The sequence below is a fragment of the Lepidochelys kempii genome, chromosome 9 (assembly GCF_965140265.1).
Source record: "Lepidochelys kempii isolate rLepKem1 chromosome 9, rLepKem1.hap2, whole genome shotgun sequence".
Lineage (NCBI taxonomy): Eukaryota > Metazoa > Chordata > Testudines > Cheloniidae > Lepidochelys > Lepidochelys kempii.
The window spans coordinates 102,357,486-102,638,956 of NC_133264.1; the positions used below are offsets into that span (position 1 = coordinate 102,357,486).

At 52.4% G+C, this 281,471-nt stretch overlaps 5 protein-coding genes across 28 annotated transcripts; 2 read left to right on the top strand and 3 right to left on the bottom strand.

Annotated features, from left to right (window-relative positions):
* The first annotated feature begins 7,417 nt into the window (after positions 1-7,417).
* Positions 7,418-38,511, top strand: FOXO4 (forkhead box O4). The gene is given in 4 exon segments (XM_073358640.1): positions 7,418-7,965; positions 7,967-8,056; positions 21,947-23,188; positions 32,236-38,511. Coding segments are annotated over 3 exon segments (1,683 nt in total). The 5' UTR covers positions 7,418-7,596; the 3' UTR covers positions 23,171-23,188; positions 32,236-38,511.
* An 8,641-nt stretch (positions 38,512-47,152) lies between these two features.
* Positions 47,153-64,864, bottom strand: LOC140916785 (sestrin-3-like). Of its 14 annotated transcripts, none has more exons than XM_073358634.1 (12): positions 64,762-64,851; positions 57,921-58,122; positions 56,571-56,625; positions 55,661-55,760; positions 53,672-53,875; positions 52,993-53,175; positions 52,497-52,730; positions 52,289-52,400; positions 51,470-51,588; positions 50,554-50,744; positions 49,687-49,831; positions 47,153-48,766 (listed from the first exon to the last, which is right to left on the bottom strand). In XM_073358634.1, exons 5-12 carry the CDS (start codon positions 53,864-53,866, stop codon positions 48,677-48,679), a joined length of 1,269 nt encoding a protein of 422 aa, XP_073214735.1. In that variant the 5' UTR covers positions 53,867-53,875; positions 55,661-55,760; positions 56,571-56,625; positions 57,921-58,122; positions 64,762-64,851; the 3' UTR covers positions 47,153-48,676. The 14 variants fall into 14 exon arrangements, with proteins under 14 accessions (XP_073214735.1, XP_073214736.1, XP_073214731.1 ...); XM_073358635.1 differs by lacking the exon at positions 64,762-64,851 and adding an exon at positions 62,349-62,364; XM_073358630.1 differs by lacking the exon at positions 64,762-64,851 and adding an exon at positions 59,736-62,332.
* Positions 64,865-79,302: 14,438 nt separating this feature from the next.
* On the bottom strand, positions 79,303-83,704 carry C9HXorf65 (chromosome 9 CXorf65 homolog). The gene is made up of 6 exons (XM_073358721.1): positions 83,680-83,704; positions 83,090-83,176; positions 81,832-81,966; positions 81,375-81,443; positions 79,919-80,157; positions 79,303-79,428 (listed from the first exon to the last, which is right to left on the bottom strand). The coding sequence occupies exons 1-6, from the start codon at positions 83,702-83,704 to the stop codon at positions 79,303-79,305; spliced, it is 681 nt and encodes a 226-aa protein (XP_073214822.1).
* A 950-nt stretch (positions 83,705-84,654) lies between these two features.
* Positions 84,655-133,894, bottom strand: IL2RG (interleukin 2 receptor subunit gamma). Of its 7 annotated transcripts, XM_073358641.1 has the most exons (10): positions 132,130-133,551; positions 131,474-131,996; positions 113,419-113,622; positions 94,229-94,334; positions 93,036-93,220; positions 90,921-91,063; positions 90,033-90,195; positions 86,796-86,901; positions 86,373-86,457; positions 84,655-85,311 (listed from the first exon to the last, which is right to left on the bottom strand). In XM_073358641.1, the coding sequence occupies exons 2-10, from the start codon at positions 131,541-131,543 to the stop codon at positions 85,096-85,098; spliced, it is 1,278 nt and encodes a 425-aa protein (XP_073214742.1). In that variant the 5' UTR covers positions 131,544-131,996; positions 132,130-133,551; the 3' UTR covers positions 84,655-85,095. The 7 variants fall into 7 exon arrangements, 3 of the variants coding, with proteins under 3 accessions (XP_073214742.1, XP_073214744.1, XP_073214743.1); XM_073358643.1 differs by lacking the exon at positions 113,419-113,622 and having other exon boundaries at positions 132,130-133,548; XM_073358642.1 differs by lacking the exons at positions 131,474-131,996; positions 132,130-133,551 and adding an exon at positions 94,873-95,108 and having other exon boundaries at positions 113,419-113,506.
* Positions 133,895-134,708: 814 nt separating this feature from the next.
* On the top strand, positions 134,709-212,025 carry MED12 (mediator complex subunit 12). 5 transcript variants are annotated; one of them, XR_012160650.1, is made up of 45 exons: positions 134,709-134,918; positions 137,370-137,474; positions 138,464-138,655; positions 139,974-140,133; positions 141,656-141,831; positions 142,017-142,127; positions 142,681-142,935; positions 144,142-144,288; positions 144,665-144,764; positions 145,118-145,254; positions 146,339-146,470; positions 146,967-147,093; positions 147,507-147,736; positions 148,186-148,266; positions 149,264-149,437; positions 149,774-149,918; positions 150,874-150,992; positions 151,167-151,310; positions 152,147-152,310; positions 152,588-152,719; positions 153,270-153,497; positions 157,885-158,029; positions 158,336-158,456; positions 166,798-166,899; positions 168,897-169,010; positions 170,624-170,787; positions 189,745-189,924; positions 190,160-190,231; positions 190,558-190,721; positions 190,830-190,991; positions 191,079-191,190; positions 191,413-191,502; positions 191,953-192,062; positions 192,813-192,948; positions 193,189-193,350; positions 193,976-194,353; positions 194,709-194,859; positions 195,132-195,337; positions 196,143-196,223; positions 196,515-196,732; positions 197,564-197,723; positions 206,031-206,195; positions 206,400-206,481; positions 209,674-209,924; positions 211,620-212,025. XR_012160650.1 is itself a non-coding variant. In XM_073358645.1 (44 exons), the coding sequence occupies exons 1-44, from the start codon at positions 134,820-134,822 to the stop codon at positions 211,661-211,663; spliced, it is 6,477 nt and encodes a 2,158-aa protein (XP_073214746.1). In that variant the 5' UTR covers positions 134,709-134,819; the 3' UTR covers positions 211,664-212,025. The 5 variants fall into 5 exon arrangements, 2 of the variants coding, with proteins under 2 accessions (XP_073214746.1, XP_073214747.1); XR_012160651.1 differs by having other exon boundaries at positions 206,034-206,195; XR_012160652.1 differs by having other exon boundaries at positions 196,146-196,223.
* Positions 212,026-281,471: the final 69,446 nt, after the last annotated feature.

Sequence of the window (281,471 nt, forward strand, 5' to 3'; positions counted from 1 at the left end):
GGTCCTAAAGATACAAGGAGTACTGTGCAGGACAATGCGGTCTACAACACATACAGACTGGTCAGTCTGGGGTCTGTGCTAACCAATTCCTTTTCTAATAGTCTACCAAAATCCCAGGGAGGTCTCTGCCTGTGCTGGGGAGCTAGTTTTTCGAATGTCTACTGCTGCTGATGCTGTTACTATTATTCATTGTTTCCATAGTGACATGTGTACGTAAGGGTAAAAGGCTCTTTTTCATAAGGTGATCTATGCCGTACAATAAATGTCCTCCTAAATAGCTTACAATCTAAAAGCAGAAAGCAGGTCAATATAGAACAGACAGATTGAAGCAATGGTTATGACGGCCAGAATGCTTCCCAGAATAGGTGGGTTTCAGCAGTTTTGAAGAAGTGTTAAGAGAATGGCATATAGGAAATTAAAGCTTGGTTCTAGGCACTTTTGTGATAATTGGGCTGGCAAATTTAACCTAATTGTAAGCTCAATTGTAAAAAGTACGTAAGAGTTCGTGTTACTGTAACTTGTAATAACAATTGTTGATGGAAAGTAGGTCATGGCATTTTTCAGTAATTAATGTTATAAACAGGTGCAAGAAACCAGATAGAGAGACTAAATTAGTCCAAACGAAAAAGGCCACTTTGATATAATTAAAGGACTATGTTGAAATTGTAAAAGAGATGTGAACCAGAAATTAATTAGAATTGGTGTGGCAGATATTAGGCCTAATTGTTGGACAAAATAATAAAGGTGTGGGCTATTCCACCCCAGTCCCTTTGTGGGTCCTTAAGGCAAGAGACTTTGCGGGGAGAATATGGAAAGACAAAGGGAGGCTATTGGAGTGAGATTCACCATCATGGCTGCCACTCCCACTGTTTCCTGGGACAGTGATCCTGAGAGACATCCTAACCAGACCAAGCTAAAGAGAGAGGGACCAGATAAAGTTACCTCCAGCTGAATTCCAATACCACTGGGGATGAAATGGGATCAGACTTTAACAGCAGCAGCAACAACAGCATCAGCACATCTCAATTAACTTCTTCTCCTTTCCCACAAAGGACAGCTATCACGATCTTTGGTGCCATCTACAAGAGTGCCAGAGACTTCTAAAAAGTCTCTCCAATTGAAGGGAAAGGGAACAAGAGATGCAGGGGTGCTGGAACAATTTGTACAGTGGGGGTGCTGAGAGCCATTGAACCAAGTTATAAACCCTGTAGATAATGTAATCCACTTCAAGCCAGGGGGTGCAGCAGCACCCCCAGCACCCCTAGTTCCAGCACCTATGAAGAGATGTTAAAATTAAAGCCTTATTTAATACTTTACATTTCAAACTCTTTATTGCTTTTCCTTGTCTGTATCTTTAATAGGTTAAAAGGATTTGTAATTATGTGTTGCCATGGTACTAAGCAGGCTGAGATCTCTGTTTACTACACCCTGACCCTTGTTTAGCACCACTTAAAGTTGGGCAGTGATTGGGTTATGTTAACACTTTGGCCCCTTTATTCCAACTCAGTTAATATAACAGCATGTGTCAGAGTGCCACAGGAATGAGACTGAAGTGCTTGTGGTAATGGTGGTATTCAAAGTCTTTCACCAATGCAAGAACTCGTGTCATTGGTTCAGATCTGGCCAGCTTGCTAATTACCGCCTGATGGGTGTTTCAACAGCTATGCACTTCACTGGTCCCTTCAGTCCTGCATCCCTTCAGTTTGGTGCCCATGTGTAATAGTGATCCTGGGTTCACCTAACTGGAACATGTCACGCAGAAGCGAGATGTAGGGGAATTTAGGAAGTGCAGGAGCCCTAGATCTACCCTTTGGCACAACTTAAAAAGAAAAACTAGAACCAGTGAAATGTTGGAGGCTTCTTAGGTCCCAGTGATATCTAAGTGGCAAAGCTCTGGCAGAGAATTATGTAAGTCATTAAGATGAACAGTATTAGACCTGATTTGGAATGAAGTGGTACAGGGAAAGAGAGGCATGTGTGTTTATGCTCACTTGCATAAACATGTGTGCGTGTAGGATGGAACAACTGTATGTATATATTGGAACAACATGGGATAATCTGTGGAACAGTTTCGAAAAGCTGAGACAATTAGTAGAGTTATTAGCCCGTGTCAGGTCCTGGTGACTGAATCACAAAGTGTGTAGTGGGGGTGGGGTAGAGAGGGCTATTGGCACATAGAGGTAACCCATCTGTTCCTAGCAATATTCTTTTGTGGGTTAGAAGTTGTCCAGGATGAAGCATTGGATTGCTGATTCTTGGGACAGTGTATTGGATGGTCTTGTCTGGATGTTCTTTCCCGTGTCAGTTTTAGGTTTATAGCTCTCCTTGCACCGTTCTGTCATGAGTGGCCCTGCTTCTTGCACACACACTTTTCATGGACCAAGACAAGTTATAAACCTAGTTCAGAGGCTAGCCAAGGGACTGCAATGCTAGATGCTGTGCAGCAGAGGGCAACATATGTGAGAATACTAAATAGTATGGCTCCTTTTTGACCTGAGCCACTACTCACAGTTCTGGGCCTTGGAAATGTTCCAGTTGGAAGCAGAAATTGAAGGAATTTGATATTTTCTTTGACGCAAGCTTGTTTACTTACAAGAAATGCACAGAGTCCTGCTTCTCCAAATGCAAGAGGAACCAAGAACAAAAGGAACAGTTTCTTAGCTTACAACTCCAGGCCTTTTTGCCAGTAGTTCCAAAAGCTTTCTAGGTTTCAGAGTAACAGCCGTGTTAGTCTGTATCTGCAAAAAGAAAAGGAGGACTTGTGGCACCTTAGAGACTAACCAATTTATCTGAGCATGAGCTTTCGTGAGCTACAGCTCACTTCATCGGATGCATACCGTGGAAACTGCAGCAGACTTTATATACACAGAGACCATGAAACAATACCTCCTCCCACCCCACTCTCCTGCTGGTAATAGCTTATCTAAAGTGACCACTCTCCTTACAAGGTGTATGATAATCAAGGTGGGCCATTTCCAGCACAAATCCAGGTTTTCTCACCCCCCCCCCCAAAAAAACCCACACACACACTTTCTAGCTTCTCCCACAGTCACGCTGGGCTCACACGCTACCGCTTGGCTTTCTTGTTTTTTGCCTCTGCCTCTCTTTCTGTTCTGCGTGTTCTCACTTTCTGTGTGCTTTGTCTCTCCCCCTCTCCCCACACAAATCAGCAAAACCCCTGAGCCCCCTCACTTCGAACTGTGGAGTGTGACCCCTGCACGTTGGCTGGCACAGCTGGGCCAAGGGGATGCTGCTAAGATTGTTGGCACAGTCAGGTGGGGCGCACCCAAGATGGCGATGTGGGGGAGCAGTGGGGTAGGGGTCATATGGGCCTGGCATGGTGGGTGGGGTTGCTGGCTGGTATGGCAGGCAGGTGAGGACCATGAGAGTGTGGTGGGGGAGGGCGCACATGGGCCTGGCGGGGGCATAGCGGGGGGGGGTCGCTGGCCAGCATAGCGGGGAGGGGGCACAGTGGGGGGGGGTCGCTGGCGCGGGGGGTGCGGAGGGGCACAGTGGGGGGGGTCACTGGCGCGGGGGGTGCAGAGGGGGCACGGCGGGGAGGGGCGCTGCCCGGGGGGTGCAGAGGGGAGGGGGCACGGCGGGGGGTTGCTGGCCCGGGGGGTGCAGAGGGGAGGGGGCACGGCGGGGGGGTCGCTGGCCCGGGGGGAGCGGAGCGGAGGGGGCACGGCGGGGGGGTCGCTGGCCCGGGGGGAGCGGACACGGCGGGGGGATCGCTGGCCCGGGGGGAGCGGAGCGGAGGGGAGGGGGCACGGCGGGGGGAGCAGAGGGGAGGGGGCACGGCGGGGGGGTCGCTGGCCCGGGGGGAGGGGAGGAGAGGGGGCACGGCGGGGGGGTCGCTGGCCCGGGGGAGGGGAGGAGAGGGGGCACGGCGGGGGGGTCGCTGGCCCGGGGGGAGGGGAGGGGAGGGGGGCACGGCGGGGGGGTCGCTGGCCCGGGGGGAGCGGAGGGGAGGGGAGGGGGCACGGCGGGGGGGTCGCTGGCCCCCGGGGGGAGCGGAGGGGAGGGGAGGGGGCACGGCGGGGGGGTCGCTGGCCCGGGGGGAGCGGAGGGGAGGGGGCACGGCGGGGGGGTCGCTGGCCCGGGGGGAGCGGAGGGGAGGGGGCACGGCGGGGGGGTCGCTGGCCCGGGGGGGAGCGGAGGGAAGGGGAGGGGGCACGGCGGGGGGGTCGCTGGCCCGGGGGAGCGGAGGGGAGGGGGCACGGCGGGGGGGGTCGCTGGCCCGGGGGGAGCGGAGCGGAGGGGAGGGGGCACGGCGGGGGGTCGCTGGCCCGGGGGGAGCGGAGCGGAGGGGAGGGGGCACGGCGGGGGGGTCGCTGGCCCGGGGGGAGCGGAGCGGAGGGGAGGGGGCACGGCGGGGGGGGTCGCTGGCCCGGGGGGAGCGGAGGGGAGGGGAGGGGGCACGGCGGGGGGGTTGCTGGCCCGGGGGGAGCGGAGGGGAGCGGAGGGGGCACGGCGGGGGGGGTCGCTGGCCCGGGGGGAGCGGAGGGGAGCGGAGGGGGCACGGCGGGGGGTCGCTGGCCCGGGGGGAGCGGAGGGGAGCGGAGGGGGCACGGCGGGGGGGGTCGCTGGCCCGGGGGGGAGCGGAGGGAGGGGGCATGGCGGGGGGGGTCGCTGGCCCGGGGGGATCGGAGCGGAGGGGAGGGGGCACGGCGGGGGGGTCGCTGGCCCGGAGGGGAGGGGAGGGGCACGGCGGGGGGGTCGCTGGCCCGGGGGGAGCGGAGGGGAGGGGGCACGGCGGGGGGGGTCGCTGGCCCGGGGGGAGCGGAGGGGAGGGGCACGGCGGGGGGGGTCGCTGGCCCAGGGGGGAGCAGAGGGGAGGGGAGGGTGCATGGCGGGGGGGGGTCGCTGGCCCGAGGGGAGCGGAGGGGAGGGGAGGGGGCACGGCGGGGGGGGTCGCTGGCCCGGGGGAGCGGAGGGGAGGGGGGCACGGCGGGGGGGTCGCTGGCCCGGGGGGAGCGGAGGGAGGGAGGGGGGCACGGCGGGGGGGGTCGCTGGCCCGGGAGGAGCGGAGGGGAGGGGAGGGGGCACGGCGGGGGGGGGTCGCTGGCCCGGGGGGAGCTGAGGGGAGGGGGCACGGCGGGGGGGTCGCTGGCCCGGGGGGAGCGGAGGGGAGGGGAGGGGGCACGGCGGGGGGGTCGCTGGCCCGGGGGGAGCGGAGGGGAGGGGGCACGGCGGGGGGGTCGCTGCCCGGGGGGAGCGGAGGGGAGGGGAGGGGGCACGGCGGGGGGGTCGCTGGCCCGGGGGAGCGGAGGGGAGGGGAGGGGGCACGGCGGGGGGGTCGCTGGCCCGGGGGGAGCGGAGGGGAGGGGGCACGGCGGGGGGGGTCGCTGGCCCGGGGGGAGCGGAGGGGAGGGGAGCGGGGCACGGCGGGGGGGGTCGCTGGCCCGGGGGGAGCGGAGGGGAGGGGAGGGGCACGGCGGGGGGGTCGCTGGCCCGGGGGGAGCGGAGGGAGGGGAGGGGGCACGGCGGGGGGGTCGCTGGCCCGGGGGGGAGCGGAGGGGAGGGGAGGGGGCACGGCGGGGGGGTCGCTGGCCCGGGGGGAGCGGAGCGGAGGGGGCACGGCGGGGGGGTCGCTGGCCCGGGGGGAGCGGAGGGAGGGGAGGGGGCACGGCGGGGGGGGTCGCTGGCCCGGGGGAGCGGAGGGGAGGGGAGGGGGCACGGCGGGGGGGTCGCTGGCCCGGGGGGAGCGGAGGGGAGGGGAGGGGGCACGGCGGGGGGGGTCGCTGGCCCGGGGGGAGCGGAGGGGAGGGGGCACGGCGGGGGGGGGTCGCTGGCCCGGGGGGAGCGGAGGGGAGGGGAGGGGGCACGGCGGGGGGGGTCGCTGGCCCGGGGGAGCGGAGGGGAGGGGAGGGGGCACGGCGGGGGGGGGTCGCTGGCCCGGGGGGAGCGGAGGGGAGGGGGCACGGCGGGGGGGGTCGCTGGCCCGGGGGGAGCGGAGGGGAGGGGGCACGGCGGGGGGGGTCGCTGGCCCGGGGGGAGCGGAGGGGAGGGGAGGGGGGCACGGCGGGGGGGGTCGCTGGCCCGGGGGGAGCGGAGCGGAGGGGGCACGGCGGGGGGGTCGCTGGCCCGGGGGAGCGGAGGGGAGGGGAGGGGGCACGGCGGGGGGGGTCGCTGGCCCGGGGGGAGCGGAGGGGAGGGGAGGGGGCACGGCGGGTGGGGTCGCTGGCCCGGGGGGAGCGGAGGGGAGGGGAGGGGGCACGGCGGGGGGGGTCGCTGGGCCCGGGGGGAGCGGAGGGGAGGGGAGGGGGCACGGCGGGGGGGGTCGCTGGCCCGGGGGGAGCGGAGGGGAGGGGAGGGGCACGGCGGGGGGGGTCGCTGGCCCGGGGGGAGCGGAGGGGAGGGGAGGGGAGGGGGCACGGCGGGGGGGGTCGCTGGCCCGGGGGGAGCGGAGGGAGGGGAGGGGAGGGGGCACGGCGGGGGGGGTCGCTGGCCCGGGGGGAGCGGAGGGGAGGGGAGGGGAGGGGGCACGGCGGGGGGGGTCGCTGGCCCGGGGGGAGCGGAGGGGAGGGGAGGGGGCACGGCGGGGGGGGTCGCTGGCCCGGGGGAGCGGAGCGGAGGGGCACGGCGGGGGGTCGCTGGCCCGGGGGGAGCGGAGGGGAGGGGAGGGGGCACGGCGGGGGGGGTCGCTGGCCCGGGGGGAGCGGAGGGGAGGGGAGGGGGCACGGCGGGTGGGGTCGCTGGCCCGGGGGGAGCGGAGGGGAGGGGAGGGGGCACGGCGGGGGGGGTCGCTGGCCCGGGGGGAGCGGAGGGGAGGGGAGGGGGCACGGCGGGGGGGGTCGCTGGCCCGGGGGAGCGGAGGGGAGGGGAGGGGGCACGGCGGGGGGGGTCGCTGGCCCGGGGGGAGCGGAGGGGAGGGGAGGGGGCACGGCGGGGGGGGTCGCTGGCCCGGGGGGAGCGGAGGGGAGGGGAGGGGAGGGGGCACGGCGGGGGGGGGTCGCTGGCCCGGGGGGAGCGGAGGGGAGGGGAGGGGAGGGGCACGGCGGGGGGGGTCGCTGGCCCGGGGGGAGCGGAGGGGAGGGGGCACGGCGGGGGGGGTCGCTGGCCCGGGGGGAGCGGAGGGGAGGGGAGGGGGCACGGCGGGGGGGTCGCTGGCCCGGGGGGAGCGGAGGGGAGCGGAGGGGGCACGGCGGGGGGGTCGCTGGCCCGGGGGGAGCGGAGGGGAGCGGAGGGGGCACGGCGGGAGGGCCCGCTCTGCTGTGTGAGGGGAGCCCATCACGAGGCTGTCGCGGGGCATTTCGGGAGCTGTAGTTCCCCAAGCGTCCGGTCTGCCACGCTGCCGTTCTGGCCCCTGCCACGCCTCGGCGCATGCGCGAGGTGTCGGGAAACGGAGTCCCTGGGCCGCGCGTGCCCGGCGGGCGCTCCGTTGCGAGGCGGCTGCGGGACTCCACCTTCCAGCATGCTTCGCGCGCGCAGGCGCAGCGGCCTCCGCAGGCTGTGGTAAACAGAGCCGTGAGGCCGCGGCGGCGGCTCGGGGTCGCGGCAAGGGGCCGAAGCGCGGGCGGGCGGGGCATGGCGGAGGCCGCGGGCGAGCCGCCCGGCGCGCGGGCCCCGGCGCGGCGCTGAGCCAGCGGGCCCATGGCGGCCTCTGAGCCGGGCCCCGAGGCGGGCGGCGGCCCGGGGGGCAGCGTGGAGATCGACCCGGACTTCGCGCCGCAGAGCCGGCCCCGCTCCTGCACCTGGCCCCTGCCCCGGCCCGAGCTCTCGGCGGCGCAGCAGGAGGCGGCGGGCGGCCCGGCGGCGGCGGCGGCGGCGGCGGCGGCGGAGGAGGGGCCCGGCGGGGCGGCGGCGGCGGCGGCGGCGGGGCCCGGGCGGGCCGAGGGGCCGCGGGGGCCCGGCGGGGCGGCGGCGGCGGCGCGGAAGGGCGGCTCCCGGCGGAACGCCTGGGGGAACCAGTCCTACGCCGAGCTGATCAGCCAGGCCATCGAGAGCGCCCCGGAGAAGCGGGCTGACGCTGGCGCAGATCTACGAGTGGATGGTTCGCTTCGTGCCCTACTTCAAGGACAAGGGCGACAGCAACAGCTCGGCCGGCTGGAAGGTAGCGGGGCCGGGGCCGGGGCCGCGGGGGACGCGCCTCCGTCAGCGGGGCGAGCGCCGCGGCCGGGGCCGGGGCCGAAAGCGGGAGCCCGGCGCGTCCCAGCGACCGGCGGGGGGGGGGGGGCGGCGCGCGCCCCTGTCGCTCGCCCCCCGGGCCCGCCCCTGTCGCTCGCCCCCCGGGCCCGCCGTCTCCCCTGGCTGCGGTCTCCGCTTTCCCCGCACCGGGGCTGATGCCTCGCCTGTGGGAGGCAAAGCAAAGTGAGACCCTGGTTGACAGCTGAGCTCCTCTTGCCCAGTGGCATTTTCTGCCCTAAGGGTGTAAAGTTCGTCTCTTAAGGAGGGCGTCCCAGCCTGTGCAACGGACTCCCCCAGGGGAGCTGAGGATCCTCCCAGCCCCCACACCTTCCACTTGGCGATTGCGTTCTCTGACCGAAACACGTCGCTCTGCATGTGTGTGTGTGTATACAAACGCTGACGAAAATCCGAAATAGTGCATGCACTTCTCCCTCTGCAGAGACGGGGAGAGAGCAAACATGTTGCAGATTTAGTTGCTTACTGAAGTGCTGGAAAGTGCTTGGATACTATGGGGAGAGCCTCTATAGAATGGAATATCTGTTACTGAATTCTTTCAGTTCACCTATATTAAAAAAAAATCCCCCAGACTTGAGGTAGTAAACCTACTGGATGGAGCACTGGACTGGGACTCAGGAGACTTAGCTTCTGTTCCTCACTTAGCCACTCCTCTGTGGAGCCCTGAGTGGATACCAAATTTATATCTGTGTATGGGATATCGGCGGATGTCCAAGGAGCTGCACGGTTCTATCGTAGAATAGAATATCAGGGTTGGAAGGGACCTCAGGAGGTCATCTACTCCAACCCCCTGCTCAAAGCAGGACCAACTAAATCATCCCAGCCAGGGCTTTGTCAAGCCTGACCTTAAAAACTTCTAAGGAAGGAGATTCCACCACCTCCCTAGGTAACGCATTCCAGTGTTTCACCACCCTCCTAGTGAAAAAGTTTTTCCTAATATCCAACCTAAATCTCCCCAACCTAAATCTCCCGCACTATCAGGAATAACAGCAGCAAAAGCAGCCGCATGTCCGGCCCCCGCTCGCAGAAGCCAGTGCCCTGCGTGGGCAGCTCCTTTGGCATGGCTGTACTGCCCCCAGTCAGGGAGGCTGCTTTTGCTGCTGCTGTTCCTGGTAGGGCCCTGCAGCTCCTCGGATACCCATTTTATATCCGCAGATATAAATTTGGTATCCATGCAGGGCTTTACTAGTCTGCTGGGTGACCTTGGATAAGTCACTTACCTCCCCATGTCTGTTTCCCCAGCTGTAAAATCGGAATAGTGATACTAACCTTTATAAAGTGCCTTGCTCTGCAAACAACAAGTGCTATATAAGAGCTTGGTATTATTCTTATTATTTATAAGTGTGCAAATCAGGCACCTAGCTGTGCCTCCTTGTGTTCCTTTTACCATCAGCCTTTTCATCCTCCTCTTTGTTTTATATTGACCTTTCGCTTCTTGTCAGTATTTAGATTGTAAACTCCTTAGGGGAGGGATTGTCTAATGTTTATATAGAGCTTAGCATAATGGACCCCCATTCTATTAAGGGCCACTGAGTGCTGCTGTAATACAAATAACCCAGTGCATCTGATGAAATGAGCTGTAGCTCACGAAAGCTTATGCTGAAATAAATTGGTTAACCTCTAAGGTGCCACAAGTCCTCCTTTTCTTTTTGCGGATACAAACTAGCACAGCTGCTACTCTGGAAACTAGTGGATGGAGGTGGTTGTGATGGGCTTTGTGGAGATGGAGCAGTTTGTATGTGTCTCCACTGAGCAGATGAGGATTGCCCTTTGTGCCAATCTCTGGTCCAGCTGGTTTCTGCATTTCCAGGAAAGGCTGCTCCGTGCTCTTTGTTTTCTGAAAAGTTTGCCAGGAAAGAAGCTGGCCTGTTAAGCGACTCTTGTGCTAAGCTACTGTATTAGATGAAGCATCATTTGAACTGTTTTTAAATACAAGGCTACAGTTCTTTGTCTCCCAGCTTCCCTGAAATTCAGTATAAATAACTCCTTCATAACTCGTATTCCTGGCTTTCAAAAATCTCCCTTTAGAAAGGGTGCTCTGTCCCATGGGCAGAGGGGGTGGGTATGTCTGCCCTACAGCAACTGAGGGAGCTCTGTGAGCTAGTGAAAAGTTAAAATAGACTGTGGAATACATTGTTTAAAAATACTAAACTGTTTCTCTGGAAATAGAAAAGGTAGATACTAAAGTAACATGAAGAGCATTGACCTTAGTTTCCATCCTCTGCTATCATCAGCCTGGTCTTCCGTGCTAGCGTGTTTAGACTAATGAATTGAATGAGGAACTGACATCTGAGGGATGCTCTGGGCAAGCTACCTCAACACTCTTGCTGTTCTGGTGCTGGGCCCCCTGACTGCACTGGGGTGTGAACTTGCTGCATGTATCACCTAGTCCATGACAACTAACTTTAAAATGGGATGTCTTTTTGCTTGTATTGTGTTTATGGTTTCTTTGGAATTGACATTTATTTGTAGTTGTGTTCATTATTTTAATTGTATTGCTTTAGCCTCCAGAGGCCTAGTTAGGATTAGGGCCCTCTTATGCCAGGTGCTGTACAAACATATAGTGACTGTGATTGCCAAAAAACCTTATGATCTGAAGACCAAACACAGACCTACAGAGGGGAATGACATATAACATGCAAGCAAGGTGAATGTGGGGGTGATGATCTTGTTTCTGCCCTAGGACAGCTGACATAGAGGGTGTGTGCAATATTTCTACATTACTGTTCAGGTAAAAAAAAACTTGCCCTGATATACACACCAGGAATAAGGGGAGCGGTGAGAATTTTGCCATCACACGAGCTAGTGCTGTCCTTAATAACTGTACATACATACAAGGGGGGTAGGCATTTTAGAAATACTGAGAGAGAAAGAAATAGGGGTCTTATTGTTGCGGAAGAGAAGTCAGTTCCCTACTCCTTGCTCTTTCCAGAGCGTACAGTGGATTTAAACACTTACAGATGTCTTTAGGAGCCTGAACATGGCACTAGTCAGCACATAGAGTTTGTCACTTTTCCAGCTGCATGGTGGCTGGCTGAGGATCTCTGGAGAGGGCAAGTAATCTGACTAAATTTCAGCTACTCTATTAGTTTTTTTCAATACTGGCTGAATCTGGTTAGTCAACAGTTGTCACGGGACAGTTTGCTAGGATGTGTTGCTTTGCAACAGCTGTAAATACCAATTTTCCAACAGGTCTGGTTGTCTCACCTGAAGGGAATTCTTCCAGGCCCCATGTTAGAGGTGGGCTATCCTCTGTGCTACAATGATTCATGTGTAATTATTTTGGCAAAAAGTTGGTGAGACTGATGTTGGATCAGTGTTCTCTGTGCTGTCCATTGGGGAATGTCCGTATCTAGTCTCTAGGCCAGTGGTTCTCAACTGGCAGCCCAATTAGCACACACCTGTGGGTGTGCCCAGGGTCCCAGCTGCCCCGGGGTCAGGCTCTTGGCCGGCCCTGCAGAGTTGGGGGTTTGGGAGTCCAGGGCTCCCTGCCAGCCCTAGGGCCCCATGAGCTTTGAGGTCTGGGGCAGCCGCCTGGCCCCACAAGCTTTGGGATCTGTGGCAGCTGCGCAGCAGGGCTTGGGGTGAGCCGAGAGTTAGGGTCCAGGGTAGCTGCCCAGCCCTGCAGGCTCCGAGATCCAGAGTGCTACACGGAGGGGGACCAGGGTGGGCAGTTGGCTTGCCCTGCGTGGCAGGGGTCCTGGGGTCCAGGGCAGCTGGCCAGCCCCACAAGGTCCGGGGGCCTGGGCAGCTGTGCGGTGAAGGGTCGGGGTCTGGGCTGCTGCTGCCCTGCCACCTGGCTCCTGTGGCCCAAGTTACACATTGTGGGCCGCATATGTGACCCACAATGTGTAATATGTTGAGAACCACTGCTCTAGGCCATGAAGCAAGATTTCAGAAGGAACAGAGTACTCCTTGAGTTCTCCACAAGTCAATTTTGAAGTTCTTTTCTTGACCTTTGACTAATTGCGAGAGGTGTTTTAGGACACAAATTAATTTGTTCTAGGTTTGTACAACGCCTAGCATAATGGGGTCCTGGTTGGTAATTTTATATTATAATTAATAGTAATAGAAGTCCTGTGTGAGGAATGTGCTACATCAGAATACAGATCCCAGAGCATTTATAGCTACTCTAAAGCTGTATTTAGAGTGGATTCTAAAAATGTTTCCACTTCAAATAAAAGGTACTGGGGAGGTTGGAGGGTCTAGTATGAAATACCATTTTCAGACCTTTGTTTTCATGATACCATGTTTGTACCTTAAAGGAAAACTAGTGTGTGAAATGCGCAATCAGAATGTTTTTGTGGTAAGGCAGACATGCAGATCCTTGTGTGATAAGTGAAGGGAATGGATTGTTCTGATGTGGAAATATGCAGAGGTCTTGCTGCTGCTCTGGAATTGCTACTGTTCTCTAATGCAGCCTTTTAGGTAGTTGCTACTCAGTTTGCAGCACTGCAGTCTGTGAATCAGTTTATTCAGGATGGCTTTGTTTTATGGCCTTCAGCAGGGGCAGAACAGGAATTTCCACGGGGGAGACTGTGCTTAACCATGATGAAACTTTATAATCTCTCATTGTTACTTCATAATCCCTTCATAGCTGTTCCACTCCAATGCACAATTGAGTGAAATTATAAGTCTTGCAGACTGAGTATAACTAATGTGAATTTCAGTGAATTTGAGACTTTTGTGGGAGGAGGCAGTGTTCGCTATGCTTTAAAAGGAGAAAGTTAATTTGCTGGCTGTGCAGTTTCCTTTTTCTCTGCAATCATCCAATTTTGAAGTTAAGAACTAACTGGGATTAAAAAAGTGGAAATATTCCAGCAGGGTTTCTCTCTCCCTGGACTTCTTTATAATCCCCTCCTTTGCACTTTGTAAGCTGCTCTCTGGATCAGGGGATAGATCTTTCCTGCTTTCAGATGGCTTCTTGGGGTTAATGCAGTTGGGTAAAGCTATGCTTTGTTCGATAGAAAAGGATAAGCAAGCACCCTTAAGGGAATCCATGCCATGTGTCTGAAACTGCTGTAGGGCTGTTTCATTCCCATATGTATGGGACCAGTCAGGAAGGTGCTGGGACAAGCAAAGTGCTAATTCTGAGTTGAAGACACTTAGTTTTTTCCCTCTAAAATTATTTTTAAATGCCTCTTGGTTGAGAGAGAGTGCATTCTGAAACTGTTCCTTCCTCACCAGAGGCAATTTTCCCCATCACAGAAATCAAGCCTATCCCTTTTATATGGCACATATGGAGTCTCTTTATCATCCTTCCTGATAGTATATAATCCTCTCCCCACACACACAAAAAAGTCAAATGACTCTTGAGTATCGCAGTTGTCATAGGATGGTTGAATTCAAATGGTAGCTACATTCAGCATTTCTTTAACACTCTCGTCCCAAATAGCCTTTGAATCAGACACTTTAGATGTTAACAGTATCTTAAATATTACACCCAAGAGCATTACAAAATAAAAATCACCAAGCACTCTGTGTTTGAAACGAGACCTATCTGGAAGGTAGAGTAGATGGCTTGTCTACTCCTTAGCGACTCTTGGTTCTGCTGTTTGTGAATAATTTGGACATATCTCACTGTAAAATGTGTATTCAATACACCTCAGAAGTGTATATTGTGTGAGTACCACCTGGGTGAGAAATCACTGATTATTGGGCCAACTAGGTGACCAAGGATGGAGACTTGCTGGTAATCCTGCATGCAGCACCAGTGACCCTGTTCATGCCTGTCTAGATTTTTATATTGGCACCCATCTTGTAGTATCTGATCATCTGTGAAGGTTGGAGGACAAATTCAGAATAGAGAATGTCTAATATAAAGGAAGTCCTGTGTACGTACTGCCTTGTGCCAATAGGGCAGGGTGGCTTGTGTCCCTGTGGCCATCTGAATTTCCATATAAATATGCAAAAGAAAGAAGCAAGCTTGTTTCATACTCTAGAGCAGTGTTTCTCAACTTTTTGGATACCAGGGACTGGATTGCTGCCTTCCTAAACTACATCAGGGAGGTCTCAGGAACTGGCACCAGTCCACAGACCAGTCATCGAGGAAACCCTGCTCTAGAGCACTCCTGGTGGGGTGGGGGTAGTCAATTAATCTAGGACATCATTATGCCTAACAGGTGGCTTCTTGTTCAGCAAACATAATGTAAATTTAAAATGAAGCTTTGCTTTAGCAGAGCAGCTAATCTTCTCCTTCTTTTGCCTGCTGAGGTTTATCTAGTTTTATCTACTCACTGTATGTCCCAGGTCAGCATCACTTGTTCTACAGACGAGATGTTTTTGTAAATACACCTCTACCCCGATATAACGCGGTCCTCAGGAACCAAAAAATCTTACCGTCTTATAGGTGAGATCGCGTTGTATTGGGGTAGGGAGAGGAACCGCTCCCCACCCCAGCTCATCTCTGCTCTGCCTCCGCCTCCACACCTGAGTGCATTGCCGCTGCTCCGCTTCTCCCTCCCTCCCTTCCAGACTTGCTGCGCCCATCAGGTGTTTGGTGCGGGAAGCCTGGAAGGAAGGAAAGCGGGGTGGGGGAAGCGGAGCGGCAGTGGTGTGCTCAGGGGAGGAGGCGGTTCCTCTGCGTGTCCCCCTTCCCCCGGGTAACTTGTTGTGGCCCTCCCCATGTCCCCCCGCCCCAGCTCACCTCCGCCTCCTCCCCTGAGCGTGCTGCCGCTGCTCCGCTTCTCCCCCCCTCCCTCCAAGGCTTGCCGCGAATCAGCTGTTTGGCATGGCAAGCCTGGGAGGGAGCGGGGAGAAGCAGAGCGGCTGTGCGTGCTCATGGGAGGGGGTGGAGGTGAGCTGGGGCGGCGGGGCTGCAGCAACTAGGGGGTGGGGAGTGCAGAGGAACCACTTGCGGTAACACAAATTCGGATATAACGCAGTAAAGCAGCCCCACTCCCCGGAGCGTTGCTTTACCGCGTTATATCCGAATTTGCGTTATATTGGACCGCATTATATTGGGGTAGAGGTGTATGTGGAGTTATGCAAATGAATTGACTGGTGCTTGGATAATTGTTCTGTCTTGAAAGATTACAGCCCTTCGCCTGCTCTGATCAGTTTTGATGCTCCTTCTGTTTTCCTCTCCTGTTGACATGAGGACGTATGCTGAAGGGTTCCAGTGAAGACTCCTAGGAAAGGATGCTTTTAGTGAGTTACGTGTACAGAACTAATTGTAGGTTCTCTTGCACTGCTGACGTGGTGAAGTTGCTCTCCAGCTGTCTAAAATTGTGGCTTTTCCCATCAGTAAGATCCTGGACTGTCAGGAACAGCAGTAAAGGGCTTGGGTTAGGGGAAGATGCAAAGAAACCAAACCTTAGTTTACAGTGCAGTAGCACTGAACAGTCTCCAAATCTGGGCATGTCAGGGTTGTGGCATTGCACTTGGCTGGTGTCTCAAAGTCTTGTTAAAACGGTGGTATGAACTTGTCTAGCTTTAAACCAATCCAAATCCTAGTGCTCAGAGGTGACCCTCTTCAGATGGAAGTACTGAGAAAGGAAAAAGAAGCACATGGGAGATTGCTGCAGACTTTTCCATATGTTCTCTCGTACTGTAAAATAAATGATTTGATAGAGCCTTATTCATCAGCTTCCAGATGAGCTCCGTCATCCCCTCATCTTTTTTATTTTTACAATCAGACCTTGGAGTAGCTGAGTTAACTAGTGTCCCCTTCTGGAGATACACAACTTATGCCAAGGGCTAGTAACAGCCCAAGTTAATAGGGCATGTTCTGGTTCATGCCACTTGGAGAAGAGTAGTTTTTCTCTTTCCAGGAGCATCTGTTGGTGGGTGGGTGGGGGCATGTATTTTGAGTTCTGACCTTTGGTAATTGATAGTTTCATGGCCCCATTGGGGGAAAAAATGGGGAAATTCTCCAGCCTCCACCCACTGAGGCATAGCTGACATTAAACCTAGATGTCATCAAGAAAAAGAAAATGGAAAACTTAAATTCTATATCTTAGTGCTGAGCGAAGCCTTAATTCTGTCTGACTTGTAGCATGCGTGTGTTTCAGGGTGGTTCGGACCAGTGTATAATTTTATCCTGGGGTCAGGGAATCGCTGACTCTGGAAAAGGAAAAAATGCTACTCACTCTTGTCTTGGGTATACTGCGAAAGTGAGATTACCAGGGAGTTGACTTGCCCAGCAGCAGTGAGGCGCGGTGTGCAGCTACCCAAATACTGCCCCATTAAACTTTGCTGCTATATGTGGAGTATTGCGTGTTCTAAGTGAAGGGTTTGAAACTTGATGTCCTGTTTTCCCTTATGCACTGGAAGTGTAATTGAAGTAAGAGTCACAGAAGTGCTCGCTGGTGGTGGGAACTGGCAAACATCCTCTTTCTCTGCCACTCAACTGACTTTGAAGCCCATTAGTCTTTAGCAGGTTAAAGAACATAAGAATGGCCATACTGATGACGGAGACTAAGTTTTTGGGTGACTGCAGGCGAACAATGCTTTGAGTGTGACTTCCTTTGAAACATGGCTATTTAAAAGGTTCTAGAAGGAAGTTCGCCATGGTTGAAGTTAGCTCTAGTTTAAGAATTGGCTTGGCTGGTTGATTTTTGACACGTATCCTGGACTAAACCACTGGAATCTTGCTCCTGTTTTTTTGTTTCCAAATGCATTCTTAAAGTGCTAGCAGTGTGCTAGGTGCTGTAAACAGATTGGGCTCTTTGCTCCAGCAAGCTTAAAACCTAGATGAGCAATTCGAAGGTAGGATTGGAGATAGGAACCAACAAAAGCCAAGTGACATACTCTGGCATCCCAGAGACAGTAAAAATCCTAGAGAGTGGAAACACTTTTGGCAAAACTTGTCACACCTCAGCACTTTTTAGGGGAGCGAATTAAGATTACTAGACCTTTTGGAAGATGTGACTTGGAGGAGACGGTGAAAGCCAGGACGAGGGAGGGTTTGTGGGAGCCAAGTAGTGAGCTGTAGCTCATGAAAGCTTATGCTCAAATAAATTGGTTAGTCTCTAAGGTGCCACAAGTCCTCCTTCTCTTTTTGCGAAGACAGACTAACACGGCTGCTACTCTGAAACCTGTAGAATAAGGTGCAGAGATGAATGGGAGAACAATACAGAATGGGTGGTTACTGGTGGTGGTGTGTGTGTGCACGCAGGGGCAGGGGGAAATGGAACCAGATGAGAACAGAAAGGTTGGGATGAGGGGTGCCAGGTTGTGTAGGGTCTCATTGCTCAAGCATGATCTTATTAATACTTGTTAATAGCCTTACTAATGGTCCTGTATAGAGAGCACCTTCCTAACGCAGCCAGGTATTCAGCCCTGCGTCTTGCTGTTCACAGTGAACTCTACAGGAAAAACAAGGTGTGCTTAACTGAACACACAGGCCCCACCCCAGATCTTCTAAGGGCTTGTCTACACTGGCGATTTACAGCGCTGCAACTTCCTTGCTCAGGGGTGTGAAAAAATAGCCCCCATGAGTGCGGCAAGCTTCAGCACTGTAAAGCACCAGTGTAGACTGGGAGCTACGCCCCTCGTGGAGGTGGGGGTTTTTTAGAGCACTGGGAGAGCTCTTTTCCCAGCGCTCTGCACACAAGCCACGTTAAAGCGCTGCCCGTGTAGACTGCCCCTAAGAGTCTTAGTCCTAGAAGGCACTGTACTTTTCTCAGGGGTGGGTGCTCTTCCAGACGGAACATTGCCTGCTATATGCATCACCAGTCTAATTGTCTTGGAAGATTTTTGGTGTCACTTTTCTCTGTCCCCAGGTGCTTTGCTTTTGGAAAGAAATTTGCTTCTCTGGAAGAATGCTGCAGAGACACTGCTACATAGCTGAGGGAGCTCCCCAAGAAGGCTGTTGCTGGGAAGTTGGTGCTGATTATAACAGCTGTTCCCTCCTATCCCGTCCAATCCCAAATGACTTTGGAGTTATCCATATAAATAGCCACATGGCTTGGCTTAAATCAGTTGGCCTTCCAGATCCTTCATTCCATAGCGCATTTTAAGATCCTCATCTCCCAATCCCCCATTCTGTAGACGAACAGAAAAGACATGGGACCCACTGCATGCATTTAATGGAATATCATTAATAGATGACTGCAGCCTTGTGGCTCAACCTGGTGTGTTCATTCTGGGGGGAGAGGGCATGAAAGGGACCCTGAAGCCATGCATGGGAAATGCTGTTAGATAACTGAAAACCCCCTGCAGCAGAAGCAGCTGCCCAACAAGTCCATTGCAGCTTTGCTTTGCAGACCCTCTTCAATGCTAACTTTGCGATCTTAAATCCTTTGACATTACATAGCTAAACAAATGTTTGAGAGATGGATGCTGACAGAGATGTATGGGGTTTGGGTTTTTTGTATACATCTGCATTTAGCTGTGGGAGTGCCCATAACATGCTAGGCTCTTTCCAGGCATAGAGATAGGTACCATTCCTGTCTTGGAGAGGGTATGGTCTAAGATTTCTAGCAGTAGTCTTGACGTTGGACACTAGAACCTTGTCTGCACTATGATTTCCATACTGTTTGCCTGTGGTACTAGTGCTGGTGGTAACACTAGAATGGACACAAGCATTTTTTTGCCATCTTGTAGCCTGACAGTGGTAAACATGCTTGTTTCTGGTCTACTCTGGTATTTCCATAGGTGATACAGCCAACCAGCTGTATCAATGTAAGACAAATGGTGAAAAAAGGTCTAGTGTAGATGCACCTTCAAGGTGATATTAGTGTTGGGAGTGTAATGCTGGCAGTGGTAACAAGTGCTTTCAGAGTAGTAAGGCAGTTGGGAAGGAAGAAAGAGAGCCCAGATAGTTAGGGAAGGAGAGAGTAAATCTAGCTAATACCAGTCAGCTTTTGTCATTTGGACAAGAACTGTTGCCTCCAATAAAAGTCAGGCCAAGGACCATTGGCAGGAACAATTGCTGGGTGAGGCCACCTTGCTTGACCCAGTATGATAAACCTATTGGGAAATGCCCCCTTAATTTTACAACTTGTTCCTTACTCTTCACGTTTAGTCACAGTGGGATAATATCCTACCGATGACAAAAATGGGGGCCACCTTCTTGAAACAAAATCTCCCCTTCATTCTCAGAATTCTGTAAGTGTCACCTAACTTTTGCACTTCTGAACTTTCTCCAGTTCATGTTTTGGGTAGGTGACCTCCCTGCTTTCATAAGGGCATTAACTACAGAGCCCCTTGCATTGTCTGTGAAATCAACAGGGTTGGAGGCAAGTCAGCTCTTTAATTCTGCTTTAGAAGATCTGGACACTTGAGTTCATTTTCAGTATTGGCCTAGCCCTTCTGCTAGGGTTACTGTACCCAGAATCGCAATGTGTATGGCTTCATCACAGCCTCCTGATGTGCATGAAGAGTGCTTGAGGTCTGAGGTGTACACATGACAAAACTGTTTATGGGCTGCTGACAACTGTGTTGACATGAGTATTGGCTTTGTTTCAGGGTGTCTTGTTTGTAACCTCCATGCCGCCAGAGAGCTGGAAAACTGTAAACTAAAGTTTCCACTTAAGCCAAAAATGGTGGCCTGTTCCTGTAGGTTTCAGTGTAACTGAAGGGTTTGCACTCATTTAGAGGATTTTTGTTGATGTAGCAATTAGCTGATTGTAGTTCCGGCCATAAACTAGGTCTCACAGCTCATCTGGCCTATTACCCAGAGACACAATCTTCCTTCTTTTTCTGTACATGTTGTTCTAGGCCATGTGGTTTAAAGTCCCGTAGAAGTACACTGAGCGAAAACCCTTCTGTTTATGCAATAGCAGTCATTCTTTCCATGGTGGGGTGTATATACTAGCTGCTGACTAGTTCCTGATGAGACTGGGGTAATGCAGGAGTTCACAGCTTAACTGTTGGAAGGGAAGATGAGGCTCTTGTCCTTGCTAGTGGTGGCTGCAGAAAATCCTATTTTAAATCAATAATGTTCATGTGTAGTCTTTTTTTGGAAGAACAAAGTTGTCAGCCTCTGCAGGAGACAGGATACCATGCTGAATTGGCTGTGTGGGATTTGGGGATCACTGATCAGTTTATTTAAAAGAAAACTTCAGACTAGGGAGCCATTAAGTTGTGCATGTTACTGAACCTATGTCACCACATGAGCAATGATGAAACATTATTTACTGGTGCAGGTAGTCTCTGAGGATCACAACTCCATGGTAACCTAGCATGCTGACTAGTTGTGAGGAATTTGTATGCCTTCAGGACTGACTAGTTCAGGGTTCAGGGAGGTGGTTTTGGCTAGGGGAATGTCTAGGATGGGGCTCGGGGCAGACCCAGTCCTGCAGCTTCTTCCCACTGCAGGAGTAGTCTCCATTGACTCTGTGTTGCTAGTCCCACTCCTGCTTCATTTCGGGGAGGTGGGCAAGAGATCTGATGAGCAAGGCAGAACTGACACAGAATCCAGCATAGCTAGGTGCTGACGAGGCCATGATGGGGTTATTGGAACTCTGCCTGCTCTGAGGGATTCTTCTTTGTCAGCAGTGGGTAGAGGTTGGGGGAGAGGCTGATAAGCAGTTGGGAGAAAGAAAAGGAGCTGTAGCTTGGCTGGGGTGGGAGAGGATGTAAGGAGGGCAACAGGAGCACCCAGTTAACTCCGTTCAGACTGTCTTGGCTATATGGGTTAAAGCTGGGGGCCTCTGCAATCTGCTCCATCTTATACTGGGTTGAGGCAGCCTGGGGATCCCTGTCATGGAAGCAATATAGCCTCTTAGAGCAGGAAAAATTTGGCTTCCTTAACTAGTTCAAGATAAACATTAAACAAATCCACCACTGCGAAACTTGGGGAAGAAAAGTTTGTGTTTATGTAGGACCCGCTCAAACAATGGGAACTTCTTCTGTTGGGTCTGAAGTGTCACTCGTTAGACACTCTTCGCCTGCAGCTATTGGTACCTATGATAATGGCAGACAGAATGTGTGTTTCGGTTTGTCATTTTCAGGAGCACTAGGAAGGCAGTGGAAAAGTATTTTCTTGCTAGATGGAAAGATCAAATTAGGCCTGGGTAGGTGTATATAGAATGAGAGGTGCAAATGCTGTGTTTCTGGTTGGGTATTATCATTGATCTCTTTCTCCGCCCCCACCCCCAATAGTGATCATACAGATTGCTGAAAAGTGGCTTCCTCTTTGTGGGGTGGGATGGGGAACCTCCAGAACCGTGGCTGTGACTCATGTCCCCCACTAGATGAAGGCATCAAAATAAGGTTTACTTCCTATTACCCTGTTCGTTCTCTCTTTCTAAGTGTTTGAGTGTGGTAGTGGTCTTACTGAGTTCAGGGTCTTTCTCCCTCACTGCTGTGCCAAGGTTTTCACATATGGTGTGCTCCCATTGTAAGAAGCCACTCCCCACCCATTATCCCTCTTCCTTAGGACTACACTTAAGTTTGTTTTGACCCATCATATATACATGCCATGGCTGTATCTGCAAGGGACATGCTAGGTCTTCCTGGATGGGAGAGTAAATTTGCAGCTGTGCTATGGAAGCTGCCTAGCCTGTGCTCATTGCATTCAGCTGTTCCATTGTTACAAAATCTTTAATACTCACTCAATAAACATTCTTCAGTGTTGGTTGCTTTTTTCAGGACGATGCTGTCTACTGAATCCTTATGCTGGCCTCATGCTCTCTAGCACAGTTAAGGTTGCTCCATCCTTTGAGTTTGGTATTAGTTCCCTCTGAAGAAACTCCTAACACTCAAGATTCCTTTAGAAACTCAAGTCTCTCTACAAAGTGGAATCTAGTAGGAATATATATGCTGCGCATGCCAAGCTTCCGATGAGGAATCGGATCTGTTTATGTAATCTGTACAAATGGGGCTAACGTGCTGTCTTTTCTGTTTTTTTCAGAACTCTATTAGACACAACTTATCCCTGCACAGCAAGTTCATTAAAGTGCATAATGAAGCTACAGGGAAGAGTTCTTGGTGGATGCTCAATCCTGAAGGTGGTAAAAGTGGGAAAGCACCAAGGAGGAGAGCTGCCTCCATGGACAACAGCAGCAAACTGGCAAAAGTCAGAGGTAAAGCATCCAAAAAGAAGGCCTCACTCCAAGCAGCTCCGGAAGCTACTGTCGACAGCCCTGGCTCCCAGTTCCCCAAATGGCCTGGGAGCCCATCATCAAGGAATAATGAGGACTCCGATGTGTGGACCAGTTTCCGGCCTCGAACCAGTTCCAATGCGAGTACCACTAGTGCCAGGCTGTCTCCTATCATGCCTGAGCAGGACGACCTCCCAGATGAAAAGCTTCTCCCTTCTCTAGTGTACTCCAGTGCATCCAGCAACGTCCCACCGACCGTGGCTGAGGAGCTTGAACTCATTGATGGGTTAAACCTGATGTCACCCAGTTCATCTATGCTGCCCACCCAGCAGTCTGCCTCAAGTGGCTCAGTCCAGAGAGATTCCAGCTTCTCTTTGAGGACCCAGAATTCAGCTGGTCAGACCTCTACTTTTGGCACCTCTCTGTTTAACCCTGTTGATATCTCACTGCAGAGTTCTGTTAACCGTTTCTCTGGCCCTCAGACCCTTGAAGCTCTCCTGACATCAAGCTCTCCACCTCCCAGCGATGTGATGATGACTCAGGTGGATCCGATACTCCCTCAAACTGGAAGCAGGCTAAACAGCCAGACTTTTCTGCTTCTAGGTGGACAAGTCACCCAGAATAAAACAAGCCCAGTCAACCCACGAGAAAAACCTTTGGAGCAGCAGTCAGAGTCAATAAGTGTCAGTGCTTTGCCATCTATGCTTTCTGCGGTGGCATCTCCTCAAAACACAGCCAGCATGCCCACTCTGAAGGCCCCAGTCCCAGCACCAACGGCCCAAGCAGTCCATCAGGGCACCCAGTCACTTCTCTCTTCTGTTAGCTCTGCCCCCTTTGGAGTGAACCAGGACAGGCTGCCCACTGACCTGGACGTTGACATGTACATGGAGAACCTTGAATGTGATGTGGATTACATAATCAACAGTGACCTCATGGATGGAGAAGGACTGGATTTCAACTTTGAACCCATTCTGTCTACTCCCAGCTACCCCAACACCTCCCAGGCCTCCAACCATACTTGGGTACCAAGTTAACTTCAGGAATACAAAAAGGTAGGCAAGTTTGTCAAATACTCTGTAGATTTCTAACAGACGCTGCCAGCTTGAGCTGGGATGTTCCCCTTGCAGACCTCAAATGCCCAGTTCTGTACTAGTGAGGTACATCTGTTTAAAAAGTGGCAGTATCTTGATTGCTGAAAGCTACTGTGGCTGCCCTGCCTAGAGGAGAAATGAGCTTCAGAGGTAGATGGTATTGAAGCTACTTGTAATTTTCAAGTCCTTTTGCTTTCTTGTCTCTTGAGCTGCTGGAGTCTGGTTAGTGGCATGGCTTGATCTGTGTGCTCTTCACAGTGAGTGCTGGAGGATGCTCTCTCTGGCATTTCTGTGCAGGTTTAATTAAACTTTTGGACTGGGAAAATGCTGTCTATAGAGTAGATCTGTGAGACCACTCTAGTGTCAGAACTTCCTGGAAACACTTAATGTGCAATGCCATATTCTCTCTCCTTATAGCTTTTAAAAAGAAACAGTAATGCCTCCCTATGCCATTGGGTGACAGTGTACCTGCATACAGCTCCTGAGCCCTTGCGCTTCCTATGTCGTTCCAGCTATTCTGGAGATAAGATGATACTGTTTATAATTCTTGCAGCTTAGACTTCCCTGCATAAGCTTTCCTGCATTTACAATTTTCTTTTGGAAACATGGCCCCTCTATACCTTGTAAGAAATGTGAGGTTGCACAAATCTGGTGTAATTACTGACTTGCTTTAGCCATGGAAGCTGCTGCCAACACTGATGGAGTTAGCAGAGGCTTTTCTCACTCATGCAGTGCGCACCTATGATTGAAAAGCAAGTCCTTCTTAGGAGCAGGATGGGCTTCCCTTCAATCCCAGAAATGAGTTAGGAAGCTTGTTTTGGCATCTGGCCTCTGAGCACACATCCCTCTTTCCTAACCTGCCAGAGTCTCTCAACTTGCTCCTTGAATAGCTTTGATGTTGTCAGAATTGCTCTTCGATCACATGCAGCAGTCCTGACTTGGTTTTGGGAGCCAAGTGTATTGTGGCTGTGTTCAGTAAGGGAAGGAGTGCGAGTAAGGTAGGTGTCGAATAATGCTGGATCTGGACTCTGGATAGCGGTGTCGGATTTTCCTCTGACCCTGTGTGACTGAGACCCACTCGGATTTTCCCTCTGCTTAGAATGCACCTCCCCAGACCCAGCTTGCCTGGCCATTGGATTTCCTTCTGGTATTGTCACTGGGCAGCACTGCACAACTGTTGGTTGTTTCCTGGGATCTGTAAGTGATATTCCGTGTTTAGGAGAAGGCGACAAATACTTTAGAAAATAAAATAAACTCTTCCTACTGGAGAGCTGTGGAGAATGGAGTTTAGTTAAATTGCTAGCTTCAGAGGGCATTAGAATGTGGTGTTAGAATCCCCTTTGTGAGAGGACCTGTTTGTGGGTGGGAATAAAAGCCTAGAAACATTTTTGTCTTGGTTTCAGGGAAAGAGAGGAGGGGGCTTTCTTTTCAATTACCATCAAGTCTCTAAATCACATGCCTCTAAAAAGGCTCCTTCAAATCATCTTGTCTGGTAAACTCTGCTAGGGCCTCCTGGTTTTTGTGGGGAAGACACCCACCTTCTGGCCAACTGTGGGTGGTATCAATCTGTCATTTGTTTGCATATGGCTTTTCACTTTTTGAAACATTTCTCATTATCTTCCAACGTGCTGTTGGAGGGAGATTATTAAAAGCAGGAGTTTAATGGGACTCTCAAATGTCAGTTACCCAATCTTAAGCAGTAAATGCTGAGTGGCTTCATGTTAGTTCCTTTAATTTGTTCTCTGAACCATTTGGAGAGAACTGCTTCCCACACCACTAATGAAGTGGCAGTTCAGAAAACTGGTGCCCAGGTTTCCAGTGAGACTGACAATTGCTTGTTCTGTGAAAGATGCAGCAGTCTAAGTGAGTTGATGTCCCTGTGTAGTGTGCTTCAAAAACACTAGTTTCAGGAATGAATTGTTTGGGGCTTTGTCTGGCTGGATACCTGCCGATGAATGTTTCACCCTTTCCTGAAGGATTAGTTCAACTAAAACCCGCCATCTTCATGCTTCAGAAGGGAAGCTAAGCAGCACAAACTAATACATTTATAAAAACAAGTTCTTCTAATGCAACATTTTAAGGCAGAAGTATTTTTAACTAGAAATTGTTTCTAATTTGCCATGTGGTACACTACATTAGTGTTGGCATTGGCTAACAGCTTGATTCTGGTGAGCTCCTCAATACCGAAGAAGACTGCACAACAGATAAGAGCCTCTCCTCCATACAGTAGCCATAATGCTGTGCTTGTGATGTCAGAGCATATTCTTCTGATCTCATAGGTAAAGTGCTACTTTGTGTATGTAGAACAGTGGTGTCAACCTCAGCCCACCTGATTTGTTCGTATCCAGATTCTGTAGAATGTTTGCTTTAATTTTACAAAGTTCCTAGCAAACATGGTTGTGAAACAACCATTCCAAGTGTGACCTGAATGTAACCAGTGCAACACTGTCTGCCTGAGTCTCCAGACAGCATGGCACAGTGGCTCCCTGCCCTTCCCTTAATCCCATTGACATATCAACTATACAGTCTGTTAAGACTAAATGTCAATATTTAGTATTTCATTACTAACACCTTCAGCAGGTGGAATGGAAGGCGGGGCCAGAGAATTGGTAATTGCTGCAGGGAAGGGAAGGCAATACAATGCAAAGGAAAGAACAGAGTAAACACAAGGGTAAAGGGAGAAAACTTGTGGGTGGGGTGGGGTGGGGCAGGAAGGTAGATACACTGGGAGCACAAATAGTGGCTCTCCTTAGTGGGAGCATGTCTTCCTACTGAGTTTCTACCCTGATATTTGTGCAGACCTTCCACTGACATCAGTTTGGTTGAGGATTGAAGAGAGAATATTGTCATAACTGCATGCAAGGGCCAGAGATAAAAATGGCATTCTTCTCTTGCCAAGGAATTACAACCTAATCTAGAGGGATGGAATAAACCTTAGTTTATAGCACTTTGATTTACTGCCTTGGCAGTTAAATCGTGGGATTGCTATGCATATTGTAGACTTGGATTTCAGCGAGACATAATTGCACAAGAAATAAAAAAATCTCAATTAAATAAAAATATCTGAGCATGGATTGGATATTGTCTGGCAAACAGTAGTGTTACCAAGTGGGAAACCTCTGAGGTCAGTGTTAGGATCATACTCTAGACCCTTCAGGAAGCTTATAAGTTGTACGTTCAACAATAATAAAGTCTGAGAAACTATTGGGCAGCAAACCATGCCAAACTGAACAGTGATCTGGAGAGACTTGGATAGTTGTTGTCTGGGCCTGTGACACGTAGACCCATGAACACACTGATGTAATGCTAGCTGCAGATACTTGGATAGAATTAACTCCCTCTCCTGAGGCATATGGTCGGGGTTGTGTGGCCCATCTGTGAACCCTGCAGACTGTCTGCATTGAAAAAATAAGGAGCATTCCGTTTGACAGCAGTATTACATTTATTGTACTGAGAAAAGATCCCTTCCCTAGTGGAGTTAACCAGCAAAACCTTCTCCCCTCTCCTAGGAATTAATCACTGGACCTAGTTCAAACACTGTAAGTGTTTGTGACTGTGCGTTTGTTCATTTGAGTCTCTCAGAAATTAAATGAAAAGTCAGTTGTGGGCTGGGAGGACAACCTCATTAAGTGGTGGTAGAAACACCCAGATTTGGTACAGTGTAGTTTCTGAGACGTTGCTTCTGTGTACTTCCCAAGGGCAAAGACTGAGAGGTAGTGATTCTTTTCTGTGGCAGTTGCTCTGATATAATGCATGACAATATCCATAGCAAAGCTTTGTTGTGACCATTGTGTGCATCACCAGCCCTGGTTCATTCTGACCTGGGAATATTTCCACTCTGTGAGAAATCGCAAATCCTATAATTGTGACTTGGGTTTCCAAAGCTCATGGTTGCTTTAGGAGGGGGCTGAATATTGGGGTGCATAAACTAGTGCTGCAGTCTTGACTTTTTCCCTCCTGGGACCTCTCTCGTTTGGCAATGCATGACCCATGATCTAGTGCAGTAGGCGAGCTGTAGGCCAGATCAAGACTGCCAGATGCTTTTGAACGGCCCCTGAAATCTTTTTAATTACTTATCATTTTTTTAATTATTTTCTCTGGAGGCTGGATCTTGACTGTACCTTGTGCAAGAAATTTGGACCTTGACTAAAAATAATTGACTATCCCTGATCTAGTGTATGTACTGTGCGCAGTGCAGAGTCTTGAAGGGGCTAAACCAGATGAGCGGTCTTCTGATTAGATGCCATGTCTTTTTGAAAGCAGCTGTGTATTATACTAAGGAATGTTTATCAGAGGGTAGAATCTAACTAAGGATTTGTGGCCAACAGCTGGCCATACTTTGGATGCATGCGGCGGGGGACTGATGTGTGTCCAGAGCATTGCTGCTTAGCTTTCCCATCTGGACCATGGAACAAGAGATGCAGGATAATTTTGGATGAATTGAAACAAATCTGGTAAGTGCTAGGCATAGGGATTTGGGAGACATTCTATGGGAAATGTGCGCCAGAGACACCACAGTTGATGTCCCCAGCAGTAAAGAAGCAGAAATCTGTAATGGGTTCTGAAGTTTGCTATCAGACATCAGCAGGAAGCTTCTCATCCCCACATCATTCTCAGTGAATTGCATTAAACAGTAGTCCTGGTGGAATTCTGCACCATTGCATGTGTGTAGAATTCATGTCTGGCGCAGAATTTTTTTTTTCTGAGCAGAAAATACATTCTGCCTTATAAGAGCTGTAGTTCCACCTTTAGCCCAGCAGAGGCTGCTGTGGCGCCAGAACAGACTGCAGTGGCTGACTGGCAGTAACAGCCAGCAGCTGGCTGCATTCATCACAGTATCCTGCCCATGGAGACAGATTAGGAGGCATGGGATATGTTGGGTGGGGGCAGAGTGGGGCACACGAGGCTGCTGGGGGGGTCACAAACTGGGGTTCAGAAGGGCTAATGGGAGGGACAGACTGGGGCGGGGGCTCAGGAGCTAATGGGGAGACAGCATTTAGCCAGGGGCTGAATGGGTTGGGGGGGGTAGGGGGCTGCAGGGCCACATGGGAAGAGGAAAGGGAGGCTGCAGGGACACATGGGAATGGGGGCAGATTTGCCAGAGTCAATGGGAGAGGCTAGTAGTCAGTCAGGGTCTGCATGGGGGAGGCTCCCCAACTCCCTAACAATCCCCCCCTCCCATAAAAACACCTGTTCCATACTTCTCCCATCCAATAACCCTCCAGGCTCACTCCCAGGCTCCTTCAGCTCCTCCGACCTCTGTTACCCCTGACTCCCCCAAGCCTTTGCACTGCTTCTGAGGGCTGCGGGAAATACATTTTTGTATTGTATTTTAAATGAATTACTCAGAGTTCTATATTAATTTGTCTAGTAAGGAATCTATTTGTCAAAAAGCAGTTCCTAATTTTTTTTGTCTGTATTATTACAGACCTACTTGCTGACAGGTATTTTGAAATAAATTTCCAAAATAACTGAAACTGACATGATTATATTGTGTTGTTTTGACAAATAAAATATGCAGAATTTTGCAGAATTTTAAAATATTGTTCACAGAATTCCCCCAGGAATAAAACAGCAATTTCACATTCAGGTGTAAGAGGAGGGAAGCAAAGGGCATGTGTACTGCCCCCTCCTGTGTCTCTTGGTTATTTGCGTTCAGTCCTTAGAAACTATTATTGCCTAACGGCCAACCAAGAATGGGGTCCTAAGGTGCATTGAGCAATGTACAAAAAGGAGCAGACAATCCCTGCCCTGAAGCTCGCAGTCTAAATAGACCGGACACCCACAGGGTGGGAGCTGGGATAGAACTCACAAGCAGAATGACCAATGTGATGGAAAGAAATGGCATGCTAGCTCCACAGGTTTTTGGGGGTGGGTTTACTCAGGAGGTGGAGCAACTAAATGGAAATAAAAAAGAAGTGAAGGTTTGTGCTGAGGATGGGGCAAGTGAGAAGAAGGTGAGAGGGGCAGGTTTGGAGGATATTGGAGCAAAAGCCAACTAGCACAGGGCAGAGAGAGTCCAGTCAAGAACTGTAGAAGATTCTCCAAATGTCCAGCAATCCAGAGGTATTTGCTTTTATCTGCTGCACCTGGTAAAACTTTTGAATCTCATCCATAGCCTGAGGCTAGTGATCAGCACAGGAGGATGGAGGATGAGAGCTCCCAAGAAGGGAGCAGCAGTGCAGCTGGGATAATGGACCATGAAAAGTATGGCTGAAGGGAGTAGAGATCCTAGGAAAGGGAGTTGAATGGGAGCAGGGAGGATGGGCAAGAAATAGCAGAAGGCTTTCTAGAAAAGCCCATGGAGAACACTAGTAAAGGTCAGAAAATACTGTGTATTTCTCTGTATTTAGGTATGAAGGTGAAAACACCGAAATCTATAATTCAGTGTATCAGTGAGAAGGCTGAAGATCTTAGTCTTAAAAACACAACTTCCGTTTTATTCAGTGAAGCCATTTATGGGCCCTTACCTGTAGTTTCTGAGTCAGTGGAAGCAGGCTAGGACCCTGAATTTGTAGCCTCCCTTCCCTGGCACAAGTTATGAATCCTTTAGGCTGGAAATGCCATGGTTCACTGGTTCCACAGCTATGATGTGGTCTTGGTTCGATGTCCCTCAGCCCACAGGTTTGTAGGGACAGCGTCTCTTTGGAAATGCCTGGCTACCAAATAACTCTTGCTCTAGCTTGCTAGGTGTTGACTGTCTGTGTTCAGATCCCTCCTGCAAACACGTTCCTTCCCAGAAGCCCATGAAGATCAACCTTTGTCACTGAAACTTGCCTGCACCACTAATGTGAACAACCACTCTAAGCTGGCACCATCTTGCCAGTGGACTTCTGGGGGCTCTGTCTGACTGGACTGTAAGCATCTCAGTCTAGGGGTCCAGCTTGTGGAGCATACTGGCACTCAGCAAATACCACTGTTGTCATGCCGTGTGGTGTGTACAGAGCCTAAATGAATCTGGACGTTGGGAAGCGTTCCCCTTCAGGAGGTAAAGGGAGTCAAATAGCAGTCTAACTTACCGCTTCCTAATAGTGCCCAAAAATAAAACACAAGCTCTCAAGGGGCGCAGCAAGGCCCCATCTCCAAAGAGAGGCCCCCAAGCTGACACAGGCACGTCACAGTGCTTAGCAAACCCTCCTATGAGCCCTAGGAGGTAGGTCAGGATTTTCAGCCCAGCTTTACAAATGGGGAAATCTGAACAGAGGTTAAGTGATGTGCTCAAAGTCTCATAGGGAGTTAATTTGAAGCCAGGAGTTTTCTCCGTTCTGAGCTCAGAAAACACTGCCTTCTCTGCATCCAAGCTGAATCACAGCCCAACAACAAAAATAATTTCCACCCCCCTTCAGCTCCCTTTGGCACATGTGGTGGGAATACTTGTCCTTCCCTGAGAATGTGAACCCTGTCCCTCTGGCTGTGTCGTCAGCTCCTTGGAGCAAGAGCCTGTTGTTCTGTTCGTTAAAGCACTGGGTGCATACCAGATGTTATACAAAGTGACTTATGAGAGTCCTCCACCATAGATTTAATAGGGTAATGCAAAAAGACTATGGAGCCACAGCGTGGAGTTTGTTATACACAGCCACTTGTATGCATGGTGCCTACAGACCTGGAAGATCAATCATCCTCTCTCAGTGCTTAGTCTAAGCATTTTAGAGGACCTGTGATCCTGAGCTGGACACGTGGGGCTGGCACTTGGTCCCACTTGAATAGCGCAAAGTCGTCTTGTTTGGCTCCTTGTTTCCAGATTTCTGATTACTGTTTCTCAGTGCATACTTGATTTCTGGTGATTTAGTTGTGCGCCATTCATGGGAAAGGAGCTGCCTATTTTCTATACATTTACTTTCTGTCCCTAGGCAAATGGGAAATCCAAAACCTTCTCCATCAATTCCTGGTGGAGTTTTTCATGCTAGTTGAATGATTCAAAATGGTGAAATTAAACTAACTGTACAGATTCCTTACTGCCCACAGAACCTCCTATGTCCCTTGACCACAGCCCACTCTTGGTTCTGTCTCACTCTCTCTTGCTCGCCAGGCTGGGTTTTGACACGTACTCCTCCCCCCCTCCCCCCCCCCGAACTTCAAAGAGGAGTCTGCTCAGTTGCTTTTGTGCTTTTCCCGGGGCTGCTCACTCTTGTACCTTTGTTCCCTATACAGAAATGAGTAACATCCCCTCCCACCCCCCACAGTTGTCTCCACCGTGCTGTTGTTAGATGCTGCAATGCTGGTGTTGCTTGGATGGCTTTACAAGTCAGTCCTCCATGTGCTCCACTGGCGTTTTGACACTGCCTTCTGAAGCAGGTCAAAAGCTCACAAGTGGAGGTTCCCATCCTAATCTTTCTCTCTTAGCCATTGATTAACTATTCCAAAGGGTTATTAGAAGGAGCTGTTCTTCCTCTTTTGGCTGCTTGTAGGCTGATGCTGTGGCTATGGTGAGGGACCAAGCCTGGGAAGGTTTTCCTGTAAGACTGGTCTTTTCACTGTAGTCCGAAATGTGCATTTGTAGTTTTTGATGTGTTCAAACAGAGCTTCTTAAAGTGGCCGTGCAGGTGAAAGGCTCTTCCTGGTGTGCAGGGCCCAAGAGACCCATGCTCAGCCACAGTCTGTTTCTCTTGCAGTTAACTCTGGTGGCTGCCCAAAAGGGAAGAGTGACTTTCCAGTCTGGCTGCTTCTCCTCCTAGTTCTAGTGTTATCAGGACCCTTCCTTAAGCAAAGCTCTTCAGGCTAAGCAGTCTTGCTTTAGCTCCTCTGGGGAGCACTCACTTTTGAGACCCTGTGTTGTTCCCTTTGCTTTCCCCTCTGCTCAATCCCGCTCTGAGTGTGGACAGGGTCTTGCTGTATACTTCACCCTGCATTGGTGTGAAATCTCTTCCCCTACAGAGGTTCCTCAGCGTGTGCATCCCCAACTGGAATAGGATGCTTCTGCTTAATGATAATTACCCCCAAATCGTTTCTGTCCACAGCTCCATTTGAGGCTGAGATCTAACCACCTGCTTTGTTTTTCTTCTTCCTAGTGTCCTTCAGGTTTCTGAATGTTGGGTCCTGACTTCGCTTCCCACCCCTGGCAGAGTCTGAAAAAACAGAGCGCACTGGACACAGCTTCTCTGCACGCCATGCCTGGGGCAGACAGAACTGCCCACCTGGGAGGAAGGGGGCAAATCTGCACCTGGTTGCAATAGGAAGAGTTTTGAAAAAAATCCTGTTGTGTGCTGCTTCTCTTCCTAAAAATCCTGACCTGCCATGGATCTTCTGCAGAAGCCCCGGGGCTGTGCACATTCGAAGAGGAGCTCTGGTGAAAATCCCCAAGCTTGGCCAAAGGCTGTTATGCCAGACAACAGCGTTATCCCACACAAACGGTGGATGTGTTGGAGGCTGCCTTATCTCTGCCATAGCAGCAGTTCGCCCAATGTCTCGGGCTGTCAGAAGGGGCCTATTCTGTCCCCACCTTGCCCTCTGGGATGGAGTAGCTGGGCCTCTTCCTTCAGCCACCAGCCTTGTGCTTGTACTCCACAGACTTTTAGAAGAATTGGAAGGAGCCTCTTGGCAGAAGCCTATTAGGAATAGGGTAGGGTGCCAGATGGATTGGTTTCAAAGTACCCTACCATTCTGCACCCATCTGAAGGGTTGGGCGGGTGGCAGCCAGGGAGGCTTCCCTTTGCTCACCTAGGCAGAAGAGGAGGACATACAGTTTAATTTCACTGTGCCAACTGGGCCCGTTGAATGCGTAGCATGTTCTAGAGAAGTCCTGTGCTGTTCTAAGCACTTTCCTGTTACAGCAGGCTGCTGGAAAGTAGACACAGGTGCTGATTGCTGTTGCTGGGACTCCAAAACATCTTTGGGAGTTTGTTTCTGGGCTGTCTTGATACAGCAGAGAAAGGGGAAGCCTGGGTGTGGCCTTAACAGAGCCCTGGTTGCTTTTCAGAAGGGCATTTTCTATAGATGAAATATTTTTTTACTAATCTAAGGGCTTTCTATATTGAAAGCCAATGTAACCACATGTCTCCCTTGGCTTACTGGGTATCTCTCCCTCTAAGAAGGTGGTACCAATGGCAGATTTGCCTTTCAAAGCCGCGCTGAGAATAAATACACTTGACATTCAATTATGTGTCTGATTGGGGGAAGAACTGGCAGGCCCCCCAGTTCGGAACTGTGTGAGGAGGGAGTTGTACACTTCTTGTAATCTATGTGTAAAACTAGCTACAAATTAGAAGCTTTTTCTAAACCTTTTAAAATATATATATTTTATATATATATTTAAATTGAGAAACAAGATTATTCACTTTTTTTTCTGCAGCTTTATCCTGTTGATACCACATGAACACTACAGTGAGGCTGGGAACAAGCTTGGGGTTATGGAGTGTGAATACAGTTTGGGAAGGGGTGGGGGAGACACTTCAGAGTGTTTGGGGAATAGCCACACTCTTCAAATCAAATGGGAGAGGTGTTTACAGAAATCAGACTGCTGCAGATCACTCTCTGGCCATGTGATTGAACACTCCCACTAAGTATCCCCTAACCTTGTGCTCTTGGCTAATCATTAACAGGGGATAAGCTGGGTATGGTAAGCCCTAGAGTAGCTGGGCTGTGGCTGATGCTTCAGAGGCTTAGGTTCCCTAACCTCTTAATGAGGGAAGCTGATTTGAGCCAGGCCTGCTGACACTCTGTGCAACCTTCGTCCCCCACTATTTTGAGGCCAGGAGTTCAGTCCGCTTTAGTAGCTGACAACCTGGTTGTCCTTGTTTCTATAGCTTTTCCTTTTGTTACTGAAGTTTTTCTGCTACTACTTGCTAATTCTAGTCCTGTAGGCAATGCTGGAGGAGTCTGATTGGGGTTCTGACCTGTGGACAGTTTTTGTCCTGGCCAGGACCTGAAGGGGCTATGAGCGTCAGCTGGCAGTTGTCTTTCAGCTTTTGGGTGTTTGCGATGGTAGGATTTGGGGGAGGGGATAATTCTTTGCAGTGTTCTATCCGATTTGTTAATGCAGAAAGTCTCCAGCATTCTTTCTGCAGATGGTAGATGAGACTTCTTGCAGAAGGTTTATGTGGTGAGGTGCTGAAAGTTTGCATTGCTTTGCTGCCTTCTCTGCATGTTGTTTCAGGGTTTCACTAGAACTACGGGAGACCTGAACAAGAATGGTATGTCTGGCCACCCAAAATGAGGCCTCTGGAGCAGTCTTGCCTTGAGCCTCATCTGCCACTAGATCCTTTTGGGGAACACTCATTGGAAACTGCGTTAAGGCTTTCTCTTTACTGAAGACTTGAGTTCAGGTGTGCGTTTTCACAGTAACATGCCCTGGGTTCACACCCACATACATCTTGCTGTACTGTCTGGTAATGCAACCATCACACTCCGAACAATAGGCAGACCTGGAGTTAGCTTATCCCATGCATTGCTAAACTGGGGTAATGGCAGTGAAAACATTTAGCCATGGTCAATCAGCGCAACTGATAGATGATAGTCCTCCAATCCCTTCCCACAAGCCCCGGGCATCCTGTCCTGTGCACTAATTGTGCACATTGCCTTCATAAAGAACAGTGGCTGATGGTCTGATTATTAGGGCAAGCTGGATCCTTTCCTTGGACACCTGACCCACCATACCAGCATGGTTAATGCCACCAGTGAATTTCCCGGGCCTAGACCACTTACTCCTGCAATCGCCAGCGTGGGTAGACACCCTGTGAATGTGAGAATAGAACAATGCAGTGAGTTGTGGCACTATGAATCTCAGGATAGTGCCCACGTTAGCTGTATTGCTTCTCACAGCCACATAGAGCACCAGTGGGGGTGTGACACAGCGTGCTGACATTGACAATGTGTTTGTGCGTTAGTTGGTTAGGCTAGCATGTGTTCAGTGACCCATGGTGGCTTACGCTGTGGTTAGTCAGCAGCGAAGACAAAGCCTAAAGGCGCAGGACTGTACTGTTAGTTACCAGTACCTCAGACCTACAAACCCAGTGCAAGCCAGAGCCATTAGTGAGCATATCTGTGCGTTGTAAGCAGTCTGCTTTAGAGCTTTCTTTCAAGTTGTCCAGTTCAAACAGCAGCATGTTAGTGCACTAACCCACTTGGGTGCCTGTTACAGCCTGTGGGCCATGGGGTCTGTGCACTGATATTGCACTCCTGGGAGCTAGGCAATTAGGTGGCTTTTCTCACAAATGTGTCTTGCCTTGACCCATTGTAGCTCTAGGAGCGAGCTGCAGTCAGGCCTAGCGAGAGTCACTGGAATTGCTGCTTCACTGGCTTTAAGAGATGGAGTTTGTTGTAGCTGCTACCTCTCCCTGCTGGACCCTTGCTGTACCGTCTCTCACTGGGATACTCTCACAGAGCACTTACTGCACTTAGGGTGGACTGAGACCTGTCCCTTAGGGAGTTAAATGCCCACTGAGAAGCAGACTCCAAGCCTCGCTGCTGCTGCCGCCTCTTCCTGGTGTCTGGAACCCGAACTTCAGCCAGACTCTCCATTGCTCCACCCGGAGACGGCCACAGCAGGAAGTGACCAGTAATGCTACAGCACGTCCCTATACAGCTGCATCGGGCATAGGCACAAATGGTTTATCTCTCGGTATCTTCCCTGGTAGCTAAGCATTTTGGCAGCCTCATCTGCAGGGGGCAGAACAGATGGTGGTGCTTGTGTCCTGCCGCTGTCTCTGGCCCGTTCAGGGTTTGCTTTCCATCTCCTCACTGCAGCAGCAAACGGCAGTGTTTGAGGTTCACACTCGGTTGCTCATAGGTGTTAAGAAAGCCAGTATGGGAGACTTCCAGTGGAGCCAAAAGCAGCAGGGCTCAGCCTACTGTGAAGGTGGCACTCCATTTAAAGGCAAATCAGCCCTTCTCCTGTACAAGGGCAGAGTGGTGGATCTAGTGAATGGGAATGGATGAGGGCAAGGGGAGGAAGAATCTGGCAGTTGAGCCTCTTATGCCCTTTTCCAAACTTCTGACTAGCTCTGTCCATAAATATTGTACTCCTGTAGCCTTGAGCATTGTCCCAAGTGCTTGTGGGTAACCTGTAGTGAAGCGTCCAGCCCTCATTCTGATGTAGGGCCTGGTGGAGAATTCCATGTATAGAATCACTTTACATAGTGTGGGTGGGGGACAGCTATGTTCTGAGGTGGCCCTGTCCTTCTGGGTGCATGCCTGAGAGAGTTAGCTGGTAGGGGATGCAGGGCTGTAAGCACAAGGCCTGATACAGTACAGTGCTGTGTGGTGTCTCTTCATCCTTATAGGCCAGTTGAGCTCAGGCCACACTTAATTATTCCATTCCTGGATTCAACCACAGTTGTTCATAGTGTCGAGCTGCTCAGTGCCACGAAGGATTCTGTGCACTATCGGCCTGTGGAGCCAGCAAGAGGCAAACCCATTGCCTTTGTGTACACCTGCGTTCAGCAGCCTCCTTGAGGCACTCTGGATCTGTGATACCTTCAAGTGGCCCTAGTCTTACTGTCGCTAACAACTCTGAATAGCCAAAGCTTATTGGAACCCTTCACTCTCCCCTTTGTCAGGTTGTCACTTCATGCTACACTGTCTTTAAATTAGCAAACAAACCATCCTGACGAGAAACTAAATCAGAGGGAGGGTTCTGGAGACCGTGTATCTTATAAATGATGTGCATACTAGAAGCATGCAGCACTAATCAGCTTTTCCAAAGGAAATGCCTAGAAAGATTTTATTTAGGCCATGAATTCTTATTTTTAAATTTAGTTGCTTATTTATTGTCCTGCTCCAGGTGGTATTGCCCTCAGAAGTCCCTGTGCATTGCAGCGTGGACCTGGGGGGGCCTCAAAAGGCAGAGGCACTCATACCAGTCTGATGCAGTAGCTCTGAAAGGACTGTCTTGAGCCTTGTTGCTTTATTTCTGATAAAAATAAAGTGAGAGTTTGGATCCATCGTTTATAGTTGTGGGACATGAGCATGAGTGGGATAGTTTGGGGTTCAGGTCTCTTCCCCCTACCCAAACTCCATCTGAGGTAGGAAAATGGATTGGTGTTGTGATTACATTGAAAAGCTTGATGATGATAAATTAAATCCTTGATCCACTGTGTAAGGCTGTGTCTATATGGATGGTACCATGTTGAGTACAGACACTGCGCATCCCGCTGGCATGGGTCTAAATAGCAGTGTGAATGGTGAGAGAGAGAGTTTAGGCATCTAGAGTACCCTGAATGCCCAGGGTGTATACCCTACATGTTTCTACACACTGAAGCAGTGCCTCCCATGTCTACATTGCTGTTTTTAGCAGTGTAGTGTCTGGCTACCTCCCCACTGCAGGGAAAGGTTCTTGTGGGGAAAGGCTCTGGGAGCTCCCTATTGCCAAAGCCTTTCATGTGCCATGTAGCTACATGGGTAGTGCCTGTACTCTGCATGCTGCTGTAATCATAGACGTAGCCTAAAAGATGGATTTCGTGGAGAGGTCTGTCCTTGTGATAATCCGTCAGTGCATGGAACCCACTGCCACCCCTCCTCTCCACCTGCAGTAACACGTTCTGTGGGAAAAGGGATCCCTCTCAAAGCACCCAGGCTACTTCACTCCCTGTGCCAGGGTACATCCTAAGGGGAAGAGGTTCTGCATGGGACAGTCTGATTTAGTCATTGTGCTGACAGAAATGGGTGGTGTCAGTGACTGACTGATACACACCTTGGTGCTGAGGTGAAAGGAGGGAGCCCAGGTGTATAAAAGGCCAAGAGGGTGAAGCAGCTCCTTGCAGAGCTGTGTTCATGGTGGTCTTGCGAAGGCTATTGACAGCATGTTTCATGGCATGTAGCTTGGGGATGTTTGCAATCAGCTGAGTGCTGTATGGTGAAGCACCAGCAGTGCCTAGAGGGGGATTTAGATGCTTGGAGGGTGCATCAGTTTGGAAGGAGGCTTTTTCATTATACTGCAAAGATAGGAAATGGTCCCATGATCTACTCTTTCCAGGACAGTATTGTAGTCATTCTCCACTCCCTCTGGACGATGGCCCCAGCCTCTTTGCTCTCATGGTGGGATGCCTGCACCAACATGCTAAGAGTGTCAGCCTGTTGCTCACAAGCAGGGTTTCTCTGTTGCTGGCACAGGCCCCCCGTTCCCACAGCGTAGGCAGCACCAGCTGGCATAGGTTCCCACACCTGCCCCAGCTGCACTCTCGTTCAGTCATTTCTCATGAAGTTTTGTACTTTTAAAATCTCTGCTTTTTGTTTGCTCTCCTGGTGATTTCCGAACTATTACAGGCTCTGTTTCCATCTGTGCTAGTGAGACTGTGTAGAATGTGCTAGACTAGGGGGAAAGTTTGACAAATAAAGATCTGTAATCCTTTGCTCTGTGTCTCGTGCAGTTTCTGGTGTCTGTTTTGCTGGTGAGACCCAGCTCATGTTCTGATTTCAGCTGGCTGCTGGGGCTGTGCACTCTGATCTGAATGTCCCTGCGCCAGCCTGAGGTGGAAGAGGCAGTGCATGGATGCTGCCCTGAGACTCCCAGGATGCTGTGTGAGGAGCTCCCCCGCACTGCTCCCACAGGCTGGGTGTAAGGGCAAATGGTGCTGCTGGCTCCTAGACAGTTTTGAAGGGATGCAATAATTGAAGGGCTCATCTTGTGTAGAAACCATCCCAAAGGTAGGAGCCACTCACCACCAGTCCCTTCCTAATCAGAGTACAGGAAATAGCCCACCTTATTCTTGCTTCCCACCCTACCTGTATTCAGGACTCGGATCAGGCAGCTTCCACCAGTGTCAGCAATTCCTGGGGATTCTAACTCTAAGTGTACAAACTAAAGGGTTCCTAGTCTCTCTGCCTTCTGGTCACCCATTCCCGCAGCAGCTGCTGAGGCTTGCTTAGGGTAGCCAAGCACTTCAGGAGCAAGCTCATCTCTGCAGCATATGCCACCAGCACAGTCATCAAAAAGAGGATGGCTGTTCCATTGTTCGGGCTCCAGCCAGGGAGCACCTGCTGATGTCAGTTCCTGTGGGCTTGGAGCTATCCCACGACCATACCTATGAGACACAGCCATGTGCAAGATCTTGCATCTAGGAACAAAGGACGTAGGCCACACAGCATGGGAACTGCATCCTGGATAGCAGTGACTCAAAGGGATTTACAGGTCATGGTGGAAACCAAGGGACTATGAGCTCCCAGGACCATGCATGTTTGCTCTTAGCCACTGATGTTAAGATGTATATGCAGGTCAAAAAAAAGTTAGGAGTGATGAGATGTTACTACCACTGTATACAGCACTACTGTGGCTTTTACTGGGATACGGTGTCAAGTTATGGGGTCACAACTTAAAAATATTGACAAATTGGAAGGTCAGGAAAGAGCACACAGAGTCACAGAGTCTGGAAATCACAGAGTCTGGAAAATCTGTCTGACTGTGAGACTAAAGATGTTCAATAGACTGAGCTTCATCAGATAGAAGTTTAAGCAGTGAGTTGATGGTAGTCCAGAAGTACCTATGTAGGGAGAAGATTTCTCATTTCAGAGGGTTCTTTAATTCAGCAGACAAAGGCAGAACAAGCTCTAGTGGAAGCCTGATCAGTTCATACTAGGAACAAGGTGCAATTTAGGTGTTGGAAATTATCTATTGGAGCAATGTGCTGATGGACATGGTGGCTTCTCCATTGCTTGAAGTCTTCACATGAAGATTTAGAAAGGCAAAGATCTGCTCCAGCTCAGTGAGAAGTTCTGGGTTTGCTGGAGGAAGTGCTGGTGGAAAGTCTCTGGCCTGAGTTATGCAGGAAGTCGGTCTGGATGGTCCCTTCTGGCCTTAAAATAGTACGCCCTCAGCTGGTACTGTGCATGGTACTAGTCACCCTATTGTGAAAAGGTTATTGCAGAATTAAGGGGTGTGGGGGAGGTCAGAGGAAAACTTAAATCCAAAGAGACTGGAAAGATTGGTTATCTTAGAAAGGAGAGGGTAAAAAGAAATGATAAAAGTATATGAAATAATAAATCTTTGAGAAGGTGGATGGACTTATTTGTCATGATACAGGAGGCAGGAGACATTAAATTAAATGGTGGGAAATTCAAAACCAATAAATGGAAATACTTTTTCATGTACCAATTAGTGGAACTTACTGCTACAGAATGTCACTGGACCAAAGAATTTAGACTGAGTATGACTGGACATTTATATGGATAACAAGAATACCAAGAGTTACAATAATTAATGCAAATAGAATTCTGAAAGGGGACCTTCTCTGTCCTGCAGCTGCCTACTGGTGGCAGGGGCTGGTTGCTCCATTCCAGCCAATGAGCATCATATGGGTGCATTTCTCCTACAATTTTGGCTCAAACCCAAGGATAACAGTGTCACTGACATTAATGGGGGTGGGTGTCTCCCAGTTGCAGCACACAGGCTGCTGAGTGGCCTTTAAATGAGCATTAGCTATTTCTGCTCTGAGGGGGGCATTCCCCCTGCATGACCAAACGCAGCGTCAGATGTGCTGTGCTAAAGGAAAAGCTCTATTTAAGACTTTAATTGGGAAGGCTAATCTACTGCCAGGTGGCTACATTAAACTGGGACAGAACACAGCAGGGCACATGGAGGGAATACAAGGCAGATGGTTGAAATGAGAATGGGTATTTTAGATGCTTTGTCACCCTAGCTTGCCCGGCTTTATACCTCTGAGCTAGAGTCTTGTCTGTTTATAACAACACTCAGACTGACATTGTTCATGAGGCTCCCACCCTCCAGTCCAGAGCTGAGCAGCTCGGTGGGAGGCAGCTCTCACCTGGGCCTAGTCTTATTTTAGGCACATATGTACTGCCAGACTAGATCAAAGCCAAGGTCCATCTAGCCCAGTGACCCCTCTGTGAACAGCACCAGATGATTCCGAGTAAGGTGTAAGAACCCCACTTAGCAGATGTGGGATAACACCCACCCTCAAGGGCTCATCCTAATCCCTAATTAGAGATTGTTTTAAATACTGCAGCATGAGGTTGAACAAATGTCCTGCCCTCCCCAGAGGTGAAAGTAAGCCAGTATGGCATACTGGTAAGAAAGCTGGTACACAGCCAACTGTATGGGCAAGGCCACTGATGGGGAGGGCACAAAAGGGGCAACTGCCTCACAGCCTGGCAAATTAAGGGGCTGGGCAGCACTGAAGGGCTGGCTAGGGGAGTCTGGCCCCAGCCCTGCCCCTTCTAGGGGCCCAGAGTTGCCCCCCTCACCCGTGTCACCCTGCGTACCGATACCGATAAGTCCGTTAAGTTACTTTCACCCCTGACCCTCCCTTGCTGCCTCCAGAGGAAAGTGGGGCTAGAAGTTGTTGGGGTAGAGAGCATGCAACCTGTGAGAAGTGCCAGGAGGGGGCACTCCACCTGCCTTATTCTGCTTCCTGGCCACAGCATCTGGTGAGAGGCTAAGTGCAGGTCAGTGTAAATGGAGAAGGGGAGGAAATTTGACCTAGAGCAGGGTACTGCTTGAACGGTGTCCCCATTTCCATTACATCTTTAGTACTCCTGCTATTGCAAGAGCTGTACCCAAACCTGTCCTGTAATGGGGCCATGGACTAGCTGTGGACACTAACTATTCCAGTACTGTTTGTTGCTCTCCGTGGACTAGTGCATACCATTCCTCCCACCAGAAAACTTGGGAACACTCCACTGTTACAAAGCAGCTCTCACCTGCCTCTGCCAACACAGCTGTGTGCACAAGGCAGTGAGAAGGAATCATACTAGGCTGGCAACTGCTCTGTGCATTGCCCCCATGGCTCATGGGCCCTGATGGCCTGAATCCCAAATGAGGGAGTGATGGTACTTTTTGCTTTATGCTTTAGAAGAGACAGTGAGTGGCAGCTGAGCTCACAGCTGTGGGCCATGGGATCTGCTGTCTCACTTTTGGCAGCAATAGTGCAATAATCAGCATGGACCTGCTTACTTATGGAATTTAGGCATGGGGGTGCAACATGAGACTTTCACCATATCATTATTAATCAATTGGGGTATAAATATTGTACTTACATTTCAGTGTATAGCACAGAGCTGTATAAACAAATAATTGACTCTCTGAAATCTTAGCTTGTACTGACTTCCCTAGTGCTTTTTATGTTGTAAAACTAGGCAAATAGCTAGCTGAGTGGATGTCCCCCCGTCTCCCGCCCCCGAAGACCTGTGTGTATCCCTAGGGATACTTGTACCACAGGTTGAGAACCACTGCTCTGGAGTGCCGCCCTGCCTCCTCCCTCTGCAGCAGAACCGAAGGTGTTTCTGAAAACAGACCCCGGAGAGAACATTCCTCTGCTACAGCTCAAGGGTTGAGGGGAGGAGCGTCTGGTTTAATCAGTCAGGTGCCAATCTCTTGGTCTCCCTCCCTGCCAGGGGCCCTGGGGGGAACCAGCCCAGGGGCACATGCCACAGCTGTGCAGCCTGTGTAAGAGGACAGTTGTGGGGCTAGGGTGCCACCTGCTGGTGAATGGGCAGCCGCACTCAAGCAGCTTTCTGATCACTTCAATCACTAAGCTCCTTAGTGATTCCAAAAGTTCCCTGACTGACTTCTCATGAATGCCTCCCGCCCTGGGCAAATGCTTACACATGCAAAAAACACTAGCTGCTGAACAGGGATTAACAGACTAAAAGTCTACAGCTCCCAGCTGAGTAAGAGGGGATGCCCATACTTGGGAAAGGCTAAGGCTAGCAGAGCTGTGAATGCCATGGCCAGGTCTTGGGGTCTGGTTCTGTGGTGCCTGACATGAGTGTAAAGCAAGCAGGAACTAGGCCCCACTAGAAGGGGAGGGTTCGTTACCTACTTTGCAATGAGGTTAGTGACTACACAAAACAGCAGCAGCCAGGAATTTGAAGTGACTATTGTAACTGCCACTGTCCTTTTAGTTAAGAGGAGCTACTGTTCTTCACTCCTGCTAGAGGAGGAGGCAGAAGTGGGACTCACATGCTTGCTGTTTAATCAGTGGTCAGCATGTAGCCTAGAAAGCTTCCTGGTGTAGCTCAGATTAAATCCACAGTTGCTGGTTCAAGGAAAGTACAAGCCCATTACCTTAAACTTTTCCCCCTTCAGATGAGAGAATCTGAATATGTTAGAGAGGTTGAGTCAGGTCCTTGGAAGTAGGGAAGGTTGCCCCAGCCTTTTGTAACGCCGTAGGGCAATAGAAACATGGTGGAACCTTGCCTTCCCTCTGACTAACAGGAGGGCCACTGTTAATGGAGCAAAAGTAGAGACATTGCTCATCATTCAATAAGGATAAGTGCAGGATCCTGCACTGAGGACGGAAGAACCCAATGCACAGCTACAGACTAGGGACTGAATGGCTAGGCAGCAGTTCTGCGGAAAAGGACCTAGGGGTGACAGTGGACGAGAAGCTGGATATGAGTCAGCAGTGTGCCCTTGTTGCCAAGAAGGCCAATGGCATTTTGGGATGTATAAGTAGGGGCATAGCGAGCAGATCGAGGGAGGTGATCGTCCCCCTCTATTCGACACTGGTGAGGCCTCATCTGGAGTACTGTGTCCAGTTTTGGGCCCCACACTACAAGAAGGATGTGGATAAATTGGAAAGAGTCCAGCAAAGGGCAACAAAAATGATTAGGGGTCAGGAACACATGACTTATGAGGAGAGGCTGAGGGAACTGGGATTGTTTAGTCTGCAGAAGAGAAGAATGAGGGGGGATTTGATAGCTGCTTTCAACTACCTGAGAGGTGGTTCCAGAGAGGATGGTTCTAGACTATTCTCAGTGGTAGAAGAGGACAGGACAAGGAGTAATGGTCTCAAGTTGCAGTGGGGGAGGTTTAGGTTGGATAGTAGGAAAAACTTTTTCACTAGGAGGGTGGTGAAACACTGGAATGCGTTACCTAGGGAGGTGGTGGAATCTCCTTCCTTAGAAGTTTTTAAGGTCAGGCTTGACAAAGCCCTGGCTGGGATGATTTAGTTGGGGATTGGTCCTGCTTTGAGCAGGGGGTTGGACTAGATGACCTCCTGAGGTCCCATCCAACCCTGATATTCTATGATCTCTTGCTGTGATGGTAATGAGTGACTATGCTAATATCTTCAAGCCTCTGAGCACCTCATGGTGAACTAAAAAGCAGGCTAAGCTGAGTGCTTGGGCATTTAAAATACTGCCAGAGCCACTTAGGGTATGTCTACACTGCCCCCGTTACAGTGCTGCTGCGGCCGTGCTATGACGGGGTCAGTACAAAAAGAACAGGAGGACTTGTGGCACCTGAGAGACTAACCCATTTATTTGAGCATAAGCTTTTGTGAGCTACAGCTCACTTCATCGGATATTTTCCACTGAAGGCAGCCGATGAAATGAGCTGTAGCTCACGAAAGCTCATGCTCAAATAAATGGGTTAGTCTCTCAGGTGCCACAAATACTCCTGTTCTTTTTGTGAATGCAGACTAACACGGCTGCTACTCTGAAACATGGGCAGTGTAGACACGCTTTGTCACCGGGGGAGAGCTCTCCCGGTGATTAAAAAAACCCACCCTGCACAGGCTGTGGTAGCTTTATTACCGGGAACGCGGCTCCTGGCGATGAAGCATGGTCTACACTGATGCTTTCCTGCACTAAAACTTGTCACTTAGAGGGCTGTTTTTTCACACCCCTGAATGACTAAAGTTTTAGCACCAAAAGTGGCAGCGTGGACACAGCTTTAGTAACCAACTGAGTCCCACAGAAGTTTGGTTTGTTAATTGCAGCCTCAGAGCTAGAAGAAGAGCTGTGTATTCTTTCCTCCTCCACTAGTAATGAGAAAAAAAATTCATGCCAAACTAAAATGGCAATTTTTCAGAGATTTACAGCAAATAAATGTCAATATTTAGAGGTGGGTCAACATGAAACATTTTGTTTCAACCTGAAACTTTCATGTTGATTTCATGTATTATCCGCAAAGGACTAGATTCACAAAATCATGATGTGGGGAGGAGAAGAGGACCTCTCTTAGAACCATGGTTTTTTTATGCTCCTAGGCTACAGAAGACCCAGGGTCACTTTTACCTTCTGGCTGATGTACACAAGGCATTTGAACTTGGGGCTCCTGCATCGTGGGAGTGCCTTAGTGCCCCTGGGGTATTTCTCAGTCTCGCCTGATTAAACAGTTTAATGCTACTGTGAGCTTGTGTCTCCCAGATCCTAGGCAAGTCTATCCTCCAGGCTACATCACTCACCGGCCTAATGACTGTTACAAGTTGCCAGCAGGGACCCCCACCTCAGAGTTAAAGGTGATGAGAGAGCTCCAGCATCGTTTTTCTGACAAATGCCCTGCATTGAAAAGTTTCAGGGCAAATAAAAAAGTTGACATTACTGAAACCGCAACATGAGATTGGCTATGCTGGGTTAGACCAATGGTCCATCGAGGGTTCTGTCTGACAGGAGCCAGTACCAGGCCTTCACGGGGAGCACAGACGAGGGCAATAGGAATGAGCCCCCTGTCTTCTCCTCCCAGCTCCTGGCAATCAGAGGTTTAGGGTCACATCTCTGACTGTATTAGTCAATAGCCATTGGTGGATTTATCTTCCATGAATTTATCTTTTTTTTTTTTAGCCCAGTTAATACTTTTGGCCATCACAACATCCCCTGGCTATGGGTTCCACAGGTTATGTGTGCATGGTGTCTAAATGTACTGCCTCATGTTTGCCTTAAGGCTGCCGCCTATTAAATTGGGTGACCCCTGGTTTTTGTATTGTGGGAGATGGTATATAAAACTTCTCTGTTCATTTTTTACACATCTGTATTATATACCCCTTAATCTCTTTTCTAAACTGAACTGACCTAGTCATTGTAGTCTCTCCTCACATGGAAGCCTTTCCATACCCTTGATCATCTTTGTTGCCCTTCTCTGTACCTTTTCAGAGATGGGGCAACCAGAACTGGACAGAGTATTCAAGGTGTGGGCACATCATGGATTTCTATCCCTTTCCTAATAGGCCCTAACACTGTTAGCCTTTTGGGCTGGGCTGCTACTGGGCGGAGAGCTGAAGTTTCCAGAAACATTGAGTTTTCCCACTTCAGTCAAAACTATTTGGCAAATTAGACCTATTTGCAAATAATTTAAGGTTGACCAAAACTGCTGTTTTTCAGCACCTACACTGCCAAAAAAAACCCCAAACCCCTCTCCCCGCCCCTTCTCCCAGTTCTGTTCAGAAGTGATAGAATCCAGTGGGATCTGCTTGGTTTACATCTTACAGCTTGTCTGGCCCAAAGGGTAGATAATCAGCATAGGAAAGAAGCAGCTGCTTCCACATTGTCATCAGTCCCTGCACAGCTTTGACTCTGTCTTTTCAGAAAGCCTCCTGCTGAAATGTTTGCCTGGCTTGTGCTATTCCAGGGATCCAGAACAACTCACTTGCCCACCCACCTTCTTTGAAGGCAGGCTGCCCTGGCAGAAGTGAAGCCTTAAACTCACTCCTGTCCTGTAACCTATGTGGTGGGAGGTGAGGTTAAGGTTACCCAGCACCCCCCCTACCCACACACCTATGGCAGCGTTGCTCTTTTTTTGCAGTGAAGTCCCGTAGGTTCAGTTAACCCTTTTCACGTCCGAGTCAAACGCCCTGGGCACTGTTGAGCAGAGTGCTGCAAGATGCCAGAGCTGTTCTGGACAGCAAGGGAAGAAGTGCTGCTGTGGGAGGGAGAGATGGCCAGAGCAGCAGGGCTAGCAGTCATTTCCGAGGAGGGACAGTGCATCGGCTCCTATTGCCATGGAACCAAAGGACACGAGAGGGGAGGGAGGAGTACCCTCTGTCCTGACTAGCTATGGAGCGCATACAGCACTGCTGCATCTCCAGGGGCTCAGGCAAAGCTAGGAGACTTCAGGAATGCAGTCCCTGCAGCACACAGATGACCAGACCTACTGTAGAAAGCCACTGCACAAGCTTCTCCCCCACTATGCCAGTGCAGCTTGGCCCTGCCTGCCACCAGAGCAGATGGACCACAGCACACTTGTACAAGGGTTAGCTCTCCAGCCAGGGCAAGTGAAGCTCCCCTTCCCCTGAAGAGAGATAAGCCAGGTGCAGATTGTGTCAAACATAATTATATTCATAGCAAAAATAGGCTTTTTCTGTAGCTTCCACACATAACGTTCTCTCCACACAAGTAACCAGGTTGACCTCACACTGGCCTCCCAGTCCCTGCCCCTCCAGACTCCAGTTACTAGGAAGGTCCCAGCTGTGTCCTCATGCCCCAAAAAAGCTCTTTGGAGAAGGGGCCTCTGTACACAGCCCTTACCTGAATCTCCCTCTGAAGCTGGGCCAGCCACCGAGCCAAGGACAGCCCAGCACAGCATGCTCTCCTCCAGCCAGAGCGGTAACAGGTAAGGCAGGTTGTTACTCCTCAGTCCCTCCCAGGGTCACAAAGTGTTGCAGCATATGGATCTTGCCCATGGCAAAGAGAATGAGGTGCAGGCCCGTGTGTGCATTGTAACTGTGGGTGGAGGCTGGTCAGTCTGGAGCTGCTGCAGTCCTAGGGCTGCCATCCCCATAACAGGAGGTGATTGAGGCTGTTCCAGTTGACCTGACCGATCAAGAGCAAACAGGCCCATGGCCCACATGGCAATACCGAGCAGCAAGTGACCCATCCCAAGGCTAGTGCAGCATGGGCTAGGACCCAGCTCATGTTTGGATACAATGACCCCCCTGGGCTTTCTGTAGAAAGTGGGGCTCGATAGGAGACCCAGAGGGTGGGATGCAGGTCCAAGAGCCCAGCTCTATAGAAGTGAAACATTCCAAGCAGCCACCTCCAGGAGCTGGGGGCAAGAGCCTGTCCCTGGGAGAATTCAGCCTGTTGATCACTGCACCTCCGCAGGAGTACCACAGCTTGACCTGTACTCAGCATGGTGCTGCCGGGAGGTTGGCAGCATGGCCAAGAGCATATGCAGGAGGCTGGTTTCCCTCCAGTACTGTGCTGGGGAGCGGGAGGATCTGCTCGTCTCTGAGAACCTGGGTCATAACCAGTGCTCCTCCCTCCTGCTCCTGTGACTAAAGGAGTTTCAGAACACACCCACAAGCCACCCTACCAACTGGGATACTCCACAGTAACTTCATCACCCCACAGCTGCTGCTTCTGACCAGCCAGCCATGCCCAGTGTGATGCTGCTGCAGTGCTGGAAAGGAAGCAAGCTTGCTGCTCTGCCCCAGGGCTGGAACGCATACAGGATCCTGCACTGGGCTGCCCCCATGGGCAGGCTCCTTGTGCTGCTTGGGTGAAGGGGCTTCCACTGTGGATGGTTAGAGCCCATCTCTTTGAAGAGAGACATGCCCTCAACCTGCCCATCCTTCCCTCCCTGCCCCAAGTCTTTGGGAGTCTGCCATGGACACATTCGCGTCTCCAGCTTCACACCGAGATCACAGCAACACGGAGTTGCCTCACAGCTTGGTAATTGCACATAACAAGGTCACTCATCGTGCCCCATAGAAACAGAATAGTCAAGTAAGTTAGAGAAACCCATCGCAGTCAGTTCTAGCCCGATGGTTCAAGTATGGAGTCCATGGAGAGGTAGGGATGCGTGCACCACCCCTGCCATAACCCAGCCACCCCTGCTCTCTAGGAGATCATATACTGGGTAATTGCTCGCAGTGCATACAGGAGCTCAGCTTGCATTCTGGCTTCCAGGATGAGAAGGTTCACGTGGACCTGAGGGAGCAAAAGACGGGCTTAGGCTTGGTGCAGTTTGCTCAGCGCACTGACCTGTGAGCACGACAGTCGGGGCAGGTCTAGAGGGGGCAGCCCCAGGACACTGAGCCCTTCACGCCCAGTGTTTAAATGCTAATGGAGTCCTTCTGGCCTGGGCAGGGAGTCAGTCAGCCTGTGTGGAGAGGATGGATTTGCAATGCTAGAGATCTGCTAATGCTGCAGGGCTATGAGCTGCCTGCACTGGAGAAGCTGTGAGAGGGAGGGATGTTCAAGTAGATCCAGACCAAGCCCTGTATGGACTTCATGGCCCAGTGGATTCAACTGTTCTGGGGGTTTTATTAGACCACAAGTTCCCTCCCACCCACAGCCTGCTGTCATCTCTGCAGGAGCAACTACAGAGGATGTGGTAGTCAGGGGCCCCGTCTGCCAGAGCCTCCAGAGAGGCTCACTCCAGTAGGAGAGCAGCTTCTCCTCACATGCGCCTTGCAAGCAAGACTGGTGCTGAGAACAATTCTGCCCTTCAAGGTAGACACGGACCATATGCAGAGGCTTTGCTCCTCCCGGGTGACTGCAGCTGTTCAACATTGCGCAGCTCAGCACAGGTCGCAGTACAGCAGAGCACAACTAGTGTCCCAAGATTGCTTGCAGCTCCATCAGTGACGAGGCCTCCAAGAGTCTCACTCCCTGATGCCCAGTTCCAGCCCCACAGGAGCACCCAAGTCCTGTGTTCCCTGGATCCTCCCTGACACCTCTTTGGTTTGAGGGAAGGACCTTGTGCGGCAGCTCTGATCCCTTCCCGCCATTGGGCTCAACCCAACAGCTGCACAAGCTTCCCTTGAAGCACTGCTGGCTCCAAAAACTGGCCAAATAGACTACATGGAGATATTAGATGTGCCATGCTCTCCTCTGATCCCCTGTACCTTTTCACTGTGCTTGAACTGCTTCCAGAACCGGCCAAACATTTCTGGGTTAGTCTTCTCTGGGTAACAAGTCACAGTTTTAATGTAAACTTTGAGCATCCGCTCCAGAAAGTGATTCACTTCTGCGTAATCATAGTCGTCGTACCTGTGGGAAGAGTTCCAGTGAGAACCAGCTTCCATGTGCCCACCTGCCACAACCTTCTCTGGGATCAGGACAGCAGCCAGAGGAGCTGGAGTGACCGCTTGTATCAGGCCCCTGCTGCTCACGGATCTGGAGGCACTAGGCTTACATACAGGAATAACAGTAGCTGACAGCTGGAGATGTAACACAACACCTTGGTTCAGGGGCAATGGAAGCTCCCTAAAAGGGGGTGGGGGGCGCGCCACTGGTACCAAAAACATGGCCCCGCCCCCATGTCACCCCTTCTCCCCAAGCCGCCCCTTTCCCCCACTCCCCACTTGCTCCTCTCCACACCCCGCTCACTCTTATGGCTGGTAAAAAGCGAGGGTATAGCAAAATAATTCTGCTGCTACCTAACGTAAACCATACCCGAGCCACTCCCACACAACATCCTGAGAAGGGGTTGGGGGGAGCACCATGGGCAACCCCGTCATCCCAAAGCTCCGCCAGGTATGAAGGCTCATGTCAACCTATCCCTGTTGAATTCCTCACTGACTCTCTTAACCGGCCTGGAAGAAGTCCCAGAAGGTTGGGGAACAGAGATAGCTGTAATGTCCCCATTTCTCAGGCCAAGCTCCCCTCCCAGATGGATCACACATATACTAAGAGTTAGATTTTCTCCAGTGACAACCCCATGTAGGCCTTGCACTGAGACCCTTCCCCCTGGCCCTGTAGGGCTGGGATACCTGATTCCAAACATGCAGTGGATATAGTTCCAGATGCCCCGTTTGAAGACAGAAGATTCACAGCCTTGCCGCTTGGCCATGGCATTGCTCTGGAGACCGTCAACTGTACGGAACTTCTCATCCAGGAGGTGGCCAACGTCAGAGTAGAGTCTGTTTACCAACGAGAATCCATGGTCTTCCCAGGAGTAATCCTGCCAAACAGAGCAAGATGCCTTCAGCGCCAGAGAGGGAACTCAGCGCAGGTGCCCCATGAAATGAGCCAGTGGAAAAGCCACCGAGGCTGAAAGCGGTGTTGTGTCAGTGTCTCTTATGTCTCAGAAAGGGCAAGCTCTTGCTGGAATCAGAACAGAAAGAGGTTTTCCTGCTTTGCTAGCAGCCTCTAGTGGAGTTGTCAGGTGCAAGAGGACATCTGATCCTGCTATTGGAACTTTGGTGACTTTGTATCAGGCCCCTGCTGCTCACGGATCTGGAGGCACTAGGCTTACATACAGGAGTGGCAGTAGCTGACAGCCGGAGATGTAACACAACACCTTGGTTCAGGGGCAATGGAAGCTCCTGAACAGAATCTGGCTCCTCCCCCAGAGCTGTGCTGGATCTGCAACAGCAGAATACTCATCTGTCCCCAAGGTCAGTAGTTCTGACTCATCTCTTTCCACAACCTGCTTCTTGTAAGATGGGGCATATTGACAGTCACTTTTCAGAGTGACGCCGCACCAGGACAGTGGCTGGTGTAGCCCTCTCTCACTCTGGTTTACATGCCCCCCTGTGGATGCTGCTGTTTTAGTCTAAGGCATGTGAGCCTAGCGCAGCTGCACGGCATGCTGTCACCCTACTGTTGACATGGACAGAGATCCTGGGCCCAGACTTTGCTCCTGTCTTCCAGGGTCACCCCATAAAAAAAGAACAAAACTCTCACCTGGACTCTAAATATCTGGGTCTGATCTTCATCTCGCCTGGCAAAGTCCTGGTATCCAAAATCAGGGTCCTGCACATAGCAGGAGAGATCTGTGGCTCTGACGATTTCCCCATCAAAATCTGAGGGAAAAAGAGCCCACCGCCACCCACAGGGGAGATTACAACAGATCTGCCACAAGTTTATGCTGCTTCTCTGCAGCATTCAGCAGCAAGGGGCATGGTCTCCCTCCAGAGAGATCTCCTGGGGCATGGAATCCCAACCCCCCACAGCATTACTGCCCCTCTGAGCTTGCAGAGCCAGCTAAGAGTCAATCGCAGCCAAGCGCTCTGGTACGTGTTTCATGAGCGTTACATCCCATCTAAACCATTCTCCCAGGGCAAAAAGGATTCTTACAATGTTCCCTGGGGCTTTCTTCACTTTTGAAACAGACGAATCAATGGCACTTCCTTTCCCTCCCTTGGGGAAAGAGGTCGCTTCAGCATCATTACTTTGCAGGTTCCCTACAGGCACATTTGTGATTTCCTCTGCTATTCCTACTCTTTATGGTCCTGGAAAACATCATCAGTCCTCTCCAATGATCTGGAAGGGTGTGAATTAACCAGTGTTAAGGACACAAACCCCCAGTTCCACACCAGATACTCTGCTTTGCAAGGAGCTTGGAGGTAACTCTTTGTAGTACATCCTTCTAGTCCTACAAAGAGAGGAGAGTCCTGGGTGGCAACTGCAGCCTCTACAGGGACAGGCCTAAATTGGGGGCTTGCCCTTCTCCTGGCGGAGACCTCTGGGGTGTCAGATCTCCAGCCTGCCCCTTTGGATTACCTTCCTCTCTGTCTTGTTGCGGTGGCCTCATTTCCTCTCGGCCCTCACTCTCCAGGTGGATCCTCTGGATACGTTCCCGGAGCGATTCCAGCTCCACACAGGAATCCAGAGACTGCGTGGGAAGACATTACACAACTCTTAATCAGCCAGCAGTCCTCATTCTGCTGGCCCCCTGGCCGCTGGGAAAGTTAAATCCTTGGTGGCTCACCCGTTTGCGGTTGATGCGCAGCAACTCCAGATTACAGCTGTTCCCGCTGGCGGACTCACAGAAACACTGGTTCCCTGGCAACGTTGACTTCAGTATGCTCCTGCCATCCAGCCACTCCAGCTCACAGCCACAACCAAAGACAAAGCTGGCAAGAGCATGGTAATGCGCCACGAGGACCACAGCGTGGACCAGCTCTGCCAGAGACCAGCTCTGCTCACTGATCTTCAGCAGCTTCTGTGGGGTAGGTCAGACAGAAACTGATAGCACAGCAAGAAAACAGACTGGGTTACTGGCTGCCCTGTCCATCAAGTGACTCACCAAGGTCTCCTCCCTCTTCATGCAAGGCCCCCTCTCGAAGGAATCTGCCAAGGGGGCCATGCATGATGGGAGGAGTGGGCAGCTCTCAGCCCTATGTTCCCTTCTCATTCCAGTCTCTGTAATCCTGCCCATCAGCCCACACCCAGACTCTTCACATCCGTGTCCCACGTGCAGTTACCTCTATGTGTTCCTTGCTGATGAGCCAAGGCCGATGAGCCAGGATCTTGTTGATCTCATTAAGATTGCGGAGTTTGGGAGGGATGAAGTCCAGGCCCCGCAGCCACTGGGGATCTCCCCCCACTCGCAGGAACTGCAGCATGTGCAGATTCACCAGATACCAGCACTGGTGCCGAGCAGCTGCCTGCAAGAGCAACTCAGACCCTGAGTGCACGAAGCATGGCCCTAGCAGCTTCTCCAGAGAACAGTGCAGTATCCACAGGGCCAGGGGCCCCACCCAGATAACCAGCACGAGCAACTTTCTGAAGACTCCAGCTGAGCATGAAGTCCAAGGCCACCCACCCAACGAGAAGCTTTGGCGTCTAGCTAGGGCCAAGCCACAAAGGATATTCCAAACTCCTGCAGAGGGACGCAGAGACAGAACCTAACTGAGGCCTTCAGCAGGGAGAGGTGACCCCAGACTCTGGCAGCACAGAATAATGGCGACCGAGGGCAGAGCTCACCCTTGCCTCCTCCATCACTGAGCTTCCTATGGAGACGTGGGAGGTACTAGACACTGGGCATCAGCCAAGCTAAGGGCTGAGGGCTCCACAGGCTACCGTTATGCCCTGGCAGGCTGTTGCCATAGGAAGGAGGCCTTTACTTCAGCTGCTTTCCAAGAAGCGAGGGTTGGCACGTACCATGATGGCGATGTAGTGTCTGCAGGCAAACGGCAGCGGGCCGTCCATGTGAAGCAGGTAGTGCTGCATCTTGAGGAAGCTGTCCAGATACTGCGGGTGGTACCCCATCTGCTGTGTCACTGCCTCCAGGCGCCCCCGGCTGGCCAGCGCTTTCACAAACAGGAACTGTGGACGCTCTTGGTCGCTACTGGTCATCTTCACTACCTGAGGGAGACAGAGGCCCAGTATCAGAGTGGGCCCACTCCAGCAGGAGCTGGCTTTCACTTGGGGGCTTGGAGTCTGCTGGAGAGCTGAGAGAGGCTGAAATAGCACCAGTCCCAACATCGCAGCAGTTGGCCCTTGTAAGCACGCCCCTGGCTAAGAGAGCTAAGCAGTAAATGTCACAAAGGGGAAGCTGAGGTTCCCTTGTTTCGGGGCAGATTCTTCCTATACGGTCCTTGACCCAAGCCTGCTAAAGGGAAGGCCAGGGGTTTGGACAACAGCCATTTCTCTGGTCAGAGACTGCCACGCTGGGTTTGGGATTCCAAGCAAGGCTGAAACAGGAGGCCGATACTGGCTACAAAGCGGGGAGCTCGTTTGTAACAGGCATGACTTTACCCTCTTGTTAAACTGGAAGCTGCCTGAGTCATGTCCAGTTAGTGTGTGGAGCAGTCTCCCCACGGAAAGGGCTGGAAGCACCACCGCTTGGGGCTTGAATAGTGGATGAAGCTCTGGAGAATAGGAGTAATCTTGCTTCTGCCCAATGGGGCTGGAACAAGAGGGATTCAATAGGGCTTTTCCATTTCAGTGCACAAGGCCTTTATCCCTACTCAGAAAGTGCTCTCAAAATCTTGGAAGCAGCGCTCCTGTGCCGATCTGGCTTTCTAGGGATGGCTAGTGCCTCTGGGCCTCTGGCTTGTGTCAGGAGAACGGGAGCACCTGTGGGGCCAACAGTCCCATTCAAGAGTAGTGACTCAGCTCCTTTTGCATCCTTTTGAGAAGAATGCTGGAGGCAGGGAATATCCAGCTCACTCAATACTGGCGGGAGGGCCCACACCTCCTTAGAGCAGCAAGTTAAGAGTACAAACAGTGGTGTCCTAGGTCCTAGGATTTCCCCTCCCTGCAGGGGAACGTGGCCACAGGCAGTTCGCAGAGCAGCCGGTGCCCAGCTGTGTCATTCCAGTGAGGAGCCCACCTGTATGGGAGAAGGTCAGGGACTACAGGGCAATGTACATGAACCCCATTATCCTCTTACAGCAAGTGCTTCTGGCCAAGGGTTTCTTTCTTATGTTCCTTGTTACCACGGCATCTGGTCACCATGGTCACTCACCCCAACAAGCGAGAGGCACACCTACTTTTACTGTGGGAGTCTGAAGACAGGCATAACCTCTCAGCTTTTTTGGTTAGCAATTAAGCACTCCTCCCCCAGTCACTCCCTTCTGCAAGCCCCCTTGGCTACATGCAGCAACAGGACCCATTAGGGAGTTTAAAGAAGAAGCCACTCCTCAACCAGAACCTGCCTGAGAGCTTGCTCTTTTGGGAAGACTGACTCGCACAGTTAATGCAGTGAAGAGATCAACACTGAGATGTTTCTCTCCCCAGCCCTCTCCCGCAAAACTGTGAGCTTACACTCACTCAGCCCATAGTGCTCGTCAGCTCCAGACAGCCCCTGCCCCACCAAGGCCGCTGCAGGCCTTGGAGTTATTCTCTCTGGCCAGGAGGTGAAGCCTCAGGAAGGCCAACACATGCTCTTGATCCTTATAAGGATGATGTGTGATCAGAACAGCAGAAAGCAACAGACGACATAAATGCTAGATAAAGAAAGCAGGCACTTGCCCCCTGCCCCCTTCCCGACTTCCAACCCCCAGCTCCCTCTGGTCTTCACAGGTAGTTCGGCATGAAGACCACCTGACTACTGGTTTGTTCCCTTCTGCTTACAGAGCCAGTCCCAGGCCAGCCAAGGGAGGGGAGGAGGAGCAATGCAGAGGGGCCCAAGCAGTGCATTCTAACCTGTTGGTCAGAGTCATGTTTCCAGCTCGTGCTGAGCGTCAGGGCTCCTGTAGGTGGGAGGATTGGGTCCTATACAGGAATCCAGGCAGCACACTCTCAGCTGCAGCAAACCAAGAGTACAAGCTTGTTACCTATCCTAGGTAGACACTAGCCTGGAGAAGACAGGCCTATCTGTTCAGTCTAGTACAGGGGCACTGCAGAAAAGTTAGTTCTCTCCCCATCCTGGTGCTAGATTAGCATCTTTCCTAAGAAGTTTATTCTACTCTCTTGCTGCCCCCACCATAACAGCTAGAACCTCCTGGGACAGCAGCTGCTCTCCAATTGCAAACTGGCACTGCTGGGCAGGAACAGACAGCAAGTGTTTTTCTCCCCACAGTCAGTGGTATTCTCAGCTGTAGGCCCCATGGAAAGGGGATCAATAAGTAAGTCAGCCCTGTTTGCGGTGAGTAGGCCACAGCTCTTAGAGTGATACTGCAGTGAGTGCCTGAAGTTAGCCAAGGGACCACTGAGCTAGAAGTGAACCCACCATGCCATTGTTTTCTAGCTAGCCTGTGTGTTTTTAGCCTTAGGGCTAATGAGATTAAAGACGGATTAAAAATTCCGTCATTCCAGCTTCCACCTTGCTTTCCCTTCCCGCCCTTAACTCCCACCCAGTTTTAGCAGCCACTGTTTCAGCCACCGGTGGGTCTATAAACCTATGCTTGTCCAAAAGCTTGGAATGTAGCTTCTAAGTGATCTAGAAGGTTATTCTTTAACTGTTAGAGTGACAGCAATATTGAGGGATGGAAAAGCCAGACTGCATCAGCAACCAGTCACCCAATTGAACGGTCTTTCCATTAGCTCATTTTCCTGTACGTTAGTATTGCAAGACTCAGTAGTGACAAAAGCTTAAGTGAAAATTCATTTGCACCTCTGCTGTAGCTCCTTCTCCCAGTGAAGCCCATGATCCTGCCACAGTACTGCCCCTTTGGGGAGACAAGACAAGATCAATCTCTTTGAGGGCATGGGGAGCGCTACCCACTTCCAAATACTTTTGGAACAACATCTGAGCGCAGTTTTGCTCCCTTGCCTGCAGCAGGGTTGGGGGGGGGGACAAACAACCCCAATAGATATAAATAAAAGAGATGCCTGGCTCCTCTTGTCAGCGTATAGCAGGGGAGAACAACAAGCCAGAAATCTGTGCTGAGTCTTTTGGGCGCATGCACTCACCAGACAAGGGGAATTCTGCCTCCTTAGGGGAGGAAGACCAGCTTTGCCAGGCAGTTATGGGATCAAATAATATATGTTGACTCTTTCAGAGTTCTGTGAAACTCTGCAGCTACCTGAGACAAGGTATGGCTGTATCCCCCTGGGAAGATATCCAAATAGGGGACCAGGAATTTCCTGTCACACACAAAGGCCTAGGAAAGTATTGGGCTGTTGCTCCTAGTTATCGCTGTGAGTTGCCACATCCTATTGTTCCAGCTGCTGCTGCAGGCTGCCGTGCCTTGCCACTACCTCACCAGCTCCCCAGAGCAGCTGGCCAGGGGGGATGGGGCACATCAGCCTAGATATGGAAGAATAAGCAAGCAGTAAGGTGGCTCTTTACCCACCATTTACTTCTTTCTAGCCGCTGGGGAACTATCCACAGTGACTCCCAAGAGCTCTTTGAGTGGCTCTCTCCTGCTCTGTAACCCTGCCTCAGTGAGTTTGGGATCCCCTGTAGCAGGGATTCCCACAAGCCACTGCAGCGGTGGCCAGGCTTGGGGCAGAGGAAAGAGATGCATCAAATTTTAATCATTGCTCTTGTAAAAATCCACAGTGCCCCTTCAGGGGTGCTGGAACAATGTGTGCAGTGCGGGTGCTGAGAGCCATTGACCCAAACTGTAAACCCTGTTCATGATGGAAACCACTTCACACCAGGGGGTGCGTTAGCCCCCTCCCCCCAGAACCCGTGCCCCTTAGATCTGGCCTCAGCTGGGGAACAATGGCAACAACACAGGCCCAGCAAATGATTTCACTCTTGGAGACAGTGCAGAGCATGTGCAGCTTTGGAGCCCGCTCTTGCCTGTGCACTGGAAGAAATCTAGTCACTGCGAGAGCTTCCATTCAGTTTGCCCTCGAGCCACAGAACAGGCTTCGCTTTCAACAGTGGGACTTTTGAGAGGCTATTCAAAGGCGGTAATGATCAGGAAAGCGAGTAAGCAGAAACGCCCCCATCTTGCTCAACATGCCTTCTCCCAGCACATCTCCAGGTCCTCCCCCACTCCAAAAAACCAACCTGTCAGCAAACATGTTTTTGCTCCTGTTAGAAATGCAGAAGTCAGTGGGGCCGCAGGAGGGCAAGCCAGATTCTATTCTGCGTTACCCATCAGTGCCCTTGGCTCAGTTCCAATACCGGTTAGCTGTGATCTTGCAAGAGGTAGGAGAAGCTGGCTGGATTGTCCGTGAAGCTGGTCTGGGTGGTGTTTTAGGAAGTAGTCCTGGGGTTTGTAAATAAAGCCAGTCTGACACAGGCAGAAAGTGGTTGCCATTAAAATCTTTTACCATTCTGCCTTTGCATTCCCTCCCTTTCTGGGCAAAGGATTTTGCAGCATACAATGGCAACCCCTGTAAGTACAAACGCAGCCCCAACCACAGGATGCAGCAGTCTCTCTCGCTGGGTCATTTTGTATAAGTAGGGGCATAGCGAGCAGATCGAGGGACGTGATCGTTCCCCTCTATTCGACATTGGTGAGGCCTCATCTGGAGTACTGTGTCCAGTTTTAGGCCCCACACTACAAGAAGGATGTGGATAAATTGGAGAGAGTCCAGCGAAGGGCAACAAAAATGATTAGGGGACTGGAACACATGAGTTATGAGGAGAGGCTGAGGGAGCTGGGATTGTTTAGCCTGCAGAAGAGAAGAATGAGGGGGGATTTGATAGCTGCTTTCAACTACCTGAAAGGGGGTTCCAAAGAGGATGGCTCTAGACTGTTCTCAATGGTAGCAGATGACAGAACGAGGAGTAATGGTCTCAAGTTGCAGTGGGGGAGGTTTAGATTGGATATTAGGAAAAACTTTTTCACTAAGAGGGTGGTGAAACACTGGAATGCGTTACCTAGGGAGGTGGTAGAATCTCCTTCCTTAGAGGTTTTTAAAGTCAGGCTTGACAAAGCCCTGGCTGGGATGATTTAACTGGGAATTGGTCCTGCTTTGAGCAGGGGGTTGGACTAGATGACCTTCTGGGGTCCCTTCCAACCCTGATATTCTATGATTCTATGATTTTGAGGCTTTGCAGATTGAAACACTCCCAAGCTGGGTCCAGCTGTCATACACATGGGTAATTATAGCACATGGACTGATGTGAGGGAGGGGCCCTTATCCCTCCTCTACTCCCTCCGCTTCTACTGGGTGCGGAAGGAAACTGCTTCCAGCCTGGGATCCTAAAACCCATACCAGCACACAGAGGCAAGTTAGATGCCTTGCTGTGCATCCTTCCCAGGGTACTCCAGTGCCCCAACCCTCTCCAACGGGGCCTTCCTCATCCCCTCTGCCTGGATACCTCATCTATTCTCCGGCTTCAGTTACGCTCTCTAATCTGGCCCAGCCCCTCTACACAGGTCTGTACTTGAAATGGTCGCTGCAAATGGCCTTCTCCCAGCACCAGCTCATACTCAGCACAGAAACAAGAGCTGCTCCTCCCCCGCCCACAACAGCATTTTCATCATGTCCCAGACTCCCACCCATGCTTTTAGTTGATTCTCCCCATCAGCTCCAAAATCCATCTCTTTTCTCTCTACCCCTGCTCCCAAACCCTGTCCCATCCAGCTCCTGCAGCTTTCCCCGAGTTTCACACTGGCACTCCAGCTGGAGTTCTCTCCCCAGACCCTTACCTTGGATTCTTTTCACCATCTGTGTCACATTTCAACTCTGCACTCCCACCTTCAGGGACCTACACAACTCCACCCCACCTTCATCTTTGCCCTTGCTCCCATCTTCCCAATTCAGGCACTAAGGTCAAACTCTGCCTTTTCTCATGCTGCGCCCTACGTGGGAAACATCCTCCCAATCCCATGGCCACCCTCCTCAGAGCTCATTTATTAGCCAGCCTTACCCATTACATTCTTGTAAAAAGCAAAATCCAAGGTGGAGCCACCAAGATGCACACATAATGGTGGCTGTGTGAACTCTCTGGGTTGGTTACCTCCAGCTGCGCTCTGGAGAAATGTAATGTTAGCTCCTCAGGCTAGGTTGCATGCAAGCACACCTGGGACATAGGATAAATAAAAGATAGGAACCCTGCCTAAGGGCACCTGCCCTGACATTCCCAGAAGAAATCTTTTGCCAAAGCTAGAACAGAGGACATTCCAAAATTGTACTCCCCTTTGATAGGCTGACAAGCGCCTGATCCAAGAGCCTGGGGTTCTCACTGAGTTATTCACATCAGTTCAGAGGCTGAATGCTAATTAACATTTTCCTCCCCGCTAGAGCACATAGCTTGGAATGTCAGCCGGTTTCCAGTTCTGTAGACTGTAAGCTCCTCAGGACAGGGGCTGAGTTTTGTCCGGTTCCCAGGTGCCACTTCATTTGAGTTCACCACATCTCTGCCCTCTGTTCCAAATGTTTAAACTTCCTGGGGCCAGAGTCCTGCCAAGGCAGGTGCTGTCCAGCATGGAAATGCACAAAGCAGCCAAGCTTTCCTGTTCCACACTAGGGGAGGTTGGCCAATCAACAGCTGAGTCAAGCAGCACTGACCAATCCTCTGTGAACAGGATGCATGCAAGGAAGAGTCAAGCCAGCGGAAAACAGAGGGAGAAAAGAGACTTTTCAGGCCATCTATCACACAGACTAGAAGAGGGGCTGATGAGCCATGTGATTCCCATAGGATAGCAACAATGCCAAGTGCACACAGCCTTGAATTCCTGAAACATCAATACAGGGGAGCATTAACATTAGATACATTTAAACAGTGACCTAGAAGCTCTTCAATCTTCCAGGAGTCAGTTTCCCTTGGCAGTGCCAGGGCCACCTCGAAGGTGCCGGGAGGATGGCAGTTCGGGGATGCAGCAGGGTTTGATGACAGCAGCAGCAGTCTGAAGTGTCTCCCCGGCCATGGGGAGGATGGCAGGTGTTCTGACGTAAGGCATACATTCCAAAGCTCTCCTGATTCAGTTCACTACTTAAAATCTTGAACAGCTTTTCCTGCAGTTCTTTGAGAAGCTCCTGTTCCCCTTTACTGCCCAGCAGCTCTCTGTACCAGAGATAGTGGGGCGCAACAGTGCAAAATTACTCAGCTCCACACCGCTAGGTGGGCCTTTCCCTCTCCTCCTCACAACTTCCCCTTTCTTAAGAGCATTTGTTAGCTCAAGTTGCAATGGGGGAGGTTTAGATTGGATATTAGGAAAAACTTTTTCACTAGGAGGGTGGTGAAACACTGGAATGCGTTGCCTAGGGAGGTGGTGGAATCTCCTTCCTTAGAAGTTTTTAAGGTCAGGCTTGACAAAGCCCTGGCTGGGATGATTTAATTGGGGATGGGTCCTGGTTTTGAGCAGGGGGTTGGACTAGATGACCTCCTGAGGTCCCTTCCAACCCTGATATTCTATGATTCTGACACAAAAGAAAGTCGGCTTTGGTGCATTTTTGAGCTGGGTGACAATGTTCTCGCCCCACTTCCCAGGCTCAGAGGCCATAATCCCAAGGACTGCACTTGCAGCTTGGCCCCTGTATTGCTGCCTTCAGTCCCCTCCCACTAGCTCCCTGGCTGAGCTCCCAAAAACAGATCTGAGTTCTGGCTCAGCCTGAAGCCAAGTGACGTCATTCTGTCAGCAGGAGAAGCAGCATGCAGAGCAGCACATGCTGCAGCAAACAGCTCTCACTCGCTTTCTATGGGTCTGTGCTTTCTGCCCCTCTGGGCTCGGCTCCTCACCCCCACTGGACTCAGAAGTGCCCAGCCTGCCTTGGAGGTTTGGAAGTCACCAGAACTATTCAGACACTCCCCACAAGTTCCCATTTGAAGAAGCCTGTGGAGCCTGGTTACTGTACATTAATGAAACCTAAATCAACTCATGTCCATCTTCCCAGGGTGTCATTTCCAAGAGCAGGCATAGGAAGCAAGGGCAGAAGGGACTTGTTCTCTTCTCCCCACATCAGGTCCACTGCTGGGAGTGGGGAGCCCCTGGCTGCTGAAAAGCCTGTAAGCTCTGTTCAGGTACTGTGGGCCTCTTGGGAGTGCACAATACTTCACAGCCCACTTCAGCATGGGACCCAGCACAGAGAGAAGGGTGTGATGAGGGTAAATAACTGTCTGCAGAGAGCATTCCTTAGGAGACACTGAACCGCCCAACACTGCATGTTGGGGCAGACCGTGTTCTGCGCCTGTCCTGTTGGTACTATGGTGAGGTCCTCTTCCCCCAAAACCCCCACCCCCCTTGGCTCCAGTGAGAGAGAATTCCCCTGCCCAGGACTCCAGGAACCCCACGCCATACAGGTGGCTCTGGAGACGCTGTCTTCTCCCCTCTTCTCTCCCTGGCTATTTGGTATCCCAAATTCCTAGAGCCATTAACCATGCGTAACAATTTCAATCTACCAGGAGTGGCTGAGGCTCTCCGTAGAGCCTTTCCAGTGTCAGGGAGGAACTCTAGAAGAGACCCCACCAGGTGCCGAGGCCCTGGGGAGAAGGCTGGCTGAGCAGTAAGCAGGCAAGCGGAGACACAGGACCCAGACTCACTGTTCCTGAGGCATCAGAGTCCAGCTCTAGACGACTGCATTGCTGGGCGGCAGCGCCCACTGGGTACCAAGGCAGACCTTCAGCAGAGCGCCGTGCAGCCCCCCCGATACAGAGCGCAGGGGGGCTGCTGTCAGGGCCAGGAGACAGCCCCTCTCCCTGGGCAATGGCAAGTCCAGCATGAGGCAGTGCAGGGTTGGGAGGGGGACGGGGCCGCTCTGAAGGCTGGCGGGGGCTCCAGGCCCTGGGAGAGCCCCAGAACGGCGGCACTGCGCTCGGGCCAGGCCCCGGGACTCCCCTGCGGCCGCGGAGCCAAGCGAGCACGTCCCGGGGCCTCTGCCCCTGCAAGAGCGCCCGGCCCCGGCCCGCCCCATTGTCTCTCCCCGGCCGCAGCACAGGCGCAGCGCCCCCGGCGGGCAGCAGCGGAAGTGCGGGAGGAAAGGAGAAAAACAACTTTGATTGGCAGTGATGGGGAGGACGAAGCATCCAGCATCCCAGGACAAAGAACTGCGCAGGGCTCGGGGGATGCTGCGGGCTCCTGCCCCGGCACCTGCCGGCCGGAGGCAGTGAAGCCGGCCGGGCTGCGGGCCAGGAGAGGACACGGTTCCCTCCGGCGGCCAGCGCTCCCCGGGGCTAGGAAAGGTGCGTGGGGAGGAACGGGGCCAGGAGCCCGGGCAGCGAGGCAAAGTGCCCGCGGCAGCTTCCAGGCTCCTTCCCCAACTTTCCCAGGGGACTCCCCTACCTCCGGGACAGGGGCGGATGAGCCCGGGAGAAGGGGGCGGGGGCCACTGGAGGCCGCGAAGGTCTACGCGGCTCTGAGTGCATTGGGGTGGGGGCCCCCCGAACTGGGACGGAAAGTGACCTGCGTCCTCACCTGGCCTGCAGCCGCTGGCCCTGGTTTCCGCGGGGGGGGGGGAGATACTGGAGCTCACCTGGCCCTGGTTTCCGCGGGGGGGGGGAGATACTGGAGCTCACCTGGCCCTGGTTTCCGCGGGGGGGGGGGGGGAGATGCTGGAGCTCACCTGGCCCTGGTTTCCGCGGGGGGGGGGGGAGATACTGGAGCTCACCTGGCCCTGGTTTCCGCGGGGGGGGGGGGGGAGATACTGGAGCTCACCTGGCCCTGGTTTCCGCGGGGGGGGGGGGGGAGATACTGGAGCTCACCTGGCCCTGGTTTCCGCGGGGGGGGGGGGGGAGAGATACTGGAGCTCACCTGGCCCTGGTTTCCGCGGGGGGGGGGGGGAGATACTGGAGCTCACCTGGCCCTGGTTTCCGCGGGGGGGGAATACTGGGGGGCACTGGAGGTCACCTGGCCCTGCAGCCGCTGGCCCTGGTTTCCGCGGGGGGGGGAGGAGATACTGGAGCTCACCTGGCCCTGCAGCCGCTGGCCCTGGTTTCCGCGGGGGGGGGAATACTGGGGGGCACTGGAGCTCACCTGGCCCTGCAGCCGCTGGCCCTGGTTTCCGCGGGGGGGGGGGGGGGATACTGGAGCTCACCTGGCCCTGCAGCCGCTGGCCCTGGTTTCCGCGGGGGGGGGGGGTACTGGAGCTCACCTGGCCCTGCAGCCGCTGGCCCTGGTTTCCGCGGGGGGGAGGATACTGGGGGGCACTGGAGCTCACATGGCCCTGCAGCCGCTGGCACTGGTTTCCGCGGGGGGGGGGATACTGGGGGGCACTGGAGCTCACCTGGCCCTGCAGCCGCTGGCACTGGTTTCCGCGGGGGGGGGGATACTGGGGGGCACTGGAGCTCACCTGGCCCTGCAGCCGCTGGCACTGGTTTCCGCGGGGGGGGGGGGGATACTGGGGGGCACTGGAGCTCACCTGGCCCTGCAGCCGCTGGCCCTGGTTTCCGCGGGGGGGGGGGGACACTGGAGCTCACCTGGCCCTGCAGCCGCTGGCCCTGGTTTCCGCGGGGGGGGGGGGGGACACTGGAGCTCACCTGGCCCTGCAGCCGCTGGCACTGGTTTCCGCGGGGGGGGGGGGGGGGGACACTGGAGCTCACCTGGCCCTGCAGCCGCTGGCCCTGGTTTCCGCGGGGGGGGGGGACACTGGAGCTCACCTGGCCCTGCAGCCGCTGGCACTGGTTTCCGCGGGGGGGGGGGATACTGGGGGGCACTGGAGCTCACCTGGCCCTGCAGCCGCTGGCCCTGGTTTCCGCGGGGGGGGGGACACTGGAGCTCACCTGGCCCTGCAGCCGCTGGCCCTGGTTTCCGCGGGGGGGGGGGGGGGACACTGGAGCTCACCTGGCCCTGCAGCCGCTGGCCCTGGTTTCCGCGGGGGGGGGGGGGACACTGGAGCTCACCTGGCCCTGCAGCCGCTGGCACTGGTTTCCGCGGGGGGGGGGGGGGGGACACTGGAGCTCACCTGGCCCTGCAGCCGCTGGCCCTGGTTTCCGCGGGGGGGGGGACACTGGAGCTCACCTGGCCCTGCAGCCGCTGGCACTGGTTTCCGCGGGGGTGCTCCGTGCTCGGGGGACACAGAATCATGGTTAGCAGCCTGCCGGTACCAACCTCCTCCGCCGTCTGCCCAGGGAAACTGCAAGCCGGGGCAGAGCTCGGGGCAGGAGCTCGAAGGGGGCGTGCCGGGCTCACATCAGCGACCAATCGCTGTAGAGATGGGCGAGAACACTGTAAATCTTCAGCCAATCCGAGCCTAGGGGCTGGTGTCCGGCCGGACCACGTGGAGGACGGTGGAAAGTTACCTGCCTGTCAAGGGATGTAGTCCCGCCCACTCCCCGGGAAAGGGGCGCGGCTTCGCACGTCGGGCGGGCGGGGAGCCTCGTCTCCTGGCCCCGCCCCGGCAGGGGAGCGGCGGCCGGAGCCGGCCGGCGGGTTGTGCTCTGGCGGCTGCTGTGCGCTGCCGGGCCGGGTCGGGTCTCCTGCCGGGAGCCAGCCCGCACTTTGCAGAGGAAGGCGGGCCCTGGAACTGGGCGGGTGGAGAAGCTGGAGCAGCCGTGAGCCTCCTGCTCCCACCCCTCAGCAGCCTGGGGGCTCTGGGGGGAGGGGGCTGCAGCCTGGTGCCCCCAGGGTGGACAGAAAGAAAGCCAGCTCTTGTTCCCCTAAGGCAGCCACGCAGGGCAGGAGCTGCGCATCAACTGGCCACTTGCCAGCCCAGCAACTTCCAGACTGGCTTTGGTGGTGCCCCAGGGAAGGGCTGAGTGTTGCTCCCAGCTCCTGGTGCCATGCAAGGAGCCTCTGACATGGCCTCTCCTGGCTTGGCTCCTTCCTCCCTTTTCTCTCTGGTTTCTCTCCCTTCAGGCAGTCAGTTTTATTCTCCTTGTTTTGTCTTTCTTGCAGACTCTGCTCACCCCCTTCTTGACCCTTCTGTTGGGCATTTCATTTCTCATTCCCTCCCCCTGCTCCCACCCCACGAAGGCTGAGCTGAGAGCTGCGGGAGCAAAGGAGAGAAGCTCGGGCTGGCAGGCTGCTGGCTGGGCTGGCAGGCTGTCCATGTGGGCTGTGGTTACAGCCCGCTGCATTAGTGGCCGTACTCGGGGGAAGGTGAGTGGCTTCCCTGGAATTACTTGCAGGTGTGGCAGTAGGTTTGCAATGTAGGAGGGAGGGTGTAGCTGGATTTGTCTAGCTGTCCAATGAGTATGGATCTTCTCCGCTCTGTGCCCCCATGAACTGTGGGCCCAACCCCCACAATGAGAAACACTGTACTAGCAGAGGCTGATCTAAAAGATGGTGCCTCCAAGTACTCTGGTAGAAAGACCTTCCCCCAGCAGCTGGTGGCAAGGAGCTAGGCTTCTCAGCTGGATCTTGCGCCATCCCTCCCCAGTGGAGACCCTAGCCTCCTCTTTCCGTTTCTGCCTCTGGCTAGTAGGTTCATTCCTTCATATAGCGGGTGTCTTCTCAAGTCCTTACACTAGTCACTAGTAATAAGATGTATTACTAAGCACACCTTGTCTGTGGCATCTAAGAAGAAACAACTAAGAAAAAAGGGCCTTGCTTTGAGCTTGGACCCAATGGGGGTGTGTGTGTGTGTGTGTGTGTTTGTGAATGTGTGTAGTCTGGCGAGTTCAGATGGTACAATCCTGGTGTCAGGTATGAGGTGTTCCTCTAGGTCTAGGACCTGTCAGAGGACTTTGGAGGGCATCAGTAAATAGACAAACCGTGTTTCTCCTCTGTAAATTGGTGACAATAATATTTCCTTCTCTCCCTTCCACAACAGACTGAGGACTCATTAGTTAATGTTGTCAAGGATTCTGAAAATTTAAGCCCTATACAGAAGAGATATTATTGATTTTTTATATCCAGAGATCTTCCCCAAGCAGTGAAATGCAGTTAGCTGTGTGGTGGAAGGAGACAGCTGTGTAGCAATCACAGCAATACCTCTCAACTTGGCCAAGGCCCTAGTGCAGGACACAATGTGTGAGGAAGGCCCAAAGGAAGGGACACTACATGGTCTCTGGGAAAGCTTCAAGGGGAATGTGCTAGAGGAGAGTGCTAAAGTACAGAAAAGGGGGCGTGGAACCCTTATATTTGAATGCTTATAACAGAAACGAAAGGGGAAACGCCTGTGGGAAGAAAGGCAGTAGATTTACTGTGGAACAGCCTTTGTTTAAATGTTATTCATAGTATTCAAACACTATGTACATTATTTTATACTAGTTGCCATGTGCTTGGTGTGCGTTAAGTATTTGTTTTACTCAGCGAGCCTATGGTGCACTCTCTTCGAAATGTGTCAGAGGAGTAGCCGTGTTAGTCTAGATCTGTAAAAGTGGCAAAGAGTCCTGTGGCACCTTATAGGCTAACAGACTTATTGGAGCATAAGCTTTCGTGGGTGAATACATCTGACAAAGTGGGTATTCACCCACAAAAGGTTATGCTCCAATAGGTCTGTTAGTCTATAAGGTGCCACAGGACTCTTTGTCTCTTTAACATGGCTACCCTGAAACATTTCAGTCTGTATCAGCAAAAAAAAAAAAAAAAAAAAAAAAAAAAAGCGAGGAGTTCTTGTGGCACCTTAGAGACCAACAAATGATTTGGGCATAAGCTTTCATGGGCTAGAACCCACTTCATCAGGTGTATGAAGTAAAAGATACAGGAGCAGGTATAAATACATGAAAGGATGTGGGTTGCTTTACCAAGAGTTAGGTCAGTCTACTGAGATGCATCAATTGACAGAATGAGGAGTAATGGTCTCAAGTTGCAGTGAGGGAGGTTTAGGTTGGATATTAGGAAAAACATTTTCTCTAGGAGGGTGGTGAAGCACTAGAATGTGTTACCTAGGGAGGTGGTGGAATCTCCTTCCTTAGAAGTTTTTAAGGTCTGGCTTGACAAAGCCCTGGCTGAGATGATTTAGTTGGGGATTGGTCCTGCTTTGAGCAGGGGGTTGGACTAGATGACCTCCTGAGGTCCCTTCCAACCCTGATATTCTATGAATTCATGTGTTTATACCTGCTCCTGTATCTTTTACTTTTTACACCTGATGAAGTGGGTTCTAGCCCATGAAAGCTTATGACCAAATAATTTGTTAGTCTCTAAGTTGCCACAAGAACTCCTCGCTTCTCTTTGAAATGAACACAGGATTGTTACCATCAATGTCCGTGTTTTGCCACCTGCCCCCTGTGCTGGAATTTGTCCCGTCACAGCAGCAGGAACTCATTCCCAGACAGCTGGTGTCATTCACAGAGCACACAGATCCCTGTGCAGGTGGAGAGCAGAGATGGCCAGCCCTCTGTGGAGATAGAGGCGGTTAGGGACTATTTAGAAAAGCTGGACGTGCACAAGTCCATGGGGCCGGACGAGTTGCATCTGAGAGTGCTGAAGGAATTGGCGGCTGTGATTGCAGAGCCACTGGCCATTATCTTTGAAAACTCGTGGCGAACGGGGGAAGTCCCGGATGACTGGAAAAAGGCTAATGTAGTGCCAATCTTTAAAAAAGGGAAGAAGGAAGATCCTGGGAACTACAGGCCAGTCAGCCTCACCTCAGTCCCTGGAAAAATCATGGAGCAGGTCCTCAAAGAATCAATCCTGAAGCACTTGCATGAGAGGAAAGTGATCAGGAACAGCCAGCATGGATTCACCAAGGGAAGGTCATGCCTGACTAATCTAATCGCCTTTTATGATGAGATTACTGGTTCTGTGGATGAAGGGAAAGCAGTGGATGTATTGTTTCTTGACTTTAGCAAAGCTTTTGACACGGTCTCCCATAGTATTCTTGTCAGCAAGTTAAAGAAGTATGGGCTGGATGAATGCACTATAAGGTGGGTAGAAAGCTGGCTAGATTGTCGGGCTCAACGGGTAGTGATCAATGGCTCCATGTCTAGTTGGCAGCCGGTATCAAGTGGAGTGCCCCAAGGGTCGGTCCTGGGGCCGGTTTTATTCAATATCTTCATAAATGATCTGGAGGATGGTGTGGATTGCACTCTCAGCAAATTTGCGGATGATACTAAACTGGGAGGAGTGGTAGATACGCTGGAGGGCAGGGATAGGATACAGAAGGACCTAGACCAACTGGAAGATTGGGCCAAAAGGAATCTGATGAGGTTCAATAAGGATAAGTGCAGGGTCCTGCACTTAGGACGGAAGAATCCAATGCACCGCTACAGACTAGGGACCGAATGGCTAGGCAGCAGTTCTGCGGAAAAGGACCTAGGGGTGACAGTGGACGAGAAGCTGGATATGAGTCAGCAGTGTGCCCTTGTTGCCAAGAAGGCCAATGGCATTTTGGGATGTATAAGTAGGGGCATAGCGAGCAGATCGAGGGACGTGATCGTTCCCCTCTATTCGACATTGGTGAGGCCTCATCTGGAGTACTGTGTCCAGTTTTGGGCCCCACACTTCAAGAAGAATGTGGATAAATTGGAGAGAGTCCAGCGAAGGGCAACAAAAATGATTAGGGGACTGGAACACATGAGTTATGAGGAGAGGCTGAGGGAGCTGGGATTGTTTAGCCTGCAGAAGAGAAGAATGAGGGGGGATTTGATAGCTGCTTTCAACTACCTGAAAGGGGGTTCCAAAGAGGATGGCTCTAGACTGTTCTCAATGGTAGCAGATGACAGAACGAGGAGTAATGGTCTCAAGTTGCAGCGGGGGAGGTTTAGGTTGGATATTAGGAAAAACTTTTTCACTAAGAGGGTGGTGAAACACTGGAATGCGTTACCTAGGGAGGTGGTAGAATCTCCTTCCTTAGAGGTTTTTAAGGTCAGGCTTGACAAAGCCCTGGCTGGGATGATTTAACTGGGAATTGGTCCTGCTTTGAGCAGGGGGTTGGACTAGATGACCTTCTGGGGTCCCTTCCAACCCTGATATTCTATGATTCTATGGGGACTCTGGCAGGAGGCAGTAGTTGCTTTTGGGCGGACGGCTCTGTCCGTGACATGCGGTTCAGCTGTGTTTTGCTCAGTGCCATGCCATCCAAGCTGGCTTGAATATCCCGGGAGCGTGACGGGGACAGACACATGTGAATCCTGCCCATGCCAGGGTTAAGAGCAGCCACTCTCAGGGCAGGACCGTCTATCACTACAGCTCTCTTTGTGCTTGTAGTGTGACTGGACCATGTAGCCCTGTTTCTCACATAGTTACTCTAGGACCAGGGATATCTCCAACCGCTCGTAGCAGTGGCCAGTGCTGTGCTGCCTGGCAGTGCTATTCAGGACCAGATCTGGGCATAGCGTTGTGGGGCCAGGGCAGTCCCAGCGTCATTGGGTTATGCTGAGAGTTGCTCCTGGACCCTCATTCTGTGAGTGCAGCATGACATTCCTGGACAACTGTTGTGCTCCTGCCCTCGGGGCCCTTTGCTACCAGCAGGCTACCAGGCTGGGTGGCCGTCGGCCTGCAGCCACAGCCCAAGTGCTTCCCGCTTGCTCTCCTCCCGCTGGCTGAGAGCTGGGGGTGAACTAGACCACCTGAGCCGCATCTTGGCTACTGATCAGCTGGTTCTTGTCCAGTTAATAACAGACGATCCTCTTCCTCCTTCCAGCCTATTAGAAGAAGAGACCGCGATCTCTGTTGACTGGAGCATCTGGGAGCTCACCAGTGGCCAGAGCTACTGTTCCAGTGCAGCGGGCCTGATTCTCCACAGTACGTCCCCTTGCTGGGCCACATACCTGAGTGCAAAGCGCGCGTGGAACGCTCTCAGTTCGATGCCAGCCTTACAGCCCCAGGTCCAGGTCTGGACTAGCTGTACTCTCCTGCTCCCTGTGCTCCTGCTTCATTCTGTACCTTGTCTCCTGGGAGCTGAGGCTGGCTCTAAGACATCTGTGAGCTCCTCAGTACCCCTGCTCCATTCCCGACAGGGCTGTCACTGAGGACGTGCATTGTCACCATTACGGAGTGTCAGGGAGCGTCCAGTCCTGAGACTCCACTGCAGCTCCTCCACGGCCAGTCAATCTGAAACCCGGGCTAACGCTGAGCGTGCAGCCCCGCTGCTAGTGGCTTTTGCAGAGATGGCTCCTGCTGGGGTGAGGAACAGCTGACTTCCTCCTGTCTTTAGTCTTGGCTCCCGGCAACTGTTGGGCTGACAACAGGAAGCTGAGTCAGCAGATCAGCTGCAGTTGGTGCTTGGTTTTTATTTTATTCTCCCAGCAGCCAAAAGAAGCTATGGTTTTCTTGACACTTGTCCTGGGGGTGCAGGGGTGTCTATGGTGGAAGGTCTGATGGGGACAGGAGGAGAAGTGAATCCTTTAAATCAGGGATGTCCATCAGTGCTTTCCCTTGTTCCACACTCATGTGAAAAGGTGAGATGTGCTGGGTGAGCAGCACTTTTGGGGACTAGCTCCTCTCACCAGCTAGGCCCCAGTTACCTCGCACAGTATCCGGAGGAGTTGGGCTAGGACAGAGCACCTACAGTGACTGAAGGAGCATCTTTAGACTCTGACTGTAAGGTCAGAAGGGACCATTGTGATCATCTAGTCCAGTGGCTCTCAACCTTCCCAGGCTGCTGTGCCCCTTCAGGAGTCAGATCTGTCTTGCGTACCCCCAAGTTTCACCTCACTCAAAAACTACCTGCGTACAAAATCAGACCTAAGAATACAAAAGTGTCACAGCACAGTATTACTGAGAGATTGCTACTTTCTTGCTTTTACCCTATAATTATAGAATACATCAACTGGGATATAAATCTTGTGCTTACATTTCAGTGTATAGCATAGAGCAGTACAAACAAGTCATTGTCTGTATGAAATGTTAGTTTGTATGACTTCCCTACTGCTTTTTATGTCACCTGTTGTACAAGTAGGCAAATATCTGGGTGAGCTGATGTCCCCCTGGCAGAGCTCTGCATACCTCCGGAGGTGTGTGTGCCCCTCGTTGAGAACCACTGCCCAAGTCTGACCTCCTGCATGTTCACACACTTACCTAAAGGAGCCGCTAGGGCCAACACCGACAGACAGCACCTCTCTTGCCTCCTGATATTGAGCTGCCTCAGAGGGAGCAGAGTCCTTGCCAGACTTGGCTGCTGCACTAGGCTTGGTCTCTGTACTCTCCTGGACACCTTGGGTATGTCTACAAGCAATGCCTGGAAAGGGTTGATGTAGGCTCAGAAGGGGGCCAATTAACCAAACAGGCCGACTGCGAGGCACGTGAGTGAACACTCCCCTGTCTGAGGGAGGGAGCCTGGCTGGTTTAGGAACAGCTGGGCTGGATTTATAAAGATGGGAAGCTGCTAGCAGACGGGGGTGCTGGGAAAGTCTGTAGTCACTCCCAGGGAAGTGTATCTGGGCTGGCAAATCAAGAGCAGAGAGGAAGCCAGGAAGGTAGGGAAGGGCTTAGGGAAACACAGTGAAGTGTAGAAGGGAACAGACCTTGGATGCTGGCCAGAGGGTCCCTGAGCAGAACCTGGAGTAGAGGGGGGCCTGGGCTCCCCTACCAGCCACTGAGAGAGTGACACCACGAGGCACTGACTGGTAAGGCTGCCTAGGACTGCTTTTGAGGGAAGACTTTGATACCCAGAAGGGGAAATGCGTGGAGTGACCCAGTTGGAGGGTCAGGTCACAAAGAAGAAGAAGCAGCTCATGGAACAAGAAAGGGGCTGCAGCCCCAGAGAGAGGCAGAAGACGGCGTGCAACTGTGGGAAGGGGTGTTGCCCCCACAAGCTTTTGCCTACAGTGACCAGGAGGAGGCACTGTTCTGGTGGTGGGTGGACCACCCTGTCACGTTGCATAGCATAGAAAACCCTCCAGCAGGTGCTGAATTGGGCTTGGCCTGCAGGGAGGGCTGCTTCATTGCTGTGTAGACTTCTGGGCTTGGGCTGGAACCTGATCTCTGGGACCCTCCCACCTTCCAGGATCCTAGAGCCCGGGCTCCAGCCCAAGCCCAGATGTCTACACAGCAATGAACCAGCCCTGCAGGCTGAGCCAGCTGGCATGGGCCAGTTACAGGTGTCCACCTGCAGTGCAGACATACCCCGTGTGCAGTGGTACAGTCCGGTATGCTGTACCAGTAGGCTATTTATAGCTGGGCAGTGTTCAGGCCATATGGGGCGGGTGGGGGTGTTCAGGCTGTATGGGGTGTGGTGAGGCCAGGGGGAGAGGGGTGTTCAGGCTCAGTGGCACAGTGCCTCTTGCTAGTCTTGGCCTCTATGTCTCTGATGTTCACAGCATGGGTAGATTCCCCATTAACTTTGCCAGGCCTTTGGAAGGTTATTCTCCATTCCTGGCCTGCTTCTGCCCAAGGCTGGGGGCGGGGGACAGTACCTCAGGGGGCAGAGTGAGCCGTCTTCCTAGAACTGAGCAGTGGGGGGGACTTGCCTGATTCTTGGAGCAAGGGAAGACGTTCAGGTGGCTAGTTGGTTGGGAAAGAGGCTTGCCTGGTTGGGGTATTATGGGACTGAAACTGAGCAATCTGGCTCTCGGAGCCTGTCATGGGGGAGAGGCCGTGGGTCACCTAGAGCTGACTTTGAGGCAGGGTGACTTAGAGCGCAGAGTGCTGAAGGCCCGTTGCCCAGGCCGCCGACATGTGGCTCTGTTCCCATTCTCGTAGGTCCCTGCCAGCAGCACATAATGGCTCTGAGCCTGGGTGGCGGGAAGGAAATTGCACTGTGGAAACAGAGCTTTCAGAGAGACTGAAGGTGTCTCAGCAGGTGGCTGAGTGGGGTGCTCCAAGTAGAACTGGATCCCAGCCAGGAAGAGCTTTGCTGGCTTGGGTTGATGTATCCAGGGTACCTGCCTCCTGCTGCTGTGCTCTTTTCTGCAGCAGGAAGGAGGATCCCAGAGTAGGAATAAATGGTATATTTTCAGAATGGAGAGGGGAAACCAGTGGTGTTCCCCAAGGGTCAGTCCTAGGACCAATCCTATTCAACTTATTCATAAATGATCTGGAGAAAGGGGTAAACAGTGAAGTGGCAAAGTTTGCAGATGATACTAAACTGCTCAAGATAGTTAAGACCAAAACAGACTGTGAAGAACTTCAAAAAGATCTCACAAAACTAAGTGATTGGGCAACAAAATGGCAAATGAAATTTAATGTGGATAAATGTAAAGTAATGCACATTGGTAAAAATAACCCCAATTATACATACAATATGATGGGGGCTAATTTAGCTACAATTAATCAGGAGAAAGATCTTGGCGTCATCGTGGATAGTTCTCTGAAGACGTCCACGCAGTGTGCAGCAGCAGTCAAAAAAGCAAACGGAATGTTGGGAATCATTAAAAAAGGGATAGAGAATAAGACGGAGAATATCTTATTGCTTTTATATAAATCCATGATATACCCACATCTTGAATACTGCATACAGATGTGGTCCCCTCATCTCAAAAAAGATAGACTGGCATTGGAAAAGGTTCAGAGAAGGGCAACTAAAATGATGAGGGGTTTGGAACGGGTCCCATATGAGGAGAGATTAAAGAGGCTAGGACTTTTCAGGTTGGAAAAGAGGAGGTTAAGGGGGGATATGATAGAGGTCTATAAAATCATGAGTGGTGTGGAGAAAGTGAAAAAGGAAAAGTTATTTACTTGTTCCCATAATATAAGAACTCGGGGCCACCAAATGAAATTAATGGGTAGCAGGTTTAAAACAAATAAAAGGAAGTTCTTCTTCATGCAGTGCACAGTCAGCCTGTGGAACTCCTTGCCTGAGGAGGTTGTGAAGGCTAGGGCTATAACAGGGTTTAAAAGAGAACTGGATAAATTCATGGAGGTTAAGTCCATTACTAGCTATTAGCCAGGATGGGTAAGGAATGATGTCCCTAGCCTCTGTTTGTCAGAGGGTGGAGATGGATGGCAAGAGAGAGATCACTAGATCATCACCTATTAGGTTCACTCCCTCTGGGGCACCTGGCATCAGCCACTGTCGGCAGACAGGATACTGGGCTGGATGGTCCTTTTGTCTGACCCAGTATGGCCGTTCTTATGAAACACCTGACTGGTCTCAGATAAATGCACCTTATGACTGTTGAATAGCAACAGCTAATCAAAGCCCTACATGGACATACTCCCCCTCTGTTCAGCCAACCCCACTGGCCCTTCTCAGGCCAGCCCCTCTTCTAAAGTCTTGTCCATGGGGAAGCTGCCCTAGCTTCCTGAGGGCCCGTCGCGGTGGGAGTAGCGCTCTTACACCCCCGGCCCGTCGCGGTGGGAGTAGCGCTCTGACCCCCTGGCCTGTCATCCCGCGGCCAGTCATGGTGGGAGTAGCGCTCTGACCCATCGCGGTGGGAGTAGCGCTCTGACCCCCCGGCCCGTCGCGGTGGGAGTAGCGCTCTGACCCCCCGGCCCGTCGCGGTGGGAGTAGCGCTCTGACCCATCGCGGTGGGAGTAGCGCTCTGACCCCCCGGCCTGTCATCCCGCGGCCAGTCATGGTGGGAGTAGCGCTCTAACCCCCCGGCCCGTCGCGGTGGGAGTAGCGCTCTGACCCATCGCGGTGGGAGTAGCGCTCTGACCCCCCGGCCCGTCGCGGTGGGAGTAGCGCTCTGACCCATCGCGGTGGGAGTAGCGCTCTGACCCCCCGGCCCGTCGCGGTGGGAGTAGCGCTCTGACCCCCCGGCCCGTCGCGGTGGGAGTAGCGCTCTGACCCCCCGGCCCGTCGCGGTGGGAGTAGTGCTCTGACCCCCCGGCCCGTCGCGGTGGGAGTAGCGCTCTGACCCATCGCGGTGGGAGTAGCGCTCTGACCCCCCGGCCCGTCGTGGTGGGAGTAGCGCTCTGACCCCCCGGCCCGTCGCGGTGGGAGTAGCGCTCTGACCCATCGCGGTGGGAGTAGCGCTCTGACCCCCCGTCCTGTCATCCCGCGGCCAGTCATGGTGGGAGTAGCGCTCTGACCCATCGCGGTGGGAGTAGCGCTCTGACCCCCTGGCCCGTCGCGGTGGGAGTAGCGCTCTGACCCCCCGGCCCGTCGCGGTGGGAGTAGCGCTCTGACCCATCGCGGTGGGAGTAGCGCTCTGACCCCCCGGCCCGTCGCGGTGGGAGTAGCGCTCTGACCCCCCGGCCTGTCATCCCGCGGCCAGTCATGGTGGGAGTAGCGCTCTAACCCCCCGGCCCGTCGCGGTGGGAGTAGCACTCTGACCCATCGCGGTGGGAGTAGCGCTCTGACCCCCCGGCCCGTCGCGGTGGGAGTAGCGCTCTGACCCCCCGGCCCGTCGCGGTGGGAGTAGCGCTCTGACCCCCTGGCCCGTCGCGGTGGGAGTAGCGCTCTGACCCCCCGGCCCGTCGCGGTGGGAGTAGCGCTCTGACCCCCCGGCCCGTCGCGGTGGGAGTAGCGCTCTGACCCATCGCGGTGGGAGTAGCGCTCTGACCCCCTGGCCCGTCGCGGTGGGAGTAGCGCTCTGACCCCCCGGCCCGTCGCGGTGGGAGTAGCGCTCTGACCCATCGCGGTGGGAGTAGCGCTCTGACCCCCCGGCCCGTCGCGGTGGGAGTAGCGCTCTAACCCCCCGGCCCGTCGCGGTGGGAGTAGCGCTCTGACCCATCGCGGTGGGAGTAGCGCTCTGACCCCCCGGCCCGTCGCAGTGGGAGTAGCGCTCTGACCCCCCGGCCCGTCGCGGTGGGAGTAGCGCTCTGACCCCCTGGCCCGTCGCGGTGGGAGTAGCGCTCTGACCCCCCGGCCCGTCGCGGTGGGAGTAGCGCTCTGACCCATCGCGGTGGGAGTAGCGCTCTGACCCCCCGGCCCGTCGCGGTGGGAGTAGCGCTCTAACCCTGTCTGATACCAGACAAAACCAGGTTTGGTTTGTCCCAGTACTGGACGGGGGACAAAACTCTCAAAGAGGACAGTCCAGTTTAATGCTGGACGAGTGGCCTGCCTAGCCAGTAGCATGCCTGGGGACTGTTCTCAGAGGCAAGCAGTGTCGGTGCTTGGGTGCCTGGTGCCCTCAGACATATCGCTAAGGGAAAGGTTTTTACTAGGGCTGGCAGGAAAGGGGAAAGGCTGCAGATCCCCTAGGCACAGGGGCTTAATGAGGGGCCCTGGGGCAGTCCAGTGCTCTTCAGGGCTAGTGCCTGGGGTGCCCTCCCCAGTCCAGCCTCTATTCAAGCAAATTTGCATTTGTCAGCTCCCAAGCCAGGCTCCATTAGTGTCTCTCATTAGGGCCCCTCTGCACTGGCTCCCTGCTCCCCCACGAGTCCCACACAAACCTGCTCCTGGAAATCTCAGCCTGTTTGACTTGCAGCTTCTCTCCACTCCCTGCTGCCAACAGTTCCCACTCCCAAACCGCCTGGCACCTCCTGGGTAAGGCCCTGTCCCCTTGCCGGGCTGTGGGGTGGGGTGGACGGGAGTTGTGGCCCCTGCTTTGCAGATCCAGTGCAGCACATGTGGTTGCACCAGCTGCCTAGAGCACTGCCCCTCCCTGTGTGACGGAGGAGGGTTGTGGGGACCTTTTTTGCAGCAGTATCCCATGGCAGGCTCATGCCTAACTTGCTGGTCCCCTAGTGCCCCTGGCTCTTGCCTGCTCCTGGTTCCTCCCTCCTGGGGCAGTGGCCACTGCTAATCTATCTGTGCCCCCTTCTTGTATTTCTCCCGTGGCCATTGAGGATGCTCCTCCATCTGTGATGCCTGGGCCAGGTACTCCAGCCTGGGGTGGGAGGTGGGGGCCCTGGGGGAAGTGTGAGAAGCCACAGGGTAGGAATGGGGGAAGGCAGGGAGCAGAGAGACAGTGACCTTTACAAGCAGGGTTCTGATGGCCCTGGGCTCTGGTTCCATCTCTGGGAAGTGAGAGCAGAACTCTGCTTGCCAGACCCCTCCATGCACTTACCTGCCTTCCCTGGTTCATGTTTCCTGGGCTGGGGGACCTGAAGGCTTTTTTGGAGGGAAGAGAGGAGGGGTAGGGGCACCCTCCGGGCTACGGCAGGTCTTGGGGGGAATCCCACTGCTTGATGCACCTCTGGCACTGACTCTGCCTCGTCTTTGCACCTTCCCTTTTCTCAGCGCCCCCTGATTGATATGGGCCCTGCGGCTCTGTCAGTGTTGAGGACTCCCTGCAGTACACTGAGAGGTAGTGCCTTCAGCAGATGTGCCTGCCTGTTGGGCGATGGGCGACGCCAGGCTTGCCTTCCAGCAGCCTGGGCGTGAGATGGCCTGGCATTCGGCGCTAGACAGAAAGGCAGTGGTTGGGGGCTGGACCTCCCTGCTGGGGAGCATTTGGCTGCCTGCCTGCCTAGTTTCGTGGTGGGAGAAGGGAGGGGAGCTCATCCAAGATTCCTGTTTCCTGCCTGCAAGTCCCAGCTTCCCCATGTTAGCCATTTTAGGAAAACCCTGCAGAGGTATTGCTAGAAACCCCTGGAGTGCCTGGGTCCAGGGCCAGGCTCCCGGCAGAAGGTAGGAGTCCCAGGTAGTCAGCCACTAGCATCAGTTACTCCATTCTGTGGACTGGCTGGCAAGGAACAGCCCCTCTCAATGCTTCATCAGGCAGACACGGTGCCAGACCGTCAGCCCCTCGTATGCAAAGATTTAATGGTGATGATTGGAGACAGTCCCTGCATTTTCAGCTGGCTGTGGGGTGATATCGCTGTGCCCTGCTATGTGACTGTTCCCTTCTGCCCCAGAGGTGGCTGTCCGTCAGTGAGGGTGAGGAAGCCCCTTTCCATATCTCTGTGGGGTCCCGTGTGCAGTGAAGGAGATGCACAGGGCCAGCTGTGACTGCTATCAAGTATTTCTAATAGCCAGAGGACACTAGATGGGGAGGGCTCTGAGTTACAACTGAGAATTCGTTCCCAGGTGTCTGGCTGCTGGGTCTCACCCATGTGCCCAAGGTCTAACTGATCACCATTTCCCCCCCGAGACTCGGGGGCGGGGGGGCCCACGGGAGGGTGGTGTTGCACTTTCCACTCCGGCGTGGGGCACGGGCCTCGTGCTGGTTTGAACTAGTGTAAGTGGTGGAGTCTCTGTAACTTTTAACTTGTTAAACAAGATCTGAGGATGTCAGTAACTCAGCCAGAGGTTAGGGGTCTATTACAGGAGTGGGTGGGGGAGGTCTGTGGCCTGCGATGTGCAGGAGGTCAGCCTAAATGATCGCGCTGGTCCCTTCTGGCCTGAAAGTCTGAGAGATGATATGGACCGGGCCTTCCGGCCCAGTGACTCCCTCCCCAGGCTGCGCTGCTTCTGGCTGCTTCCTTTGGAGGTGCTGAGCCGCTGCCTGGTGGCCCCTCTGGCCTGTGCAATGGCATAAGAACCACCAATCAGGAAGCTCCCTGGTGACATCAGCCTTAAAAATAAGGGATTGTCTCAAAATGTGAAATGGGCCAGACAGAAGATAGTGGCGAAATGCTGTTCCCTCTCCCTCGGCCGTGGGTGCGCAGCCGGCGGCTCCTCGGACCCAGAGCACAGCGTGGAGCTGCCTGGAGGCCTCCCTGCATGCGCTGGGAGGGTGCAGCTTTTTGCAAGTGACTAGCTCGGCCTCTGCTCAGGGATGCGGTCAGCCGAGCCGGATGGGCCGGCCTGGATTCCCCAGGCAGGACCGTGGCAGGCTGGATTCCCAGGGCCTGGGACAGGTCGGCTGGGCAGGACTGAGCAGGATTTCCCGGGCCTCTCTGAATCTCAGTGAAACCCGGAGCCTCTGCAAGGAAAGTGCCACCAATGCTTTTATTTCAGCCTCAGCGATGTTTCTCCTTCTTGCTGGCCTCTGGTTTGATTTTGGGGCATGCTCCTGCTTTTCGCGGGGCACCCTCCTCGTCGGCAGCTCCAGCTGCCCCTGGACCAGGCCTCCCCATGAGCTTTCCCTGGACAGAGAAGGCAGATGGGGTTATGGGGCGGGAATTTGGAAGCAGTGTTGTCTGCAATGCTGGGGCTGCTGCTAGCTCTCTGATTCCCCCTCCCACTCCCTCCGGGCTGCAGGCCCTGGCTGCTGTGCAAGGTGCAGGACATTCTGCAGCCTGGAGAATGGGAGAGATGCTAGATGGGAGCTGAACCCCTCCTGGAGCATGTGGGTGGAGGGTCTGCAGCAGAAGAGGACGCTGGTCCAACCTCCGTGTGACTGACCTCTCCAGAGCAGCTTCCAGGGTTTATGGGGTGATTGAACTGCCCCTGACTGAGCTGTGGACCCCCTGGGCAGACTTGAGGTGCTGCTATTGGGCTAGGGGCATTCTGGGTGGGAGCCTGGGAGGGGAGAAGGGACTCTAGTGTCCCTGGCTTTCATTCCCCACCCTGACTCTGGGAGTCTCTGAGCTTCTGGACACTTCCTCCTTTCTGGAGCTCCCTGAGCCACCTCACCCCCGCCCCCTCCTTGCACTTCCCCAGAGACAGGAGCAGAGAGGGCCGAGTCCCCTCTGCCGGAACCAGGGCGTGGACAGCCAGCAGAACACAGGAGGCCGGGGGCATGGCGCTCACTGAGATCTGGGAGGGCACAATGGAAATCAGCGACTCCATGGTCTGGATCTTCTTCCCATCCTGGGCCTTCAGCAGCTTGAGGCGGCTCTTTTCCAGAAACTCGCACTGAGTGCGCAAGGCATCTGCAGAGAGGGGATGGGCGGGGCTCAGAGGAATGGCATCTGCCTGGCTGCAGGGAGACCCAGCCTCTCTGACCAGGTTTGCTCCATGTCATCTCCAAGGTGAGCCCCGCTGGCACTGGCTAGGGGCCGAGCCGTGCTCCCTGCCCACCAGCGGCCCTATGAGCCTCCCCGCATCCCCCTAGCATGGCTCTGTGGGTGGGCTATGGAAATGTTCCCACCTCCCAGGCAGGCAGGTAGGCAGGGAGCGGGCATGGCCGTGAGGAAGCCCTGGGAGAGGGGCTGTGAGCCCTGGGCACGTAGCAGGGAGGGTGCAGGCCTGCTGGTGCTGGGTTTCCTTGATGACTCTTTTTACCTTGGCAGCAAATCCAGCTGGCTCGGACCCCCTGGCAGTGGGCTCAGCTAATGCAGCTTGTGGGATGAGTCTGCCAGAACCAGCCCATGGACCCTGCGCCAAGACCTTGGTGTAGAGCCAAGGGCCTGCCCCCTGGAGCTGGAGCAGGGCCTGGGCCAGGCCCAGGTCAGCTGTGCTCTGTGTGGCTTGTTCCTGGTTGACTGAACATGAATGAACCTGCCCCATCTGAGCCGGCCTATGGCGGGGAGCGTGGCTGGGGCAGCTCGGCCCAGCGCGTTACCCAGCCGCCTGGCGTTACAGCCCATGATAGCAATGCCAGTGGGACCCAGCATGGCTCAGGGAGCAGCCAAGCAATGGCATGAAGCTGTCGAGGAAAGTAGAGGCTTGAAATCCGGAGACGCTTCCTGGTGGAGACCTGCAGGGGCAACTGCCAAGGCAAAGGGGGAGCTCCAGCCAGGGGCCGTTTATACCGGGACTGGACAAAGCCCTGAGTGGGCGCCAGGGGCCAGGCACAGGGCCCCATCGCTGTGACATCAGTAACTTACCTCGGTAGCTGCCTGCTGTGGGGAGCCCTGCACGCTGCCCAGACCCTTTAGTGACTGCAGCTCCTTCCCTGAGATCTGGGCTTTGAGAGCCCTGTTCCAGCAGCGGCCACTACATAGTGCATCTGAGGAAGAGGCCCCATCCCCACCAATAATGCCCCAGTGCTGCACCTCCCTCTGTCCCTGCTCTGCACCTCCCAGGCTGCGTCCTGCCACGCCCCACAACTACCGGGGTGGTGTGCAGCCAAGTCCTTTCTGCATCTCCCTTGCCGTGGCCTCTTTGTGCCACCCTGAGCATGGGGCGGGGAGCAGCGGCCACCTACCCAGAAGCTCTGGCTCGGGATCCTTGAGGATGGGGGTGAAGGCGCGATAGGCGTTTTCCTGTTTGGTCCCTGCAAGAAGGAATCCTCAGCGTCACGTCATGGGTGGAGAAAGTGCCATGGGGCTGGTGTTGCCTGCTCCCCTCACTCCGCAGGGCAGCAGCAGAGCCAGGCACTGGGCTGGGCTGGCCGGGCAGGGAGTCCTGGGCCGATGGGGGTGGGGTGAGATCTGCTCAATGCTAGTACCTCGGGCCATGGGCATTGGATTGCTGCTCTGGGCCCTTGGGGGTCGGCCAGATGGCACAAGGAGCCCCCCCAGCAGAGCCTTTGCACAGAGCTTTGCACAGAGATGCTTTTAAAGAGATAATTGTCTCCCCCCGCTGCCCTGGCCAGCTGTGGGGCTAGGGCTTCAGTGGGGAAGGGCTGTGCTGCTGGGGCTGCAGGGTGCCCGGGAAGGCACCTGGGGCTCCGCGCTCCACCCGGCACACATAATAGGTTCCTCGGGGTGAGAGGAACTTGCTGGCACTGTCGCTGGGAAGCTTGACCAGGAAGAGCAGCTTGAGGGTGCCCAGTTCGTCGCACAGGTCGATGGCTTCTGGAAGACACCGCAAGCCCTGGGAATGAATTGCGTCCCCCGCTCTGCTCCCCCATCCTGCTCTATGGCACAGCCCACGACACTGACTCCGGGACCTACCTGCTGCCGAGCTCGCTGAGGCACTTGCCTTTCAGACACAGTCCTGTGAGGCCGGGCAGGGCCAAGCCCTCTGCTAGTCCTGCTCCTGCGCCCACCACGCTGTGGAGATGGGTTACTGGGCTGGGAATCCCAGCTGCCCTGCAGCCCACTGGGGCACTTCACCCGCCGGATTCCCCCTCCGCTGCATGCTGCAGAATGGTCCACGGCCTTCCACTCCCAGCTGTTGTCCAGCCATGCTGCTATCCCCTGCACCACCAGCCTGCCTGCCTCACCTGCAGCCCTGGCCTCACATCTCTGCTGCTCTCGCCCACCCCCTGCAGTCAGTCCTGTCTCCTTTGCCCCACCAGGCCTGCCCCCACTGAGCAAGCCTCTGCACAGTGCCCATGGCACTTGTAAGCCCCTCATCAAAACCGTCTCCTCGGTGGCTTTGTGCCTCGTGCCCCGGCTATAGCTCTGTGCCACCCAGGCTTGGAGTGCAGCACCCTCCTGCGTGGCCGGTCAGCTGTGTGGATGGTGTCACCTTGGGAGGGCATTGCGTGGGCTGCTGGCTGACCCCCTCCCCACCCATAGCCCTCTGGATCCATTAGACTCTCCTGTTGTCGACAGGGTATTACGTTTCCTCTTCCCCACAGTGTCTTGAGTGCCTCTGCTACATGGCTTCCCCATGCTCCACCGCATGTGTCCTGCCCAGCATAGCGCCCACGCCCTGGCATCTGACATGACCGTGCTCACCATCACCCATGTGGGCAGCCCCCAGCCACCTGGGTCTGCACAGAGCTCTCCCCAGCAGCTCCTGTGGGGCTCCCTCCTGGGCCACCTACTGCAGGTGGATGCTGCTCCTGTGCGCTGCCAATACCCAGCGCCAGTTCATGCCCTCTTGTCCTGTCCTCCCCAGCATGTGCCATGGGCCCAGAGCCATGCGCTCAGGCTCGCTAGATCGGGTCTGCGGACCTGTACTTGCTGCCAGCCCGCTCTCGGTTTCTGGTGGGATCCCAGCGCAAGCCTGGCAGGTTGGGGTGCTCACCTGTTCTCTGGAGCCCCACCTTACTCCTCAGGTAGTGCAGCAGGAGGAGGACAGAGCAGCCGGTATTAGCCAGAAACTGCTGGTTATCTGGAAGGGACAAGGCAGTGCCTGACCAAGGGCTGGGCACACAGCTGGGCCTGGGGCGGCCTCGGGGCTCTGCGCTGGGGGAAATGATGCTGCAGGTGGGAGCTATCTGCAGGCTGCCGCCCCCGCCTCGCTAGGCCTCCGCACGTGCTGGGGTGAGAGGATGGCTCCCAGTGCCCAGCAGTGCTGGACTCACCAGCCAAACCCCCTGTGGCCCCAGACTGAGCATGGGGAATGCCCTAGCGCCCACGGGGTGCCCGTGCTGGCCCACCCAGCAGCTCTGTATCTGCCCTCTGGGTGAGCTGGCACCTGGGAGCTGTCCCACAGTGCCCTGCTGTGCCCCTGCAGACCAGGCTTGCAAGGCTGGGGTGGATGCTTAGGGGCTATGGAAACTCAAGAGAGAACCCCAGGGGAGAACTTGGGCCCACCCCCCTGCAGAGCTAACTGGAGTCTTTCCCCCCACATACAGTACCTTCTCCCAGCCAGCGCCCAGCCCGGGGCCTCACCTGCGTGTTTGACACAGATGAACATTGCAGTGCCTAGGTGAAGCTGCATGATGCCAGAGGTGGGCTGCAGGGCACGACCCCCTCACATGACTTGCAGCAGGGCTATTGTGAAGTCAGACACAGAGAGAAAGGCCGGGCTGCCCGGGTCAGGGGGGGAGGCAGCTTGATGGCCTGGGCTGGGGATGCTGGCAGATGGGCCTCTGGCAAGAGGAGACGAGGGCTTTGAGCACAGCCATGGGCCATCACCTTGGCAGTGTGGTGTATTGAGGACGGGGTTAGAATCGCAAGCTAGCACTCTGAGAGCACGTGCAGGGTGTTCCTGGGCCTGTTGGCAGCCTGGGGCTCTGCAGGGAAGCCCGCACTCTGTGTGTCAGTTTGCAGCGAGCCAGGTGGATGGAGTTGAGCCTCTGCCTACAGAGCCGCCTGCTTTGTCTCTCTCTCTTTTCAGGAGGTGCTGTGGGAGTGTTCTGCGAGCTGCCCCATAGTCAGGTATCTTTGCACGCTTCCAAGAAGAGTGTGTGTATGGATTTATCTCATTTGGCTGTGTGGGCTGTGACCAGAACAGGACGCTCTTTGGTTCCTGGCAGCCCAGGGTAGGCAGTGGCGTGTGGGCCTTGGCTGCTCACCATGGCATACGTGGTGGGGTGACGTTCCCAATGGGCCACTGGCAAAGCAGTGAGCAGAGGAGCCAGGCTCTGTGTGCAGCCCAGGAGGAGAGGGCCACAGGTCAGATGCAGGGGAACAGGCCCAGCCAGAGGGACGCACAATGGATTCCAGCAGGCAAGGGAATGAGTGCGGAGCCCCCACTCAGGGCAAGTGACTCCTGGGACTCCCGTGTCCCAGCTCCGCAAGGAGCCTCACTGGGAGCGAGGGGCACTGGGTCAGAGCCAGGGGACGTGGGAGAGGCTGCGGAGCAGCTGCGTCAGGGGCAGGGAGGGATTTGCAGGCACAGAATGCCCAGAGGAACAAACACTCTTGGGTGAGACTGTTTTTATTTGTAAATCTGCTGCACAGTCACCAGCCAGAGAGCTCCTCCGCCAGGGCCCTGATCAGCCCAGGCAGAACGTGGGGAGCAGTAGGGGCAGCAAGGCCCAGCAGGACAAATGTTCAGGGCACAGCAGCCACACGGCCAGGTGCCTTATGCTGGTGAGCCGCATGGCGGCTGGCAGGGATGCAAAGTGCATGCCGGGGGGGCACTGAAAGAATGCTGAGGGGAGAGTCGTGTATGTGGAAAGAGGTGTATGCTTGCAGACGGGGGCTGGGGGGAGTGCTTGAGGCGCTGGGCAAGGGGTGCTGGGGTGGATGGGGAGGGGTGCTGGGGTGGATGGGGGAGGCATTGGGGCGGGGCAAGGAGGGTGGGGGTGCAGTGTGAAGAGAGGCGCTAGAAGCAGACAATCCCAACTCCTGCTGGTAATGTCACACTCCCACGTAGCTGTTCTTGAAGAGGCTCAGCCCAGGGCTGCTGCTGGAGGCTGGGGCTGAGGAGCGCCCTGGGGGGGCCCTCAGCTTGTCATGGCCCTCCCAGAGGGGCGTGCTGCCCGCCTTGGGGGGCAGCTCGCTGACGTAGCAGAAGCTCTCACTGTAGTTAGGTTTAAAGCTCTCCACGATGTCCTTGGAGACTCCGGCCCATTCCTCCAAGAGAGCGAAATGCAGGTTAAAGGAGGCTCCCTGTAGCAGTCACTCCCCTGCTGCCCACTCCTGGGCTGCCCCATGGCCCAGCCGAGGGGCCCCTCTCCCCTGGCTAGGGCAGAGCGGGCGGCTGCTGGCACTGAGGGTCACACGGTGCCTGTCCAGCGGGGGCGAGGCAGCACCTAACGCTCCTGCTGGAGGCACCTGCAGGGAGCCAGGACCAGGCTGGCGGGCTGATGGGTGCAGCACCTTAGCGCTCGCCTAGACTGCAAAAAACCCTGCGACGGTGAGTCTGAGGCCAGGTCGACTGGCCTGGGCGCGTGGGGCTCCAACTAGGGGCTAAGCCCAGCAGTGTAGCCGTTCCTGCCTGGCCTGGAGCCTGGGCTTCGAGCCCCCACTCACTGGGTTACGGAGCCCGAGCCGGAGCAGCTACATGGCTGGTCTTAGCTCCACAGCGGGAGCCCCGCGCGCTGTCAGGTGACCCGGCCTCTGAGACTTGCAGTCGTGGTTCTTCCTCTGCAGTGTAGGTGGACCCTGAGTCTCTGGGCCAAATTCAGGCCTGAGGTTGGGGCATCTCTGGCTGCGCATATGCCCAGGCTGACTCCCCTGGGCCAGCTGGATGGCCAGGACCCGGGCACAGGGACTGTCAGTGTGTCACGTTCTTATACGTGCTCTAGGTTAACACTGCGGGCAGCAGCGCGGGGCAGCCTCAGGTGTGCTCCCCCAGGGGAGCTGAACCATCGCTAGAGGGAAACAGCCAGTCTGTGTCTGTCCCAGCTCGCCAGGGAGCAGGTGCCCCGTCTGTAGGTGCCTGGCTGAGCCCTATCTGTCTGTCCATCCCAAGGAGCAGGTCCCCGGCCCAGCCCGGCATATCAGCCCCTCCCGGCCCAGCCCGGTCATTGGCCCCTCCGTCCCCGGCCCCGTCCGGCGGCCCCTCTGTCCCCAGCCCGGCCCAGTAGCCCATCCATCCCCGGCCCGGCCCCTCTGTCCCCGTCCTGGCCCGTCGGCCCCTCCGTCCCCAGCCCGGCCCGTCGGCCCCTCCGTCCCCAGCTGAGCACTCTTACCGGGAAGTTGCCCTGGTGGGTGTTGAAGAGCTCTTCGAAGTTCTTGCTGGGGTTGGGGATTCTGGGCATGAGAATGACCCAGACTCTGCAGAATGGGAAAGGACTTGTTTAGTGAGGAAGGGCAGCTCCTGGAGCCTGGCTGTAGACACATGGGCCCCAGGGCCCTCCTCAGCCAGGCACCGGTTGGTGTCCTCTGACTCAGCCCTCCTGCCCTGTTCCCCGGGTGGGTCCTCCTGGCCCAACCCTGCTCCCACCCTCTCTCCCGCCCACAGAGCTGACCCAGCGTTGGGACTCACCCAGGTCTGGGTCACCGCTCTGCTCTGAGCCCCAGCAGCCTGCACCATGCGCTAGCAGCAGGCTTGGCTTCTCTCCATACCTGTGCACAGGGGTTGGGGGCTATTGGGGAAGCAGCGGGACACTCACCTTTCCATTCGAATCAGCAAAATGACAAGGACTAGGAAGAGCATCAAAGAGGCAATGGGGAGAACCACGTGAATCCAGAACCATGGTGCCTGCTCCTCGGCCGTGCCTGCAGGGGAGGTGCACAGCGGGTGTTGCCGACACACCACCAGTGTGGTCCGACTGTAGGGGGGGCGGGCGCCAAGAGGCCATGGGGCTGTTCCTGTCTGGGAGCAGGCAGGAACCCCACACAGCTGGGAATGTGGGCAGAAATGAGCACTTGTCTCAACCTCAGGCTGTGTCCGAATCTTACTGATTCTTTCTGTGTAACTTCTCCGGGAGATAGCCGTCCTATCCACCCCCCGCCACACCTCCCAGCCAGGCCCCCATGGCCTCATGCCCTGATCCCTGCAACTTCCCTCCCTCTGTCGTCCTGCCTCGCTCAGATCCATTCAGAATGCAGCTGCAGAGCGTTTTCCTACCCTGTTGCTTTGGCCACGTCACCCCCTTCTCTACATCTCGCCTCGGGCTCCCCCTTCTCTAGCGCGGCAAATCACTGCCTGTCTCCTTTCAAGTCCCTCTCCGCCTGCCTGTTGTCTAGGGTTGCCAGGCGTCCGGTTTTCAACTGGAACACCTGGTCAAAAAGGGCTCCTGGTGGCTCTGATCAGCACGTGCCCTTAAAAGCCCAGATGGCGGCACAGCAGGGGCCCAGGGCTAAGGCAGGCTTCCTACCTGCCCTGGCTCCATGTGGCTCCTGGAAGCAGCCCCTAGGCACAGGGAGGCTCCCCACACTGCCCCTCCCGCAAGTGGCTGCTCCGCAGCTCCCAGTGGCTGGGAACCACAATCAGTGGGAGCTGCGGGGGCGACGCCTGTAGGTGTGAGGGCAGGGCGCGGAGCCTCCCTGGCCTTCCATGTACTTAGGGGCCGCAGGGACCTGGCAGCTGCTTCCTGGGAGCCACAGTAAGTGTCACCAGGACCCCGAACCCTCTCCTGCACCCCGTAACACCCCAACCCCTGCCCCAGCCCCCTTCACCCCAACCCCCTCATCCTTGGCCTCACCCCAGAGCCCGCACCCCCAGCTGGAGCCCTCACCCCCCCGCACCCCAACCTCCTGCCCCAACCCGGAGCCTCCTCCTGCACCCCAATTCCCTCATTTCTGGCCCACCCAGAGCCATCACGCCCCATCTCCTGCAGGGATGGCAGGTTTGTATAATTTTTGGTGGTGCCCAATGGCTCCAAGTCCCACCCCCACAACACACCTGCTAAGGCTCTGGGAGGGAGTTTGGATGTGGGTTGGGTGCAGGCTCCAGGAGGGAGTTTGGGTGCGGGCTCTGGGCTGGGGCAGGGGGTTGGGGTGCAGGAGGAGATGTGGGGGGCAGGCTCCAGGAGGGAGGCTGGGTGCTGGGTGCAGGCTCTGGGCTGGGGCAGGTGGTTGGGGTACAGGAGGGGGTGTGGGGGGCAGGCTCCGGGAGGGAGTTTGAGTATGGGAAGGGGCTCTGGGCTGGGGCAGGGGGTTGGGGTGCAGGAGGGGGTGTGTGGGGCAGGCTCCGGGAGGGAGTTTGGGAACAGGAAGGGGCTCTGGGCTGGGGCAGGGGGTTGGGGTGCAGGAAGGGGTGTGGGGGGCAGGCTCCGGGAGGGAGTTTGAGTATGGGAAGGGGCTCTGGGCTGGGGCAGGGGGTTGGGGTGCAGAAGGGGGTGTGTGGGGCAGGCTCCGGGAGGGAGTTTGGGAACAGGAAGGGGCTCTGGGCTGGGGCAGGGGGTTGGGGTGCAGGAGGGGGTGTGTAGGGCAGGCTCCGGGAGGGAGTTTGGGAACAGGAAGGGGCTCTGGGCTGGGGCAGGGGGTTGGGGTGCAGGAGGGGGTGTGTGGGGCAGGCTCCGGGAGGGAGTTTGAGTATGGGAAGGGGCTCTGGGCTGGGGCAGGGGGTTGGGGTGCAGGAGGGGGTGTGTGGGGCAGGCTCCGGGAGGGAGTTTGGGAACAGGAAGGGGCTCTGGGCTGGGGCAGGGGGTTGGGGTGCAGGAGGGGGTGTGTGGGGCAGGCTCCGGGAGGGAGTTTGAGTATGGGAAGGGGCTCTGGGCTGGGGCAGGGGGTTGGGGTGCAGGAGGGGGGTGGCACTTACCTCAGGTGGCTCCTGAGAGCGACCTGCACATCCCTCTGGCAGCGGCTTCTAGCCTGAGAGGCCGGGGTGGGGGGTGTGTCTCCGTGCACCGCTGCTCACAGGCACTGCCCCTGCAGCTCCCATTGGCTGCAGTTCCTGGCCAATGGGAGCTGTGGAGTCGGCGTTCAGGGCAGGGGCAGCGCACGGAGACACTCCCCCCTCCCCGGGGCCCCAGGGACATGCCAGCCTCTTCCGGGAGCGGTGTGGAGCGAGGGCGGGCAGGAAGCCTCCTTAGCCCCACTGCACTGCCGGTGGTGATGGTGGCCGGGGGCCCCTGGGCCCTTGTCATTCTCCCGGGGTTGGCAGGCGGGGGTGGGACAGAGGTGGGGCCTGGGGGAGGGAAGGGGCGGGGCCATGGGGAAGGGGTGTTAGGCTTTTTGTGCGCTTAGAAAGTTGGCAACCCTACTCTCCTCTCATTTGCTATCAAGCCACCGATGCTGGTGCCACCGGCTTGTGAGGCCAGCCTCCATTGTCCACTTGTCACATTTACAACCAAGCCCTTTGGCGCTTCCCCCTGGCAGCCCCTCTTGCTCGGCAGGGCCTCCCCAGAAACAGCTGCAAAGCTCCAGCCTTATCCCCTTACAGATCCCTTTCCCGGGATGCCTACAGATACCTCGGCAAGGTTGGCTGGCGGCCTGCCGTGCTGCCCAAGGCTGTCTCGGCGCTTGGCTCTGCTTGAAACGCTGCCGCTGCCCTGCTGTCTACGCAGACGGAGGGGTTCTCCTGTCGGCACTAGCAGGGCTGTCCCTAGGGGGGTGCGGGTCCGGGACAAATCAGCCTCCCACTCGCCTCCCCACTGGTCTCCTTGCTGTCCGCCCAGCGCGCATCCCGCCCCCGTCTGCCCGCCTCCTCACCCCCTTCCTGCCTGTCCGCCTGCTGCTCGCCTCCCCGTTCACCTCCTCACCCCGCTCGCCCTCCCACCTCACCTCTCCACCTGAATATTGGGACAGCTGTGGGCCCATGGAGTCGGTGCTTATGCACTATGCAACTACAAATAATAATAATAATTAATATCTTCTCTCTTGTTGGGTCAAGGATGCCCCTTAGCAACAACCCAGGGCCAGGGACCAGCTGGGAAACCCTGGCCGCGAGGGGCGTCACCTACCCTGGTCTGTTGCATTGTTGCCCCAGAACACTGGGACACTCCACTCGCTCCAGAGCTGGGTGGTGCCGCAGTACTGATTGATCTTGCTTTTCACGTAGAAGGTGTAATACTTCTCGTAGTCCACGCTAGGGAAGGAGAAGATCTTGCCACTGACCAAGTGCTCCTGGGGCAGAGACAGAAGGTCCCGTGCACGTGAGACAGCGTGGGCAGCTTGGCACACAAGGAGATGCTCTGAGTGCCTGCTGTGAAATGTGGCCTGGCTTCCTCAAGGCTGGGCTCGCCACACGTGAGTGGAGAATGGAGCTCAGCCCTGCTACAGTCTCCCTCCCCTTTCCATGTCCACAAACTACAGGCTCAACCCCTGTCCCCTGCTTGGCATGGGCTCATGCCCATTCCCCAGTGCGCCTGGTTTCAGCCAGCTATAGGCACAGCAAGGGCACAAGGAACCTCGTTCTGCCTATAAGTCCCAGCACCCGGAGCCTTGCAGGGACTGTGCTGCTCCCCAGGTCATGTGTGGCTTAGGGGGCTCTCAGCTGGCCCTCGGGCAGCGCTGTGCTTCCAGGTGGCTGAGGGGCTCCCAGAGAGAACGTGTTAGTGGTGGGTAGGAGGAGAATGGGCTGGGGCCTGCAGCCTGAGATGGGGCATTTGGCTCACGTGAAGGGTGCTTTAAAGCCAGAAGAATCCTGAGGTGCAGTGAAGCGGCAGCACCTTAGCCCCAGGCTGGCATGGCCCTTAGCACATGGGGGATTGGGAAGGGCAGGGGACCAGTGAATGTGAGCCCTGGGGTAAAGGACACAGCGGATGACAGGCTGTGGCCCTTGGGGCCCCCCTCTGAGCTGCCCCTGCCTTGGGTGGCCACAGGAGGGCCAGGCTGCTGGTTGCCATTACCGTCCAGCTGGTGTCCTGGTTGCTTTTGTATTTGACAGCATATTCCAAGCAGAGGGGCTTGAGGTACATGGAGTCCCAGGTCAGCTGCAGCTGGTTATTGCTTATGTTCTGGATGGTCAGGTTCACAGGTGGAGCGGGTTTCACTGCAACAGACAGACAGTACTCTGGCTCGGGGGCGTCCCAGCATGCTGGAGGTGGACCGGGGCTAGGTGCTCCTGCAGTGCCGGCCAGTCCCGCTCCATTCCTGCTGCCCCAGCCCCAGAGTCCCAGATCCCGGGAAGGGGGTGGAGGGGGCAGTTGGGATGCCCCATGCCCTGGACAGGGAGCCACTTCACTTGTATGGTTGTAGTCAACAGGTGCTCTTCACCCCCGCCAGGGCAGATGAGGCCTAGGTGCACTGAGGTGAATTCCTCTCAAGATGGGGCCTGCGCAGGGAGACACCGGCCTGGGAGCGAGGAGGCTGAGAACTGCCCCCGGGCCATGTCCCTGCCCCCCGGTTCCCCCGCCCAGAGCAGGTGGAGGGTCTCACAACTGACCGCACAGCTTTTACCATGGCCAGGCTGCCACCGCCAGAGCCGGGTTGGGGAGAGCCACGTGGGCAGCTGTGGGGAGCCTGGGTCCCTCCACCTGCCCTGAGCGGGGGGCATAGGAGGCGGACAGGGGCTGCTCTTGGCCCACCCCAGGGGTGGGGCCTCAGGGGGAGGGGCGGGGGGCCCCCACTTTTGGGAGAGCTCCGGTGCCCTTGGTTCACCCCACACCAGCCCTGCAGGGCTACACGAGCTCAGAAGGAGCTAATTAACATGGGAGGCTCCACCTTGGGGAAGGGAGACTGAGGCTTGGCTGCCGAGTACTGATTGACGGTGGATCCCATCTGGCAGAGTGAGCGGGGGCTGGTATAAAGCTCGGACATGAGAGCCAAAGGGGCTGTAGCCACTCTCTGGGCCTAGTGAGGAGAGGAGGAAACCTGGTGTGGGGAGCAGAAGCCTGGGAACCTGACCCTGAGGGACAGGGTTACCCCGAGGGCTGGTGGAGAAGGAAGCCTGTGGAGGGCAGAGTGGGACAAGGCCCAGGGATATGGCAGCACGGGTAGAGATGATGCAGACCGTGGCTACTGATTGTAGGGTCCCCTACTAACTACTTAGTGGCACAATCTTGAACTGGGAAGACTGCCTGGAATGGCACCCAGACAGCTGGCCCAGTGTGCCTTCGTTACCCTGGAAGGGCAAACTGTAGTGACCTGGCTGGAGGGCCAAGCCACGAAGAGGAAGCACTACGACTCCAGAGAGCAAGAGGGGCTGTGGTGTGAGTGACCAAAGGAAGGGGGCATCAGATCCGGCAGAGCTAATCTCTGGGTGCAGCCACAAGGGGGCACCCCAGCAGAGAGTAGAAGACCCATTACAAGCCCTCACTGGTTCTTTTCCAGGGAACATTTAGAAGTGCCAGGTGATGGGATTCAGAGGGGCTCGATCGGAAAACCGCTGTCTCTAACTAGTCTATTTCCCAAAGTTCCAGCTGATGCTGGCCCTTTCAGGGCACCAGGACATTTCAGTGAGTGGTGCTGACACTCAACAACAGCCCACTTTCCGTACCCTAATTCAACATCTTTGTAAAGTCCTCAGGCATCAGAACGGGGAGGGGGCTGGCCAGTTCCTGTGTCTCTCACCCCACCTGGGTCTCTGGCACCCTGGGTTGAGAGGGGGCGTGTGAAACCTCAGGGCACTGGCATCTTTGTGGGGAAGTTGGGCAAGGGAGTGGAACCCGAGTTTATAATGTGAACCCTTCTCCTTTGCTGAGAAACAGCTGCTGCTCCGTAATCATCAAATATGACTTGACCCAGGAGATGCCATTGGGACTGAGGGACAACAGTGCCTCCTAATGAAGCAAGAATTTTTGGAATAACGCAAACCTGTTATTTCTCTCCTCCCTGTCATCCCACTGGCCCCCAAGGAGTGTGTGGCCGATAGTGACAGCCTCCCTTCACCTATTCCTGATGTACCGTGGCTGCTGGGCTGGGACCATAGAGTGGGGGAGGAAGTGTCCTGTATGGAGCTTCTGCACCAGCATGGACCATGGGTGTCAGCTCGCTGGTGCAGTCGGAGCTGTGCTCTTCCATACCTAGGTCCTGCAGCTTCATGCCTTTGGTGGGGATGATGAGGCTCCTGCCCCCATGGCTGGCGTTGACGTGGATGTAGAAGGGGCGGAACTGGATAATCTCACTGTGGTTGAACCAGCAGCCCGTGTTGATGCCCTCCTCCTGGAGGTAGTGCTTGCATTCCTCAACTGGCATGTGATTTTCACTCCTAAGGCACAGAGCGGGTTACGGGGAGAGCTCAGAAATCAAGGACAGCAGAAAACTGCAAAGCTGGGGTCCTTGGATGCTGCCCTCAGCTCTGCTTTTTGAATGATCTCTGCTGTGCACTCCAGCCCCCAGCCCTTGTGCTGGGTGCAATGCACCTCTTCTCTCAGGATTTCCGTGTGCCTGGGGAGGGCTCTGAATGCACCTTCTGCTCTGGGCTTGGTTCTGGGGCTGAGGAGCAGGTTTGGCGCTGTTAGACAGGCACTGGTGCGATTCTGTGTCACCCAATGGGGAATTCACTGGCTCTATTTAGACTGGAGGCTAGGCTGAGGTGCAGACCCCAGCCTTTCCAGGTACTTGGGGCTCCAAGGGTGGTGTCACAGAAGACATGAAGTGCCCATAAGAGAAGCCTGTTCCCCATTGGGTGCCGTTAGCAGCATGGCCCTGCGTGTCAGGCAGGGAGGGCTCAGTCCTGGGATGGCATGAAACAAGCACTCTCCAGGGTTCCCGAAGCTGCCAGGCTGGCCTCTTAGGGGTTCTGCTGCGGCAGTGCCCTAGCTCCCTGAGCCTCAGAGTCTGGCTCTTAGGGACCCTCCCTGGTGGGATCAGGGACTCTGCGGGAAGTGCCAAGAGCAGGAGAGCTCTGCTCTTCACTCCCCCCAGCCCGCGGGCACCGCCCGCAGCGTGCCCTCTTGCCTACAGGCCCCGTCTCAGCCACTCCCTCTTGTGCTCCAGTGCCACAGGACTGCCTGGCAGAGCCACTCTCCCCACCTCCAGCCTCACTGGTGGCAGGAGTGGGAAACTTTCCCACTGCTTCCAGCTCTGCATTAAGGCTGGGCACAAAGACTGCCCCATAATGCATAACAAGGTACTTGAGCACTGCTGGGGAACCCATCGCACTTCCTGGAGGATGGTTACTGGCCTTGCACTTGGCTGCTTGGGTCATGCTAACGTGGAACACAACCCACAGGACGAGGTAAGAGTAGCCCAGCCCCAAAGAAGAGTCACCTACCTTGGGGGAATGTACCAGTAATAGAGCGAGTAATTGGCTGTCAGTGTCGCTTTGCTGCCCCACATACAGGTCAGGTACTGATCGTTGAAGACTATGCACTCCACGCCTACCAGGGGAAGCACATTTTGTGATTGAGTGACCTGCTCAATTCAGCTGCAGAATCAGGACTAACCCCAGGAGCCCTGACTCCCAATCCCTGCTCTGCCCACTAGCCCACACTTGAAAAGAAGTGCATCGCAAAGCCAGCGCTGTGTGAGGGGAGCATGCGAACGGCTGACCCACCAGGGAGGATTCCTGAGGCGCGGTGGGGGTTTCAGACTGCAGCATGTACATACATTCTCTGGTCTAGGCATGTGGGGAGCATGTGCTACAAAGGAGGCTCAAGTCCCTGCCTTTATAACCCACAGAAGAGGATTTATGTTAATTTTTCAGCTAAATTGGCTCACTGCTTTGGGGTTATGTGTGCATCCAGGATGCCCTCTCTCCCATACATTGTGCTTGGATAATGCCAATGACTGAAGATAGAAATGCCAAACTTGTCTGGATTTGTAGGTGTTGGTGCATTTGTAGGAATAAGTTAAATTGGAAGAACATTGTGTAAGGAGTTTTTCAATGATGAGCAGTTATCGTGAGCCAGTTCACACCTGTACTTAGCATTTTGCTATCTGGGATCAGTCTAAGATGCTGAAACGGTGCAGAAGATTGGGGACCCCTGCTCAGTTTGGGCTTTCTTGATTTCCCATCTGAGGCCCCCATATCAGAGCTGTAAAGCTTTCCGTTCTCTTCAGGTTCTTATCCTGCCCTTCTCCTCTGCCTTCCGGTGCATGAAGTCATTTAACTGACATCTGCTGCATGGGGCGTGTTCTTTATCCCTTTCACTCTTAGCAGGAAATTGCGTAGAGATTTGGAGAAAGAAAGAAAAAAAAGCATCAGTTGACACATGCATGGTGCTCTGGGTCTGTACTAACAAAGGCAGGCTGGGGAAGTGTGCCAGGCACTCGGAACAGAATTTGGTGAGGTCAGTGCTAGCTTTTAGTTCCTGGGGGAGTTCATGCCACAAACAGGGACTTTATTCTGGTGGTGAACAGTTCTCCTGCATCAGAAGAGCAGAGGTGCCAACCAGCCCATGGCCCAGAACTTTTGGCTCCTGGAACTTTAGATATCCTGCACCCAGGGCTTTGAGCACAGTGAAGATCTGGTCAAAGATCTTGAACTCAACTCTATGTTCTATGGGAAGCCAACACAGGGAGAGGAGGACAGGTGTGACATGCTCCTGATAGCCCATGTTGCTGAGACACACTGCAGCATTTGGCACTGGTTGGAGTTTTCTGGGGGCTGAGGACTTCGTGCCCAAGTGTCTGAGTGATGGGGCAGTTTGAGATGATCTGGTGTTTGAGAGATGGAGATGGCAGAGGGTGTGGCTGGATTTGAGATGACCAGAGTTGGGGTTCTGCTTTCAGACAATTGGACAGATTACAAAAACAGGTCAATAGCACTGAGATCCCCCAACTTCACCTACCTTGGAAAACTCTTGGGGCAGGTTTGAGCCAAAGCTCTGTGACACATTTTGAGTTTAGAGAGAAAAGGAAATGAGAAATGTTTTGGTTGCAAAAAAGAGATTCTCAGAAATGGCTTGTCTTGTGAATGGGGCACTGGCTGTGGGCCACGTCAGAGCACAGCCAGGTCTGAACTAGTTCCAACCTCCCCAGACCAGGAGAACAATGGTTTTACAAGAAGAAATAACCCAGCACACACAGTCCCTGGTGGGAAGGGCAAGCGGGTCTGAGAAACCTAAAAGCAGGACACCGCACAGCAGAAACACACCAGATTGTAAGCAGCAACCTCCCCTCCGCCTGGACTGCATATGGCTCATTTGCTTTGGAATGAAAGCCCTGGTCCACTGGCTGCTCTCCTTCTCGGCACCCTGTCCTGGCCCTGTGGCCTGGTCCTGCCTCTGCCTGCCCTCAGTAAGGTGGGGTTAGCCTGCTTGTCTGGGGAGTCACTGGCCCAGGGCATACATATGTGGAAGGGCCTGCTGCGTCTCTTGCTCTCCCAGAGCCCTTCACGCACAAGTTGGTGGGCTGTGTGGGCCAGCAGCAGTGCAGCAACTCCCCGGCCAAGGAGGGAGAAGGGCAGCAATGGGCCAGGTGTTACGGTGCTCACTGCAAAACACCAAGGGCAGAGGCAAGGAGTCTCCTCAGCCCAGCAGCCTGGCTTGCCCCAGGCAGGGCCAGACTAAGGCGGAGGCACTAAAAGCCCAAGTCACGGGCCCAGCTCCTGGTGTCATTTGACGAGACCAGAATCTCAGCTTTCATTTAAAAAACAAACTTTGTTGCTAGCCCCCCGGATGTAAAGAAAAGCTTGAACATGTAACTGGAGTGTAACTGACTCGTGCCTGAGTCTGCAAAGAGCCTGCACCGACAGCTCCAAGGGGGGTGAATTCCAAAACCTGCTGCCACTCCAAGGCTTGGGGTGGGGCTATTGGGCTCCTTGTGGCATGTGCCTAAGGCTCTGCCTTGCCTGCCATGGCTCCTGGGCCCATGAGGAGGTGGTATGGCTGGGCAGGGATCCGGGAGAGAGGCTGTGCTGGAGAATCCCCAGGGCATTATGCTGTTTCACTGTGACCTGGCCTTTTGCCGCTGCCGGTTAGTACCTGTGCAGCGAGAGCTCGTTACTCGATGGAATTGTCTGTGGGGTAACACCTCCCCGCCCCCAGGAACCCGCTGCACAGCCCTGCACAGCACACATCCCCGTGGCTTCCATCCACGTGACCAAGGCTCGGAATGTCGCTGTTTACTAACATGTCTTGTAGCCTGAAAGCCCCATGCTGGCCCCCTCCCCACTGCTATGGGGCCACATGGATGCTGGGTCACGTCAGCAGAGGGTGCTGTGCCCAGCCTGGGAAGAACCGGTTCTCCAGTGACGGGTAAATACAGCTGTTAAATCCCTCACCCTGCTGCTTCTTCCCCTCCCTGCTTTGCCTCCTGCTCCCATCTGCTGAAACTTTCCACTGGTTCCTCCTCCTTTACAAACCCAATGGCAGAGGCAGTGCCACCCCCCCGGGCCGAGCGCCCAGCAGCTTGAATGGCCCTTTCCTGCCAGGCTCTGGCTGAACCCAGCTGAACCCTGGGTCTGTGGATGACACTCGGCAGTAGGGGAGCTGGGGCCTGGAAAGCCCCTGCTGAGCCTGCAGGCAGGGCTGTGGTGAGCATCACTTTGTAAGCAGCCGCAGGACGCAGGCTCAGGAGGGCCATGCCCGGCTCTGGGTGGCTGTGGTCAGTCAGCAAAGAGAAACCAGGGCAGCAAAGTGGGCCATGCCCCTGAGCTGGGGCTTCTGGGCCTAACCTTGTCAGAGCGACCCAGCCACCCAGGGCAGGGCCTACAGGGAGTGCGACGGCTGCATTTCAGCCTCTGTGGACAGACTCCTGGGTGTGCCTCAGGGCTGGGCTCTGTGGGGCTACTGGTCAATGCTTCGGAGGCTTCTCCTGGGCTACAGGACACAGTACATCCCTTATGGCAGGGGGTCTCAACCAGGGTACACAGAGCTCTGCCGGGGGTACATCAACTCAGCTACACCATTGCCTAGTTTTAACATAGAAAAAGCCCTAACGAAGTCAGTACAAACTAACATTTCACACAATGACCTGTTTGTACTGCTCTATGCTACACACTGAAATGTAAGCACAAGATTTATATCCCAGTTGATGTATTTTATAATTGTAGGGTAAAAGCGAGAAAGCAGCAATCTTTCAGTAATACTGTGCTGTGACACTTGGTAATTTATGTCTGATTTTATAAGCTAGTAGTTTTTAAGTGAGGTGAAATTTGGGGTACACAAAACAGATCTGACTCCTGAGAGGGGCACAGCAGTCTGGGAAGGTTGAGAGCCACTGCTTTAAGAGCAGGAGGGGTAGCTGTCCTGCATGCCATGTCCCCTTAGGTCAGGCCCATAGCTGGGAGAAAGAAAAGGAGTACTTGTGGCACCTTAGAGACTAACCAATTTATTTGAGCATGAGCTTTCGTGAGCTACAGCTCACTTCATCCGATGCATGCCGTGGAAACTGTAGCAGACTTTATATATACACAGAGAATATGAAAAAATACCTCCTCCCACCCCACTGTCCAGCTGGTAATAGCTTATCTAAAGTGATCATCAAGTTGGGCCATTTCCAGCACAAATCCAGGTTTTCTCACCCTCCACCCCCCCCCCACAAATTCACTCTCCTGCTGGTGATAGCCCATCCAAAGTGACAACAGGAGAGTGAGTTTGTGTGTGTATGGGGGTGGGGGGGATGTGAGAAAACCTGAATTTGTGCTGGAAATGGCCCACCTTAATTATGCACATTGTAGGGAGAGTGGTCACTTTGGATGAGCTATTAGCAGCAGGATAGTGAGTTTGTGTGTGTGGTTTTTGGGAGGGGGGTGAGGGGGTGAGAGAACCTGGATTTGTGCAGGAAATGGCCCATCTTTATTATCATGCACATTGTGTAAAGAGTTGTCACTTTGGATGGGCTATCACCAGCAGGAGAGTGAATTTGTGTGGGGGGGTGGAGGGTGAGAAAACCTGGATTTGTGCTGGAAATGGCCCACCTGATGATCACTTTAGATAAGCTATTACCAGCAGGACAGTGGGGTGGGAGGAGGTATTGTTTCACATTCTCTGTGCATAAATAAAGTCTGCTGCAGTTTCCACGGTATGCATCTGAAGAAGTGAGCTGTAGCTCACGAAAGCTTATGCTCAAATAAATTGGTTAGTCTCTAAGGTGCCACAAGTCCTCCTTTTCTTTTTGCGAATACAGACCAACACGGCTGTTCCTCTGATAGCTGGGAGAGAGAGCCATGCCCTATATGGGTGAAGCAGTGGGCTGTGTGTAGCCATTCTTGCATTATTTTACACACCAATAGCTGCTAGGGGATGAGAGGAGCCATACAACTGATGCAGCACGCTGCTCACTACAAGTAGTTGCTCTGGAGTATCCCTGGTTAAAAGGGCTGTGCTAATTAGTGGATTGGGATGGGCTGAGGAGAGCCCCACAGGCTAATTAGCCAATTAACCAAGCCGTAGAAAAGGCACAGGAAGACTTGCACAGGGGGACAGAGAGAAGCAGGCTTTTCAGTCAGACTCAGGTGCGATCTTCCCCCAGGGAAAATACCATCCCCCATCCTTGGCTGAAAGAGCTAATGATCGTATGATATTGTACATACAGAGCAGCATGACTTTGTGCAGGTGGGGAGGAGAACATGGTGAAATAAACCATGAGATGCTTGGCCAGAAGAAGGTCTCTGAGCGGTGACAAGAGACAGGAGTGGGACACCCCATCCCCCTCCCACTTGGAGGTTTGGCTAGGATCCATAGCCAGTGGGGGAGTTTGGCAGCCTGGACCATGGAGGGGACCCGGCAGTGGCTGGTGAAACAGCAAGGGGAGCTGTAGAAGGCTCTGCCAAGGCTCCAGCAATCCCAGCCCCTGGACTGGCAGCCCTTGCCTGGCTGGACAAGCAGCAAAAGAGAATCATAGAATCATAGAATATCAGGGTTGGAAGGGACCTCAGGAGGTCATCTAGTCCAACCCCCTGCTCAAAGCAGGACCAATCCCCAATTAAATCATCCCAGCCAGGGCTTTGTCAAGCCTGACCTTAAAAACTTCTAAGGAAGGAGATTCTACCACCTCCCTAGGTAACGCATTCCAGTGTTTCACCACCCTCCTAGTGAAAAAGTTTTTCCTAATATCCAACCTAAACCTCCCCCACTGCAACTTCAGACCATTACTCCTTGTTCTGTCATCTGCTACCACTGAGAATAGTCTAGAACCATCCTCTCTGGAACCACCTCTCAGATAGTTGAAAGCAGCTATCAAATCCCCCCTCATTCTTCTCTTCTGCAGACTAAACAATCCCAGTTCCCTCAGCCTCTCCTCATAAGTCATGTGTTCCAGACCCCTAATCATTTTTGTTGCCCTTCACTGGACTCTCTCCAATTTATCCACATCCTTCTTGTAGTGTGGGGCCCAAAACTGGACTCAGTACTCCAGATGAGGCCTCACCAATGTTGAATAGAGGGGGACGATCACATCCCTCGATCTGCTCGCTATGCCCCTACTTCAGGTATGTTGGCAACAAGAAAAAAGCCAAGGAAAGTGTGGGTCCCTTAATGAATGAGGGAGGCAACCTAGTGACAGAGGATATGGAAAAAGCTAATGTACTCAATGCTTTTTTTGCCTCTGTCTTCACTAACAAGGTCAGCTCCCAGACTGCTGCGCTGGGCATCACAACATGGTGAGTAGATGGCCAGCCCTCTGTGGAGAAAGAGGTGGTTAGGGACTATTTAGAAAAGCTGGACGTGCACAAGTCCATGGGGCCGGACGAGTTGCATCCGAGAGTGCTAAAGGAATTGGCGGCTGTGATTGCAGAGCCATTGGCCATTATCTTTGAAAACTCGTGGCGAACGGGGGAAGTCCCAGATGACTGGAAAAAGGCTAATCTAGTGCCAATCTTTAAAAAAGGGATGGAGGAGGATCCTGGGAACTACAGGCCAGTCAGCCTCACCTCAGTCCCTGGAAAAATCATGGAGCAGGTCCTCAAAGAATCAATCCTGAAGCACTTACATGAGAGGAAAGTGATCAGGAACAGCCAGCATGGATTCACCAAGGGAAGGTCATTCCTGACTAATCTAATCGCCTTCTATGATGAGATAACTGGCTCTGTGGATGAAGGGAAAGCAGTGGATGTATTGTTTCTTGACTTTAGCAAAGCTTTTGACACGGTCTCCCACAGTATTCTTGTCAGCAAGTTAAAGAAGTATGGGCTGGATGAATGCACTATAAGGTGGGTAGAAAGTTGGCTAGATTGTCGGGCTCAACGGGTAGTGATCAATGGCTCCATGTCTAGTTGGCAGCCGGTGTCAAGTGGAGTGCCCCAGGGGTCGGTCCTGGGGCCGGTTTTGTTCAATATCTTCATAAATGATCTGGAGGATGGTGTGGATTGCACTCAGCAAATTTGCGGATGATACTAAACTAGGAGGAGTGGTAGATACGCTGGAGGGCAGGGATAGGATACAGAGGGACCTAGACAAATTAGAGGATTGGGCCAAAAGAAATCTGATGAGGTTCAATAAGGATAAATGCAGGGTCCTGCACTTAGGATGGAAGAACCCAATGCACAGCTACAGACTAGGGACCGAATGGCTAGGCAGCAGTTCTGCAGAAAAGGACCTAGGGGTGACAGTGGACGAGAAGCTGGATATGAGTCAGCAGTGTGCCCTTGTTGCCAAGAAGGCCAATGGCATTTTGGGATGTATAAGTAGGGGCATAGCGAGCAGATCGAGGGAGGTGATCGTTCCCCTCTATTCAACACTGGTGAGGCCTCATCTGGAGTACTGTGTCCAGGTTTGGGCCCCACACTACAAGAAGGATGTGGATAAATGGGAGAGAGTCCAGCGAAGGGCAACAAAAATGATTAGGGGTCTGGAACACATGACTTATGAGGAGAGGCTGAGGGAATTGGGATTGTTTAGTCTGCAGAAGAGAAGAATGAGGGGGGATTTGATAGCTGCTTTCAACTATCTGAGAGGTGGTTCCAGAGAGGATGGTTCTAGACTGTTCTCAGTGGTAGTAGAGGACAGAACAAGGAGTAATGGTCTCAAGTTGCAGTGGGGGAGGTTTAGGTTGGATATTAGGAAAAACTTTTTCACTAGGAGGGTGGTGAAACACTGGAATGCGTTACCTAGGGAGGTGGTGGAATCTCCTTCCTTAGAAGTTTTTAAGGTCAGGCTTGACAAAGCCCTGCCTGGGATGATTTAATTGGGGATTGGTCCTGCTTTGAGCAGGGGGTTGGACTAGATGACCTCCTGAGGTCCCTTCCAACCCTGATATTCTATGATCCTATGATTCTATGATGCCCATGGTGCAAAGACTTGTGGGCTGAAGCTGAGCTGGGGGTATGAGTGAGCCTCCCAAGGGGGCCTTAGATGATTACTCAGGGACAGAGGGAAACCTCTGAGGTTAGCTTTGTGGGAGCTAAAATTAAAATCGCTCTGGCTGTGGTGGTGCAGGCAGTGGCTCAGGCCAGCTAGCTGAGTCCAAGGCTGCCTGACTCCAGGTCCCAGACCATGCTGCCATGTGCACGTTGCTATTTTTCACATGCTAGATCAAGCAGAGCTAGTGTGTGTCCGGCTGCTTGGGCTCGCTCCCAGCTGCAGGGTGGACACACCCTTAGGAACCAGCCTGAGAAGAGCAGAGCTGCTGAATGGATCGATGGGCCCAGACTTCGCTCACTGGCCCAAGGCAGCAGCATGGCTTGGGCCTCTCCCAATCTGCATCTGTCGCTGTTGCCTAGCCCCACCAGGGTCACTGCATGCTGGGACTGGTCATCTCCCGGGGCTTGGTCTGTAGCAAAGGTGGAAATGGTTGCAATGATCGTATAAATGTGGTGTGGCTTTCAACTCTCGACCAAGCGCCAGCTCCTGCCTCTGGCACAGCTGGGCAAAGTTGAGTGCCCACCACATAGGCAGGGGCTGCAGTCCCAGGGTGGGGAGAGACAAGCAGCTGTCTAGGGGGACCCCCCAAAATGCCAAGGCTGGCTCAGGGACAGAACCCAGCTTCTTGCCTCTGCTGTCAGCGCAAGACAGATGCAGGCTGCTGCTGGTGGTACTGGCGTTAGAGTAGCAGCTGGCTGATCAGGATGGCTGTACAGCTAGTGTCTGACCTGCCCCTGCCCCCCTCGGGCTGACCCGCTGTCCTGGGCCTGCCCCCAAGGCCTTACAGCGTAACAGGCTGTGAGACGGGAGTGTCCCTCTCGGGGGGGGGAGGGGCCGAGGGTGACCCACCCCAGACCACGTGCTCAAATGTTAAGTGCTACTGGCCTTGAGCTAAGAGGGCAGCCAGGGTAACTGAATTTAGCTGACAGTTTCCCACTTGAGACACTGCCAGCTGGAAAGGGGACAGGGAAAATGGTTTCTATTACAATGGGACAGATTTATCTGCACGGGAAATGAACCCCCAATTCTGCAGAGCTCTCCAAACCGCCCTTCAGTAGCTCGTGCCAGCCCTGCCTGCCTTAGAGACTGTTAGCTATTTCTGAGCCTCAGATATGGGGTAGGTGCTGCCTTCACACTCCAAGGCATGGTCCCTGCCTGGGAGAGGCTGCAGTCTGGCATGAGCCTGAAGGACGAGGGGGCGATGACAGGCCACCAGGAAGGCAGTAAAGTGCGGCACTGGTCACCAGAGATGATCTTGGCTGGATGGGGAGGGAGATGAGGTCCGTGTCAGAGATCCCAGGAGGTGGTAGGAGGTGCTCAGGGTATGGCTGAGTGATGGGTCTGGCTCCGAGAAGGGTGCTGGCAGCAAGATGTGGTTGGCTCCATGCTCTGTTGTGCTCAGCAGCGAGAGGACTTGGGGAGGGAAGATGAGCTTGTGTTAGTTAGGTCATGCTGTCCCTGAGCTGACAGCAAATCCTCCAGGATGAGGCACAACCAAGAAAGGTGCAGAACCCACTGGAGCTGCTGGGCTCACTCAAGGAGTTCCAGAGTCTCCAGCAGAGAGGAGAGCTGGGACATGTTTTGCATTGCTCTGGGAAGTGCAGAGCTCACTTAGGCACTACATGAATAATTACCCCAAACCAAAGGGAACAGAACATTCGGGGGAAGTGCTCCGACGTCAAGAATGTCAAAATGAAGGTTCTCAGTGCACCTGAGTGGCTCCAAGAGTGAAGCACAGCACAGGAGATGGGCCTCCTAAAACGTACGCAGGTGGTGGCCTGCTTAAAGGACAGCCAGCAGAGAGCCTGCTGCAAGAGGAGCTGTTCTGCCCAAGCCTGAGGCTTCCCCAAGGGAAGGAAGAGTGGGTAGGCTGGAGAAAACAGAGGCAAGGGAGCTCATTACTGACTGCGGGTGGGGTCTGTCCGTGTCTGTGCAGCAATAAAGAGGCTCCTGGAAGCAGCAGGAACAGACTCCCACTGACTTGACAGGGCTTTGGATTGGGCCCTCTGCAGCCAGTGGGTTCTGGTTGTTTCCATTCCACCCAGAGATAGATACACGAAGGGTTAACAAGTTGCTAAGGCTCAGGCAGCCCTGCTCCAACTGGAAGGGGTCACGCTTGGAGGGAGAGCTCAGCAGCTTGAGCTTTGTGAGACTCCTGTCTGCCAGAGCCTCCCTGAGGGAAGATGGGCCTGTTGTGGGGCTGCTGGTTGATTCGTCTCAAATGACTTCGCAGACTGGCCCCTCACCAGCAGCTGCAGGTGGTGCCCTGCCTGAAGGGGCAGCAGCTAAATTACACACCTTTTATTTCCTTAAGCCTGACGGGGACCCAGTGTGGCTTGTCCCGAGCCCAGGCGTGAGCCAGCCCCGCCCCGTTGGGCTAAGCTGACAGCAGTTGTATCATAGGCCTGAAAGCATTGCTTCTGCTACTGCCCGATCAGAAATCGGTGCAAGGGAAAGGAGCCAGGCCTGGCGGGAACAGACAGTCACATAGATGACAGGCTAGTCTAGGGGATGTTGGGAAGAACAGAAAGGCAGGTAAAATTCTGAAGGCAACTGAGGCTGCAGGAGTAAAATTAGATAAAGAAAAGTGCTGACAACCCCAGCTATAGTTGTCAGGCCTCTTTTTTTCCCCCCTTCCCTTCCAGGTGCTCTACAAGGAAGAACCCACAATGGGAAGCAAACGGCGCATTGCCATTACCACTGCTAGCTCTTCCTCTGCCTGCACCAGGCGGGCCCTGCCAGCCCTGGTCTTGGCTTGCTGGGAACGCAGCCTGCATGTCCTTGCCGAGGAAAGCCAGTCTGGGAGAATCGCTCAGTGTGAGGGGTATCTGCTGTGGGAGTCCCCCAGGAAGCAGGTCAGAGAGCTGCAGGAGGAGGTGGCTTGTCAGTGAGCATCGGGGAGCAGGAGGACTTAATTGACAGAATGCGCATGGATACATCTGGGTGGAGGATTCTGGCTGACTGCAGACCAAGAACCAGCTGCTCTACGAGGAGGAGACTGGCAGCTGGCCACCTCAGGCAGTAGCTTGTGCTCTCCCCCATCCCACTCCACCCCAAGTCCTGTCCATTGAGGTGAAAAACCTGGTAGCTGTATTGACAACAGGAGGTGAGGGGCAGACCCCAGTGGCCAAGGAGAAGCCAGCTGCCCTCAAAGCTGGGAGGATCACGGCCACAGCACCTGAGAGGAGGATGCACAGGGTGCCAGAGGTCAGGGACTCCCTTCTGAGGGGGATGGAGGTGTCCATCTGCCTCCCCGTGAGGTCCTGGGAGGTGCAGATGCTGCCTGGATCCTGCATCCAAGATGTTACTGAAAGGCTGAACAGGCTCATCCATCCCCCTGACCACTACCCCGTGCTACTCATCCACATGGGCACTAAGGACACTGCTGGATCTCACCCTGAGCAGGTCAGCAGTGACTACAGGGCTCTGGGTGTGAGGGTGAAGGAGTCAGAGGCACAGTCTGGGTCCATCCTTCTAGTAGAGGGGAAGGGCCCAGGCCAGGACATGCATCCTGGAGACAAATGCAAGGCAGCGCAGACTGTGTCAAAGGAAGAGCTTCAGTTTCTTCCACCGTGGGATGCTGTTCTGGGAAGAGATGGGGCACAAAGACTAGTTATCAATGGTTTACTGTCAAACGGGAAGGGTGGATCTAGTGGGGTCCTGTCGGGGTCAGTCCTGGGTCTGGCACTAGTCATTATTTTCATTAATGACTTGGATAATGGAGTAGAGAGTGCGCTTATAACATTTGGTAGGAGGGATTGCAAGCACTTTGGAGGACAGGATTAGAATTCAAAACAACCATGACAAATTGGAGAATTGGTCTGAAATCAACCAGATGAAATTCTGTAAAGGCAAGTGCAAAGTACTTCACTTAAAAAGAAAAATCAAATGCACAACTACAAAATGGGGAACAACTGGCTAGGTCAGGGGTGGGCAAACTTTTTGGGCCAAGGGCCACATCTGGGTGGGGAAATTGTATGCAAGGCCAGGGCAGAGAGTTGGAGTGCGGGGTGTGGGAGAGGGTGTGGTGTGCAGGAACGGGCTCAGAGCAAGGGATTGGGGCAGAGGAGGGGTGCAGGGTGTAGTAGGGGGCTCAGGGAAGGGGGTTGGGGTGCAGGAGGGTTGCGCTCCGTGGGAGGGAGCTCGGGGGGGTTGGGGTGTGGGGTGCGACGGGGCTAAGGGCAGGGAGATGGGGTGCAGGAGGGGTGTGGGGTGTGGCAGGGGCTCAGGGCACGGGGTTGGGGTGTAGGAGGGATGCGGGGTGTGATGGGGGCTCAGGGCAGGGAGTTGGGGTGCAGGAGGGGTGTGGGGTGTGGCAGGGGCTCAGGGCACGGGGTTGGGGTGCAGGAGGGATGCGGGGTGTGATGGGGGCTCAGGGCAGGGAGTTGGGGTGCAGGAGGGGTGTGGGGTGCGACGGGGCTCAGGGCAGGGAGATGGGGTGCAGGAGGGTGTGGGGTGTGGCAGGGGCTCAGGGCAGGGAGTTGGGGTGCAGGAGGGGTGTGGGGTGTGACGGGGCTCAGGGCAGGGAGATGGGGTGCAGGAGGGGTGTGGGGTGTGGCAGGGGCTCAGGGCACGGGGTTGGGGTGCAGGAGGGATGCGGGGTGCGACGGGGCTCAGGGCAGGGAGTTGGGGTGCAGGAGGGGTGTGGGGTGCACAAGGGGGCTCAGGGCAGGGAGTTGGAGGGGGGGTGCAGGAGGGGTTCAGGCATGGCAGCGGCGTGCACCAGGGCCAGGGCAGGCTCCCTGCCTGCCTGCCTGCTCTGGCCCCGTGCTGCGCCGCTCCGGGAAGCAGCCAGAACTACGTCCCTGCGCGGCCCTGTGGGGGAGGGGGGCACAGGGCTCCGCGTGCTGCCCTTGCCACGCCTCCAAGTACCTCCCCTGAAGCTCCCATTGGCCGCGGTTCCCTGTTCCCAGCCAATGGGAGCTGCGGGGGGTCCTGCCTGGAGGCAAGGGCAATGCACGGAGCCCTCTGCTCCCCCACCCGGGGCCCCAGAGACGTGGTGCCGGCCGCTTCGGAGAGCGGTGCGGGGCCTGCGGCACCACAGGGGGCAATCCCGGGAGCGGGACCCAAAGCCCTGAGGGGCCAGATCCGGCCCCTGGGCTGTCGTTTGCCCACCCCTGCGCTAGGTGTTAGTACAGGTGAAAAGAATGTGTGTGTGGGGGGGGCTATAGTGGTGCACAAATTGCATAAGAGCCAACCATCTGCTGCAGTTGCAAAAAAGGCTGGTATCACTCTGGGGTGTATTAACAGGAGTGTTGTATGTAAGACAGAGGAGGTAACTGTCCCGCTCTGCTCAGCGCTGGGGAGGCATCAGTTGGAGTACTGTGCCCAAACAGGGGAGACAGAGTACAGAGGAGAGTAACAAAAATGATAAAAGGTTTAGCCCTTGTCTACATCTACTTTGATGTAACTTGTGTTGCTCAGGGGTGTGAATAATCCACACTCCTGAGCAACGTAAATTACACCGAGCGAAGTGTCAGCATAGAGAGCGCTGTTTCGGAGGCAGAGCTTCTCCTGCTGATACCGTTACTGCTTCTCGTGGAGGCAGGAGTTAAGCCGACGAGAGAGCTCTCTCACGTCAGTGTAGAGCATCTCCACCCCAAGCCCTACAGCAGCACTGGTGCCGCGGTAAGTGCCGTAGCGTAGATGTAGCCTTAGAAAACCTGACTGTGAGGAAAGGTTAAAAAACCGGGCATGTTTAGCCTTAGAAAAAAGGCAACTGAGGAGGGACTGATCAGTCTACAACTACGATAAGGGGCTGTTTAAAACAGGACTGTGATTAACTGTCCTGCCTTCAGTGGACATGGAGAACAAGAAGTAATTGGCTTACTCTGAGCAAGGCAGATCTAGGTTAGATATTGTGGAAGATATTTCTACCTACAAGGGTAGTTAAGCTCTGAAATAGGCTTCCAAGGTCTCCCGTAGAATCCCCATCCATGGAGATTTTAAAGAACCGGTTGGACAAAGACCTCCCAGGGATGGTCTAGAATCATGGGATCATAGAATATCAGGGTTGGAAGGGACCTCAGGAGGTCATCTAGTCCAACCCCCTGCTCAAAGCAGGACCAATCCCCAACTAAATCATCCCAGCCAGGGCTTTGTCAAGCCTGACCTTAAAAACTTCTAAGGAAGGAGATTCCACCACCTCCCTAGGTAACGCATTCCAGTGTTTCACCACCCTCCTAGTGAAAAAGTTTTTCCTAATATCCAACCTAAACCTCCCCCACTGCAACTTGAGACCGTTATTCCTCATTCTGTCATCTGCTACCACTGAGAACAGTCTAGATCCATCCTCTTCAGGTAGTTGAAAGCAGCTATCAAATCCCCCCTCATTCCTCTCTTCCGCAGACTAAACAATCCCAGTTCTCTCAGCCTCCCCTCATAAGTCATGTGTTCCAGACCCCTAATAATTTTTGTTGCTCTCCGATGGACGTTTTCCAATTTTTCCACATCCTTCTTGTAGTGTGGGGCCCAAAAACTGGACACAGTACTCCAGATGAGGCCTCACCAATGTAGAATAGAGGGGAACGATCACATCCCTCGATCTGCTGGCAATGCCCCTACTTATACAGCCCAAAATGCCATTGGCCTTCTTGGCAACAAGGGCACACTATTGACTCATATCCAGCTTCTCGTCCACTGTCACCCCTAGGTCCTTTTCTGCAGAACTGCTGCCTAGCCCTACGATCCCTAGTCTGTAGCAGTGCATGGGATTCTTCCGTCAGGACTCTGCACTTGTCCCTGTGGAACCTTATCGGATTTCTTTTGGCCCAATCCTCTAATTTGTCTAGGGCCCTCTGTATCCTATCCCTACCCTCCAGCATATCTACCTCTCCTCCCAGTTTAGTGTCAAATGCAAAGTTGCTGACGGTGCAATCCACACCATCCTCCAGATCATTAATGAAGATATTGAACAAAACCGGTCCCAGGACCGACCCTTGGGGCACTCCACTTGATACCGGCTGCCAACTCGACAAGGAGCCAAAGATCACTACCCGTTGAGCCCGACAATCTAGCCAGCTTTCTATCCACCTTATAGTCCATTCATCCAGCCCATACTTCTTTAACTTACTGGCAAGAATACTGTGGGAGACCCTGTCAAAAGCTTTGCTAAAGTCAAGGAACAACATGTCCACTGCTTTCCCCTCATCCACAGAGCCAGTTATCTCGTCATAGAAGGCAATTAGATTAGTCAGGCATGACTTGCCCTTGGTGAATCCATGCTGACTGTTCCTGATCACTTTCCTCTCCTCGAAGTGCTTCAGAATTGATTCCTTGAGGACCTGCTCCATGATTTTTCCAGGGACTGAGGTGAGGCTGACTGGCCTGTAATTCCCAGGATCCTCTTTCTTCCCTTTTTTAAAGATGGGCACTACATTAGCCTTTTTCCAGTCGTCCAGGACCTCCCCCGATCACCATGAGTTTTCAAAGATAATGGCCAATGGCTCTGCAATCACATCTGCCAACTCCTTTAGCACTCTCGGATGCAGCGCATCCGGCCCCATAAACTTGTGCTCATCCAGCTTTTCTACACAGTCCTGTACCACTTCTTTCTCCACAGAGGGCTGGTCACCTCCTCCCCATGCTGTCCTGCCCAGTGCAGTAGTCTGGGAGCTGACCTTGTTTGTGAAGACAGAGGCAAAAAAAGCATTGAGTACATTAGCTTTTTCCACATCCTCTGTCACTAGGTTGCCTCCCTCATTCAGTAAGGGGCCCACACTTTCCTTGACTTTCTTCTTGTTGCTAACATACCTGAAGAAACCCGTCTTGTTACTCTTAACATCTCTTGCTAGCTGCACCTCCAGGTGTGATTTGGCCTTCCTGATTTTACTCCTGCATGCCCAAGCAATTTTTTTATACTCTTCCCTGGTCATTTGTCCAATCTTCCACTTCTTGTAAGCTTCTTTTTTGTGTTGAAGATCAGCAAGGATTTCACTGTTAAGCCAAGCTGGTCGCCTGCCATATTTACTATTCTTTCTACACATCGGGATGGTTTGTCCCTGTAACCTCAATAAGGAGTCTTTAAAATACAGTCAGCTCTCCTGGACTCCTTTCCCCCTCATGTTATTCTCCCAGGGGATCCTGCCCATCAGTTCCCTGAGGGAATCAAAGTCTGCTTTTCTGAAGTCCAGGGTCTGCATTCTGTGGCTCTCCTTTCTTCCCTGTGTCAGGATCCTGAACTCGACCATCTCATGGTCACTGCCTCCCAGGTTCCCATCCACTTTTGCTTCCCCTGCCAATTCTTCCCGGTTTGTGAGCAGCAGGTCAAGAAGAGCTCTGACCCTAGTTGGTTCCTCCAGCACTTGCACCAGGAAATTGTCCCCTACACTTTCCAAAAACTTCCTGGATTGTCTGTGCACCGCTGTATTGATCTCCCAGCAGATATCCATCCATGACAGTGCTCCAGTCATGTGAGTTATCCCACCAAATCTCTGTTATTCCAATCACATCATAGTTCCTTGACTGTGCCAGGACTTGCAGTTCTCCCTGCTTGTTTCCCAGGCTTCTTGCATTTGTGTATAGGCCCTTGAGATAACTTGGTGTTTGTCCTGCTTTCTTAGTATGAGGCAGGAGCCCTCCCCTTTCGCGTTCTCCTGCTCATGCTTCCTCCCGGTATCTCATGTCCCCACTTACCTCAGGGCTTTGCTCTCCTTTCCCCCCAGTGAACCTAGTTTAAAGCCCTCCTCACTAGGTTAGCCAGCCTGCTTGCGAAGATGCTCTTCCCTCTCTTCGTTAGGTGGAGCCTGTCTCTGCCTAGCACTCCTCCTTCTTGGAACACCATCCCATGGTCAAAGAATCCAAAGCCTCCGTCTCGGTTTACTTGGTCCTGTCCCAGCATTGGGGGTTGGACTAGATGACCACTCGAAGTCCCTTCCAGCCCAACATTTCTATGATTAGGAGAAGGGATGACGACGCAGCCAGAAGTCAAAGTGCCTAAAATGCCACCACCTAAATGTGTGCTGGAGCCGCTGCAGTTCCACAGGTCAGGTCACGGCTCGGAGCTCATTTCTCCAGCGTGTGCACTCACAGGTCCCATCTCGTCACAAACCGCCTAACACGGTTACTGTCTGAGGGGGTCAAGGGAGAGGCTCTGAGTCCGTGTCCCGGGGTGGGGGCGCTGCATGGTGATCTCCCACCTTCATGCAGCCAGTGGCCTGTGCTCCCATTGCCATGCTGAAGCCTCCGCATTCATCTACTGATAAATAAAACTTGCGGATTTAAATTTTTGGCCCAGAATGCCCTCAGGAGTAACACATGCTAGCAGCTGTGGTTTTGCTGGAATGCGCCTCTTATGCCGAGATGATGGGAAGCTTGCAGCGGGTTTTCCAGACACCGAGAGCAGGTGCACCCACATAGAGAGAGAATGTCTGAACAACAGGCAGCTTGAGAGATTAGTGGTATCTGCAGGGTCTCTATCACTCCAAGATGTTCCTGAACAGCAATGCTGGTTGAGATAGCTCTTGTATGTGGGAGGCAAGCCTGGAGCACTGGCTGCCCGTTCAGCGAGGATCCCAGTTTATTCCCGAGGTTCTTGGAATGAGAGTACTACACAAGGGCCTACCAGCCTCCCCACTAACGTCAGAACAGACTAAAACAGAGACTAGAGCAGATACACATCTGAAAACTATACCCACGGTGCAGATACTTATCAGGGCCTCACATCCTGCTGCTAAACTCCATGCAGTGAGAGAGGGACTCTCCATGGTTGAGAGTTTGAGCAGCTCTGCTAATTGCATTGCAGGCCCATGGGCCTGGCAGGACTTATGGGAAAATGCTGTGCTCTTTATTCTAATAGAGTCCCTTACTCAGCGTTACAAGAAACTGACTCATTCTCTGAATCTTTGCCTGTGGTCTACAGCTGACCCCTCCACTTCCCTCTCCAGAGAGAATGGATATGAGCAGCACCTGCCTCCTGCCCTACTCCTGGAACCTGAGGCCTGTGCTCTGAGGGTTCAAACTGGAGGCTGATGAGATTAGAGCCTCTTTCCCCATGGAGATGAGGGCGGGAGCTTGACAGCTTTGCAACATAGTACTTCCAGTGCGGGATCTGGCCTTGAGTCTTCCCATGGCCTCTTGCTTGCTGCCTCAGTGGGGGAAGCAGAGAGCTCAGGAGCTCCCTGCTGGACTTCCCCAATTCTTGCAGCCATTCAGGAGTGGTGCTGATAGGCTGGGGATGCCATGTACTGCCTTGCGGCCAGCCATCACCTCCCTGAGCTGTGACCCTGACGGACGCCACGTACCGCCCTGTGGCCAGCTGTCACCCCCGAGTCATCACCCTGACAGATGCCACATACTGCCCTGAGGCCAGACATCACCCTGACAGGCATCACGCACTGCCCTGTGGCTAGACGTCACCACCCTGAGCCATCACCAATAGATGCCACGTACTGCCCTGAGGCCTGATGTCCCCCCCCAGCCGTCACCCTGACGGACACCAGACATCACCCTGACGGATGCCATGTACTGTCCCTGCAGTCAGACATCACTCCCACAGAGCCATCCCCCGATGGACACCACATCATGCCCCTGCAGACAGACACCCTGACGGACGCCATGTACTGCCCTGTGGACAGATGTCATCCCTTGAGCAGCGTCTTCACTCGTCATTGCTATGTCACTGGTGCCGATATATTTTTGAGCCCCTGTAGCACAACGAGGTGCCCAAGTGACACAGTGGCGGCCTCTGGCCACAGAGGATGCAGCAATGCAAGCCTCTTCTCCCCCACCCCTGGCAACATGCCTCAGCCCTGGGTCTAGGGGGAGAAGTGAATTCAGCCTCTGTGGACCATTCAGGCCTTATCCTTGAGACAGCAAAGGGGCCAGTTTGTGGCGGTGACTTGTGATGCAGACAAGGCACCATGAGTAAGTGACCTGAGTTTTACCAAATGCTTCACAAAGGCCCCCAAACCGCCATCAGGTGGTGATGAGTTTATGCCTGCCTAAGATGGGATGGCTCTGAACCCACAGGTCAAAGGATCTACAGACAGCGCACAATCTCCAGAGCCAGCATGGCCTCCCCTTGCTAGATATTCACATCGCGGGCCCCCCCTTCCCCCCCGTAAGCCTCATGCTGCTGAACTCCTGCCTTGCCTGGGGTGGCCTCTCAGTGAGGCATGTTCCTGAAGCTCCAAATGTGGCCTGTAGAACAAAGGCAGGGAGCGGATTCAGGAAAGTGTTGGGCAGCTGAGATTCACAGAACAGTGAGCGCGAGAATTACCTTGTGGGCTCTGGGCAGCCATGGCTCGCAGGCTGCGACCAGAGAGCAGGAGGATTAGAGTCAGGAACATCCCAGCTTCCTTCCTGGCAGAGGAGGGAGAGAGAGGGGAATCCATGGCCCTGTATTGCCACGCGTTCTCTGGGCGCCGGGGCCAGCCGGCAGAGCTGGCTGTATCACAGCTCCTCATGGGCCGAGTGCTCGCTGCTGAAGGAGAATACCACGCAGCTGACTCTCCACTTCCGCACTCATTGCTGCTTCCTGTACAAAACCTTGTCCCCGCGTGCTTGCAGGCAGGAGAGTGCTCGGTCTCGGCAGCCCTCGGGGGTAGGCACAGTGTGTGCTTCGCTCTACAGCCAAGGGAAACTCCCTGTGAGCTGCAGCCCAGCCTGTGGCGAGCAGCCGTGCAGAGCTTGCCAGGCCCCCCACAGCAGGGGAGTTCATGTCGGGGGACAGGGTAGGCAGCTGAGGCGCAGCCTGATCTGGCAGCTGGACTGGAAAGGCACCAGCTGCAGGGTGGCCTCATAGCAAGGGGGCACTGGCATCACGGCCTGGCCTGGTCGTGTGGTGACAATGGGCTGGGCCTGCCCCAGAGCTGGAGCACAGGCCGCCCCAGAGCGGGACCATGGGCTTCCCCAGAGCGAGACCACGGGCTGGAGCACAGACTGCCCCAGGACTGGAGCACGGGCCGCCCCAGGGCTGGAGCACGGGCTGGAGCATGGGCCGCCCCAGGGCGGGACCACGGGCTGGAGCATGGGCTGCCCCCTGGTGCCAACTTTCTATTTGCAGACAACCGAACACCCTTGTCCCGCCTCCTTCCCTGAGGCCCACCCCTTCTCCAAGGCTCTACCCCTGCTCACTCCATCCCCCCTCCCTCCACCGCTCGCTCTCCCTCAGCCTCACTCATTTTCACCAGGCTGGGGCAGGGGGTTGGAGTGTGAGGGGGGAGAGGGCTCTGGCTGGGTGTGTGGGCTCTGGGATGGGGTTTGCGATGAGGGGTTCAGAGTGCAGTAGGGGGCTCCGGGCTGGGGGTTGGTGTGTGGGAGGGGTATGGTCCCCAGGGTAGGGTCAGAAAGAAAGGGTTTCGGGGTGCAGGAGGGGGCTCTGGGCTGGGGGTTGGTGTGTGGGAGGGGTATGGGCCCCAGGGTGAATCACAGAATATCAGGGTTGGAAGGGACCTCAGGAGGTCATCTAGTCCAACCCCCTGCTCAAAGCAGGACCAATCCCCAATTAAATCATCCCAGCCAGAGCTTTGTCAAGCTGGACCTTGAAAACTTCTACGGAAGGAGATTCCACCACTTCCCTAGATAACGCATTCCAGTGCTTCACAACCCTCCTAGTGAAAAACTTTTCCTAATATCCAACCTAAACCTCCCCCACTGCAACTTGAGACCATTACTCCTTGTCCTGTCATCTGCTACCACTGAGAACAGTCCAGAGCCATCCTCTTTGGAACCCCCTTTCAGGTAGTTGAAAGCAGCTACCAAATCCCCCCTCATTCTCATCTTCCATAAACTAAACATCCCCAGTTCCCTCAGCCTCTCCTCATAACTCATGTGTTCCAGTCCCCTAATCATTTTTCTTGCCCTCCGCTGGACTCTTTCCAATTTTTCCACATCCTTCTTAAAGTGTGGGGCCCAAAACTGGACGCAGTACTCCAGATGAGGCCTCACCAATGTCGAATAGAGGGGAACGATCACGTCCCTCAGTCTGCTGGCAGTGCCCCTACTTATACATCCCAAAATGCCATTGGCCTTCTTGGCAACAAGGGCACACTGTTGACTCATATCCAGCTTCTTGTCCACTGTAACCCCTAGGTCCTTTTCTGCAGAACTGCTGCCAAGCCATTTGGTCCCTAGTCTGTAGCAGTGCATTGGATTCTTCCGTCCTAAGTGCAGGACTCTGCACTTGTTCTTGTTGAACCTCATCAGATTTCTTTTGGCCCAATCCTCCAATTTGTCTAGGTCCCTCTGTATCCTATCCCTGCCCTCCAGCGTATCTACCACTCCTCCCAGTTTAGTCTCATCTGCAAACTTGCTGAGGGTGCATGACCATCCTCCAGATCATTAATGAAGATATTGAACAAAACCGGCCCGAGGACTGACCCTTGGGGCACTCCACTTGATACCGGCTGCCAACTAGATATGGAGCCATTGATCACTACCCGTTGAGCCCGACAATCTAGCCAGCTTTCTATCCACCTTTATAGTCCATTCATCCAGCCCATACTTCTTTAACTTACTGGCAAGAATACTGTGGGAGACCATGTCAAAAGCTTTGCTAAAGTCAAGGAACAACACGTCCACTGCTTTCCCGTCATCCACAGAGCCAGTTATTTCATCATAGAAGGCAATTAGATTAGTCAGGCATGACTTGCCCTTGGTGAATCCATGCTGACTGTTCCTGATCACTTTCCTCTAAGTGCTTCAGAGTTGATTCCTTGAGGACCTGCTCCATGATTTTTCCAGGGACTGAGGTGAGGCTGGCCTGTAGTTCCCAGGATCCTCCTTCTTCCCTTTTTTAAAGATGGGCACTACATTAGCCTTTTTCCAGTCGTGCAGGACTTCCCCCGATCACCATGAGTTTTCAAAGATAATGGCTCTGCAATCCCATCCGCCAACTCCTTTAGCACTCTTGGATGCAGCGCATCCGGCCCCAGAAACTTGTGCTCGTCCAGCTTTTCGAAATAGTCCCGAACCACTTCTTTCTCCACAGAGGGCTGGTCACCTCCTCCCCATGCTGTGTTGCCCAGTGTAGTAGTCTGGGAGCTGACCTTGTTTGTGAAGACAGAGGTGAAAAAAGCATTGAGTACATTAGCTTTTTCCACATCCTCTGTCACTAGGTTGCCTCCCTCCTTCAGTAAGGGGTCCACACTTTCCTTGACTTTCTTCTTGTTGCCAACATACCTGAAGAAACCCGTCTTGTTACTCTTGACATTTCTTGCTAGCTGCACCTCTAGGTGTGATTTGGCCTTCCTGATTTTACTCCTGCATGCCCAAGCAATTTTTTTATACTCTTCCCTGGTCATTTGTCCAATCTTCCACTTCTTGTAAGCTTCTTTTTTGTGTTGAAGATCAGCAAGGATTTCACTGTTAAGCCAAGCTGGTCGCCTGCCATATTTACTATTCTTTCTACACATCGGGATGGTTTGTCCCTGTAACCTCAATAAGGAGTCTTTAAAATACAGTCAGCTCTCCTGGACTCCTTTCCCGCTCATGTTATTCTCCCAGAGGATCCTGCCCATCAGTTCCCTGAGGGAATCAAAGTCTGCTTTTCTGAAGTCCAGGGTCTGCATTCTGCGGCTCTCCTTTCTTCCCTGTGTTAGGATCCTGAACTCGACCATCTCATGGTCACTGCCTCCCAGGTTCCCATCCACTTTTGCTTCCCCTGCCAATTCTTCCCGGTTTGTGAGCAGCAGGTCAAGAAGAGCTCTTACCCTAGTTGGTTCCTCCAGCACTTGCACCAGGAAATTGTCCCCTACACTTTCCAAAAACTTCCTGGATTGTCTGTGCACCGCTGTATTGCTCTCCCAGCAGATATCAGGGTGATTGAAGTCTCCCATAAGAACCACAGCCTGCGATCTAGTAACTTCCGTTAGTTGCCTGAAGAAAGCCTCGTCCACCTCATCCTCCTGGTCCGGTGGTTTATAGCAGACTCCCACCACGACATCACCCTTGTTGCTCACACTTCTAAACTTAATCCAGAGACACTCAGGTTTTTCTGCAGTTTCATACCGGAGCTCTGAGCTGTCATACTGCTCCCTTACATACAGTGCAACTCCCCCACCTTTTCTGCCCTTCCTGAACAGCTTATATCCATCCATGACAGTGCTCCAGTCATGTGAGTTATCCCACCAAGTCTCTGTTATTCCAATCACATCATAATTCCTTGACTGTGCCAGGACTTGCAGTTCTCCCTGCTTGTTTCCCAGGCTTCTTGCATTTGTGTATAGGCCCTTGAGATAACTTGGTGTTTGTCCTGCTTTCTTAGTATGAGGCAGGAGCCCTCCCCTTTCGCGTTCTCCTGCTCATGCTTCCTCCCGGTATCTCATGTCCCCACTTACCTCAGGGCTTTGCTCTCCTTCCCCCCAGTGAACCTAGTTTAAAGCCCTCCTCACTAGGTTAGCCAGCCTGCTTGCGAAGATGCTCTTCCCTCTCTTCGTTAGGTGGAGCCTGTCTCTGCCTAGCACTCCTCCTTCTTGGAACACCATCCCATGGTCAAAGAATCCAAAGCCTCCGTCTCGGTTTACTTGGTCCTGTCCCAGCATTGGGGGTTGGACTAGATGACCACTCGAAGTCCCTTCCAGCCCAACATTTCTATGATTAGGAGAAGGGATGACGACGCAGCCAGAAGTCAAAGTGCCTAAAATGCCACCACCTAAATGTGTGCTGGAGCCGCTGCAGTTCCACAGGTCAGGTCACGGCTCGGAGCTCATTTCTCCAGCTTGTGCACTCACAGGTCCCATCTCGTCATAAACCGCCTAACACGGTTACTGTCTGAGGGGGTCAAGGGAGAGGCTCTGAGTCCGTGTCCCGGGGTGGGGGCGCTGCATGGTGATCTCCCACCTTCATGCAGCCAGTGGCCTGTGCTCCCATTGCCATGCTGAAGCCTCCGCATTCATCTACTGATAAATAAAACTTGCGGATTTAAATTTTTGGCCCAGAATGCCCTCAGGAGTAACACATGCTAGCAGCTGTGGTTTTGCTGGGATGCGCCTCTTACGCCGAGATGATGGGAAGCTTGCAGCGGGTTTTCCAGACACCGAGAGCAGGTGCACCCACATAGAGAGAGAATGTCTGAACAACAGGCAGCTTGAGAGATTAGTGGTATCTGCAGGGTCTCTATCACTCCAAGATGTTCCTGAACAGCAATGCTAGTTGAGATAGCTCTTGTATGTGGGAGGCAAGCCTGGAGCACTGGCTGCCCGTTCAGCGAGGATCCCAGTTTATTCCCGAGGTTCTTGGAATGAGAGTACTACACAAGGGCCTACCAGCCTCCCCACTGACGTCAGAACAGACTAAAACAGAGACTAGAGCAGATACACATCTGAAAACTATACCCACGGTGCAGATTCATAGATTCATAGATATTTAGGTCAGAAGGGACCATTATGATCATCTAGTCTGACCTCCTGCACAATGCAGGCCACAGAATTTCACCCACCACTCCTAAAAAAGACCTCACACCTATATCTGTGCTATTGAAGTCCTCAAATTGTAGTTTGAAGACCTCAAGGAGCAGAGAATCCTCCAGCAAGTGACCCGTGCCCCATGCTACAGAGGAAGGCGAAAAACCTCCAGGGCCTTCCAATCTGCCCTGGAGGAAAATTCCTTCCCGACCCCAAATATGGCGATCAGCTAAACCCTGAGCATATGGGCAAGATTCATCAGCCAGATACTACAGAAAATTCTTTCCCGGGTAACTTGGATCTTACCCCATCTAAAAACCCATCACAGGCCATTGGGCCTATTTACCATGAATATTTAATTACCAAAACCATGTTATCCCATCATACCATCTCCTCCATAAACTTATCGAGTTTAATCTTAAAGCAAGATAGATCTTTTGCCCCCACTACTTCCCTCGGAAGGCTATTCCAAAACTTCACTCCTCTGATGGTTAGAAACCTTCGTCTAATTTCTAATCTAAATTTCCTAGTGGCCAGTTTATATCCATTTGTTCTTGTGTCCACATTGGTATTGAGTTTAAATAATTCCTCTCCCTCTCTGGTATTTATCCCTCTGATATATTTATAGAGAGCAATCATATCTCCCCTCAACCTTCTTTTAGTTAGGCTAAACAAGCCAAGCTCCCTGAGTCTCCTTTCATAAGACAAGTTTTCCATTCCTCGGATCATCCTAGTAGCCCTTCTCTGTACCTGTTCCAGTTTGAATTCATCCTTCTTAAACATGGGAGACCAGAACTGCACACAGTATTCCAGGTGAGGTCTCACCAGTGCCTTATATAACGGTACTAAAACCTCCTTATCCCTACTGGAAATACCTCTCCTGATGCATCCCAAGACGACATTAGCTTTTTTCACAGCCATATCACATTGGCAGCTCATAGTCAACCTATGATCAACCAATACTCCAAGGTCCTTTTCCTCCTCCGTTACTTCTAGTTGATGCGTCCCTAGCTTATAACTAAAATTCTTGTTATTAATCCCTAAATGCATGACCTTACACTTCTCACTATTAAATTTCATCCTATTCCTATTACTCCAGTTTACAAGGTCATCCAGATCCTCCTGTAGGGTATCCCTGTCCTTCTCTAAATTAGCAATACCTCCCAGCTTTGTATCATCTGCAAACTTTATTAGCACACTCCCACTTTTTGTGCCCAGGTCAGTAATAAAAAGATTAAATAAGATTGGTCCCAAAACTGATCCTTGAGGAACTCCACTGGTAACCTCCCTCCAACTTGACAGTTCACCTTTCAGTAGGACCCGTTGTAGTCTCCCCTTTAACCAATTCCCTATCCACCTTTCAATTTTCCTATTGATGCCCATCTTATCCAATTTAACTAATAATTCCCCATGTGGCACAATATCAAACGCCTTACTAAAATCTAAATAAATTAGATCCACTGCGTTTCCTTTATCTAAAAAATCTGTTACTCTCTCAAAGAAGGAAATCAGGTTGGTTTGGCACGATCTACCTTTTGTAAAACCATGTTGTATTTTGTCCCATTTACCATTGACTTCAATGTCCTTAACTACCTTCTCCTTCAAAATTTTTTCCAAGACCTTGCATACTACAGATGTCAAACTAACAGGCCTATAATTACTTGGATCACTTTTTTTCCCTTTCTTAAAAATAGGAACTATGTTAGCAATTCTCCAATCATATGGTACAACCCCTGAATTTACAGATTCATTAAAAATTCTTGCTAATGGGCTTGCAATTTCTTGTGCCAATTCTTTTAATATTCTTGGATGAAGATTATCTGGGCCCCCCGATTTAGCCCCATTAAGCTGTTTGAGTTTCGCTTCTACCTCAGATATGGTGATGTCTACCTCCATATCCTCATTCCCATTTATCATGCTACCATTATCCCTAAGATCCTCTTTAGTCTTATTAAAGACTGAGGCAAAGTATTTGTTTAGATATTGGGCCATGCCTAGATTATCCTTGACCTCCACTCCATCCTCAGTTTTTAGCGGTCCCACTTCTTCTTTCTTTGTTTTTTTCCTATTTATATGACTATAGAACCTTTTACTATTGGTTTTAATTCCCTTTGCAAGGTCCAACTCTACTTGACTTTTAGCCTGTCTCACTTTATCCCTACATATTCTGACCTCAATAAGGTAGCTTTCCTTACTGATCCCTCCCTTCTTCCACTCCCTATATGCTTTCTGCTTTTTCTTAATTACCTCTCTAAGATGCTTGCTCATCCAGCTTGGTCTACAACTCCTGCCTATGAATTTTTTCCCCTTTCTTGGGATGCAGGCTTCCGATAGCTTCTGCAGCTTTAATTTAAAATAATCCCAGGCCTCCTCTACCTTTAAACCCATAAATTCTTCAGTCCAATCCACTTCCCTAACTAATTTCCTTAATTTTTGAAAGTCAGCCCTTTTGAAATCAAAAACCCTAGTTGCAGATTTATTTTTGTTAATCCTTCCATTCAATTTGAACTGAATTAGCTCATGATCACTTGAGCCAAGATTATCCCCTACAACCATTTCCTCTATGAGATCCTCATTACTCGCCAAGACCAGATCTAAAATGGCATCCCCTCTAGTCGGTTCAGCAACTACTTGTTGAAGGAATCCATCAGCTATCGCATCTAGGAAAATCTGAGCCCTATTATTATTACTAGCACTCATCCTCCAGTCTATATCTGGGAAGTTAAAGTCTCCCATGATCACACAGTTTCCATTAGTATTTACTTTATTAAAAACATTAAAAAGGGCTCTATCCATATCCAAATTAGATCCCGGTGGTCTATAGCACACCCCAAGCACTATCCTAGGGGAGGCTCTAATAGTTTTCTTCCCCAATTTAATTATTGCCCAGACAGACTCAGTCATATCCATTTCATCGCTTCTTAAGATACTTATCAGGGCCTCACATCCTGCTGCTAAACTCCATGCAGTGAGAGAGGAACTCTCCATGGTTGAGAGTTTGAGCAGCTCTGCTAATTGCATTGCAGGCCCATGGGCCTGGCAGGACTTATGGGAAAATGCTGTGCTCTTTATTCTAATAGAGTCCCTTACTCAGCATTACAAGAAACTGACTCATTCTCTGAATCTTTGCCTGTGGTCTACAGCTGACCCCTCCACTTCCCTCTCCAGAGAGAATGGATATGAGCAGCACCTGCCTCCTGCCCTACTCCTGGAACCTGAGGCCTGTGCTCTGAGGGTTCAAACTGGAGGCTGATGAGATTAGAGCCTCTTTCCCCATGGAGATGAGGGCGGGAGCTTGACAGCTTTGCAACATAGTACTTCCAGTGCGGGATCTGGCCTTGAGTCTTCCCATGGCCTCTTGCTTGCTGCCTCAGTGGGGGAAGCAGAGAGCTCAGGAGCTCCCTGCTGGACTTCCCCAATTCTTGCAGCCATTCAGGAGTGGTGCTGATAGGCTGGGGATGCCATGTACTGCCTTGCGGCCAGCCATCACCTCCCTGAGCTGTGACCCTGACGGACGCCACGTACCGCCCTGTGGCCAGCTGTCACCCCCGAGTCATCACCCTGACAGATGCCACATACTGCCCTGAGGCCAGACATCACCCTGACAGGCATCACGCACTGCCCTGTGGCTAGACGTCACCACCCTGAGCCATCACCGATAGATGCCACGTACTGCCCTGAGGCCTGATGTCCCCCCCCAGCCGTCACCCTGATGGACACCAGACATCACCCTGACGGATGCCATGTACTGTCCCTGCAGTCAGACATCACTCCCACAGAGCCATCCCCCGATGGACACCACATCATGCCCCTGCAGACAGACACCCTGACGGACGCCATGTACTGCCCTGTGGACAGATGTCATCCCTTGAGCAGCGTCTTCACTCGTCATTGCTATGTCACTGGTGCCGATATATTTTTGAGCCCCTGTAGCACAACGAGGTGCCCAAGTGACACAGTGGCGGCCTCTGGCCACAGAGGATGCAGCAATGCAAGCCTCTTCTCCCCCACCCCTGGCAACATGCCTCAGCCCTGGGTCTAGGGGGAGAAGTGAATTCAGCCTCTGTGGACCATTCAGGCCTTATCCTTGAGACAGCAAAGGGGCCAGTTTGTGGCGGTGACTTGTGATGCAGACAAGGCACCATGAGTAAGTGACCTGAGTTTTACCAAATGCTTCACAAAGGCCCCCAAACCGCCATCAGGTGGTGATGAGTTTATGCCTGCCTAAGATGGGATGGCTCTGAACCCACAGGTCAAAGGATCTACAGACAGCGCACAATCTCCAGAGCCAGCATGGCCTCCCCTTGCTAGATATTCACATCGCGGGCCCCCCCCGTAAGCCTCATGCTGCTGAACTCCTGCCTTGCCTGGGGTGGCCTCTGTGAGGATGTGACTCAGCAGGGAGGGGGGAGTGTTGGCCTGGGAATGTGCCCTGGGGATGGGAGACCTGAGAGCCTGTCACCTGAGCCAGGAGGGGGAGGTGACACCTCTGCCAGGAATGTGGAGGGTGACTGCAGCAGGGAACCTGCTGGGTGGGTTTAGTTTTCAGTTTGGGGCTGGGTGGAGGAACACAGGGAACCCCAGGGCTGGGGTCTAAGCTCCCTGCTCCCCCAGAAGGACTTGACTGAGGGGTCCTGGGTGTACCCACAAGTTCTGTTTTGGACTGTGTTCCTGTTGTCCAATAAACCTTCTGTTTTACTGGCTGGCTGAGAGAGAGTCTCAGTGAATCCCAGGAAGAGGGGTGCAGGGCCTGGACTCCCCCACACTCCGTGACAACTGGTGGTAGCGGTGGGATGTACTGCACCCCGTGAACGGCGCTTCCTGCAGTAAGTGACTGGGGAACAGTAAAACGAAGGGGAATTGATGGGGACCAGGCGTGCTGAAGATTCAGAGAGAGACGGTTTCAGGGGGCGGTTAACCCCTGGGAGTGTGTGACCAGAGAAAAGGACTTTTGCTGTAACAGGGTCCCCCGGGGGATTGCAGCGAGCGGTCTCAGGGGCGGAGGAGTCTGCAGCTCGACCCTGGCAAAGAGGTGGTGACCTCAAGAAGGACTGGCACACTAAGGGCTTTTCCTGGAAACCGTGGGAAGCTGCCCGGAGTGGCCAGCAGGGAGATGTATGCTAAACGCCTGAAGAGCGACCTGGTGGAGCTGTGCAGGCAGAGGGGGCTGCGCATCGGGAGGTCCACCAAGGAACAGCTGATTGCCCAGTTGGAGGAGAGGGATCGCTTGGATGACCCGATCCCTGTCCCTGAGGGAAGCCGCCCGGCAGATGCAGCGTGGGCCCTGGGGCCTGACCAGGCTTGGAGGGGTCAGACTGCTGCCGAGGACATCCCGAGACCCTTCCTACCTATGCCTAGGGGAGGGGTTGGGGGAAGCCCAGCGAATACCGAGGGCACCCTGACCCCGGCAGCCAGCAGGGGATCCTCCCGGTGGAGCTCCCCATCCCTGGAGCAGAGGCGGCTGGAATGGGAGAGGGAGATGAAAATGAGGGAGCTGGAGGATCATGAGAAACAACGTCAACATGAGGAGAAACAACGTCAACATGAGCAGGAGGAGAAGGAGAGGGAGTGTCAGGAGAAGGAGAAACAAAGACAGCATGAACTGGAGCTGGCCAGGCTGAGGAGCAGTGGGGCCCCGGCTGTGGTGAGTGAGGGGGGACCCAAGACTGCAAGGAGCTTTGATAAGTGCTTCCTGGCCCAGCGGAAGGAGGGAGAGGACATAGATAGCTTCCTGATGGCCTTTGAGAATGCCTGCGAGCTGCACAGGGTTGACCCTGCAGACCGGCTCCAGTTCCTCACCCCCTTACTGGACCCCAAAGCCGTGGAGGTGTACAGCCGGATGACAGGGCTGGAGGCAGGGGACTATGAACTGTTCAAACAGGCCCTGCTCCGTGAGTTTGGGCTGACCCCCGAGATGTACCGGAGAAGGTTCCGGAGTCAGCGTAAAACGCCTGAGGTCACCTACCTACAACTGGTCAACCGGATGCAGGGATATGCCCGCAAGTGGACAGCTGGGGCCCGAGCTAAAGAGGACCTGCTTGACCTAATCGTACTGGAGCAGCTGTATGAACAGTGCCCTTCCGACCTGAGGCTGTGGTTGGTGGACAAAAAGCTCGAGAACCCCCAGCACGCAGGGCAGCTGGCCGACGAGTTTGTGAACAGTCGGTCAGGGGGGTAGCCAGGAGGAGTCCCAAAAGGACAGGCCCCCCCCGATGCAGAGAGTCACCAGGGGGCCTCCCAGCGGGGAAATAGGGAGAACCTCCTCCAAAGGGGAACGCCTGGTGTCGGGCCCCTCCGACCCGCTCGAGGGGACCAACGTGACCTGAGCTATCATCACTGTGGCCAGAGAGGCCACGTACGGTCCGTGCCCTGGGCTCAGGGACAAACTGAGCAGACCCAACCTACCCAGGGTTAACTGGGTAGGGACCCAGCTGGATGAGGGGCAGACGACCCAGGCTAGGGGGGCTACCAGTTTACCACCTGCTCAGGAGGGAAGAGGACCCCAGGCCAGCTCCGCCAGAGGGCTGGAGGCTCTGGACTCAGGGTGCTCGGTTTACAGGGTGGGCGCGGGGCTGTCCCTCCGGAGAGAGTGCCTTGTTCCCCTGGAGGTGGATGGGAGGAAGGTCAATGGATACTGGGATACGGGCGCGGAGGTGATGCTGGCCCGGCCCGAGGTGGTGGCCCCAGATCGGGTGGTGCCCAACACCTACCTGACCCTGACAGGGGTGGGCAGGACCCCATTTAAGGTGCCCATGGCAAGGGTACACCTGAAATGGGGGGCCAAGGAGGGCCCCAAGGATGTGGGGGTACACCACCATTTGCCCACTGAAGTTTTGATGAGGGGAGACCTAGAGGACTGGCCAAGCAACCCCCAGACTGCCCTGGTTGTGACCCGTAGCCAGAGCTGGCGAGGGGCACTGCACCCTGACCTCAGGGAGGGTACCACACCGGAGGCGCAGGACCCTACCCTGGTGGGGAGGGAGCGCCGAGGGGCACGGCTCAGAGAGAGGAGGCCTCAGACCTGGCCACTGAGGGGGAACCAGGCCCCATCCCTTCCCCAGCCGCTGAGTTCCAGGCTGAGTTGAGGAAAGATCCCTCCTTGCGGAAGCTCAGGGACCTGGCTGACCTCAGTGTGGTACGGACCATGAGGAGAGGCTGCCAGGAGAGGTTCCTGTGGGAGAAGGGGTTCCTGTACTGAGAATGGGCTCCCCCAGGGGAAGTGGAGTCCTGTGGGATCAGGAGGCAGCTGGTGGTCCCCCAGAAGTATCGCCGCAAGCTCCTGTCCCATGACATCCCCCTCGCAGGGCACCAGGGAATCTGGCGCACCCGGCAGAGGTTGCTACAGAACTTTTACTGGCCCGGGGTCTTTACCACGGTCCGGCAGTATTGCTGATCCTGTGAGCCCTGTCAGAGGGTGGGGAAGGCCCGGGACAAGGGGAAAGCGGCTTTGAGACCTTTGCTCATCATAGAGAAGCCTTTCCAGAAGGTGGCCATGGACATCGTGGGGCCTCTCAGCAAGACGACCCGGTCGGGGAAGAAATACATTCTGGTGGTGGTAGATTTTGCCACCCGCTACCCCGAGGCAGTGCCCTTAGCTTCCACTGAAGCAGACACCGTGGCCGATGCGCTCCTGACCATTTTCAGCCGAGTGGGGTTCCCCAAGGAAGTCTTGATAGACCAAGGCTCCAACTTCATGTCGGCCCTGCTCCGGTGCTTGTGGGAGAAATGTGGGGTCCGGCACGACTGGGCCTCAGCTTATCACCCCCAGTCCAATGGGCTTGTGGAGAGGTTTAACGGGACGCTAAAGATGATGCTGAAAACCTTTATGAACCAGCACCCGCAGGATTGGGACAAGTACTTACCTCACCTGCTGTTTGTGTACAGGGAGGTGCCCCAGGAGTCTACCAGATTTTCGCCTTTTGAACTGTTATATGGAAGGAGGGTGAGGGGCCCCCTGGACCTGATGAGAGACGAGTGGGAGGGGAAGGCCACTCCCGATGGAGAGTCAGTGGTGGAGTATGTCCTGATCTTCCGAGAGAGACTGGCTGAACTCATGGGCCTGTCCAGGGAGAATCTGGCCAGAGCCCAGAGGAAGCAGAAGGTCTGGTATGACCGCACGGCGCGGGCCCATGCCTACGCCACCAGGGATCAGGTGATGGTTCTCATCCCCGTGAGAAAGAACAAACTACAGGCCACCTGGGAGGGCCCTTTCAAGGTCGTCAAGCAGCTAAACGAGGTAAACTATGTGGTGGAGCTGTCGAACCGGGCGCACCACCGCCGGGTGTACCATGTGAATATGATGAAGCCATATTATGCCAGGGGGAATGTGGTGTTGGCCGTGTGTGGACAGTGGGAGGAGCAGGGAGATGACCCTTTAGTAGATCTATTCCCTGGGACCAGAGCTGGTTCCCCCCTGGAAACAATTCCCCTCTCAGATCAGCTAACCCCTGCCCAGCAAGCTGAGGTCAGGAGGGTGGCTGCATCCGTACCGACAGCTGTTTTCCAACCAGCCTGGACGCACTAATCTGACTGTCCACCGGGTGCAGACAGGGTCACACCCGCCGATAAGATGCTCCCCCTTCCGAGTCACAGGGAAAACTGCTCAGGACCTGGAAAGAGAGGTCCGGGACATGCTGGCTTTGGGGGTGATCCAGCCATCGGCCAGCCCTTGGGCCTCGCCAGTGGTGCTGGTCCCCAAAAAGGACGGGTCGGTCCGGTTCTATGTGGACTATCGGAAGCTCAGTGCCATCACTGTATCTGATGCCTACCCCATGCCCAAGCCTGATGAGCTCCTAGACAAGCTGGGAGGAGCTCGGTACCTTACCACCATGGACCTTACAAAGGGCTACTGGCAAGTGCCACTGGATGCAGATGCCCGGCTGAAATCGGCCTTTATCACCCCTCTGGGGCTCTATGAGCTCCTGACCCTGCCTTTCGGCCTCAAGGGAGCGCCGGCCACCTTCCAGCGCCTAGTGGACCAGCTCCTGAGGGGGATGGAGAGTTTTGCCGTGGCGTATATTGATGACATCTGTGTCTTTAGCCAGACCTGGGAGGACCACGTGTCCCAGGTTAGACAAGTGCTGGACCGACTCCAGGGGGCTGGGCTGACTGTAAAAGTGGAGAAGTGCAAGGTGGGGATGGCTGAAGTATCTTACCTGGGCCATCGGGTGGGGAGCGGCCGCCTAAAGCCGGAACCAGCCAAGGTGGAGGTGATCAGAGACTGGCCCACTCCCCACACCAAAAAGCAGGTCCAAGCCTTTATTGGGATGGCAGGATACTACCGAAGATTTGTGCCCCACTTTAGCACCATAGCCACCCCCATCACTGAGCTATGCAAGAAGGGGAAGCCAGACAAGGTGGTCTGGACTGAGCAGTGCCAGGAGGCTTTCCGGGCGCTGAAGGAGGCTCTGGTCAGTGGCCCAATTCTGGCAAACCCAGACTTTGACAAGCCCTTTGTGGTGTTCACCGACGCCTCCGACACGGGACTGGGGGCGGTGTTAATGCAGGAGGATGAAAAGGGGGAGAGACACCCCATCCTGTACCTGAGCAAGAAGTTGCTACCCCGGGAGCAACACTATGCAGCCATCGAGAAGGAGTGCCTGGCCATGGTGTGGGCCCTCAAGAAACTAGAGCCCTATCTCTTCGGGAGACACTTCACCGTCTACACCGACCACTCTTCCCTGACCTGGCTGCACCAGATGAAAGGAGCCAACGCCAAGCTCCTGACATGGAGCCTGCTCCTGCAGGATTACGACATGGATGTGGTCCACGTGAAGGGAAGGGCCAACCTGATAGCGGATGCGCTGTCCCGGAGAGGGGGCCCCGAACTTCCCCAGGTCACTGGTCACAGTGACCCCGCTCAGTTCAGTCTCGAAGGGGGGAGAGATGTGATGATGTGACTCAGCAGGGAGGGGGGAGTGTTGACCTGGGAATGTGCCCTGGGGATGGGAGACCTGAGAGCCTGTCACCTGAGCCAGGAGGGGGAGGTGACACCTCTGCCAGGAATGTGGAGGGTGACTGCAGCAGGGAACCTGCTGGGTGGGTTTAGTTTTCAGTTTGGGGCTGGGTGGAGGAACACAGGGAACCCCAGGGTTGGGGTCTAAGCTCCCTGCTCCCCCAGAAGGACTTGACTGAGGGGTCCTGGGTGTACCCACAAGTTCTGTTTTGGACTGTGTTCCTATTGTCCAATAAACCTTCTGTTTTACTGGCTGGCTGAGAGTCTCAGTGAATCCCAGGAAGAGGGGTGCAGGGCCTGGACTCCCCCACACTCCGTGACAGCCTCTCAGTGAGGCATGTTCCTGAAGCTCCAAATGTGGCCTGTAGAACAAAGGCAGGGAGCGGATTCAGGAAAGTGTTGGGCAGCTGAGATTCACAGAACAGTGAGCGCGAGAATTACCTTGTGGGCTCTGGGCAGCCATGGCTCGCAGGCTGCGACCAGAGAGCAGGAGGATTAGAGTCAGGAACATCCCAGCTTCCTTCCTGGCAGAGGAGGGAGAGAGAGGGGAATCCATGGCCCTGTATTGCCACGCGTTCTCTGGGCGCCGGGGCCAGCCGGCAGAGCTGGCTGTATCACAGCTCCTCACGGGCCGAGTGCTCGCTGCTGAAGGAGAATACCACACAGCTGACTCTCCACTTCCGCACTCATTGCTGCTTCCTGTACAAAACCTTGTCCCCGCGTGCTTGCAGGCAGGAGAGTGCTCGGTCTCGGCAGCCCTCGGGGGTAGGCACAGTGTGTACTTCGCTCTACAGCCAAGGGAAACTCCCTGTGAGCTGCAGCCCAGCCTGTGGCGAGCAGCCGTGCAGAGCTTGCCAGGCCCCCCACAGCAGGGGAGTTCATGTCGGGGGACAGGGTAGGCAGCTGAGGCGCAGCCTGATCTGGCAGCTGGACTGGAAAGGCACCAGCTGCAGGGTGGCCTCATAGCAAGGGGGCACTGGCATCACGGCCTGGCCTGGTCGTGTGGTGACAATGGGCTGGGCCTGCCCCAGAGCTGGAGCACAGGCCGCCCCAGAGCGGGACCATGGGCTTCCCCAGAGCGAGACCACGGGCTGGAGCACAGACTGCCCCAGGACTGGAGCACGGGCCGCCCCAGGGCTGGAGCACGGGCTGGAGCATGGGCCGCCCCAGGGCGGGACCACGGGCTGGAGCATGGGCCGCCCCCTGGTGCCAACTTTCTATTTGCAGACAACCGAACACCCTTGTCCCGCCTCCTTCCCTGAGGCCCACCCCTTCTCCAAGGCTCTACCCCTGCTCACTCCATCCCCCCTCCCTCCACCGCTCGCTCTCCCTCAGCCTCACTCATTTTCACCAGGCTGGGGCAGGGGGTTGGAGTGTGAGAGGGGAGAGGGCTCTGGCTGGGTGTGTGGGCTCTGGGATGGGGTTTGCGATGAGGGGTTCAGAGTGCAGTAGGGGGCTCCGGGCTGGGGGTTGGTGTGTGGGAGGAGTATGGGCCCCAGGGTGGGGCCAGAGATGACGGGTTCGGGGGGCAGGAGGGGGCTCCGGGCTGGACAGGGGGTTGGGGTGTGAGCGGGAAGAGGGCTCTGGCTGGCTATGTGGGCTCTGGGGTGGGGTTGGTGATGAGGAGTTTGGGCTGCAGGAGTGGGGCTCTGGGCTGGGGGCTGCTGTGTGGGAGGGGTATGGGCCCCAGGGTGGGGCCAGAAATGAGGGGTTCAGGGTGCACGAGAGGGCTCCGGGCTGGGGCAGCGGCTTGGGGTGTGAAGGGAGAGAGGGCTCTGGCTGGGTATGTGAGCTCTGGGGTGGGGTTGGCGATAATGGGTTCAGGGTGCAGGAGGGGGCTCCGGGCTGGGGTTGGTGTGTGGGAGGGGTATGGGCCCCAGGGTGAATTACAGAATATCAGGGTTGGAAGGGACCTCAGGAGGTCATCTAGTCCAACCCCCTGCTCAAAGCAGGACCAATCTCCAATGAAATCATCCCAGCCAGGGCTTTGTCAAGCTGGACCTTAAAAACTTCTACGGAAGGAGATTCCACCACCTCCCTAGATAACGCATTCCAGTGCTTCACCACCCTCCTAGTGAAAAACTTTTCCTAATATCCAACCTAAACCTCCCCCACTGCAACTTGAGACCATTACTCCTTGTCCTGTCATCTGCTACCACTGAGAACAGTCCAGAGCCATCCTCTTCGGAACCCCCTTTCAGGTAGTTGAAAGCAGGTATCATCCCCCCTCATTCTTCTCTTCCACAGACTAAACATCCCCAGTTCCCTCAGCCTCTCCTCATAACTCATGTGTTCCAGTCCCTTAATCATTTTTCTTACCCTCCGCTGGACTCTTTCCAATTTTTCCACATCCTTCTTGTAGTGTGGGGCCCAAAACTGGACACAGTACTCCAGATGAGGCCTCACCAATGTCGAATAGAGGGGAACGATCACGTCCCTCAGTCTGCTGGCAATGCCCCTACTTATACATCCCAAAATGCCATTGGCCTTCTTGGCAACAAGGGCACACTGTTGACTCATATCCAGCTTCTTGTCCACTGTAACCCCTAAGTCCTTTTCTGCAGAACTGCTGCCGAGCCATTTGGTCCCTAGTCTGTAGCGGTGCATTGGATTCTTCCGTCCTAAGTGCAGGACTCTGCACTTGTTCTTGTTGAACCTCATCAGATTTCTTTTGGCCCAATCCTCCAATTTGTCTAGGTCCCTCTGTATCCTATCCCTGCCCTCCAGCGTATCTACCACTCCTCCCAGTTTAGTCTCATCTGCAAACTTGCTGAGGGTGCATGACCATCCTCCAGATCATTAATGAAGATATTGAACAAAACCGGCCCGAGGACCGACCCTTGGGGCACTTCACTTGATACCGGCTGCCAACTAGACATGGAGCCATTGATCACTACCCATTGAGCCCGACAATCTAGCCAGCTTTCTATCCACCTTTATAGTCCATTCATCCAGCCCATACTTTTTTAACTTACTGGCAAGAATACTGTAGGAGACCGTGTCAAAAGCTTTGCTAAAGTCAAGGAACAACTGCTTTCCCGTCATCCACAGAGCCAATTATTTCGTCATAGAAGGCAATTAGATTAGTCAGGCATGACTTGCCCTTGGTGAATCCATGCTGACTGTTCCTGATCACTTTCCTCTAAGTGCTTCAGAGTTGATTCCTTGAGGACCTGCTCCATGATTTTTCCAGGGACTGAGGTGAGGCTGGCCTGTAGTTCCCAGGATCCTCCTTCTTCCCTTTTTTAAAGATGGGCACTACATTAGCCTTTTTCCAGTCGTCCGGGACTTCCCCCGATCACCATGAGTTTTCAAAGATAATGGCTCTGCAATCCCATCCACCAGCTCCTTTAGCACTCTCGGATGCAGCGCATCCGGCCCCAGAAACTTGTGCTCGTCCAGCTTTTCGAAATAGTCCCGAACCACTTCTTTCTCCACAGAGGGCTGGTCACCTCCTCCCCATGCTGTGCTGCCCAGTGTAGTAGTCTGGGAGCTGACCTTGTTTGTGAAGACAGAGGTGAAAAAAGCATTGAGTACATTAGCTTTTTCCACATCCTCTGTCACTAGGTTGCCTCCCTCGTTCAGTAAGGGGCCCACACATTCCTTGGCTATCTTCTTGTTGCCAACATACCTGAAGAAACCCTTCAGAAATGAGGGGTTCAGGGTGCAGGAGGGGGCTCCGGGCTGGGGCAGATTGTTGGGGTATGAGGGGGGAGAGGCTCTGGCTGGGTGTGTGGGCTCTGGGGTGGGGTTGGCGATGAGGGGTTTGGGGTGCAGGAGGGGGCTCCGGGCTGGGGGTTGGTGTGTGGGAGGGGTATGGGCCCCAGGGAGGGGCCAGAGATGAGGGGCTTGGGGTGCAGGAGGGGCCCCTGGGGGGCAGAAATGAGGGGCTCGGGGTGCAGGATGGGCCCCGGGGGGGCAGAGATGAGGGGCTCGGGGTGCAGGAGGGGGCTCCGGGCTGGTGGGTGGGAGGGGTATGGGCCCCAGGGTGGGGCCAGAGATGAGGGGCTCGGGGTGCAGGAGGGGCCCGGGGGGCGCAGAGATGAGGGGCTCGGGGTGCAGGAGGGGCCCCAGGGTGGGGCCAGAGATGAGGGGCTCGGGGTGCGGGAGGGGCCCCGGGGGGGGCAGAGATGAGGGGCTCGGGGCGCGGGAGGGGCCCTGGGGGGGGCAGAGATGAGGGGCTCGGGAGGGGCCCCGGGGGGGGGCAGAGATGATGGGAGCGGGAGGGGCCCCGGGGGGGGGCAGAGATGATGGGAGCGGGGCGTGGGAGGGGCCCCGGGGGGGCAGAGATGAGGGGCTCGGGGCATGGGAAGGGCCCCGGGGGGGGCAGAGATGAGGGGCCCCGGGAGCGGGAGGGGCCCCGGGGGGGGGCAGAGATGAGGGGCCCCGGGAGCGGGAGGGGCCCCGGGGGGGGCAGAGATGAGGGGCTCGGGGCATGGGAGGGGCCCCGGGGGGGGCAGAGATGAGGGGCGCGGGGCATGGGAGGGCCCCGGGGGGGGCAGAGATGAGGGGCGCGGGAGGGGCCCCGGGGGGGGCAGAGATGAGGGGCGCGGGGCATGGGAGGGCCCCGGGGGGGGCAGAGATGAGGGGCGCGGGAGTGGCCCGGGGGGGGCAGAGATGAGGGGCTCGGGGCGCGCGAGTGGCCCGGGGGGGGGCAGAGATGAGGGGCGCGGGGCATGGGAGGGCCCCGGGGGGGGCAGAGATGAGGGGCGCGGGGCATGGGAGGGCCCCGGGGGGGGCAGAGATGAGGGGCGCGGGGCATGGGAGGGGCCCGGGGGGGGCAGAGATGAGGGGCGCGGGAGTGGCCCGGGGGGGACAGAGATGAGGGGCGCGGGGCATGGGAGGGCCCCGGGGGGGGCAGAGATGAGGGGCTCGGGGCGGGGGAGGGGCCCCGGGAGGGGCAGAGATGAGGGGCGCGGGGCGTGGGAGGGGCCCCGGGGGGGCAGAGATGAGAGGCGCGGGAGGGGCCCCAGGGGGGCAGAGTTGAGGGGCTCGGGGCACGAGAGGGGCCCCGGGGGGGGGCAGAGATGAGTGGCTCGGGGCGGGGGGGGGCCCCGGGGGGGGGCAGAGATGAGGGGCTCGGGAGGGGCTCCGGGGGGGGCAGAGATGAGGGGCTCGGGGCGCGCGAGTGGCCCGGGGGGGGGCAGAGATGAGGGGCGCGGGGCATGGGAGGGCCCCGGGGGGGGCAGAGATGAGGGGCGCGGGAGGGGCCCCGGGGGGGGCAGAGATGAGGGGCGCGGGGCATGGGAGGGCCCCGGGGGGGGCAGAGATGAGGGGCGCGGGAGGGGCCCCGGGGGGGGCAGAGATGAGGGGCGCGGGGCATGGGAGGGCCCCGGGGGGGGCAGAGATGAGGGGCGCGGGGCGCGCGAGTGGCCCGGGGGGGGGCAGAGATGAGGGGCGCGGGGCATGGGAGGGCCCCGGGGGGGGCAGAGATGAGGGGGCGCGGGGCATGGGAGGGCCCCGGGGGGGGCAGAGATGAGGGGCGCGGGGCATGGGAGGGGCCCGGGGGGGGCAGAGATGAGGGGCGCGGGGCATGGGAGGGCCCCGGGGGGGGCAGAGATGAGGGGCGCGGGAGGGGCCCCGGGGGGGGCAGAGATGAGGGGCTCGGGGCGCGGGAGTGGCCCGGGGGGGGGCAGAGATGAGGGGCTCGGGAGGGGCCCGGGGGGGCTCGGGGGGGCCGGGGGGGCTCGGGGCGCGGGGGGGTCACAGCGCGGCGGCCCCGGGGGGGGCTCGGTGGCCCCCGAGCGGAAAAGGGAAACACGCGCCGGCCACCGGACGCGTCTGACTCCTGCCCGGAGCCGCCGCCGGCAGCGCCCGCCCCTTGGCCCGGCCCCTCAGGGCCCCTCAGACCCTGGCTCCCCCCGCCCGGGCCCGGGCCCGGGCCGCGTCTCTGCGAACCCCCCGCTCTGCTCCTGAGGAAACGGCCGCGGCTCCGCTCGGCAGAGGCCGGGGCCGCCTCGGGAAGCTCCGACCTCGCTCGGCAATTTCCGGAGACCGGCTCGGAAAGCTCCGGCCCCGCTCGGTTATTTCCGGGGCGCTGGGGCCGGCTCGGGAAGCTCCGACCCCCCTCGGCAGTTTCCGGAGGCGGGCTCGGGAAGCTCCGACCACGCTCGGCAATTTCCGGGGCAGCCGGGGCCGCCTCGGGAGGCTCCGTCCTCGCTCGGCAATTTCCGGAGGCCGGCTCGGGAAGCTCCGGCCCCGCTCGGCAGTTTCCGGGACTGTCGGGGGCTGGCTCGGGCCCGCTCGGCTGGTCCCGCCGTTCCTTGTTGTGGCCCGGCCGTGTCTCTCCCCCGGCCTCGCCGGCCCCGCACCCCCCCGGCGATGGCGGCCTTCGGGATCCTGAGCTACGAGCACCGGCCCCTGAAGCGGCCGCGCCTGGGGCCGCCCGACGTCTACCCGCAGGACCCCAAGCAGAAGGAGGTGGGGGCCGGGGGCGTGACCGGGCCGGGGGGGGACGAGCCCCCCGTCGCCGAGGGGTCCCGTCCCCGGGGTGGGGGGACGAGCCCCGTCGCCGAGGGGTCCCGTCCCCGGGGTGGGGGGACGAGCCCCGTCGCCGAGGGGTCCCGTCCCCGGGGTGGGGGGATGTTGGGGGATGAGCCCCGTCGCCGAGGGGTCCTGTCCCCGGGGTGGGGGGACGAGCCCCGTCGCCGAGGGGTCCCGTCCCCGGGGTGGGGGGATGTTGGGGGATGAGCCCCGTCGCCGAGGGGTCCTGTCCCCGGGGTGGTGGGGATGTTGGGGGATGAGCCCCGTCGCCGAGGGGTCCCGTCCCCGGGGTAGGGGGATGAGCCCCGTCGCCGAGGGGTCCCGTCCCCGGGGTAGGGGGACGAGCCCCGTCGCCGAGGGGTCCCGTCCCCGGGGTAGGGGGACGAGCCCCGTCGCCGAGGGGTCCCGTCCCCGGGGTAGGGGACGAGCCCCGTCGCCGAGGGGTCCCGTCCCCGGGGTAGGGGGACGAGCCCCGTCGCCGAGGGGTCCCGTCCCCGGGGTTGGGGGACGAGCCCCGTCGCCGAGGGGTCCCGTCCCCGGGGTTGGGGGACGAGCCCCGTCGCCGAGGGGTCCCGTCCCCGGGGTTGGGGGATGAGCCCCGTCGCCGAGGGGTCCCGTCCCCGGGGTAGGGGGACGAGCCCCGTCGCCGAGGGGTCCCGTCCCCGGGGTAGGGGGACGAGCCCCGTCGCCGAGGGGTCCCGTCCCCGGGGTAGGGGGACGAGCCCCGTCGCCGAGGGGTCCCGTCCCCGGGGTTGGGGGACGAGCCCCGTCGCCGAGGGGTCCCGTCCCCGGGGTTGGGGGACGAGCCCCGTCGCCGAGGGGTCCCGTCCCCGGGGTTGGGGGACGAGCCCCGTCGCCGAGGGGTCCCGTCCCCGGGGTTGGGGGACGAGCCCCGTCGCCGAGGGGTCCCGTCCCCGGGGTTGGGGGACGAGCCCCGTCGCCGAGGGGTCCCGTCCCCGGGGTTGGGGGACGAGCCCCGTCGCCGAGGGGTCCCGTCCCCGGGGTTGGGGGACGAGCCCCGTCGCCGAGGGGTCCCGTCCCCGGGGTTGGGGGACGAGCCCCGTCGCCGAGGGGTCCCGTCCCCGGGGTTGGGGGACGAGCCCCGTCGCCGAGGGGTCCCGTCCCCGGGGTTGGGGGACGAGCCCCGTCGCCGAGGGGTCCCGTCCCCGGGGTTGGGGGACGAGCCCCGTCGCCGAGGGGTCCCGTCCCCGGGGTTGGGGGACGAGCCCCGTCGCCGAGGGGTCCCGTCCCCGGGGTTGGGGGACGAGCCCCGTCGCCGAGGGGTCCCGTCCCGGGGTTGGGGGACGAGCCCCGTCGCCGAGGGGTCCCGTCCCCGGGGTGGGGGGACGAGCCCCGTCGCCGAGGGGTCCCGTCCCCGGGGTGGGGGGACGAGCCCCGTCGCCGAGGGGTCCCGTCCCCGGGGTGGGGGGACGAGCCCCGTCGCCGAGGGGTCCCGTCCCCGGGGTTGGGGGATGAGCCCCGTCGCCGAGGGGTCCCGTCCCCGGGGTTGGGGGATGAGCCCCGTCGCCGAGGGGTCCTGTCCCCGGGGTAGGGGGATGAGCCCCGTCGCCGAGGGGTCCTGTCCCCGGGGTTGGGGGATGAGCCCCGTCGCCGAGGGGTCCTGTCCCCGGGGTAGGGGGATGAGCCCCGTCGCCGAGGGGTCCTGTCCCCGGGGTAGGGGGATGAGCCCCGTCGCCGAGGGGTCCTGTCCCCGGGGTAGGGGGATGAGCCCCGTCGCCGAGGGGTCCTGTCCCCGGGGTAGGGGGATGAGCCCCGTCGCCGAGGGGTCCTGTCCCCGGGGTAGGGGGATGAGCCCCGTCGCCGAGGGGTCCTGTCCCCGGGGTAGGGGGATGAGCCCCGTCGCCGAGGGGTCCTGTCCCCGGGGTAGGGGGATGAGCCCCGTCGCCGAGGGGTCCTGTCCCCGGGGTAGGGGGATGAGCCCCGTCGCCGAGGGGTCCTGTCCCCGGGGTAGGGGGATGAGCCCCGTCGCCGAGGGGTCCTGTCCCCGGGGTAGGGGGATGAGCCCCGTCGCCGAGGGGTCCTGTCCCCGGGGTAGGGGGATGAGCCCCGTCGCCGAGGGGTCCTGTCCCCGGGGTAGGGGGCTTTGGGGGATGAGCCCCTGTCGCCGAGGGGTCCTGTCCCCAGGGTGGGCGTCGTTGGGGGATGAGCCCCCTTTGCTGAGGGGTCCTGTGCCTGTGGAGATCAGTGGATGAGACTGGGAAGTTGTCCTCCCTCAGTAAGGGCTGTGGCAGGGGCCAGCAGGGGAGGATAACAGTCCTTTCTCTCACTGTCTCGTCCCTTGCCCCCAGGCTGGGCTTCCAGGGGAGCTGCATGGCTTGTGTAGAGCTGCACTGCCATGCAGCGTTCCCTTACTCCTTTCTTGCACAGGATGAGCTCACCGCTTTAAATGTGAAGCAGGGTTTCAATAATCAGCCGGCAGTCTCTGGAGATGAACATGGCACCGCCAAAAATGTCAACTTTAATCCAGCTAAGGTGAGATCCTCTAGGGCTTTGTGGGCCAAGCCCACTGCATTGAGTCCCTCTTACTAGGTTTCCCAGGGGTAGGCCTTGCTCTTCCTGATTTCTGCACCCAGACTGGTGATGATTATTGTGGTGGTTCTAGATCTTGGTCTTTTTATGGCCCACAGCCAGGGTCTTTGGGATAGGAGTTCTAGGGTGGACCGGTTTACACTCTTGTGATGATCTGGCCTATCACCTTCCCAAGGCTAAGCTCTAGGAGTGTCAATCCTTCTTTGTGGTGGTGGGCTGCTATGTTCCCAGACTTGGTGGGAGAGTAGTCTGCTCAGCTCCTTACCCACAGTGTCAGTGATGAGGTGTGCTGTGGTCACAGATCTTTATCCATCGCTGTTGATAACTAGTATCTAGATGCCCCATCCTCACAGATCACTGGCTCACACATGAGCTGCAAATTAAGTAGGAGGTTAGAACATCAGTATTGGCTTGATGCAGTACCATCGCTGAGGTGGATAAGAAGGTGTATGTTTGGAAGACAGACTTCTTTGTTGGTGCAAACACAAAGCTGGGAGTCATGAGGTACCTTGCGCGTCAGTTTGGCCTCCTGTACAATGCGGGAGTGCTCACCAGGCGCCCCTCCCACTGATATCCTTGGATGCAAGGCCCAGTAAGTGCCAGGTGTTGGGTTCTTCTGCCAAAGAATTAGCGACGTTCATTCCAGCAGTGCTAAAGCCAGGCTATTTGAATGCTGCAATTCAGGAGTTCCCTTACTGAGGTATTCTCAGTCCTGCTGCAGATGGTCTTCTTGTTGATTGAAGCAAAGGGAGCCATTGGCTGTTTTTGGTGATTGGTTTTGGAAGTTCATGCTTATGAAACTTTGGGGATAATAGCAAATGTATGTAACTAATTAATAAAGCCAAGCCTCTCCCAGAGACTGACAAGGGGTTATTCTGTAGCTCACTGGACCCAGTTCTGTGAGAGGTTTCTTACCCTCGTCTCTTTTTCAGATCAGTTCAAATTTTAGCAGCATTATTGCAGAGAAGCTGCGCTGCAACACGCTGCCTGACACGGGAAGACGGAAACCTCAGGTGAACCAGAAGGATAACTTCTGGCTGGTGACGGCACGCTCTCAGAGTGCCATAAACAACTGGTTCACAGATCTGTCTGGGACTAAGCCCCTCACTCACCTGGCTAAAAAGGTATGTTGCAGGTGAGGCTGCCAAAAAAGGTAGAACATGTCCTGTCTGAGCTCTTCCCTCACCTGGTTGTGTGGGTATTGTCTATTTTTGAAGATTGCAGTGGAGATTTTGCGGTTTGAAGAGATTTGTTCTCTCTCCACATCAGATTGGTTATAATTCTCAGTGTGTGTGTCCAGGACTCATCTTGGGCTGCCTGTGTCCTCCCCAGCTATAGAGCTAAGGTTCCCAGTTATTCAGAGAGAAGGCTAAGCTTGTCTCATGGCATGTAGAGCTTGAATGTTTCATTTGCATTTTGATTGCTTTTAAGGGAACTGCTGCTGCCTGCCTTTATTGGCCTCATCCTTAGGTGAGGGTGGTTCATGCTGCTATGGTATTTTCAAGTTCTCAAAAATTGTAGTGAGATTGTCTAGTGATAACTAGCTGAATGACTTCCCACACTCCTGTGTCTGTGGCAGCGTTTTTACAGAGAAGGGCTCTGTGTTTTGGCCTCATGGAGAGCTGGTTAAGAAGAGCATTTACATTTCTGTGCTCCAGGAGCTAAGCCTTGATGCTACCGTAGTGGAGCTGGAATTATGAATTCTCCCAGGGCTGGATGAGGAAAGAAAGCTCTGTCTTCTGTAGAGGTGGGACTATAAATAGGGGTCTTGTGAGCCTGGCAGTGGTTGTGGGGAAGTTTAGTCCCTATTGTTGTACAGCAGAGTGTATAATGTCGAGGCTAGAGCAGAGGTAGTCAATTATTTTTTGTCAAGGTCCAAATTTCTTAGTCCAGGTATAATCAAGGTCCAGACTCCAGAGAAAATAATAAAATAACAACAACAATGATGATGATAAGTAAATAAAAAGATTTTGGGGTCCATTCAAAAGCATCTGGTGGTCTGGATTTGGCCTGTGGTCTGTGTATTGACTACCTCTGGGCTAAAGTTTGCCAGGTCGTGGAGTTCAGGGCTCCTGCTGGTAAAATTCAGTTTTCACAAGCTGTTAGTGTGTCTTTTGTAACTTTGGCACTTATACACTTCTTGACTCGTTATCCACCCTTCCCTTAAGAACTGTGTTTATGACAGACCTGCCTCTTTGCAGTGCCTTTACCCAGTGTCCTGCTTCATTTCTCATGTGTTGCACTGCAGCTCTGGTACTGTTGCCTGCTGACCCAGGAAAACGTTCCTTATGTTGTAACTGTCCTGACGGAATGGTGCAAGCTGTGTGATGCTTAGTTTGTGCATGGTTGTCCAGGCACAAGGGTGGTAGAGGATGTTATTCTGGGGTGATTCCTTTCTGGATCCTCAGAAACTAGCTTTTCCCTTTTTCTATTCTGTTCTAGGTACCCATCTTTAGTAAGAAGGAGGAGGTCTTTGGTTACTTGGCAAAATACACTGTTCCAGTGATGAGAGCAGCCTGGCTGATCAAAATGACTTGCGCCTACTATGCTGCCATCACAGAAACTAAGGTGAAAAAACGGCACGTCATTGATCCCTTTATCGGTAAGTGCCCTGAGTGGAGCCCTGGCCTTTTCCATACCAGGTTTTCTCTTCCTTGCCTGTTTTTGTGCTTGCACCTCCTCAATAGAATAGTAGTCGTTAAGGATGAAAAAGATCTATTTGGCCACATTTGCCCTAGTCGGCAGGGTATATGCAGCGTGGTTGTAGCCGGGTGGGTCCCAGGGTGTTAGAGAGACAAGGTGGGTGAGGTGGCTCTAAGCTTGTCTCTCTCACCAACAAAAGTTGGCCCAATAAAAGATTTTACCTCATCCACCTTGTCTTTCTAGCCAGAAGGGGGCAGCACAGGCTTCTTTCTACTGGATCACGACTGTGTTCAGCCTGTTCCCTTGGACAACAGACAAATACATCTTACTGAGAACGAATATTTTCTGATAGCCTTTCACAGGTCACTCTCATGACTGCTCCTTACGCCCTGTGTGTTCCTCCTCTGAATAACCCCATTCCATCCTTGGTGTTTACACCTTTAACATATATGTGGACTCTTATGTCTGCCCTTAGGTGTGTCTTAGCCAAGCTAGACAGATTGGTTTAAGGTTATTTCTCCCAAAATGTATTATTTCCCCCAGCAGAATCCCATTCTGTTATTTCCTGCATGTTTCCAGCCTCACTGGGCCTCTTTGGATCATGGCTCTGGCCTGTGTGGAGTTCCAGGATCCTTCCAATTAGCAGCATATGGTAAAGCCTGTCTGTTATGGTTTATACTGCTGTCCATCACGATAGTATATGAGCGCTTTCCACGGAAAAGAAATAGCAAGAGGGACTTCCTGAAGTCTCTGCTCCTCTCTTTTTCTGGGACAAAGACAACACTCTAGCTTTTTTATTTTACGGGGTTGGTTGATTAATATGTTTGTTTACAGAGTATTGTTTTTTTTAATCTCCTGATCTCTTCTGGAAGCTTTTTCCACAGCTCAACCCTTTCAAGTATGCTTTATTCCCAGCTCTCACATGTCTTGTCCTGGGCTTTGTGATCTGAATCATCCCAGGGGAGCCAAAATATCTTGACAGTTCATAGAATGAAATTTGGGCTTTAATGTAGCTGGGACATACTTTATTAAGTGTTTTGAAGCTTAAGACCAAGGCCTTGAACAGGTATCTGAAATGGGTGGGAGCCAATTGAGAAACTTGAGAAATGTCACTATCATGTTGCAGCCCCATCTCTCAGATCACTAATGGGGATGCTACATCAGGCTGTCCTGACGCTGTTCCCTCCTGTTTCCCTCCATTCCTTTGCTCTTGCCAGATCTTCAACAAAAGCGTTTAAGGAATCTTCCTTCCTGGCGAACTGCCTTCCTGTATTTTGTGTGTTAAAGTCCTGCTTTAAAATGCAGTTCAGAATTTGTCCCTTGCTCTCCACCTTCCCCTGGAACCCACAGGCCTATCTCTTTCCTTGTGGTTTTCCTTCCATCACAGGAACTCTTTGGCTCCCACTCCCTCTGCCTAGATCAGCCCTCTCCCATGCCTCTTCCTGCTTACCTACTCACGGATGACTGTCTCTTCCTTCCAGAGTGGACACAGATCATCACCAAGTACCTGTCAGAGCAGCTGCAAAAAATTTCTGAGTTCTATAGGCAGCTCTCTGGGCAGGGTTGTGGTTCACCATCTGGGCCCATGCCGCAGGAGGTGGAGCACGCTTTGAAACAATGGGACTACAATGAGAAACTGGCTATGTTCATGTTCCAGGTGAGGTGTTGAGGGGAGCTGCTGGGGTGGGGTTTGCAACGGATACTCAAGGCTCAGAAGTAATTTTGTTTTTTCAGAATGTATTCCACCCCTGAGTCCCTGGGTGGCTCAGCAGGAGGAATAGGGGTAGAATAACTTCAGGATGCTCTTCCTTTGGTCTTCTCACTCTGTCTGTCTGTCTCCAGGATGGGATGCTGGACAGACACGAATTCCTTACCTGGGTGCTTGAATGCTTTGAGAAGATACGTCCAGGAGAAGATGAATTGTTGAAACTGCTCTTACCTCTGCTGCTGCGGGTGAGCTTCTGGAGAAAACTGCCTCCTCCAACACGGCTCTGGGGAACGTAAGCCACCTTGCAGTAGCCTGGGGTGTTCTCCCAGCTGAGTGCCACCCCCCCCCCCACATTAGCCACCAGCTACCAGAAGGGAATGCTGCTTTTCCCATTACTTCCTGCTACTGCAAGGGGTTTTGTTCCAGCTCCTTGTCCCTGCCTTACCTGTAACAGTTGGGCTTTTGATGGTAGTGGTGTGTTCATTGGATGGAACTGGATAGAAGTGGCTTTTCTCTTCTGCTCCCATGGCTGATTCCAGCTAGGCCCCCAAGGTCCTGAGAAGGCTGGGTCTGGGTACACTGAGCTCAATGGAAATGTTGTCCATGGTGCTCTGTGAATCTCACTGGTGCTTAAATGGCTTTACGATGACACTTTTCTCACGGGTTCCCCGGCTGTTTAGGCCTTTGATCTGGGTGAGGCTGTGGCCCTATCCGCGAGGCACCACTGCACAGCATTGGGCTCTGGGGACTTCTCTAGTGTTGCTTGGAACTGGGATGGTTTTTCCTTCTTCCCCACAGTACTCTGGAGAGTTCGTGCAGTCTGCATACCTGTCCAGGCGGTTGGCCTACTTCTGTACCCGCAGGCTTGCCATGCAGCTGGACGGCACAGGTGGGCACCTGCCCCACATCCTATCCGCACAAACAGGAGCTGCTCTCCCTTCAACACCTGCCCCTCAACCGGCTGCAGGAAATCCTCCGCCCAGTCCCTTCAGTGACTTGCTGCTTTGTCCCCAACACCGCCCGGTGGTATTTGGGCTCAGCTGCATTCTACAGGTAGGGTTTTGCTGGGTTAATATCAATGGTGAAGGAGGCTGGAGCTCTGATGGGTCAACAGAAGACATTCTGGTTAAAATTTTAGTATGATGCAAAATCAGCATAGCACATACTAGAAACTGGCTGGTGATAGAACGGGAAGTCATCACTGAAAGAGAGTGTTTCTAGTTGGATCCCACAGGCATCCGTTGTTGGCCCAACACTATCTAATATTTTTATCACTGATCATTCCTGGTAAAGTTTGCAGATGACACAGACTTGTTGAGATAGTAAATAATGATGATGGGTGGGTCCCTGGGCGCAATATGCAGTTTAATATGGCAAAATACAGAGTCTTACATCTGGGAATGAAAAATGTAGGTTACAGTTGAAGGATGAGGGACTTTATTCTGGAAAGCAGAACTTGAAAAAGGACTTAAAGATAGGACTTAATATAGGCCTAGGGAGGTGGTGCTACCTCTCTATATAGCAGTGGTGAGTGCATTACTGGGATGGTGTGTCCTGTTCTGGTGCCCACACTTTAAAAAAGTTGTTTAAAAACTGGAAGCAGTTCAGAGACAAGCCATAGTGATTAGAAGAGTGGAAAGCCTGCCTTGCAATGAGTGACTGAAGGAGGTCAGACTTTTTAGCCTACTAAAAATCTACTGAATCAGAAGTCCTGGGCTTGGTGCGGGAATCCCTTGGTGAAATGCTCTGTCCTGTGTTATGCGGCGTGTCTGACTATGGAATCTGTAGCAACGAATAAGAAACCCTGGGGCTCCTGGATTTGGCCTACATATATTCACCCATCACACTTCTGATATATTTGCTAGTGAGTCCTCTCTGTGTCATTAATGTAACTGCCCAGCAGGACCAGCAGGGGAAATTCATGTGGTGTTATTGTGGGTCTTTATGAGCTGCATGCACCAGCTTTTCACTGGCCTAAGGCAACTTGGGGTTTTGGCCTTGGTTACTTAAATGTGTCTAGTCTAAGTAAGCTAATGCAGCAAATGCTGGGTAGCTTCCTGCAGAGGGAGAGGGCACCTCTGTACCCCAGCACACTCTCCAGCCTCAAAGCTCTTTCAGGTGGGAGCCTATTCATAGGGTGTGGTGAGGCTGAGGCTGGGGAGTATCTGTACAATGTTGGAATAGCCCTGCAGGGTGCTCTCGGACCCAGGAGTCAGGCTTGGATATGCTTAGTGCTTCTTCTTTGGCTGTCTTCTGCAGAGTATCATCCTGTGCTGCCCAAGTGCTCTGGTCTGGCATTACTCCCTGACTGACAGCAGGATAAAGACTGGCTCTCCACTGGACCATCTGCCTATTGCCCCCTCCAACCTGCCCATGCCCGGGGGAAACTCAGCCTTCACCCAGCAGGTGAGCGGAGTGTTGGGGGTCCAGGACATTAACCCTACCCCAGTCCATTCAGGCTTATCTCTCCATATTAAGCAACAGCACCTCTGGCTGTGTTCCTGCCACTTCTGAGCCTGAGCAGCTGAGGCACTAAGAGATGCAGGAGGCCTCTCCTCCCTTTGTGTGGCAAGCAGGGCACCCATGGACCTGGAGGGTGGGCAGAATCTCTTCCCCTTGTGCCTGAGGCAGCCAGCGCCCCACCTAGGGATGGGCGGCATCTCTCTCGCCTTGTGCCTCAGGCAGGGCAGTTGACATTCCCTGGGTTCTGCTGGCAGCTCTCCGTGCTGCAAGTTTATTCTGGCCACCCTCGCACGTGTTTATGGAATTCCTTTGCCTTTAGGTTCGGGCGAAGCTCCGGGAGATTGAGCAGCAGATAAAGGAGCGTGGCCAGGCTGTTGAGGTCCGATGGTCATTTGACAAGTGCCAGGAAACCACTGCAGGTAACTTACTGCAGGATCTGCAATCTCTTCTCCCTAGCGTTAGACGTGTTACCCTGAGCCAGTGCCCCAAGGAGCTCCATGTCCAGTCATCCTGTCTTTGGCTTGTCTCTTGGCCACATTTCTGCTCGTTTGACCACAGTGAGGAGAACGCAGATGGACCTTGCTCTTTCCCAGGCTCAGAGCCCTGTGGGGATCAGCTCCCCCCCTGCCAACCACAGGTTTTGTCTCCTGTCTCCCAAGCTCTGAGCTCGCAGGGATTTGGGGCTTTGCCTCCTGCGCTCCGAAGTCTGTGATACCAGTTGCCCAAATGCTTGCTCATGCACACTCCCCTTTCCTTCCCTGTCCTGCCCCAGGATTCACTATTGGCCGGGTTCTGCACACCTTGGAAGTTCTGGACAGTCACAGCTTTGAGAGATCTGACTTCAGCAACTCTTTGGATTCCCTGTACAACAGGATATTTGGGCTGGGACCAAGCAAAGACAGTCATGAGGTGGGTAATGGGCCACACTGGTGATGCCCTGTGCTGCTGGTGGTGGTGGGTGCAGGCTAGTCTAGGGGGTTGTTCTCTTTCAGATTTATGTCCAGCTGGCACCATGAGGGAACTAGCTACTTGGGTGCCTCAGGAAAAGTGGCCCATTGCAGATAAGACATTGGAACTCCGTTGGAGGGGGTGTCTATGCAGCCCTGGGTTAGGGAGAGAGCCCGTGTGGAGAGAGTGAGGTGTGCATTGTGAGAGCCTAGGGTAAGGGCTGCCTGTATTTCTTGGGGAGGGGAAGCCTGTGCAGACATGTGGGAGGTGGTGTCTGGTGCTGCAGAGTATCATTCCGTACAGCCAACAATGACTGTCCTGAGCAGAGGCACAACCCCAGCCCTCTGTGAAATGGGAATTACCGTTGATGGGGGTGGTTTCTTTGATCTATAAAAACATGCTGTATAAATACAGGAAAACCAAATGTTAAACAACCCATCCAGGAAATGATAACCCATGCTAATACCAGGCGGGAGGCTGTGCAGGGAGCTTCCAAAGGCAGTTGACTTTGGTCCTGCTGGATTCAGGGCCACAGGCTGCTCTTTGGAATTCAGGAGCTGCTAGGTCATGCTCTTTTACCACAGCTGAGCATGGAAAGTAGCATGTCTTGGATAGCTGGGACCCAAATGGCTAGAGATTTGGAGGTCAGTCAGTATCAGCACCCACAAGCAAACTGGGAGCCAGGGCAGTCTCTGAAGGGCTGGGGTAATGTGCTTGGTGAGCTTGGCCCCAACCTGACCCCAAAAAAGAGGAATTCTGTGAAGAAAGCCCTGCTTTGGGATTTCCCAGGGGTGTGTGATGGAGACAAGCAGCTGCTGCTGGAGTTCCCCCACTGTGCGGTCTGCATGGAGCATGGAATCCCTGCTTCAGGCTCTGGCTTGGTGTGTGTTCTGTGTGTACTGGGAAGAGAGGAGTAGAGCAGATTTCAGGCTGGTTGTTTTCCTGCTGATCACCTTCCTTGGTGTCCTGACTGCCTGTGCCTTCAGAAGCGGTTGAACTCTTACCTGTTGTTCAGTGTTTTACCATCATGCCTGTGTCCCGACAGATCTCCCCAGATGATGACGCAGTGGTGGCCTTGCTGTGTGAGTGGGCTGTGAGCTGTAAGCGCTCTGGACGTCACAGGGCTATGGTTGTGGCTAAACTGCTGGAAAAGCGGCAAGCGGAGATAGAGGCCGAGGTGAGTCCTTGCCCCTGCTGGACCCTGGAAGTCTTTGAACAGCAGCTAATAGTTGGAAAGAGAGCAGAAGTTACTGGGTTGGTCGCTGGGGTTAAAGCAAGGGCGACCTTCTCCAAAGGAGAGCTCCCCCATAACTGTGTAGTGAGGTTGTCTCTCCAGAACTGATAGGCAGAAGCCTGCTAGCTGAGGACTGGAGGCCAAAGGCCCCTTGGTGCTAGTGCCTTTAACATGAGCATTTACTTTGATCCATAGTAGGCCAGAGACCGCCCCACTGCATGGAACTGCTCTGTGTGTCCCTCGGGTTCTCTGGGGCACAGATACAGAAGCACGAGGTCTCCTCAGAGGCTGTGCATAGTGGGTTATGAGACGGTTCCCTAGGAGTGGCTTTCTCCTATGGGGGGAGGTTATCTCTGAAAAGACATGGTCTGTCTTTGGGAGTGGGGAACACTGAATTTCTCCTCGTGGCAGCAGCCTGTACTCATGTCTCTCTCTGCAGAGATGTGGGGATTCTGAAGTTGTGGATGAGAAAGGCTCCATCTCCTCAGGTTCCCTCTCAGCAGCCAGCACGCCTGTCTTCCAGGACGTCCTCATGCAGTTCCTCGACACTCAGGCTCCTGTGCTAAGTACGTAACGAGAACTCGCTAATGTCCAGCCTTCCCTCTCCCTTGAGCCCTGGACATACCCAAGAGTCTCACTTGGACTCTGGAGAGGAGGGGATGCAGCCCAGACGGCAAGACATTAGGAAGGGATGAGGAAATGTAACTGCTGCTGAGACTAACTGGAGAGGAGCCCAACCACTTAGTTGCTGCCTCTGCCAGCTGTGTACTCCGGCCTTGGTCCCCACTGTGGTTTCCTAGTCCTGCCTTGAGTCCTGCCGGGTGATTGAGGGCCCTCTAGGAAACTCTTCCTCTAGCCCTGCAAAAGGACATCCCTGGGTTAGGTGTCGGGCAGGTGGCCTGTGTTGCTCAGAGCAGTGCTGGAGGGAGGACTCTGGTAGGGCTACCTGCTCCTTCATGTGCTGTTGCTGTGCCTCCAGCTGACCCGGGGAATGAAAGCGAGAAGGTGGAATTCTTCAACCTGGTGCTGCTGTTCTGTGAGCTGATCCGACACGACGTCTTCTCTCACAACATCTACATGTGCACACTCATCTCCCGGGGTGACTTGGCCATGGACTCGCATGGGCCCCGCCCTCCCTCGCCCTTTGATGACCCCGCCGAGGAGCATGACAGAAAGGAGGGGATGGGCAACAGTGGCATCAAGCTGGAGGTGAGGAGCACCAGCTCTCTTGGCCCCTTCCCAAGTCCTCCTTCCTGAGTGTCTTGACATCCTGGACTCTTCTCCTGCAAAGTACCTGCAGTGGCCACCTGCCTCCTCCCTCCCACAAGGCTAATCCTATAAAACTTCAACCCAAAGGTGAAGGATTAAATTCTAAGCAGCTGAAAAGGGTCTGTGGCATGGAAAAGGCCCTGAAGCCATGATTCTGTTGCTCATGCTGTGCAGCCCGGCTCTAATATGGTAGCATGGAATAAGCTACTCAGGATTTGAAAACCAAAGGGGCATTAACAGTGTGGCTGGCACAAGCACTGCTGGGGGGGCGGGGGGGGCTCATTCTGCCTGGGGATGTAGGCTGGACAATGCTGTGGGGAAACTCTGAGGTGTACATGTTTCCTAGTGCAGCACTGAGAATTAATGGCTGCCCTTGTTTATGGCCCCAGGACACAGGCCTCTCGGAGTCCATGGATATTGATCATAGCTCCAGCGTGCTGTTTGATGACATGGAAAAGACCGATTTCTCGGTATGTTCCTGTTTGCCTCTCCTACCTGGTGCTTGGTGAGTAGCTCAGGTATGCTTTGTTGGGCACCTTGCCAGTGTGGAGGTGCATCAACTTGCTGCTGGGTGCACTGTGTCCTCTGTGGAATTGAAAGGCCTCGCCAAAAGGGCTTGTGTGTAGTGGTCGATTGGGGCTGTATGGTAGACACAACTTGCCTGTGAATGCTCTTGAGTAGAGTGGTACAGAACATGTAGGCAGGGTAGAATCCAGCTGTGTAATCAGGTGTGTCATTCCCTGAATTTCCTCTTTCACAGACTTGACACAACCCCAGGAGCTAGGGGTGTGTGGCCAGTTGCTTGTCACTTGGAATGGTGAGGGAGCAGGAGGTGAGAGTGACATTACTGAGAGGCAGTGTAGGGTATCGAGGGTGAAGGTGGCGAAAGGATGGTGACATTGAGACTCTTGCTTACCTGGGGGAAGAGATGTCATCCAATGGCTCTGCAGCCTTGGGCAAGTCACTTGACCTCTCTGCCTTAGTTTGTGTGTTTCTTAGCTTGTTGTGGGGAGTCATTCTTTCATGTTTGCAGAGCACTTTGAGTGAAGATGCACAATAAGAGCTAAGAACGATTGCTGTTGAAATCTCTGGGAAATTTCTTTTTTCAGCCATTTCTATCTTTCAGGGTATGTGTTGGATAACTGTGGTGTCTGGGGCTGAATTGTCCCCCTTGGTGCCTTTTGCCTTAATCTTGGCTCTTGTGGAGTGTTGTCATCAGAATTATAGCCTGGAATTCCTAATTTTCTGTTGCTTGTTCTCAGTACGAGGTGTACTAGGAAGCTGTACTCATGTGCAGATTGGGGAGGAGGATCTGGTACCTGGGCTGGGAGCAGTGTCCTGAGGAGGAGGGCAAAGCATGGGGACAGCACCCACCCATCAGCTGTGGGCTGGAATAACCTTGTGGCCTGCTTTCAGTACCATTGATGTATGGCCATGTATCATAGCAATCTTGTCTTCTCTCCCTAGATGTTCTCTCCTCCAATGCACTGTGAGTCTAAGGCCAGCCCTTCCCCTGAAAAACCAGACCCTGAGAAGGAAGCAAAGCCTCTGCTAAAGGAAAAGGCTGCAGAAGGAACACTAGCATCCCTATACGACCAGCCCCGGCACATCCAGTATGCCACGCACTTTCCTATCCCTCAGGTATGAGAACTGTGCATACCTCCCCCCGCCCCTCTCACCCAGGTATGAGACCTGGGCTCACGCCACCCTCCCATCATGAGACTGGCACATTTCCTTGCTGCAGCTCCACCCAAACATGGGACGCCTGATGCCTTTCAGCTTGAGCACTGAAAGGGAAAGGAGCATGACCGTGCATGCCTTGAATGAGTGGGCTCCTGGGGTGGTTCTTTGCTTCCCCATTCCCCGGGGTCATCTCACAGCTGCACCTTCCCTCTCCTCTTAGAGACCCATGTGTGACGAGATGATTGGCCTCTAGCCTGAAAGCAGCTAATGCTGTTGTCTCCCTTCGGTTCCCAGGAGGAGTCATGCAGTCACGAATGTAACCAGCGGCTGGTGGTTCTGTTTGGGGTTGGGAAACAGCGAGATGATGCCCGACATGCCATCAAGAAGATAACCAAAGACATTCTGAAGGTGTTAAACAGGAAGAGCACAGCGGAGACAGGTTAGTGCAGCCTGGGTCTGCCCTGCCCCAGGAAGGTGTTCCTTTCCAGCTGGTTGGGTCCCTTGGGAGACCTGTAGGCAGAGGAGACTGAGTGTGCAAGGGAAGCAGCGATACTGACTAGACACAATATGCTGTGACACAGGAAACCTGCTGAAAAATGTTAAGTGGCACAGCTGCACTGAAGTCAATGGAGCTACACTGATTTACCACAGATGGGGATTTGGTCCATTCCACTTCTCTGTAATCTCTGTCAGTCCAGGGCTTTTTAGAGGTGCCTTGTAACAACAACAGACACCAATGTTTTTAAGTTGAGGATGCTCCTTTAAAGGAGAGATGAGATGCTCTTGAAACCGAGCCGAGGGATTTTGAGGCTGAGTCCCGGTGAGAGTGGCTAGTCTCCCAAGGGAAGCACTTACATTGGGGCAGTTAAACTGCGACTGGTCAGAGCCCTTGAGAGAATAGCTAACTCATTTGGCATGGGTTAGATACTTCACCATCCCTGACCATCACTCTGAACTGGGGATTCCAGTCTCTGGGAGTTGGATTTGATGCCTTCTAGAGCGGGCCTGACAGCTTATGAGTTGGCCCAAGACCCTTTGTCCTAATGGGGGGAATGTGAGGCTCCCTGGTTCATAGTCATAGATTCCAAGGGCATAGTGAATCACTGTGATCATGTAGTCTGACCTCCTGTGTAACACAGGCCATGGAACTGCCTCAAAAGAATTCATAGAGCAGAGCTTTTAGAAAAAAGTCTGATTTTGATTTAAAAATGACCAGTGATGGAGAATCCACGTGACTCTTGGTAAATTGTTCCAGTGGTTACTCTGCCTGCAGTTGGGTGGACCTGTGCTCCCTGCTGAGGAATTGGAAGATGCATATGGCTGTCTGTAGGGTGGCTCTGTGCCCTAAAGAAGGTAGTCTGGTAATGGCTCCCTGTATTTCTTGCCTTTGGCAGGTGGAGAGGAAGGCCAGAAGAGGAAGAGGAGCAAGCCAGAGGCATTCCCAACAGCTGAGGATATCTTTGCTAAATTCCAACACCTTTCTCACTTTGATCAGCACCAGGTCACCTCTCAGGTATGGGGTTCTGGAGAGAGTTGTCTCCAACCTAGACCCTGGCTGTATCTGTCCCACTGCAGCATGGAAAGCAGCCTCCAAAGAAGATAGTGGGAGAATAATTTGGATCTGACAAATGGAGCTTTGCAAGGGGCTGATACTCCCTTGTGCCTCTCTCTCTCTCTCTTCCTGCAGGTATCTCGCAATGTCTTGGAACAGATCACCAGCTTTGCCTTAGGGATGTCATACCATCTGCCTCTGGTGCAGCATGTGCAGTTCATCTTTGACCTGATGGAGTATTCACTCAACATCAGTGGTCTCATTGACTTCGCCATCCAGGTGAGCCCTGGGGTCTGAGGTGCTTCCCCAGGGTGGGGTTCATCTACGTTAAATCCAGACTGAGTGTGTTTCTGAAGGATCTGCTCTTGCTCAACGACAGGTTATTGGGTTGGATGTAGGAATCTCTGAGTGAGGGTCTCTAGCCTGTGTCTTGCCAGATGATCATAATGGTGCTTTCTGGCCTTAGACTCTTTGGTGTTCCGTGGGGGAGTGGGCATGAGGTATGCTTGTGTGTGACACAAAGCTGTAGTCCTCCTCTGGGGCTCTGGTTTTGAGGGTCATTTTTCCAAAGGTTTCAGGATTGTTTGGAATGAACCTTGCTACTGTTCTTGTCCCTGAGCTGCAGTGATGCCTTTCTTGAATGAGAGGGTTTCTTTTCTGTTCATGGCAGTCCTTCCAACAACGAGGGTGGTTTCCTCCCTAGGCCCTGCCACTCTGCAATGCAAACTGTGTTACTGGTGTGGCCGACTAGGCCAGATGATATTTCAGGAAATTTGCTACAGCTGGTGGTGTACCTGAGACTTTTACACTCCAGTTAGTGGATGAGCTAAGTGGGATTTTGAACAGGTCCTGGTAGTGAAAGGTCAGAGCCATATCTAGGAAGCCAGTCTGCCCACGCTTGTGTCCAACCGGCAGCCTTCTTCTGGTCGGCACCCCAATGCTGGCAGACCCCCTGAACTGACTGGGGCCTGGATGGCGGGCTTCGCCCAGTTTTCAGGCTCCTGAACGCATTGGTGCCTAGCCAGCAGGCTCCCTTTGACGGGTACCCCAACGACAGGGTTTGTAGTGGTGGAGATGTCTGGATTGCTGAAGGGTTTTCATGTCATTGGGTGCAGCTGCTGAATGAGCTGAGCGTGGTGGAGGCAGAGCTGCTGTTGAAATCTTCCGACCTCGTTGGCAGCTACACCACCAGCCTGTGCCTAGGCATCGTGGCTGTCCTGCGTCACTACCACTCCTGCCTTATCCTGAACCAAGACCAGATGGCCCAGGTCTTCGAAGGGTAAGGGAGCCCTGTGCCCCTCCTGGGCAGGGGAAGCCTCATCTCTGGGCTTTGTCCCACGCGGGTGGTGGGGTCTGGGGTCTGTCCTCCTAGGAGGTGTTGTCTCTGTGCCTGGAGCTTTGTCCCATGGAGGGGTGGGGGTGGGGAGGGATCTCTTCTCCGAGGGCATTGTCTCCATGCCTAGGGCTCTACCCTCAAGAGGGTGGGTGCTGCCTCTGTCTGATGCTCCTTCAGGCTTTCCTTTCATGCTGCTGCAGCATTTCTTGTCTCTTTACAGTCTGTGTGGGGTGGTGAAACATGGCATGAACCGCTCCGATGGCTCTTCAGCAGAGCGCTGTATCCTGGCCTACCTCTACGACCTGTACACCTCCTGCAGTCACCTCAAGAGTAAATTTGGGGAGCTCTTTAGGTGAGTTTGGGGCAGGTTGGATGCAATGGCACTGCCCTCAGAAAGACCATGGCCTCAGCTTTGCTTGTGATCTTGCACACACTGTTCCCCACCAGCTAGTGTTCTTTCCTCATTGACATACAGTGGGGGATCCCTGCCTTGGGTCTAGCTGGGCATGCAGGGATAATGGTAGTTGTCTGGGCCCATCTCTGTTACAGCGGTGCCTGCAGGCTAAGCTGCTGGCTGATGAGCACTGTTGACTTCCATCTTCCCGGAGCTGCACTGAGAGCAAGAGGAAGTGGCAGCCCCAGGCTAGGTTACTGAACCCCCTCTGGTATTTTCCAGGGGCTTCCCCAACAAGGAACAGGCATGGCTCTTCACGGAGGAACTTTTTTGAATGAGCCCTTTAAGCCTTCATGTAAAAGCTGGAGCTCTCTGCACTGCAGAGGCTGCAGCGGAGGTCTGGGGGAGGGAGCAGAAGGATCTCACCCAGGGCCTCAGCTTTGCTTGTGAAAGGCAGTGGGAAGCATGTTTGCAGAAGTGCCTAACCTCCCCTTCCTGCCCCTGCCAGTGACTTCTGCTCCAAGGTGAAGAACACAATCTACTGCAATGTGGAGCCGTCTGACTCTAACATGCTGTGGGAGCCCGAGTTCATGATTGACACCATTGAGAATCCATCCGCGCACAACTTCACCTACACCAACTTGGGCAAGAGCCTCAACGACAACCCGGCCAACCGCTACAGCTTTGTGTGCAATGCACTCATGCACGTGTGTGTGGGACACCATGACCCAGACCGGTGAGGCGCAGGGCTGGGGCTATTGAGACCCCTTTCAGGTGGCTCTACTTGTGTAGGGAGAAGGAGTGTCTGTGCTCCTCAAGGGGGCAGCAAGATACATCTGAGGACGAGGGAACCAGTAGCCACTTGTCATGTGTCCACAGGGGATACTATAACCCTGACATTCATACAGCCTCTTTGGGAGGTTACCCCTTTAGTCCTAGGCCTCCACTTTTTACAAGGATGAGCCCTGTTACCCTGAGGCTGGGTTACTGGCTTCAGCACACGTTTCTCGTCAGGGCTCCTCCATTGGGTCCAAATTAGTTTAGACCCCTTTTGGAGATATGCTGCTCTCAGGAGCCACACAATCAGCAGGTGTTTTGAGGAGACACAGAACAAGCCAGCACGTATAGTCAGCTGGAATATGGTATTTAGGGTCCTTTGGTTAAAGTGGAAAAGCCAACTTATATGCCTGTCCATGCTGGCAGCATTACCTGCCTCTCTGGCCTGGAAGTGTCTAGGATTCCAGTCTCTCCCTCTGCACTGCGCAGCAGAGGTCTTATCGCTGTATGCTGATACTTCCATTCTTTGTTTCAAGTTGCTGTTATGCGTGTTCCATACGTTCTGCTTCCCTTGGCTGCTAGTTCTTAAAAGTTAATATCCAGTTGTTTGTCTTCCATTGTGCCTGTCTGATGCAACTCCATTTGTATGTTAATGGTCCTTCAGCGTTCATTCAGACTGTTACAACTGTTCTGGAATTAACTGCACCTCTGACTCTTTGAGGCACCCCCAGTTAGGTCTTGGGCCTCTAGCCATCACCCTTCTTGGACAGGAATCTGCAATCCACTTCTTCCAGACTGTGCACTTAGGCTGCAAACTCCTGCAGTTCACTGTGATTATCTCAGCAGATCTGACTTTAGTTCAGCACCTGCAGCCCTGTTCTCTCAGGGGCAGTGACAGGGTTAACCAGTAACCAGGCAGCTTTCATAAAGCAAAGTACTATTTATCTTTTAAAAACAACAAACAGCCTATATACACATCTAGCTCACCAGCTGTCACCCATTTGCCACCTGCAGACCCTGACAGGTTTAAAGTACTCCAGGCCCTCTGCAGGGCCTCTCTCTCTTGGTCACAGTTTTCTGTCAGTTCTTGAATCAAGTGTAAGTGATCTTGGGAGTCACTTTATACAGACAATTTCTTTGTCTGCTAGGCCTCTTGAATCAGGTCAGACCAGTCTGTGTTGTTTCCCAGGGGTGAAACTTGCATAAACTTGTTACCTGCAGTAGGGATTTGTGTTAATAACTGTCCTCTTCCCCCAAGTGACTTTAGTTAATGCAGGAAACCCTTTAGCTTCCCTATTGACTTTAGTGAGGCTTTTGATAATGTCTCACATGATCTTCTCACAAACGAACTAGGAAAATATAGTCTAGATGAACCTAAAGGTGGGTGCACAACTGGTTGGAAAACTATTCCGAGAGATGTATCAGAGGGGTAACCATGTTAGTCTGGATCTGTAAAAGTGGCAAAGAGTCCTATGGCACCATATAGACTAACAGATGTATTGGAGCATAAGCTTTTGTGGGTGAATACCCACTTTGTCAGATGCATGTAGTGGAAATTTCCAGAAGCAGATATAAATATGCAAGCAAGAATCAGGCTAGGGATAACGAGGTTAGTTCAATCAGGGAGGATGAGGCCCTCTTCTAGCAGTTGAGGTGTGAACACCAAGGGAGGAGAAACGGCTTTTGTAGTTGGCGAGCCAGTCACAGTCTTTGTTTAATCCTGAGCTGATGGTGTCAAATTTGCAAATGAACTGAAGCTCAGCAGTTTCTCTTTGAAGTCTGGTCCTGAAGGTTTTTTGCTGCAGGACGGCTACCTTTACGTCTGCTATTGTGTGTCCAGGGAGGCTGAAGTGTTCTCCTACAGGTTTTTGTGTATTGCCATTCCTAATATCTGATTTGTGTCCATTTATCCTTTTATGTAGGGACTGTCCAGTTTGGCCGATGTACATAGCAGAGGGTCATTATCTTTATCATTGTCATTATCATTATCTTATCATGTGCCAGCAATGACCCTCTGCTATGTACATCGGCCAGACTGGACAGTCCCTACATAAAAGGGTAAATGGACACAAATCAGATATTAGGAATGGCAATACACAAAAATCTGTAGGAGAACACTTCAGCCTCCCTGGACACACAATAGCAGATGTAAAGGTCGCCACCCTGCAGCAAAAAACCTTCAGGACCAGACTTCAAAGAGAAACTGCTGAGCTTCAGTTCATTTGCAAATTTGACACCATCAGCTCAGGATTAAACAAAGACTGTGACTGGCTCGCCAACTACAAAAGCCGTTTCTCCTCCCTTGGTGTTCACACCTCAACTGCTAGAAGAGGGCCTCATCCTCCCTGATTGAACTAACCTCGTTATCCCTAGCCTGATTCTTGCTTACATATTTATACCTGCCTCTGGAAATTTCCACTACATGAGTCCGACAAAGTGGGTATTCACCCACAAAAGCTTATGCGCCAGTACGTCAGTTAGTTTATAAGGTGCCACAGCACTCTTTGCCGCTATTCCCAGAGAGTAGTTATCAGTGGTTCACCGTCAAGCTGGAAGGGCATATCGAGTGAGGCCCCACAAGGATCTGTCACGGGTCTGGCTCTGTTCAATATCTTCATAAATACTTTGGATAATGGTGTAGAGAGCACACTTATAAAGTTTGTGGATGATACCAAGATGAGGGGTGGGGATGGGTTCCAAGCGCTTTAAAGGACAGGATTAGAATTCAAAATGAGCTTGACAAACTGGAGAAATGGTCTGAAATAGATAGGATGAAATTCAGTAAGGATAAATGCAAAGTACTGCACTTGTGGATGTCAAACTAAATATGAGTCAACAGTGTAATACTGTTACAACAAAACCAAACATCATTCTGGGATGTATTAGCAGGCATGTTGTAAGACAGACATGAGAAGTAATTCTTCCAGTCTACTCAGCACTGATAAGGCCTACGCTGGAGTGTTGAATCCAGTTCTGGGCACCACACTTGGGGAATGATGTGGACAAATTGGAGAAAGTCCAGACGAGAGCAACCAACATGATTAAAAGTCTGGAAAACGGCCTATGAGGAAAGATGAAAACAATTGAATTTGTTTAGTTTAGAGAAGAGAAGACTGAGAAGGGGAGACATTTCAAGTATGTAAAAGATGATTATAAAGAGGAGGGTGGTAAATTGTTCTCAACTACTGAGGAGAGGGCAAGATATAATGGGCTTAAATTGAGGCAAGGGAGATTTAGGTTAGTCATTAGGAAAATTTTCAAGGTTAGTCATTAGGAAAATTTTCAAGGTTAGTCATTAGAAAAACTTTCCTAACTGTAAAGGTGGTTAAGCACTGGAACAAGGTTACCTTGGGGGGTTGTGGAATCTCCATTAATAGAGGTTTTTAAGAGCAGGTTAGACAAACACCTGCCAGGAATGGTTTAAATAATACTCTATCCTGTCTTAGTGCTGGGGCTGGACTAAATGACCTGTCCTAGAAATGTAGGACTGGAAGGGAGCTTGACAGTTCATCTAGTCCAGTCCCACATTTCTATGATTCTATGACTGAGTCAGGAATTCAAGAACTAGCCAGCCCATAAAGATATATACAACATTAATAAAGTTGATGCAATAGTGGTTGACTATTGTAAGTGTCCGTAGAATCTGTCTCACCTCAGTAGAATAGTCTGAATATTCCATGTTTCCAAACCATCATATCTGTCACACATACCAACCCAGTCTTATCTGCATGACCAGCACTTATCTCTTATTCCCCTGTCCCAGAGGAGAAATTAACTCCTTCTGCCCTAGTAGGTCACAATACAAAGTGAGTGCCTAAACCGAGTCACACATTTTTCATAATAATACAGAAATAAAATGCTAACTTTTAAGAGTTCCCCTGACCTGCTTGTTTAATGATCCAGCAAAGGATCTGCATTTTAAATAAACCAACAAATGAAGTTCTTTTTCATTGTCAGCAGCTAGACTTTGTATTGCACGTTACTAGAGAAATGTGACCCCTCCTCCTATGGAGTAATGGGATAGTAAAACACAGACTTTTTTACCACATATGTACACAAGAGAAGCACCAAAAAGATGATAGGTATTATGAAATGTGATCACCCTTTGTAGCGTACTCGGAGGAGGAGGGCTCCTCAGACATCAAGCCAGGATCTATAGCCAGAATAAGTAATGTACAATGTAGTATGTTAATGTTTTATTGTAATTTTGCCTTAATAAAAAGTTTAAAAAGAAAATCATGATACAGCAATTCCCCACATTCTCCAAAGCCCGAGTCTGCTTTAGGAATGAAGGGAAGAGCTAGGCTGTTGAGTGCTGTTTGTGACCACATGACTCCTCTCTACAGAGTCAATGACATAGCTATCCTATGTGCTGAGCTGACTGGTTACTGCAAGTCCCTGAGTGCTGAGTGGCTGGGCGTGCTCAAGGCTTTGTGCTGCTCCTCCAACAATGGGACTTGTGGCTTCAACGACCTCCTCTGCAATGTTGATGTAAGTGGAAAAGCTTAAATAACAGGGCTGAGGAAAGAGGGGTACTGTGGGGGAGGGGGGAGATGGATGGGACATGAGAGAGTGCCCCCGAGGGGATGGAGATGGGAATGGGAGATGGTTGTCATGGGCGGGAGATGGGGAACTTCCTTTTGGTGTTGGAACTGCCCTTATTGAGTGTTTTGCTGTGTTGGTCATGGGGTTGCTGGGCTTGCCCTTCCCCCTGCTCCCAGTCAGGCCCATATGGTGCTAACTTGAGGGGGTGAAACAGAAACTGAGATGGTCACTGGCTGCTCTTCTGTCTCCCAGGTGAGCGACTTATCCTTCCATGACTCCTTGGCCACCTTTGTTGCCATTCTCATCGCCCGTCAGTGCTTGCTGTTGGAGGACCTGATTCGCTGTGCAGCCATCCCCTCACTCCTTAATGCTGGTGAGTGAGTCCCTTCCAGAGACACTCTGCTGCTCAGGATGCCCTCCAGGGGGCTCCCTGCAATGCAGTGCCTGGCTGAAAGGGCCTGGTACCCAGCGGTGGGACTCTGAGACCCTGAAGCCCCTGCGCACAGTAATGTTGAACATAATCCCCGGCCATGGAATATGCTCAGAATCCACCTTTTAAGAATTGGAGCTTTGATTTAAAGAAAATAACTGGCTCTTCTGTTTGTGAGGGAAACCCTGAACAGGTGGTCTGAGTGTAACCCTCCTTCCAGATGATGTCATGGTAGCCTCTTGCACTGAGGATACCTCTCTCGGGGAAGGAACCCCAGGTATTAGGAAGAGGCAGGTAATAGTAATGGGGGATTTGATCATTAGAAATATAGACAGTTGGTATTCCTGGGGGAATTCTGTGCCGAAAAATTAAAACTTTTGCGCGCAATATTAAAATTCTGCAAAATTTTACGTATTTTACTTGTCAAAAGAAAACCGTATAATCATGCCAGTTTCAATTATTTTGGTAATTTATTTCAAAATACCTATCCGCAAGTATGTCTGTAATAATACAGACCAAAAAAAAAAGGCTCAGGAAATATTTTTTTTGACAAATAGATTCCTTACTAGGCATATTAATACAGAACTTTGAGTAATGCATTTAAATACACAATACAGAAACATTTCCCGGACCCCTCAGAAGCAGTGCAAAGGCTTGGGGGAGTCAGGGATAATGGAGGAGCTGAGAGAGAGGGAAGGAGCCTGGGAGTGAACATGGAAGATTGTTGGGTGTGGGTGGGAGAATTATGGAACAGGGTTTGGATTTTTTATTGGGGTGGGGGGATAGTTATGGAGTTGGGGAGCCTCTGCCATGCAGACCGTTTGACCCCTAGCCTCGTGCATTCAGTCAAGCACATCAGCCCCCTTCGCCCCATCCTCATGTGGCCCTGCAAACCCCTCCACCCCATCCCCATGTTGTCATGACACTAGCTCCTGAGCCTGCACCCCAATCTGTCCCGCCCACTAGCCCTTCTGACCCCCAGTCTGTGACCCCCCAGCAGCCTCATGTGCCCCACTCTGTCTGCTCCCCACATATCCTGTGTCTCCTAACCTGGCACTGTGGGAGGGAAGAGGGGCTGCAGGGCCACATGGGGAGATGGAGGGGGCCTGCACTGGACATGAATTCTGCACATGCGCATTGGTGCAGAATTCACCCAGGAGTAAATTGGGTTTACGAATATCGGGAGAACAGCATGATGAATTGCCTACTGAATGTGAAGGTTGCAGATCTCTTGAGACTAATGTGCGATGCTGGGGAGGAGCTGTTGATCGTAGTACATGTAGGTATCACTGATATAGGGAAAGGTAGGAGAGAGCTCCTAGAGGCCAATTTAGGCTGCTAGGTAAGAGATTAAAGCCCAGCACCTCTATAGTAGCATTCTCTGAAATGCTTCCAGTTCCACGTGCAGGGCCAGTTAGGAAGAACTGCAGGGTCTCAAGACTTGGATGAGATGATCATGTATGGAGGATGGTTTTAGATTTATTAAATCTAACTGGGGAACCTTTTGGGAAAGGAGGATGGGCTCCACCTAAACCAAAACAGAACCAGACTGCTGGCATGTAAAATTCAAAAAGTCTTAGAGGAGTTTTTAAACTAAGGGCTGAGGGAAAGCTGTCAGGTGTGGAGAAGCACACAGTTGGGACAGAAACAGCCTTTAGGGGAGGATCTGTTAACAGGGATTCTCTATATTGGGGTGGCCAACCTGAGCCTGAGAAGGAGCCAGAGTTTACCAATGTGCATTGCCAAAGAGCCACAGTAACACATCAGCAGCCCCCCGTCAGCTTCCCCCCTAAACCCCAGTATCTCCCACCTGCCAGTAGCACTGCCGATCAGCACCTAACCCCGCATCCCTGTGCCTTCCGCCCATTGTGATCAGCTGTTTTGCGGTGTGCAGGAGGCTTGGGGAGGGGAGGAGGAGCAAGGGCATGGCAGACTCAGGGGAAGGGATGGGGGCCTTGGGAGAAGGAGTGGAGTGGGGTGGGGGCAGAGCCAGGGGCTGAGCAATGAGCATCCCCCGGCACATTGGAAAGTTGGCGCCTGTAGCTCCAGCCCCGGAGTTGGTACCTGTGCAAGGAGCCACGTATTAACCTCTGAAGAGCTGCATGTGGCTCCGGAGCCCCAGGTTGGCCACCCCTGCTCTATATGCTAGTAAAGAGGAGAGGATAGAAGTTGATAATGTACAAGTAGGAATTGAAGAGAAACAGTCAAATGAAAGAGAGTTCCATTCAGTTACATCACGTGAAGGCAGACAACTATATATTGCTGGAGTCTAAATAAGCTGGGTGAATTCGTGTGCCTGGTGTTAGATGAGAATATTAAAATAATAGGCATCACAGAAACTTGTTGGAATGAGGATAATCAATAGGACACGGCAATACAAGGGTACAAAATATGTAGGAATGACAGAATCGGTCATGCCGGTCGGGGAGTGGCACTACCTGTGAAAGAAAGCACAGAGACAAGTATAGTAAAAATCTTAAATGAATCAAACTATACCATAGAATCTGTATGGATAGAAATTCCCTGCTTGAATAATACGATTATAACAGTAGGAATACATTATGTACCACCTGACCAGGATGGTGATGGTGATCATGAAATGCTCAGGGAAATTAGTGAGGTGATTAAAAATAGAGAACTCACTAATAATGGGGGATTTCAACTATTCCCATATTGACTGGGTACATGTCACCTCAGGATGGGATGCAGAGATAAAATGTCTAGACACTGTTAATGACTGCTTCTTGGAGCAGCTAGTTCTGGAACCTGCAAGGGGAAAGGCAGTTTTCAATGTGAGTGAAGCACAGGATCTGGTCCAATAGGTGAATGTGGCTGAATTGTTCCATAATAGCGACCATAATGTAATTAAATTTAACATCCTTGGGAGGGGGAAAATACCAAAGAAGCCCACCATAGCAGCATTTAACTTAAAAAAGGGGAACTACTAAAAGATGAGGAAGCAAGTTCTGTGGAAATTGAAAAGAACAGTCATTAGAAAGAAATGCCTGCGAGCTGCGTGGAAACTATTTAAAACCACCCTAACAGAGGCTCACATTAAATGTATAGGCCAAATTAAAAAAAAGTAGTAAGAGGACCAGAAAAAAGCCACCCTGGCCAAACAAGAGAGTAAAAGAGGCGGTTAGAGGCAAAAAGCCGTCCTTTACAAATTGGAAGTCAAATTCTACTGAGGGAAATGGGAAAGAGCATAAACTTTAGCAAGTCAAATGTAGAAGTATAATTAGGCAGGCCAAAAAAGAATTTGAAAAGCAACTAGTACAAGACACACTAACAGCAAAAAATGTAAAAAAATATATAAGAAGCAGGAAGCCTGCCAAACAATCAGTGGGGCCATTGGATGATGGAAGCACTAAAGAAGCACTCAAGGACAATAAGGCCATTGTGGAGAAGCTAAATGAATTCTTGGCTTTGGTCTTCACTGCAGAGGATGTGAGGGAGATCCCCACACTTGAGCTATCCTTTTTAGGTGACAGATCTGAGGAACTGACCCAGATTCAGGTGACAATAGAGGAGGTTTTGGAACAAACTGATAAATTAAACAGTGATAAGCCACCAGGACCAGATGGTATCACCCAAGAGTTCTGAAGAAACTCAAAAATGAAATTGCAGAACTACTAACTGTGGTACATAACTTAGTTCTTAAATCAGCTTCTGTACCAAATGACTGAAAGAGGATAGCTAATGTGACACCAATTTTTAAAAAAGGATCCAGAGGCGATCCTGGCAATTACAGGCTGGTCAGCCTAACTTCAGTCCCAAGCAAATTGGTTGAAACTATACTGAAGAAGAGAATTATCAGACACACAGATGAACTCAATTTCTTGGGGACAAGTCAACATGGCTTTTGTGAAGGGAAATTATGCCTCACCAGCCTATTAGAATTCTTCGAGGGAGTCAGCATACATGTGGACAAAGGTGATGCAGTGCACGGTGTACTTAGATTTTCAGAAAGACTTTGACAAGGTCCCTCACAAAAGGCTCTGAAGCAAAGTAAGCAGTCATGGGGTAAGAGGGAAGGTCCTCTCATGTAATTGGTTAAAAGACCAGAAATAAAGGGTAGGAATAAATGGTCCGTTTCAGAATGGAGAGAGGTAAATAATGGTGCCCTGCAGGGGTCTGTACTGGAACCAGTGCTGTTCAACATATTCCTAAATGATCTGATGAAGGGGTAAACAATGAAGTGGCAAAGTTTGCAGATGATACAAAATTACTCAAGATAGTTAAGTCCAATGCAGATTGTGAAGAGTTACAAAGATGATCTCACAGAATGGGATGACTGGGCAAGAAAATGGCAGATGAAATTCATTGCTGATTAATGCAAAGTAATGCACATAGGAAAACATAATCCCAACAATACGTACTGTGACGGGGCAAGGCCAGATGGCTATAGAAAAGTAGTGGGAGATAGATATATTAGCTCTAGGCTAAACAAATCCCTGGTACCAGGTTAAGTGAAATGGAAGCTGCTCCAGGTCAGTTAAGACACCTGGGGCCAATTAAGAACTTTCCAGAAGGCAGGGAGAAGGCTAGGTTGATTGGGACTCCTGAAGCCAATCAGGGGCTGGCTGAAACTAGTTAAAAGCTTCCCAGCCAGTCAGGTGGGTGTGCATGTCAGGAGCTGTGGGAGGAAGTTGCACTGTTGGAGAGGCTGAGTAGTACACACCATGTCAGGCACAAGGAAGGAGGCCCTGAGGTAAGGGTGAAGTGGAGCTTGAGGAAGTGAGGGCTGCTGTGGGGGAAGTAGCCAGGGAATTGTACATGTCATGTTTCTAAAAGGTCAGCTACCATAGCTGATACTATTAGGGTCCCTGGGCTGGAACCCGGAGTAGAGGGTGGGCCCGGGCTCCCCCCCCCACCTTTGCCCCCTGATTAATCACTGAGACTGGGAGACAACAGAGACTGTGCAAGGAAGGATAACTTCTCCTCACCCCCCTTGCTGGCTTATGATGAAAATGGCTCAGTAGACTGTGACCCTTGTCTCTAGAGAGAGAAGGGTTACGTGGAGCGTCACAGTGAGCCTCTGAGGCTAGCGAAATCCGCCAGGAAACACGGGACCCATGGAGGCAAGGACAGAGCCTTGTCACAGTACAAAATGATAGGATATAAATTAGTTGTTACCACTCAAGAAAGAGATCATGGAGTCAATTTGGTTAGTTCTCTGAAAACATCCCCTCAATGTGCAGCGGTGGTCAAAAGTGCTAACAGAATGTTAGGAACCATTAGGAAAGGGATAACTAATAAGACAGTAAATATCATAATGTCACTATATAGATCCATGGTATGGCCGCACCTTGAACACTGCATGCAGTTCTGGTCACCCCATCTTAAAAAAGCTATATTAGAAATGGAAAAGGTGCAGAGAAGGGCAACAAACATGATGAAGGAGGTGGAGCAGCTTCCACATGTGGAGAAATTAAGAAGACTGGGACTGTTCAGCATGGAAAAGAGATGGCCAAGGGGGGAAGAGGACGGAGGTCTATACAATCATGCCTGGGGGGGAGAAAGTGACTAGGGACGTGTTATTTACCCCTTCACATAACACAAGAACTAGGGGTCACCCAATAAAATTAATAGGCAGGAAGTTTAAAGGAAACACGAGGAATTTCTTTACACCACACACAGTCAACCTGTGTAACTCATTGCTAGGGGGTGCTATGAAGCCTAGAAGTAAAACTGGGTTCACAAAAGAATTAGAGGACAGGTCCATCAATGGCTATTAGCCAAGATGGTCAGAGACACAACCACATGGTCTGGGCGTCCCTAGCCTCTGACTGCCAGAAGTTGGAATTGGATGATAGGGCATGGATCATGCAATAACTGCCCTGTTCTGTTCATTCTGTCGGAAGCATCTGGCATTGGTGTGACTGGATCCCTGGAGTACAATCTGGAACTGGGGTACTGCTCTGCCCCCTTAACTCTCCAGCCTGGACTGTCTCTCACAATGCTTTGTTAGTGACAAGCAGCAAACCCCTCCAGGCGCTGTTATCACTTACCCCACACTCAGGGAGCTTTCATGCAATCTAGCTGAGCCACTCACGAATCACACAGAGAAAGGAACCAGCAGATTTCCCAAGCCCCCAGCCTTGCACTCCGGATATACCGTCTTCCCTGGTCAGAAACCTGGGTAAGTTCATTACCCAGTCTGCTCCTCCCTCAATGTGGAGAGGACACACACTAGCCTTTGTAAACTGAGCTGAGATTTCCCAAGCACTTCAAGGAAACACCACTGTTTTAGGTAAAATATAAAACAGATCTATTAACTACAGAAGGATTTTAAGTGATTATAATTGGTAGGCACAAAAGCTCAGAGATAGTTACCAAAGAAAATAAAAGGTAAGTGCAGAGTCTAAATCTTAAACTTTCTTACACCAGTTAGTATTTCGATCAAGCAGTTTTCTCACCCCACTAGATGTTACAGTTCTTAATACATAGGCTTTCCCTTTAAGCCTGGGATCAGCCTCCTCCGTTCAAGTCTTTTTCTTTTCAGCATTCTCTTGTTGATTCCATCATAGGTGGCGGAAGAGAAAGGCAAAAGCATGATGATACAGTCCCCTCTTTTATATCCTCAGTCCATGTGCCTGGAAAACACTAGCCCAGATATGTCCTGGTGGGCTTTGCTGAGCCAGAGTTGAACAATTCCCCATTGTGTGATGCTTGTGCTGCCCTTTTACGGTATTGTAAATACCTTGTTTACAACTCCCCTGCTGAGTAATTGGTGTTTAACACCTTCCTGGGTGTGGATCACCTCCTTTGTTGTAACTAGCAAAATTACAACATATTTCATTAACAACCTTATAGCGAAATCTCATAACTTCATACACACTAACTATATACATATTTGGACAGAACAATGGGTTTCAGCAGAAACATGACTTTTCATATGATATCTTATATGGCACGTTTTGAATGAAATATATCATAGTTCTATGACACAGGTGAATATGAGGGTTCCAGGGTACTGCTTTGAGGTACAGAGTGCCACAACTGGCCATTGTCAGATGACAAGATACTGGCTAGAAAGATGGACTTTTGGTTTGACCCACTGTGGCCATTCTTATGTTCTTACCTAGTGCCCAGAGCCCTGCCAATCTGCTGATATCCACCGACCATTTTTGCAGATCATGGCTCGGATGCGGGTACAAGTCTCGTACCTGCACAGGGCTCTGCAGCGCACACTCAGCTGAACAGAGCAGCTGTCACCCAGCTGCGAGGCTCTAGCTTGTCTCTCTGGAGTCAGGCAACAGGCACTAGCCCGCTGGGCATTCTGGGAGTTGTAGTCCACAGCTTGTTCAGACGGAGGAGGTAAACTACAACTCCCAGAAGGGAGTGTGACCATGTGCTCCTGCACAGTGAGCTAAGTAGTCATCACTACTGCCAGTCCCGGCTGGGTCTGCTTGCATTAGAGTCGCTCCAGCTGTGTAGGGGTGTCCAAGCCCCCCACTGGGGGGGAATGAGGGGGGCAGTGCTGCGCAGCACACGAGCGCCCAGGAGTATAGCCTACCTGCCTAGAGTAGGGCAGGAGGTACACGGGGGTGGAGCGGTCAGTGAGGCAGGAGATCTTTGTGGAGAAGTGAGAGGGCGGTTGGGGCTTGGCACAGCCTTGTGTCACTGGTGCGTGGTGACCTGTGGAGCTGTTAATAGAGCCCTGCAAATCCACGGATATCTGCTTTATATTCCTGGATGATAATTGCAGATCGCGGATTGGATGTGGATACAAATTTTGTATCCACGCAGGGCTCTACCAATGCTATACTGTGTGCTGCAGTCTGCAGACAGTCCCAAATAAGAGCTCAGAGAGGTATGAACTACCCCATATGCCTCACTCTGGGTGTTTAATTCTGAAACCTAATAATGTACTTTTCATTCTTGACATAGTTCACTCTGATTGCTGATCATTTAACAGGAACGTCCACTAATATGCTCATCCCCTCCCTCCTCCTGGGGCTTCCTAGCTCCAAAACCCTCTGCCCTTGCCTCAGTTGTCTGACCCTCCAGCTTTGCCCTGATGATTTCAGCCCCCGGCTGCAACACAGTGAAGCTGAGTAGGTAGGAGAAGCTTAGAATACATTGAATGTCATGTAGCAATTGAGGCCTGGGGAACCTGTACTGATTGCATTGCTTATTTGCATATTAATTGCAATATGCCCTCCTCCCTCCTTCAGGCAGAGTGCAGGCCACTCTAGTGCAGAAGTTAGGGCCAGCGGCTGGACGGTAGAGGTAAGCTCTGCTCCTGTGAAATCTCCATTGATTCCTTTGCTTTCTGTAGCTTGCAGCGAACAGGACTCGGAACCAGGGGCCCGTCTGACCTGTCGGATTTTGCTACATCTATTTAAGACCCCACAGCTGAACCCGTGCCAGCAGGATGGCAGTAAGTGAGCTGGGTACAGAAGCCTTCTCCCAGAGCAAACACTGTGAGCCTGTGGGCTGCCTGTGCTCACTGGATCCAAGAGGAGGAGCTTCTGGTGCTGTCCTAGAAAGCCTTGTCTCACCCTGGGCAAGGCAAGACTAGCCTTCTGCTGGGTAGTCCCATGCCCTAGAAAAGGGGATGAATGGGGAACCCATTTGTACAGCTTCCCCCTGTGTGTCACTGTGTGGTTAGCCAAGCATGTGCAGGAGGGGTCTCCTCCCTCTGGACCATCAACCACTGGGCCCCAGTGTAAACAGGACAACAACCTTGCTGTGCTGTGGGTTGATGTGGCCCTTGCTCTGTCCCGGACATTACGGTAAGTGCTGAAGAGTTTGTCAGCCAGGGTCTCGTGCAGCCTGACATCAGTGCCAGAGTCTACTCCATCCTCACCTGCATATGTCACTCCCTACTTCTAGCACCAGATTCTTCAGCCTACCCAGCCCCTTGTGTTGCTCTCTGCAGTTCTTCTGATGTCCTGTGCCTGCAATCAACTGGCCCCATTGGAACCTGCCGTTTCCTTCTTTCCAGGGGACTCAGATTAGAGAGGCTCTATAACCTCTGTATTTGGCACTGGGGCAACAGCTGCTGGAATCCTGTGTCCAGTTCTGGTGTCCTTGATTGAAGAAAGACGACATAAATTGCAGAGGGTTCAGAGAAGAGCCATGAGAATAAATGAAGGATTGAAAAACATGCCTGATAGTAATATATTCAAGGAGCTCAGTTTTAGATGAACAAAGAGAAGGTGAGGGGTGACTTGCTGACAGTCTGTAAGGACCTACATGGGGAAGAGAAATTTTATAATAAAGACGCTCTTCGATGTACCAGACAAAAGTATAAAATGATCCAATGGCTGGAGGTTGAAGTTAGACTTTAATTCAGACTGGAAGTAAGGTGTACATTTTAGCAGTGTGGGTAATTAACCATTGGAACACTGTACCAAGGGTTGTCGTGGATTCTCCACTAGACGTTTTAAATCAAGATTGGTTGTTTCTCTAAAAGACCTCTAGTTCAAATAGAAATTAATTCAGGGCAGGTCTCTGGCCTGTGTTATACAGGCGGTCAGACTAGATAATCACAATGGTCCCTTTTGGCCTTATAATTTGTGAATCTTCCATGCCATAACTGGCAGCAACCCCTACTCCTCCTGCTCCTTCCTGACACCCTACAGTGCCTGCAGAGAGCAGCTTCTTCCCCCTCGACTCCCATCTCTGCCCTGCCCTCTGTATTATCTCATTGACAAACCCCTCTCCTCTGCTTCCCCAAACTCTGCAATCTGCCTGTCCTCCCCCTTTAAACACCCCCGTGTGGCCCAGGCATGCTAACCCTCTGGCTCCGAGTCTGAGCAGAGGGGCTGGGAGCTGTCCCCACAGCAGCAGCATCTGGGTTTCATTCTGGCCCCAGCGTATGAACCTCTCTTCATTGACTTGCTGCTGGCTCCTCTCCTGTCCTAGGGCTGCCACGCACTCCTCTGTAATGTCTCAGACTTGCCTGGTTTGACATCCCTTTCTGTTTGGGGCAGAACCAGTCCTGCAGGGCTCCATCCATGGCTCATCATCTTTACTGTTGTCCCCCACTCCTCCAAATGTGGCTGATGCCCACGTTAGAGTTGTGCTGAAGTCTGGACTTCGTTGCACAGACATTGCTTCCTGGTCATCCCTGTGAATTTTATGGCTGTGTTACACTGGGGTGGTCCAGTGCTGCATAACACTTTGCCTTTGAGTAGTCTGTCAGCCAAGGAGTTCAGAGACATCCCCACTCTTGGGCGTAGACAAATGTAATTGGCTCCATGTTACAGATGGGGAAATGAATAGCGCCAAACTGGCCCAGTGAGCCAGTAGCAGAGCCAGAACTGCTGGCCCTCGGTCTGCTGCGCTGGAGAGTGTGTGATTTGGGTGGCTCTGGAGCCTGGGTCTTTCTCACGTGCTGGGATTTACCCTTTTCCTTTGTCCTCTCTGCAGATAAGCCCACAGTGGGAATTCGTTCCTCCTGTGACCGCCACTTGCTGGCTGCTTCCCAGAACCGAATTGTGGATGGAGCAGTCTTTGCGGTACTGAAGGCTGTCTTTGTGCTGGGTATGTACCTTATCCTAGACTGGACCTGTGAGAGGGAGACAAAGAGTGTTGCGGGAGCAGGCGGAGTGCAGGAAGTGTGTGTGTGCTACAGAGTATTGGACTGCGAGAGAGATATGATGACTAAATAGGAGTAGTCCGGGGGGTTCTGTGCCAAGAAAGTCAAAATTCTGTGCCAAAAAATTAAAAATTCTGCAAAATTCTGCATATTTTATTTGTCAAAATAATGCAGCACAATCACACCAGTTTCAATTATTCTGGTAATTTATTTAAACTACAATACAAGAAAAAGTCACAATAACTATTCAGCATTTCTTAAACACATGAAAGTGAAGTTACAAGCACTTGGTAATTAACACCCTGCATTCCGGTTATAATCCTGGATTTTCATTTAAATTACTTTACAGAACAAACAGCGTGGGGGAAAAAAAAAGTAGAATGTCATTTTAAATTGCTCAGGCTTTCACACCTGAAAGTCATACAGTTTTGCTCATCGTCGTCCTGGACCTGGCTGGGAACTCTGGGAAGTGCTTGGTTCTGGTTGTCCTGACATTTTATTGACTGCTTGATAAATGTTTTATTTGCCCTCAAAGTCTTCTTCCTTTCCTTTCCTTTCCTTTTAAATGGGCAAGTAAAATAAATTCTGAGCTGTAATCTAATCCCATTGTGCCACTTTGGCACAGGAAAAAAGTGAGAGAGCACCTAGATCTTCCTAGCTGATTCCCTTACTGTCATTTATAAGGCTTTACATCACTCTTGCAATGTAGGGGCCTTAAAACTTTCCTAGGTTTTATGGTCCTGGAGGAATTGACTGAGAATGGGAACAGTTAACTAACAAAAGGAACATTGACAATGTTACTATGTAGCCAGGCTGCTACATTTCTGCCTCCTGCATAATAAAAAGCCCTACCCTTCCACATCAGCGAGCTGCAGTAGCAAGCAAGAGGGATAGAGTGTCTCTCTCTTGCTTGTTGGCACGCATGCCCAGCCACCACCCCCACCCTCCCCCAGGTGATCAACCATGCAGGCATGCATGCCCAACTCCCCTTCCCCATCTCTGAGGCTGCTCCAGGCACGCTGGAACAAACGCGCTGCTGGGGAAGAGGTGTGTGTCCCCCAGCAAAATTTTTTTTGCATTTTTCTGCACGGGGGGCACAGAAAAATGCGGGCCATATGAATTCTTTGCCCCTGGAGGGGCGTAGAATTCTGACAGGAGTAATAGGAGGGGTAGATGAGATCTGTGTGATGAAGAAATGTCTGGCTTGTGCTAAGCTCTCTCCCTGGGGCGTTTGTGGGCTGCATGGGTCTCCCTGCCCAAGAGTTGGTAGCTGGCAGGGATGAGGCTGGCCTGCGCTGAGCTCTCTGGCCGAGGGGTGTTGGTTGGGGATGGGGACAGGGTGCCCTGCGCTGAGCTCTGGGGCCATGGGACAGTAGCTGGGACATGGGGACGGTCTGCACTGAGCTCTGGGGCCGTGGAGCCGTGGCAGGGACATGGGGGCGGCTTCTGCTGAGCTCTGGGGCCAGGAGTAAATCTTATTCAAGTTCAGTATCCATTGTGTGGATGGCTCTGGTTTTTGTTACTGTTGCATTAGGTGACCCTTTGCTCTTGGTTACAGGGGATGCAGAGTTGAAAGGCTCTGGCTTTTCCCACCCTGGAGGGGTGGATGACCTCATGGAAGATGAGCTGGGTGCCAAGAAGCCTGCTGGCCGGACAGTGTCCATAGAGACGGCCAGCCTGGATATTTATGCCAAGTATGTCTTGAGGAGTATCTGTCAGCAGGTAAATCTGGCTCTCGCGCCCCACCCTGTCCCTGGTCCCGGCAGCTGACAGGGCTCTCCCTCTGCCTGTTCAGGTTTGGTGGATGTTCTCTTCCGCTGTTTCAAAGAAGTTGGGCACATTTTTGCCACGTATTGGTGCTAAGAATTAGAAGCTGCTGAACAGAGCTGACTGGTACTCTGGTTTCGGAGAGCGCAGGCTCTGTGTATTCTGTAGGGTGCTGATACCACCACCGTGCCCCTCCCCCAGGGTGAGATGGAGTCAGTAGTCCCCTATGTGTTTGCTGGGGGCAAAGAGGAGGGAGCATGAGAAGGAGGGTTACTTGAAGTGATGTAAAGTGGCTCTTGCACATCAGGTTGGGGCATTCCTGGAAGCTCGGCAAGTTCTACAGCTGGGCTTGCTCACCTGCATCCTGTGTTTTTGTTGAGTTTCAGGGAGAGCCGCTCACTTTTTATGTGCCCTTTGCAGCGTTGTCCTGGCTCTCAAGTCTAATAGGTCCTGGGCGCCATCCAGGCAGTGCCCAAGTCCTGTGCTGCCCTTCTTTCCCCTGTCCTTCTGACAGCCTGCTGAACCCTTCCCTTCTCCACTGCTCTCACCACTTTCTAAGATCCACAAGAAGTGAGTATGTTAGGAGATACTCTGGCTAGCAGGGGCCTTGATAGGTGGGTTTAGTAGGGGAGGCTCAGCCCAAGTCAAGTAGATGAGCAGCACATTTTAAATGTGCATGAATTTAGAAACTACTTGACTGATTTCATTATTGGTGGGAAATTCTGCTTTCTTCTTCGAGTGCTTGCTCATGTCGGTTCCATCTAGGTGTGTGTGTGCCCACGTGCACAGCTGTCGGAGATTTCTGCCTTAGCGGTATCCGTAGGGCCGGCTGTGGCGCCCCCTGGAGTAACGCTCCCATGCGGCGGTATATCAGGCACTGCCGGCCCTGCGCCCCCTCAGTTCCTTCTTACCGCCCATGACGGTTGGTTGGAGCGCTTGGCCTTGCTTAGCAAGGGCATTAGCCGTTCTTCGCTGTTTAGGTGTTCTCCTTTATTATTTAGTCAGTGATTAGTTAGCTGTTAGGTGTGTTAGTAGTAGTTTAGTAGTTAGAGTCCCCGCTGGGACTTTGTCCAGCAGGGGGGCATGCCCCTCTTCCCAGGCTTCCAGCCGTGTTCTGTGTGCAGCCAGCCGATGCCCATCAGTGACATCCTGAGAGTTGTCTGAAGTGCCTGGGGGAGTCCCATCGAAAAGACAAGGGCCGGATCTGCAAAAACTTTCATCCCCGACTCAGAAAGAGCGGGATGTTTGATTGCGGGCCCTCCTCATGGAGGCTGCTCTGCGCCTGGCATTGGAGCCCTCACGCTCGGATTCCACACCTGGTACTTCAGCGTCGGCACACAGTGCAGCGCTGGCCCTGGGATTGGCACCGTCCCCCCTCGCCAGTACCGAAGAAGCAGTCTGAGTCGACTGGTTCGCAGGCACCGCGCAAGGGAACTTTGGGCAAAGGACCTGAGTTAGGCCTTGTGCCCGCAACACAGGCTCTAGGGGGTATCGCTGTGGACCTGCCTCTGACTCCGGGGAGCAGTAAGAGGTCCCGGCCCATCGCAGGGCCATCTGCATCTCAGGCGGCTGAAGAACAGTTAGGCTGACCGGCACCACAGACACCTGGCCACATGGTGGATCCTGCCAAGACACTGGCTCAGACGCATTGCCCAGGTCGCATTGCCTGTTCACCCTGGGGTCCTAAAGGTCGACAAGTCAGTGTGGCAGACCCCATCTGCCGTTCCGCCCACATCCAAAAAGGCGGAAAAGAAGTACTATGTCCCCACAAAGGGGTTTGAATATCTATACACGCACCCTCCTGCAGGGTCCCTGGTTGTGTCCTTTGTCAATGAAAGGGCCTGGCAGGGCCAGGCGAGTGGCACCCCCAAAATAAGGATGCCAAGAGGCTGGACTTATTTGGCAGAAAGATTTATTCAACAGCAAGCCTCCAATTCAGGGTCTCTAATCATCAGGCCCTACTTGGCAGATACAGTTTCAACCTGTGGGACTCCATTGACAAGTTCAAAGAGAGCCTCCCACAGGATCAGGCATAGGAGTTCTCCATTCTGGTGGAAGAGGGCAAGGCGGTAGACAGAGGTGTTCTCCAGATGGCCTGGGATGCCATGGACTCGGTTTCACCTCTGCAATAGCCATGAGGTGTAGCTCCTGGTTACAGATCTCCAGCCTGTCCCAGGAGATGCAATCCACCCTCCAGAACCTCCCTTTTGAGGGAACAGGGCTATTGTCAGAGCTAACTTCCTCAACAAGTCTCTCAAAAAGTTAAAGTTTCATATGGTCTCCCTGGCCTCCATCATCCCCTCCCTGGATCTGGGAGACTGGTATGCTGCCCTTGATTTAAAGGACATGTACTTCCATATTCCCGGGGCACCGGCGTTTCCTCCGTTTCACGTTGGGCCAGCACCATTTCCAGTTCACAGTGATGCCCTTCAGTCTCTTGTCTGCTCTGAGAGCGTTCACCAAGTGTATAGTGCCAGTGGCCGCTTACCTGCAACGTCAGTAGGTCCAAATCTACCCGTACTTCGACTGGTTGATAAGGGGCCAGTCCTCGGATCAGGTGTGGAGGCATCTCGACCTCGTCTGTTCCACCTGCCACGATCTGGACCTATTAATAAATGACAAAAAGTCGACCCTCACCCCAGTGCAAGGTATAGAATTCATTGGGGCGATACTCGACTCCACTCGAGCCAGAGCCTTCCTCCGCAAAACTTGGTTCCAAGCCATGGTGCACCTCATCTCGTTTCTGTGTGCCCAGCCACTCACCACTGCTCGCACATGCCTGAGATTGTTGGGTCACATGGCAGCATGCACTTATGTGGTTCGGCACATGCCACTCCACCTCAGGCCCCCTACAGGCGTGGCTGGCGTCGGTCTATATCCCTAACCAGTGCAGTATGGACTGGGTGATCAGGATTCTGGATAGCATACTGTCTCCACTTACCTGGTGGCAAGATCCCGCATTGGTGCTGGAAGGAGTTCCCTTTGCGGCCCCAGTCTCATTGGTGACTCTTGTCTCCAATGCTTCGGACCTGGGTTAGGAGCTGACCTGGGCGGTCTCAGTACTCAAGGCTGTTGGTCCACTCACGATTGGTCTCTGCACATCAATGTCAGGGAGCTCAGGGCTGTTCGCCTAGCCTGCCAAGCCTTTCCACCTCACATACAAGGCAGGGTGGTTCAGGTCCTAATGGGCAACACGGTCACGGTCTTCTATATTAACAAGCAGGGGGGTGACAGATCGTCTGCCTTCTGCCAGGAAGCACTGCAGCTCTGCAGCATGACATCCATCTCATGGCCGCTCATCGCCCAGGGGCCAGGAATGCTTGGGCAACTCTCCTCAACAGGACATTCTCATCTTGTCACGAATGGTCCCTTCACCCGGAGGTGGTCAGTTCTATCCTAGGGAGGTGGTGGAATCTCCTTCCTTAGAAGTTTTTAAGGTCAGGCTTGACAAAGCCCTGGCTGGGATGATTTAGTTGGGGATTGGTCCTGCTTTGAGCAGAGGGTTGGACTAGATGCCCTCCTGAGGTCCCTTCCAACCCTGATATTCTATGATCTTCCACTGGTGGGGAACTCCCCAGGTGGACCTATTCACATCCAGGCAGAACAGAAAATGCCACGTCTTCTGCTCGTTCCAGGGCAGGGACATAGGATCTCTGTTGGATGCCTTCCTGCTCTCATGGTCGGGGGCCCTGATGTACGCCTTCCCTCCAGTGCCATTGCTGCCCAGAGTCCTTATGAAGATCAAGCAGGACAGGGCAAAGAGCATCCTCATAGCGCTGGAATGGCCGCACTAACACTGGTTCAGCACTCTGCTGGACCTCTCAGTTGCAACCCTGTTCCGGATGCTGCTCAGGGCAGACCTGTTGCCCCAGAACCACGGCACTCTCCTGCACCTGAACCTGGCGACGCTACATCTGATGGCTTGGCTGCTGTGTGCCTGAACGCTCAAGAGCGGCAGTGCTCATCTGAGGTCCAGCGAGTCTTGTTGGGCAGTAGAAAGCCCTCCACCACGGCGAGCTACCTGTCCAAATGGAAGCTATTCACCTGCTGGATGGTGGATAAGGGCGTCTGTGCCAAGTGAGCCCCGTTGCAGCTCATACTAGACTACCTCTTGCATCTCAAGCTCCAGAGCTTGTTCCTTTCATCAGTCAAAGTCCATCGAGCAGCCATCTTGGCCTTCCACCCACTGCTCGAAGACAGGTCGGTTTTCTCTCAGGATATCACGGCCAGATTCCTTAAGGGCCTGGAGTGCCTCTACTCGCACATTAGGGATCCTGTTCCCTAACCTTTGGGACTTAAATCTGGTGCTGTCGCGGCTCACGGGTCACCCCTTCGAGCTTCTGGCTTCCTGCTGTCTCCTTCTCCTCTTCTGGAAGGTTGCGTTCCTGGTCATTGTGATGTCGGCCTGCTGGGTATCTGCCATTTGGGTGCTTACCTCGTAACTGCCTTACACGGTCTCCTACAAGGACAAGGTCCAGGCTTTCCTTCCCAAGGTGGTCTCCCAGTTTCGTTCAAGCCCAAATATTTACTTACTCGTCTTCTTTCCGAAGCTGCGTAAGTCAGAGGAGGAGTGCGGGCTGCATGCCTTGGACGTCAGACGAGCTCTGGCTTTCTATATTGACAGGACCAAGCTGTTCTGTAAGTCAACACAATTATTCATTGCCGTGGCCAACAGAGTGAAAGTTCATCCTGTTTCCGTTCAAAGAATTTCTTCCGGGATCACAGCCTGCATTTGCTTTTGCCATGATCAAGTGAAGTGAAGCGATCACTGCCCCTGGTGATCGTCACCGCCCACTCGACCAGCGCGCAGGCCTCTTTGGCAGCCTTTTTGGCCGAAGTGCCTATTCTGGACATCTGTGGGGCAGCCACCTGGTCGTCGTTCCATACCTTCATGTCCCACTATGTGCTTACCCAGCAGGCCTGGGACGATGCTGGCTTTGATAGAGTAGAACTGCAAGCCACAAAGCGGTGAACTCTGAGCCCATCTCCATAGATACTGCTTGTGAGCCACCTAGAATGGAATCGACACGAGCAAGCACTTGAAGAAGAAAAAACAGTTATCTACCTTTTTGTGACTGTTGTTCTTGGAGCTGTATTGCTCACATCCATTCCATTTCCCGCCCTCCTGCCCCTCTGTCGGAGCTGCCGGCAAGAAGGAACTGAGAGGGCGTAGGGCAGGCAGCACCTGATTTACCACACCAGAGAGCGCCACAGCTGGCCCTAAGGCAAAAACCCCTCCAACACCTGTGCACCTGGGCGCGCACGCGCCTAGAACGGAATGACATGAGCAACACATCTTGAAGAGTAACAATTACAAAAAGTAGGTAACCATTTTTTCTCTCTGGATCATGTACATCACGAAGGGCTGTACAAGGAAAAGGACTAGAGTTGCCATTGCGTTACATGGAATCTTAGATCTGCAGCAGCCATATCTTGGCCTGGTCTAAGTTTCACAGAGCTCACATGCCATAATGATACCAGTGAGGCTACTCCATGTGAATAACTTCTGAAATTTGACTTTAAGCAATTAGATTTCAATCCTGAGTACGTGCTGTCAGCTGAGGGAGTCCTTGAAACTAGTTTTGATCACTTTCCCTTCCATTGTTTTGCTTTACCATGGCAGACTCTCTAATTTGTGAACCCCTCTGTTGTATGGGTGTCATAAATCAGCAATTCCTTGTCTAGTTCACATCCAGTCTGGTAGAAAACTTCTTACCTGCTCCCAAACCGAACTTGCTCACTTTAAGGCCAGTGCTGTTTTGTATTAGATGGGGGGACTGGCATCTGACTTGTAGGAGAAACTCAACTGCAATCTTGAGTGGCTATTGGATTTCCCGAAAACTAGAGAAAGACTGAGTAGTGGTGTCACTGGGAACAGATGTAAATCACTTTTCTGAACAGGGAAGAAAAAATGTCTCCGTTTGAAGCCTGCTTTCTGTTCAGTTTGTACTGTGCCAGCTCCATGCCTTGCAATGCTGTCATGTGTTAATTGGCTGTATGTACACGAGTACTAGGAGCCTGGGTAATAAACAAGAAGAGTTGCAATTGCTCATTTAGGAGCATAAATTCAACCTGGTTGGTATTACTGAAACCTGGTGGCATGATGGAATGGTAAAATCAATGATTATAACCTATTTAGGATCGAGTGGACAGAAGGGGAGGGAGAGTGGCGCTCTATGTCAAAAATGGCATTATCTGTTTCCAAGTCACTGACAACTTGAAATGATCCTGAATGTTTCTGGATCAATGTCTGAACAGATACAGCACAAGATGGGGTACTAATCTGTGTCTGCTACAGACCATCCTTCTTCCGGGGGAGAGAATGGGATGACCAGCTTCTTAAGCCCCTGTCTATAATACAGAGGAGGAAAAAACTGCATGACCATGGGGGATTAGAGTCTGAGTGGCACACACTGGATGTCTCATGCTGACAGTACTAAAACATCCTTGGAATTTCTAAAATTTATAGATGACCATTTCCTAACTCAAGAAATGTTGCAATCAGCACAAGGGAATTCTATATTAGACCTCGTCTTGACAGGTAAAGAGGAACTGATTGTAAAACTAAAAGTTAGTCGTTGCTTTGGTGCAAGTGATCATGACTTGATTACATCTGTTATAAGCAAACAGAATAAAGTCCAAATCAGTAACATATATACTTTGTACCTTAAAAGGACCAATTCCACAAAGCTGAGAACAATTGTGAGTCAAATCAGTTGAGAGAAGGGATTTAAACAGAAGAATGTGCATGAGAATTGAAAACTGATTAAGAAAAGCCACAATCGAGAAAGAAGGCCTCACTGGTTAAAAAATAACATGGCCTACAGGGGAAGTGAAAGCAGCGCTCTCTCTCTCTCTCTAGATAAAAGCGGCAAAGAGTCCTGTGGCACCTAATAGACTAGCAGACGTATTGGAGCATAAGCTTTCGTGAGTGAATACCCACTTCATCGGATGCATGTGGTGGAAATTTCCATGCATCCAACAAAGTGGGTATTCACCCACGAAAGCTTATGCTCCAATACCTCTGTTAGTCTATAAGGTGCCACAGGACTCTTTGATCCAGACTAACATGACTACCCCTCTGATATCTCTATAGATAGATATCTATATCTATATAGATATATAAAAGGGCACAATTAGAAATCCTATGGCCAGCAGTATGAAGGATAATAAGGAGTTATTTGAGTGATTGTTCACACAGATTCCACGTTTGGTGTCCATGTGCCCCAGGCATGTGAGGTTGGACTCTTTATGAATAGCTGCATCTATTGTGGCCATGTCCATGCTCTGTATACCCTTGTGACCACTATAGTTAAGCGTATAGGGGGTAGGATGGTCTCAGCTGCCCCTCAGTTCCTTATTACTGCCCACGACTGCAAGATGGAAGACCTGCAGTGTTTGCATCCCCCAAGTGACATAGCTTTCATTTAATTTTCCTGTTGTAGTGTTAGATCTAGTTAGTCTTTAGGTTAAATTGCCCACTGGCTTAAAAAAAGAAAAGAAAAGAAAAATCATAACTTTTAAGTGGAAACTTGTGACTAGTTTGGCTTCACCCCTCCTTGTCCCTCCCCCCATGCACAGGAGGGGTATGCCTCCATCATGGCAGACCCAAGTCACAGGCTTCAAGAAGTGCCCATTGTGTGACTCTGCCATACCCATAAATGATGGGCATTCCTGATGACTTATTTGCCCAGGAGGGACACGTAACACAGCACTGCTCCTTATGGTGCTTGTTCTCCAAGAGGATTGTCAAGAACAGAGAGGTGAGGCTAAATTCGTTTCCAATGGTGATTTCAAGCAGCCTGAGACTTATTTCTGCTTTGGAGAAGTCCAGAACAGGTCAATCTCATCCTGCCTTGACACTGGCCAGCTGTGGCTCCACTTCCAGCTCTCTCACTGCTTCCTGCCGTAGACCGCACTTCTCTCTAGCTCTGCTCCCTCAGAGAGAGGGAGCAAGGAGCACTGTTCCAGGAGAGAAGTCATGCACAGATTGCCCTCACCAACCCCAGCAAGAGACTTCTCCTCAGACGTCATCTATTAAGATCCACAACTCAGTGTCCCTCCCAATGCCCTGGCACTGAAGAGCAAATCTGCACTGATGACTCCTTTAACCCACACAGACTGTGTTCCCCCTGGTATTATGCTGACACTATGTGCTCCAGCACCATCCTCAGCGCCAAAATCCTACGTGCCTGCTTCGGCCTTCTTGGCACAGACGAGCATCCTGGCACAGAAGCCTTGCATCATACTGGCCAGCCTGTCCACAGGTCCAGTACCAGAGTCTCCTCTACTGCAATGCTTAAGAGATGTCATCTCCAAGCAGTCAGTCCCTCTGCCTCCACCTGATCTGATACCACACAGAACTGGCATCCTGGACATGTCTGCTCCTTCTCTGGAAGTAGTCTACGTCTCATCGTCTTCTCCAGAGCACAGCAAAAGCTCCTTTTCATCCTATTCTCACTCTCCACTGTGGGTGGCTCAATAGGAGTCCAGCGAAAAATCCAGAGAGGATTTCACTAGAGCACTGACAAAGAGGGCAGGGTTTCTCAAGGAACCTCCATCTTGGTATTCACCCATGTGCCCTCTACCCCAGTATGCCTACCAGCCCTAGACATACTGGTCTTCTTGGGGCATGACCCCTTATTCCAGGAAGCTTTCCTCTACCGTGACTCCACCAAGATCTCCCTCACTGAGTAGACAAATTCAGCTCTCTGCAGCCCTACAACTTTCTTATCTTTAGTTGCTAGGAGATGAAGAATTGGATATTGGGGATGACCAGAGTGTCTCGGATCTAGAGCCCTCAAGGAATTTCCTCCTGTTCTTCTGAATGAGAAGGTCAATCATCTCCTTCAGCCTGTCAGGATGAATTCAAAGTATTCCAGGATATCTTTAATAGGATCACAAGACTCTTGATATATCACCAGAAAACACCCAGGAAAAGCAGCACAAATGACTGATTTATACTTTGCATGGCGACACCAGACAGAATTGTGATGTGGATTAATGAACATCCAAAGATTTTTCTCAGCACCCGACCCCAGGCTTCTTACTGGTACAGATAGCTCAGGAAAGGCCCAAAAAGTAGGGAGCCCCTAGAAAACACCATTCTGAGGGAGGATCCCAAAAACCTAGATCTATTTGACTATAAGGTCTATTCTTCCGCAAGCCTCCAAATGAGGGTGCGCAACTATCAAGCTTTGCCATCAGTGTGATTTTTCTCCTCTGGGATAGACTCTCTAGCCTACTTAATAAACTGTCAAGGGAATATCAGGGTGAGTTAAAGGCGAACTCACAGCGAGAACCTTGTTATAAGTTCCTCGCTATGCCTCTGATATGGCAGTGAGGACTATTGCATTTGCAATGATGCATTCTTCCTGGCTTCAGGCATATGGGATCATAGAATAGAATCATAGAATATCAGGGTTGGAAGGGACCTCAGGAAGTTGTCTAGTCCAACCCCCTGCTCAAAGCAGGACCGATCCCCAACTAAATCATCCCAGCCAGGGCTTTGTCAAGCCTGACCTTAAAAACCTTAAAGGAAGAAGGGTCCACCACCTCTCTAGGTAATGCATTCCAGTGCTTCACCACCCTCCTAGTGAAAAAGTTTTTCCTAATATCCAACCTAACCTCCTGCACTGCAACTTGAGACCATTACTCCTTGTTCTGTCATCTGCTACCACTGAGAACAGTCTAGATCCAGCTTCTTTGGAACCCCCTTTCAGGTAGTTAAAAGCAGCTATCAAATCCCCCCTCATTCTTCTCTTCCGCAGACTAAACAATCCCAGTTCTCTCAGCCTCTCCTCATAAGTCATGTGTTCCAGTCCCGTAATCATTTTTGTTGCCCTCTGCTGGACGCCTTCCAGTTTTTCCACATCCTTCTTAAAGTGTGGGGCCCAAAACTGGACGCAGTACTCCAGATGAGGCCTCACCAATGTCGAATAGAGGGGAACCATCACGTCCCTCGATCTGCTGGCAGTGCCCCTACTTATACAGCCCAAAATGCCATTGGCCTTCTTGGCAACAAGGGCACACTGTTGACACATATCCAGCTTCTCGTCCACTGTAACCCGTAGGTCCTTTTCTGCAGAACTGCTGCCGAGCCATTCGGTCCCTAGTCTGTAGCAGTGCATGGGATTCTTCCATCCTAAGTGCAGGACTCTGCACTTGTCCTTGTTGAACCTCATCAGATTTCTTTTGGCCCAATCCTCTAATTTGTCTGGGTCCCCCTGTATCCTATCCCTACCCTCCAGCGTATCTACCACTCCTCCCAGTTTAGTGTCATCTGCAAACTTGCTGAGGGTTCAATCCACACCATCCTCCAGATCATTAATGAAGATATTGAACAAAACCGGCCCCAGGGCTGACCCTTGGGGGCACTCCACTTGATACCAACTGCCAACTAGACATGGAGCCATTGATCGCAACACGTTGAGCCTGACGGTCTAGCCAGCTTTCTCTCCACCTTATGGTCCATTCATCCAGCCCATACTTCTTTAGCTTGCTGGCAAGAATACTGTGGGAGACCATATCAAAAGCTTTGCTAAAGTCAAGGAATAACACGTCCACTGCTTTCCCCTCATCCACAGAGCCAGTTATCTCGTCATAGAAGGCAATTAGATTACTCAGGCATGACTTGCCCTTGGTGAATCCATGCTGACTGTTCCCGATCACTTTCCTCTACTCTAAGTGCTTCAGAATTGATTCCTTGAGGACCTGCTCCATGATTTTTCCAGGGATTGAGGTGAGGCTGACTGGTCTGTAGTTCCCCGGATCCTCCTCCTTCCATTTTTTAAAGATGGGCACTACATTAGCCTTTTTCCAGTCCTCTGGGACCTCCCCCGATCGCCATGAGTTTTCAAAGATAATGGACAATGGCTCTGCAATCCCATTTGCCAACTCCTTTAGCACTCTCGGATGCAGCGCATCTGGCCCCATGGACCTGTGCTCGTCCAGCTTTTCTACATAGTCCCGAACCACTTCTATCTCCACAGAGGGCTGGTCGCCTCCTCCCCATGCTGTGCTGCCCAGTGCAGTAGTCTGGGAGCTGACCTTATTTGTGAAGACCTCCTGTGGAAGGTCCAGAAAGCTAGAGAGGACCTCCCCTTTGAAGGGACCAGTTTTATTTAGCAGGAGCACAAATGAGGCTCTCCACAACATCAGAGACAGGAGAGTGATTATTTGATCCCTGAGACTCTGTGTTCCTATTGCAGAAGAAACTGCAACGGAGGCAGGGACCTAACTACAAGCGCAAACGTCAGCCCCAATGCTAATTGCAACAATCTCCTTCTGAGCCTCTGAGGAAGAGGTAGAAGTTCTGCATGGTTCAACCTTCCTTCTCCTCCTCTTCTGCTCTGCAACCTGGACCTTCTACTAAGGTGTAGTTTTGATGTAAGTGTTGAGAGCCTGGTTGGACCACCTTTGGAGCATTTTTCTTTTGCCCTCTATTAGAAACTTGCCTTTTCTCTAGAAGTTTGGATGAAGATAACCTTGGATTGGTGGGTCCTCAAGAGAATAGCTAACAGGTATTCCATCCAGTTTTAGAGTGTTCCAACTCCCGCCTCCTGGCCTTTCCAGGGACCCATCTCACAAAACTGTTGAAACAGAAAGTGGACTCCAGTGCAGCTCAGAGCAGTGGAAGAGGTACTTCATGTGAAGGGACTTGTATTCCCATATATTACTCAGTTCGATATCAAAGAGGCTGGAGACCCATCCTAAACCTTTGACCTTTCTGTGTATTTGTGTCATTTCAAATTCCATATGGTCACCCTAGTTTCCATAGTATGTTCCCCTGGATCACGTGGACTGGTTCAGGATACATACTTGCATGTTTTGATCCACACAACTCCCAGAAAGTATCTGAGATTCTTGGTAGGAACATTCCTCTGCCAAGACAGAGTCCTGTCAGTTGGCCTCTGAGTGGCCCCATGGGTCTTTGCCAAAGTCCTGGCTTTAGTGGCTGCATACTTTTGCAGACTGGGACTACAAGTTTATCTCAATCTGGATGACTCACTGATTCGGGGAAGATTCCCACAGCAAGTAACTGACCCAATTAATACAATCCATCTCTTTGCCTCCGTGGAGCTCAAAGTCAACAAGGACAAGTTCACTCTGACGTAGGCAAAAGAGTTCATCGTAGTGTTAGATTCCAGACTGGCAAGAGCATACTTACCGCAGTGATTTCAAATGACAGTAGATCTCTTCAGTCAGCTTTGCGCTCCAGAAGATCAGTGAGGTGTATGGGGCACATGCCTATGGCAGCGTGCACCTGTGTCAAGCAGCATGCCTGACCGGACTTCACCTTTGGCCACTACAAGACTGGTTGATATCAGTCTATCTGAGTAACAGACACAGCATGGACCAGCTGGTCATGGTCATGTCAGAAGTCCTATCCTCGGTAAGCTGGCAGACAGATCTGCTTCAAGTCTACAGTGGAGTTCCATTCTCTGTGTCTCTCGCTTCCAAGACCCTGGTAATGGACTCCTACCCTCTTGGTTGGGGAGCTTATCTTGACCATCTCAAGATGCAGAGGCTGTGGTTCCCTCGGGAGGTCTGATTGCACACAGATATCTTGTAAGTTAGAGCCATACCATGAGCATGCCAGGCCTTCCTACCTCTCCTTTGGTGCCTCACTGACCAAATGCTCACAGCCAGCACCACTGGAGTGTGCTTTATCAACAGACGCGGGAAGCAAGATCCTCTCCACTCTGTGAAGACACAACATACCTTTGGGAATGATGCATACCTCACCGCATTGTGCCAGTAGCTCCACACCTGCCTGGTATCCAGAACACCCTGACAGTCCATTTCAGCAGCCACTTTTCAGAGAACCACAAGTAGTACCTCAGCAGTTCCATCCTCCACGACATCTTTGTCAGGTGGGGGTTCCTAATGTGTTCACAACATGCCAGAAAAGCAAGCAGGAAGTATTTTGCTCCAGAAGGAGCATGAGCCCAGGCTTGCTGACAGACACCTTTCTTCTCACGTGGATGCCAGGTAGGTCTGTTTGTTTTTCCACCAATTCCCTGATTTCTGAGAAAACTGAAACAGGACTCAGGTCACAACAGCCTGATAGTTCCAGCATGACCTAGACAGTTTCAGTTCTCTGAATTGATGAATATTTTGGGCAGCCCACCAGCTTCCTTACCACTTCTTTCCAATGTAGTGTCTCAGAACCACAGCCTCATATTGCACCAACCTGGCTTCACCTGCCTGCTTGGATGCTGGCTGGATGACTCCCTTGGACAGGGACTGCCCATCTGGAGTACAGAACATTTTGTTACAAAGCAGAAAGCCTTCTGTCAGGCTAACATACAGAGCTATATGGAGAAGGTTTTCTGTCTGGGCAACCCAGCAGCAGCTTTCACCGTTAAATACTTCAATTTGACCCATCCTGGGCTAGCTATCTTCCCTGAAGCAATCTGGGTTTTCTGTTTGTTCCATTATAGTGCACAGACAGCGATTTCTGCAAACCTCCTGCCAGTCCAGAGTTACGGCGTGTTTGCTCTCCCCACAGTATTGAAATTTCTCGTGTCTCTCCCCCCCTCCCCCCCAGTTAAGGAACCTCAGTTTGGTTCTAACTGTCTTAATGGGACCCCCCTTTAGATCCCAGGGCAACTCGCCCCCTCTATTACTTGTAGACAAAGATGGCCTTTTTGGTGTCAGTTAGCTCAGCCAGATGAGTCAATGAAATATCGGCCTTCATGGTGGGCCCTCTATGTATCTTATGGACCGTGTCATCCTTAGGCTTCTCCCAAGTTTCAGACTTTCACCTCAGCTAGTCAGGTCATCTCTTGTTTTCTTCCCAAAACTTTCTCCAGCTCAGACAAAATAGAGGTGTAAACCTTATATGTGGTGAGAGCCTTATCCTTCTATTGAGTTAGGGCAAAGCATTCACAGCCTCCCCCAGTCTGTTTGTGGCTTTCCCAAAAAGGGTTTCCATTCAGATTATCCAGCTGGGTTTTGGACTGTGTTAAGGCTTTGGTTTCAGATAGCTGACAAGATCCTCAGGGTCATGTTAGAGCCTATTTCACGAGGGCTGACACTGCCTCCACAGTGTCTCTAGGTAACGTCTCATTATTTGAAATAGTTAGAGCAGCTTCCTGGAGCTTCGTTCACACTTTCACCTTCCATTTTGTCGTGGTTCAGGCTTCCAGATGAGATGCCAGCTTTGTTAGGGCTGGTTTGCCATACCTTTTAAGTAGGACTCCTCTTCCCACCTTCAGGTTAAAGATCACTGCTTCTTAATCACCAAGAGTGGAATCTGTGTGTACAGTCACTCGAAGAACAGTTACTTATCCTATAGTAAGGGTGGTTCTTTGAGATCTGTTGTCCACACAGGCTCCATGATCTGGCCTCCACTGTCACTAATGGGAGACCTGTTCTCTTGGAATTCTTATTGGCGAAGGAATGGGGTGGCAGTTGAGGTTGACCCATCCTTTAAGACTCCAATGTCTGTGGTTGCAAGGATACACAAAGCAGGGATGCTGCTATAGTGGATGCTGTCAGGAACTCAGCTGCCTCAGGCTTGGTTGCCTAGCAACCCCATAAGCTTGGCTTAGCCTAATAAACCCTCACTAAGTGAATGTGCTCCCTGATTGGTCAGAAGAGTCAACAGATCACCATGTAAACCCTGTAGCAACAGGAGCTCAGTGGCCACTCAATGCATTCCCTGCCCACAGCTTGCGCCAGACCTACTTCCTGACCAGCCCTTACCTGCTCCACTCCAGCCCTAGTCCTTGCCTACCTCTGAACTCCTGATTCCTATCTCCTGGCTCTGACCACTGGCTTGTCTCCTGACCATGACTCTAGCTCTGCCCTTTGGTCCTGTTCTGGCTTCTGGCTCAGTCTGTTGGCTAGCCTCCTGATTCCGCTCTGACCACTAGTTCGCACCACCTACACTTCGGAGTGTGACAGACATTGCTGTTCAAAAAGAATCGGATCTTGTGTGGCTGGGTCACATGGGCACCATGAGTGGAATCTGCATGGACAACACATGTCAAAAACCACAGTTATTGAAGGGTAAGTAACTGTTCTGTTTTCAAGTATATCAGGAACAGAAGGAATCCGGATGATAGTATTGGCCCATTACTAGATGGAAATGGTAGAATTATCAATAATAATGCAAAAGAGCCAGAAGTGTTCAATAAATATTTCTGTTCCGTATTTCGAAAAAATCCAGATGATGATGATGTCATATCATAGTGCTGAAGGTGAAATACTTTCAATTCCGACAGTAACTAAGGAGGATGTTAAATAGCAGTTACTAAGGTTAGATGTCTTTATATCAGCAGGTCCAGAGAACTTTAATCCAAGAATTTAAAAAGAGCTGGCTGAGGAGCTCTCTGGACCATTAATGTTGGATTTTCAGTAAATCATGGAACACTGGGGAAGTTCCAAAGGATTGGAAGAAAGCTAATGTTGTGGCAGTATTTAAAAAGGATAAATGTGACAACCCAGGTAATTATAGGTCTGTGAGCCTGATATCAGTCCTGGGCAGAATAACTGAATGATTGATACAGGACTTGATTAGTAAAGAATTAAAACAGAGGAATAAAACTAATGCCAAACAACTTGGGTTTATGGAAAATAGATTCTGTCAGACTAACTTGATATCTGTTTTTATGAGACAAGTTTGATTGATAAAGATAATAGTGTTGCTGTAATATACTTAGACTTCTGTAAGGCAATTGACGTGGTATCAGATATCATTTTGATTAAGAAACTAGACTGATACAAAACCAACATGACATATGTTAAATGTATTAAAAACTGGCTAACTGACTGCTCTGAAAATGTAATTGTAAATAGGGAATCATCATCAAGTAAGATTGTTTCTGGTGGGACCTGTAGGAATAATTTTTTGGCTCTATGCTACTTAACATTTTTTATCAATGACCTGGAAAAAAACATAAAATCATCACTGATGAAGTTGACAGATGAGACTAAGATTGGGGGAGTGGTAAATAATGAAGAGGATAGGTCACTGGTACAGGGTGACCTGTATCACTTGATAAGCTGGGATCCAGCAAACATCCATATCGGTATGGCAAATATGAGGTCGTATACCTAGGATCAGCGAAGGAGGCCATATGTGGATGGGTGATTCTATCATGTGAAGGACTGATTCTGAAAAAGACTGGTTGTCATAGTGGATAATTGGTTAAATGTGAGTTTGCATGAACATGAGCTCCCAATGCAATGCAGTGGCCAGAAGGTCTAATGTGATCCTTGGATGGATAAACAGGATAATGTCAAGTAGTAGAGAGGTTATATTGCTGTATTTGTGACCGTTGTGTGACCGGTCCTGGAATATTGTTCCAGTTCCAGTGTCCCCAATTCAAGAAGGATGTTGAAAATGTGGAAAGGATTTAGAGAAGAGCCACAAGAATAATTACAAGATTGGAAGACATGTCTTATTTATTATTTGTTTATTATTACCGTATACTCGTTTATCCAAAACCCTATTATCTGAACCTCCATGTTGTTCAAATCCCTGCCTTATCCCTCATGTATCTCATGCTGGGGGACAAGGAAAGGATTTGGATAATGCAGAGCTTCAGATTATAGAGCAGAGACCCCTGGCCAGGACTGTGGGGAGGTACCCCTGGCTGTGGGGAAGGCCACTTCACTACTGAATGGCTCCTGCCCTCTCAATTATTCAAATTCCCAATTATCCAAATAAAATCCGTGTCCTCCATGCTGTTTGGATAATTGGAAGTATACTGTATTTATTATTTGTATTAATGTGGTACCTAGGAGCCCATTGTGGTACCTAGGAGCCCATTGTGCTAGGCCCTGTACAAACATAGAACAAAAAATTAGTCTTTGTCCCGAAGAGCTTACACTTGGTTGCAGGAGACATCTGCTGCTAGCATGATATAAAACCTAGAACTAATTTAATTTTGCCTAAGAAGAGGGCCCCAATCCAGTTCCAACTGAGATCAAAGAGAAGGATAAGAGAAAATTTTCAGAAGTTCCTAAGTGACCTAGGAAATACAAGACAAGAGACAGGTGGATACAGACAGACCGGGGAGGAAATAATGAGACAGGATTGGTCAGTGTGATAAACAGTGATCTCAGCACACCCGCGGCCTAACTGCTATCAAGTTAGGAGAAGGAGAGTGGGAGGGTTTGGAAGGAAGGAAGGAGGATAATGAGACAGCTTTGCAGATGACCACCTAAGCATGGGAGAAAGCATGAAGGTGCTTGTTTGAAAATGTAACAAGTGGACAGTGGAGTGTGGCATCATGACCTGATTGGAGGTGGGAGTCAACATCCTGATAATGAATGAGAGATGATAGGTAAAGTGGGGGTGGACCTCAAAGGTCCTTTAAAGTGAAGTAGCTTGTGTTTGATGCGCTAGAGAAGGGGGAGCCGATGGAGAGAAAGGGGTGACACGGTCAAAGCGAAAGGTTAGGAAAATTATCTTTGCAGCTGCATTTTGAATGGATTTGAGCGAGGCAGGATGGTGTTTGTCAAAGCCAGAGGGAAGGATGTTGCAGTGATCGAGGCATGACATGATGAGAGTTTTAGCTGGATGGTGGAGAGGAAAAGCTGTATTTTAGAGATGTTTTGTAGAATGAATCAGTAAGCTTCAAACACAGCCTGGATATGAGAACCAAGAGAGAAGCCGGAGTCAAAGACCATGTCCAGGTTACAGGCCTGAATGACAGACAGGAGGGTGATGTCCAGAGTGATGGAGAAAAGAGGTAGTGGGGAGGGTTTGGAGGGAAGATTTAAGAGCTCAGTTTTAGCCATATTGAGTTGAAGCTGATGACAGGACATCCACGAGGGGATGTCAGAAACAGGTGGTGATTGTAGTTTGGAGAGCAGGAGATAAGTCTTTGAGTCATCAGCACAGAGACTGTAGTTGAATTTGTGTTTCTAGATGAAATTGCCAAGACATAAGGTGCAGAGGGAGAGTAGAGAGGGACCAAGGCGGGAAGGAGTGATTAGAGAACCAGAAGAGGGCAGAGTCATGGAAGCCAGGGAAGAGATCATTAGGGACTTGGGCGAGAGCAGTTTCAGAGAAATGAAAGGGGCAGAAGCCAGATTGGAGAGGGTTTTGGGTAGGATTGGAGAAGAGGAACTTCAGACGATGGTAAAGACGCCTGGAGTCTTTCAATCTATTTTAGGTTATCAAAAGGAAGATTAAGAGGTGACTTGATCACAGTCTGTAAGTGCCTACCTTAGGAACAACAATTTAATAAGAAGGCTCTTCAATCTGATAGGCCATGATCTAACAAGATCCAATAGTGAAAACAAGCTAGACAAATTTAGACTGTAAACAAGGTGCAGATTTTTAACAGTGAGAGTAACTGACCACTGGACCAGTTTACCAAGTGTCATGGCGGATTCTCCATCACTGACCATTTTAAAATCAAGATTGGAAGTTTTTCTAAGATATGATTTATGTCAACCCCAGATGTTGGGCTTGAAGGCAGGAGTTAATTCAGGGAAGCCCTGTGGCCCATGTTATGCAGGGGCTCAGGCTGGATGATCACAATGGTTCTTTCTGGTCTTAAAATGTATGAATTACTAATGGAACATTTGGAATGTCTAATGGCTTTGGTGAAGCCTTGACATGCCGGTGACCGTCTGGAGTTAAGTCTGGCCAATAGGTCAATAAACAAACAGCTACAGCTGTGCTCCTCTGCTGCTGACCTGCCAGGGCCAGTCTTTCCCCTTCTACAATCACTGCACTGGACAAGTAAAGGGGCAGTATCAGCATAATTAGTGAGGAGAAGGGACTTTGGGCCCTACTAGTTGCTAGGGAGGTCCATGTGGATTGAATTTACTCCCAGATCCTCCCCTCACATTTGAGGAGCAAGCTGTGGGTGCTGTCTTGGCATGCTCACCTAAACACAGTGCAGGCCATGCACTGACCCTGCTCGTCCTGTGCTCACCTTGCAGGAGTGGGTGGGTGAACGATGTCTGAAGTCCCTCTGTGAAGACAGCAATGATTTGCAGGATCCCGTTCTGAGCAGCACCCAGGCCCAGAGGCTGATGCAGCTGATCTGTTACCCACACCGACTGCTGGACAATGAGGAGGGAGAGAATCCGCAGCGACAGAGGATTAAACGCATCCTACAGGTATTGGGGGGGTGGGTCCTGCTTGGCTCCATGGTGGGATAATGGGGGAGAAGAGACCCTGACATATTATTTTCATTAACCTCCATTGCTGGACATAAGCATTCATAACGTTAGTCTCTAAAACACGTTCACCTTCTTGAGGCCAGGGAGAAGATTCATCACTGGAGGAGGGGCTGTGTGGGCTGAGGAAGTGGTTGGGGGGGAGGCTAATTTGCAGTGTGTCTGTGTGTTACAGAACTTGGACCAATGGACAATGAGGCAGTCCTCGCTGGAGCTGCAGCTCATGATTAAGCAGACAGCAAATAATGTGAGTTGTGTGCTGAGCTTAGAGAGCTGCCCTGCATGTTGGTGGGGATCTCTCTGTGTTTCCAAGTGGGGGAAGGACCCCTGGCAGGGAGCATGAATGTGGGGAACATAAATGGGGGAGGATGCTTCGGGAACAGCTCACTGAGAATGGATGAGTCGCCCAAGGCTAGCTGGCATGAGGGAGTTTCACTTGCTAGGATTGCGCCGAGCTGTGCTCAGGCGAACAGGCTCTGTTGCTGTGGTCAGCCAGTGCCCCAAGTGCTCTAGAAAGAGGAATGGTGTTGCAGGGGGGCGCTGCACTCCACTCGCCACTTCCACTCTCTCTAGGAGATGAATTCCTTGTTAGAAAACATTGCCAAGGCCACGATTGAGGTGTTTCAGCAGTCAGCAGAGACCAGCTCCGCTAACTCCACTGGAACTGGAGTCAACAGCATCAGCACCGTGCCTGTGAGCACTGCATCTGCCAGCAACAAAGCCAAACCAATCCTAAGGTAGGTGCTGCCCCAGCTTCTCTCTCCCTGGGACAGTGGGATCCTTTGCAGAGGGACTCTGGACTATGGGTTGGCTCACTCAGCTTTTTTGTCTGCCCTGTGTCGCAGTTCCTTGGAGAGGTCAGGAGTGTGGCTGGTGGCCCCACTTATCGCCAAGCTGCCAACATCGGTGCAGGGCCATGTACTTAAAGCTGCTGGAGAAGAGCTGGAGAAAGGACAGCACCTGGGGTCATCGTCCCGCAAAGAGCGAGATCGCCAGAAACAGAAGAGGTGGGCTCTGGGGAGAGGTCAGGAAGCCCTGGGCAGCCAAACCTAGCATTTGGTATTGTCTAGCTCACTTCCTCTTCTTCTTTCCAGCATGTCCCTCCTGAGCCAGCAGCCCTTCTTGTCACTGGTGCTGACATGTTTAAAAGGACAAGATGAGCAGCGAGAAGGCCTCCTTACCTCACTCTACAGCCAGGTCCAGCAGGTAGGCCCCTTCCCAGCCCCCAAAAGAGCTTGGGAACAACAGACCATCCAATTGGACCTACCCTCACAGGGTGGCATCCTCCATGGGGAAGGCATCTCCCTCATTCCCATCATCTCTACTTTCCCCCTATCCCAGACTGTGAGGAGTGGGGAGTACTCACTGCTCCCCCTGCAGTGCAGGGTCCAGCATGTGAAGTCCTCACCTTTCTTCTAAATCTCCTAGATTGTTACAAACTGGCGGGAAGATCAGTACCAGGACGACTGCAAAGCCAAACAGCTGATGCATGAGGCCTTGAAACTGCGACTGAATCTGGTGAGCAGCAGGAGAAAAGGGGGATAAACAGAGAGCCCTCCCTTCTAGGGGTGTGCAGGGCATGATGAAGATTTCCCTGGCTCTTCTGGGTATGAAGCCATGCGGGGAACGGGATGGATAGAGAGACCTGGCTGTCTTGTCCGGACAGGAGACACCTCTGTGCCAGAACATACACCTTGAACTCTTTAAGAAATGCTTATTGCAGATTGGTCACAGCATTGCTTCCCTTTTCAATTTGCTGCCAAGCTGGCAGGGAGAGCCACTCCAGGGCCTAAGCTGCTCCAGGGCCTACAGCAGGGCACCCCCTTAGCTGGGATGTCTGGAGCTTGTCTCCCCTCACCTGCCCATAAGAGGTGTCCTGGCTTAGCCTCCACTCTGCCTTTTGGGTTCTGGGGTTCCCTGTGTGGCAGGACAGTGCCTGGGCTCTGACTGACTTTTGTTCCCTGCCAGGTCGGGGGGATGTTTGACACAGTGCAGCGCAGCACACAGCAGACAACAGAGTGGGCGGTGCTACTCCTGGACATCATCAGCAGTGGGACTGTCGACATGCAGTCAAACAAGTAATTGTCTCCTTCAAGTCTAGGAGCAGGGCCCCTCCCACGGGGAGTCTAGAGTTAGTCCAGCTCCTCTCCTGGTGAGGGCAAGCTGTCCCACCCACATGCTTCTGTCCCATGTGGGAGAGTCAGCCCGCAAGCACGTACAGACCTCTCCTATGAGAAGCTTGTGGGAACCAGGGATGGCTGAAAGAGGCTTAGGAGAAATAGTGGGCAATTAGTTCCGAGTGCGTAGGCGCATATGGCAGCAAAAGGGCCCTCACACTCCATGGGCACATGCAGAGCAGGGAGAGGACAGCCCCCTCTCTACAGCACGAGCACTGAACTCACCTGGACATCATTATTACCAGAAAGATGCAGAAAAGCTGTGAGGAGCTCAGGGAAGAGCTGAGGGACTGAGGTGTGAGGAGAGGCTGAGTGAGTGTGCACACAGGGGCACATCCAGCTGTCTTGAGGGTGTGAATGCCAGGGGGGGTTACAAGGAGAATGGGATGTTGGGGGATCTGGGAGGCCGTGGAACAGTTTTCCAGAGGAGGAGATGGGGATTGAAGTCTGGACAGTGTGCTATAAGATGTCCTGTGCTGGTGAGTCCAATCCTGCCCATCCCCTGAGGGCATGCTCCAGGTGAGCTAATGGGGCATTTTCTCTGTGATGGCAGAGGTGCTCATGCAGCCCTGCATTTCTGGGTGGTGCTGAGCTGTGGAACTGCAGGGTCTTCCCCTCTCCTGACCTTAGCCTTTCTCCTCTGCCCCTCAGTGAGCTCTTCACTACAGTGCTGGACATGCTGAGTGTGCTCATCAACGGCACCCTGGCTGCGGACATGTCCAGCATTTCTCAGGGCAGCATGGAGGAGAACAAGCGAGCATACATGAACCTGGTCAAGAAACTCAGGGTGAGGAGGCCCTGGCCAGTATGGAGAGCTGGGGCAATATGGTGTGGTGGGCACAGAGGGCAGGGGCAGCGATATAAGAGGGTATGGAGAAGTGGTTGGTGGGGCATGGGGTGATAGAACAGTGGTGGTTGTGGGGCAGAGCACTGTGGGGGGTGACAGTGATAGTAGGGTGGGTTGCATTGGATGCTGCTATTTGAATGGCTCTCTGACGCCTTTGTCTCCACCTCCTGCCTAGTGCAGAAGGAGCTGGGCGACCGACAATCCGACAGCCTGGAGAAAGTGCGACAGTTACTTCCTCTTCCCAAGCAGACTCGGGACGTCATTACTTGCGAACCTCAGGGGTCCCTCATTGACACCAAAGGCAACAAGATTGCTGGCTTTGACTCTATTTTCAAGAAGGAGGCAAGTAATCCTGTTCCTGGGTCTCTGAGTCATGGCTGCCGGTGCACAGACAGCCTCTGGCTCCTCATGCCTGGAGCCTGTGCTGGTGTCTGGAAGCATCTGGTTTGTTAACCCTCTTGCCAAGTACTGTGTTTTGTGCAGCTGGCCAAAGAGAGCCAGGGCCCTCGCACTCAGGGTGGTATAGCCACATCAGAGAAGGGCAGAGTTAAGGTGTTTTAACCCATTAATAGTTGCAGGCAATATCTTCCAAGACGTCACGAGTACGACTGATAATGATTTAAATGTTGGCTGTGTGCCCACGACCCATGCCATAGCAGATTACAGCCTATGTGCCAGCAGGAGACGGGCGAAGGGTTTGGGGGATGCATTGAGGAGCAATAGGAGACAATGTGGTGAACATTGTTTCAGAAGAGACACGACACTGGTCCCTTGAGAGCCAATAGAAATGAGGGTTTCCTGGTGGGGGTGAGCAGGGACCCACCAGTGAGGAGCTGGGCCGCTCTTCAGGAGCCCTGCTCCATGGAGTGGAGTTGGTGGTATAGGCTCAGTGGCTCCCTGTGCCCTTGCTCAGGGGCTGTTAGTGACTTGCGGGGTTGCTCACTGACTTTCTCGTCTATCTTTCAAGGGTTTGCAAGTCTCCACGAAGCAGAAGATTTCCCCCTGGGATCTGTTTGAGGGCCTGAAGCACTCAGCCCCCCTCTCTTGGGGCTGGTTTGGGACTGTGCGGGTGGATCGTAAGGTGTCCAGGTTCGAGGAGCAGCAGAGGCTCCTGCTGTATCATACACACCTGAAACCCAAGCCCCGCAGCTACTATCTGGAGCCTCTGCCACTGCCTCCCGAAGAGGAGGAGCCCCCCACACCTGTGGCCCTAGAGCCAGAGAAGAAGGTTGTAGAGCCAGCCAAGGCTGATAAAGCCAGCTCCAATCCTGCCACCTCCACTGAGGAGCGCAAGAAGAAACCGAGCAAGAGCAAAAAACGCAACCAGCCTGCCAACAAAAGTGAGGTAACATGGCCTTTCCTGCCAGTCGTGGACCTGACACGGGGTTGTGTCCCACCTGCAACTGCAGATCTGCCCTCTCTGCTCTGCCTGTGAGGAGCAGATGGTTAGTGCTTTCCTTTCCGAGAGGCGTCCGTGAAACGCTGGACCTCTTCCCAGCATTCCCCATGAGAGGAGCCTCTCTGGGTTTCTTGAGGAAGAGGCAGTGTGTGTGCCTTGGCATCCTTGCTAGGGAGAGGAGAGGCTGCTCGTAGCTCTAACTAGCACACAGCATCCTGTGCCTTTTAGCTTTGTGACCCAGTTGTCAATTCCTGGAGGCTCCAGGTGTGCAGCTCCCTCTCACTCCTCCTTCCTCCTGCAGGATTTTGTGTTGGGCCCTGGCCGAGGAGTCTCCTATGGAGTTGGCATGACCGCAGACCTCATGCATCATCAGGCTGGGAATTCCATGTCTAGACTGGCATATGGGCAGTCGCCAGTGGGTCTCTATGCCCAGAATCAACCTCTGCCAGCAGGTATGTGTGGGGGAGAGGAGACTCTTACTACCCTGCAGGTAGCAACTTTAAGGGAGTCCCTTTTACATCATGAGCTTCCGTTTCTGTAGCCTGTTACATCTGACAGGTGTGCGAATGTAAGAACCAGACACAGCTGCCTGGGCTTGGCCTGGCTAGAGACGAATAACCAGCAGGGTGTGCCCTTTCGCAGCTGCTCCTGCCCTGGTGTGGTGGGACAGTGGTGGGTTGGATGTGTGTGACTCTGGCCCTTTCTCTTTCTCCTCCTATTGCAGGTGGCCCTCGGCTGGATACCTCCTACAGACCTGTACGCATGCCCCTGGGAAAGCTGGTGCAGAGTCGGCCCTCCTACAGTGGGGTGCTGCCTTCGGGGATGAGTGGCATGATGGGAATTGACCCTTCCTACAAGCCAGCAGTCTACAGACAGCAGCCTCCAGTTTCCCAAGGGCAGCTGCTCCGCCAGCAACTTCAGGCTAAGCTGGTACGGCAGAGCTGTATCCCACCCCTTGCGGCGCAGTAGTCCCAGAGCACAGTGGGTCCTGGGTTGTGCTCGCTGGTTTTCATTTTCTTATTCATGCTGGAAAACAAACTCCCCAACGCTCTTCCTAACCCCGCATTTCCATCTGCCTCAGGTAGCTGGTGTTTCTATAGCACCTGTGACCTCGAGGGCCCAGAGCATTTGGCATCATCTGGGTCCTTAATTCCTTTCCTTCAAAGTTGTGCGCCCACAACTTTGATTGAATCAGCCGTGATGGGGAGACTGACATTGAGAATGAGCTAGTGTCACTGTGACTGTGGGGCCAGAAGGGGGTGCCAGGCCCAGCTCTGGGAGGGAAGGGTTTAGTGTCACTGTGACTGTGGGGCCAGAAGGGGGCGCCAGGCCCAGCTCTGGGAGGGAAGGGTTTAGTGTCACTGTGACTGTGGGGCCAGAAGGGGGCGCCAGGCCCAGCACTGGGAGAGAAGGGTTTAGTGTCACTGTGACTGTGGGGTCAACAGAAATGGAGGCAGGTCTGTTCTTTAGCCTGGCCTGGGAATGTCCTCCAGGGCCTTGTCCTGATTGGAAGGTGGGGTTCCTGCGAGCCCAGTTGCCCACTGCTGGGTCCCATGTGGCCGTGACACTCCTGCCTGACTGAGTCCTGGAGAGGACGGGCTGTTGTCTGGCTTGAGGAGTGCTTCCAGACCACTGCTGGGAGGAGTTCACATATGCCCAGAGGATGGCAAAGAGTGAGCCGGACGGTCCTAGGTCTTCATGTTCCTGAGTGTGAATGTCTTGTGCTCCTTTTCAGCAGGGCCAGGGAATGCTGGGGCAGCCGCCAGTGCGCCACATGGCCCCTACCCCTTCCTATGGAGCCCTGCAGCCTTCCCAGGTGAGTGGGGCTTTCTCTGCCTGGGAGGAGGAGGATGAAGGGCCAAGTGGGTTCTGGTGGAGCCAGCACTGTGTGAACTCCTGCTGCAGGGCCCTGGAGCCACCTGGTTCTCCCCTGGGGTCCCCACTTGCCAACTGTCATGAATATTCCAGTCTCTGGGAAGAGGGCGAAGTGGACCATGAGGCCCTGGGTTTCTAATGCGGCCATTTCTGTGTCCCCGTGGGAAATGCCCCGCCCCAGCACTCCCTCTGTATCCCAGCACATTTAACAAAGGCTCTTTCTTCCCCTCAGGGTTACACACCTTACGTCTCCCATATAGGCCTGCAGCAGCACCCCCCTCAGTCCAGTACAATGGTACCTCCCACCTATTCCAGCCAACCCTACCAGAATTCCCATCCCAGCTCAAACCCAGCTCTCGTGGATCCCGTCAGACAGATGCAGCAGAGACCAAGTGGCTATGTGCATCAGCAGGCCCCTGGCTATGGCCACGCCCTGGGCAACACACAGAGGTACCTCCCAATCTGCAGACGCTGAGCAGCTACAGATGTTGCACAGGGAACTTCTCCAGTGTAACTGATTAGACAGGACCAGTCGACAGGGCCTGCTATAGCTCTGGTGCTGTAGTGGTCAGCATCTGGGAATCCTCTGTGCTGCCTGAGCTGATGGCCTTGTCCAGCTCCTTGTCAGACCCAGAAAGATATTACAGCCAGGAGGGAATTCAGTGAGTAGCATGGGGAGAGACGTGTGTAAACCCCAAGCAGGGAAAGGGGTTAAGAGGCTGTGACTAGTAGGGGAGGGATGGAATTAAGAAAGGGGAAATATAGGCTGAAGGGTAGGGAAGTCATTAACCACAGGTTTGGACCTGACCCCAGGGGCGAAGGGCTGGGACCCCAGTCACTCTCAAACAGGTGGATCTGGCCAGGGAATCATTGCCGCAGGGGAAGGGCTGGGTGCCCTTTCACTCCCTGACCAGGGTATGGATCTGACTGGGAGACTGTCCGTCCCCCCAGGGGGAAAGGCCTCAATGCACCATTGTTGTCCTTCAGGGGGATGGATACGGCCAGGAAATTGTCCCCAGGAGCAGGGCTCGGAGTCCTGTTGCTTGAGACTTTTTAACCTAGACTGGACAAACCTTTGAAAAGGTACAGGGAGAATCCTGGGTGCCTGGGTCCCGAAGTGGGTGCTCTGGGCTCTCCGAATGGGTAATGTGGGAGGCTCTGGTTCTGGCCATGCTTGCTCTGACGCATTGGGTTTTCTTAGACCATGAGAAGCTCGGGCTGGGTTTAGGGAGGCTGCTCCGGATCCGCAAGAGCCCCCGACCCTTCTCCTTGTTGTGTAAGGTTCCCTCATCAGGCGATGCAGCCAGCGCCGGTGATGAGCGGGATGAACCCGATGAGCGCACAAGGGGTTCCGTCGGGGGTCCGGCCCAGTCCGATAGTGCCTGAGCAGCAGCAGCAGCAGCAGCAGTACCTGAGGCAGCAGCAGCAGCAGATGCTGAGGGTAAGTGGGGGCCTGCTTCTTTTTTTCACCTTCTCCCACGTTAGCTGAAGAGACGGAGCTGCGGGGTGGAGGGCCTGCGACGCGCCACTAGCCCAGATGGTCCTCTGCTCTGTGCAGTGCTGGGCCCTTGCCGGCAGGGGAGCGGATGGCGGCCGGGGCGCTCTCTGTCACACTTTGTGCGACACGCGATGAAGATGCCGTTTCTGCGGGGGCGTGGCTGGTCTCTCCTGTTCCCCCCAGGAGCTGTGCGCGCCTGGCAGAGAGGCCTGGGGCGGCGCTTGGCTCTCTCTCGCAAGTCTTCTGACACACACAGTAGAAAAATCCGTTGGGCCGATCCCCCATTGGTCTGCTCTCAGCTCCAGCTGAGCCTTTGGAATATTGGCCGAAGTCTGGCTCACAAAGCAGTTAGTGACGCTAAGCTCTGAGCTTTACTGGGACGTCGCTGCCAAGTGCTGCTTGGTGCAATGAGCTGTAGCCGTGCCAGTCCCAGGCTGTTCCAGGGACAAGGTGAGTGAGGTCATATCTTTTACTGGACTCACTTCTGTTGGTGAGCGAGAGGAGCTTCTGAGCCACACAAAGCATGTGGCTCAAGAGCTCGTGTCACTCACCAACTGAAGTTGGTCCAGTAAAAGATATTATCTCGCCCATCTTGTCTCTCCAGTGCGGCTTTAGACATTCTTCGTGAGCCAGATGTGTCCAGGCTTCTCAATGAGCCTCTTTAACTGGAGATCCCCACCCAACCTGAGGCGAGGGCAGGACATTTCCATAGAGGAGAAGTTTTATAGGGTCATGTAACTGGAATGGAAATGACTACGTTGATTGTAATTCCCACCTGTAGTGAGTTCAGTGTGAGTCTGTGGGTACATTCATATTTCATATTGTTCTTTCACTTATTCTGAAATGAGTGTGTGCACACAGTCTTGCCCAAAATCACAGGGGTGAGCAGTAAAGGCAGCTAAATTGTTTCACTGACAGTTTATATGTAGATGAGCCCTCTGGCTTTCCAGTGTGACATGTCATAGAATCATAGAATATCAGGGTTGGAAGAGACCTCAGGAGGTCATCTAGTCCAACCCCCTGCTCAAAGCAGGACCAATCCCCAACTAAATCATCCCAGCCAGGGCTTTGTCAAGCCTGACCTTAAAAACCTCAAAGGAAGGAGATTCCACCACCTCCCTAGGTAACACATTCCAGTGTTTCACCACCCTCCTAGTGAAAAAGTTTTTCCTAATATCCAACCTAACCTCCCCCACTGCAACTTGAGACCATTACTCCTCATTCTGTCATCTGCTACCACTGAGAACAGTCTAGATCCATCCTCTTTGGAACCCCGTTTCAGGTAGTTGAAAGCAGCTGAATATCCAGGTAGACCTTGGTGAGGCTTCCAGCCTTGCCTTTGGGAGACTGTCCCATGGACTAGAAGTTTTCATTATTACAAAATGTCCCCTAATATTCAGCTTTTATTTCCTTTTGCAAAGGGCTCCTTAGTTGTTCCTTGTATGCAGTCTTACAGTAGACAGTGATGTGCTAATTTTAGGTGAGCACTCAGATAGAAACTCCTCCTAGATTAGGAGAATCTGTGTGTTAATGGAAATGGATTATTCCCAGGATTTAGAGTAGGGTTTGATGAATATTGGATGCATGACATCGATTACACAGTAACATAGGTATTAACACACCTGCTCCTGAAATGATAGAAATCGATGGAGAATTACAAGGGAAATTTTACTTTAAACCATTAATTTTGGGGGCTACTGGGTTCAAGTAAACTGTATTCCCTAACTGATTGTAAGGTCTAGCTTTTTAATAGTGTCCATATGCGTGCTCCGCTGTAGGTTTATCTGAGTCTCTGTGCTGCTGATCAGAGAATTTGGTAGCAGTGTCTGTTTGGCCTGAGCATGCACACTCCCCCACCCCAGTCTGCCACGAGGCTAACCAGCGTTGCAGGGGCAAACCCTCCCCAGTTCCTTCTCAACCACACCTGGCTAGAGATAGAGCTTTACCAGTCCGTTAGTGGATCATTACTTTTTATAGAATTGCTAATTGTGTCTCTAATCTTTTAGAGCTCCCTTTTCTTTTTCACTCGTGTATCTTTTATTTATTTATTTAGCTAAAAAAAAACAAAAAAACTTTAGTTTAAACATAGTTTTTCTTTTACCCCCTTCACACCCCCCACCCCTGGAACAGGGTATGCCTGGTTCACCGGGCTTCAAGAAGTGTCTCAGTTGCAAATAATCTATCCCTGTGACTGATTGACATTCTCAGTGCATCTGCTATAGAAGAGAACCACATCCCACAGAAGTATAGTTTATGCCAACAATTGACACAGAGATCTAGAAAGGATAGGGAACTGAGACTCAAGCTTCTTCTAATGGAAGCGGCCCTCCAACCACCTTCGGAGTTGCACCAAGACTCCGGACAGCAGGAATTCTCACCGCAACCCTCTACATCTAAGGGTGGTGAACCTAAGAAGTCAACCATGAGCCACTCTCACAGTGCCTCTAAGAAAAAGGCCGGTAGTCCCCACAGCAAGCCCTGACCAAGCCAAAACCCATCTCGGCTTGCTTGGTATCATCAGTACCAGTGGTAACGAATCCTGTACCAGGGACTCGCAGGGTACCTACTGCCCCAACAGAACATGTGGGGCTGCCTAAGGACCTGATGGGCACAGGCAAGGAATCCTTGGTATCGCCTGGGCGTGAGAAAACGAGAGAATCCACCCTGGAGAAGGCTCCTGAGGTGCAGACCTCAGAGTTGGTACCATCACTCCAGGCACTGGCAGACCGCGCAATCAGGACAGCGTTGCGAACTCCTTCGATGCAGACATCTCAGCACCACTAAATGCTTCTGGTGTCAATGACTGTGACACCACCGGATTTCCAGTCCATGACAGACGTTTTGGTGTCTGATGCACTGGACTCCTCTCTACTCGGTACCAGGGCCCCGGCACTGAGTCCACCCAGAGCTCCAGGCTCACCGGTGACATACACCCCCATTTTCAAGGGCTGAGTCAGATAGAAAGCAAGAGGACGTAGTCTTCTGCCACTCCTCTCATCCACCCTATGGTACCCATTTCCAGTATGTACCTCAACTGTACTGCCCCTCTGACCCCCAGCCTCCTTGGTATGGGCAGGCATGGTACCAACCTCCAGGGACTTTTCCACCCTCTCAATGGCTTTACTGGGATCCTTGGCAGACAACAGAGACACCGTGCCTCCTATGGCTCTAGCTTGGCCTATCAGGAGCCCATGAGATACCCACTGAATCGAGGGCATCCAAGCCCCCTGAACAGTCAGGAGGGAACAAGAGGCTGAAGTCGAGGAGGGGATTACCCCCCCAACCCTGACCAACTTCTCATCTTCATCACCACGTGAGATAGTGATGCCCCCTTCTCCATCGTTGGCAGATGATTTCAAGCTTTTCCAGGAGCTAGCTTTACATTGCATGCATTACAACTACCATTACAAAAGGTAACCGAGTCGCACCATAAACTATTGGACATTTTACTCACCTTGTCCAGACTAGCTCTCCCTATTAACAAGGCCCTCTTGGACTCTGTCAAACTCATATGGCAGACCCTGGCATCGGTCCCACCGACTTGCCAACGGGCCAATAAAAAGTGTTACCTGCCGGCGAAAGAAATGGAATTTCTCTTCTCCCACCCACCCCCCAATTCAGTCGTGGACATGCTGAGCTTGAGAGGCCATCAGCATCATCTGAAATCCAGCCCCACTTTTCACAATATATTCATCCCAGTGCTTGTATGAACCCCGCAAAAAAGTCCAGATTCTCCAAAGGGAAATCTTTGGGCCCTCAACCTACTTCTTCGCAGCCATCCATCTCAAAATGACAGTTTTGATGGGTTGGTTGAGGTGCCATCAGACCAATCTCTTCAATATCATCCAACATTGGAAAACCCCTCTCATCCCTATGGATGCCGGCATCTTGACCCTTTCCGCAGCACTTGGGAATGGATAACCTCTGACAAATGAGTACTGGAGAGTATTCGAGATTGGTACTCCATCTATTTCTCCTCCCCCCCCAAGCACCCTTCCCCATCCCTCTTTAGTGACCCTTCTCATAAGAACCTATTATGACAAGAGATAGACCATCTCCTCAGTATAGGATCCATAAAACCAGTACATCTAAGACGCAAAGACTTTTACTCTCACTATTTCCTGATACCCAAGAAAAAGCGAAGTTGGAGACCCACGCTAGACCTCAGAGTGCTCAACAAATTTGTCAAGGCTCAGAAGTTCAAGATGGTCACTTTAGCGACAATTATTCCAGCATTAGAAAAAGGTGACTGGTTTGTGGCCCTTGACCTCCAAGATGCGTACTTTCACATTTCAATCATACCATGTCACAGAAGAGATCTCAGATTGACACTAGGCCAGGATCACTACCAGTATAGGGTACTCCCTTTTGCTCTCTCATTGGCCCACAGAGTATTCTTCAAGATCCTGTCTGTGGTGGCAGCTCACCTACATTCCCAAAGTATTATGATCTACACTTACCTGGACTATTTTCTCTTCAGGGTGCATTCCTTCATCAACACCCAGCAAGTTACCAATATCACTCTGGATCTGTTCAAGAATCTGGACCTACAAATCAATGCAAAAAATCAACATTAATACTGGTACAGAGACTAGAATTCATAGGAGCCAATGTCCACTCTGAGCAAGAGTGCTTCTCCCACAACACAGGTTCCTCAGTCTATCCACACTTATAGAGACAGTGCAATCCAGCCCTCCAATATTGGCTTCAGCTTCTGGGGCACATGGCCGCAGGATCATCAATGATAGCTCAGGCCAGACTTCACATGAGATGCCTCCAATTATGGTTCAGTTCGATTTACAGGCCAAAAGACAACATAGACAAACTCCTATTGATGCCCACCAAAATCAAATAATCCTTGAATCCATGGAAAGACCAGCAGACGTGTGCATGGGAATCCCGTGCACTGAGCCTTTCCCATCACTATTTCTCACCACCGACGCATCTCTGTTAGGATGGGGCACACATCTCAATGATCTCACAGCGCAGGACAAATGGTCTCCATCCAAGACGTGCCTTCACATCAATCTACTCAAACTCAGAGCGGTCAGGAATGTGTGTGCTCATTTCTGTCTGCTGATCGGAGACACGCACACAAAGGTAATGACGGACAATATAGCGTGTCTGTATTACATACACCATCAAGGAGGCACCAGTGGAAGCACTAAAGCTATGGAACTGGTTTATTTCCTACAATGTTACAATAGCAGCAGCTTAACTACCAGGAGTACACAACATGATAGCAGGCAGTCTCAGCCACAAATTCCCACACAACCACAAGTGGGGGATAGACTCAGACATATTCTGAGGTACTCTGACATATTCTGACAATGGGGGACACTGATAATAGACTTGTTCACTACTTACCAGAACAAGAAATGTCCACGGTACTGCTCCAGAGTGGGCATTGGCCAGCACGTCATGGGAGATGCTTGCCTCCTCTCGTGAGACAAGGGCCTTCTTTACACCTTTCTCCCATTTCCTCTGTTGCTGAAATTCCTGTTGAAAATAACAAGAGAAAAAGCAAACATCACACCAGTTGCTTCCACCTGGCCCAGACAGACATGGTACCCTTACCTGTCACAACTGGTGCTGTGTCCACCAGTGACTCTTTCAACCACTCCTTACCTCCTCTTGTAGAACGAAACACTCTCCATCCCAACCTATGGATACTACAGCTCAAACCCTGGCTCCTTCATGGTTCCAGCACATAGAAACATCATGCTTAAAGAGGTACAGGAAGTGTTGTTCCACACTAGGAAAGTGACTACCCATCGCACTTACCTATAGAAGTAGACTAGATTCCAGAGGGAACTGTACAGCATAAGCTCATAAAGTCGCCCCCCCCCCCCATGTGGAGAGGAATATGCATCAGCCTTTGCCCCTTGAACTATGATTTCTATACACTTCACTCCAACTCACTGGTTTAGATAAGGCAAAAACTACTATAAAAGATAGATTTTAAGTAATTATAAGGGATAGCAAACAGATCAAAGCAGATTACCTAGCAAATAAACAAAAAACGCCAACTAAGCTTAATATACTAAATAGATTGGGTATGAATTAGCAGATTCTCACCCTAAGAGATGATACAAGCAGGTTGCAAATTCTTAAGGGGCAAGTTGCACTTGCTTTACAGCTTGGAATCCCCAGGTGTTTCATACACAAGCTAGAAATCCCTTTAGCCTTGGTCCAGTACTTCCCCCAGTTCAGTCTTTGTTCCTCAGATGTTTCCAGGAGTCTTCCTGTATGGGGAGTGAAGAACCGCAGATGATGTCACTCCCTGCCTTATATAGCTTTTGCATATGGTGGGAACCCTTTGTTCCAAAGCTTGGTTCCCAGACAAGTCTGTGGAAAAATACTGACATCCCAAGATGGAGACCAGCATCATGGGGCCTGGTCACGTGTCCTTGTATAGTCATAGCACCCATCACTCACAGGCTGTCTGTGGTGTTCTCAGGAAGGCTCACCAGGTGGGAGATAAGCTTCTCTTAAGGCCTATTGTTCTCCCTAATGGCTCATTGACCTGAATAGGCCCTTCCCCACCAGCTGTCTAGACTGAAAGCATCTTGCCTAGTGGGCATTATCCAGGTGTAACTACATTTGAAATATAGATACACAGTCCACATTCATAACTTCAGATACAAAAATGATACGTGCATACAAATAGAATAATCATATTCAGCAAATCATAACTTTCCCAATGACACTGCACATGACTTACCTTGCCTAAAATGCATCCTAATTATGCTATGACCATATCTTAATAATATCACTATGAAGAATATGGGATGCAGTGTCACAGACGGCGTTCCGTATTGCCATTACCTCGGCTAGAAGGATAGGGGAGATAGCAACCTTGAGGTCGCATCCCCCCTTCACAGTGTTCTTGCCTGACAAAGTCTTGCTTAGACCACATCTGAAGTTCACTCCCAGTGTGACTTCCACATTTCACGTGAACCAACTCATTCACCTTCCAACCTTTTATCCCAAGCCTCACCAGCATAATAGGGCAAACCATCCTCCATACACTTGATCTAAGGAGAGCCTTGGCCTTTTATTTGGACAGGACAAGAGGTTTTAGAAAATCTTCAAGACTCTTCCCTCTGTCATGGACAGGTCTAGAGGCATAGCAATTTCAGCTCAAAAATTCTCTAAATGAGTCTCAAATGATCAAACTCTTTTATCAGATGTGCAATTTAGCACCCCATCTACAATCTCACACATTCCGCAAGATCGGTTTCCTCATCCGTCACCTTCTTCAAGGGTATCCCTATATCATAAATCTACAGACCAGTTACCTTAGCATCTGCGCATACATTTGCTGAACATTATGCCATCCTTGGGGACTCTGCTGCAGACACCAGATTCGGCGCCATGGTACTATCATCCATCATAGACTCGACTCCAGCACCCCAGCCTCCAGGAGGGGATACTGCTCCGGAGTCACCTACAGTAGAGCACCCATAGGGACACTACTCGAAGAAGAAGTTACTCACCTTGTGCAGATGTGTGTCCCTGTGGGTGCTCCACGACCCGCCCTCCTCCCCTCTACTTCGGAATTTTCATCATACGTTCTGCAGTAGAGAGGGAATTGGGGAAGGTTCACCTGAGCAGCATTGGGTAGCCTCACGGCAGGGCATGCACAGGCCGAGCAGGTACTGCTACCAAAGTTCTCCGATCAGCAGCCCAGGGGGACAGACACACCTCAGTGGAGCACCGTAGGGGGACACAGCTCGAAGAACCGTCGTTCCTGCACACGGTGAGTCATTTCTTCATGCACGCAACGTTGCATGCATGTTTGCCGTTCTGTTTTCTTCTTTGCTTTTTCAATTAAAGAAAAAAGCGGGTCCAGAATCTTCCCAAACATCACCATCAACCAAGCCCGTGAGAGCGTGGCTCTCTGGTGGTGACGTCGCAGGCGGTGCAGACCCAAGCGACTCCCTGTGCTGGGCCACGTCAGGGTGCCGCTGCCGGCGTTTCAGAGGCGTCTGCCTGCCGGTTACGGCGCTGGACGCAGGGATTTGGGTGGTCGGGGCTCTGTTGTGAGCCCTGTGAGGGAATTCACTTCCGCCATGTCACCCGTAAGAAAACCACGTCTAGTGGTCAGGCTGAGGGGCAGTCAGGGAAGGTCGCTGTTTGTTTCTTGAGTCACAGATTTTTCCCTGTAGCGTTCCCTAGGCCACCTGTCTCATTGCATCGCCTGCCCCGGCGCATCGCCAACGGTCTCCTCTGCTTCCGCTTTTCCAGCAGCAGCAACAGCAGCAACAACAGCAGCAACAGCAGCAGCAGCAGCAGCAGCAGCCCCAGGCACCACCACAGCAGCAGCCACAGGTGTCCACCGTTCCCCAGCCACAAGCCCAGGGCCAGCCTCCCGGCCTGGGGATGCAGGCTCTTCCTCCTCAGCAGCCCATCGTAAGTGTGTCACAGAGCGAGAGGGGACGAGCCCTTTGCCATAGCCCGGCCGTCCACAGACCCTCCCTCCTGCTCCCTGCAGCACTCCGCTTCTCCGCCCCACTAGCTGCTGCCCAACACGGGGAGCACGTGCTGGCTGCCTGCGCGAGGGCTGAGTCCCCACCAGCCTAGCGGCTCTCGCTCACCAGGTTTCTCTCTCTCTAGTTCCAGCGCCAGGGCCTCCAGCAGACGCAGCAGCAGCAGCAAACGGCTGCCCTGGTCCGACAGCTTCAGCAGCAACTCTCTAGTAAGAAACCAGCACTCCTCGTTCCCCTTGCCCCGCCCAAAGTGTGTGTCTCTCCATAGAACTGGTCCTAGTGTAAAGTGATAGCTGGGGGCGGGCAAGACCCCGCTCCCCTGTCTCTTTACACACCATCTCACTGTGACCACAGGTCGTTGGGGAAGAGCCAACATGACTTTGTAAAGGGAAAGCATGGCTCACCAATCTGTTAGAGTTCTCTGAGGGGATCAAGAAATGTGGGCAAGAGGGATCCAGTGGGTATAGTGTACTTAGACTTTCTGAAAGCCTTTGACAAGGACCCTCACCAAAGGCTCGTAAGCAAAGTAAGCTGTCATGGGATAAGAGGGTAGGTCCTCTCATACATCAGTAACTGGTTAAAAGACAGGAAACAAAGGGTAGAGATAAATGGTCAGTTTTCAGAATGGAAAGAGGTAAATAGTGGTGTCCCTCAGGGATCTTTACTGGGACCATTACTGTTAAACATATTCATAAATAATCTGGAAAAATGGGTAAACAGTGAGGTGGCCAAGTTTTCAGACGATACAAAGTTACTTGAGATAGTTAAGTCCCAGGCAGACTGCAAAGAGTTACAAAGGGAATCTCATAAAACTGATGACCAGGCAAGAAAATGGCAGATTAAATTTATTGTTGCTAAATGCAAATTAATGCACATTGAAAAACATAATCCCAACTATTCATACCAAATGATGGAATCTAAATTAGCTGTTACCACTCAGGAAAGAGACCTTGGAGTCATTGTGGATCGTTCTCTGAAAACATCCACTCAAAGTGCAATAGAGGTCAAAAAAGCGAACAGAATGGAACCATTGGGAGAGGGATAGCTAGTAAGACAGTAAATATCATAATGCCACTGTATATATCCATGGTACGCCCACACCTTGAATACTATGTGCAGTTCTGGTTTCCCCATCTCAAAAAAGATGTATTAGAAATGGAAAAAGTACAGAGAGAGGCAACGGAAATCATTACGGGCCTGGATCAGCTTCCACACGAGGAGAGATCAAAAAGACTGGGACTGTTCAGCTGGGAAAAGAGATGATGGGTGGGGTGGGGGGTGGATATGAGAGAGGTCTATAAAATCATGACTGGGGGGAGAAAGTGACTAGGGACGTGTTAGTTATCTCTTCCCATAACACAAGAACCAGGTATTACCCAATAAAATTAATAGGCCGCAGGTTTAAAACCAACATCAGGAAGTACTTCTTCACTCAAAGCACAGTCAACCTGTGGAACTCATTGCCAGGGGATGTTGTGAAGGTCAAAACTATAACAATGTTCAAAAAAGAATTAGGTAAGTTAATGGAGAACAGGTCCATCATGGCTATTATCCAAGATGGTCAGGGATGCAACCACATGTCTGGGTGTCCCTAAGCCTCTGATTGCCAGAAGCTGAGTTTGGATCATGCATTAACTGCCCTGCTCTGTTCATTCCCTCTGACGCACCTGGCAGTGGCCACTTTCAGAAGACAGGATACTGGGCTAGATGGACCATTAGTCTGATCCAGTGTGGCCATTCCTATGTTCTATTGTTAGCAGTACCAGGGCCGCAGGCAGAGAGAGGAGCACAAAGTACTCCCAACCAAGTGAGCAACCGTGTAGACCTGTTGCAGATAGAGGGGCCAGGGCAGCAGTGTCTGTGGAGGCTGTCGGGCAGCTCTCCCAAACGTGTCAGGTCTGCTTTTCTGGATGTACCACTCCGTCGTTGCTGGCTCCCAACGATCCCAGCAGGAGTATAAATTCTGGAGCTCGTGCCTACCGGGGCAGCCAGGGAGGTGCTTTATTCAGGGCATGGTCAGTGAGAGACTTCTTTTTATTGAGCACTGCCATGTGGGATGCTGCCTGAGCCCCAGCAGGGCGGTGTATCCCTCCAGACCACCCTGCTGTTGTACAGATCACGTCAGTAATTTGATATAATAAAACTGGCAATTGAACTATTAAACACCCAAGCCAGAGCCCTCCCCAAAGGAATGCTGGATGCAAACATATGCTGCCTTACTTCCCAGGACGCAGCCCAGCCATGGCTTTGCCCAGGTGTATTGAACCCTGCCCGAAGTGACCACATCTCAGTGCAGCAAAAGGGAGGGGTAGCTCAGTGGTTTGAGCATTGGCCTGCTAAACCCAGGGTTGTGAGTTCAATCCTTGCATGGGCCATTTAGGGATCTGGGGCAAAAATTGGGGATTGGTCCTGCTTTGAGCAGGGGGTTGGACTAGATGATCTCCTGAGGTCCCTTCCAACCCTGATATTCTATGGTTCATCTAACACAGCAATGCCATCACTTTGCAGTCTTCTAAATACAATTTAAAATTGGATTCCGGCTCCTACTAAATTCTTCCTTTGAATCCCAGTATCTATACATTATTTTTCTTATGAGGCTGTGACTGCAGGAACTATTAGATATTCCTTTATGGGCTGTGACATATTCCTTCCCGTGCCTGTGTATGCTTCACTGAGGCTGCGTTATACACTGAGCCAGTGCGATGCAAGTGAGATTGCAGAGTTTTCCAAGGTGTTGAGAGCCATAGTAACAGTCAAGAAAAAGAATTCAGAGGCGCAGGGTGGCTGGTGACTGGGGTAAATGGTCCTTTTCCCTTCTAAGGCCACCATTTCCACCCTGTTTCTTGACAGGACTGGTTGCCTGATTGGGTTATGGAGCCTTTCACTTCTAGACTCCAGGAAGAAATCTGGCAGTGCTCAGTACCAACCATGTGGTAGTCTTGTGTGGACTTGGTTGATTGGGTTTCTTTCCATAGATCCCTAGAATGTGCACTTCATGGGGGACGGCCTGTGACTTTCTTTGTCTTAAAAGCACCAGGAACGCTTATGCCACTGCAGAAGTCGTGTTTTATCTTTCCTATGTAAAAAGTGCATTTATAATCAGCCTCCAGAAAAGTCCACACTAAATAACAGCCCAACAGTAATACTATCCATCAGCCTGACCACGTATCGCCCTGGTCCCTCTGAGAATGCCTGAGCAAACAGCTTAAGCCTTGCAGCATGCCCTCCTCTGCAGTGGAGGAAGTGAATTCTAGGGCTGAGTGCCCCCAGTTAGTCCAATCTGAGGGGCTTCTAGTGCACGTGGCTCCAGGGGATAGTGTTGGAAGTACAGAGAGAGGCTGCCTCTAATAAGTTTCGTAACCAGCTCGTGAATCTCTCCTCTGTCCCGGTTACATACACAGGGCGAAGCTGTGTAAAGCGCTGCTGTGTGGACTTACCTACTGTGCTGCCTCCCATATCGGTGCATTCCTGAAAGTCCGAGCTGCTCTCCCACAGGGCCTCGGGGTGGGGCGAGTGCCTGGAGGACACACACCGCGTGGCACCAGCAGCTTGTATGGCATCCCAGAATGCATTGCCCCTGGCAGAGTGGAAAAGAAGGGAGGACCAGCCATACTGGTTACACTGGCATGTAATGCCAATGCCTCCCTGAGTAGTGAGTGTGTTGTGCACAGACACAAGCCTTGTTTCAAGCTGGCCATGTCACTAACTGGTTACCCACTGAGTTTAAAGTTGTAGTGTAGACAGGCCTTAAATCATAAAGGTCTTTATAGAGTAAAACCATCCCCCCAGATTGCACCGCAGTGAACGTGGGGCCAGTCAGATCCCAGAGCAAAGGTGTATGATGTTCCCTGTGAGAAGCACCACTCCAAGGGTTGCTCCTGTTTCTCTAGCTGGAGTTTCCGAGAGCCTTTGGGCATGCTCCCATGTAGATCATATTGCTGTAACTGGGGCAAGGTCTTGTATCCAGCAGAAACCTTGCAACCTCCTTGCTGTGTGAAAGAGGCTGCAGCTAGGGATAAACCTCAGTGACATATCCCAGCTAGAGTGTGTCTTGGAGACTGCTGTGTTCCAAGTGCACACATCCCCGTAGCAGGAAGCACCATCGCACTTGGCACAGCTCACTCCCATTGTGGTTAGTCTCAGCAGAGAGCACAAAGCATCGGGTGAGCCATGCTCCTCCCTGTCCAGCTCAGGATGAGACCTGGGGCAGGAGACGCTTGCGCTGCTGTTGTCTGTGCTGTACCGTTAGTCTCCAGGACTGTCAGGTTGATGCCTTCATGAGCAGTGACTTTGACTAAAATACTTGTAGAGGAGGAAAAAAAATCTCTCCAATGCCCCAGTTACCAGCAGGCTTTCCCAGTGTGGGGTTGGGGCTGGGGCTGGGTTTGCCCTGCCCTCCTGCTGAGGGCCTGCCCAGCAGCATGCTGTATGGCTGGCTTTTGTAATGGAATGACAGACTCTGAATGCTCCCTCTCACTAGTAAACCAACAAGTCATGGAAGTCTGGCCCCACAGGGCTAGTGAGTCCTGTAGTCAGGAGCCAATCCTGGAGCACACTGCATCTAAAGATGATCAGCAAGAGCATCCGAGTTGGTCTGGAGTTCGAGGGGAGGCAGGTCTCTAAGGTTGCCTGCTGTCAAGCTAGATAGGTCTTGAAACCAGCAGCTGGATAGTAAGTGGGAACCAGTGTGGTCTATGAGCACTGATGACATGCTCCTGGGTGATGTGAGCCTCTGAATTCTGCACTAGCTGAAGTTCCCAAGTTTTCTTCAGGTTAGATGATTGGTGGGAACTCCAGGGTAGTTAGCTGGCCCAGCGCAGCTCATACTGTGCACGCACCTGGTGGTGGCGGTAACAGTGTTTGGGTTTCTGTATGGCGGGGGTGCTGCACAGAACTAGGGTTACAGGTGTTCTGTTTAAAAGAGAAAAGCCCAGACGATAATTCAACTTCCAACCTCATCACCTAGGCAGCTACCCGCTCCCTTTCAGTGCCACATTGTTCCACACCTATTTCACACCAAGGACCAGTGTGGAGCTGAGCAGAAGAGGCGTAGAGGGCTGGGTTTGACACAATTTATCCCCACCTTTCCAGGAGCAAGTGGAATTTTGATAGTACTGCTATCCTAAGCCCCAGGAGCTGGCATCAGAGTGTGTGGCATCTGAGCAGAGCATCAAGTGCCACAAGTGATACAGAGGTGCAGTGTCCCAGTCTAAGACCCGAGTAGCCCCTTCTCTTGCCTACCTAACCCCTCCTCTTCACAATCAGACTCTGAATTGCAGAGCTGATGGGCATCTCCTAGCTGGACCAGAATCCTGTGATTGTCTAACTCTGTGTTTGATCTGAACAGATACACAGCCACAGCAGAACAACAACCCATTTGGACGCTACTGAGCCAGGAGGGAGACATCACTGTGGACTGGATACAGCCTCCCGCATTGGGGGCTGTTCCCAACCCCTCTGTCCCTGGGGCACCTGCCCAGGCTCCGTGTTCTGCAGCTGCCCTTCTTGGAAGGGAGGGAGTGATTTTTATCATAAAGAGAAAATGTTTTTACTCCGGTTTCTACAAAGGTTTATGGAGATCCCATGTGCTTGGTAGTCTCCCCTCCCCCTTTGGTTTCAGTTTTTACTCAGTTTTTAGTATTTTTGTTAAAATAATGATTAAGACATTGTAAGATTTTGTACTTTATTTATACCAGATGAAACCCTGTATTGCAGACGTCCTCAGACAAATACAGAGAGCTTACTTTGCGAAAGGGGTGTGTGTGTGTGTGTGCACACGCATACGTGTGTGTTCAGAGTCTGAGCCCCGTGACCCTGACATGATCCCTTTCCCGATTCCCCTGCATTCCCACAGACCCTGCCCTGAACTACTCCCATATAGGGCCCAGCGAACTATATACACCAAATCTCAAGAACTGTAGTCTGCACCTTTCCTGCTCCTGAATAAGTGCATTGTTCAGCCTCACTAGGTTTGTGTGTGGAACGGGTCTCTCATCTCTTGCTCGCATGTTTTGCCCAGGTTGTTCTCTCCCTATGCTCACTAGTTGGGAGGAGAGTTTTGATAGTGATTCAGAGCTGCCCTTTAAGCAGCAGTGTCTTGTTACCAATCCACGGAGAACAAATGGTCCCTGCACACTTCCGCTGGTGGGATCAAGATGCCTGTGCAGCCAGGATCCTGAACCTGCTAGGGTTTGTCCTGGCGAGGATAAAAGGTGTCTAGGAAGGAGGTGAGGTGGCAGTTAACGCATTCTAGACCTCATGTAAACTTTCAAGATAGATTCTAAGGCCAGAAGGAACTGTGGTCAGATGTTTGGCTGTATGTGTGTGTGTGTTCTTCCTGTGTGCTGCCTCAGCTCTGCGCAGACAGCCAGCACAGCAGACCTTGAGCAAACTGCCCAATGACCACAAGATCTGTTAAGGTACGAAGGCACTAGGCCAGGTTTATTGTCAACAAAGCACGGTAATAGCACCTGGCAGACTCTACAAGGATACTAAGACAAGTATACTGGTGACAATGGACGTGGTTCAGTGAATGGTGGGACTTTTCATTCCCCCCTCAGCTGGACAAAGATACTCTCTCGATGCATCTTTATACCCTGATACAAACAAGTTACTTACTGCCTCTGACATAGTTAGTCACTGCCCCCTGATGTGCCTAATTATCACCTTGTACATGTTGGTTCAATCAAAACATCTCAATTATGTACTGTTATCCTGACCTTATCTTTTAGGAGGGATCAGTATGTTCCTGTTACCCTTGGAGAACATTTTTGAACCATCCTTGACATCAGGATGTTTTGGTACCACTTGATAGCGGGATGTGTTTGTGTGAATATTCTGTGCTTAGTGCTTCTTAGGAGTGTGTATTTCTGCAGTATTAGCCCTGTTCTTGCCAGATTCTGTGAGCAGGTCCTGCCTCATACGAGGCCTCTGATACAAGGGTTTATGTCTCAGACTCTCTTCCTACTACATGGACCATTGTGATCATCTAATATGACCTCCTATGGAGAATCCATTATGACCCTCAGTAAGCTGTTCCAATGGTTAATTACTCCCTCTGTTAAAAAATTACGCCCTATTTCCAGTCTGAATTTATCTAGCTTTATCTTCCAGTCATTGGGTCATGTACCTTTGTCTGATTGAAGATTGAAGAGTCCATTGTTAAATATTTGTTCTCCATGTAGGTACTTATAGACTGTAATCAAGTCACCCCTTAACCTTCTCTTTGTTATGCTAAATAGATTGAGCTGCTGGGGTCTGTCACTATAAGGCATGTTTTCTAATCCTTTAATCATTCTCGTGACATCTCTGAACCCTCTCCAATTTATCAACATCCTTCTTGAATTGTGAGCACCAGACATGGGCACAATATTCCAGTATTGGTCACAGCAGTGCCAAATATAGAGATAAGATAACCTCTCTACTCCTACTTGAGATTCCCTGTCTCTTCTTCGAGTGATTGCTCATGTCCATTCCAATAGGTGTGCGTGTGTGCCACATGCACGGTCATCAGAAAGTTTTTCCCCTGGCGGTACCCGTCGGGTCGGCTGTGGAGACCCCTGGAGTGACGCCTTCATGGCAATGTATATGGGTCCCTGCCGACCCACCGCCTGCTCAGTTCCTTCTTACTGCCAGTGACGGTCGTTGGAGCAGGTCAGTCTCTTGCATTCGCAAGAGCCTACCTAGTGGTTCCCTTTTCTTAGTTGTATATAGTTGTTAGTTTGTGATATATTAGTTTGTAGAGTAGTTGGACTTACTTTGGGGGGCTTTCCCCCCCCAACCCGGTCCTAGTATCCCCAGGCACCAGGGCGTGCCTCGGTCTCAAGGGTTTAAGGCGTGCGAGAGGTGTGCGAAACCTATTCCCACAGGTGATCCCCATGCTGCCTGTCTCAAGGGTTTAGGAGAGGGCCGTCAGACAGATAAGTGGACCAATTTGCAGGAGCTTCAGACCCAGGACTAAGAGAGCGCCGGACTATCTTTTGAAGCTCCTCCTGATGGAGTTGACCCTCCGCCCGCAACCGGTACCGGCAGCAGTACCGGCATCATCGGTGTGCAGCACCCTGGCCTCGGTGGGGGATGTCCTGGCACCGAGGAAGGACTCCTCCAAGGAGCACCGGTGCCGCTCCCCAGCCCTTAAGGCCATTGCCACCAGGCGGCACCGCTCGCAGTCCCCACTGCCGCATAAGAAAAAGAAGGCGGACAGGGGTCGTTCCTCTGTCAAGAAGCCGCGAGGGGATTCCAGCGGGGTGCATCCTCCAGCGGGACACCCATGGCCTGGGCCTCAAGACCTGACACCGTCGACTCCGTCCCAGCGGGAGGCCCCTCAAGTCCCGTGCTGATGGACTCCCCGTCTCAGGAGGATCTGGAGGAAGAGCTTGACCTTACCTCCAAGCTGGACACCTGTGAGGCAGCGCAAGACCACGTCCAGCCCGGCACCGCACGTGGCTCCGGCACCCTTTGCGGCAGCACCGCCTCTGGTTCATCATCGCGGCAAGCCCATGATGGTACAGCACCGCTCCCCGTCTCCCCTGTGCTGCTCCCCGGCACCATCCAGCTCTGCCCCCCGTGGCCGGGCACAGACTGCTCGTCTGAGTACAGGTGCTGAGTCTTCTCTGTCGCAGCACAGCCACTCCTGCTGCCAGTCCCGACACCGCAGACCAGTGGCGTCATCGGCACCGGCGGTCACCTGGCCGCCCCAGTGGCAGGGCCCAGTACAATGGCCTTTTTGGACCCCTTGGGCCTACCACCAGGCTCAGGGTCAGGGCTCCAGGCCAACATCAGTGGCATCTGCACCCCGTCCCCCCCCCGCAGCCACGTTGCTGGCTTGCCAAACCCCCAGGGCACGTGACGGGGACTCTGGGCACTCACGCTCAGGCGCAGCACCCGAACCAGCGCCATCAGTACACTGGAGCCAGCTCCAGTCACGGGAGGCTCCGAGGTACCTGACCCAGCTTCCAGAGAGCCGGAAGGGCAGGAGACCCTGTCCTGCGGTCCCTCTCCTCGCAAGATGAGGTGGTGGCCGGCACCACCACCACCCTACCGGCAATGGACACCAGGACCTTCTTAGGAGGATGGCCCTAAACCTCAATCTCCAGGCAGAGGCGGTCATGGAGGACTCTGACCTGGTGGTGGACATCCTCGCCCTGGAGGGTCCTTCTAGGGTGGCCTTGCCCCTCATAAGAACAATCCAAAACACCACTAAGGTGCTCTGGCAGACTCCAGCCTCTATACCACCCACTGCTAAAGGGGTGGAAAGACGATATTTTGTGCCGCAGAAAGGGTACGAACACCTTTTCACCCACCCCCAGCCGGGGACTCTGGTGGTCAATGCGGCAAACCACAAAGAGCGGCAAGGACAGCTGGGTCCCACATGTAAGTCACGGGACACTAGGAAGCCGGACCTTTTCAGCCGGAAGGTCTGCTCGACCGGGGGGCTCCAGCTTTAAGTGGCCAACCAGCAAGCGGTACTCAGCCACTATGCTTAGAGCTCATTGGCAAAGTTCCAGGAGTTACTCCTGGCTGACTCATGCAAGGAGTTTAGGGCGCTCCTTGAGGAGGGCAGGTGGTCTCCAGAATCTCCCTCCAGGCCGCATTAGACGCGGCACACTTGGCAGGTCGTACCATGGCCACCGCCATTACAATGAGACGCAGTGAGTGGTCCTAGGTCTCGGGAATACCAGCTGAGGTCCAGAACAGAATTCAGGACCTCCCCTTTGACAGTGCGGGCCTGTTTGCCCAAAATACGGACTCTCGCCTGCACAGCCTTAAGGACTCGCAGTCAACTTTGAAGTCTTTGGGGATGCACACCCCTGCACCTCGAAGAGCCTTTTAAGCCTCAGCCCCCGTCCCGCTTCTACTCTGGGCCTCCAAGGTGAGACTCATCCAGGAGATGGGGCAGAAATAATAGGAGGCACCTGCCACAATCCTCCTCAGGCCAAGGCCAGGGTTCAGCCAAACAGCCCCCGGGCCTGAAGCCAAACCTTTAAAGATGCGCCCAAGGACAGAGCATCAGCTTCAGTCTCGGATCCTTATCCCGCCTTTGTGAATCCAATTCTGTACCCTCCCTTCCCCGTCCCTCTTCAGGGACCCTTCTCATAAGCAACTCCTCTTGCAGGAGGTGCAATCGCTCTAGGGGCAATAGAGGAGGTTCCTCAGGAGTTCAGGGGCAAGGGGTTCTACTGCCGCTATTTCCTCATCCCCAAGGCCAAAGGTGGGCTCCAGCCTATCCTGGACCTGCGAGCTCTCAACACATTCATAAGGAAGCTGAAGTTTTGCATGATCTCTCTGACCACCATCATTCTTTCCCTGGATCCAGGGGACTGGTACGCTGCTCTCGACTTGAAAGATGCGTACTTCCATATATCCATTATCCCGGCCTGTCAAGGTTCCTTCTCCACTCTGAACTCTAGGGTACAGATGTGGGGACCCGCATGAATGACCCTCTAAGCTTATTTCTACCAGCTTAGGTTAAAACTTCCCCAAGGCACAAAGTCTTTGCCCTTGGATTAGGTAAAACGCTGCCACCACCAAGTGTTTTAGACAAAGAACAGGGAAAGGACCACTTGGTGGAGTCCTATTCCCCCAAGCCCTACACCCCCTTTCCTGGGGAAGGCTTGATAATAATATTATCACCAATTGGTACAGGTGAACACAGACCCAAACCCTTGAATCTTAAGAACAATGAAAAATCAATCAGGTTCTTAAAAGAAGAATTTTATTTAAAGAAAAGATAAAAGAATCACCTCTGTAAAACCAGGGTGGTAAATACTTTACAGGGTAATCAGATTCAAAACATAGAGAATCCCTCTAGGCAAAACCTTAAGTTACAAAAAGACAAAAACAGGAATACACATTCCCTCCAGCACAGTGAATTTATAAGCCAAAACAAAAAAAAAACCTAGCGCATTTTCTAGCTAGATTACTTACTAACTTTACAGGAGTTGAAGGGCTTGCATCCTTGATCTGTTCCCAGCAAAGGTATCACACAGATAGACAAAACCCTTTGTCCCTGTCCCCCCACCCCCCCACTCCAGATTTGAAAGTATCTTGTCCCCTCATTGGTCATTTTGGGTCAGGTGCCAGCGAGGTTACCTTAGCTGCTTAACCCTTTACAGGTGAAAGAGTTTTGCCTCTGGCCAGGAGGGATTTTATAGCACTGTATACAGAAGGAGTATACACCTTCCCTTTATATTTATGACACGGCCCACAGACGATTCCTGAGATTCATGGTCAGTGGCCCGCATCATCAGTTCAAGATGCTCCCGTTTGGGCTCTCAGTGCCTCCCTGGCTATTCACCAAGTGTATGGCGGTCGTGGCAGCCTTCCTCCGCAAACATCAGGTGCAAGTATTCCTGTATCTAGATGACTGGTTCATCAAGGCCGAGTTCCAAGCATGGGCTGTGCAGCATGTGTCCCTAGCCCGGGCCACATTTCGCAGGCTGGGCCTCATACTGAATGTGCCCAAATCCACACTGGCCCCAACGCAGAGAATAGAATTCATATGGGCTCTCTTGGGCTCCACGCAGGCCAGGGCATTCCTGCTGGAGCTGCACTTCCAAGCACTCATGGACATTATCCAAAACCTTTGCCAATTTCCCAGAACCACGGCCAGAAATTGCATGAAACAGTTGGGGAATATGGCAACCTACGCATACATGGTCCAGCATGCCAGGTTACGCCTTCAGCCCCTCCAGGCGTGGTTGGCACGGGTGCACAGGTTGGGGAGGGACCCAATGGTGTCTCTCCACTGGTGTCTGCAGCCACAAGCAGTCTGTGCGGGAGTACCCTTTGCCAAACCCCAACCGACGCTATCCCTTGTCATGGACGCATTGGCGGTCGGTTGGGGAGTGCATCTGGGCAACACCAGAACTCAAGGCCTATGGTCCCACACAGAACTATCGCTGCACGTCAACGTAAGGGAGCTGAGGGTGGTTTGTCTGGCATGCCAAGCGTTCCAGGCCTGCCTGCAGGCTGCATGTGTGTTGGTGCTGACAGACAACACTGCAGTGATGTTCTAGATAAACAAACAGTGGTGCTCGCTCCTCTTCCCTGTTCCAGCTGTGTTCTTCGAGCTGTGGGATTTTTATATCTCCCACTCGATACACCTAGAGGCATCGCACCTTCTGAGAGCGCAAAACTAGCTAGCTGATCACCTCAGACGCTCATTCCATGGTCACCAATGTTCTCTGAGGCCTGACATCGCGCACTCGATTTTCCAGAGACGGGGCTCTCCCCACATAAACCTGTTCGTGACGCGGAGCAACAGAAAGTGCCAGCGGTTCTGCTTTTTCCTGAACCACAGCCCAGGCTCCATCGCAGACGCCTTTCACTTTTCATGGACGAGTCACCCTCTGTACACGTTCCTGCCCTTCCCTCTCATACACAGAGTCCTCCTCAAGGTTCACCGGGACAGGAGTTCCTTGATCCTCATAGCGCCAGTGTCGCCCCGCCAGCACTGGTTCACCTTGTTGTTGAACCTCTCAGTGAACAGACCAGTAGCACTTCCTGAATGCCCGACCTTCATCACACAGGATCACGGCTATCTGCAACACCCCAATCTGGAGTCCCTCCATCTCATGGTTTGGAATCGCCGTGGCTGAACCCCCTTGAGCTTCAGTGTTCGGACCCAGTGAGGGAGGTCCTGCTGGGAAGTAGGAAACCCTCCACTCGTGCCACGTACCTGGCAAAGTGGAAGTGTTTTCCCATCTGGTCTCTGCAGAGGGGAACTGAACCACAGCTAACGCCAATTCCCCTTGTTTTGGACTACCTATTATACACAAAGCCATTTTGTAAGTCACTGCAGCTCTTTATTGCAATCACAGAAAGGTTGAAGGGGCTCCCAATCTCGTCCCAGCGCATTTCATCATGGATCACGTCCTGTATCAGGACTTGCTACAACCTGGAAAAAATTCCAGCCCCTCCGCTTACGGCACACGCCACGAGAGTGCAGGCGTCATCCGCAGCATTCCTGGCGCAGGTCCCTGTCCGGGACCTATGCAAGGCAGCAGCGTGGTCTTCCATCCACGCCTTCATGTCACGCTACGCCATTACCCAGCAGACGAGGGATGCTGCAGCCTTTGGCAGGGCAGTCCTGCACTCAGCAACCGGGTGATCTCTGACCCCTCCCCTAAGCAAACTGCTTGGAAGTCACCTATTGGAATTCATACGAGCAGTCACTAGAAGAAGAAAAAATGGTTACCTACCTCTCATAACTGTTGTTCTTTGAGATGTGTTGCTCATGTCCATCCCAAATCCTGCCCACCTCCCCTCTGTCGGAGTATTCTGGCAAGAAGGAACTGAGCAGACAGCAGGTCAGCAGGGACCTATATACATAGCCATGAAGGCGCCACTCAAGGGGTCTCCACAGCTGACCCGACAGGTACCGCTAGGGGAAAAACCTTCCGACGACCATGCATGCGGCACACGCACACCTATTGGAATGAACATCTCGAAGAACAACAGTTACAAAAGGTAGGTAACCTTTTTTTATCCATCCCACAATTGCATTGTGTCTTTTGGCCACTGTGTCAAAGTAGGAGCTCATGTTCAGCTGATTATCCATCCCCACTCCCAAATCTTTCTGAGTCACTGTTTCCCAGGATAGAGTCCCCCACCCTTACATATGGCCTACATTCTTTGTTCCCAGATGTATACAATTGTATTTAGCCGTATTAAACCACATATTGTTTTCTTGTATCCTCGTTTAGTTCTTCATTAATCAAATCTTTTATCAGCCATTCCATTATCTTGCCTGGGATCAATGCTGAGCTGACAGGCCTATAATTATCTGCGTCATCCCATTTGCCCTATAAAAAAATTGTCACATTAGCTTTCTTCCGGTCTTCTAGAACTTCCCAGTACTTAAAAACTTATTGAAAATCAACAGTAACTGTTCAGCGTGCTCCTCAGCTAGCTCTTTTAAAACTCTTGGATGCAAGGTATCTGGACCTGCTGATTTTAAAATGTCAAACTTTAGTAGTATTGGCTTAACATTCTCCAGAGATATTAGTGGAATGAAAAAAGTGTCATCACTATCTGATGATTCTGCCTGGTTTTTCCCCAAATACAGAACAGAAATATTTATTGAACACTTCGGCCTTTTCTGGTTATTATTGATAATTCTGCCATTTCCATCTAGTAATGGACCAATTCTGTTGTCCAGATTCTTTTTGTTCCTAATATATTTTAAAAACTCATTATTATTCTTAACTCTGCTGGCTGTAGATCTCTCCGTGTGTCCGCTGACTGCCCTTATCAATTTCTTGCAATTCCTAACTTCTGATTTATATTCATTACTATTAATTTTCCCTTTCTTCCATTTGTTATGTATTATTTTTTAATTTTTTTACAGCTGCCTTCGCTTCCCCTCTCAACCAGCTTGTTATTTTAACAAGCACAGCCTTCTTCCTCAGTTGTGGGTTTTTGGCTTTTTGGACACCTAGTAAATTGTTCTTAAATGATTCCCAATTATCATTCACATTTTTCTGATTACATTCTTCCTCCTAGCTGATTTGGCTGATAATTGTTTTCAGCTTTGTGAAATTGGCCCGGTTAAAGCACCAATTAAAAAAATAATTGATCTGGACTTTATTCTGCTTCCACAGTATAGATGTGATCAAATATGATCACTTGTACCTATGCTACCATTAACTTTTAGTTCTGTGATCAGTTCCTCTTTATCTGTTAGGACAAGGTCTAATATAGAATTCCCCACCATTGGCTGCAGAAGTTTTTGAATTAGGAAATTGTCATTCATAATGTTTAGAACTTCCAAGGATGTTTTTAGTCCTGGTGTCATGAGACCTCCAGCATACGTCACTCACATTGAAGCTCCCCATGATCTCACAGGTTTTCCCCCCTGCACATTATAGATAGGAGGTGGTCATTCTGTTCCCTACGGTGATTTGATGGTCTGTAGCAGACACCAGCTAATACCCCATCTTGTGCTGTAGCTATTAGGAGATAAAGAAAGTGATCTTGAATGCTTATCAGTGACTCGGAAGCAGGTAATGCCATTTCTGACATAGAGTGCCATTCCCCTTCCCCTTTTGTCTACTCGATCTTTCCTAAATAAGTTATAACCTTGATTGTAACATTCCAATTATCCAAACATCCCATCAGTTTTCAGTAATGCCAACCAAATTGAATTTATGCTTATAAACGAGTAATTCCAGTTGCTTTTGTTTGTTACTCAGACTCCTAGCATTGGTGTATAGGTAATTTAATAATTTCTTCTCGTCACGTCCTTTAGTTCCTCGATTAATTTATTCTCAACCTCTTGTTTTCTGCTGAGTGCTCATATCTTCCCTCTTTTTACCCTTACATTTTGCTATTAGTTTAACACCTACACTCCAACAACTTTAGCCAGCCTGTCCCCAAGGAGATTAGTTCCCCTTCTACTGAGGTGGAGGCCATCCAAATTATACAGCCCCATTTTTCCACAGAAGTGGACCAGTGTTCCATAAAACTAAAGCCCTCCACCACTTACCTAGCCAGCGATTCACTTCCAGAAGTTTCTGTCTTCCTTTGTTTGTGGGACAGGAAGGCTCTCAGAGAAGATCGCTTGGACATTCTTCTTCAGCTTGCTTCCGAGTTCCCTGAAGTCATCTACTATGTGTGAGATATCCCAGGATGCAGTGTTATTAGTGCCACTATGAATCATCACCAGTGGATCCTTCCACACAGACCTCAGAAGACTATCCAGACTTAGAATGAGGTCTCCTGTCTTGGCTCTGGGAAGGGAGCACGCTGTCCAGTTTGTCCACCTGTCCTTTACAGAATGTTTTTCTGATTCTTCTGGGTATTGAATCTCCAACAAGGATTGTCCATCTTCTTTGGACAGTTAGAAAACTCTTTGCAGGTGAGTTTAATGTTTTACAGGTTGGGCCAAGTTGCCATGCCCAGGTGTGTCCTGTACATCTTTCCATTCCTTTGGGACTACTGGATCTTAAGAGATATCTTCCATAGTTTCTACGTTGAGAACTTGGTATAAGAATATAAGAACGGCCATACTGAGTCAGACCAGTGGATCTCTAGCCGAGTATCTTCTCTTCCAAAAGTGGCCAATACCAGGTGCTTCAGGGGAATGAACAGAACAGGGCTATTATTTCATGATCCACTGCCCGTCATCCAGTGCCAGCCTCTGGCAGTCAATTTGAAAGTTCTAGCTATGTGAAATTCCTCCTGCTTTTTTTCTCTCTGGTGGCCACAGTTGGCTGATCTTCATCTGTCTCCAACTGTGTAAAATACTGTCATGACCTCTCGCCTCTGGTGGTTACAACTGCCAGGCACTCTCTCTGACTCCCTCCCTCACCGATTCCTTTGTGGCCAGCTTCTTTCTCCCGTGAACCCAGGGTACCGATGTTTCCCAAACCTGGCAGACTAGGAATTCTTCAGCCTCTTTGTTTCTTAGAAGCATCGCAACTTGCTCCTCCAATCCAATAATCTTTTTCTATAGCTCAGCCACCAACTTGCATTCATTTACAGGAATTCCCTTCTGTCTTCTGGTAGGAAAGAGAACACGACACATCCATTGCAAGTCATCACCAAGGTTCTGTCACTGGCCATCGTGACATCTCAAGTAGTGCTGAACCTGGAAGGAAAGCCACCCACAATCCCTCCAAAACTCCTCTCTTAGCTGACTCTGTTTGCAACTAGCTGGGCCAGGAAGTTTGGAGTGTAGGCTTCAGCTCCACCACCTCACCTGTGTATCAAACCAAGTTAGGTACCACGTCTCCCCAACACACCTAGCCAGGACAAACCCTAGAGACCAGGTCTGATGGGGACCACTTACCCTCCATTCTCTCCCCTGCTATAGGAGTCCAAGGGCCCCCTCAGTTCCTTCTACTTGCTCAATGTAGAGCAAGCTCAGGTCACACACTGTCCTCTGTGCTTCCCTTGTTGGTTTTTTCTGCCCCTTGGGGTGACTCTGTGGCTAGTTAGGCCGTTTGTTAGTCAGTAAGCTTCTCTTAAACCACCAGGCAAGCCCCTGGCAGTAAGGGGCTAGTGAGCCAAAGTGCAGATTGCTCAATACTAAAGATGGCCAGCCTGGTGCCCCATGTCAGAGGGGGCAGCGTCTGCCTTGCCCATGGCATGATAACCGGGGCCAAGTGGTCAGACCCATCTTGGCTGAGATGCTGCATGGGTCACAAGGGCAGGGTTTTAAAGGAAAGAGATACAGTGGACTGTATCATTGGGTGTAGAGACAGCTCTGGCCAGCTGCCAACTCAGCTACAGAAGCTACAGCAATGGCCAAGTGAGGCCCTAAGACCAATATCTCTGGCTGGGGGGAATCACCATTGAAAGGACAGCTTCCAGCACCTGTAGGGGAAAGAGCTAGTTAGAAACCTCTGCCCCAGTGCCAGCTGAGAGGAGTGGGGGGAACTGCTCTGCCTCTCTCTGTCCAGCCAGCCACTGATCTTGCCTTGTGGGTTGGGAACCGTTGTTGGCTATGATGGAAGCCTCTGAGGCTGTTATGCAGGACCTGCCCCTACTACACTGTACGTGCCAAGCTCTTGCTTCCTTCGCTCCTGCTGTCTGTCTTGCTCCCTCTGATTATGTTTCTGTTCCCCTGCTGGAGCTTCTTCTGAGCATCAGGGATGGACCCAGTGCCTCTTTTGTTCACGGGCCCCACTGTCTGGCAGGCCTGTTGTGCTCAGTGATCAGCCACGTCCCCTAGAGGGAAAGCATGAGAGCGGTACAGGCAGGAAATGCTGCCCTACAGCGAGCAGCCCAGGGTGCCATGGAATGTGGAGATGGCAGTAGCTCGCTACCAGGAAGAAAAGGGATCATAATTCAGATAACTCCCCCTCCAAATTGGGCACGTCAGAAGCGAGTGCTCAAAGGAGAAAAGCCCATAAGGGAGCCTTCCTTCTTCAAGGCCACAAACCCTAAGGGAGCAGAGACCTGGGAAGGGGTCATGGGCACAGGTTTGCAGTGTGGTTAGCTACAAAAACAATCCCTGTGGCTTTGGGGTTGTGCAAAAGGTGCTTTGGGCCCTCGCAGAGACCCACTCAATGACTGCACTGTTGGGCTCACAGGGACATTGATAAACTAGAAGGAAGAACAAACCATGCCAAAACATCCTCATTTCCTTCTTTGACAGGGTTCCTGGCCTAGTGAATGGAGGGGGAAGCAGTAGACGTGATATACCTTGATTTTCAGTCAGGCTTTTGACACAGTCCCACATGACGGTCTCATAAGCAAACTGGGTAAATGTGGTCTAGATGAAGTTACCAAAAGGTGGGTGCACAGCTGGTTGAAAGACTGTACTCAAAGGGTAGTTACCCATGGTTTGTTGTCATACTGGAAGGGTGTATCAAGTGGGCTCCTGCAAGGGTCGGTACTAGGTCCAGTACTAGTCAATATTTTCATTAATGACTTGGAGTTATTATAAATGCTTATAAAATTTGCTGATGACACCAAGCTGGGAGTGGGTGCAAGCACTTTGTAGGACAGGATTAGAATTCAAAACAACTTTGACAAATTGGAGAATTGTTCTGAAATTTCAACAATGTGAAATTCAATAAAGCAAGTGCAAAGTACTTCACTTAAGAAGGAAAAATCAAATGCATGACTACAAAATGGCGAATAACTGGCTCGTTGATAGTACTGCTGAAAAGGATCTGGGGGTTCTTCTTCAAGTAGTGTCCCTATGGGTGCTCCACTTTAGGTGTCTGTGTGCTCCTGCACCTCTAATCGGAGATTTTTGGTAGCAGTGTCCCGTTGAGCCCATGTGTGCATATGTGCTCTCCCTCCCTCGTGGTCTGCCTCGAGGCTATTTAGCACTGCACAGGCAAACCCCCCTCACTTCCTTCTCTATCGTCTTTGGCCTCTGACAGAACAAGCAGTTGTCCCTTCCTTAGCTCTGTCATTAGCATAGGTAGTGTTTGTTTTGTTACCTTTGTTCTCCCTAAAAGTACTCAGGCTAGTGTTTTCTTTTGTTTTATTTTATTTTATTCCTTTGGTTTAAAAAGAAAAGAGAAAAAGGAAAAGAACTTCACTTCCCTTCCCTATCTGGGGGCATCCCCTCTCCTCCCCCCCTCCCCCCGGGGCATCTAGTAGACTCATAATTATTTCTTTTTCAGTTTAAAAAAAAAAAAAAGAAAAAAAGTAAAGACGATGTTCTTCTGCATATTCCTCCCTGCTAGAGGATGACACTCCCTACCCAGGGGCTTGCCTGGCTCTCTCTGCTCCAAGCGATGCTTCTCCTGCCAGGAGTCAGTTCCTGTAATGGCCAGATGCTCACTGTGCCTGGGAGACCCTCACAGAAGTGCTTTACCTGCCACACCTAAAACTGCAGCCTCACAGGAGCTGGGAGCTGACTTTAAAATTCCTCCCTATAGAGAAAACACTTCAGTCTGCAGGGGACTCCGATGGGTGTTGACCCCGGATCATCCCCGGAGCCTTCACTTCAAAAGGGGTCGAGTGGTGAAGAGGAGGAGAGAGAAAAAGAAGCAGCCACCAGCAGACTCCCCCTGGAAAGGCTCCTCCAAGCAACTGGCCAGCCAAAGGGGTGTTCCCCAGTGCGGCCACCTCGGCACCGATCCCGGAGCAACTGGCCAGCCAGAAGGGGTGTTCCCCAGTGTGGCCATCTCGCATAGCTGCCGCTCCGCAGCATGGAAGCTCGGGAAGCTGAAACCTGAGAAGGGGCTTCTGTGAGCTCTGAGCTGCTCTGAGCTCTACTCTGGCAACTACTGCACCGAGAGGGCACCGTTACTGTACCATTTGTAAAAGAGCAACACAAAGAAGCCCTGCTGTTGGCTCTGCTTCGCCCAGAGACACCAGAGGCTTCTACCATCACTGTCCCCTCTCCTTAGGGGATGGTACCATTACCGTACCATCTCTAAAAGAGCAGCATAGAGAAACCCATCTAGGAAGTGTTCTGCACCTTCCCAAGCATTGATACCGACTACAGACACTCCTCTGGGTTTCCGGATGAGCCCATGGTAACATAGGTACTCTGAGACTCTGGAGACCTGTGGCCTCAGTACCCAGGGAGAGACAATTACCATACCATCTCTAAAAAAGTGGCACCAACAAACTTTTTGTACTGGGCAAAACTCTCGTTTAGGGAGTGCTCTGCCCAACTATCGGTACTGACAATGTACCACGGACCCTCCTCTGTGATACCAAATGAACCCATGGTACCGAATGAGCTCTGGTACCCTGGAGACCTGATGATTGGGGAAGAATCACAATCCCCGTTACTTGGTACCACGTCCCGGCACCCAGAATCGCTCTTAGCACTGGGCTGTATACTACCAATACCCCAGTCAGCGGCACCCTTACTCACTGACGAATCTGACACTGGCCAGGAGAAGATCATTCCCTGGCCCCTCAAGGTGGCCCACCGCCACACTACAAGTGTCATCCCCAATTCCATCACGCCAACCACCTGTGCCTGCCTTCAAGCCTTCCCTCCCAAGGCCATATTGTAACTCTTTGAGTATATACACACACATGGCGCGACTGTCTCTGGTATCTCTCAGGGAGAGTCCACCAGATGGTTTGCTACAGCCTGGTGCCTGAGCCAGGACAGGAGAAAGCTTTTTCAGAACAGGAAAGAAGGGGGAAGGGTTAAAACAAACAAACAAAAAACACACCTGAAGAGGTAGCTGCCTCTTCAGCACACTTCTCCTCATCTCTCCCGGATGAGACTGTACTGCCTATGCCTCATCACTAGGTGAAGATTTAAGAACTTTCTGGATCTTACCAAGAGGGTGGCAGACGAGATGCAGATTCCCTTACAGGAGGTGGCAAATACACATCACAAGTTGGTAGAAATTCTGCACACTACCTTCTCATCTAGAACCATCCTCCCAATTAATGAGCTGATTCTAGATCCTGGAGGCAGAGCCAGCCTCCATCGCACCAACCAGCAACAGAGTGCAAATAAAAACAACCCTACATCTCTACCCAAAGAGGCAGACTTTGTTTTCAACATCCGCAACCCAACTCCATCATAGTGGATGTGGTTAATGCATGAAGCAAGCAACATAATGCCAAGTCAACTCCATATGATCAGGCTTCACAAGATGGCATATTCATCAACAACATTACTGTTTAGAGTCATAAATTACCAAACTGTCATGGCCAAAACAATTTTGTTAATCTTGGGGAAACCCAGGATGTTTCTGAAACATTACTGGAAACGCAAAAAGAACAGATTCAGACCATTCTTAGAGAGGGTCAGTTAATAGCCAGACCGGTCCTAGAGACACCACTGGATGTAGCTGTTACAGCTGCCCGCCCAGTTTCCATGACAGTGGTACTGAGGTGGGTTGTGGGTTTTTGTTTTTTGTTTTTTTTTTATTCACTACACTTCTCTAGATTGCCCAAAGAGCTACAGACTTCCAATTTGAAGGGCCAGACTCTTTGCGGAGAAGACAGATTTTCTCTCCACATCCTGAAGGATTCTCGGACCGCACTACACTCCTTAAGAATCTACACTGTGGAACAGAAGAGAAGATATACCTCTCAACCACACCACAGATCACAATCTTCTCAATACTCCACCATCTCTGTGTTGTTATGAGCCACAGTGTAAGAGGCCCAGGGCTCAAAAGTGAGAACAGTCTGCACCCCAGTCCATGACCTCTCAAACTGCCTCTTATAAGAACTTTGATGAGCTGGTCGGGGGCCTGAACAATGATACCTTACAGCATCAGCTGCCATCTGTACACCTGTCATGTCACTCAGAAGTCACTTTACCTTACTTCACAGCACTTAGGACCAGCTCTAGAGCAAAGAGATTGATTTCTAGCCCTGAACTTACAGGGTGCTTACTTCCATATCTCAATACAACCATTGTACAGGAGATTTCCTACTGCTTACCTTTGGGGCAGGATCATTATAGGTACAGACTGCTCCACACAGGATATTCTCCAAGGTTCACTTCATTGTAGTGGCATACTAACCCCGGTACAGTGACTGGACTTTATCAGCACCAACCTGATGCAGTACAAGCGAGAGCGCTCCTCTCACTACCCACATTCACCATCCTGGGACCCATGTCTCCCTAGTATGCTGGGGAATCATAGAATCATAGAATATCAGGGTTGGAAGGGACCCCTGAAGGTCATCTAGTCCAACCCCTTGCTCGAAACAGGACCAATTCCCAGTTAAATCATCCCAGCCAGGGATTTGTCAAGCCTGACCTTAAAAACCTCTAAGGAAGGAGATTCTACCACCTCCCTAGGTAACGCATTCCAGTGTTTCACCACCCTCTTAGTGAAAAAGTTTTTCCTAATATCCAATCTAAACCTCCCCCACTGCAACTTGAGACCATTACTCCTCGTTCTGTCATCTGCTACCATTGAGAACAGTCTAGAGCCATCCTCTTTGGAACCCCCTTTCAGGTAGTTGAAAGCAGCTATCAAATCCCCCCTCATTCTTCTCTTCTGCAGGCTAAACAATCCCAGCTCCCTCAGCCTCTCCTCATAAGTCATGTGTTCTAGACCCCTAATCATTTTTGTTGCCCTTCGCTGGACTCTCTCCAATTTATCCACATCCTTCTTGTAGTGTGGGGCCCAAAACTGGACACAGTACTCCAGATGAGGCCTCACCAATGTCGAATAGAGGGGAACGATCACGTCCCTCGATCTGCTCGCTATGCCCCTACTTATACATCCCAAAATGCCATTGGCCTTCTTGGCAACAAGGGCACACTGCTGACTCATATCCAGCTTCTCGTCCACTGTCACCCCAGGTCCTTTTCCGCAGAACTGCTGCCTAGCCATTCGGTCCCTAGTCTGTAGCGGTGCATTGGATTCTTCCATCCTAAGTGCAGGACCCTGCACTTATCCTTATTGAACCTCATCAGATTTCTTTTGGCCCAATCCTCCAATTTGTCTAGGTCCTTCTGTATCCTGTCCCTCCCCTCCAGCGTATCTACCACTCCTCCCAGTTTAGTATCATCCGCAAATTTGCTGAGAGTGCAATCCACACCATCCTCCAGATCATTTATGAAGATATTGAATAAAATCGGCCCCAGGACCGACCCTTGGGGCACTCCACTTGATACCGGCTGCCAACTAGACATGGAGCCATTGATCACTACCCGTTGAGCCCGACAATCTAGCCAGCTTTCTACCCACCTTATAGTGCATTCATCCAGCCCATACTTCCTTAACTTGCTGACAAGAATACTATGGGAGACCGTGTCAAAAGCTTTGCTAAAGTCAAGAAACAATACATCCACTGCTTTCCCTTCATCCACAGAACCAGTAATCTCATCATAAAAGGCGATTAGATTAGTCAGGCATGACCTTCCCTTGGTGAATCCATGCTGACTGTTCCTGATCACTTTCCTCTCATGTAAGTGCTTCAGGATTGATTCTTTGAGGACCTGCTCCATGATTTTTCCAGGGACTGAGGTGAGGCTGACTGGCCTGTAGTTCCCAGGATCCTCCTCCTTCCCTTTTTTAAAGATTGGCACTACATTAGCCTTTTTCCAGTCATCCGGGACTTCCCCGGTTCGCCACGAGTTTTCAAAGATAATGGCCAGTGGCTCTGCAATCACAGCCGCCAATTCCTTCAGCACTCTCGGATGCAACTCGTCCGGCCCCACGGACTTGTGCACGTCCAGCTTTTCTAAATAGTCCCTAACCGCCTCTTTCTCCACAGAGGGCTGGCCATCTACTCCCCATGTTGTGATGCCCAGCGCAGCAGTCTGGGAGCTGACCTTGTTCGTGAAGACAGAGGCAAAAAAAGCATTGAGTACATTCGCTTTTTCCATATCCTCTGTCACTAGCTCACCTACACAACAACAAGGTTCAGGACAAATGGCCTTCCACAGAAATGACCTTCCATATCACTCTTCTGGGGCTAGGGGCTACCAGGAGTGCCTGTGCACAAACTCTGTATTTCATCAAAAACAACCCACAAAGGTTATGATGGACTTAATGTGACCTGTATGTTTTGTATAAACGGCCATGGAGCTGCTAGATCTCCCTCCCTCTGCAAGACAGCATTCAAACTTCGGAATTGATGCACCCATCACAATGTGCTCATCTCCGCTGTCTGTCTATGAGGGATACAGAACGGGATAACCAACAGTCTCAGTTGGAATTTTGTCACGACAATGAGTGTATATTGAATTCACAGGTGCTTCAAGATATGGCCACCCTTTGAGGAAACAGTCACTGGCAGTTGCCCTCATCTTCCCAGTGAACAGGGCCCATTTGTATGTCTTTTCCCAGTTTCCTACCCTGTCCCAAGATTCTGTTGAAAATTCAACGAAACAAAGTGAGACTTGTGATTGCCCCTCTTGGCTATGACAAGTCTGACTCCCTTACCTGACGCAGATGGCAATATGCCCTCCTGTTCTTCTGACATCAGTCCTTTCCTCACCCTCTCTCTCTCAAAACAATGGGCTGACCCTTCACCCCAACCCATGGGTCCCCCGTCTCCAGGCTTGGATCTTTCTTTGTTCCGAGGCTTAGAAGCAGAATGCTCTGACAAGCTGAAACACAAGTTGACCCCTCCACATACCCATCTACAGAATGGAAACGACTTCACGTTTGTACCGTTCCAGACGGACAGACCCAACCTCCCCTTTCCTCCCTCTGATTCTGCACTACATTTTACACTCTCACTCCGCTCCCTTAAGGTACATCTCATGGCGAAAATGGCTTCCCACTTGCAGTTTGCTCAACCACTAACGCGTAGACTCTTTAAGGGCATTGGGACTCTCTTCCCCCATGTGACACCACCCGCTCCAGCCTGGGACTTTAATCTAGTTCTTAGGGCTTGGACTATACCTCCCTCCGAGTCCAGGGCAACTTGTTCTCTCTCACACCTGTCCATGAAGACAGCATTTCTAATTGCCATCACCTCAGCGAGGCACATAGGAGAAATACCGGCCCTGATGGCACATCCATCATTCACGACCTTTGTCTTTAAAATAAATAAATAAAAATAACAACTCTAAGGCCATATCCCAAGTTTCTCCCTACTTTTTCTGCACTTTCCATGTGAAGCAACAGATTCATCTCCCTGTTTTTTCCCAAAACCACATTGTGACAACTGGGAGACAATTGTGCATATGCTAGATATTAGAAGGACATTAGCATTCTACTTGGACAGGACTTCAGGAAATCCCCTAAACTCTTCCTTTTGTCCACAGAAAGATCCAAAAGCTCTGTGATATCTCCTCAAAGACTATCCGAATGGGTCTCTAGTTGCATTAATCACTTAGCAAGAGTGCAACTTGCTTCTGTCCATACACACTCCATGAGATCAGTTCCCACCTCAGTCACATTCCATAGGGATACCCCTATCTCCACCATCTATAGAACAATGATTGGGGCCTCTGTCCATACTTTCGCAGAACATTAGGTGATCACTGAAGATTTGGTCGCTGACACCTTCTTCGACTCCGCAGTACTCTCTGTAGTAAAAGACTCCGCTCCAAAGTCCCAGCCTCCAGTGGTGGGTACTGCTCTGGAGTCACCTAAAGTGGAGCACCCGTAGGGACACTACTCGAAGAAGAAGAGGAAGTTACTCACCTTGTGCAGTAACAATGGTTCTTCGAGATGTGTGTCCCTGTGGGCGCTCCACAACCCGCCCTCCTCCCTTCTACTTCAGAGTTCTCTACAGGGCTCTGTGGTAGAGAAGGAAGTGAGGGGGGTTCGCCCGTGCAGTGCTAAATAGCCTCGAGGCAGACCAGGAGGGAGGGAGAGCACATGTGCGGGCTCAACAGGGCACTGCTACCAAAAATCTCCGATTAGAAGTGCAGGGGCACACAGACACCTAAAGTGGAGCACCCATCGGGGGACACATCTCGAAGAACCATCGTTACTGCACAAGGTGAGTAACTTCCTCATATAGTGGACCACAAACTGAATATTAGTCAACAATATGATGCAGTTGCGAAAAAGGCTAATATCGCTCTGGAGTGTAATATCAGGAGTGTTGTACGTAAGAAACAGGAGGTAATTGTCCCGCTCTACTTGGCACTGTTGGTGGCCTGAGCTGGAGCACTGCGTCCAGTTTTGGCCACCGCACTTTAGGAAAGATGTGGACAAATTGAAGAGACTCCAGAGGAGACTAACAAAAATGATCAAAGGTTTAGAAAACCTGACCTATGAGGAGAGGTTACAAGAAAACAGGGCATGTTTGTTCTTGAGAAAAGATGACTGAGGGGGAACCTGATAACGGTCTTTCAATATGGGAAGCGCTGCTCTGAAGAGGACAGCGATCAGTTGTTCTCCATGTCCACTGGCAGTAGGACAAGAAGTCATGGACTTCAGCTGCAGCCAGGGATAGTTAAGTTAGCTATTAGGAAAATCTTTCTAACTCTCAGGGCAGTTAAGCTTTGGAACAGGCTTCCAAGGGAGGTTGTGACATCACCATCAATGGAGGTTTTTAAGAACAGATCCAGCCCTACATTTCTATGAATGCGAAAAAAGAAAGTGCCCAGCCTGCTGCCCCAGCACACATGCATCAGCTGTCCCCGCCTTTTGCTTGGCCTCAGCCCACCAGGTGAGAATGCCCACCTTGGATGGGTCAGGTGAAGGCAGAAGGAAGCTGACATCAAGCAGCCCCCCAACCCCCTTTGTCCTCTGTGTTGCCTCTCTCTGACTTCCCTTCTACCTGACAATTCTCTGGGCCTGGGCCTGGGCGAACCTTCACCCTCTCCCTGCTCCCCTGTGCTTCACTGAGGCTTTAGGCCTCCCTCCTGGGCTTCTCCCCTACCATGTGAGGGGGGCTGGCAGGACCTTTCCTCTGTCGCCACCTGCTCCAGATCAGTCCCCTTTAGAGACTTTCCAGAGCGTGGGCTCTGATGTGGAGGTGAACAGATCCAGACCTCAGCACCTGATATGGCGGGGCTAACCTCATGGACCTGGCAGATTCTGGGGCTAGGAGTCACTGAGGATGCTGTTGGCCCCAACAGCACCCCGTTAAACAGACTGCCCCCCTGTCCTTTCTTGGGCTGAGGGAGGGAGAGAGGTCACTGACCAGGCCTGAAAGCCAGCAGAGTGCACCCTGGGGGTTCGCTCTCTTGCTGAGGCCTCTGAGTTAGCAGGGAGACTTAGAACAAATTCATCCAGGTCCATGGCAGCTTCAGGGGCAGACAGAAAGGGGGCCCTCTTACGAAGAGACCTGCCTGGCACTACCCCACCCATCTCTCCATCCTCTGAGCAGCACAGAGATTCTGGGATTCTGGGCAGCTTGGCCCAGGCACTAGGCCTGCAGGTTCCCTGGCTTTACCCACATTCACAGCAGTATGAGAGTGGGCACAAGATTGGAGTGGAAGCGCTTGAGGCCAGTGAGGGAATGGGTCCACCAAGACCACTCTGGCAGGCAGGGGGATCAGGGGCACAGACTTGGGGGAGCTGCTGATGCGCTGAGGCTGTCTGTGCTGCCAAAGCAGAGCCCGGGGCCTGGCCTGAGTCTGTGCTCTCTAGCCTGGGCCCTAGTGCTCACCATCTGCACCAGACTGGCCCCCAGCTGCATGGACCGATTTCCCAAGCCTGCTTTTCTGCCCTAGTCACTGCAGCCGGGGGGGGGGGGGGTTGCTGGGGAAAAGCTCCCCAGCGGCTGGTGTGCAATACACTCCGGAAGCTCAGCCCACACCTCAGAGCCTGCTGCCCACCCACCCCCCACGCACACACGCACGCACCGCCCTGGGGCAGGCAAGGGGTGCTTGGAGGATGTGAACAGCTCCTCCTCCCTGGGCACAGGCGTGGCAGGAAGGGGCTGCGAGCGCTCGTGCGGTGCTGCTGATCCAAGGCAGCTGGTAACTCTGCCTGCCCCAGCCCCAGCCCCAGCCTGGCCTGCCAGCCCCTCCCAAACCCTCCTCTCCTCACCAGCTGGGCTCCTGGTGAATCGCTTTGGCCCAGTAGGTGGAAGGCAGTTCTGGCCAGGCCTCTGAGCCCGCTCAGAGCGGATGGGACAGACTGCTCTGTTAATGAGAGCAGACGTGTGTGTGCAGGGCTGGTTCCTGTGTGCAGCTCTGTCTGTCTGCTTCAATGAGGATCCGGGCCTGGGAGTAGTCGCCTCTCTCTGTCTCCAGCCCGCCCCTTACCCGGTGCCCCGGTCAGCCAGCCATCTGCTTCCTCCTCCCTGGGACAGATCCCTAGACCTCGGACCCCTCCCTCACCCCTTTTCCAGCTACGTCCAGTTATGGGAGGAAGAGGTGGTTCTGAGAAGGGAAAGGCGGCATGAATGATGCGCCACATACCAGATCTCCATGAGCCAGGATCCCCGTGGGTGCCCCCCCAATTCTCCGCTGAGCCCCAGAGGTGTAGGTGACCCCAGACAGCCCGTGGGCTGGCTGCAGCAGTGCTGTGTCCGCCCTACTGAGGACTGTGTCTCGGCCGGCGCAGAGCTCTTCCTGGGAACTTGCAGGGGAGTAAGGGGTCAGAGCGTGCAGTGCCTGACACTGCGACAGCCCGTCTCCCTCTTCCCATGCAGGGAATCCCCAGCAGCCTCCGGTCAGCGCTCCCGGGGGACGGCTTGGCTAGACCCTGCTGTTAGGGAGCTATTTGTAGAGTTGTCCCAGCGAAGCAGGGAAAGGCCCTTGGGAAGATCTAGATCGTGTGTGGCGGTAGGGCCCTGAGACTGACGCGCTGCAAGGAGAGCAGCTTGGAGCTCCCTGCAGTGCTGGAAGTCAGGGGTTACGCTGGGCTGGGCCCAGGCAGTGGATCCTGGAAGGCTACGTCTGCTTGGTGCCATCACACTCTGTACTGGAGAGGCCTCTGGGGCCATTTCAGTCACCTGCCCTCCCTCTGAGGGAGCAGAGGGAACCCCATGTGGGGGAAAAGCTGAGAGTGACCATGGGGAGAGCAGGTGGGCTGGAAGGGTGGGTCTTCCTGGACAGCATTGTGGTGTCTGACGTGCCTGGCTGCTTCCGGGCTGGCTCCTGGCCCTATGGGGGCTGGTGGGTGTTGGTCAGTGATGTGGCTTTTGTGTCATACGAAGGAAGAGCCCTTGTCTCTGATCTGCCCATCCTGGGCATTCATTGCTTGTCCCACAGCGCTTAGTGTGTGTTGCTACAGGGTGCAGATGTGCCAGGCTCATGGCTCCCCCCGGTGCCAGGCTGTGAGGGACCCTAGCCATGCAGGCATGCATCGTGCCTTAGAGATAGAGACCCTGCCCTTACAAGGTGGCTGGGAGCTGGCCAGCTCTGGGATCATGGCTTTGCAGGAGAGACAGGTCAGTGGAGGAGGGGGTAGAGGGATGGGTGCCTCAGTGTGAGCTGGGGATGGGTTCCTGAGAGGATGGGGAGGGGGAAACATTGGCACAGGAGTAGGATCGGAAGATGTATCCCCAGATGGAGAAAAGGGGGCATGGCAGGACCCTGAGGGATGGTGCCAGACAGGGGGCGGGGGGGGGGGTGAACAGCCAAAGGGCAGCACTCAGCAGAGAGTGAGGAGGTTGGGGGTGGGGGATAAGATGGGAGGGGTCAGAGAGCTGGAGCAGTGGGTGTCAAGGCAGCATGAGCAGAGATTGGGTGCTGGGATTCTGGAAGGAAGGGCAATGGGACAAATCTCTTCCTGTCCTTCTGATGCCCCCCTACTGCGTGGCTGGCAACGCCCTCCTAGGGCATCCTGGGGCCAGGTCGGGGCAGCTCCCTGCAGCCTGGGGCAGGTCTCAGGATGGCTTTGCTCAGAATGGGTGACGGGGTAACCCCCTCCTCACCCAGGTGTGCGATGGCTGTGAGCGGAGTTTGAGCTGATACCCATCTCTGTGTCCACGTGCAGCTCCACTGCAGGATCCTGGCTTCTCTCAGAGACCAGGCACCCTGCTCTGCCCGTCTGAGGACTTTCCTCCAGTCTTTGGCTGGGGGAGGAATGGTGGCCCAGGGAGTGCAGCAAGGGCTGCTGGCATTGTCCCGGGGCAGGCCTGGGCACTGGGCATTCCTGGCTGTGCTGTAGCAGCCAGGCCTGAGGGTCTCCCTGCCCTGAGAGAGGCAAAGCTCCAGGGTTCGCTCTTCTCCGTGAGGGAGAGATAATTAGCCAGCAAGGATTGCTGAGTGCCAGCTGCTTCCCTCCCAGCCCCCGCTCTCCTCTGTGAGATAGAACCTGTCATCCGTGCATCCCGGGGGGTGTTTCCTCACTCTGGGGGCTGGCGGGGGGGCAAGAGGGAGTGCCTGGGGAGGCCAGTTGCAGTAGCCAGTCCATCTCCCACGGATGAAGGGGAATGGGAGCTGGCACTGTGGGGGGGATGATGTAAGTAGATACTGAAGTTGGGTGTGCTCAGGGAGGCGGGGGTTTGCAGCTGGGTGCAGTGTGTGTGGAGGCTGGTGAGGGGTGCAATCCAGAGGGGGAGGTTGCAGTGCGATGCAGGGTGGGGTCCAGGGGAGGCTGCAGCGGGTGTGGACGTAGCAATAACAGAGATCAAGCTTCTGTTTTCTGCTTTTAACCTTAGAGGGGAGTGATTGAAAGGAGCCTAGGGATTTTCCCAGGTGCCCTTCCTCAGCCCCCCAGCGCTCCTGGGTCCTCACTCCACAGAGCCCTGTCTGCAGGGGTGGAGAGCAGAGCTCCCCGGAGTGCTCAGCCAGAGGGAAAGGCCCACAGTGCATGAATCTGTCCTGGGTCTGTCCCCGACATTGGGCCTTGGCAGGGGAGGGGTCTGGCTCCCCTGTCCACCGGGCAGAGCTCAGCACTCTGTCCATGCGCCCTCTCGGGAGCCCCTGTGTTGAGCAGGCCCTGCCTCTGCTGCTCTTAGGCTGAACGCTACCCCGGGGCTGCGCAGCGGCCTACCTCTTGTTGTCAGGGACTCCCGATGATGCCCCATGGGGCTCACACCCTGCAGGCATCTGCTGCCTGTCCCCTGGTCACCTCACTAGCTGCAAATCCATCCTCTGACTTAGCCCCTGCTTCCCATTGTTGTCTGGCTTTGCAGGGGGCTTTTTCCCATCTGTCAGTGTCTCCTGGGTGCTGGGGCTCCCAGAACTGCTCCCCATCTTCCTGAGTCTTGTGGAAAGGTCTGTCCACTCCCAGCCCTGACTGTGTGTCTGCAGCCCAAAGCTGTGCTGGCCTTGTGGTCACCATGGCCCTCAGCGACCGCCTGTCTCCCTCCCTTTGAGGAGCTGGGCTCCTGCTAGTCTCCTTACACCTAGAGCTCCACAGAGTGCAGCTGAGCTCACATGGCCGTTTGCCCACGTTCCTTATCTTTCCTCCCTCGCAGCTGGATTCCTTCTATTCCCCTGCACCCACCCTCATGTCTCTCTCTTCCCTTTCCCCTCAAATTTGGTGACCCTCTCCCCACAGCACCTGTCACCATGTGAAGACTAGTTCTTCTGCCCCTTTCCTGATCTCTGAGAGCCCCTTCAGGTATTCAGCCTTTTGCCCTCACCTGTAGGGGGGAAGGGGATTCTCACTGGGACCTGCGTGACGAGCACCCATGTATCCCACCGGCTCATCACCCTGCAGGCCTGACTGGGTTTTGTGCATTGCGTTTCCTCCCTTTGGGACCCTGTGACCAGTGATCTGATACTAACACCACCTAGTTCTATAGCTACCAAGAGTCTCCTGAATATAGCAAGCATAAGCAGTGGTTGGTACAAAGCACTGGAGAGAAATAGATTTAAAACTCCACACCAGCTTTGTGCATGTTTGATCCCACCTAATCTCACACTTCAGCAAGACTAAGTGAGATTAGCTGCTTCTTCACATGGTTGCACACGGCCACTCCACCTCAGCTGTGTGTGCACCCAGTGCTCCAGAGTCAGATATTTTCCGCTTCGTGGTACCTGTCAGGGCTGTGTGCCCGCTGCTACCATGTGCTGTTCCACAACGGTATAAAGGATGGAACCCACCCCTGACCTCCTTCAGTTCCTTCTTACTGCTCATGATTGGTACTCAGAGTGTGTTGACTTGCTTTGCAAACGTTCCCCCTTTCTGGTCTTTTGTGTATAGCTGGTGTACTTGTCATAGTTAGCAGAGCTTTACAGTAAGTTTAATTGATTATCTATATAGTGTTTCTTACAGTGTTTGTGTTTGGGATACCAACTCCTGGTATCAGGGCATGCCATGGTCTCTAGGCCTTGCACTGGCTTCAAGAAGTTGATGCTGGTGATTGACCCTCACTCCAGGCATCTGAGGGCCGTATCTGGGACAGGTGTCAAAACTGTAGAGACTTCAAGCCCCAGACTAAGAAGGACAGAGAGGTGAGGCTGCATCACCTCCTTATGGAGAAAGCCTTGCGTCCCTGTCACAGCCTTCCTGCTCAGGAGCAGCCCCAAGCGCTGACGTGTCCCTCTGGACATTGCAGAGACTCGGCACTGCTCCCCTTCCCCGGTACCAAGGAAGTATAGACACCATGCTTCAAAGGAGCCGACCTCTTCGAAGGGAGGGTAGGCTGGAGGCCAGGTAGTGTCCTCAGGGAAGAGATGCTCCCTGGTACTGCCTTTGTCTCGTACGTGACCGCGGACGCTGGCACCGGTCCTGTGCTGCTGGAGCCGACCAGCTCTGCGGTACCAACCCCTTCGACGCAACAGCAGCATCCGAAGAGCATCTCCGGACCACAGACGCTGGAGGCAAACACTGTGGCACAAGATCTCCTGTGCCTCTCGGTACTGGATTCTCCAGCTGCTCAGGAAACAACCTGTCTGATACCAAGTGATCCCAGCCTTCTTTGGGCTTATCTATGAGTAGCATCCAACTCCTGGTACTGTGGCTGACTTCAGACCATCCAGAGCCTCCTCACCTGGTACCATCCAGGTGGCAAGCCCAGCAGGCTGTCTCTGATACCTGTGTCGCCAGAGAGACACCACCAGTCCTCAGCACAGAGTGGTACCACGCCAGCCTGGTCGGGCAACTCGGACTGCTCATCAGAGTTGGAAGTAGCCTTCTGTTCCCCTTGCTTCTGGGGTGGAAGACATCACTTTCAACAAGAGGACTACGTTTCTGGTACCCAGTAGAGGTCCCACGGTAGTCCAGAAACCCGGATCTGTGGGCTGGTAGAGGTTTAGGTTCCATACCCTACCAATGACTGTATTGGAATTCGGGGGGGGGTCCTCCTGCCACCAGATCCTCCCCCCTCCAGAGCCCTGAGCAGATGCTGGGATAACTCTCATGAAGAGACTCAGGAGGTTACCCCTGGTGCTGAGCTCAGAACCAACCTTGCCTGCCAGAACCTCCTGTGCAGGAGGTACAAGAGACTCCATCTCTGCCCCCTTTGCGCTCCTCATCACTGAATGAGGTGGTGATGTCTTGGAGAGGGGCCAGCACCCCAGACAACCACAGCACCTCCTAGAACCTGCTAAAGAGGATTGTTCCCCTCTGGACATTCAGATTGAGGTAGTGCAAGAGAGCTCCCATAGGCCGGTGGACGTACTAAGTTCGGCTGGTCATTCCTCTGTAGCTCTGCCTGTAAACAAGGCCATATTGAAGCCCATAAAGTTATTGTATCAGACACCTTCATCTTTGTGTCACTGACAGCCAAGAGGACCAAATGGAGGTACCACATTCCTTCTCATAGGCATGAACATTTCTATACCCATCCCTTCCTGGGCTCCTTGGCTGTCTCCGCAGTGAACTAGAGGAAACAGCAGGGACAACCTTTGTCTATCCCAAAGGCAAAAGAGGCAAAAAGACTCAAACTTTTTGGTAGAAAGATTTATTCTACAGCTGGCCTGCAGTCTCATATCTCGAACCAGCAATCCCTACTGGCCCGATGCGATTTCTCCCTGTGGGACAATGTTCTGAGGTTCATGGACAAATTGCTAAAGGAGGCCAGGCAGGAATTGAAGACTGTATCGGAGGAGGGCAAGCAGTACCTTGCCTTTACCTGCAGTAAAGATGCATAGGTGTTCCTGGCTTCAATCATTGGGTCTTCCACATGAGGTCCAGCAGTCCATCCAGGATCTCCCTTTTGAGAATCTGATCTTCTCTCAGCAGACTTATGAGAAGTTTCACAGTGTTAAAGACTCCTGGGGTTCCAGGGATTTATATGCCTCTCCCTAAAAAGAAACAATTCTACCCTCAGACAGACCAGTGACGCCAGCCTTTTGCCCAGGGCATCTGGACCAGTCTAGGAAGAAGGGGAAGAACCGCAGGGAGAGACCTCCACGTCCTAACTTTTCTTCAGTCCTGGACACTACAGGAAAGCCAGATTTCCGTCAACATTAGCCTTTACTACAGCCCTAAAAGCCCATTCAACCTGATCGTAAGGAATTGCCTCAGGCTTCTGGGCATGGGACCTCCTGTATGTATGTGCAAAAAGAAAAGGAGGACTTGTGGCACCTTAGAGACTAACCAATCTATTTGAGCATAAGCTTTCGTGAGCTACAGCTCACTTCATCGGATGCAGAAGTTGCAGAGCTGGGCAAGTTCAGTGAACTCCCCAGCTCTTCATGCATGGGACATGCTGGTTCACGTGCCTGCAGGAGTGTTAGCCTTCTTAGACTGATGTATGGATCCAGCGAACCTGTCTGTGGGAGTTCCCATCACCCTTCCCCTACTCACATTGACTCTGGTTATGGATGCTGCTTCTCCAGGCTGGGGAGCTCATCTAGGGAATCTGAGGACTCAAGGCCTGTGGTCTCCTCCATATTTAACTCTCTAGGTAAATGTGCAGGAGTTGAGGGTCATTCATCTAGCCTATCAGGCTTTCCTCCACCGTATCAAAGGAAAGACTGCACATGTCTTTGCACATGACATGCACATGACGCAGGGAACAAAGGTAAGCAGCAGGATACGGACCCTGGACTTCAGGAAAGCAGACTTCGACTCCCTCAGGGAACGGATGGCCAGGATCCCCTGGGGGACTAACTTGAAGGGGAAAGGAGTCCAGGAGAGCTGGCTGTATTTCAAGGAATCCCTGTTGAGGTTACAGGAACAAACCATCCCGATGAGTCGAAAGAATAGTAAATATGGCAGGCGACCAACTTGGCTTAATGGTGAAATCCTAGCGGATCTTAAACATAAAAAAGAAGCTTACAAGAAGTGGAAGGTTGGACATATGACCAGGGAAGAGTATAAAAATATTGCTCGGGCATGTAGGAATGTTATCAGGACGGCCAAATCGCACCTGGAGCTGCAGCTAGCCAGAGATGTCAAGAGTAACAAGAAGGGTTTCTTCAGGTATGTTGGCAACAAGAAGAAAGCCAAGGAATGTGTGGGCCCCTTACTGAATGAGGGAGGCAACCTAGTGACAGAGGATGTGGAAAAAGCTAATGTACTCAATGCTTTTTTTGCCTCTGTTTTCACTAACAAGGTCAGCTCCCAGACTGCTGCGCTGGGCATCACAAAATGCGGAAGAGATGGCCAGCCCTCTGTGGAGATAGAGGCGGTTAGGGACTATTTAGAAAAGCTGGACGTGCACAAGTCCATGGGGCCGGACGAGTTGCATCCGAGAGTGCTGAAGGAATTGGCGGCTGTGATTGCAGAGCCACTGGCCATTATCTTTGAAAACTCGTGGCGAACCGGGGAAGTCCCGGATGACTGGAAAAAGGCTAATGTAGTGCCAATCTTTAAAAAAGGGAAGAAGGAAGATCCTGGGAACTACAGGCCAGTCAGCCTCACCTCAGTCCCTGGAAAAATCATGGAGCAGGTCCTCAAAGAATCAATCCTGAAGCACTTGCATGAGAGGAAAGTGATCAGGAACAGCCAGCATGGATTCACCAAGGGAAGGTCATGCCTGACTAATCTAATCGCCTTTTATGATGAGATTACTGGTTCTGTGGATGAAGGGAAAGCAGTGGATGTATTGTTTCTTGACTTTAGCAAAGCTTTTGACACGGTCTCCCATAGTATTCTTGTCAGCAAGTTAAGGAAGTATGGGCTGGATGAATGCACCATAAGGTGGGTAGAAAGCTGGCTAAATTGTCGGGCTCAACGGGTAGTGATCAATGGCTCCATGTCTAGTTGGCAGCCGGTATCAAGTGGAGTGCCCCAAGGGTCGGTCCTGGGGCCGGTTTTATTCAATATCTTCATAAATGATCTGGAGGATGGTGTGGATTGCACTCTCAGCAAATTTGCGGATGATACTAAACTGGGAGGAGTGGTAGATACGCTGGAGGGCAGGGATAGGATACAGAAGGACCTAGACCAATTGGAAGATTGGGCCAAAAGGAATCTGATGAGGTTCAATAAGGATAAGTGCAGGGTCCTGCACTTAGGACGGAAGAACCCAATGCACAGCTACAGACTAGGGACCGAATGGCTAGGCAGCAGTTCTGCAGAAAAGGACCTAGGGGTGACAGTGGACGAGAAGCTGGATATGAGTCAGCAGTGTGCCCTTGTTGCCAAGAAGGCCAATGGCATTTTGGGATGTATAAGTAGGGGCATAGCGAGCAGATCGAGGGACGTGATCGTTCCCCTCTATTCGACATTGGTGAGGCCTCATCTGGAGTACTGTGTCCAGTTTTGGGCCCCACACTTCAAGAAGGATGTGGATAAATTGGAGAGAGTCCAGCGAAGGGCAACAAAAATGATTAGGGGACTGGAACACATGAGTTATGAGGAGAGGCTGAGGGAGCTGGGATTGTTTAGCCTGCAGAAGAGAAGAATGAGGGGGGATTTGATAGCTGCTTTCAACTACCTGAAAGGGGGTTCCAAAGAGGATGGCTCTAGACTGTTCTCAATGGTAGCAGATGACAGAACGAGGAGTAATGGTCTCAAGTTGCAGTGGGGGAGGTTTAGATTGGATATTAGGAAAAACTTTTTCACTAAGAGGGTGGTGAAACACTGGAATGCGTTACCTAGGGAGGTGGTAGAATCTCCTTCCTTAGAGGTTTTTAAGGTCAGGCTTGACAAAGCCCTGGCTGGGATGATTTAACTGGGAATTGGTCCTGCTTTGAGCAGGGGGTTGGACTAGATGACCTTCTGGGGTCCCTTCCAACCCTGATATTCTATGATTCTATTCTATGATTCTATGTCCTTCCAGACAACACAGCGATTGTGTTCTGCATGAACAGATAGGGAGGGGCCAGGCCGAACTCTCTGTCAAGAGGTGATGCAGCTTTGGCAGTTTTGTGTCAACAGTTCAATTGACCTCAAAGCATCCCACGTGCTGGGGATCCAGAACAGTTTGGCAGATCACCTGAGCAGATCTTTCAGCAGGGCTCACAAGTGGTCTCTCAGGCCAGATATAGTAAGGCTCCTATTTCCGTCTGGAGTGTGGGAAATGTACGGGGACCCTCACATAGATTTGTTTGCTACTCACCACAACAGAAAGTGCCAATTCTTCTATTCAACAGCAGGCCGCAGTCTGGGATCTTGCACAGATGCCTTCCTCTTATCCTGGAAAGCCGAACTGACTTGTGTCAGTTTGAGGACTTTAATAGCTCAGACATAGGTGAGAGATTTTTCGCAGGCGTGGGTAGGTGAGATTCTGTGGCCTGCGTTGTGCAGGAGGTCAGACTAGATGATCATAATGGTCCCTTCTAACTTTAATATCTATGAATAAAGCAATCAATTTGCCAACACCTAGAAGATAATCAGGTGATAAGTAACAGTCAGCAGGGATCTGTCAAGAACAAACCGTGTCAAACCAGCCTGAGAGCTCTCTTTGACAGGGTAACAAGCCTTGTGGATAGAGGGGAAGTGGCAGATGTGTACATCTTGACTTTAGTAAGGCTTTTGATAACTGTCTCGCATGACCTTCTCATAAACAAACTAGGGAAATACAACCTAGATGCAGCTATTGTAAGGTGGGTGCAAAACTGGTTGGAAAGTCGTTCCCAGTGAGTCGTTATCAGTGGTTCACAGCATGCTGGAAGGGCATAACGAGTGGGGTCCCGCAGGGGATCAGTTCTAGGTTTGGTTCTGTTCAATATCTTCATCAACTATTTAGATAATAGCATAGAGAGTACACTTATAAAGTTTCCAGATAATACCAAGCTGGGAGGGGTTACAAGTGCTTTGGAGGATAGGATTAAAATTCAAAATGATCTGGACAAACTGGAGAAATGGTCTGAAGAAAACAAGATGTTCTATGACCCACCCTCCTTCCCCTCTATATCAGAGTCTGTCCGGTAAGAAGGAACTGAAGGGAATCCGGGGAAATCTCCGCCCTTTATACCTTCGTGCAGCAGCACAAGGTAGCAAAGGGCGCATGTGCTGCCCCGACGGTTACTGCTAAGGGGAAAATGTCTGACTCTGGTGCACTGGGCATACACACACCTGAGCTGGAATGGACACATGCACCACATCTCAAAGAACAACAGTTACAGAACAGGTTAGTATCCGCTTTTTCCTATGCAGTTACAGAAGCATAACTGAACCAACCCAGCTTCCATTCTCCTAGCGATCCCAGATCCTCCCATGTGTGTGAGATTCTGCATCCGCCTGTCTGTCTGACCCGCCCTGTTCAGACAGGTTTGGGTGCTCTCCCAGGAGCGTGGGCGAGAGCCATGAAGTCTGCTTGTTCTGGCGCTGACCTCTCAACGTGACAGGAAGCAATCAGGCATCTATTAGGAAGGGCCTCCCTCTCCTTTCCATAGCTGGGCAAGCTCTGCTACCCCACCAGACCCCAGGTGAAATATCCCCCCATTCTGAAGTACAAACACACCGTGCTAATCCAGCCACAGAGGCACTGGTAACAATTATGAAAGAGCACCTTCACCCCCACGTTTGTGACAGTACCCCATCTAGTTGGCTGTTTCTTTATAAAAGCATCCCAGTGCCCTGCTAAATATAACATTCCCAGGAGCACCTCTCATCCTTGTTACCTGGGAACAGTGAACTAGAGATCTTCATAGTTGGGACCCTCCTTCCAGATGATGTCATGATATCATCTCGCACTGAAGATACCTCTCCAGGGGAGGAAACCCATTTATTGCAAAAAGACAGGCAATAGTAATGGGGGATTCAGTTATTAGAAATAGAGTAAGTTCGGTTTGTGATGACTGGGAGAACTGGATGGAGAATTGCTTGTCAGGTGCAAAGGTAGCAGATCTCTTGAGACATCTAAATTAATTTATAATCAGTGCTGGAGAGGAGCTAGTGGTCATGATATTTTGTACCCTGGTATTACCATGTCCCATTGATTATCATCATTTCATCAAGTTTCTGTGATGCCTTTTATATCAATATAATTTAATACCAGGAACGCAAATTCACCCATCTTAATATTTAGACTTGTAGAGAGACAAGGTGGATGAAGCAATGTCTATTATTGGACCAACTTCTGTGGGTGAAAGAGACAAGCTTTTGAGCCAAAGATAGCTCTTCTTCAGGTCTGGGTAAGGTACTCAGAGTGACACAGCTAAATACAAGATGGAACAGATTGTTTAGCATGTGTAGTTAACACATATTCTAGGGCAGTGCTTCTCAAGCTGTCTCGTGGGGAACCGGCAATTTTTTTCCCAATGTGCGCGCAGACTGGCAGCCGATGGCTCGGTCCGCGGACCACCACTTTGAGTAGCACTGCTCTAAGAGACCATGCAAGGGGAAGATGCCCGTTAACACCTCTCCAGTGATAGGACAAAAAAAAAGGGAAGGGGGGAGTGTCAGGGAGTGAGTGGGTTACAGATTGTTGTAATAAGCCATAATACCAGTGTCTTTATTAAGATCATGATTTTTAATGCCTAACAAAGTTATGAATTTAAGCTGCCATGCTCGTCTTTTGAAGATGTGCAGGTTTCCTTCAATGATGGCTGAGAGATCAGATATGAAGTGATCATTTTGGGTGATATGGTGTTTTTGTCTTTTATTATTTTTCCATGTGAGTTCATTCAAGAGTGTAGTGATTGTCGGGTTTCACCCACATAGTTTTTATTGGGACATTGAGTGCACTGGATGAGATACACCACATGTTGTGATCGGCATGTGTAGGATCCATGAACATTCAAAGCTGTGTTGTGCGGGGTGTTGATCGTTGTAGCGGTGGAGATATGTCTGCAGATTTTGCATCTGTTATGGCAGGGTCTAATGCTGCTTTGAGTCAGTGGGTCCTGGTCTGTGTGGAGCTTGCCACTGCCGCTGATCTTGGTGAGGTTGGGGGGTTGTTTGAAGGCCAGAGGAGAGGGTTCAGGAAAGATTTCTTTCAGGATGTGGCCCCTGTCAATATGGGTTGTCATTGTTTAATGATTCCCTAAATAAGTTTCAGTTTGGGGTGGTAGGTGACAACTAGGGGTGTTAGGTCAAAGAGGTTGGTTTTTCTGTGTTGAAGTTCGTCCTCTCAGGGTATATGGGTGGCTTGTATTTAGGCTTCTAGTATTTGTATACAAGCACCTTTTCAATTGGTCAGTATTTAGTTTTCTGCCTACACATGATATAATTGAATGGGACTTTTTCCCATTTGACTGTTTCTCTTCAGTTACTACCTCTACTTTATCAACTTCTGTTCTTTCCTCTTTACTAGAATTTAGAGTATCCCCTTTAATAAATCTTGTCCTAATGGATGTCTCTGTCCTAACTGTGTCCTCCTCCACACCTGTCAGCTTTCCCCCAGCCCTTAGGGCACGTCTACACTGGCAGAGTGACAGCACCGGCAAGTACAGCACCGCTCAGAGCACGCTGAAGAGAAACCGCTGTTGTGTGTCCACACTGTCAGCTGCCTGCGCAATAGCGTGTTCGCATTTGAAGCGCTATTCAGAGCGGTGCACTCTGGGCAGCTACCCCACGGAGCATCTCTTCCTTTTCTGCTGCTAAGACTAGTGGGAAGGTGGAGGGGGTCGTGGGGCATCCTGGATCCTGTCCCCTTTTCTGCAGAAAAGGACCTAGGGGTTACAGTGGACAAGAAGCTGGATATGAGTCAACAGTGTGCCCTTGTTGCCAAGAAGGCCAATGGCATTTTGGGCTGTATAAGTAGGGGCAATGCCAGAAGATCGAGGGATATGATCGTTCCCCTCTATTCGACACTGGTGAGGCCTCATCTGGAGTACTGTGTCCAGTTTTGGGCCCCACACTACAAGAAGGATGTGAAAAAATTGGAAAGAGTCCAGCGAAGGGCAACAAAAATGATTAGGGGACTGGAACACATGACTTATGAGGAGAGGCTGAGGGAACTGGGATTATTCAGTCTGCAGAAGAGAAGAATGAGGGGGGATTTGATAGCTGCTTTCAACTACCTGAAAGGGGGTTCCAAAGAGGATGGATCTAGACTGTTCTCAGTGGTAGCAGATGACAGAACAAGGAGTAATGGTCTCAAGTTGCAGTGGGGGAGGTTTAGGTTGGATATTAGGAAAAACTTTTTCACTAGGAGGGTGGTGAAACACTGGAATGCGTTACCTAGGGAGGTGGTGAAATCTCCTTCCTTAGAGGTTTCGAAGGTCAGGCTTGACAAAGCCCTGGCTGGGATGATTTAATTGGGGATCGGTCCTGCTTTGAGCAGGGGGTTGGACTAGATGACCTCCTGAGGTCCCTTCCAACCCTGATATTCTATGATTCTATGATTCTATGACCAGTGCCTCGTGATGCATTGCTTCTCATCCCAGCAATCCCTGTGCGTCTGTCCACAATTGGCACCATCTTTCAACGGTTTGTGTACTGTGCACCCTGTCTCTTCGGGCTGCAGGAATGGGTCCCGCACTGGTGCCAGGATGCTGCTCGCTCTGACCAGCACGTCACGAGTGGCAGTGCAGATATTCCTTAAACTGCAAAGTCAAGAGGAGTTTGACATTGAGCTCATCACGCGTAGTAGCTACAACACGAGATTTCTTGTGGCATTCACGGAGGTGCTGACCACAGTGGAACGCTGCTTTTGGACTTGGGAAACAAGCACTGAGTGGTGGGATCACATCGTCATGCACGTCTGGGGTGATGAGCAGTGGCTACAGAACTTTCGGATGAGGAAAGCCACATTCATGGCACCATGTGATGAGCTCGCCCCAGCCCTGCGTCGCAAGGACACAAGAATGAGAGAAGCGCGTGGTGATTGCACTATGGAAGCTGGCTACTCCAGACTGCTACTGATCGGTTGCTAACCAGTTGGGAGTGGGAAAGTCGACTGTTGGACTCATGTTGATGGAAGTGTGCAGGGCCATTAATCTCATCCTGCTTCAAAAGACTGTAACTCTGGGCAACATGCGTGACATTGTGGATTGCTTTGCACAAACTTCCCTAACTTCCCTAACTGCGAAGGGGTGATAGATGGCACGCACATTCCAATTCTTGCACCAGACCACCTAGGCACTGAGTATATTAATTGGAAGGAGTATTTCTCTATGGTTCTCCAGGAGCTTGTGGATCGCCATGGGTGTTTCACAGACATTAATGCAGGCTGGTCTGGAAAGGTGCATGACGCACGCATCTTTCAGAACACTGGCCTGTTCAGGAAGCTGCAAGCAGGGACTTTCTTCCTGGACCAGAATATCACCGCAGGGGAAGTCGAAATGCCCATTGTGATCCTGGGAGACTCCGCCTACCCCTTAATGCAGTGGCTTATGAAGCCAGGCACAGGGCACCTTGACAGCAGCAAAGAGCGGTTCAACAACAGGATGAGCAAGTGCAGAATGACTGTTGAGTGTGCTTTTGGCTTTTTAAAGGCCCACTGGTGCTGCCTGTATGGGAGGCTGGACCTGGCTGATGACAGTATTCCTAGGCTTATAGCCGCGTGCTGTACACTTCATAATATTTGTGAAGGGAAGGGTGAAAGCTTCACTCAGGGCTGGACTGCTGAGGCTCAGTGCCTGGAGGCTGAATTTGAACAGCCAGAGACCAGGGCTATTAGAGGGGCGCAGCACGGGGCCATAAGGGTCAGGAATGTCTTAAGGCAGCAATTTGAAGCTGAAAGCCACTAATATTTGTTGCTATGCTGAGGGGTGCAGTGCTTGTAATGCTAGGAGGAGACTGTGATTGGTGCAGACGATGCACTATAAAGGGTTAAGAAAACTGTCTCTCTCTTCCAGTTGTTGTTTTTTAATAAAATAATTGTTTTGGTTTGAAAGCAATCTTTATTCTATTAATTAAAAGCAAACGGAGCCATGCAAAGTAACAGACAAACAAAAAAACACATCAGCACTGTGGGGAATGGGAGAAGGGAGGGTCCCAGGAGGAGGTGGGGTCCTGGGAAGACTAAAGATTTGTGTATGTCCAGGGATCGTACCCAGCTTTCTCCTTTGGAGTATAGTGCACCGAATACTGTACTTCAGCAGGGCTAAACGCAGGGGGCGGGTGTTGAGTGCAGGGGGTACTGGGAGTCTGCAGGGCTGGACTGTGAGGGGGAGGAGTGGAATGCAGCGGGTACAGGCTGGGACCAGGAGGTTAATAAGAGTGTGGTGGTGGTGTCTGGGGGGCGCATGCAGTGGTGAGCTGGAGCCGGTTCGCACCGGCTCGCTGGAACCGGTTGTTAAATTTAGAAGCCCTTTTAGAACCGGTTGTCCCACGAGGAAGAACCGGCTCTAAAAGGGCTTCTAAATTTAACAACCGACCGAAAGTGGCACCTCAGGCGCCGTCTCCCTGGGTGCTCCAGGCCGTGTTGTAGTGTTGTTTGCAACACACAGACCACTGATTCAGTGATTGAAGACACAGCCAGTATTCACACACCTGTCCCTAACTGGCTGACCCCAGCCAAGCACACATGAGCCACAAGACCCCCAAAATGGTGAGTAGCTGCAGGGGCAGGGTAAATCAGTGTTCCCAGACCCTACTGTACACTGAGCACGTAGCTCTTGGGGAGAGCCAACACTGTAGGGGGGGCCTGATAACCATTCCTGTCTCCACATTTTCCACAGGCTGTGTTCATTATGAAAGATATCTCGCTGCTGAGGGTGAGCAGGGAATCAAGGGTGGGTCTTCTCCAAGACTGTGGTTTTTGCCCTGTCCTTTATGCGGCTCACCTGTATGCAGCAATGGTTCCCCCGCCCCCTCCTTGACGGCACAGTGGTGCGGGAAAGTTAACCTTAATGGGGCAAGAAACAAAGCAGCTCTGCCAAAGAACCTGCGGCAGTGGATTGCTCAGTATCTTCATAAGAGTTTCTTGGAGATCTCTGACGCAGATTCCTGTGAAGTGAGGGAGTCAATCAACACCCTGTTCCATCGCTCAGACTAGGCATGCAGTGGTACGTGCATCATGCAGACACAAGCCTGCTTTCTGCAACCCTCCTGCCCCCAACAACTCGCTTCAGCAATTCCCAAAATCAAAGCCACTTACCAGGGGCCTCCTCTCCTGTTTGCGTTTCGCCAAGATCCCACAGCTGTGACTGGCTAGCCTCCGGGGTAGAGAAGAGCGCCTGCCTGCATGCATCTCTGCCCTCCGAGTCATCCTCTGCCTCTGGGTCCCCCTCCCCCTCCACATCCTCGTCCAAAATTTCCTCTTCCTGGCTCTATTCACTCTCAACTGGCACACCAGCCACCAAAGTATCCACAGTGGCCTTCGTGTCCAGCTCTCTGTAGAACCGGCAGCTCATGGGTACAGCACCGCAGCGGACGTTTGCCTCCTACACCTTGTGGAAGGCATTCCACAGCTCCTTCACTTTGACCCTACATTGCAATGTGTCCCGGTCATGGCCCCTTTCTTGTCATGCATTGTGAAATCTGCCCATACATATCATAATTCCTAAGGCTGGAGCGCAGCTGGGACTGGACAGCCTCCACACCCTCTGGAGCAAACACACACAGACTGGAATAGTACAATGAATATAGGAAAGGAAAATATGTATTTACAGAGTGATGAATGGAGAAACAATGGGGGAAAGAGAGGAGGAGCAGTAAAACAGGGTAACATCCAACTTGAGGCCCACAGGCCCAGTGGTATCACAGTCTGAAAGGGCAGACATTCAGCAATGCATCTGCACTCAGAGGTCAGGAGTCCTGGGCAAAGTTCCAGTCCAGCAGTGAGTCTTGGGTGCTTCTGGTGATCTTCAGCGCCAGTGAACTTTCCCCAGCAAACCCCTCCGGTGCCCTCTTCTGCTGTTCTCTGCAAATCCACACAGGTGACAAGCTCCCCACTTAGCTAGCTACAGCCTCCCTCCTTATTCCCAGTGCAAAGTCACAAGCCCCAGTATTCACCACCCCACGGAGCTCTGGCAACAGTGATACTGGGTCCTACTCTGGTTGTCTTTTTTGGGTGATTCGTCCCTGGCATGGTGCTCCTCTTGGCTCCTGTCCTGGGGTGGCCCAAGTCAGCTGCTCTGTCCCTTCCAGGCTTCAGGCAGGTTCTCAGTTGCCTCACTCTGTGAGGACCTGCTCGCTGTAGCCCTCTTGTCTGGACCTACAGACACACAGGCCATGTCCCACTCCCCTGGCACTTAACACTTCCTCTCCCTTAGGACAAGGGTTTTGAAGGGCCCATACTCCCAAAACCCCAAGGGGTTACATACATTTAGGCAGGACAAAAAGAATGTGAAAAGCATCTAGCAAAAGACAAAAATTAACAGCAAACTTTGTTTTAAGTACCTCAGAAGCAGGAAGGCTGCCAAACAATCGGTGGGGCCCCTGGCTGAGGGAAGGCTAAAGAAGCACTCAAGGAAGGGAGTAGGGATAGCTCAGTGGTTTGAGCATTAGCCCCCTAAACACAGGGTTGTGAGTTCAATCCTTGAGGGGGCCATTTAGGGATCTGGGGCAAAAATTGGGGATTGGTCCTGCTTTGAGCAGGGGGTTGGACTAGATGACCTCCTGAGGTCCCTTCCAACCCTGATATTCTATGAAAGTTCTATGAAGACAAGGCTGTTGGGTAGAAGCTAAATGAATTCTTGGCATTGGTCTTCACTGCAGAGGATGTGAGGGAGATCCCCACACTTGAGCGATCCTTTTTAGGTGATGGGTCTGAGGAACTGTCCCAGATTGAGCAGGTCCTCAAAAGAATCAATCCTGAAGCACTTGCATGAGAGGAAAGTGATCAGGAACAGTCAGCATGGATTCACCAAGGGAAGGTCATGCCTGACTAATCTAATCGCCTTCTATGATGAGATTACTGGTTCTGTGGATGAAGGGAAAGCAGTGGATGTATTGTTTCTTGACTTTAGCAAAGCTTTTGACACGGTCTCCCACAGTATTCTTGTCAGCAAGTTAAAGAAGTATGGGCTGGATGAATGCACTATAAGGTGGGTAGAAAGTTGGCTAGATTGTCGGGCTGAACGGGTAGTGATCAATGGCTCCATGTCTAGTTGGCAGCCGGTGTCAAGTGGAGTGCCCCAGGGGTCGGTCCTGGGGCCGGTTTTGTTCAATATCTTCATAAATGATCTGGAGGATGGTGTGGATTGCACTCTCAGCAAATTTGCGGATGATACTAAACTGGGAGGAGTGGTAGATACGCTGGAGGGCAGGGATAGGATACAGAGGGACCTAGACAAATTGGAGGATTGGGCCAAAAGAAATCTGATGAGGTTCAATAAGGATAAGTGCAGGGTCCTGCACTTAGGACGGAAGAATCCAATGCACAACTACAGACTAGGGACCGAATGGCTAGGCAGCAGTTCTGCAGAAAAGGACCTAGGGGTGACAGTGGACGAGAAGCTGGATATGAGTCAGCAATGTGCCCTTGTTGCCAAGAAGGCCAATGGCATTTTGGGATGTATAAGTAAGGGCATAGCGAGCAGATCGAGGGATGTGATCGTCCCCCTCTATTCGACATTGGTGAGGCCTCATCTGGAGTACTGTGTCCAGGTTTGGGCCCCACACTACAAGAAGGATGTGGATAAATTGGAAAGAGTCCAGCGAAGGGCAACAAAAATGATTAGGGGTCTGGAACACATGAGTTATGAGGAGAGGCTGAGGGAACTGGGATTGTTTAGTCTGCAGAAGAGAAGAATGAGGGGGGATTTGATAGCTGCTTTCAACTACCTGAGAGGTGGTTCCAGAGAGGATGGTTCTAGACTATTCTCAGTGGTAGAAGAGGACAGGACAAGGAGTAATGGTCTCAAGTTGCAGTGGGGGAGGTTTAGATTGGATATTAGGAAAAACTTTTTCACTAGGAGGGTGGTGAAACACTGGAATGCGTTGCCTAGGGAGGTGGTGGAATCTCCTTCCTTAGAAGTTTTTAATGTCAGGCTTGACAAAGCCCTGGCTGGGATGATTTAATTGGGGATGGGTCCTGCTTTTGAGCAGGGGGTTGGACTAGATGACCTCCTGAGGTCCCTTCCAACCCTGATATTCTATGATTCTATGATTGAGGTGTCACTAGAGGAGGTTTTGGAACACATTGATAAATTAAAGAGTGATAAGTTACCAGGACCAGATGGTGTCACCCAAGAGTTCTGAAGGAACTCAAATATGAATTTACAAAACTACTAACTGTGGTACATAACCTCGTGCTTAAATCAGCCTCTCTACCAGATGACTGAAGGATAGCTAATGTGACGCCAATTTTTAAGAAAGGTTCCAGTGGGGATCCTGGCTATTACAGGCCAGTAACTGTAACTTCAGTACCTGGCAAAGTGGTTGCAACTGTAGTAAAGAACAGAATTATCAGCAGATAGATGAACACAATATGTTGGGGATGAGTTAACACAGCTTTTGTAAAGGGAAATCGTGCCTCACCAATTTATTAGACTCTATTATGAATGGTGTGGAGAAAGTGAATGAGGAAAGGTTATTTGCCCTTTCACATACCCCAAGAACTAAGGGTCACCTAATGAAATTAATAGGCAGAAGATTTAAACAAACTTAAGGAGGTAATAATTCACACAACAAACAGTTAACCTGTGAAACTCATTGCCAGGGGAGGTTGTGTAGGCCGAAAGTATAACTGAGTTCAAAAAAGAATTAGCGAAGTTCATGGAGGACAGGTCCATCAAGGGCTATTAGCCAAGATGGTCAGGCATGCAACCCCATGCTCTGGCTGTCCTTCTGACTGCCAGAAGCCAGGTCTGGATGATAGGATGGATCACTTCATGACTCCCCCATTCTGTTCATCCCTTCTGAAGCGTCTGGCCACTGGCAGAAGATAGGATACTGAGCTAGATAGACCATTGGTCTGACCCAGTCTGGCCATTCCTATGTTCTTATGTTAGATCCCCTTCTTACAGTCTTTTAAAATGCAGGCCCACTGCAGCAGTGGTAGCCAGACATGCAGCTGAGTGCTGTGCTGCCAGCCAGGGAGCTGTGCAGAGCTGCAGAGGGATGGACTGTGAGGCCTGCGTATGGGGGGCTGCTGAGGCCAGGGAGCAGAGGGGATCTTGTTAGAGCGCGTGGGCTTTCTAGTAGTGTTGTGATTAGCCTATAGGCCCGCCCAACCTCAGTGCCCATTGACGGCTGTGCGCGGAGGGGTGACTGACTGGTCTGGACATTGCCCTCTGCCCTGACACAGACACAGCACTCAGCGTCTCAGCTGTACGTGCCAGTCCGTGTGTTACTCAGTAGCACTGAACAGCTGCAGTTTCCAGTCTTGCCTCTCTTGGCTCCAGACTGCTCCAGGTCACACTTAAATGCTGCTTATGTCAGAGCCAGAGGGGACCTCGGGATTTTAGTACACAGTGCCCTTTGACCACCCCCACAACCTTGCTGTCTCCATTAATCCCAGCGTCTGGCTAGTTGACCAGCAGCCCTGTATTTGGTGGGGCGGGTGCACTCTTCAATATCTGTGTGACCACTAGCCTGCTTTGGGAGTTTGGAGGTGGTGCTACCCAATGGATCTGTGACCACTGGGCCCTGCACGGGGGGTTTGTGCCCTTCCCCATGGATCTTCGCCCACCAGGCCCTGTGTTGGGGGGATGTGGGGATGGGCTGGCAGGTACTGTGCAATGGCGGATGGATCCGGTTTGTGCATAGAAGCGATTGTAAGTTGTACAGGGTGGGAGGGGCTCCAGTATGTCCCATGCAGATGAAGTTAATTGTTCTAAAGAACCGGTCTCTGGCCTGGCCGGGGCAGTGAGAGAGCCAGGGTGCCATCCCAGGGCAGGGCTGGGGCTACACTGGGGAACACCTGCCGGGACAGGAGCTGACACAGGCAAAGAGGCAAACTAGGTAGGAAGCAATGGCACAATGTCCTCACTGAGCCAGGCCTGGGCAACCCCGAGGAAGTGACCATGTCAAGCCAGTGTCCCCCCGTTGAACATCTTCCATTCGCTGGCTGGGCTGCCAGTTCCACCCAGGTCCGTCCTCGCAGATGCTGCTCTGGGCATAGGAGCCTTGTCAGGAGATGTAAGAATTCGGTGTTACTGCGAGTAAATCAATTTCTGCCCGTTAGGGTGGCTGGAGCTGGCAAAGGAGAAGCTCTAACTTCTGGGACTTGTTGGACAAAGTGGGAGCGAGACAAGCAGATGGCAGGTGGGATTGGCAGGCAGAGAGTGTATGCAAGCGGTGAGCCACCTGGCCCCTGTGCTGACGGTCTTCCCCAGCTCCTGCCGCGCTCCAGGCCCGGTACAGCCTTTGCAGTGACTCTCGTGCTGTTGCCAGTGCTGGCTGGGCAAGCTTCTCCCCACGTCATTGCCCCTGCCCTGCCCTGCCCTGAAGGGGCCCTCCCCTGGGGGGAGAGGGAACTTGTTCCCATAACCCTGTTCACTCTGCTGGGACTGGCCAGGCAGGGCCCATGCAAGCCAGCTGTGGTGTGGCTCTCTGCTATGCGGACTCCTGTTTGCCCTAGGGGAGCTGGTCTCAGACCCACCATCATTTCTTATGGCCACTGATAGCAACAGCGTCCCCGCACTGCTGCCAGGGGCCAGGGCTGATCTGGTTCCCTAGAGGTGAAAAGCTCCACACTGAGCCATGCAGCGACAGTCCCGCTGCAGTGTATCTGTACCTGTGAATTTATCTCCTGTGTTGCCATGTGTGATGAGCTGCCCCGATCTCTGCGTCCTCAGTCCCTCTCTTCTCTGCGTCCTCAGTCCCTCTCCTCTCCTCATGCTGCTGCTGTGCTGAGAGAGCCTGTCTGTGGGGCCTGTAAATGGAATAATTATGTAGCAATTCAAATACCAGCAGCTATGAGAACAAGGGATGCCAGTGCCGTGGCTGGTCTGTGCACAGGGGAGACGTCCATCCTGACAGACAAGACGTGACGAGGAGGAGGGGGAGAGGTATTCAGGGGAGAATTGACAGTAAATCGAGTCAGTGAAACAGCGAGCTCCTGGGGAGGTTTTCCAGCCTGCAGGAGCTGCAGAGGAGAAGGCTCTTCCGCCATGGGCAGACAGGCTGGGTGGGGTGGCATGGAGGAGGTGGGTGGAGACAGCAGATGGACGAGGCTGGCTACAGCCTGGCCAGGGAGGGTTTACAAATCAGAGCAGGAACTGTGGGTGCCTGGGGAGGTGGGTGCAGCTGTGGAGATGTGGCTGTCCTGTTCTGTACAGGGGAGCAGCCTGGGTCAAAGCCTGATTATTTGGACTAAAGAGGTGAGAGAGCAACAGAGAGGAGAGGGAGGCCTGGGTGCAGGCGGCTGCACAGGACAGGCATGGTTGCGGTTTATGTGGCTGCCCGATGGCCACAGGCACAGCTCAGATTCAGTGGGACTTGGGGATTCCTGAAGGACTTTGAACAGCAGGATTTTTGGCTCAAAGAAGGATCTCCCTCGACGGATGCCAGTGTGGCAATCGAGGTATCCCGGGGAGGCCAGCGTGAGACCCAGATGCTGCTGCTGGGAGGGGTGGCTGGGAGAGGGAGAAGACAGCCCCCGGCCCTGTGCTCAGAGCTGGGGCAGCGGGAGGACAGGCATGCTGCAGAGCTGGGGGAGGCAGTGGAGATAGCGCAGGGGGCAGGGCAGAGAAAGGCGTTGAGAGGAAGGAGGCGTCTGCAAATGGTAAATTGCAGCACAGTGATTTCAGTTTAGCTTCAGCTACAGCCTCCATCCCTTTGCTTGGGGCTGGGCTATCTGCAGGCAGCGCTCTCCCGCCAGCACCCTGGGGTGTCACTGTCCTGCCCCCAGCACTCATCACCTCCTGTCCTTACAGCACATTCCTGGAGAAGCTGCAAGAGCAGATGCCTGCCAGGAAATGCCTCTGCCTTCCCTGAGAGAGCTGCCTCTGCCCTCACACCGGGCCAGGAGACAACCGTCTTCAGCGGGATGTCTCCTGGCCAGCTCCCTCCTTTTCAGGCACAGTGCTGTGTTGCAGAGAGGCCTGCTGTTTGCAGCCACTGTCAAATAACATTAATAAATAGCATTAATTAACTAGAGGGAAGATGAAAGAATCTAGTAAGGATTAACGTAGCGTAATCTTGACTCATACCCCGCACCCCTTTCTTGAACAATGGGCTGAGCGTGACCAAAGAAAAGCAAGTAGCTATGACTCCCATCAGTGGCAGCATGTTCAAGTGGGAGCTGATTTAAGTGCTCTCCTTTCATAGTCTCTGGGTCTGTCCCCCTGCTCCACATGTTCCCCAGTCCCCTCACACTTTCCCATCCGGTTTCTAATCACAGAGCAGTGGGGAGAGACCATCTTCTCGAAGAGTAATGTTACTGCAGCCTCAGTGAAAACAATGGCAGTGGGTGGCCATTTTTATTAAGGGCAGCTAGCCTCCCTTCTGCCTGCAAAAGTTACAGGGAAAGGTGGCCATATTGACAGAGGGAAGGCTTTGGCCCTAATTCCATCAGAGGTGATGGGGCAATGGCAGCCATTATGAATACAGGCAAAAATTCACAACATAGTTGCAAAAGATCATGAGATCTGAGTATTGTGAGTTGGTGACTGGTGCTAGTATAGTGAGGAGCCAGGTGGCACCAGCGTATAGCTTTGCTCTGCACAGGGAAAAGAAATGCCCCTACATTCAGGGGAATGCCTGGAGTAGTCCAAGTCCTGCTATTTCAGCAGTCTGGGGAGTGAGGAAACAAACCTACAAAACACCCTCTGGCCTAGGGGAAGGGGCACCGAGCTGGAATCCAGCTCTTGGACTGACTGCAGATTGTTAATATTTCTATGCACTTCATAACCCTTATTATTAGGCAAGGCTTCCTATCTCCCCAAGAGTCAGAAAAGTGGCACCCCCCATTTTACAGATAATCTTTAGACTGCAGTGGGAATAGAACCTAGGTCTTGGATATCCAGAGCCCAGCTTCAGCCATGCTACCTTTCTAAAAGGCTGCCCATTCCATGAGAAGAGCTAGTCTGTCTGTAATTACTACACTAATGACTGGATAGCACTCCTCCCAGATTGTGGCCTGAACCCAGTCCCTCATACTCAGTATCCTACTGCTGTCTAGCATATAGATGTGTAATCCATTAGCAAAATGTGCCTGATTCCCATAGAGGATAATTGGCACAGAGGGGCAACAGAGTTTTGCTGTGCATGTATCAGAAGGGCATGAATTCAAACCCTGCTGATGATGAGAAATACAGGATGAGTTCATGTAATGCATTGTATTGCTTGTCTGAACATTTCCTAGACACAACTAAATCCACACACTGTGTATTTAAAACTAAACTTTATATGCAAATTATTTGCAATATGTAACTTTGTCATTTTGTGTAACGTTTGCACAACAACTAGTGAGTCTCCATCATTTTTATTTCCCTAAATAGGTGCCAAGCCTGGACAGGTGGCCCCCATTGGGGGCTGGCCAGCACTGCCGGCCAGTGTATGGCAGGGCCAAGGGAGCCAGGTGAGAGCTGGGGCAGAGAAAGGATGAGCCACTGGCATCCTGTGCCCAGGGCGAGGAGCTGTAGCCTGTGGCCCAGGGTCTGGAGAGAATCATCACTCAAGGGAGCAAATTCAGCTTGGAAATTAGGAGAAACATTTTATTTCTTTAAGCGTCACATAAATTTTCCCTGAGAGACTCTTAGTGGCATCTGCAGACTGATCAGAAAAATATCTTGAGTGCTTCTTACCCTGGAGCTCAGCAACTCACAAAGCAGGCTTAGAATCACTATCCCCACTTTATAGATGTGGAAACTGAGGCACAGAGTGGCCCAAGTGAGTCTGGGCCAGTAACACAACCTAGGGCAGAGCCCTGACTCTTAGTCCTGTGTCCTATCCAGTGTGTTGCGACTAAAGACACGGTTAAAACAGTAAAACCACAAACAATGACGGCCAAGAGCTGTTTCCTTAGTTCGTAAAGCTGTAATTGAAGGAGCCCTCTGGATAGAAACCAGAAGCAAAGTCCCCAGTCATGGAGCATTGGTACTATCAGCCCCACTTCTTCCTGGTGTACTCCACTCACACCCAGCACCCTGGAGCTGGAGAACTGTGCCTAGTGGTACCCATCAGGGCAGCACATGCGCCCTCTGCCCCTTGTTGCTCCTCCCATGGCTATTTAAGGGGAACGCCCCCCAACCCTTTTCAGTTCCTTCTCACTGCCTGTAGCTTGAGCGGCAGCATTCGGTGTGGGATCATACCTCATGCTTTGGTTGTTGCCCGCTAATTTTTCTCTCTGTTTTTTGTAGATGGCTGGTTCTAGTTAGTAGTTGTACCTTAGTCGTAGGTTATTTAGTAGCTGGATAGTAAGGGTTTGCCTGTTGCAATGCTGTCCTGTCCCCAGGAGGGAGCCCCACACTAGGCACGGCTTGTCCTGGGAGAGGCATAGTCAGGAAAATGCTCCATTTGCAAATCTTTGAGAAAGAGAACAGTGATGGCTCAAGCAGCCCCTTATGGAGCAAGCCCTCAGGCCTGCTTCCATGCTGGGATCCTCCTCCGAGTGCCGGGCCCCTCCGAGGGCTTTGGCGCTGCTGGGAGCTGCTGTTACGCAGCCAGGCTCAGACTCTTCTCCAAGGAGATGACTCTGCTCTCCTTCATCTCCTCCCCCTAGAAAAAGGCCTCATATACCAACTGTAGCCACGCCAAGGCTTGGGGAGATTTCCCTTCCTCATCCAAGAGAAGCACTGTGGGACACTCAGGGTAGAGCTGGGCCGTCTACCCACTCTCTGGCACTGAAGCAGGATCATTCCAGCACTGTACCGTTTACTCCAGTACCATCGGGTACCGTCAGCGTGTCTCGGCACTGACCATGTCTACTCCGCAGGCGTACCAAGCACCAGCAGTTTTACTCTGCTTCTGTCCCAGACTCACCTTTTACACAGGAATCCTCTGCTGCCCTGGTATCATCTGCAGCCCGGGGTCAGCACTGAAGGGTCAGTTGTCGGTACCAATTCCGTCTACAACCCCAAAGACAATTTCAGGTTCTACAGGCCTGGTACGGGCCAGGTTTACAGAGGCGCTACTGGCCCCTACTTGGGAACTGATGCCTTTTCTGGTGCCGAGTATTAGTTCTGCCTCAAGGACACTACCGGTACTCAGGGATCCTGCTGTACGGCCTATGTTAGTACCAATGCAGTCCCTATTTGGGCTTCAGATGAGTTTTGGCATGTGATGGCTTCACCAGGCGTGGCTCCCCTGCTCCTGTCAGACTTTGTGGGAGACGCCTCGCGTTCTAGCTTGGAGTCATGCACTGCCTCTCCTTCTCTGTCCATGCACAAAGCTCAAAAGCCTTCGAGGTCTCTGGGGGATCACTGTCAATACCAGGACCAGCACTGTTCTTATAGCAGAGACAGGGGTTCGTGACCCAATATCTACTGGCCACGTATGCCATATCCTTTCACTCAGTGGCCATTAGGATATTCCTCAATCTTCACTGTCCCAATCCTCGGCTCATTTCAGAGCATAGTCACTCAACCCTCCTGCTGTCTGCCCCACTGACCCCGTTAGGCTGGATGCGTACTGCTCTTGCTTCCCTGAGATGATCGAGTCTGAGCTTTTATTGAAGAAGCGAGGGGTGTCGCAGCAGATTCCACTGGCCCCACGTCCTCCTTCATCTTCGGCACCAGGTGATTCCACTAGATTGGATTCATGGAATCACACAAATGGATGACCAGAAGGGACTTCAGTAGGTCATCTAGTCCGGTCCCTTGCATTGAGGCCTCCTGTGCCTGAGGATTTTAAGTCATATGATGATCTCCTGAGGCAAATGGCTACAGCCTTGGGCATGCAGGATGAGCTTGTTTGGGACAATACCCATAAGCTGGTAGGCATTCTCCAGTCATCAGCTCCAGGGAGGGTAGCTCTCCCTATAAATGAAGAGCTTTTGGAACCTGCAAAGACTTTGTGACATACCCCAGGTCCTTACCACCCACAGCGAACCGTACTGATGAGAGGTATTATATCCTTATTCTGTGCTTCTACTCTCATACAGCCCCTAACTCCCTTGTCATACGGCGGCAAAGGAGAGGTTAGGACTAGAAGAGATATAAGTCAATGCCTAAAGACAAAGAGTCTAAGAGGTGGAAAGAAAAACGTACTCAGCCTCATCTTTACAAACGTGCATTGCTAATCTGCAGAGACTGGTACTGAAATTGGACTTTGTGAATTGGGAGGCTATGTCCAAATGTACAAATAAGTTGTCAGAACCCCCCAGCGAAGAGTTAAAGGCTTTAGTTGCAGAAGATTGTCTAGTAGCAAAGATGCCACTGTGATCAGCACCGTATGTGCCGTATGCTTCCTCCAGGGTTATGGCCTCCGCTGTAACAATGAGAAGAGCTTCATGGTTACTGAACGTTGCGTAGCACCTACGGTCCAACCAAGCATGGAGGGGAGCTGCCTTTGGATGGTCGGTTTTTGTTTTCTGAAAAAAATGATGAGACGTGACATTCTTTTAAAGACTCTCAAGCTACTTTGTGTGGATTGGGGTTTACACCACGTGGTTAAGAGGCACCCTACGGGAGTGAGCAGCCACAGCAGCAACATCACTCCCAGCAGTACTTCCAGCAGCCATCTTACCTTGCTGGACAGCCAGATTTCCACAGGAAGGGACACAAGTCAAAGAGGAGAAGGCCTTCTGGTTCCAAGTTCAACCAGCCCGCCTGCCTTCCCCCAGCTTTGGGCAAGCAGTCAGTTTGACTTTTCTATCCAGGGCAACGTTCCAGTCATAAACTTCCCAACCATTTCTGCTCCATTTGGGAACAGGCTTGCTCACTTCTACAGCTCTTGGGAAACAATTATCATGGGCAAATTGGTCCTAAGCACTGTGGGATTGGGTTATGCCATCCAATTCCTGTGCATTCGCCCAACCCACCTCCCACCCCATTCCTTCTCAGGGACCTCTCTCACACGTCACTGCTCCTACAGCAGATCCAGACTTTGCATGCTTCCAGAGCCGTAAAAGAGGTTTCCCTTCAGCACTGGGGAGAGGGATTCTACTCTTGTTGTTTCCTGATCCCCCAAATTCAAGGGCAAGATAAGAACTATTCTGGACCTCCGAGGTTTCAGCAAATACTTCAGATATATAAAATTCCATATGGTATGCTTACCTACAGGTTTTCCTGTGTTACAGCACAGTGATTGGTTTAGTATCCTCAATCTTCAGAGTTCCTACTTCCACGTGCAAATTTTCCCAAGTCACAGGAAGTTTCTGAGATTCATAGTCACAGGTCAACATTATCAATAGCTGTTCTCCCCTTTGGCCTGTCATCAGCCTCATGTGTGTTTACAAACTGCAGGATGGTAGTGGCAGCCTACTTCAGGAGGATGGGAATTCATGTCTTCCCTTACCTGGGCAATTGGTTACTGAAGGCAAGTCCAAAAAACAAGTCCTCCATCATATCCAGTTCACACTACATCTCTTTGATTGTTGGGACTGATTTTGAACAAAGGAAAGTAAACATTAATTCCAACACCAAAAATTTGAATTCATTGGGGCCCTACTAGATGCTACGAGTTTGAAGGCTGTTCTGACAAATGAGTTATTTCAAACAATTAGTTGCCTGTGTCTGTCCCTCCAGTCTTACCCTTCAACTACGAACCATGTATGCCTGAAGTTTCTAGGTCGTATGGCTGCGAATAGCATAGCATGTGAGACTGTGTCTTTGTCCTCTTCAAAGCTGGTCAAAGTTGGTCCATTTCCCAAATTGTCAGTCATTGGACAGCCTAGTACGAGTGCCACCAGTGATCGTGGAGACCCTAGAGTGGTGATAACTCAATGCATGCGAAGATGTTCCCTTTGCCCATGTTCCACTGACCAGGACCAGTTACTGATATCTCCACAATAGGCTGGGGAGCTCATCTAAGGACACTGTAAGTTCAGGGTTTGTGGACAGAACAGAAAGCTTCCGTTCTTATCAACATTCTGGAGCTTCAAGCAATTTACAAGGTGTGCAAGGCTGTTTGGCTTAAATCCAGGGCACAGAGGGTCACACACTTACCGACAGTACCACCACAATGTATTATGTGAACAAGCAGGGAGGAGCCTGCCCCAACCAGCTCTGCCAGGAAGTGAAAAAGTTTTGACACCTTTGCATCAAAGAAGATGCTCCCACAGCTGCACGCTTCCAGGTGCTCAGAATCAGTTGGCCAATCACCTCAGCAGAAATTTGTCGCAGAATCATAAGTGGTCCATGAAGAGCAGTGTTCTGAGATCCGTCTTCAGAGAACAGGGTATTCTGATGATCAACCTGTTTGCAGCAAAAGAAAACAAGAAGTGCAGTCAGTTTTGCTCTTGAGCAGGTCTGACTTCAGGCACGGATGCATCTCTTACCCCCGGCTCCACTCGTCCCTCAGGTTGTTCTCAGGCTGAAGCTGGGCCATGCCAAACTGATATTCATTGCGCCACTCAGCCAAGGCTAGGCTGGCGGTGACACAACACCTGCTCAGATTTGGCACCTAGTGCTGAGCAGTCTGCCCCTCCTGGCGTGGATGCTGCGTGGTTAGATGAGAAGGAAGGATGATGTTCAGATGCCATTCAGCAAGTCCTATTTAATAGTAGAAACCCTCCCCTAGGACTACCTATTTGGCCAAGTGGAGGCGTTTTTCAGTTTGGTCACCACCTCAGGGAATTCAGTCGATGCGAACTTGCATTCAGAACATTCTGGATTACCCATTACATCTTAAATCCTCAGGTCCATCTCTCAGCTCATTGAAGGTCAAATTAGCAGCAATCTCAGCATTCACTCTCCAATCCACGGGAGGTCAATCTTTGCTAACTCCATGGTAGCTGGATTTCTAAAGGGCGCTGGCTGTCTCTTTCTGCATATGACAGAAGCGGTTCCATTGCAGGACCTTAACACTGCATTGGCTGTCCTTGGGGGACCTCCCTTTGAGCCCATAGCAGCTTACTCGGACCCTCGTTTGCCAAAAGCCAGCTTTGCTTATTGCCATAACATCCACAAGGAGAGGACACAAACTGCAGGTCCTAGGGGCAGGGCTTCCTTATATGCAGTTTGTTCAAAGACAAAGTGGCTCTAAATCCACATCCAAAATTGTTGTCTAAATTGGTTTCACATTTCACCGTAACCAAACAAATCTATATTCTTTCCTAAGACGCGCTCAAATGCAGATGGCCAGTGCTTTCACAGTGTGTATGTGAGACTGCTTAGCGTTCTGTCTGGAAAGGACTAGAGCATTTTGTGCATTGCCTCGTTTGAAGGGACATGTCCTCTCTCTGGCCGAGAGGAGACTAATGAGCTCTTCTGGGCCTGTTCAGCACCAACGAGGTGCACCTGCAGGGCATGTTCGGGCTGAAGGGAGAGGAGCTGAAATAGGCAAACCTCTTACCGGGAAGGGTTGGTGAACAGGAGGAGGGCTGCTCCACCTCAGAGACTGCTGACACCAGAGACAGGTGAGCTGAGAAGACCGTCTTAGGCATCCCGCTCCCAAAGCTGCATGGACCAGCTACAAAGCAGTACGTCCCAAGGGGAGGGGTTGGTGGAAGACCCCACTAATGGAAATAGACTGAGCTCAAAGAGCTGAATCAAAAAAAACTGCTTGAGAGACAGGCCACCTTTACCTTTCTTTGTTGTCACTCATATTCCCGGACATCCCTCCCTCAGGAAAGAGGGGGAGAGGACCTTTCTTTTGTCTGTTTGTTTTACTCAGAGAACCCCTCGTGCTACAAACTGGGGAGAAGGACAGTATAACCGCCTGGCAGCGAGGTCTGGAGGGCACTCAATGGAGCCCCTGCCACCCCCCACACTCCACCTTGACTTTTTGTCTCCTATGTGGATCGAATGAGGGGTCAGGCAGTCTCCATACAGACTGTGACAAATTAGGGTTTTATTCATCTGGTTATCTTGCATGTGAGTCTTACTGTCCTCTCATGCATCCGATGAAGTGAGCTGTAGCTCACGAAAGCTTACGCTCAAATAAACGGGTTAGTCTCTAAGGTGCCACAAGTCCTCCTTTTCTTTGTCCTATGTGAATACTATGGGTACTTCAGTTTCCCTGTGTGCTGCACCAATGCCTGGGTGGTGGGAATTGGGTGTGTGACTTTTGCTGAGGCCCTCAGGGCAGGGGAGGCTGCACAGTGGTCTGCACATAAGCCATGGCCGACGCCCCTCGTAACCTGAGACCCAGGAGGGGGATGCAACCAGGTGACATGTTGCCCAGGAAGCAGGACAAAGACCGGAGGAGGAGCAACGGGCAGGTCAGAGGCCAGGCAGGAGGATCCAGGACAGTCTGCTGTGGGGGGTTGGAAGAGATGAACCATAGATGAACCATAGAATATCAGGGTTGGAAGGGACCTCAGGAGATCATCTAGTCCAACCCCCTGCTCAAAGCAGGACCAATCCCCAATTTTTGCCCCAGATCCCTAAATGGCCCATGCGAGGATTGAACTCACAACCCTGGGTTTAGCAGGCCAATGCTCAAACCACTGAGCTACCCCTCCCTTTTGCTGCACTGAGATGTGGTCACTTCGGGCAGGGTTCAATACACCTGGGCAAAGCCATGGCTGGGCTGCGTCCTGGGAAGTAAGGCAGCATATGTTTGCATCCAGCATTCCTTTGGGGAGGGCTCTGGCTTGGGTGTTTAATAGTTCAATTGCCAGTTTTATTATATCAAATTACTGACGTGATCTGTACAACAGCAGGGTGGTCTGGAGGGATACACCGCCCTGCTGGGGCTCAGGCAGCATCCCACATGGCAGTGCTCAATAAAAAGAAGTCTCTCACTGACCATGCCCTGAATAAAGCACCTCCCTGGCTGCCCCGGTAGGCACGAGCTCCAGAATTTATACTCCTGCTGGGATCGTTGGGAGCCAGCAACGACGGAGTGGTACATCCAGAAAAGCAGACCTGACACGTTTGGGAGAGCTGCCCGACAGCCTCCACAGACACTGCTGCCCTGGCCCCTCTATCTGCAACAGGTCTACACGGTTGCTCACTTGGTTGGGAGTACTTTGTGCTCCTCTCTCTGCCTGCGGCCCTGGTACTGCTAACAATAGAACATAGGAATGGCCACACTGGATCAGACTAATGGTCCATCTAGCCCAGTATCCTGTCTTCTGAAAGTGGCCACTGCCAGGTGCGTCAGAGGGAATGAACAGAGCAGGGCAGTTAATGCATGATCCAAACTCAGCTTCTGGCAATCAGAGGCTTAGGGACACCCAGACATGTGGTTGCATCCCTGACCATCTTGGATAATAGCCATGATGGACCTGTTCTCCATTAACTTACCTAATTCTTTTTTGAACATTGTTATAGTTTTGACCTTCACAACATCCCCTGGCAATGAGTTCCACAGGTTGACTGTGCTTTGAGTGAAGAAGTACTTCCTGATGTTGGTTTTAAACCTGCGGCCTATTAATTTTATTGGGTAATACCTGGTTCTTGTGTTATGGGAAGAGATAACTAACACGTCCCTAGTCACTTTCTCCCCCCAGTCATGATTTTATAGACCTCTCTCATATCCACCCCCCACCCCACCCATCATCTCTTTTCCCAGCTGAACAGTCCCAGTCTTTTTGATCTCTCCTCGTGTGGAAGCTGATCCAGGCCCGTAATGATTTCCGTTGCCTCTCTCTGTACTTTTTCCATTTCTAATACATCTTTTTTGAGATGGGGAAACCAGAACTGCACATAGTATTCAAGGTGTGGGCGTACCATGGATATATACAGTGGCATTATGATATTTACTGTCTTACTAGCTATCCCTCTCCCAATGGTTCCATTCTGTTCGCTTTTTTGACCTCTATTGCACTTTGAGTGGATGTTTTCAGAGAACGATCCACAATGACTCCAAGGTCTCTTTCCTGAGTGGTAACAGCTAATTTAGATTCCATCATTTGGTATGAATAGTTGGGATTATGTTTTTCAATGTGCATTAATTTGCATTTAGCAACAATAAATTTAATCTGCCATTTTCTTGCCTGGTCATCAGTTTTATGAGATTCCCTTTGTAACTCTTTGCAGTCTGCCTGGGACTTAACTATCTCAAGTAACTTTGTATCGTCTGAAAACTTGGCCACCTCACTGTTTACCCATTTTTCCAGATTATTTATGAATATGTTTAACAGTAATGGTCCCAGTAAAGATCCCTGAGGGACACCACTATTTACCTCTTTCCATTCTGAAAACTGACCATTTATCTCTACCCTTTGTTTCCTGTCTTTTAACCAGTTACTGATGTATGAGAGGACCTACCCTCTTATCCCTTGACAGCTTACTTTGCTTACGAGCCTTTGGTGAGGGTCCTTGTCAAAGGCTTTCAGAAAGTCTAAGTACACTATACCCACTGGATCCCTCTTGCCCACATTTCTTGATCCCCTTAGAGAACTCTAACAGATTGGTGAGCCACGCTTTCCCTTTACAAAGTCATGTTGGCTCTTCCCCAACGACCTGTGGTCACAGTGAGATGGTGTGTAAAGAGACAGAGGGAGTCCAGGGTGTCTGGCCTGGATGGACTTTGCTGAAAGTCACTGACTTCTGTGCTAACAAGCTCTGTTCGACACTGTGTTCCTGTTGACTGATAAACCCTTCTGCTTTACAACCCTGGCTGAGAGTCACTGTTGACCGTGGAGTTGGGGCGCAGGGCCCTCGTGCTCCCCCACCAAGGGGCAGGGTGCAGTGGGAACAGGGGGCTGAATGCTCCCAGGTCAGACGGGGAAGGCCATAGCTGAGGAGCCTCCTTGTCCTGGACAGCGTGTCCTGAAGGGAGTCATGCTACCTGGAGTCCCGGCTGGCTTCATACTGAGCAATTCCAGAGCATTGGACCTGTGACTGTCACACAGATGATTTACAAATAAATTCCTTCCTGCGTTAAGACTCCATATGGGGTAGCTCAGGCCCCACCTCCGCAGACACTGGTAGTTCATTCAACATGGGCTCATGTGGCCTTGGTTGCATTTCTCAGTGATGGTTCTGCATGAGACATTTGCAGGGCTGTGACCTGTCTTTCATGCCAAACACTCTGGTATTATAGAATCATAAAACTGGAAGGGACCTCGAGAGGTCATCTAGTCCAGTCCCCTGCACTCAAGGCAGGACTAAGTGTTATCTAGACCATCTCTGACAGGTGTTTGTCCAACCTGCTCTTAAAAATCTCCAATAATGGAGATTCCACAACCTCCCTAGGCAATTTATTCCAGGGCTTAACCACCCTGACAGTTAGGAAGTTTTTCCTAATATCCAACCTAAACCACCCTCCCTGCAATTTAAGACGATTGCTTCTTGTCCTATCCTCAGAGGTTAAGAAGAACAACTTTTCTTCCTCCTCCTTGTAACAATTTTTTATGTACTTGAAAACTGTTATCATGTCCCCTCTGTTTTCTCTTTTCCAGACTAAACAAACCCAATTTTTTCAGTCTTCCCTCAAAAGTCATGTTTTCTAGACCTTTAGTCATTTTTGTTGCTCTTCTCTGGACTTTCTCCAATTTGTCCACATCTTTTCTGAAATGTGGTGCCCAGAACTGGACACAATACTCCAGTTGAGGCCTAATCAGCATGGAATAGAGTGGAAGAATTACTTCTCGTGTCTTGCTTACAATACTCCTGCTAATACATCCCAGAACAATGTTTGCTTTTTTTGCAACAGCGTTACACTGTTGACTCATATTTGTGATCTACTGTGACCCCCAGATCCCTTTCCGCAGTACTCCTTCCTAGGCAGTCATTTCCCATTTTGTATGTGTGCAACTGATTCTTCCTTCTTAAATGGAGTACTTTGCATTTGTCCTTATTGAATTTCATCCTATTTACTTCAGACCATTTTAATCCTATCCTCCAAACCACTTGCAACCCCTCCCAGCTTGGTATCTTCTGAAAACTTTGTAAGTGTACTCTCTGTACCATTATCTAAATCGCTGATGAAGATATTGAACCAGACCCAGAACCACTCCCTGCGTGACCCCACTCATTATGCCCTTCCAGCATGACTGTGAACCACTAATAACTACTATCTGGGAATGATTTTCCAACCAGTTTTGCACCCACCTTATAGTAGCTCCATCTAGGTTGTATTTCCCTAGTTTATAAGAAGGTCATGCGAGACAGTATCAAAAGCCTTACTAAAGTCAAGATATACCACATCTACCGCTTCCCCCCCACCCCCATCTACAAGGCTTGTTACCCTGTCAAGGAAACTATCAGGTTGGTTTGACATGATTTGTTCTTGACAAACTCATGCTGACTGTTACTTATCCCCTTATCTTCTAGGTGTTTGCAAATTGATTGCTTAATTATTTGCTCCATTATCTTTCCGGGTACAGAAGTTAAGCTGACTGGTCTGTAATTCCCCGGGTTGTCCTTATTTCCCTTTTTATAGATGGGCACTATCTTTGCCCTTTTCCAGTCTTCTGGAATCTCTCCCATCTTCCATGACTTTTCAAAGATAATCGCTACTGGCTCAGATATCTCCTCACTCAGCTCCTCGAGTATTCTAGGGTGTATTTCATCAGGCCCTGGTGATCTGAAGACATCAAACTAGTATAAGTATTTTTGACTTTTTCTTTCCCTATTTTAGACTCTGATCCTACCTCATTTTCACTGGCATTCACTATGTTAGACATCCAATCACCACCAACCTTCTTGGTGAAAACAAAAACAAAGAAGTCATTAAGCACCTCTGCCATTTCCACCTTTTCTGTTATTGTCTTTCCCCCCTCCTTGAATAACAGACCTACTCTGTCCTTCTTCTTCCTCTTGCTTCTAATATATTTGTAGAATGTTTTCTTGTTTCCTTTTATGTCCCTAGCTAGTTTGATCTTGTTTTGTGCCTTGACTTTTCTAATTTTGTCCCTACATATTTGTGTTATTTGTTTATATTCATCCTTTGTAATTTGACCAAGTTTCCACTTTTTGTAGGACTCTTTTTTGAGTTTTAGATCATTGAAGATCTCTTGGTTAAGCCAGGGCAATCTCTTGCCATACTTCCTGTCTTTCCTATGCAGTGGGATAGTTTGCTCTTGTGCCCTTAATAAAGTGTCTTTGAAGAACTGCCAACTCTCTTCAATTGTATTTCCCCTTAGACTTGCTTCCCATGGGATTTTACCTACCAACTCCCTGAGTTTGCTGAAGTTGTCTGCCTTCTTGAAATCCATTGTCTTTATTGTGCTGTTCTCCCTCCTACCATTCCTTAGAATCGTGAACTCTACCATTTCATGATCACTTTCACCCAAGCTGCCTTCCACTTTCAAATTCTCAACCAGTTTCTCCCTATTTGTCAAAATCAAATCTAGAACAGCATCTCCCCTATAGCTTTCTCCACCTTCTAAAATAAAAAATTGTCTCCAATATGTTCCAAGAACTGGTTGGATAATCTGTGGCCTGCTGTGTTGTTTTCCCAACAGATGTCTGGGCAGTTGATGTCCCCCCTCACCACCAAGTCCTGGGCTTTTGATCATTTTGTTAGCTGTTTAAAAAAAGCCTCATCCACCTCTTCTCCCTGGCCTGGTGGTCTGTAGATACTTCTCTCAATAGTACACAGACATCTAAGATACTGATTTAATTCTGCCCCCAGTTCTGTCTTGTCTCTCCCTTATTTCTGCTATAACAGCCCATGCTCCCCACAAATTCTGACCCTTCTCCCAGGTCTCCATGTTTTTGACTTACCTGTGGGCTTTGGTCACCTGCCCCCGTTGAACCTAGTTTAAAGCCCTCCTCACGAGGATAGCCAGTCTATGGCCAAATAAGCTCTTCCCCTTCCTCGATAGGTGGACCCCATCTCTGCTTAGCAGTCCTTCTTCCTGGAACAGCATTCCTTTGTCAAGGAAGCCAAAGCCCTGCTGGTGACACCATCCTCACAGCCAGGCATTCACCTCCAGGATGCATCTGTGGCTGCCGAGGCCCCTACTCTTGGCTGGAATGACTGTGTCTAGGTCAGATGTCAACTTTGCAAAGGCGGTTCTGCACTCGTATAAGCAGACTCTGAACCCTACCTTGTCCCATTACTGCTTGTGTGTCCCTTGAGGGGAATACACACGGCAACCATTTAAACAGGAAAAAACGACTTCTTACCTGTACTGTAAGTGGTGTTCTTCGAGATGTAGCAGAAGATGTTTATTCCCCCCTCCCTCCCCTGCCCTCCCCCACATTGGAGTTTCTAGTTTTGGATTTTGCTACAAAGGAACTGGTGGAGGGGGGTCAGGGTGGCACTGCCTTTAAATAGCCTTGGGACATACTATGAGGGCCAGAGAGCAGGTGCCCCCCAACAAGTACTGCTAAGCAAAATTCTCTGGCTTTGGCACACTGGGCATGTGCTTACACCTGAATGGAATATATGTCTGCACCCACATACAGTTACAGTACCAGTAAGTAAGCATTTGCCGCCCTCCCCAAAGGTCTCAAGGCGTAGCTTGGACAGGACTGGCCTGGAATTCATGGAGCTAAAGTTCACCAAAGCATTATGTGCCTTTGAAGTAAATAAGAAAACTCAGATTCTGCAAGGCAGGGATCGTAATGCGGGGTGAAGCACTCAGTTAACTGGACCCATGTAAAAGTCTGGGCTGCTGCTTTCAGGCCAAATCCAGTCAGCAGCACAGAATACCAGGAGTCCAGGATGGAAAACGTGGAGGTATTTTTCAGAGGTCGCAAGTCTTTCTTGTTGATCAGGTGTCACAGCTGGTGCTGTTGTAGAGATGGCGGAAACAAAAAAACACAGACACATCTGATTGGATTCAGCACCAGCAGGGCCCAAATCCAGAAACGGTTTAAAATTATTTTTATAATCCAATCAGGCACGAATGAAGTAGCAAGGTAACCAAAATGACCATGAGCACAGTCTAGGTAAGGTTGGGTCCTGCTGAGAGGAGGCAGGAGGCTGGTGTAGGGATGGTTCAGGGTAGACTCTTTGCTTCACAGATGGTTGAACTCAGTGATCCAAAGTTTCTTTCCAGAACTAACTGGGCATTTCTCATTCCCCTATGTAGGGGACAGGAGGCGCTCATCCTCTTTCTTGCCACTGAAGGGGGTACCAGCCCTGTCTGAAAACTATACACCTGGGTATGTTGTGCTAGAGGGCAAGGGGAAACAGAGGCAGCAGAAACTGGACTCCAATGTCAGCTAAACAGTCGCTGGGATGCTGGTTCTTGTGGACAGGTCATCACATGCTCCATTAGCCGTTCTCTTTCCTAGGAAGTGAGAGAGCTGTAGTTACTTCAGGTGCATGGCACCTGCACAACTTCCCTCTAATATCCCTCCTGGGGGGCAGCTGGATCCTGAGTCTGGGATGGGATTTTCCTGCTGCTCTGGCTTAGAAGGCTGATGCGCTGGAGGAGCAGAAGCACTTGTCCCTGCAGGTGTGTATGCAGGGTACTGGAGAGCAGCCGCACTCAGTGACAGCACCCAGCAGGGCAGGGAGGAGGCCCAGGAAGGCAGAGCAGTGGGTGGCTCTTTCAGTGTGACCTTTAATAAAAGCTGAAGAAAAGAGGTCAGTGAAAAACCAGCCCCTTCTGCAGACACAGCTGTTCCTGCTAGAGCCATGGCCCAAGGGCTTCATGTGGCGAGGGGTGTGAAACCGGCCTTGTTCACCAACTACTCTTGGAGAGGTGCCAATCCCACCTTTGGTGGCAAGAAAACGTAAGGCAAGTGGATGGCAAGTTAATCTGGATCCAAGAAGGCAGGTGGTGGGTTTGAGAGATGTGTGATGTGGCTGGATGGGGGAGGACCGGTGAACACAAAGGAGGAGGGTATTTGTCTTGCAAGAAGTAAATTTGAGCCCAGGGTGAATTCTTGTGCTGGCAGAGCCCCAACATGTGGCTTCATGCTCTCAGCTCCTGCCCAGTTCTCTGAGCTGGGCAGAGGTTCTCAGGATACAGTTGCATAGTGGCCTTCAAGAGTCCCATTTGCTCCAGTCTCTTGGCCAATGGCTGGAGGCTGTGCCAATGCCAATATCTGCGTGCAGGAAAGAAGAAATCCAGACTGGAAGAGGCAAAAAGCAGCCAGCCAGGAGGTAGGAACTCTTTTCTAACAACCCTTTTTATCAGGGGAAACAGGACCTTATCTGGGTGTAAGTGTCCAAATATCTTAACATAACAGCCCTAGCCAAGCCACCTGCAGGGTTAAACTTGGGATTTTGGGTCTAAGAGCACAAATCCCTAGGTGGTGAGCTAAAGGACAAGCTCCTTTTGCCTGAAACCAGCAGCAGACTCAAACCCTCTACATGTGGTTTAGCCACCAGAGGGTGATGCAGAGGGTGACGGTTAACCTTGTTTCAGAGTAGAAGCCGTGCTAGTCTGTATTCGCAAAAAGGAGGACTGCATCGAATGCATCCGATGAAGTGAGCTGTAGCTCACGAAAGCTTATGCTCAAATAAATTTGTTAGTCTCTAAGGTGCCACAAGTCCTCCTGTTCTTTTTGGATAACCTTGTGTTAACCTGGGCATCATTAACAATGGCCCATTTCTGACAGACCTGCCCCCTGGGCCTGTGCATTGAAAAGCCCAGCTGTCCTCCTCCTGTGTCTAGTACTACTGTGATGCACTTCTCCCTCAGGATTCCCTGGTTCTCCTCCTTGGTGCAGGCCCTTGGCCTGATAAAACACCTCTTTGAAACCTGGTGGGTGAGTGCAACCCCACTGACCCGCCAGCACTTGCTCTCCAGTGCAGGAGCACTGTCATCTGATCGCTTGTAGGCTGGAATCTACTCTGTGCTTCCTTAGCAGCTTCCATTGAGGGATGGGATCTTCACTGACTGAGTTTATCCTTCTGATGATTCCTCTCGCCAGGCCACAGCTCTATACTCTGCTTCTTCATGTTGTTTCTGCCTCTCAAACATGCCACCCCGTCCCAGTCTCAGAATCCCAGGCTTCTTCTTGGAGTATTGCCTTGTCATTTGATTAGCTCAGTGGAAGGATTCCCTCTTAGCATCTCCACTGAATCTTTCAAGAGTCAGAAGTTGCCTTTCCGGCATTAGGTAACTGCTGGGGGCAGCATGCCCAGCTCTGGGAGCTAATGGAAATGGGGGCTAGGAAATGTCTGAGCAGGGATCCAAGGCTAATGTCACAACAATGGCAAAAAAATCTTTGCAGGGACTAAAACAGGGCAAGGTAAAATGAGTCCATTTGTAAATTTAGGAAGTGAGTACAATCTGCACTAACAAGCTGAGCCTCAAAGTCAGCATCTCACCAGAATGCTTCACTGTTCACATAAATACTTTTAATTACTTTCTGCTCCCACATCCCATATGTTTTTGGGGACATCAGCACAGTCAAGCAGTATGGGGGAGGAATAGCTAGCATCAGTGGTACATCTGCTGTTAGGTACCATTCCCTGCTGTTCACGCATCAACCCTTGGACGGCTGTTGGGCCTCTTGTCATATGGACAGCTGGGTATGGAGTTTTCCTGAGTCTGCGCTCGGCAGGGATAAGTGGATCCTTTCCCACAGACTCCCATCAGCCTGTTTCTCTTCCATACAGGGGCTGCAGACAACCCCCGTGTTCTTATATCACTAGTGAACAGTGTGACATTTTCAAGGTTACAGCTGAATTGAAACAAGATGCCCAGGAATCTGGAGATGGAGTGAAAGTAAAATGGGGCAGGGGGCACTGGACTCTCGGAAGCAGGAGGCAGTGAATGGAGGTGTGTTTGGGAGAGACGTGGGGGGAGGGGAGGTAGATGTGGAGGAGAAAGAGGGAGCACGTATAGACCTGTTTAGTAATGATGGATTCTGGCCTTGTGGATGTCAGTGGCAGAGAAAAGTAGTGCAAGAAGCAGTGCAAGGATTCCAGTGGAGAGTGGGAGCTAGGGCCATCATTGGAACTGCCATGGGGAATCTCAGCGCAGGAATGTTCAGAGCAAGGATGGACAGGGGCCCTGGCTTTATGTTAGGCATGTATACAAAGCCAGGGAAACAGTATGCTAATAGAAAAGGCAGCAGTGCAATGCTCTGGTCTCTGTCGTAGACCAGGCAAGAGGGGCCAAGTGAACCCAAATCATGTTTGCACTAACTCGCAGGGATCTCTAAACAGTAGATCCCTGCCCTCCTGAGTAACAGTAATCATCAGGTATGTGCTGGACATCTACTACAGCCCAACATGGCTCGTTAAAGAGCGTCCCAGCTCCATCCTCATCCAGGAAGAAGAAAAGCTCCATCCACTTGTATTGACTGGTAGGAGGAACGGCCTGAGAATGTCAGAAAAACAGGGACTGTTGGTGTCAGCAGCCACATGCGTTGGCCTTAGGTAGCCTCTACAGAGCGGGGGAAAGGGGTAAGAGAGAGAGCCCCTCCCTCTTGGCCCAACCCCTTCCCTGCCAAGCACCCCCTTCGGCAGAATGCCAGGAAGGGCTAGTGCCGCTGTGCCGTGGGTGACAGCTGCAAGCTGCCAGGCCAAGCTGCTTTCTGAGGTTTCTGCTCTAGCTCCAGCAATTTGTGAGCAGCGGCTTAAGGCTCTGGTCAACCCTGACATGGCAAAAGGCAGGCTGATGATCAGGAATGGTTCCCTTCTAGGCCTGGCTTGTCCCATCCCCCTGGGCTCCTCAGATCTCATGGGACTTTTTGCTACACTTCCAGGGCTGAACAGAGCAAGTTCCAGAACTTAGGAAAGTATCATTTTAGTTCCTTGCATGATTCTGGGAGCAGCCTCATTGCAGCTAGACTGAGAGGGACTGTGCATCTCTGGGCTGACACGATGCCTCTTGCTAAATGCCCCCTCCCCCCACCACACACACATCAGACTGGCTCTTCCTTGTTGCCACCCTCACACTGCAAGATCATAGCTAATGCACTGTCCCCATGCCCTAGGTCTTGGAGCCATTCCTGCTCCTGGGCTTGCTCTCCTATTGGCTAGTTGGGTTTTTGGATAACTTCCCCAAAGCTAACTCCTATGCTGTCATTACTGGGGCTTGCAGCCCTCCCACTCAGACCCCCACTATCATTAATGAAGTAGTTCTATAAAAAAGCCGAGGGCTGAGCTCCCTGGGGTGTGAGGCTGCCAGTTCCTCCATTAAACACAGGTCTTCAGGATGCCACTAGCCCACAGAAGACCCACAGCCCTACCACAGGCCAGGCTGGGTGGCACCGTTGGCCTGCGCAGCAACTGCTGCCTGCCTGTGAGGCAGAGGTTCCCAACCTGTGGGGCACGCCCTCGAGGTGGGCATAAAGGAGCATTCAGCAGGCACAGCTGGGGCCCGGGCCAGCCCCATGGGACGTCAGGAGGGAGCACCACCCAGCCCCACTCCTGGCCCTGGCTACATGGTGGTGGCGTGGACGGGGTAAGAAGGGCTGCGAGGTAAAAAGTTTGGGGACCTCTGCTGTAAGGGCAATGAGGCCCTGGAGCAGCCACCTCATCACCAAGGCCGGCGGGTTGGGGCACTGGGCCAGTGGCAGGTAATCTAGAGGTATCCAGCCCTCTGACAGTGAGCAGAGCAGCAAGAGTGTCCCCGCCCAGTGCAGGGCTGGGGTGGGGCCCAGCGATATGATGTGGTGACCCCACAGCTTTTATTGGGGGCCTATTCAAACCTCATGTGGCCTGAGGATGGAGGATGCAGATAAGGGGCTGCAAGGCTGCGGGGAGGAGAGGTGGAGAGACAGAGATCCCAGCCTGCAAGGCCAAAGGTAGGTCAAGCCCAGCCCAAGGGACATACAAGAGATTCATGAGGGAAGTTAAAATGTGTGCTGCACCCATCCACCCGCCTCAGGCAGGTGACCACTGTGGGCCCCGCTTCCCAGGGCTACAGCGAAGGGCAGAGAGGACATGGTGCAGGGGGTGCTGGCAGGTTGGTGGCTGTGTAGGGGGTCTGGCTGGTGTGGGGCTTGGTGGCCAGCTGTTGGGGAGGAGGCTGGCTGGCTGATGCAGGGGAGGCGATGGGTGAGGGCTGGGGGGCAGGCTGGTAAGGGTGGTACAGGGTCAGTGGGTGAGGGCTGAGGAGAAGGCTGGTGTGGGAGCCTTGGGGGGGGTCAGTGTTGGGGGCTGGCCTGTGTGCGGGGCGCTGGGGGCGAGGGCTCTGGGAGGCAGGCCAGTGTGGGAGCCGTGGGGGGGTTGGTGTTGGGGACTGGCTGGTGCGTGGGGGGCTGTGGGGGAGGGCTGTGGGGGTCGGTGTTGGGGACTGGCTGGTGCGGGGGAGGGCTGGGGGTGAGGGCTGTGGGGGGCAGGCTGGTGTGGGAGCCGTGGGGGGGAGTTGGTGTTGGGGGCTGGCTGGTGCGTGGGGGGCTGTGGGGGTCGGTGTTGGGGACTGGCTGGTGCGGGGGAGGGCTGGGGGCGAGGGCTGTGGGAGGCAGGCCAGTGTGGGAGCCATGGGGGGGTTGGTGTTGGGGGCTGGCTGGTGCGTGGGGGGCTGTGGGGGAGGGCTGTGGGGGTCGGTGTTGGGGACTGGCTGGTGCGGGGGAGGGCTGGGGGCGAGGGCTCTGGGGGGCAGGCCAGTGTGGGAGCCATGGGGGGGTTGGTGTTGGGGGCTGGCTGGTGCGTGGGGGGCTGTGGGGGAGGGCTGTGGGGGTCGGTGTTGGGGACTGGCTGGTGCGGGGGAGGGCTGGGGGCGAGGGCTGTGGGAGGCAGGCCAGTGTGGGAGCCGTGGGGGGGTTGGTGTTGGGGGCTGGCTGGTGCGTGGGGGGCTGTGGGGGTCGGTGTTGGGGACTGGCTGGTGTGGGGGAGGGCTGGGGGGGGAGGGCTCTGGGAGGCAGGCCAGTGTGGGAGCCGTGGGGGGGTTGGTGTTGGGGACTGGCTGGTGCGTGGGGGGCTGTGGGGGAGGGCTGTGGGGGTCGGTGTTGGGGACTGGCTGGTGCGGGGGGCGCTGGGGGCGAGGGCTCTGGGGGGCAGGCTGGTGTGGGAGCCGTGGGGGGGTTGGTGTTGGGGGCTGGCTGGTGCGTGGGGGGCTGTGGGGGAGGGCTGTGGGGGTCGGTGTTGGGGACTGGCTGGTGCGGGGGGCGCTGGGGGCGAGGGCTCTGGGGGGCAGGCCAGTGTGGGAGCCGTGGGGGGGTTGGTGTTGGGGGCTGGCTGGTGCGTGGGGGGCTGTGGGGGAGGGCTGTGGGGGTCGGTGTTGGGGACTGGCTGGTGCGGGGGAGGGCTGGGGGGGGAGGGCTCTGGGAGGCAGGCCAGTGTGGGAGCCGTGGGGGGGTTGGTGTTGGGGACTGGCTGGTGCGTGGGGGGCTGTGGGGGAGGGCTGTGGGAGGCAGGCCAGTGTGGGAGGCAGGCCAGTGTGGGAGCTGTGGGGGGGTTGGTGTTGGGGGCTGGCTGGTGCATGGGGGGCTGTGGGGGAGGGCTGTGGGGGTCGGTGTTGGGGACTGGCTGGTGCGGGGGAGGGCTGGGGGCGAGGGCTCTGGGGGGCAGGCTGGTGTGGGAGCCGTGGGGGGGAGTTGGTGTTGGGGGCTGGCTGGTGCAAGGGGCGCTTGGGGGGAGGGCTCTGGGAGGCCTGACTGTATAAAAAGCCAGTCCACTGCGAACCAGCAGAGCGGCTAACAGAGGGAGTTCGCCCGGGGAGAGCCCTCTGAGGCTGACATCTGGCCGGCTTCTCTGAGTAGTTACTATAACTCCTGAGGAAGCTCGGAGAAGGAAGGTAATATGGATGGGGGGGGGGGTTCAGCTGTTGTGACCTGCACTGGATGTGCCATGTTTGTCTTTCTTCCACAGGACAGAAGCGACTTTGTCTGTACGAAGTGCAAGCTGGTCTCCATATTGGACGAGAAGGTTCAAGGTCTGGAGCAACAGGTATCGACCCTGCGTTGCATAAGAGAAACTGAAGATTTCCTGGACAGACGTCAGGATATGCTTCTTCGGGCACAAGGTTCTGAAGATTCAGAGCAGGCTGCGGGGACAGGAAGACGGTGAAGAAATTTGGCAGCATGTGACCTCCAGAAGAAGAAAGGGGAGTGTCCATGTACCAGCAGCGCAGATACAGGTAAGTAACCGTGTTCATGTTCTCTCCACAGGGACCATTGCGGAGAGTGGACCAGATGATACGCCTGAGGGAAGGGAGCAGAGGGAGACTCCGCCGATTGGAAGGCATGAGATGTGCTGTCTCAGGGATGGGGGTTCCACGACCACCGCTCCCAACAGAAAGAGGTGGGTGGTGGTGGTCGGGGACTCTCTCCTCAGGGGGACTGAGTCATCTATCTGCCGCCCCAACTGGGAAAACCGAGAAGTCTGCTGCTTGCCAGGGGCTAAGATTCGTGATGTGATGGAGAGACTGCCGAGACTCATCAAGCCCTCGGATCACCACCCCTTCCTGCTTCTCCACGTGGGCACCAATGATACTGCCAAGAATGACCTTGAGCGGATCACTGCGGACTACGTGGCTCTGGGAAGAAGGATAAAGGAGTTTGAGGCGCAAGTGGTATTCTCGTCCATCCTCCCCATGGAAGGAAAAGGCCTGGGTAGGGACCGTCGAATCGTGGAAGTCAACGAATGGCTACGCAGGTGCTGTCGGAGAGAAGGCTTTGGATTCTTTGACCATGGGATGGTGTTCCAAGAGGGAGGAGTGCTAGGCAGAGACGGGCTCCACCTAACGAAGAGAGGGAAGAGCATCTTCGCAAGCAGGCTGGCTAACCTAGTGAGGAGGGCTTTAAACTAGGTTCACCAGGGGAAGGAGACCAAAGCCCTGAGGTAAGTGGGGAAGTGGGATACCGGGAGGAAGCACGAGCAGGAGCGCGCGAGAGGGCAGGGCTCCTTCCTCATACTGAGAAAGAGGGACGATCAGCGAGTTATCTCAAGTGCCTATACACAAATGCAAGAAGCCTGGGAAACAAGCAGGGAGAACTGCAAGTCCTGGCACAGTCAAGGAATTATGATGTGATTGAAATAACAGGGACTTGGTGGGGTAACTCACATGACTGGAGCACTGTCATGGATGGATATAAGCTGTTCAGGAAGGACAGGCAGGGCAGAAAAGGTGGGGGAATCATAGAATCATAGAATATCAGGGTTGGAAGGGACCCCAGAAGGTCATCTAGTCCAACCCCCTGCTCGAAGCAGGACCAATTCCCAGTTAAATCATCCCAGCCAGGGCTTTGTCAAGCCTGACCTTAAAAACCTCTAAGGAAGGAGATTCTACCACCTCCCTAGGTAACGCATTCCAGTGTTTCACCACCCTCTTAGTGAAAAAGTTTTTCCTAATATCCAATCTAAACCTCCCCCACTGCAACTTGAGACCATTACTCCTCGTTCTGTCATCTGCTACCATTGAGAACAGTCTAGAGCCATCCTCTTTGGAACCCCCTTTCAGGTAGTTGAAAGCAGCTATCAAATCCCCCCCTCATTCTTCTCTTCTGCAGGCTAAACAATCCCAGCTCCCTCAGCCTCTCCTCATAACTCATGTGTTCCAGACCCCTAATCATTTTTGTTGCCCTTCGCTGGACTCTCTCCAATTTATCCACATCCTTCTTGAAGTGTGGGGCCCAAAACTGGACACAGTACTCCAGATGAGGCCTCACCAATGTCGAATAGAGGGGGAAGATCACATCCCTCGATCTGCTGGCAATGCCCCTACTTATACAGCCCAAAATGCCATTGGCCTTCTTGGCAACAAGGGCACACTGTTGACTCATATCCAGCTTCTTGTCCACTGTCACCCCTAGGTCCTTTTCCGCAGAACTGCTGCCTAGCCATTCGGTCCCTAGTCTGTAGCAGTGCATGGGATTCTTCCGTCCTAAGTGCAGGACCCTGCACTTATCCTTATTGAACCTCATCAGATTTCTTTTGGCCCAATCCTCCAATTTGTCTAGGTTCTTCTGTATCCTATCCCGCCCCTCCAGCGTATCTACCACTCCTCCCAGTTTAGTATCATCCGCAAATTTGCTGAGAGTGCAATCCACACCATCCTCCAGATCATTTATGAAGATATTGAACAAAACTGGCCCCAGGACCGACCCTTGGGGCACTCCACTTGATACCGGCTGCCAACTAGACATGGAGCCATTGATCACTACCCGTTGAGCCCGACAATCTAGCCAACTTTCTACCCACCTTATAGTCCATTCATCCAGCCCATACTTCCTTAACTTGCTGACAAGAATACTGTGGGAGACCGTGTCAAAAGCTTTGCTAAAGTCAAGAAACAATACATCCACTGCTTTGCATGCTGGAAATGACCCACCTGATGATCACTTTAGATAAGCTATTACCAGCTGGACAGTGGGGTGGGAGGAGGTATTTTTTCATATTCTCTGTGTATATATAAAGTCTGCTACAGTTTCCACGGCATGCATCCGATGAAGTGAGCTGTAGCTCACGAAAGCTCATGCTCAAATAAATTGGTTAGTCTCTAAGGTGCCACAAGTACTCCTTTTCTTTTTGCGAATACAGACCAACACGGCTGTTACTCTGAAACCTGGCTTAACAGTGAAATCCTTGCTGATCTTCAACACAAAAAAGAAGCTTACAAGAAGTGGCAGACTGGACAAATGACCAGGGAAGAGTTTAAAAATATTGCTCGG

Coding starts and splice junctions, on each gene's coding strand:
- LOC140916785 (XM_073358625.1), bottom strand. CDS start 62,831: ATGCTTCGTCCTCCCCATCACTGCCAATCAAAGTTGTTTTTCTCCTTT. Junction 52,731..52,992: donor TCAGCAAGGAACACATAGAG/GTAACTGCACGT, acceptor CCTACCCCACAG/AAGCTGCTGAAGATCAGTGA. Junction 52,401..52,496: donor TGCGCATCAACCGCAAACGG/GTGAGCCACCAA, acceptor CTTCCCACGCAG/TCTCTGGATTCCTGTGTGGA.
- C9HXorf65 (XM_073358721.1), bottom strand. CDS start 83,704: ATGTTCATCTGTGTCAAACACGCAG. Junction 81,967..83,089: donor GGTGGGGCTCCAGAGAACAG/GTGAGCACCCCA, acceptor GGTGTCTTCCAG/AAGCCATCGACCTGTGCGAC. Junction 80,158..81,374: donor TCCCGAGCCAGAGCTTCTGG/GTAGGTGGCCGC, acceptor CCCTCTCTGCAG/ATGCCTTGCGCACTCAGTGC.
- IL2RG (XM_073358641.1), bottom strand. CDS start 131,543: ATGACGGGAAAGCAGTTGTTCCTTGACTTTAGCAAAGCTTTTGACACG. Junction 113,623..131,473: donor CTCCTACAGTATTCTTGCCA/GTAAGTTAAAAA, acceptor ATTCTCCTTCAG/CAGCGAGCACTCGGCCCATG. Junction 91,064..93,035: donor CATGAAGCTGCAGGACCTAG/GTATGGAAGAGC, acceptor TGTCTGTTGCAG/TGAAACCCGCTCCACCTGTG.
- MED12 (XM_073358645.1), top strand. CDS start 134,820: ATGGCGGCCTTCGGGATCCTGAGCTACGAGCACCGGCCCCTGAAGCGG. Junction 195,338..196,142: donor AGCAACTTCAGGCTAAGCTG/GTACGGCAGAGC, acceptor GCTCCTTTTCAG/CAGGGCCAGGGAATGCTGGG. Junction 197,724..206,030: donor AGCAGCAGCAGATGCTGAGG/GTAAGTGGGGGC, acceptor CCGCTTTTCCAG/CAGCAGCAACAGCAGCAACA.